General features: G+C 37.1%; 1 protein-coding gene across 9 annotated transcripts; it reads left to right on the forward strand.

Annotated features, from left to right (window-relative positions):
- The first annotated feature begins 21,462 nt into the window (after positions 1-21,462).
- PLPPR5 (phospholipid phosphatase related 5) lies at positions 21,463-138,334 on the forward strand. 9 transcript variants are annotated; one of them, XR_010588601.2, is made up of 8 exons: positions 21,463-21,811; positions 69,034-69,166; positions 72,442-72,692; positions 105,816-105,992; positions 113,483-113,617; positions 115,429-115,491; positions 127,654-127,688; positions 135,482-138,334. XR_010588601.2 is itself a non-coding variant. In XM_045366805.3 (7 exons), exons 1-6 carry the CDS (start codon positions 21,575-21,577, stop codon positions 127,663-127,665), a joined length of 945 nt encoding a protein of 314 aa, XP_045222740.1. In that variant the 5' UTR covers positions 21,463-21,574; the 3' UTR covers positions 127,666-127,688; positions 135,482-138,334. The 9 variants fall into 9 exon arrangements, 8 of the variants coding, with proteins under 8 accessions (XP_045222740.1, XP_015287836.1, XP_015287833.1 ...); XM_045366805.3 differs by lacking the exon at positions 115,429-115,491; XM_015432350.4 differs by lacking the exon at positions 127,654-127,688 and having other exon boundaries at positions 113,483-113,602.
- Positions 138,335-250,610: the final 112,276 nt, after the last annotated feature.

A 250,610-nucleotide genomic window follows, 5' to 3' on the forward strand; every position in this document is an offset into this window, starting at 1 on the left:
GAGCTGGGAATCAAACCCAGATCTTTTTAATTTTCATTATGATTCTACTGTACCAGGCTGCCTAAGCTATATAATGTTTTACTGTCTTATGCTATTGCAACTTGTGGATAAATTCCAAATGGGTGAAAGGCCAGAATGTAATGAATAAAGACATACAAAAACTAGAATGGATACATTAGTACTGGGAAAACTTTATTGTTTTCAAGATTGAGAAAAAGTAGAGAAAAGATTTAAAAACGTGAGTACATAAAAATGAAATAATTTCAAACTGGGAATATACTTATATTACATGTAGTAACATAATAGCCCTAACATATAAAGAGCCTTGAAAAATAGAAAAGTACCAGCAACTTTATAAAAAACTGGGCTAAACATATGAGCAAGAAAATAAATGCAGTATATTAGTAATCGATTGGCCAGTAGCAAACTATCCCCAAATTTGGCAGCTAAAAACAATACATATTTATTATTTTACAATTTCCATAGGTCACTGATTCAGGCACAGCTTAACTGTGGCTCAGGGTCTCTCACAAGGTTACCATCAAAATGTCAGCTAGGGTTGCTGTCATCTCAAGGTCAGACCAAAGAAGAATTTGCTTCCAAATTATATTGTCAATAGTTTATGTAGCTATAATGTATTTTGAAGAAAAAATATAATCACTAAAACTTAAAAGCAAAATGAAACAAATGAACTTTACTATTTTTCAAGTTGGTGACGTAACTACATAGGGAGGAACTATTTAAAATAACTTTAAAACACAGGAATTTATTTGTCTCTATATTTCTAGTGGCAAATAGCTTAAAACCAACCAAGCAGACAGAACTGCCCCACTGTTGTGGGAAAAAGCACAACAACAAAAACACTTAACTCTTTTCAATGATTATATTATTTGTGGTAATGTCGATGTTGTTGGTCTGTTATTTGTGTGATGTGTGATAAACAGATGCATAATTAGGTTGATATCCTTGTGAAGCAGGATTTTCAGCATGAGAGAAAGTACAGATGTAAGATTAAAGAGATTAAGCACAAATCCTATATTCTTGACTGTGAATTGGAACGTCAGTATAAACTAGTGGCATATTTTCTCTGAAAGAAAAAAAAATCTAGTTCTTTCTACTGAAAAGAACTGGAAACAATGGCCAGCCAATAGGTAACAATTGGCAACCCTATTGACCAGATTTTGGTCTCTAAATAAATACCATTTCCCCCTAAAAGGAACCAAAGCACCTTGGAAAAATAGCTAGTTCTAGCTCTGAGACAAAATATATATAAGATAACTGCTACATCTTATACCAGAAGGAAGCTAATGGTGATACTGTAATTACAGTTCTGTGAAAAGGATACAGGAAATCAATTGAAGAGGCTTCTACTGGCCAAAAAGTGAATAACCAGAGTGTCAAGAATAACAACATAATGAATTGAAATATATTAAATGTCTTTAAATTAATAGATTTATAACTATAAAACATATTATATATTAATAATATATAATTATATAATTGATGTATAAGTAATATAAAATACATTAAATACTAATAACATAATCAGTTATATTAATATATACAATGTATGCAATATATTAAAATTTATATATCATGAAATATATATACAAATAATATATAAAATATATTAATATCTAGATTGTTCACCTTTGCAGGATGCTAGGAAACCAACTCACTTTTTATACTAAAAGGGGGCTAAAGAAAAATTTATCCTGTTTTACTACATAAACTGTATTACTGAATAAATCATTGATTAGGTAAAGTTTCTCTTTATATATGTACTACAGTTAATAAATGAGGAATGAATGATAAAAATAAAATTTCAACATTTTTCAACCCCTAAAAGAATAAACAGATCTAGGAGATAATCATCGATGGTGGATAATATCAGTAATAGAGAAAAACAAAACAAAACATGTTATGTATTTCCTAATGAAAGTACATGCCAATGCCTATGAGGTATTTTTGAAAAAAAACAAAACAAAACACTAGATTAATCTTTTAATACATAGAAATGCAGGGGACAAAGGAACATGTCAATCAACCCTATCAGGTTGCAATTATCAAAATCTAGCCTGTGGGGACTCTATCGCTTATTTTCAATTTTTTAAAATTCTTATTTCTTTCTGTGACAAGGTCTTTCTCTGTTGCTTAGGCTGGAATGTAAATGGATGATCACAGCTCACTGCAGCCTTGACCTCCCAGACTCAATCAATCCTCCCACCTCAACCTCCCAAGTAGCTGGGACTACAGGCACACACCACCACACCTGGCCAATTTCTGTTTTTTTTTTAGAGATGGGGTTATACCATGTTGCCCTGGCTGGTCTTAAAGCCCCTGGGCTCAAGTCATTCACCTGCGTTGGCCTCGCACAGTGCTGAGATTACAGGCAACTCTATGGCTTAAATGATTAATGTTTAAAATAAATTGCAAGGGAAAAACATGTGGAAGAGGAACCTATAAATTAATATCGAAATTGCAAAATCTGAACCTTATTTAGTTCTTTATTTGAAGAACCTATTTAGAAAAGAGACAATGGGGAAATGTGAATACTGACTGGATATTGAATATTTAATAGTTAGTCATTATTTTATTTTTATTTTTTAAAAGCATATGTATACATATATGCTTACATTGCATATATACTGAATTATTTGTGGATTAATTAATATATACTGAACTATTTGTGGATGACATGACAGGTTGGGGATTTGTTTCCAAATAATCTGGGGGAAACGGAGAATGAGAGTAAAGATAAAGCAAGATTGATTATAACATGATGATTATCAAAGGTGGGCAGTAAGAACACGAGAGCTTATTATACTCTTCTCTAATTATATACATTTTGGAAAGTTTCCATGACTTTTTAAGCAGAGTTGTTAAAAATACTGTATAGTATTTTTATATTATAGTATAATATAGTATATTTTATAGTATATTTCTGAGTCGCTATAAATAAATACCTGAGTGGAGGTAATATATAAGGAAAAAAAGCATATTTTGGCTCACAGTTCTACAGGCTGTACAGGAAGCATGGTGTCAGCATCTGCTTCTGATGAGAGGCTTAGGAAGCTTATAATTATGGTGGAAGGCAAAGGGGCACCAGCATATCACATTGCAAAAGAAGGAGCAAGAATATGACAGAGGGAGGCCTTAGACTCTTTTAAACAATCAGATCTTCCATGAATTACCTGAAGGAGGACTCACTTATCACCAAGGGGATGGTGCTAAACCATTAATGAAGGAGCTGCCGCCATGATCCAATCTCCTCCCACAAGGCCCTACCTCCAATATTGGCAGTCACATTGCAATATGAGATTTGGAAGGGATAAACATCCGAACTAATATCACTTAGTTATGGGATGTCACTGGGATTCTTTTAAGACATTATTTCTGTATTTTTCTGAAGGTTTGAAATGTTTCCTAATAATAGTACAAAAAATAGGTTGATTAGTACAGTACCTCCCATGTAAGAGACATATAAGTTATAGCTCTTATTATCACGTCCTGAAAGTAATCGGCACCCCACTATGACTGTTTATTCATTATTTTATGGATTTCAATCTTTTTATGAATTTTAAGAAACTCATTTTCAATTGAGACTAACTCATTGATTACAGGGAAATTGTTGAATTATCTTACTCCTTTTATAACTCAATTTTCTTATTTTTAAAAATAAAAACAAATGAAAGTTCATTGTTAATACAGTTTATTTTTCTGTGCTTCAAATTGCTTGAAGAAAATCATTATTCAATATAAAGGTTTTATATGAAACTAATATGTAACTTACTCTATGATCTAAAAGAAAGATTTTGATAACAGAGCTAAATTAAAGAGGAAATAGTGTTTGTTTTCAGATAAAGTTACATATAACTTTATCATTAATAAATAAAATGTTTTATATGTAACCTTGTCAATGATTACATTGCTTTTGCCTTTTGTTTCCTGCATATTTGAAACATTTTAACATTTTCTCATCAAAAAAAAAGGTAGGGCGCATAACACATTCTTAATTTTCACTGACAAGTGCTAGACCACATGAAAAACTTCGTGAAATTAATTTTCTCCTTTGCCTTTTTCCCATGCTATGCTGATTTGAAGTGCCCGTGACTTATTTTAGTCTCAAAACATGGCATTGGATCAATCGGTGAGGTTGGCATAACTTTAGTTGTTCTGACATAAGATTCTTTTAAAAGGAGTCATATTCATAAGATATTTTAGCTGCTAAAAAATAAAAATAAAACTGTGTGTATTCTTGCTATTTTTTCCAAAGGAAAAGGGAATAAAAAGGGGTGGTATGGGGAGCAGACGGAGGCAAGGGAGGGCAGGACATGTGTCCTGGAGATGGTACACTTTAGGCCTGACTTTCATCTTCAGGTCAGGCATGAGTTACAGGCGTACACCACTATGCCCAATAATTTTTCAAAAATACTTTTTGTAGAGACAGGGTCTCATTATGTTACCCAGGCTGGTCTTGAATTCTTGGTCTCAAGAGACCCCCCACGAGGGCCTCCCAAAGTGCTGGGATTTTAAGCATGAGCCACTGTACCAGGCCTACCAAATAATTTTAAACTAATTACAAAATTAGACATAGCAGATCAGCAAAGTTATATTAACTATTTCTTTAGACCCGTGACTAAAAAGGAATGTTAACATCCTCTGCCTCCCCTCTTAGTCCAAGCTCCAAGATGGAAAGAAACTACTCAAGGAGACAAAATAGATCTGTGGAGCAGACATATATACTCAGAATTGCTGCCTCCCCACAAAAAGAGAGGACATATCTCTGGATCTTTCATCTTTTAAGTAAATAACATTTGTCTAGTGGAAAAATGTGAACCAATGTATGTCACTGTCACTCCCAATAAGGTAAATCACTGCTCCCACTTGGGCAGAAATGAAGAAGACACCATGAATAGGACTCTAGTACTCTCTCCACAAGGAAATATGAAGCCATGTGTACATACACAGGGTGGGATATTCTCCATTTTTATGTTTTGATCATCATTTTATGTAAATAATTCCTAAGTCTGTATCTCCAAGTCATTATGTGTGTCTAAACTTTCCATTATTAAAACTGCCTACTCTCTCTCTCCATCCCCTACCCCATGCTCCCCTCTGTTTTGGTCAGTGGCACTATGACTCTTCAGTAATCATCATTCGCATCATCTTTTATTCATCACTCTTCTTTGTTCTATTGGTTCTTCTTTTAAAACATGTCTCGTGTTTTTCCTTTCTCTCCAATTTGTACTTCTGCCATCCTATTCCACTTTTCATTTGTCATGCATTCATTTAACAGCTATTGATTAAGGACATACCAAATGTCAGAACATTTTTTAGGCAGTGGGGATACAAAAGAAAGGTACATCAATTCATCCTTCATGGGGCTTAGAATGAAGAGGTATCAAATAGTAGCCCAAACAAATGGATAGACTCAACACAGACAACTGCAATGTCTCAAAGACACTGAGTGCTATGTGAGCCTATAATCAGAAGATTAGGGAGGTGGGAAACAACTTCTCTGGGAAGTGACACTCAAGTTGAAATGTAAAGTATGAGTAGGAGTTAATTAGACAAAGAAAGCAGAGCAGAACACTCTAGGTCACACTCCACATGTGCAGATGCCTTAGAATTGGAGGTAGCATGGTGAAGAGAGGTTGCAAGAAGCTAAGTGCTGATTTGGGAGAACACGCTACAGAGTCAGAAAACTGGAGAGGTAGGGAGAGGCTATGTAGAGCCTTGAACAACATGTTAAGAAGTATTTTCTTTATTTTGAAATAAAAGAGAGTTATCAACACGATTAAACAAAGGGGTGACCTGATCAGACTGAATTTTCAAAAGATCACTTCTGCATTTTTGGATCACTGCCTTTGCTTCCCAATTGATTGTAGGTGTGCCCCCTATCCCTTCACTTTGTGAATTATTATACATACCAATGTCCACATAATCATCACGGGGTGCTGTTTTAATCTTATCTGTTTCCTGATCAAATAGTTTAGATGGCTTCCCATTATTTTTAGGATACAGCCCAAACTATTAGATCTGTTCTGCTAAAGCTTTCTAGCAGTCTCTGGGTTCGGTCTCCTTGTCGAAAACAGTTTTCCACTTCTTCCTAACACTGATTGGTTTGGCTAAGTCAATCTTCCACTTGCCTGCAAACACATCTATCTCATTTCTGCCTTTCATTTCTTTATTCAAAGTTTTGAGGTTTTGAGACTCCTGCCAAAATCTTTCCTCTTACTAAAATTCAAACCTATTTATGATTCCACTTAAATCCTCCCTTCTCTGTGAAATGTTCCCTAACCAATCCAGATCATTGCATGAGGGCACTGCCCCTAAACCCCGATAGTACTTGTGTAATTGTGACAGAGCTAAACAAGACTGGGCCTTTCACAGGCAGAAATCCCTTGCAAAACGCAATGTATTTCCTATTTTAGGCACCATCATCTTGGCTTCAAATGTCAATTTAGACCTATATTATGATCTTCTTAGCAATATCATTTTGTTATGTTTTTCCACTATGAATGTGATTTTTTTTTTCTAAAGAAAGATGTGGAAAATAGAGAAAAAGAAAAAGAGAATAAAAGTCTAATTCTAATTCTTATAAAAGATTTTCATTCAGTGTTCTTAGAAGTTTTTTTGTTCAGTTCCCACCTATGAGTGAGAACATGAGGTGTTTGGTTTTCTGTTCTTGTGATAGTTTGCTAAGAATGAGATCACTTGGACTTGGGAAGGGGAACATCACACACCGGGGCCTATCATGGGGAGCGGGGAGGGGGGAGGGATTGCATTGGGAGTTACACCTGATGTAAATGACGAGTTGATGGGTGCTGACGAGTTGATGGGTGCAGCACACCAACATGGCACAAGTATACATATGTAACAAACCTGCACGTTATGCACATGTACCCTAGAACTTAAAGTATAATAATAATAAAAAATAAATTTAAAAAAAAGAAGTTTTTTTTGGTAATATTTTTAGTTGCTTCATGATCTACTACTGAGTTGCCATTCCACAATTTATTCAACCATGCTCTGTTTCTGGACATTAAAATTTATCCATTTCATTATGATGTAAATAGTGTGGTTAAACCATAATTTAATTTCATAGGTCCCAATTATTTTCTTAGGACAGATTTAAAAATATAGACTTACTGGGTCAAGAAGCCAGTTTTTGTCACTATCACTAAATAGCTTTCCAACAAGGCTGTACTACAAATAGTGCATGAAAATATTCATCTCAGCACAATCTCACTCACATGGGTTTTTATCATTGCATATATCTTTAGTAATCCAATAATTTAAAAGTAATATAGTGTTACTATTTTCATTTGAATATCCATATTTAATGAGGTTTAACATTTGTATACAAATTGTCTGAGAGATTGAATGTTGGGGAAATTACAGCAAGAATGGGTGCAGGACTAGAAGTTTGCAACAGCTAGAAGGCTTTTTATCCTGAGGCTAGATTCTTTGATTTATTCTGCAAATACAAGTGCTGTGCTGGCTGTGTCAGGCACTATACTCCATATCAGATTGGCCATAAAGCAGTGGTTCCCAAACTTTGCTACATATTGCAATCACCTGGGGATTATTAAAAACTGTGACTACCTAGCTCCCACCCACATACATTCTGATTTCATTGGAATAGGGTGTGACCTGGGCAGCAAGAGTTTTAAATTTCCTCAGGCGATTTCAATGAGCAGCAAAGTTTGGGAGCGCTGTCAGGGTTAAAAAAGGTGAAGTCACAGAATACAACAAGACAACAACTAGTGTTTTGAGAGTCTGTCAGACTTCCTCTGCAGTGGGTTATCTCAGAGAGTGGCTTTGAGCAGTCCTGCTTGGATGACTTCAAAAGGATAAGACTAAGCATTCAGCAAAACAAGACACTGATGATGACAAAATAGCTGTTTACTATCTCAGCCTAAATCGTCGTTTTCATTTGAGAAGCCTGGTAGCCACAGATACATCAAAGGTGACCTCCTCAGTGTCCCTTGTGAATCAGTTGAATGGAGCAGAGCTTCGCCTGAGAAAGTCATTGTTAAAACAGAACTCAGGCGTTTACTCAGTATGCCTCGTAAAAAATATTGGCATAATATTGTAAATATGCTTAATATTTTGATATATATGATTATGTTAGTCAAAAATAACATACACTTTTTTATTTCCCCTGTGAATTATTTATTATAGGGTATATCTCTCCTAACATATATATAAAAAGTATGTGCAAAGATTTTTTATCAATCTTCTTTTGATTTTGTTGTCAGAACATACATCTCTGAATATAACATTTGTGAATCAGTTGGGTGGAGAGGGGCTTTGCCTGAAAAAGTCATTGTTAAAACAGAACTCAGGCCTTTACTCAGTGTGCCTCATAAAAATATTAGCATAATGCTGTAAATATACTTAATGTTTTGATATACGTGAATTGTTTTCATTAAAAATAATACACACTTATTTTATTTTCCCTGTGAATTACTTATTATAGAGTGTATCTCTCCTAGCAAATATATATAAAGTATGCGCAAAGATTTTTTTTATCCATCTGCTTTTGATTTAGTTGTCAGAACATATAACATCTGGTACAGCTAAAGCCCATAGTCTTAGACATTTTTCTTTCATTGCACTCTCAGTCTGCACATCGTTAGTACAATTCAGATGGAAATTTTGTAGAGATGCAATATTGCTAAAAGATTGTATGTCCCCAGAAAATTTGACCCCCCCAAATTTGATTTATTTAATATATTTGCATTTTAATGGTTTTTCTGAAAGGGTAATCTTCTAATCAAGATGGGCTGCTATGGTTTTACTGAGTAAGTCACAATTTTCAACTCATTTATATGTGTTTGCTAATATGCAATATGAATATTTACACAATGTACAAGCACATATGGATTATGTTTACCTGAAATGCATGTGTAAAAACTTGAAAGACTGAGCATTTGGTATTTTGGTTACCTTACAGATGTTAATCCTTTAGTTAACTATATTCCATTGAGTCAGTCTCCCAATTTCAAGGTTAATAATGACTAACTCCTGTGTGGTACCCTAATGTTTATAGTACTCTTCACATATATGAACTCATTTAATAGCATTCCTGAACCCTTGGGAAGGTTCAATAACCCTATGAAGCTACAAGTAAACCACTTAAAGAGCCAGCTCTTTCCCCCAAGCCTCCGTCATTAACCTTTAAAGACGCAAGTTCCTAAGCTAATTCTGAATAAGCTGTTAGATTCAGGTAGTGGACGTGGTCAGTGGATGCGGTCAGAGGGTGACCTACTATCTGATATGGCCAGATTGGATTCTGGCACTCTACCCCCCCTCATCAGCCCCAGCATCCTGCCAAACTCCACTTTCTAAGTTCGATTGACACAAATGTGTTTTGTTCCCCTCCAATGCCTCTTTCCTAGTCCCCTAGTTCTCCATAGGAATCGGTACAGTCTCCCTAATCACCGAGACAGGGTGCCTATACCTGCCACCCACTGGCTATCCTGGGAAGGAACTATGGGATTTAAGGACTTATCTAAGTTCTCTCTGGCTTCTGGATGGAATCTGCTCTTAATGCATTGATTTGTTGACTGAGGTGTCCACCATACTCCTTAGGATAAACACAGTACATACCAACTTCAAAAGACTGTTACATGTCAGCCTCCATTATTCCTAAGCATCACGTTTTATCATCTTCCAAACGCAGATACCTCAGAATATGTACCTGTCCATATGGGACTAAAGACTCTCAGAAAACACGTCACCTTCTGTGTAAAAATAAAACTATAAAAATATTGGAAGCTTTAGTATACTGTCATCCTTTCTTCTTTTTCCATGTTTCAGATATTTCTTTTTCCTTGATGTTTTTGGTATACAGGTCTATGTATTATAATATACATATAGTTCAGATCATCACTATAACAATCAGGATGCAAGACAGTTCCATCAGTCCAAAGAACTTCCTCATGATATTCTTTCATAGTCACGCCAAAGCCCTGGGAACCACCGATTTGCTCTCTGTCACTACAGATGTGTCTTTTTAAGAATGATATAAAAACAGAACAGTACACTACATAACCTTTTGAGACTGGCTTCCTTCCTGAAGTATAATGTCTTTGAGATTCATCCAAATTACGGAGTTTTTTTTTCTTTTATTGTTCATTAGTATTCTGTTATATGGATCTATCACAGCTTGTTTACTCAAATATATTGTTGAATACATATAATGGTATTTTTGGAATTGGTATAACATATTAAAAATTGTCAATATGATGCAATAGAAATACCTTGGGAACTAGCCAGATCTAGATTCAAACATCAATTCTGCCACTTATGAATTGTGGGCAAGTAGGAAAGTACTCGAACCCTCAAAATTTGCAAAGCAGAGAGTAATGATATTACTTTCATATGATTTTCAAAATAATTATATAAAATTAAAGCATGTAAAGTGTCTGGCACAGAGTAAATAGCCAAACATGTCTATCTTTCCTCCCATCTATCATAAAGTTGAGGTAGCCTGGTATATGTTTAGAAATTGTCATCATCCTGACTTATAGGTGTGGAAACTCTTAACACTGACGTTTTTATGAATGATTTTGTTAACAGACCAGAGATAATCTATAGTACTATGCATAATAGAGATCTTTGCATATCATAAATTCTTAAGTGGGTTTCTACACAAGTGCAAAACACTAGGTAGCATGACTTTCTAGTACAAGGTTATCTTACGGAGTGAGTTCCCAGAGGGTAGGAATTTGGTACATCTGTTTGAAATATAACCAGCAGAACTGGTGACACCATTTAATCTGATGCTGATAAATGATTGAGGCAAGTTTTATCTGTTCCTTTTCATGCAGTCATATCCAACGAGAAAGAAGGAAGCAAAACTTAAGTGCAAAAAAGGCTTGGGTGGTCCAGACAGCATTAGGAAAGCCTTCCGATGAAGCTGATTTCTAAGCATCCTTATCTCAGTTGATACTGGACCGCATCACTTGTCAGTAATTGACTTGTTGCAATTCCTGAAGCATAGCATATGACTTTATCAGTATAACAAGAAGATGCAATTAAATTTCTAATCCAAAGATAAAAAATATGAGTGTGCTTATTCCAAACTCCTCATATTTTGCCATTTCCTACTTCTGGCTATATGTAAGTGAGTAAGAGTGACCTTCATTATCAATATGTATAGTATGAAAATCACATTGAAAAGGGTTTTAGTGGAGTTATTTTGCCAAATAAATCATTAAAGTTATGTGCCATTAATTTGGTTTTAATTCATGCTTTTTGACTTTTATAATGAGGTAATAAAAATTAACTTTGTCTCACACTTAACTTTAAAGAGTTCAAATCTGTCAGATTGGGAGGCATGACATCATTAAAAATGAGTACATATGATTTATTTCTCAATGTTATAATTTATGAGATCACCTAGATGGTTCAGCAATAAAGCATACCTACATGACCTTGTATAGACTGATGCAATTAAAGTTGTCAGTGAGCAAGTCTTTTTCACCTAAAGAAATGGCAACTTCACATGGTTCAACCTAATAAAACATCCCAAGATGTTGACTTAGGAGAGCTGTGGGTTCTTTTAAGTAGAATTTAGTGTGTAACACCCTCCCAAGTAGAGTCTAAGCTACTCCAGAAGCTGTTATAAACTAAATTGTATCCCCCTAAATTCATGTGTTGAAGCCCTAACTTCCAACGTAATGGTATTTGGAGACAGGGTTTTTAAGGAGGTAATTTAAGGTTAAATGAGGAAATAAGGGTGGGGCCCTAATCAGGTTCAACTGGTGTCCTTATAAGCAGCAGCAACAGCAGAAATCAATGTCTCTCTGTGCACACACAGAGGGAAAGACCATGTGAGGACAGGGCAAGAAGGCAGCCATCCACAAGCCAGAAAACGAGGCCTCACCAGAAACCAATTCTGATGGGTATCTTTGTCTTGGACGCCCAGTGTTCACAAGTATGAGAGAATAAATTTATGTTGTTTACAGTCTGTTGTTATTTTGTTATGGCAGCTTGAGGAGACTGATACACGTGTCTACACCCAATTCTCCTCTAATCTCCTGGTTAGGTAACCAAGACAGATTATCAAATATTAAAGAGATATAGGGGCACCTACTCTTCAAACCTACAGCCTCATCTGCAGGTCCACTGAACACCAAAATGAAAACTCTGTATCACTCAGGAGTAACTTCCATTTCTATTTCCAAAAGAGTAATTTTATGCTCTTGTAGAATTACAAATATGTTAGGTTTAAAAGTCTGCAGACTCAAGCTTGAAATTTCTTGAGGTCTCTGTACTGCATGCTGTAACAGCACATCAAAGTCCTGTGCTTATCATGTATTTTGTTCACTTTGCCCCATATTCACTTTGCCACATCCCTGAAATGCCACCATTAGCGACGTGTTTCCTAAAAGTTAACAAGGCTTAAAAGTGAAACTGCAAATACACTTGTGACAGATCCCTTTGTAACACAAGTTACAAAGTATATTTGTATATGTTCTCTCATTTATTTCTCTCAACCAAAAACACACGTTGTTAGGCCCCTTATGCAAACTGAAATTTCCCACATAAACTTTTATTCCTGAACATTTATATTAATTAGGAGGTAGATACATAAAGAAGCTTTTTTTTTTTTTTTTTTTTTTTGAGACAATATCTCACTCTGTCACCCAGGCTGGAATGCAGTGGCACGATCATGGCTTACTGCATTCAACCTCCTGGGACTCAAGCGATCCTTCCGCCTCAGCCTCCAGAGTATCTGAGACTATAGACACACACTTCCATGCCCAGCTAATTATTTTTATTTTTATTTTTTATAGAAATGAGGTCTTGCTATGTTGCCCAGGATGGTATCAAACTCCTGGGCTGAAGTGATCTTTCTTCCTCTGCCTCCCAAAGTGCTGGGACTTCAGGTGTGAGGCACATCACCTGGCCAAGAAGCAATATTTTACAGTAGAAGAACATCTGGACTAAGATTCAGAGAACCTAGATATAGGACATGCTTGGAATCCTTTCTCATACAAAGTCATTTAGACAGAGTTAAATATAATAGATACAGATACACTCAGTCCAAAGAACTAAGCTACTTGATTATGATAAAAACATGACTTTGTCTTGCTGAAAATAATAACAGTAATAAAGTAAACTGGAAATTAGAAAACCAAGAGGTTCTCTTCCTTGCTCTGTAGTTACCTGACCTCAGACAATTAGTTAATTACTTGGGGACTGGTTTCTTAGTTTAAGATGAATGGGATTCAAATTGTAGCTCAATCCAAGGTTCACTTCTGGCTCTTCTTGTCTTTGAGAATGATAACAGACTTAGGAAAAACAGACCTTCCTTCATGCTCTGTCTAGTTTCCTAATCATCTGCTTTGAATGAGGTATTCTGTCATGACGAATGAAAAAGTGGACGAATTGCAGCAATTGTCTCAAGGGCGTTTTTCCATAAAAATTTCAGATGATTTTCAGAATGCTATTTTGGTGATGGTGAAAACTCTGCCCTAAATTTCATCATACTTGAATGGATTACCAAATTATGGGTCTATATTCTCCCCAAGAGTTTACAACTATAAGCAAGGGATGTAATTTTCATTAAGGAAAGAAAATAACATCTTAATTGTTGAATTGGAAGATACTAAGTCATGGAACATTTTAACTTTAAAAACATAATAATTATTGGCCTGGCATGGTGGCTCACACTTGTAATCCCAGCACTTAGGGAGGCTGAGGTGGGTGGATCACCTGAAATCAGGAGTTCAAGACTAACCTGACCAATCTGGTGAAACCCCATCTCTACTAAAAAATACAAAAAAAAAAGAGAAAAATCAGCCAGGTGTAGTGGTGTGCGCCTGTAATCCCAGCTACTCAGGAGGCTGAGGCAGGAGAATCACTTGAACCTGGGAAGTGGAGGTTGCAGTGAGCCAAGATCACGCCACTGCACTCCATTCTGGGTGATAAGAGCAAAACTCCACCTCAAAAAATATATATAGATACAATTATTTAGGCCAAATGCAGTGGCTCACACTTGTAATCCTAGCACTTTGAGAGGCCAAGGCAGGAGGATAGCTTGAACTCAGAACAGTTCTTGAGCTTGAGCTCAAGAATAGCCTGGGCAAGAGAGTCAGACGTACTCTCTACACAAACGTCAAAAAATAAGCCAGGTGTAGGTCCTTTCTACAAAAACATCAAAAAATAAGCCAGGTGTAGTGGTGCATATCTGCTACCAGCTACTCAGGAGACAGAGGTAGGAAGATGGCTTGGGCCCAGGAGGTCAAGGCTGCAGTGAGCCATGATCACACCACTGCACTCCAGCCTGGGTTACAGAGCAAGATTCTTTCCCAAAAATAATAATAATTAACAATAAGTATTTATATACTATACCACTGTGAAATTAAACAAAATCATTTTGAAAGAAAGTCGGGGGAAGTATTTGGAAGAGAAGCATATCACTGTGAATATTGTTTTGTTTACTTTTCTGAGTATCACTGTTATTGTATCAGTATTTCTAAAGACATTTCATTATTTTATCAATCAACCATTATAACCAATGCTTTCATGTGTAATGATGCTTTACATGTTTAATTAATGGATAAGTACAAAATATTTCCACTTTTTTTTTAGTCACTGATGACTTGCTTTAATACATCTTTAGGCTTATATAGATCTCTAGTAAAGAGAGCAGAACACAAATAGTAAAAACTCAATTAACTTCATAAAAGTCTCATAAAAGAGGGTTTCCTGGGGAACTACAGCTTTTATTAATAGAAACCCTCTTTTCTGTCAGGACTCTTAAATTAGTAATCAAAACATGCTGAATATACTGCCTTTATCTTTGATGGTCTGACATAGGGGTCATTATTCTAACGCTCAGTTCTTACTGTTCATTACTGTAGCAGAACAAGATGTAGAAGATTGATTTTTTTTAAGTGCTGATGGCAGGGTAAACTCTGTGCCTTTTGTAAAAAAGTGTCTGATATATGTTTATTTTTCTTTAAACAAGACTATTTAGTGACTACTATACATCAGAAAGGAGGGGAGTGCTATTTTACTCACAAATTTCTGATCCTCACAACTATCTCCACTTTACTGAAGAGGTATAACAGCATTAGTTTTGGTTTACTTATCTTCCAAAAAGTGGTGTGCAGAATACTATTAAATCTTCTCCATTTAATTGAGGCTTCCAGTGTGGCAGGGGGTCCAGTTATGAATAAATCAGGTTTTCATTAATCAAGATTATGAACCTTGATTCGTTCATCTGCTCTTGATCCCAGTTTTTAAAGATGAAAATTAATAGTTGATTATGGTCCAAGTGTTAACATAAAGAATGATTTTGAGTGCCTAGTTTCTGCCATATTTTTATTTCAGTCATTTACCTAGTGCAAGACACTGAAGGACAACCAGGCAAATACTGATGAGCATTCACAGTCTGAAGCTTTGACAAAGAACCTGCAGCTGTCATCAGCTTAGTTGCCCCGTGTGTTCTGTATCACTGCTAAAGAACTTTTGTTTCTCAAAGTATTAACAGGACGTGTGATTTAGTTTAGAGTGGTCCTCATTTATCATAATACAAATAGTGACTTTCAAGTGTCTTCGAGAAACGTGAAGTTACAAAAACACTTCTGTAGGAATGCTGCCACAATTTCAAATAGATCAATGAAAGGTTTGCTGATCCAGCAGTGGCAGAATTATACCAGTGTGGTGATGAATAACAATTGCAGTCATGATCAGTGGCTATCAAGAATGGCCTAGGCTCTGTACAGCATTTCGGTGAAGTAGGAAACATTAGCCTCATTTTAGGACACTGTAGACACTGAGAAACTGAAATGACCTGGTCAAGTCCCACAGTCACGATTCTACACAGCAAAGATACAAACTCAGATCTGTTGAATCCCCAATCCTTGCATTTAACCACCATATTTCACTGACACACTCTTATGTACTTTTATTAGTAATTGTTTAAAGTTATTCTCAGGGAATTTGAATATTTTGAAACATCCTCTGATTTTATAGACTCATGGATTTATACTTAACAATGTGTATTTTAATGATGAAAACATATAGTAAACAATCCAGTATTCACAGATGTGGAAACAGACCAGGCAGTGATGAATCTGAGTTTTTGTGAGCTGGAACCCACTGATGGGAAGAAAACAGAGCACCTACTTAGATTAGGCATTCTCTTTTCCTGATCACATATTTTCTAATGCAGATCTTCCCAATGCTTTGCTATTTATGAAGCATTTTATAAATATAAGCCTTTCAATATCTTTGCATAGTTAAGATTCATTCACCCAATTTTAGAGATGAGCAAACTGAGACTCAGACAAAGTAATTGCCAGGTTTACACAGTAAACATTATGAGTATGTTCCAATTAACTTTTGCTAACTTAATAATTTAAAAATGTTATGTTCACATAGGAGTGTTCCCTTACATACCAGTTAAGTATTTCATTTCTTTCCCAGCCTTAATAGTTTATGTTATTTTAGCTCTTTTCACCTGGTCCATTAATTTCATATCTGTACCCTCGGTGAAATATAACTGGATTCTCTAATAAAATATACTTTTTGTTTGTGATTACTGTGTTAAAAGTGTAAACTTAAAATACTGGAAATGTAGAACAGAATAAGCTATAATACAGACACAGAGTAAGGCATTTGAAAGACATCTCAGTGGTCCCAAGATAAGTACAACTTGTCCAGGTCAGAAGCATCTGGCCTTTGAATTAAACATCCCATAACAACTGGAAATTCAAAGACAGACACTCCAATTACTACCCTAGCTGTTTTGCTTCCTGTTTGCTTAAGAAAGCAGCTATGTCCTAAATTAAACACTGGAAATCATTTTGTGAGGATCTCGTACCGTACGGTATCAATAAGAAGAGGTCAAGGGTGTAATCCCAAATATTCCTACCTTTTCAAATTTGCCTTTCAGAATTTTGTATCTTTGAATTTATGTGAATGTCTTTAAGCACAACATTTCTTGAGTTAACCAGATTCTACATCTTATTTCTCTTATTCAAGCTTCAGGGGCATTCCTCATATCAAGTAGTCTGGGAGTTAGTAGATTAGTGTATTTGTTCATTCCCCAGATTCAGTCCAATAATAAGCTGCTAGACACTGCCTTTTGTAGGCTTTTAGATAATTTTAGAATAAAATACCAGATACTCTTACTTATTCTGGAAGCAGTTACCTGGCCTATTAAAAAAAAATCTCTTTCCAAATTTATCCTCATGAGATCTTCCACCAACCTATATGTTAATATTTAAAGTTCTGCATTAGTTCAAACTCATCTATCTTTGTGCACCCTTGAATCTCCTTAACTAGTCTAGCTCAGGTTTGGCATTGTGAGTATAGGTTTTGTTGTTGCTGTTGTTCTTGTTGTTGTTTAAAGGAGAAATCTATTCTTTTGAAGATGCTTCCCTAGTTTGTCTTATGTAAAACTGTCTCAATCCTTCATATTCCACTATCTCAGCTATAATTTTTTTTCTCTGTTTTTGCATACGGAATGAGAACATTTCAGGAGAATGTCTGGGCTTATGCACTATTTACCTGAAACACATGGAAACCAACATTTAACATTCTGTATTTTTTTTTTTTTTTGAAATGCTCAGGTATGTCTTTGCTACCAACACTATGTCTATAAATCAATGAAAGTCAAATCCTTGGCCCTTAGAGGAAAATCTCAATCTAGCTCTTTCAACAATAAAATATTTGTTGTATAGGACCCAGTTGATAATAATCTTGAGGAGCCAGGTACAGATGTTCTGTACTCTTCTAGCAGACACCTTAGGTTTTCAAAGTTAAATAGGGAGAATACATTCACTTATCTAAGCCATCAAGAAATATTCAATCCTCGCCCATCCAAGGACTATTCAGTTTGTCTTTGTACTTCTTACCAAGATAAAGATCCCCTCCACCTTGACTTTTTGTATGTCCATCTTCTGTCTGTGGAAGAAGAATTATAAACCATATGGATGAGGACTATATCATCCCATGCTAGTCGAGCACCTTACTAGTTCTTACTAGAGCATATAGTATTGGGGTGGAGAGAGGTGTTGGAATTGATAAATGTTCCTCCCAAGATTTGTCTTAACGTTTACCATGTTCATGTTTTATGGTGGAGAAACAAGGTAGGAGTGAGAGTGGTTAAGTCATGCACATCTAACTATAATTTGAATGATGAGAAATTGGAAAATAAAAATTATAAATTCCACATTTTTAACCTAGATTATTCACGCTGGTAGCAGCTGAGATAGGCACAGTTTGAAGGACAAGACAGTGTTTTGCTAAGACTGACAGCTATAATACATTTGAAAGCACAGTGATGTACCTAAGAATGAAATTAAGGATTCAGGCAGGATTGTAAAGGATCAAATATCAGTAGTGCTTTTTTCATCTAGAAAGAGTCAGAAGCAAGTAAAAATTGAGGCATGATTCCAAGGTATTCTTTGCAGCTGGAAAGATATATTTTGGAAAAGAATTAGCTTAAATGACTTAATAGAAAATAAAGTGAAGAAACACCTAAATAAGTGCCTACTTTGGACCAGGCAGCTCACATATTCTCATTTAATTGCCAAAATAAGCCCAAAGGTTAAAAAAAAAATACTTCATTTTTGCCCCCAAAGAAGCTCAGGCTTAGGAAGGTAAAGGAATTAGCCCAAGGGCACATAACTCACATGCTCTTTCATCCACCCTGAACCACTTCTATGAATATCTAGTCTGCTCAAATATTCATGGAAGGTGAATTTAATACTGGTATCCTTATAACATGTGTTAAGATTCAATATTAACTTTGAATTTCAGCACTGGGTGGTTAGTCAACCATGAATCAGTCAACAACATTCTTTCACCATCTAAAACAGACAAATATTAGGGGATATTAGAATTCTGAAGGAATATAACATCTTATTCCTGAGATGGAGAGCACTTGAAGGAGAAGACAGAATGTGCACAAATCTATAAAAAAATTTGCACAGTTACAAAAATATGGGTTCAACCAGAATCATTTTGTAAGCAATAAAATGAGAAGAAAGTGACTGGTGATGGCTGTTGAAATGCCCTGAGTTACTTGAGGTAGGTTAGATACATTTATGCCTAGAAATTAAATTTTACTAAATGTGCCAGACATAATAAGCTTAGCATCATTTAATCCTTATAGCCACCTTGTAAATTAGGTACTAGTATTATCTCAATTTTCCTGGTGATGAAACTAAGGCAGAAAGAGTTGAAGCATCATGCCCAGGCTTCCAGAAGTGGTAAGTGGCAGAGCTAGCATTTGCACTGAGGCAATACCAGAGTCGCTGCTCTTATGCTGAACCTACACCTTCTACTTCAGTGTGACCATGTAAGTATGTGGGCTGTGTTTATCCAGATTCTGACTCCTTAACCCTTGACAAATTTTCTATGTGAAAACAGTTTCCCATTGTTCTTAGAGGAGCCAGTTCATCGATTTACTTGACAAATTTTTCTTAAATAACCATAATGTGCAATACACGGCAGTGCTCATGCTGGGCACACAGTAGTGAACAGGTCAGACAAGGACTCTGCTGTGTTGCATGTACTGTGCTGGGCACTGCATATGCATTAACAACACATTACAATGAGTCTTAATTGTGAAAATAATGCACACTTTCATTAGACTGAAGAAATGAGTTACCCTTAAAAATTAACATCATTCTTCCAAAAACTGGAAAATTGTCTATAAACAAGACTTCAGGGGCATTCAGGGGCATTCCTCAGTGAATGAGATAGTTTGGGGGGATTCCTATTTAGAACCAGAGTAGCAGTTTAAATACCCTTACAGTCTTAGAATGATTTTCTTAATGAAGCCTTAAAACGTGTATCTTTATAGTAGTTATATTTTCATAATATAAGCTGCTCATGTCCATTTTGGAACAGCTTACTCCCACTGCCCAAAATTGCTTGTTATACACATTGCTTAGTGTTGTCTATCCTGTAGCTCTAAGTAATTAGTTGTGGAATTATGTTTATAACAATGCGGAGGGTGAGGTATGCATAAGAAACTCACACTGCCATTACTATCCCATCCCAAAACTACCGATCATTTGCCAGATTTCAACAGATTTTTAAGCCAACAGTGTTTTGTTTTTCCTGATGATAAAGGCCCACCTCTAAAATTCATCAAGCTACAGCCTATTACAATGAACCAACATTCTAGAACCCTGCTAAGGTGATTCCAGGTTTTAATGAGCAGGGCACGGTTCTAAAAATATTTTCCTCCTCTTGCTTGTATTCATGCTTCCTCACCCGCTCACTGGAGTAGAGGGGTGTCAGCCTGAGGCTCAAAGAAAGACCCCTTGAGAGTCTGCTGACTAAGCTTGCAGCAGGGACCCACATGGCATGACAGAACGGGCTCCTTGCATATATGCAGTTCCATAGTTAGTTACATACCCACGTATAGGCGTGGACACCCATGGACGTATGAATTTTTGTATGCATGTGCTGTGAGCCAGCATTGGTCTCCCTCTCCTTTATCCTGACCCCTGAGGAATCCCTGCAGTTCCCTGGAATTCAGGGAATAAATAACGAGATGAGGCAAATAGTCCTTTTTCCTACCCTGGTGGCTGGGACCGCTCAGTGCCTGGAATCTGCAATGCCTCCTCTCACAAGCAGCTAATAAAGACAGACTGAAAAGATGAGCAAGAGAATGCATGGATCCAGGAAGGGGCTGCTGTAGAAGAGATGATGCTTCGGGAGCTACTGGGCTATGATTTCTATTATTATTTATACATATATATACACACACAAAGCCCTGGGAGGCTGCAGAGGAGGCAAAGAAACCCCGAATCTAAAATCCTGAGATTTTTCTAACAGCACCTAGAAACCACCGCCAGGCTCGGAGCCCCGGGCTGGGTCAAGGAATTCGAGGAATGAAGGCTGGACGCACCGGTTGAAACTCGAGGCGCCGCATAGGCACTTTGCGCCTTGGTGGGCTTTGCGCTCAGAAGACGCGTCCACGCACCATTTTCCCAGGCGTTGTGCGGGTTTCTTAAACCGCTCAGCTGGTGCCTCGGAAGAGTTTCTGGAAGCTCCATCTCTACTGCCTCCCCTCCCCCCTTTTTCATTTTACCCCCGCGAGGAGCTTCTCCAGCCCCACAGCGTCCGCCCTCTGAGGAGTACAGGTGCCGCTGTCCCGCCGGCTGCCGCCCGGTCCGCCCACGCCGCCTCCTCCGGGCTGGCCAGGGGGCTTGACCCAGCGCCGCCGCTTCTCGAATGGTCTCGTCCAGGGGCGCAGCGGCCGCTGCCCGTCGCCCGGGACTCCCCGCCCTCCCTCGCGACCCCGCGCCGGGGCGGGCGGCGCTTGCGGCGGGCAGGGGGCGGGCAGGGGAGAGGGGGCTCGTCCGGGGGTAGCCTCCTCCTCTGCAGCCTGCCGGCGCCTCGAAGCCCGGACCTGCCTCCGCCTCTTCCTCCAGCGGCTCCATCCCGCCTCCCGCGCCTAGTCCTCCCGCCGCCCCCGCCGCCGCGCCCCCGGTGGCTGCCTCGGCGGACCGGGGAGGGGGCCCACCGCGTCGGCCGCCCGCTCGGCTCGGCTCGGCTCGGCCCGGCCCGGGAGGCGTGCATGCCCCTGCTGCCCGCGGCGCTCACCAGCAGCATGCTCTATTTCCAGATGGTGATCATGGCAGGGACGGTGATGCTGGCGTACTACTTCGAGTATACGGACACGTTCACCGTGAACGTGCAGGGCTTCTTCTGCCACGACAGCGCCTACCGCAAGCCCTACCCGGGCCCGGAGGACAGCAGCGCCGTGCCCCCCGTGCTCCTCTACTCGCTGGCCGCCGGGGTCCCCGTGCTCGTGGTAAGCCCCGGGGCGCTTGCTCTCGCCGCCGACTCCCTTCTCTCGCCCCTCGCCTTCGGGGTTGAGGCCCCGCGGAGGGTTGGGGCGCGGTAGGTTTTGCCTTCTAACTTCCTCCAAGTTATGGGCAGCCCCTTCCCCAGAGGACATTCTAGGGCGCGTGAGGGGTGGGTGCGAAGGAAGCCCCCAGCTCTTCCCACACGCCACCCCCGCACCCCCGCACCCCCCGCGGTGGCTTCAGCTTTGGGTGACTGGGCGGAGGATGGAAGGGTGGAAGGGAAGATCGGCCGTAGATGGTGAGGGGTGGGGATCGGGGTTGCAAAGGAGGTGAGCTTTGGGGGTGAACCTTGATTCCATTCACTCTGTGGCCTTGCCTCACTCACTGCCTCCTCTCCTATTGCGCCTGGAAGAAGAGCAGCGGCTGGCGGGCCAGCGAGGAGAGAGGGGATCAGTTGCTGGGGTGTGGAAGGGATTCCCGCTTCCCGAGTCGGGGCACGTATTTCTATTTTACCACCTCCTTCCTTTTCAGATGAAGGTGCCAATGGGACTAAGCTGACCAGGGAACAAATATCTGAAAAAAGAATTTGAGAATTTCTAAATGAAGAGGCCTCAGCACCAGTGCCTTGCTGAAAAGCAGGAGCTGTGCCTCAATTACAAGAGCACTTCGGATTTATTTAAAGGCTGCTCCGCTCCCTGGGCAGTTTAAGTCCTTTTCTCTTAGAACCTCACAGAACATGCCTTTTGGATTTATTGAGTCTATGTGTGTGCGAGAGAGAAGGAATGACTATACAGATACACGCACGTATATATATATACACACACCTCACTTATATACATATGAAATTATTGGGATAAGTTACACATAATATTAATTTTATTATAATTTACATATGTGAATATGCTACATATTTATTATTAGGAGAATTGCTAGTGTTTCTTTAGAAAACCTGATATTTTATGGTTCCTTTAAAATTGACAAAGTATTGGAGGTTCCCTTCCTGTGACGCGCGCTCTCTCTCTCCCTCAGCAGATAACAACCAGGAAATAAGAAAATGAAGGAGAAAGGAAAAATGAAGTTTTATTTTCAGTAGCTAAATGTGTAAACTGAATGTTAAGAATGTCTGTTGAATCCATTAGGTTTGGATATTCATCATTTTTTTTAATTTATTTTAGGAGCAATGACTGACTTATTTGCAAAATAATGAAAAGTTTCTATCACATAAAATGGAATTCAATGAACAAATCAAGGAATTTCTTGAGGACCTTAAAGTAACTTTATCACATGTCCTGTGATAGTTGACTTCAAATTGCTTCTAGCATAATAGTTTGAAATGTGTTAGACCTTGCCCCAGATAATGTTTTACTATATATATAATAAGTTGCTAAAATTTGTCGAAGCCCCAAGTCCAGCCTTCATGTTTGTGTTCTCTTTTCTCCATTTGACAAGCTGGCAGAGAAATTTTGGGGTCCTTTTTACTTTCTAGAGATCGGGGTTTCCCATATACATTTTCTTCCAGGAGACTAAATAGCTCAGATATTTTTCAAGGACTGTTTTAAAGAAAAAAGGAAAAGACTGTCACTTTCAGTTCATTGGTTTGGTCATAACTATAATCAATAATGTCTGTAACTCTTCCTTTAATTATCATTCCGTCTTATTTAAATAAGATAGCACTTTTCAGTCCTAACTATCCAATCATGATGGCAGGTGCTAGTTAGAGACAAGAACACACTGGCCCACAGATTTGGATGATTCTCCACTTAGGGGGAATGTAGGACGGAGAAAAGGAATGAATTAGTCACTATTTAGTGCCTACTCTATTTTGGGTACCAAATAGTCATAGTCATGTATATTTCTCAGAGCAGCTCTTTCAGGAGATATTATCTCCAATTAATATTTGAAGAAAGTGAGGTTCAGATAATAAATTAGGAATATCTGAAAACAAAAAAAAAAGGTGGGTATGGCATTTGTATGCCTATAGGACTGATGCCTGAATGTCATGCGACTTCCATTGCTTCCAAAGAGCTTGTTCTCTGAAAGAAGGTGGAAGCTGGCTAGTCAGGCAGGCATTGAGAATAAAAGTGGATAGATTTTTCTGAAGTCAGAATCCAAATTGATTTCAATGTTTTGGCTTTTAGTTATTTTAGGTACAGGAGAATGGATATGGGAATCAGTTTAGAAGAGAAGGAAGTGGCGGGTTTTGGAGGATAGCTGTGCTGCTGGCGTTTGTTTTCCCTTCTGCTTCTAGGAATAGTGCACTCTGTCACCATGTGAGGATCTGGGAGCAGTAAGGGCAGCTCTGCCTCTCCACTCCTCCTAAGAACACTGGGTTAGCATGCTCACTTGGGCATCAAAATAATAATAATAAAAATATTAACAGTACCCATCATGTATTGTTACTTTCTTCTGTATACTCTAATAAACTTTCTACATACCTTATATCCTTCTGATATTTGCATTATCTGTGAAAGCAATAATTATTATTCTTACCTAATATTGGGGAACATGAAGGCTTAGAAAGATTAAGTATCTTCTCCAAGGACCAAGGCTAAGAATGTTACACCCAGAATTCTCCCCTTACTCTATCATACTCTCAAGTGTGGTTTTTCTATTACAGGATGAAAATTCAATTTGCTCGTGAATCATTCTTCTAAATAAATGCCTCAAAAAGTCTCTTTTACATTTTTTGTCCTGTAGTAATAAAGGTTCACATATATATATCTAGATATATATGAGATATATGTGTATATATATCTTTCAAACTCATTTCTAGTTCTTGAGGGTAATTTTGAAAAGTCATTCTCCTCACTACCACAATCTACAGATTTGTTTCATACTTGCTAAATTCATTTATGTACAAATTAAAAACAATATATATTTTGAATTTTATCACTTTTATATAATGCTGACTTGGGGCCCAGGTTCAGAGTCCAGTAAATTTGGATTCAAATCCAAAGTACACTCTGCTGCATTGTTAAGAGTTGGGAACTCGACTTGCTGTGTAACCTTGAACAATGTATTTAAGCTCCTTAAGCTTCAATTCCCTTCGTGACAAGGTTTTGAATATCAAATTAGTTATAATATGTAAATGTCATCTTTGGCCCATAGTTGATACTCCATAGGAGTTCACTACATAATTAACATTATTATTATTAAAAAATCAGTAAAAATTTATTGAATGCCTGTGTTCCAAGCATTATATCTGGCTGAGTAGAGGTTATAAAGGCAACTTTAGAAGTTAACCATAGTAACTGATCCTAAGGCGTTTACAGCCTAATTTGTGAAATTAGATAACCATACCGCAGCTCATAATATAAATAATTATGACAGAAGTTATACATGTGTATGTGTATATGCATATACATGCATGTGCATGTACCACAAAGACCTCTAGTGGTTCAGAAGAGGATGAGATAAATCACTTTTGTTTGGAGACAAGAGGAAAGGCTTCATGGAGAAGATGGTGGCATTTAAGGTGTGTCTTGAAGGAGAGGCTGAAATAGAATTTGAGTTAGGACATCACTCCGTGAACAGCTCCGTGAACAACCCGTGGAGGCAGCAAATGGAGACTGTACTCTTGAAACAGCAGTTGGTTAGTTTGTTTCTAAGAGTGGTGTGTGGGGAAAATGGCGTATACATCTGAAGATGAAGGCTGGGGTCACATTGGTAAGGCCTGAAATGCCATGCCAGGCTGAGAGATTTTCTCGATTTGGTAGGAATTTAGCAGAGATAAAGTATGATGGGTGGTGTTTTAGGACTTTTTTTAGGTAGTAGTGTATAGGACTCTAATGTTATCAAAATACACAATTTCAAACTCTTCATCTCCAAGTTTATTTTGCATTGTCTAATGTTACTGCAATGGCATTTTCAGAAAGCACCTGTAATTTGGGCTTATTTACTCAGATGATACAGTTTATAAACTCTTTGAAAAGAGGTACTGTTCAGTTGGTTCTCTATAGCATTTGCCAGAGCACTGGACACTGCTTATACAGGTACAGGTTTAGTGAGTGATCCTTGGTGTTCATTGATTAAAAGAACTGGTGATGGCAGTGGTTGCTGCTCCCCACATTTGGATACAGTGGCCACTAGCAGCTATTGTTCCTTAGATCTCCGAGCAACATAGATGATTTAAAGGAGATGAAGCTAGAGCACCATCTTCACAAAGCTAGAATAAAGATAAAGAAAACCAGCACCAGCCAAGGCAGCCCCTGACACTGAGCATGGCAGATTTGAATGTTAAGGTACATCTCAGATTATTTATATCTGCAACCCTAGGAAGCTCCCTCTGGACCTGGAGACTCAGATTTGAGAAATGTAGCTACTGCTGCTATCCCCAGGGTGCTGGCGTCATTGTATGTGGTGAAGATAGATGATAGAAAGTCATCTCATACCCAGAGCTCCCCATTGGATCAACGTGCCTAGAGCTTTCCCATAGACCTCTTCTCCCCCAAACCCGGCCTTGGGCTCACTGCCCATCCCCATTCCTGGAACACTCTTTTGGTGTGGTGTAGGAGACAAAGCACAGACATGGGTTTCAGATGTGTCTGGATGCTTATCCTGGTTTCTCCCACTTACTAGCCGTGTAACCTCAGTCAAAATGTTCTCATTCATAAACTGGACATAAAAACACCCACCTCTCGGAGACTCAGTACCTGTAGAAGTTAAGATCACAGACTCTGGAGCCTGCTTGGGTTTGAAGGCCAGATCTGCTACTTTCCAGCTGTGAGAATTTGAGCCAGTTAGCCTCTCTATGCCTCCATTTTCTCGATGGTAAAATTGAGGTAAATATGAGTAGTAGCCTCACAGGATTACTGTGTATGAAATGGGTTAACATGTGTAAGTATCAGAGCAGTGCCCAGCTGTATATGTGTTAGCTCCTATTAGGCTTTCCAAGCCTGTGTTGATTAATCAGGAAACCTCTTTAAAGCACCTAGCAAAATACTTTAGTTTGTTAGTGGATTCCAGGGCCAGTAAGAAATTAAACGTAGATAGAAACCACCTAGTTTAGTCTGCTGACCTTCACAAATTGGGAGTCTGAATAGGAAGAAAAGCAAAAATTAATCAAAATTCAGTTCTTAGAATGAAATTAATGATTCCTATCTTTGGTGACTCCTCTGTTTGTCCAAGTGGGCTAATATTAGCTAAAATTCGTCATGCATTTCTTACACACTAGCCACTGTGTTAGGTGCATTTAACATGTTGCTTCATTTAATACTCCCCAGGATAGTACTTCCCTTAAGCATATAGGGGACTAACATTAAATATATTTATTTTATAAATGAGAAATGGGAAGTTTAGTGAGATTACTGTATGTCAGACTCTAATTATTTAAATTCATTAACATAATCAATTTTCACAACAAATTTATGAAAGAGATTTGGACGTAAAGAGGTTAGATGACCAATCTGGAGTCTCATGATGGCAATGGCATAATCACCAAAGGCTGTGCATTTCATTTTTTGTTACATACTTTTATCCTAACATGTTAATTAGTCTTTAAAGATTTTCACTCATAGTGATTCAATACCAGGAGTCAAAATTTTCTCAAACCTTTTATCCTCGATTTCAATTTCCCTGCTTTGGTGGAAAACTTCGTGTTCTATTGTAGATGATCATTTCAATGGGTAGTGTAGGACATTGTTTGTTTCCTATTAAGCTTGGAAATGTTGCAGGGGAGTAGGTGGCAGCAGAAGGGAGTGTCAAAGATATTTCTATTGTTTTGACTTGAAGGCATGCATCTCATCTCAGTAGCACACTCTACTACAGTGCTACAAGCACCACATTTATGTGGAACCCCCCTCTGGTTCTAGATCTGCAAACCATGGTATATGGAGAGGTGAAGGTACTTCTGTTGCTAAGGCATGTTTCTTAAAATGAGACCTGGCACTAGATTTGGGAGTGCAGTGAATGCAAGGAAATTATGTGTACAATATTGCATGTATGTATATGCATATGAAGTTTCTTTAGTAAGAGCCTCTGTGCTTTTAGTAGATTGTCGGATATATCCAAAATCCCCTAAAAGTTAAGAACTACTCTTTGGGGATATGTGGGTCTGTTTAAACTTCTTCTTGTGTCTCTTAGGATTTTGCTTCACTTAGTTACTTTCACTCATACTCATTTATTTTCTCCCTTCTTTCCTGTTTCCCTCCCTTTCTTTTTCCCTTTCTCTCTTCATTCCTCTTTGTCTCTTTTTCCATTTATTTTCTCTCCTTTGCATACTGCTAAGGAGATGGTGATGCTGAGGGAAAAGCAAAGACCCGTAACACCAGTAGTGTTTTTTCTCCCTTCACCTTTCCCACCCTTCTCTCTCTTTCTTGTTCCTGTCTCTCCCTCTGTCTTCCATTGCTCATTATCTACGTGGCTTCTCTTGCCAGTTCCTTACCTGAAAAATATTGACTTATTTCTTCCTATTTTTCAGTACTGTTGTGAGAATGAAATGGTTGAGAAAACACTGTGGAGACAGTAAATCACTTCATACATATAGGGAAAATATGTATATAACGTGAGCAAGTTACATGGGTTGTGTGGCTACCTGGTCATTGGAGATGGTTAGCACTGCTTGTAGCACTACTTTGCCAGCCTTAGTCTGTGGTGTGGAAAAATGAGTAAGATTTTTACACTTCTTTTCTGATTTTTCTGTAGAAAGAATAGCAAAGATTAAAAAAAAATGTAAAATGGTCTCCTAATTATTAATGCAATGCTATTTTCAAAATATTTCAATAAGCTCTGAGTATTGTCAACATGATTAGAAGGAATCATCTCGTTCATTTTGTAATTTGAAATAGATAATGTTTCTAGGGAGCATAGCTGATACCATGTATTAAGTATGTCATGTATCATATGAATTTTTAAATTGGTACTGTGCCACAAACACATTATTTGCAAAAGTTTTGAAAGAAGACAATGTATCTGCTATGTAATAGGATTTGCCTGGGCTTCTAAAGTAAGTAAGGCATATTTCTGCCCTTCGGAAGTTCAGACAAAAATACTTAAAATTACATATCCAAGTCTCAGTTTTTTCAATCTGTAAAACTGAGGTAATACTTAACCTGATAGCTGATAAGAGTTAAATATTTGCATGCGCTAAGTGCTCAATAAGTGATAGCTAGTTATTTAACATAAATGCTAATAATTTTTATTGATAATGCAGAGCAAATGACATTAAGTGTACTTAATCATTTTTGTTGAATGAATGAGGTAAACCGTTTACTCTTTAATCCTTTCAGATAGCATACATAGGAACATATCCAGGGAGCTTTAGCAATTTGCTCCAGTTGGTGAATCACATATCTAGGATCTGAACCTATTACTTCAGGTCCAATGCTTTGTTGGCTGCAGTTGCCCACTGATTTGATTTATAGCATAAATGATGGCATTCCTAGCAGGCAAGGGAGAGTTAAAGCATATTGAGTATACATCAATATGTTCTTTACAGTATCCACATACTTGTTAATATGTAAGTTTAGTTACAACCAAACATATAAAGAAGAAAAAAAAACTGTGTTTAAAGATAAAACTTTATTGATTCCTAAGACCAGTGGAATAACCAGTAGAACTAAATTTTCCCAGCCCATCATTCCCATTTAGAAGGTAAGTTCTGAGGTCAGAGTTAGGATCTTAACCTATAGTTAGCAGCACCCTTATAACAGACTTTGGAAAATCATAAGGAGTATCATTATTGTGAAAGATATTTTAACATATGTAAAGCAGAGCTCTATATTCAGTACTATTTAAACTTTTTATGAGAATGCCAGTTTTCACTCAGCAGGCTGGTTACTTTTTTAGTCTTATTATGACAGATGTCGTTTGAGAATCACTGTCAGTAAAATCACCATTTTTTTTTTTTTTTGGTGGCAAAAACGGGATTCTAGAGTTTTACTCTCCAGGCCAGGTACATTTAAAACTCTATAGATAATTTATTGTGGGCTTTTCTCCCTGATACAACATGTATGAGTTAAAGCATGTGTGTGTATGTGTGGGTGGGGGTAGTATATGTGTGTGTATAATACATTTGTAATTTCTTGTATGAATTCATTTTTATCTTCCTTTCTTCTCACCTCTGTTATGCTTCCCCCACCCCCACGGAAACAAAAACAACTTCCTGGAATGTTTTGATATATTCTTCCAAGCTAGCACCAATGCCTTTATGTAGGTCTCTTGGAGTCTCTAAGTTGAGTAACTGCATTCTCTTCTATGATCCTTTCATCATTTATACAAGTTGTGAAACTCAAATAACTTCATATTATAATTTATATTGTATTTTGTTTACATTTCCATAATTAGACTTGAGCATCTCAAAGTCACGTGGTGTTATCTGATTCAAACCAATTTTGTCATGCCCAGCTTTTAGGTTATTTTTACTAGATAAGGTGTCCAGGCACCAACTGAAGTTCGTGGTGATGATGTTATAATGAATTAAATTCAAGTGTCAGAACAAATTCTGCTGTGCATACAGTTATTTAATAACAATTTATTAAGCAAACAGTGTACATATTCTGTTCTCTAAGTTCTCTAAGTTCAGTTGATTCCCAACTCTCTGTCCTTGAGAAGTTTTTAGTTCATGAAATCCTGTATGAAAGTAGGCACAGCCACAGTGGGATTCTAGGTCCCCAAGTGGACATGATCCAAGCAGAAACCCTTTTAAACCAAGGGCTAGACTCTAAATCCATTAAGAATAAGCCATTTGGGGAGAGGGTGTAGGCCTTACTAGAGTCCTACACCCTTTTCATGCAAGAGTAGGAAGTACTCCAAACTATTTTAGTGAACCCACATAGCTTGAAAGTCTCTTTTTAAACTTTTATTCTAGGTTCAGGAGGTACATAGGCAGGTTTGTTATAAGTAAACTGCATGTCACAGTGGTTTGGTGTACAGATTATTTCATCACCCGGGTAATAAGCATAGTATCCTATAGGTAGTTTTTTGATCGTGACCCTCCTCCCATCCTCCATCTTTAAGTAGGCCCCAGTGTCTATTGTTTCCTTTTTTGTGTCCATATATACTCCATGTTGGAGTTGAGTTGATTCCATTTCTTTGCTATTGTGAATAGCGCTGCGATGAACATACATGTGCATATGTCTTTATGCTAGAGTGATTTATATTCTTTTGGGTATATATCGAACAATGGGATTGCTGGGTCAAATGACAATTCTGTTTTAAGTTCTTGGAGAAATCACCAAAATGCTTTCCACAATGGTTAAACTAATTTACATTCTAACTAGCAGAATATAAGCATTCCCTTTTTTTCTGCAACCTTGCCAGCATCTGTTATTTTTTGACTTTTTAATAATAGCCATTCTGACTGATGTGAGATGGTATCTCATTGTGATTTTCATGTGGATTTCTCTAATGATTAGTGGTGTTGAGCTTTTTTTTCATATTTTTGTTGGCTGCAAGTATATCTTCTTTTGAAAATCTTTGATTTTACCAGTGAGTTCATCTTTAGCATTCATCATGCGAATTCAGTCATTACTTTCATCAATGAAAAATTCTTTTTTACATCCACAATGCTAATTAAATCAGTTGTTAATTAACATGCAGATAGCAAAAAGACTTTGGAGTGGGGCCTTTCTGGTAAAATGCTGGTGACTATGTAGGACTTGGCATTTTGATAGCATTTTAGCTGACTACTCCTTAAATCAGAATTTAAACAAACTGGTAAGTACATATCATACAGATTATGGTGAAGTGTTTTAAAGTAAACTACAAACTTCATAACTTAGGAACTAGGTCTTCTTTGTCCTCATTATTTCTAGAATAGACATACAAAATTTGTTAGCTAATGGATAACTTAATAATTGTGGAAGTGATTGAATTTTATTTGCCATATTGCCACAATTACATTTGCTAGTCTATTGAATTCTTCAAGTTTTCATTAATTTGATGACCTATTTTGTGTTTGGCATGGTATGGAAATATCTAAAACACTTGGAATTGAAATAGTGTAGAAAGAATGAAAGTACAAAAGGAGGAGAGTAAAGGAGGGAACTTTTTCTAATTCCATTCTTTCTCCCCTCTCCCCTACCTCCTCCCATTTTTTTTCCTTCTCTCCCTTCATTTCCCCCTTCTTTCCTTTCTCCCTCCCTCTCTCATCCTTCCTTTCTCTGGACAAATTTTTGGTGAACACCTTCTATGGGCACCATACCTTGAGATTAAGGCTTAAAGAGGTTAAGTGACTTGTGCCAAATCCTAAAACTAGGATAAAGCCCAGCCCCCACCACTCCTCCTCCAAATCATTGAAAGAAATATCTGGAAATAAAATACTTCTGAAATTATAGAGCAGTTATGTACAAATGTACCCCTGACATATCTGCATAACACTAAAATAACATGTGGCATTTCCTCTCTAAGGAAAATCGAATTTGTGTTGATATCACCAGAACCTCTGTGCTGCGTAAATTGTGTTCTAGTCCAGTGATCCCTTTTCTAAAGGGTGCTTTGGATAGTACCAGCAGAAACTGTACGTTTTAATATCCATTTCATATTTAGCATTTTCTCACACTGGGGTTCATAGAAGTACCTTTTACACTCAGAAACGTCTTGTATTTCCAGAGATCTCCTCGAAGCAGTACACTATGTTCTCACACACACCAAAATTGAGCAGTCCTGGATAGAGATAATGCACCTGGGGATGCATCTTGTAATTTAAAATGAACTCCTAAAATTTCCAATTAAAAAAATACTAGACAGTATTTTTGGGTTGGTGACAATGTCCTCTGCGTTCACATGTGTCTTCGCAGTGTTGAGTTTGCTCAGTCACTAAAATGAAGAGACTTAGTCAAAACTACGTGACAATCTTTTAGGTCTTTCACAGAGAGATCTTTATTTCCTCTTCTCTCTGGCTCCTTATCACATGATTACTTGGGGTTCCCTTTTTATTTTTCCTGGGCTAAATCTAGAATACAGATATGAGAATTCAGTAGACACTTTTTTCAAGCCACACTATCAGGCTCTTTCTGTCATCCCATTTTTGGAAAAGATTCGTGAATCCAATGTGAAAGAGAATATGCTTCTTTATAACTGGAACTTTTTAGTCATGAAGAAGGTCTTAGAGATTATATAGTTTTATCTCGTAATGTTCAAATTAATGCCTAGAGAGACTAAGTGACTTGCCCAAGGTTATGCAACTAATGAGCTAACACAAATACACAAGTAGCTAACATCTATAGAGCACTTAGTGTGTAGCAGACATTGTTTCAACTACTTTATACATACTAACTAACATAGCCCTTACATCAGCATTATGAGACCCTATTGTTATTTCAGCTTACAAATGAGGACACTGAGGCACAGAAAGATTAAGCGACTCACCTGTGACCCCACATAAAGGAAGTGACATGCCTCGACACAATGGTTCCATATGTGCTTTTAATAAAGGGATGGCCCTTCTCACTAGTACTATGTTATTTATTTTTTGCCACTTCCTAGAGATGTTAAGGCCATCTGCAATGAATCTTTCTTTATGGCAGTATTAATTGGAAGATAGATGAAGAGTATGTGATTACTATGAGAGTTTTTTCCGAGTGACTATACTATTGTCCCAAAAGATTTTACTGAACACTGTATTTATAGTTAAATACTGTGATAGTGAAGAGGTAGCAAAAGACAGGGAAAAAGAGCGTTTAACACCCACATCATTTGGCTTGATGATGATGCTTTTTTGTTTCTAACATCAAATCTTTTCAGACAAAAAGTAATACTACATTTGAAACTTGCTACAAGTAGATATAACCAAAATCTACCCATGTTTGATGCACAGATTTTGAATTCTTACACTGTGATTTTCACACATAATATAATAGCATAAGTAACATATGGAGTATCTATTGCACCTGAGACATAGTCATTAGTTTGACAACTACTTAAAGGCAGAAAAGTTATTCAGTGGTATAAATTTAAGAGAAAAGCATACACATTTATATATTTATATTTTGAGCTCATATTTATTTCTGAGGGGACACAATCTGTTCCTAGGAGTACTTTCAAAATAATAGCAAACATAATAGCAGGACTGGTCCAGCCTGGTACCATTTCCTGGCAAGCAGCAGTGACTTGATAAAGCAGTTCTATGAGCTACTGTACTTGATGTTGTTTTCTCTGTTCTTAATTTGGATTTATTTAAACACTTTCCATCATTTAATTTAGACAGCTCCAATACTATCACTTTCCTAATCTTTCCTTAATGCTTCTACTCAACAGTAATCCATCTTTTCTATAAACTCCTGTATTTTTCCCTTATCTTATATACTTTGCATAAAATAAAAGGGTACCTGTGGGTATGTGATGGATTGCTGGAGAGAAAGCAAGACAAATGAAATGAACAGTGACTCATTGGCCTGACAGGCAGGCGCGTAAGTGTTCCTCCGTGCTCTGCTGCTTACTAGCTTTAAGCCCTTGAAAAAGTCTGGTTCTTTTTTTTTCAGCCTCTGTATCATTAGCTATCTAGTTAGCAAAGGTTTGAACTCCAACTGGGACAGGATACTGACTCATTGCTTCCCCAGGCAGCTGTTTCTATGTAAAAATCAAGTCTGACTATTGGGATGCTCTACCTTCCAATGAAATAAAATCTGTCTCTCTGAATCTCCTCACTGACCTCACTCAACCTTTTGAAGTTATTTGGAACAACTTAGGTGGTCTCATAGTGTTTGAAGTTACTTTTCAGTTCTCTGACTCTTCTTTTCTTGAACTGAGAATCTTTAACTTCATCTAACATGGACCTGAGTCCCTTCTACTATTCTGGCTGCCCATATCTGACTGTACACAAGATGTCTTCCGTTCTTAACTGTTGTCACCACTACTGAATGTTGTATTTTAAGTGTACTTTCACTCTTGCAAGTAGAACAGAAAGTGTACCTATTTTGCATGCTATTTTTTTTTCCTCCAATGCATTAGACTTGGGGTGGGTATAAAGATACCTTGTGGTTAATTTTTCTCATCCTTAGAGTAGATTCGTCTTTTTTTTTTTTTTTCCAAGTAGGCAAAACACGGTATTGTGACACTGTCCTGCTTCATGAAAACAATAAATGTTGCTAAGAGATCATGGCATTTTCTCTCCTGCTGAGACTAAGCTGGGCTTCTAAACCTTAAGAGAACACTCCAGGCAACCTCATCTAATTGGATTTACTGTCTTGGAATCAGATGATTATTAAAATGCTTTCAATTGTATGTAGTATATATGATGTAGTATACTACATGGTTGTGCATTATAGTTACTTACATACACACATATTTTGGCTGTCAAAAGATTATACGTTCCCATAGACTAGGATATTTGTCTTGCATATTTTTGGTTCTTGCTCACCACATCCTGACTACCACAATGACTTTAAAATTGTAGATATAAGTAACTCTAATAGTTGTGTATTTAAAAAAATAAAATTAATAGAAATTAAAATTATTTTAGATACTCTTGTTTCTTTAAGACTATTATTAATTTCCTGGGCACTTGAATAAAATATAATTTTTATGAGAAAATATATTTAGGTGCACTGCCCATCCATAGAGGCCTAGGTTATAAAGTCCAAATTATTTTTCCAAAACTCGTCTTTAGTTTTACTTTATTTCCTGATCATCACTGATTTCTAATATTTTTCTCATGTATATTCATTTCATTTTTCATTTTTCATTTAATCAAAGCTGTATAAGACAGTCCAAAATAAATCTCACTTACTTCAAATGCAGAATATTTCACATACTCATCATTTTGTTTTAAAAATCTTTAACATTGTCATATTTTGCCTGTGTAATTACTATTTCACATTCCCGTATCTTTAATTGTACATAGCACATATATTCAAAACTTTAAATTATCACTACTTAAGCATTTCTATAGTACTGTATGTGCTTTTACTTTTTTTGTTTTTTTGTTTTGAGATGAACCTCCTCACTCTGTCAGCCAGGGGGAAGTACAGTGGTGTGATCTCAGCTCACTGTAACCTCCGCCTCCTGGGTGCGAGCGATTCTCTTGCCTCAGCCTCCTGAGAAGCTGGGATTACAGGCATGCACCACCATGCCTGGCTAATTTTTGTATTTTTAGTAGAGATGGGGTTTCACCATATTGGCCAGGCTAGTCTCAAACTCCTGATCTCAGGTGATCCACCCACCTTGGCCTCCCAAAGTGCTGATGTGAGCTACCATGCCTGGCCTGCTCTTTCTTTTTCAAGGGTGATATTTTATATACTTTGTACACTTTTTAACAATTTTTTTTCTGAAATGAATCAGATGACTTAAGATCATCTTCCTTTCATTTTTATAAATCAAACCACTGTCAAAAAATTACAACAATTTTAGTTTAAGTATCTTAATTGGCTTTTATTTGTGGTACTTGAATTGGGTAACACTTCATTCTGTAAAACAGAGTGAGTTCCAATGAGCTGAGCAGAGGAGTCTGGTTATATAGATATAAAAGGACTGGGGCAAGAAGAAACAGAAAACAAAAAGCAGATTGGTTATTTCACAGTCACTTCTCTTATACAGGTTAAAGCAGAGTGGACTTCCTTATCATGCCAGCCAGAACTGGCTTGTTTGGGGTTTTGGCTATTGTCTCTTATTCTCTTGATTTCTTGGAAGGTCAGATAAATAACTTAGATTGACTTGGTGACATGGAACTTTAGCATGGATGATTACATTTAGTTTGGTTCCTTAGGCCTAGTGCAGGAGCTCAGTCCAAGCCTGTGTTCTGTACATTTTATTTAACAGTTCTCTTTTGATCACACTCTTTCTTTAGGTATATTGGAGCATTACCACAACTCTGTTGCTATTATTCTGGGTTTCGGGTCTTAACACACTATTTGTGGGTTACAGTGTCCTCATGATTAAGCATTTCTTTGAAGTTTTTCTATTCCAGTCAAAGAGACCATTTGACATTCCATGAATAGTTGAATGCAAACATTTAACACTTGAAATAATACAGCATACCAAGCAGAGTACTATTATGATTATCAGGAGAATAATTCCAAGAGTTTGGAATATGTTTCTTAGCCAGGGTCTGCATGAACCAAACCAACTAAAATTGAACAAATCAAAGACTGAGCATGTGATAATCCTGCCCATTTTAACTAAATAGGCTGTTTATTAACTTTCTGCAACTGAGTTCCTACAGTGCTTCATGTGTTTATTCATGTGCAATGAGAAGTGTCAGCAACTGCACAGACTCTTCCCTGTTCAGTTAGTAGGTAATCTGACAATCCATGACTCTGTTAAATTAAAGAGAAGTGAGGACAAACAGATCTAGAAGTCTTACTCCATAAAAGGGACCGCTGGTACAACTTGAACAGCAGTTGTGTTAGGGATGTTGCTAAAGTTACGTACTGGTTAGACTAAAGGATTCCTTAGTTCATATAAGGATCTGAGTTTGGCATGTCAGATCCAATATTTCATCAAATTACCCACAGAAGGCACTGATTGTGAAATTACAACTGTAGCATGATCCTGCCAAGGAAAAAATATAGGCATAAGCAAGGAAAACTTAAGAGAAGCAAGAATCTCATTATGATATGTTCAGACATCTTGAGAAAAGTAGTACATGGTATGAAGTCATCAACTTTTTCTCCTAATTTATAGTGTCAATGTTTCTGATTATGGTATTGGGTGTTTGGTGAGCTCTCAGTATGGCCCACACATCAGGCATGAGACTTATTCCTTGAAATTTAAATTGAGTTGTCCAGTTTTAGCTTATAGGGCTTCAGGAAAAAAGCAGATCTTGTTCTTAGAGAGTTGTAGCCCGATATTGGAGGAAATTAGATAATTCAGGATATAGTCTAACCTACAAGTTGATAATAAATCTTGAAAACAATGAATAGGGCTATAACCTAATAACAGGTATAGTATAATTTTTCTTCATAAACATAAGATTTTTCTCTGCAGTTATCCCATTTATAATAAAGATAATTAGAGTAAGACCAATTTGTGTGCAACGTAGGTCTAATCTCATTAAATTTGGCCTGATTACTTACATAAATGAAACAAGAATAGTAATTGACCACATAGGCTCTTTGTAAGTTTGCTTTGTTGCAACTTTTGACAAGGAATTTCAGATTTGACTTTTTAAAATCTCTCAAGGCTGGGAAGCCAAATCAAAGTGGACTTTAGACTTTACCTGCAGTACGTATAGATTCATTCTAGGTATTTTCTCAGATACTACATCCCAGTCAAAGTTTCGGTAATATAACCAATATTTCTGACTCTATACTGTTATAAGCAGAACATATTCTTACTGAACTTGTGCAAATAACTGTATTTCCATAAAAATAAGAATGCCCATAATAGTTTCCAAATTCTGAAGGGATCAGTTATGGAGAAAAAGTAAATATTTCAATTTTTGTTCATGAAAGTGTACTATACCAAATTGCTATAAATTTTGGGTAGCTTAAGAGAAAAATTTCTTAAACCTAGAAAAACAAATCAAAAGAATAAGCAATGTTTAAAAAAAACTGTAAAGTGCATAATTCTTTATCAGTTTATTTCATCTTGTATAATTAATTTTTATTCTGCTTGCCTTTGGCTAACAGTTTCATGAACCCACTGGTTTCTTTATTAGGGTGATAGAAATTCTTACCCAGTCCATGGTATGTTCTAAGGTTATCAGAAAACAGTATTTGTCAGAGTCCTTTCCATGAATTTATTTGAATGCATAACACATTGGAATTACAGTTGCTTGCAAAAGGCTTTCAGAAAAGCATTAGAATAACGCAATTAACTGTGGACAGAAGCACTTAAAATGACCATAGTTAAAGATCTGTTTTGAGTTCATTATGATAATAGTACAACTCATAGGGAAATATGGTATTTCTGTTGTATACCATGTTTTAAAATAAAAACCAAAACTATGACTAATAACAGATCAGATTTTTGGTAATTTCATACAATATTTTAGGACACTCATTAGTAACATACCCATAAATATCACTTAAAGAAAAATCATTTAATATTTGAAAGTGCTTCTCATATAATTTAACATATCAACTAAGCCTAATTATTTTAATACCTCTCTTATACTACGTAAGAGACACATCCTTAGAGGTTTTTCCAGGGCTTAAGTGGAAAATCCCAAAGTTATCTTGAGATCAGGAAGACTTCATTTAGCATTTAATTTTGGGAAGTTTGTCAGTATCAAAGTACTTAAAACACTTGATCAAAACAATATTACATACCACTGTAAAGTAATAGTCATTTATTTATCCAGAGTGATAACTGAAAGACTTTAAGAGGGAAATACAGGAGGTTATATAGTTGTCAGAAAACCTTAGCTCTTTCAATATGGAGAAGACTCAATTTTCTTAAGTAATCAAACAACTAATAAAGAAAATTTGAAGCACAAGGAATCATTCTGATAACAGAGAATCCCTGTTTCCTAGGCCAAGTACCTAAAAGATTAAAAAAAAAAAAATTCAGTATTTTCTATTAAGAGCAGATCAACACTCCAAGAAAACCTTGTCATTGTAACAGAGGATCAAATTTTAATTTTGCATCAGTGTACTTTTGATGCATAATGCTCCCTATTTAGAAAAACATAAAGAGTTACCTTCTAATTTTAGCCAGCTTTATCACGCATAAAATTCTTTTCACAAGATTCATCTTCCACAAATATTCTATAATTTTCTTATCCATTCAGTTTTTGTCCTATACTTTTCCTATTTTCTCATTTTGGAATAACCAGTCTACTTTGGAACAAAGATTATTCTCTTATTCCCTTAACAAAAATATATCCTCATACTTTATAACTTCTTTTATAAAAAAAAGCCTTACTTTCCTCACATCCGGAGTTGTTCCCCTTATTATTCCTACTTTTAATTACCACATGTTAATTAGAATTTTAAATTCCTAGTAACCTTATGTTTTAGTGAAAACCTAGGAATTAAGCAATTTTGAACTCCGTGTCTTATACTAACATTTTATGAATGTTAGTACATTTTATAATTTTTAAAAATATGTTTCCTCTAGAACAATTTTTTCATGTTTACTAACAGACCTAAATATATTTAGCTTCTCCATACTGTATAAAAATAAGATGCCAAAGTATATATACTTTAAACATATGTTCAGCAATTAATGTTTCAGTATTTTAGCTAACTTAGAAATGACTCAGACATTTCATAAATATCCATTACTTAATTTAATATAATGTGACTTTAAGATTTCAAGTTACTGAAAAAATATTTTTGAAACACTGACAAGTGCATTTGTAAACTTGTATCCCATTTACATTCTCCAAATTTACTCATTCTTAACAATTATACTTCAATTGTTCCTTAAACGAAACTAGCCATTGAAGGAATTGAGGAAATGCCACCTCAAAATACGTTGCGTTGTATATAGTCATATGTCTCATAACAACAGGAATACTTTCTGACAAATGTATTCTTAGGTGATTTCGTCATTGTGCAAACATCATGAAGTGTACTTACACAAACCTAAATGGCATAATGTATATACACTGAGGCTATATGGAATAATCTATTGTTCCTAGGTTATGTACAAATATGTACAGCTTGTTACTATACTCAAAACTGTGACAGTTGTAACACAGTGGTATTCGTGTATATAAACATATTTAAACAGAAAAAGTGCGGTACAAATATGGTATGATAGATTAAAAAACAGTGCACCTGTATAGGGCAATTATCATGAAAGGGGTCTGCAGGACTCGAAACTGCTCTAGTGATTCAGAGAGTGAGTGATGAGTGAATGTGAAGGCCTAGGACATTACTGTATACTACTGTAGACTTCATAAACACTGTACATTTAGCCTACACTAAATTTATTTTAAAAAATAAAGTAGTTGTGCTACAATGTTATAATGGTATAATACCACTAAGGAATTTTTCAGCTCCACTGAAAAGGTTTTGAAACCACAGTCATCTATGTAGTCAATCAATGACCAAAATGTTGTTATGCAGCCCGTAACTCTGTTGATTAGTTTGAGGGCACCTGAAAAACAGTATAAAGCAAGGAGGAGCTTTCTGAATTCCCCTTATCTGCCTAAAGACAGATCATCCCAGAGGAACTCAGTTATTGTCAATCCTCTCCCTAGGAAGTTCCAGCAATCAGGGACGATTCACTTTTATTAAAGGAGAGGAGACTTCTTCACCAAACCTAGAAAGCAGTCATCCATTGTTCTAAGAGCTCCTTCATCCCAAACAGGAAAGGTGTAGGTAGGAAGCCAGGTTAAGACAAAATAGTCAAAGGTCAGGCTTGTTGAGACCAATGAGCTCTTCTGTTGTAAGAATTTTGAGTGGCTTTTCTTGTAGATATAAATTTTTATGAAGAGTTTTTACATAGCCAACTCAGTACAAGAAAGATACCTTTTTGGAGACAAATTTAGTTAGCTAGGTAGTTTTTTCTCGACTTAGCTTGTTTCCTTACTAGATTACCAACTACAGGGTGGAACCTATTAACAAATAGAGCAGAGAAAGTATTTTCTTTGCCTGGACTCAGCATGGATACCTCTGAAAAAGAAGCAAACCTGTTCTACCTGAGGTTCTAACCTTTATAAACATCTTAGATTTCTTTTCACCTTTGGGATAGGGTAGTAACTAAGGGAAAGGGTTAGTAGATTCAAATTTTCTTATCAATTAGTCACCTAAGATTTTTATTCACCTTTGCAAAAGAATAGTTTTAAAGAGTCAATAAAATGTTTTGAAATCTTTTTAGAAGCTTCTGATAGGTATTCCTGAGTGGGCTTAATTTCAGAGCCCTCAATTTTAGATGCACTCCTTAAAGTTCAGTGTTGTTCATCGGGAACATTCTACATAATGGCCACATTAATTCTAGATTACCTTTAATAAGATTTCACCATTTTTGTAAGCATTTGAAACTTCCAGGAACTAATACTTACACATGTAAAAGGCAGGCATGGGGTGTACTCAGTTCTTTAGAAATTAAGGATCCCATTTTTACATTGAATCTTGGTTCTCTTAGAATAAAGATAAGATCCTAGGAGGGAAAGACTACAGGGTTGGGTCATGTAATGCTTTGACAGGGTATCTTATTGCATGGACACCCTCTTGATGCTGGCAGACACTGCCCTGTTCCATGTCCAGCTTATCCTAACATAATAGTCTTATTTTCTGTTGCCACGCTGCTTTAATAGCTCTTAAGTGCCTGAACTGAGCCCACCAGTCAAGTTGTAGCTTTGGCTTTGAGATACACTTGAGCAACTTAGATAGTGATATTCCAGTTTCTGTCTGACTCATTCAGGCACCTGAGACCTCCCTTACCTAAGTGGACAAGAAAAAGAAATTAAGAGAATAGAATTCAAATTACATGTGAATTTCAAAAACTGGAGTTTATGCCCCCTGTAGTAATAAGCACTTACTGCAGTAGCTGTCAGTTAGCTTTAAAACTGCAGCTTTTACCAGTGACTCCTCAGCCACTCCAAACCCAAGGGTTATGTGCTCTCTCACAGCACAAACTAACCCTTGGTACCTACCCCAAGATCAAATGTCTTCTCACAGCGCAAATTAAGTCTGGCTTCAAAAACCCATAAAAGCAGCGGGTTGATGCAAAAAGATCAGAGTCCTACCTAAGAGGAACTTAGAACCCTTGGAGCTCCATGAGGAAGACAGGGGACCTCAAAAGGGTCAGCACTGCCTCTCCTGCTTTCCTCAAGAGATCTCTGGAGTTGTTAGCAGTGATATTCAGGTCTCTTTGGTTTCAAGAACCATCAAAAGACAAAATTACAACACATTTAATTTAAAGATCTTAATTGGCTTTTACTTGTGATTCTGGAATCTGGCAACACTTTATTCTATAAAATAGAATGAGCGTTCCAATGAGCTGGGCAGAGGAGGTTGGTTTTATGGAAAGAAAAGGGCCGAGGAAAGCAGAAATAGAAAACAAAAAGCAGATTGGTTGTTTCAAAGCTACTTTCTGTGTAAAGGTGAAAGCAGAAGGGACTTCCTTAACCTGCCTGCTAAAACTGGCTTGTTTGAGGAATTGGCTATTATCTCTCACACTTCTGATTTCTTGGAAGGTCAGATAAACAACTTAGTTTCTGTTTGATGACATGGAATGTTAGTATGAGTGACTCCATTTTGGTTTGGTTCACTGAGCCTGGTGCAGGAGGTGAGTCCAAACCATTGGCTAACAACACCAGTACAATTTACATCTTATAATGTGTATATATGATAAAATTAGAACGCTTTTTTGGATGTTGTTCTCATTGTGCATTCAGATAGCTGGCAGAGTTTCTAAATGAGATGAGTCATAATTTTATTGTCACTCAGGATCTCTGAATCATATTCTGTACGTTTTCATCAGTAATCACAGAGTAAGAGTTGAAACATTTGACTCAATACATGGAACTATTTTTGAGAAAAGTCTCTTTGTTGGGAGTGTGATAAAAATTAGTGGTACTTTAGAGAACGACATTAATGAGTAAAGGAAGATTTGGTGCTGCTTGGGCAGGCAATCACTTACAACTTCAATTAACTTCAGGCAGAACAGATAAAATAAAATTAGGATTTTATTGTTTATAGATACTGTTCATTGAAATTCAGGATTTCCCAATTTGTGAAATATCAAACAAGTGCAAATTAGCTTCTCACCTTATCATATGGGTTGAAAATGAAATGGCCTATTAGCAATCATGTTAAAGCACAATGGCTTAAGCGTGCTTAAGTGGGTATGCAGTAATTCATTCCTTCATGTAGTTATTAAAAACATTTATCAAGTCTTTCTTGGAGAAGTCTTTGTGTGTGTAATGGGTTCTAGATAGTCAGAGATAGAAGAAAGGATCCCTGTATTTGTATATTTTAACTAATCCTGATGGAGGTATGTGTAACTGGAAGTGGAATGAGGTGGAGTGGAGTGAAAAAAAATGAAAGAAGTAATCATGAAAGAGAAGGTTTCTGAGAGGAGGTGATGTTGCTAATCAGGGAAGTGAAGGACGAGTGTTCCCAGCAAACAGCATGCAAAGTTGTTTAGGCTGAAGAAAGCTTGCTAGGTTGAAGGAACTACAACAGTGCCTAGACTGGGAAGGTGTATAGCACAGAGGTAGTTAGGTTCAGAACATAAAGTTGTTTAGTCGAAAATGTGTTACAATGATATTGAGAAGTTGAAGTCAAGATTCCTTTACCAGCTTGAAGAGGTAAACCTATAATACACAATCTAACATCTTACCCTCACTTTCTTTATCTGCAAAATGGGGCTTGTAAATCTGCCTCTGTCATACAAGTAATTCTATTCCTGTGACCAATTTTAGTTTAGTAAACTAAAGAGAAAGAAATATAATATTGGTTTAGAGTTTTAAGGAATCTAGGGCAATATTTAGTGCATGGGTCTCAGCTGCTAAGTGTGTTGCAGAATTCTTAGGTTTTTCTCACTTTGAAATAAAAATTAATACTGTGAAATACATTTTTAATTAGATGGTTACTAAGAAGTTAACTTTTGCCACAAACATACTACATGACGTTAAACCATTATTTGCATCATGGACGTGCTAAAAGATAAGTATTTGTGTGATTATGAAAGTTTGTGTTGGAAATGTAGAATTAAAATTTAACTTGGTAAGTTTATTTTTAGTTCTCTTGCTATGTTTTGTTTCTATAATTAACTCATCTTAACTTGCATTTTCTAAATTGCATAACAGGTGTGTTCACCTGTACAATACATGTCTTCAATCTTCTCATTATAAATTGGAAATTAAAGTGTAACACAAACACCTATATATTGCTCTATAAATTTGAGGATATGATACTGCGGTTCTTTCAGAAAAACACTGATTGTAATTAATGTGAAGTCAAACAGTACTATTCCTGGTAGGTAAAACTCAGGTTTTTCCAGTTTATACTATTAAGGATTAAATGTGTTGGGTTTCTTGCAAGATGCATTATCCTTCTAAATTTAGTCATCTAATTAAGATTTTCATTCATGGGAAATGACTTCAAAGAGCACATAAGACAGGCTTTTACACAAATAAGCTTTGATTGGATTAATTGGATTTGCGTAAGTTTTATGTGAGTATACTACAGTCTTGGCTTCTTTCACTTGTGAGAGAGATCTTGAAGGAGTTTGAAAGAGAAAACACATAAAAGTTTGCAAAGGAAGTGGGTAAAAGCAGTCGTGTTAATGGCATGGCGAGAACACACTATGAAGAACAAAAGTAGTAAAAGCTTTGGCAATATATAGGCAGGTCAAGCCAGAAAACCTGGGCATAGGAAGAAGGAAACTGAAGATTGAGACAGACCACAAGATTTTGTTGCTTCTTTCAAGAGAAAAAGGGCCTAGAGTATCCTTGATGCCTGAGGGGGCTTTGGTTATAGAGACTGCCACGGAAACCAGTAGTGCATTTAGGACCAGGAAGACGAAGATAAGGATGGCTGCTTGGATTATGGGCAGGCAGGCAGGCATCAGGCCGATAGCTCTAATAGGGGGGTCACTTGGACATGATAGAGCAGTGCTGAGCCAGAGTTATAGAAACGAGGGCAGCCTGGGACCAGGATGCTGAGAGTTAAGGCAGATCATAGCAGTTTGGAGGAAGCAAAGGTGTGGTGAATTTGAGAAAAGGCACCTTAGTAAGATGAGGCAGGCTGATCAGCTTCAAAGTCAAGAGAGGGCAAAGTATAGAACATGGTGAGATGAGGTCCCAGGCACACGATCTGGGGTGCAGAGCGCATCAGATTACCAGCAGTCAAAGGCCAGAAATCCATTGTAGGAGGCAGAAATCTGCAACCTGGGACCAGAAATTGATTCTGAGGAGAGTCTGAGCAACAGATGTGAGGTAATATAATTATGAAAGCCTTGATATGGAACCAAACAGTCTGACCTTACATTTGCTAATACAGAAGCTACGTGCAGAACATTCATCCTAGCATTCATGTATTAAATAATAATGTGATGTCTATAATAGCAACCACATGGCCCCTTACATTTGTATAGGCTCTATCACTGAGAGAATAGCTCACAATAATCAAATGGCATGGATATTACAGTCATTTAGCGATGATAAAACTGAGGCTTAAAAATTACACTTGCTCACAGTCATGCAACCAAAACAGTAGCAAAACTTAAATTAGAACATAACCCTAGCATTTTTAAACCTTTGTTAAGTACCTTGCAGTGAGTAAAGAACAAGAAAACGGCTCTGAAGATAAATTAGAAGGGCTCTTCTGACCTCAGAAAGTTTACAGTCAACATTAGAATCATAAAGAAATAACCTAAACGAGACACTAAACTTTCAAAAATTCATTCCAGTACCTAGAATGCCTGGGACCTGGGAGGTACTCAGTCACCGTTTCATGTATAAATGAGTATAGGTGAAATGCTGGGGTAGCCCAGTGAAGAAAATAATCGATTTGAACTCAGGATATAGAGAAGCCTTCTGTGAGAACATGCGTTTTAGCAATTCAATGACAGAATGTTTTCATGTCATCCTGTCAGGTGTATTTGGATTTGGTTGGGAAGGAAAGATAACTAATATTCATTGAGGGGAATTTAGAATCAGACATGCCTGTGTTTGAATCTTGGCTCTCCTACTAATTCTTGTAAGATGGAATGAATTATTTGACCTCATTGATTCTTAGTTTCCTTATGGTATGTGTTCATTGTATAGAAGCTAGTGCTTTTGAACATCTTAATTTTTTTTGGTAAAGAGAGCTGATTTAATCTTCACAACAGAGCTACCATTTCGTATTATCATTACCCTTTTGCAAAAGAAGAAACAGATTTAAAAACCATCATGTAATCTGCATAAAGTTAAGTAATTTGAAACCAGGTTTGCCTGGCTTCAAGATTCATTCTTTTTCCATCACTCTCCAGTAATGGCAAGAGATGTGTTACAGGGGTCCATGGGAAGTTTTGAAGACAAGGAGCTTCTACTTAGTCCATTTTATAGTATTGAGGAATTTGTGGAAAGAGAGTTATGAACAAGTGAAGAGAGCAATAATTTACATGTAGCAGAAATAAATTCCAATGCAACATCGAACCATCATTAATGGAGAAGAAGATTGAAGCTGGGATGAAAATTCTATGTGAAAATCAAAGGCTGAGCTACCAATTGAAAATGTAGCACAATTTGAACAATTGAAATATACAATTGAAAATGTAGCATCCCTCCCTCCCTTTCTTCCTTCATCCCTTCTTTAGCAATCGTTAGCTGATTTTCTTCTCTATGTAAGGAACTGGGAAGAGGTCTAGTGATACAAAGATAGAGTCAGGAATTCATTGTCGAATGTAATCAGTGTCGATGCCAGAGGAATTAAAAATCATTTCCACTTTTCTCCTCTTGCATTTGACAGACAAAATTTGGAACAAGCAAAAGATTTTACAACTTATATCTAAAGTCACATTCATGGTCTATTTCATAGCTATACCACCAGAATTAGTTTGATTTGATTATGCATGGACATTTTGAAAAAGTTAGCATTCTTGATATTCTACCATGCCATTATTATTTTTTTTCTCTGGTTACTGGTTTTTAAGACTGATTGAAAAGGTACTTTTCTAAAGCCCCATTTACTATAGTATATGTATACAATATATATGATGTGAATGCTCCTTAAGAGCCTTCTCTGGGTCAGAGGCTAGGTCTCTACCAGAAGATAAACCTTTCTTCCAAGCAAATGTTAGAGATCGGTTCACCACGTATAGAGAAATTAACCTGAATAAAAACATGCCAAGAAGAAGGCATATTCAAATATCAGCATGAGGAACCAGCTAAGGGGATGTGATTCACAAAGAAGAATGTATTGAACTTGCTGCATTCAAATAACTTACGTCAATAAAGACATGATGGTCTTTTTTGCTTATTATCTAAGCATCCTAGCATCCTAGATGATAAGCAAATAGTCATAATAAGAAAAACAGGTTAGAAATTCTAGATGTATTAGCATACATTCATAGAGCCAATGAGAACATTGCTTTGGGGCAGGAAGATGGGGGAAAAAAATAAGGAACAAATTTTTTGAGTTGATTCCATTGTGATCTATTTGTTTTAGTTATCATAGAATATGTGGGAATAATGGATCGTGGATTGTTACAGGTTAGACCTCAGATGTGATTGACATGTTTAAGCTGGATCTAACTCAGGAACATGAAAAATACTAGGACAATTGATTAAAATGCCCATCGAATACACTAGAGTTTCACATGTATTTATTTAATCCATCCACAAATGTATGCCCAGTTGCCTGGTGGAGTCTCCATCATAGGGCATTTTATCTTTTAAAGACCAAGTCACTGGAATAAAGAAACAAGATGAAATGTATCTAAAAGTTCTGCTCATATTTATATTTCTATTAGAAAATCAATCAGATGTGCATGCCAAAAGAGGCCTCAAAAAATCTATATCCATGATACCTATGCAGCTCTCTCCTCCACTCTGGCTCCTTTTAAACCTGGGACCTATTGAACAATTATTATTGTGGAGCAATTATCTGCTGCTGTGATAGGCCGGGGACATGAGAAGAGAATCTAGACACATGATATTCAATAGAAATATAATGTGAACCATATTTTAAATTTTCTAGTAGCCACATTTTAAAAAAGAAACAGGTGAAATTAATTTTAATAATTTATTTTACTAACTCTACATATGCAAAATATTCTAACATGTAATCAATATATACATGTATTAATACGTTATTTTTGTTGTTATTAAGTTATCATTTTTGTACTAAGTCTTCGAAATCCAGTCCGAATTTTTCACTTACAGCACACCTCAATCGGGACTAGCCACCTTTCTGGTGCTCAGTCGCCAAGTGTTGGCAAGGCAAGTGGTGGTTTCATCAGACAGGGCAGATCCAGATTTTTTTTTCTTGCTAATTAAAGAAACTTGGTTTCCTAGGCTACTTTTTCTGTGTGTTTAGGAAATACCATTGAATTGATATGCACTATTTTGATCTGTACTTTAGAAGATATATCTGAATAGATTTTTAAAGCCATTTTCTCAAATACTTGGTTTACTGTACCTGTTTCAAATATCTTTTTTTTTTTTTTTTTTTTTTTGAGACAGAGTCTCGGTCTGTCACCCAGGCTGGAGTGCAGTGGCGCGATCTCGGCTCACTGCAAGCTCCGCCCCCCGGGTTCACGCCATTCTCCTGCCTCAGCCTCCCGAGTAGCTGGGACTACAGGCGCCCGCCACCTCGCCCGGCTAGTTTTTCGTATTTTTTAGTAGAGAAGGAGTTTCACCGTTTTAGCCAGGATGGTCTCTATCTCCTGACCTCGTGATCCGCCCATCTCGGCCTCCCAAAGTGCTGGGTCAAATATAATTTTTACATCACCTTTTCATAAAAACACTTTTTCATCAATGTTAGGACATAGAGAAGGATGTGAAAATATTAGAACATTTTTGAAGCTTAAACTTGAATCAGGGCACTTTACAGATTTCCCTTTCATGTATCTCACTGTGGGAGGAAAAGATTCATTACTATGTGTGGATTCTCTCCCCAACCCCTCTTCCTTTTGTTAGCTCGTTTTATATGTTTAAAAAAAAAAAAAAGTTGTTTGAGAAAGGTTATTCATGGCATCATTTAGCTTTTTTTTTTTTTTTATGTTTAGTAGGATGATCACATTTTCAGCACGTGCCTTACAGATTGCAGGGCCTGTGTATTCCGTGGAGCCACAACTGCCCTGACTCTATCACAGTCCATTTGACATATGTATTAATTAATAAACTCTTAGTGTATATAAACATGCCAGGCAACTTGCTAGGCATGGGATCCAATAATGAAAAGGAAGTCCTCAATGATCTCACATTAGTGGGAAAATTGTATAAGAAGATTATGAATATTGACATATGTTGTTCATCACTACCCTCCACAGGACATATTATTTGTTCCTTGTTGGTTTGGTGGAGCTTGGGTGCAGATATCCTGATTTGCTGCACATCAAGAAGTGTCCCTCTCTTCCTTGACTTTTCTTAAAGGTACAAATTATGTTCATGTGTATGGGTTCCAGCCAACCCTTTTTCCCGGTAAGTACTCCTATCAGGGGAAGCTTATGTCTGTTTTTATGCATAATTGTCAGAGGCATCAGATCAGGTTGGATAGATATTGAAAGAAGTCAGTGCTGTGCTATCTCCAAATAACATGTAGGCTATATTTGTACTTCTGTTGACAACTTTATTCATACTGCAAATATTGGCAACCAATATTCCACTGAAACCTTAAAAGGCTTCAGTTCATCTGTATGCATGGATCAGTGCTTCTCCCTGCTTCCTGTACGTCTCCAAGGACATGAATCACATGCCGTGATTTTTGTCGATGGAAGAGAACAATGCAAAATCTGTTTTTCTCTGGTTCCAATTTACAAGTGTTACCACTTGCCTGAATACTTTATGCAAAGACGGGATTGGACACAAAAGCCTATTATGCGTCAGGACAGGGTGAGGCAGAGTCCTACTCTATAAACCAATGAGATGAATTAAGTCAGCAAGAACTAGGGTGTGGAAATTATTTGAGACATGGATGCAGTCAAGGCATAGAAGGGTAGACTCTCCTGATGGTTCTCTGGGCATCTGGTCCTGCAACAGAACATGATCTCTGAACAGAATAGTTACAAAAGAGACTACATCAGGGAGGTCTTGTAGGGAATAGTGGCTTGTCCTAGTAGGTGGGCAGAACATAGTTCCCAGGAATCTAGGAGCAGGTGGGTGTTGAGAAAACCTGTTGCTAAGTAAGAGAACAGTGCCTTAGCCACCAAATAGGGTTTAGCAGCAAAACTCCACTGCCTGTAAGACAGACAGGAATCACAGTCCCAGACAGTCCCAGCCTTAGAGCAACTGAGGTGCGAAGTAAGTGATCAAAGCGAAAGCTCAGGAATAGGGATCTGCTAATGAAATTCAGGTACGAAGTAGAAATTGCATTTCAGGAATAATGCATACATCTTGTTACCAAATATAGGCCACAATGTACGACCTGAATTAGCAGAGGACACTTGATACTGAATCACAGCTTGGGCTGTAGCTCTGTAACTCTCTCCTGCCTCAGATCGGAGTTTTCAGAGATCAGAGACAGTTTAGAGAGCAAGGGAAAAGAAATACATTTAAGCACCTATGACTTTGTGAAGAGAGTGGGGATGGTGGGACAGACCTAAGAATGAAATAGGATGAAGCACCTGTAATCCATTTCAGAGTTTCTTCCATTCTCTACTCCTCATCTCATTGATTTCATCGTTTAAGTCAAACCCATTGCCAAGTCATCTAATGTCAGATTTGCTGTGTGTGTGGAGAATTCTTCCATTGAGTTAACTAACACATTTTTTCTGAAAGGCAAAGGCAATGTGAAAAAGTTTTGTGCTTTCATTACTGTCAAGTTTTTTCTCAGAGGTCACCAATGACAACCTGCTTGCTTAAACATTTACTTCTTCCACTTCTTTGTGACACTGAATGTGGCTGATCGAGGACCCCCGTCTTGAAAGTCTGTTCCCTGTGGTTTCCATGGCATGATAATTTTCTTCCGACTTGGTGACGCTTCTGCCCAATGTGCTTTGTTTCCTTCTTGTTTGCTTCTCTTTATTGCCCACTCCCCAAGTGTAAGCGATCTAAAAATGGACTTTGGAGCCATCCTTTCCTTTTGCTCTTTTCTCCTCATTATTTGCATGTGCCCTTTTGCTTTCCCACTGATTTAAGCATGGTTCGCTACCCGGAAAGGATTTACTACACCAGCCACTTTCTGGGCTTTCTACCTCCTCTCTCCAGTCTCCCCTGCCTTTTTCCAGGTTGATTTTCCTGCAACACAGGTCTGACCTCACCCCTCCCCTGCCCAGAAATTGTATGGCCTCCCACTGTGAACAGAATTAAGTACCAGCACCTCACTTGGATCCCAAACCATTTACATCATGGTCCCAGGAGAATGTCCCATTAGGCCCCTGTATCTAGTCTGCATGCCAGCCATGTGGGCCCACTTACTGTTATTCAAGGATATTCTATACTTCCCCTCCTCTGAGACTTCATTTGTATTCTTCTTTGTACTATAACTATGTCAACCCTATGTCCTGGTTTGCCTGAGTCAGTCCTGGTTTATTTCTTTTGTCTTGGTATCATTATTATTAAGCCTCCCATTTCACACTCAAAAGTATAGCAGTTTGAATGATAAATTATATGATCACCCTACCTGTAAAGCTCTTCCGCTTGTTGCTTCTCTGAGTCTTATTCCCCAGTCTCCACTCTGTTTAACTTTGCTTGTGTTCAACATAACCCTGTCCTTTCAAGCCATGTGCCATATGAAAACATCAACTTTCGTAAGACTTTCTTCCTCTCTCCTTATCCTAAAGTCCCTAACTTATTCTCTTCCTACTGTCAATCCCTACATTTACCAACGTGGTATTGCAGTTGTTTGTATTTATAGATAGTTATTTGTATATTTTAAATTTTATCTTCTATGGTACTTCACAGGTTCAGGGTCTTTGTAACGATTAAATTGCTTTCATCTGCACATAACAGGAAACTGTGGCTAGATATTGAAACAATTAGGAAAATTTTTTTCTTTCACGTAACAAGCAGTGTCAAATTAGGATGGCTCAGAAATGACTAATTCAATATCTGAACAACAGGTCAAAGATCCAGGTGTCTCTCCTCTGTCCACTCTGCTACAGTATGTGTCTGTTCTACTCTTGGCTGACTCCTCTCATAATTGCACAATGACCACCCTTTTCCTAAACATCACATCCAAATATGAGGATGTCTAGCATAAAAAAAAGTATTCTGTGAGCCCCTTTAAAAGAAATGAACCCCTATTTCAGAAGCATCTGTCCTACCAGAAGTCTCCTCATGCTTCATTGGGCAGAATCTCATGCCATGCCCAGGCCTACACTAGTCCCAGATCAGGGCCATCAGGACCCAACAAATCATTCATCCCTTGAGGCAAAGTATGGCCCTGACTCCCCTGAAGATCATAGCCATTCAAGCAGGTTGGTAACTGAACAAAACTAAGGATACTTGAGAAGGAAAGATAATTAACATTGATTAGGCCAACAGCATTGCTACTTATAAGTTTAAGTTCAAATAATAATTATTAAATAGGGCTTAATTTGACTTCAGAATGTAAAGAATTTTGATTTACCTCAATATTCTAATGGTATCATAAATTATAAAAACTGATATTAAATAGGCCTCAAACAGTATCAGTACTGCACATACCAAGTTCACTTTAATACTATTTTCCTTAAGTTCATATGGGGAGATTATAATTAAGATTTTGAAAGAAAACTTGATTGAGATTTTAATAGCCATCTAAAACTGCTGGCCGGCAAACTGTGCTCAGAATTGCTCATTAAGTAGAATTGTTTTCTGTTGCTTTTTGAGGCAATGTCTAAGTATTTGTTCATAGGATTTCAAATATATATTGCAAATTCACCTTTTGGTATTGGATTGCAGAATTCTCAAATATCTGCCAGCTGTGAAATGTGACAAATAATTGGTCAAAAAATTGTGATTTTGAAATGTCTTATAGTACCAAGGGGAGCTAAGGAAGAGATGCTGCTAAATGGGGATCCTTGTCTCTCACATCCCTTAAGAATTTTTTCTTCCCATTGAGGGTTAGTTCAGGCCCAACCCCACTCATGATCCTCCATGGTTAAGTCAGAGGTGGCAGGTGGAGAATGTAGCACAGAAGTTAGTATTGTATTCTGCAAATGGGGGCTCATTCAAGCCTCTGAAGTGTTGTCACCAGTCAGAAACACAGATGGTCCTATTGGGGAGACCGTGGGGGGGCCTTGTCTGCTCTGGGTCAACATGAGAACTCTTAACATGAAAATATTCATCAGAATGAAGGGGTCAGAAAGACTAATTCTGTTTTTGAATGAAATGGAAAGAACAGAACAGAGAGAATCTGCTTGTAAAAATTTCTCTGGGCATTGCTGCTCAGAGTTATAGACCTTGGTGCCAGGGGGCTTGCAGCTGGCATTTTATGTTCTCAGCAACACTCATGCCAACTGCTGGGATGCGATGACTCTCAATATTTTAGCAGCCCACAATAGGACTCAGTAGAAAAGCAGAATCTAAGATTGTGCATGATTTGGACATTTGGACAAATATTCTGAAGGATGAAGGGGCTAGATGAGACAGATTGCCTCACAAGTATAAAAGTCAAGGATTCCTATCTCAGAGTTTAAAAAAAAAATGGAAACGCTAATCTGAATCTTGAAGGGAGGGGAAATCGGATAAAAATTGAGTAAGTTATATGTGAAAGAGATATTGTAGTCATACTTTTTTTTCCTTAACATTTAGAATCAATAGGAAGACCTACACACCACTTCTATGGGCTTCTGCTATGCTATGCAACATCTACAAATAAATACATAATCATTATTGCATTGAGAAGTGATATGAATGTGTAACTCTTCTCCAAAGTTTATTTTTCACAAATGAGCTTCCTGTTAATATTATCTGAAATCATGTTATTTTCTTCACCTCTCACCAAACTGCCCCATCACCAATATTTCAAAAGACATTTTGGAGAAGCAGGCTGCTTCTAAAAATACGATGTATTAGTCTGGGAAAACACTGCAGAAATGAACATTCCAGGCCTCATCACACTGCCCACCAATACAGACTTTGTTCTCTACTCCTCATTTGAATAAATGTCACTGTTTATTAGAGCGTCTTATTGGTTTATCAAGCATTTTTATGCCTTATGCAGAAACGCTTATTGGAAGAAATTATAAGTGCAGAAGTTCAGATAAAACGTTTTAACTTTTCTTCCTAAAATAAAACAAAATAATAAAATATTATAATGTCAAGTTTGACATTGAGTGATAAAGTAGGTTAATATGTATCTCATAAAGTGCTTTGACTCCATTCCTACAAGAATCTCTTATGATGAATATAATATTAAAATTGAACTCAGACTGTGAGGTCTGTCATTTAATAGCTGTGAGACCCTGGGAAAATTACTTAACCTCTTTGTGCCTCAGTTTCCTTACCTGTAAAATGAGGTGATAATATCGACCTCATAAGGTAGTTATGAGGACCCAGTCAAATTAATGTATGTAAGATGTTTATAACAGTACTTGGTCTAGGGTAAATGCTATTTGTTGCTTTTTAAAATGACAAGGAAAGGGATTATATTTATGAATTTGTATAATAAATACATTTATACTTATATATTTTAAACTGAAATTAAAGACATTTAGAATAATAATCTGTTTTCTAAATACATTTCCCATTGTGTATTGGAAACCCTTAAATTGGCTTGCATAATAAATTCAGCCCATTCCAAGCTGTTAGGGTTTCACATTTAAATTATAATCGCACCTTTTCCTGGTACACGTGAACAGTAAGCTGCAAAGCTGCATTTATCCCAAGCACAAATGAGACCAGACTGCAAAATGAGTTTATGTTCCAAGACTCATTCATTTATTTTTGGGTTTCAATCATGCTTTTCTTTGTGTATTCTCATCAAACATTTTTAATGGCTTGGTAAAATATAAGGATTTCCTATGTAATCAACATTTACTCTTCCTGTGAAAAGCGATTTAAAAATAAAGTCCTTCAAATGTCTAGTCTTTTTTTCAGCAAAAAATAAGTGGCCTTAAAAGACATTTGTTCTGGCAGTCTGTTTAAAGATGGGAGAGATGAAAGCCAAGAAAACCAGAAGAAGATGGCCTCAAGGGAATGATCTGTATGATGAATTTGAAATTGCAAGAAATACTGTTTCTGCTTTCCTAGGCAGAGCTGTCACCTCAAAAGCCTATTTTCATGAAAAGGAGAGTGTAACTCAGAGTATCACGATTTAGTCAATTGAATATACTCTGAATGCAGCAGTAGGGCACTTACAGGTGACCACTAATAATGCAGTCCCATTGTACAACAGAAACATGTATTTTGGAACTGAGGACATCTCAACCACATAGCAACATAGATTTTTCTGAACTAGCTAAAAAAGAAAAAAAGAGAAAAGAGAAGAAAGAAAGAAAGAAAGAAAGGAAGGAAGGAAGGAAGGGAAAAGAAAAGAAAAAAGAAAGAGAGGAAGAGAGAAAGAAAGAGAAAAAGAAAAAGAAAAAGAAAAAGAGGTAGGATTTACTGTCTGCTACCAGACATTGGCAGAGAGCTACCCCACTGATTCAGGTCCGTGATAATTCTCCCCAGATACAGTTGTCAGAGACACTCCAAGGAAATCCAGTGAGGAAAAGTATAGGTCTTCCATACTATAAGAAAAAGAATGTTATTCTTCTAAGCCATAGATCCAAAAGATCAGGTAAATCCTTATATCCTCCCCTAGCCACTTCTGCCACACATAAATCTGAACACTCTACTTAAATGTCTTTTTAGTTTCCTACCTGGGTTGACTTTTAGAATCATATTTTTTCTATCCCATGTGTGAAGTAATATTTGTTCTCGTTTGTTTTAAAGTTCCTGTTCTTCTTTTTCTAATAACCAGGGAAGTGGTGAATGAGTTTGTTACTTTCTAAAGACAGCGTTTCTCAGCCTTACTTTTGCCTTCTGAAGACCTCTAACTCTTTTCTCTATCATATCGTAGCTACACTACACTATCTTTCCTCAATCTAAGCTTCTGTCCTCTAGAAAGGAAGAAGACTTTTGCTTTTGCCTATTCCCTATAGTGTTTCTGGGCCCCGAGTTCCACCAGATATTTAAGATTGTCCCCAGAATATATATTTCTAAGCTCAAATAAGTTTGGAAAACACTGGACGGTAAAGTTAACAATTTTCTTTAACAGATTGTCATGCTTTTGATTCATACAAGAAAAGTAGTTGGGAGGAAAGTGTACTCATAAATTCAGAGTGTCATACGAGAAAGCTTAAGTTGCTAGACTTCTCTTCCTAACATAAAGCAAAATAATAAGATATTATAATGTCAAGTTGAACTCCAAAACTAGACTGCATGGGATTGGGTCTGGCTTTGTACCTTATTAGCTGAATGACCTTACATAAGTCATATAATCTTTCTGTGCCATTGTGTCCTTTTCTATATGCTGAACACAATAAAATAATGCCATCATGCGGCTGCTGGAAATTATGAATCTTTTTACGTTATTTTTAAATTTATTTTTTTCACTTTTATGGGTACATAGTAGGTTTATATATTTATGGCGTACATGAAATATTTTGATACAGGCATATAATGCCTAGTAATATAATTTATGAATCTTGATGAACAAGTAAGGTTTTAGCTGATGTTTTTTCACCAGAATTTTTTTTTTTTGCTAGTATCACTTAACATCCTGCTACATAAATATTATTTGAGAAACATTGACCTACAGAACAGTTAAATTTTGCTTGTGCTTCAAAGATTTATTTCTAAAATGTCCATCATCTCAAAGTCCTAGAGAGTATTTACATTTTATCATGTTGCTTTTTTATTGTTGATAAGAGGGGAAAATAATTCTAATGGGTATTTTAGAAAAACTGGAAAGCTTACTAATAACCTACATACTGATTTTTTATTAATTATAAGCTTGCTCTTTTGAGGAATGATAGGTACATTCTAACAGTACTGGCCAATGGTAGATCTGTGAACATGGAGACATTGACTTTATATATTAAAATTAAAAGCAAACTGTAAGTATATAACATGAGTTTATATTACAGTACTCTTATCATTCATTTTTCTTAGAGCTTATGTTTGCTACATTTATGTGAGTGGTTGGGCAAAGCATAAACATCATGTAAAGTTTAATCAGCAGCATTTGCTTTAGCTAGGGAAGTGTTTGTTAATGGTTTCACCAGCTTCTTGTCGTTTAAAAAGGATGCTCGTAGCTTGTGAATCTTGGTGTTCTTGTTCAGCAGACTGAATCTCCTTTTTCTCTATCTTCCCACCGATCCTGCATCTACATGTGCAGTGAAAGATTAGTGTCAGGACTTTTACTTTATCCCAAATTATCAAACAACTCTATTACCCTATTCTGGGCATCCCAGACTCCTTTACTCCCTTAAAACAAACACTAATCCATCACAGATACGACTTGGAAAGAGCCCTCAGGGCTACCTAATAATGACTAAAATTTACATAGTGCTTACTCTGTGCCAGCCCCTTTACTATGAATGTTATAACAATAACCTCACAACAGCCCCGTGATGGCATTATTTCTATTGTTTCCATTTTGTATATGATAACATTGAGGTGAAGGGAAGTTATATGACTTAATTAAGGTCATTCAGTTAATTAGAGGTAAAGCCAACACTCACCCCCATGCATCACCCCCATGCATTCTGGCTCTTGAGTTCAGACTCACTGTACTGCCTTGGAGGGACAAACATTTGTCATTTTTCAGTGCTTGAGACAGAGATTCTAGGCAGTGCATTTCCATCCTATACTCTCAAGTTCTCAGGCCCTGGAGGGTTAATATTGATTACACCACTTACATGAGGCTGAGAAAGATTAGATACGTTTCTGCCAGATTGTTTCAAAAAGGAGCACTGAGTTTCTTTTTGTGCAAGTTTTGGTGAGTTGCACACTCAGTTCTCAATCATCACTTACCCCTAATCTCATCCTTTCTTCATTTCTCTACTAGTATTTTTACACGTGTCTGCACTGGCATATGCATAAATAAGTGCAAGCGAAGTTATGAGTTTCTTTGATGTCCCCGTTTTAAACATGGTGGGCCATGCAGAGCCATGCAGTAGATTCACAGACAGGATGGGAGTGGCCTTCCTGGGTGCTGAGCATTGATTGAGTGAGCCATCCTTCTCAGGATGGTTCATCTCTTCACATCTCACTTAAAATATCCAGAAAGTGAGAGTGTTGGATTTGTTTTTACTTTAGGATTTATGTAACCTCTCTTTCTATAATCCCACCCTTTTATTGCAATACCTAGAATAGCTCTTTGCACAGTGTGAGCACATAATAATTATTTGTTTGAATCAGTATCTAAAAATCCCTTTTAACATATCCTTGACAAATTCACAACGTAATATAAAGGAGTTTTAGACCCCTTGAAATATCTTACAGAGCTTAGAGGGCTTGTTGAAACACACATGGCCAGACCCCACCCCTAGAGTTCTTGAGTCAGCAGGGGTGGGGCCGGAGAATGTGCATTTCTGTCAAGCTCCCAGATTGCCCATACTGTTGCTTCAGGGACCACATTTGAGAGCTACTGTCTGTAGAGCTCTCAGAATCGACACATATACTTTCCCAATTGAAAAGTGAGTTAATAAGCTCATCCCACCCAGTGGTTGAGTTGATAGCTTCATGTTTCTTATCCTCTAGTATCTACATTTTACAGGGGTCTCCTAAAGACTGTAAATCTTAACTCAACGGATCAAATCCACAACTCAAAGGATCAAATCCAATTCTTGACCTCATATCCTTCCATCTAAGCAGCCTTTGTCCCTCCACTTCCCTTAAACTGTCCTCTTTCCAGAGTATTAGGGCTTCGTGGTTGCCACATCCCCACAATTATAACCATGGCTAGTAACATATATAGGTTACTTTATTATTTATTTTCTTCTTCTGTAATTTAGAAGGTAGGTGTAATTTAAAATCCTTCTTCTGGATTTTAATAATAGCACCTACCTCATCGGTTTGCTTTGAAGATTAAATTAGCCAATATTTGGAAAGCACTTAGAACAGTGCCTAAAACCTAGGCCCTATGTACATCAACAGTGTAAATGAGCTTTTATTATATGTTAAATGTTTCCCATATTTTCCTCTCAGGACATCACCTTCATGCCTTACATCATAGCTGCATACCAACTCAGCTAGCATTCATTTTTTCTTAAAATCAGTTCACTTTACTAACAAATTATTATAAAAGAATATATTCTGTTATTACTACAAATGGAAAACCAGTATCACTTGATAAGCAGAAGGGAACCGTGAAATGAATACAAAAAGTCTACATTGTTTTAAAAATTCTAGCCAGGCATTGTTTTCTGTAAAAGACCCTGAGACTGAGACTTACTCTGTCTCTTTTTAAAAACAGGGAAATTAGCAAGTTCCAGCTTCTGTAACAAATAAAACCCCACATTTCACTGGACTCCCACATTCAGAGTTTAAAGTTTAGGTGTGTCCCATAGCTGTACTTCTGTGGATTAATTTTGCTTTTTGGATATTATTTCACACCTCTCTGAAGGATGTGAAACGCATGCCAAATACTATCACACTGATTACATAACTTCTGTTTTGCTGCACTACATCTGAAATGGCTTTCTTGTACCAATTTCAAATCGATGCGTGAATATCTTTGAGTCACCACCAGTTAGAGGGGAAAGGAATTTCTAATTGTGTACTTACAAATGAAAACATAGAGCTATTTGGAGTTTGACATTTGATGAAAATCTACAGCGATTTTTCCCTTCCTAGTAAAACTTCAGTATTTTGTCATCAAGGACTGTAGATAACGAAGTTGGCCTATGCATAACAAAGGTTAAGGTATGAGAACAAAGTGATGTGTGCATCCTGGAGACATTTATGATTCACACCTGCATTCTTGTAGGTTGCTATTCATCAGCAGAATGGGACTTTTTACTCATTACCAAAGAAGCTAATTGATAAAAAAGAAAAAAAGGAAAAAACAAGGCTAGATACCAGACCTGTCCTCAAAGACAGGATGGAGACTTAGTTGAGAACAGATAGTGTGTAGATCCAGCTTGTTAGGCAGGGCAAGATTCCAGGAGCTTCATAATGTTCAACACTGAGATTAATAAAGCATAATGTAATGTCCAGCAAGGAGATGGAGTGTAATAAGGAATGTGATACTCAAGTTTGAGATGGTCTGTCAGTGAGGTGCAGGGCTTCTATCAGGTTGGGGTACAGGAGCAGAACTCTTCCTCCCAATCAGGTGGACTGTCAGATTACAATAAGGATGGGACTGTGACTAAGAAACACCACAGATTGCTCAGACCCAGCTCTGAATGCATAAAGTAGTGAGGCCAGGTGCGGTGGTTCATGCCTGTAATCCCAGCACTTTGGGAGGCTGAGGTGGGCGGATCGCATAAGCCCAAGAATTCAAGACCAGCCTGGGCAACGTAATGAAACCCTATCTCTACCAAATATATATATACATATAAATTGACTAAGAAACACCACAGATTGCTCAGACCCAGCTCTGAATGCATAAAGTAGTGAGGCTAGGTGCGCTGGTTCTGTAATCCCAGCACTTTGGGAGGCTGAGGTGGGCGGATCGCATAAGCCCAAGAATTCAAGACCAGCCTGGGCAACGTAATGAAATCCTATCTCTACCCAAAAAAAAAAAAAAAAAAAAATCAAAAATTAGCTGGGCGTGGTTGCACATGCCTGTAGTCTCATCTACTTGGAAGGCTGAGGCGGGAGGATTATTCGAGTCCAGGAGGTCGAGGCTGCAGTGAGGCATGATTGCACCATGGCACTCCAGCCTGGGCAACATAACAAGAGCCTGCTTCCAAAATAAATAAAGCAGTGAAAGCTCTTCAGTATTAGTTTCTGAGCCCTTGGTGGGCATCTCATCACATTCCATGTCAGATTGATAAGGACTACGAACAGTTACTCATCTTCCCTGGAAGTTGTTTGAGGGCTTCTTGTACAACTGGGAACAGGCAGGTGCTTTGCCTCTCTTGGCAGAGGAGGAGTAGGGATGGTTGAGTTTAGTGGGCCCAGATGAGGGGAGTTGGAAGTCAGATGTAAGAGAAACAGGGTGAGGGTTGACAGCTCTGCACTTACTGTGCCCGCCTGCCCTCTGTCTACCAGCAGAGTCCTTTTTCTGCTCCTTTTTCTTTCATGTCCCAGGCAATGGAGAGTTTTTGCTGAGGTGGGGAAGGATCACCTCCGAGAAAGGCTGATCCATGGGAGGCCAGTTGATCCTTCCCACCGGGACCACAGGTGTCCTTCCCAAGGTTCTGCTTCTTTCTCCTGCTCTATAGACAGTTGGTGCCTGTGGGAGGGAGGAGGGGCCATGCTGCTTCTCAGTCGATCTCAGTTAATACCGTCCATCCTCTCAACTCTGTCTAGAAACAGCTTTCATTGGTTAGTTCACAGAAGAAAGGAAGTTTTATCAAAGAAAACTATGAAGTGACAAAGCTTTTAGCATCTCTATCTCTGGCTTCTGTGATCTTGAAACCTCATATTTCCCACTCCCAGTGGGGAAAGCAAACCAGTTATGCTCTTTGCCCCAGGGCTGCTTTGGGAATCTAGTGAAAATGGTAGCCCATGATTCCAGAATTAAGAACCCCTTCTTGGCCGGGCGCGGTGGCTCAAGCCTGTAATCCCAGCACTTTGGGAGGCCGAGATGGGCGGATCACGAGGTCAGGAGATCGAGACCAGCCTGGCTAACCCGGTGAAACCCCGTCTCTACTAAAAAATACAAAAAACTAGCTGGGCGAGGTGGCGGGCGCCTGTAGTCCCAGCTACTCGGGAGGCTGAGGCAGGAGAATGGCGTAAACCTGGGAGGCGGAGCTTGCAGTGAGCTGAGATCCGGCCACTGCACTCCAGCCTGGGCGACAGAGCAAGGCTCGGTCTCAAAAAAAAAAAAAAAAAAAAAAAAAAAAAAAAAAAGAACCCCTTCTTGATAAAGGTGAGAAAACCAAAACACCAGATCCTCAATGGCGCTTAAGAGCCAAGGATACACAAGGAAGACATGAAGACATTTCAGTGAAAAGAGTGTCTCAAAAAATTACAACGGGGTTAGAAAGGACGATGTAAATGTTTTTGGTGTTTGTTGGAAGACTGGCTTGTACGTTAATAGGATCAGGAAAATATTTTTTTCTATACTCAACTCTCTTATACCTGGACACCAGAGGAGTCTAGAAGTCCTTTTGAGGTGCTTTATGCCCCATCTCCTACCTTTTGAAACTGTAAAGATGCTAGGAATGTGGTAGGACTCCAGTGTGTGACCTGTAAGTGGGCAGCAGAGACTGACCTATCTTAACTTGGAAAAGCTGGAGGAGAGGCTCACAAGTTCCCAGCCAGAGGCTATAGTCAAACTAAAACTCTGAACTTGGATTCAGACTCTGGCTGTGCCAGTTACCATGTGACTCAGGCATGTTCAACCTCTCTCTCTCTCTGTAGGTTCCCTTATCTATGAGATGGGAAGATTGAATTGCATTTTATTCATTCATACAGTATTCACATTTATTGTCAGTCACTGTGCTATAATAGTAGAAGTTTAAAGATAAATGTTATACAATCCTTACCTCAGAGAAGCTCTCAACTGAGTGGAAGACACAGATGTTACCGATACTTATAAAAGCATATGGAAATTATCATAATAAATGTACAACGTGCCATTGGAACACAGAGAAGGGAAGGATGAACTGCACCAGGAATAAAATAAAGTTGCAATAGAATAGGCAATATTTAAATCATGTCTCAAGCACAGAACCATGCACTGCCTACCAAGATATACTAAGCCATGGACCAAGCATAAAAACCTGGATGTATGGAAATACTGGATATGTTGGAGAATGAAAATGCTTAGCTGTGACTAGAGCACAGAGTGTCTGAAGACTATGTAGGAATTGCTGAAACTGTAAAAGATAGGTTTAGGCTCAGCAATAAATGATCTCTTATGAAATTTTAGTTAATCCACAAGCTATGAGGACACACTGAAAATTGTAAATAGAAAATGTGGGGCTGGGTGTGGTGGCTCATGCCTGTAATCCCAGTGCTTTGGGAGGGTCACTTCAGGCCAGGATCAAGACCAGCAACATAGCAAGACCCCATCTCTACAAAAACTAAAAATAAAAAAATCAAAGAAATTAATTGGTCGTAGTGGCACACACCTCTAGTAGTTAGTCTTAGCTACCCAGGAGGCTGAGGTGGGACGATGGCTTGAGTCCAGAAATTCAAGGTTGCAGTGAGCTGTAATTGCACCACTACACTCCAGCCTAGGTGACAGAGGGAGACCCTGTTTCCAGAAAAAGAAAGGAAAATTTGGATTATACAAAATTTGCTTTCAATAGACCAATCTGACAGTAACAGTTTGAAGAGCAGAGAAAATGGAAGCACAAATGCAAGTTCTGAGTATCCTTTAATGCAGGAAAAAAGTGAAGAGGGACTAGATTTTAAAATGGAGGTAGTGATAAAAGTGGTCTTATTTGAAATAGAGTTAAGATATATAATCAACAGGATTTAGCAATTGATGAAGATTCAGTTAGAAGGAATAAGATCTCTTGTACAACATGGTGACTGTAGTTAGTAAGAATGTGCTGTAAACTTAAAAATTGTTAACAGAGTAGATTCTAAGTGTTTTCACCACAAAAATGCTAATTATGTGAGGTAATGCATATGTTAAATAAGCTTGATTTAACCATTACATGATGTATACATATTTCACAACATTATGTTGCACACTATAAATGTATATAATTTTGTGTCAATTAAAAATAATATAAATAAAAGCAATTGATGAAAAGAGACAAATGAGGGAACTGGAGGTATCAGCATGATACGTAAATGTATGAGAGTTTTAGCTTGAGTCCAAGTAGAAATTGAATGGATTAATTGAGATGGTGACATGGACGATTAGGAGGAACACATGGATTTTATTTTGGGTGTAAAGGCTGTGTGGCCTTCCAGTAGGTAGATATAAGCATGTTGAGATGTTGCTGTTTAATAGGTGGATGGAGACCTGCATCTGGGGTTTAGGGGAAATATGAAGATCTGGGATTCCTTAGTGGAGCAGAGGTTGGTGAAGTCTTAGGAGGAATGAAGTCCACTCGGGAGAGCTTCTGTCAGGAAAAGAGAGCCAAAATAAAATACCAGATAATATAGAACTTAGGTCTGTAACTCACTAACCAGAGTCTCTGATTAAATTCAAGAGGAAAAAGAGAAATGTATGCATTAGAGTCAATATGACCTGGTATTAAATTAATCATAAGGGTGGATATATAGGACAGTAGAAAATGAAAATTCCCTACTTCGTGCCTAGTAGTATGCTAAGCTTAGGAAGAAAGAATAGATATGAATATCAATTATTAATAGAAATATAAACTGCATACAACTACATATATATTAGACTGTATACTAATTAGACATTGCTATTGTTAATGATGCTCTTGTTGCCAATAATTTTTTCAACAGTTATGACAGTGGTTAACATTTACCAAATGCTACCTGCTGTGCCTCTGCCTTCAAGGCAAACTCAATCTACTTTAGCCTCTGTTGAGGTCAAGCTGAGAGCTAATAGGAGAAAGGTTATCTCCTCCTCTCCAAATACTTTCTAGTTGGAGTTGTTTTTGAATTCTCTACATTTATCTAATAACAAGCTCTAAGTGTAATAAGGATCACACCCTGTCTATCTTTGATGCTGTGTATGTTTATATTCTCCTAGAAGCAATTATCAAGTGAGATTAGAAGTACAAGAGTTGTTAGAAAAAAAATCTGTGAAAAGCAGAAGTTGAGGGATAAGCCAGAGACAGCAAAGAGAGCCTTCAGACTGTGATGGAAGTCTGCCCCGCTCCGTGCGCGATAGGGAAAAAGAAGGAAGACTGGGTGGGAAACACTTCAGACTAGGTTAGGTAGTCTCGTTGGGGTAGTGGGATTGTATAGGAAGCATGACTCTAAGAAGGATTTGGTCAGGCTCATGGAGAATCTTTAAACCAAAATTGCCAGTTGGAGGTATCCCATGTTTCAGAAGATTAGGCTCACCTTAGTACCCCCACCATGCTTAGTCATTAGCTAGGAGGAGCCTGTAGAAGTGTGGCCTCAGCATGGATACAGTACTGGATCCAGAGGAGCAGCAGCCGGGGCCATCTGTCTGTAAACATCTCTGCAGTGGGAGATTTGAGTGACATGTGTCATTGCCACCACAGATTCCCTCAGTGACACAGTGACACTTCTTCCTAAGCATTCTCCTAGCATGTATTGTCCAAACCAGTCAAACAAAGCTCAGCCTGTGCAACTTTGTACCATTATTAATCAATTTGCTTGTGTCTACCCCATTAGATTATAAACCTTTCTTCAAACATTAGTGTCTAGCACTGTGCCCTTAACTCAGAAGGCATTTACATAAATACATTCATCATAATTAGGATTATTTTATTTTCATTATTTGAATTTATCTGAGAGCAGGCTGGGCGCAGTGGCTCATGCCTGTAATCTCAGCACGTCGGGAGGCTGACGTGGGTGGATCACCTGAGGTCAGGAATTCGAGACTAGCCTGGCCAACATGGTGAAACGCAATCTGTACTAAAAATACAAAAATTAACTTGGTGTGGTGGCATGTGCCTATAGTCCCACCTGAGGCTGAGACAGGAGAATTGCTTGAACCTGGAAGGAGGAGGTTGCAGTGAGCCAAGATTGCGCCACTGCACTCCAGCCTGGGTGACAGAGTGAGACTTCATCTAAAATAATAATAATAATTATTATTATTATCTGAGAACAGTAAACAATTGGAGTTTTAACTCAGGAAGTTGGATGGGGGAAGTTAAGAGAGAATATGGTTTTGATGAGGGGTTCCATGGATATCACAGTGAGCTCTGGGGGAAAGAGAACTAGGGGATGTGAATTAGACATACCCTTGGAGGAAAGCAGAAGTCCAAGTAGGTCCTTGGAGATGAAGTCCAAGTAGGTGGACAGAATGCAGTATCCAGAGAACAGGCCGGAAAGAGCTAGTCTAGACCAGAATTGGCTGAAGGGAGTCCAGCAAGATGTGATGGATAGGCGTTTGACATCGGCATCTGAGCACAGCAACTCTGTGTTTGAGAACTGCCTTCTCTATCCACAGTGACATTTTCATGTACATGACATACCTTCTTAACCTTGGCTCATTGGACTGGGGGAGATGCCTTATCTCAACCTAAACCTCCTGGGAATTTGGAATTGAGGTTTGGAAAATCTTATCAGTTGAACTGTTTCCTTGAACTGAGCTGACAAATTCAAGATAAGCTTCTTGAAGACAATTGGGGAAATCATGTATGCTCAGAATCAGGAACACTGGCTGGCAGAAAGGCATACACAGAGAAACTGAGATGACAGACAGTGTGACTCCAGGGAAAGAGGGAGAATGAAATGGCGTCAGTTGTTGCCTGGACTCCTGAGGACTTTCCATTCATGGGCCTAATCCCCAAGCTCCCTGCCCTTCAATTCTGAGGAAACTAACTCTAGAATAAACTTACTATTTTGGTTAACATAGTTCAAGTGTGTTTCTTGTAGTAGCAGCCAACTGACAGTGACTGAGAAACTGTTCTGACAGAAATGCCCAGGACACAAATCGGAAATTCAGCAATGTGAAATGTGCTGAGACCCAGGCAAGCAAGAGGTCAGCATTAGAAAGCTACTGGGAAGAGAGCCCCAGGAAAGGTGGCCCCAACAAGGCAGTTCTTGGTCTGTTAAGACTCTGGTAACTAAAAAGAATTATCAAGTCAAGGACTTCATATACAGGCTCCGGTTTTAGGAACTAGGTACAGGATAGATCCTTCATCATAGGAACAAGCCAGAGTTGGTTATTAGAAGTCAGGCAAAAGGTTAATAGCAGACTAGGACATTCTGATCTATTGAAGCTGAGAGTTTCTTGAAAATGTGATGCCTTTATGCATTAAATAAGAATGATTGGATATCTACTACATTCTAGGGAGTTTAGCATGTTAGCCTGAGTTGGGGTTCAGTGTACCATGGAGTGGGGCCAGCCTGGGGATGGAGACCCAGTGGAAGCTGCAGTGGAGAATAGGAAGCTGAGAGGACAGCCATCATGTGCACAGCCGGTCAGCTCATGAAGTGGAATGGATGATGCATTGTTAGAGTTTGGAACATTCTGTGGTAAAACAGACCCAGAAGAAGTTGAATCTGAAAACCCAGAAAACATCATCATGGTAATTTCTTTCAAGGTGCAATGAAGAGGAGGTAGGACATGAGAAAAAAGTTATTCGGAAAGAGAGATAAAGTATCAAACACACAGTTCATCTACTTGTCAGATTCTCCAGATACTCATGAAAAACAATTCTTATGCATCCTTTGGCTGGATGAACTGTTTCATCACACATCCGCTCTACTTCACCAATGCCAGAGTTAAAATTCAGGAGGAAGTTGGAAGTTCTTATCTCATCCAACTCTATCCAGTCTCACTAAATAGGCAAGAACTAGTCTCTCTTAATTAATTCCACTCAACGTCTTCTGATTTAACATTGAACCCTGGGCTACTGGGAAAAAGAAGTATAGTAAGAAAAGAGGAAAAGGGGGTAGAAAGAAGGATGAAAACGAAGAGATGTCTCATAATCTTCTGTTCACACTGGGGTAAAAGTAGGTCAAACACCTACTCTTCTGTAACCTCCTTCTCTACCTCACTCTTTCTATTTTGAATATCTTGTAATCATAGATATTACTTTTCATAGAGACCCCAAAAGCATTTCCCCAGGGAATGTCAGGGACTCCCTGTATGACCTGTTAATTAAGCTTGACAAGACATAATAAAAGCAAACTTCACAATGACAAATTAGTAGACACACTGTTAGCTCCAGTTTCTTTTTCTCTTAATCTTATTTCTCGTGCTGTTGTTCATAGTATTAAATAGAGTCAGAAATTTCTGCTTGGCTTCTGACTGGCCTTAAAAGGAACACATTATTTAACCTCCCTAAATCTCCATTTCCTCTTTTGTAAAATGGAATAATAATACTTGCTGTAATACCTTACTGGGTGATTTTGAGGACCATGTATAAAAATCACAACCAATGGTACAAATACCAATGTAAGATAGCCAGGTCCTTTAATTAATCAGCAGAGTAGAGCAAAGCATCTGTAACAGAACTTTGTTCCCGTTGCCAGCACTTGGGCAACTCACTTGTGTTCTAAGTCTTGGTGTTTCTTTACTTGTAAAAGGGGTAGGATGCTATTCGTAGTTTTGTATGGTTTTAATGGAGATCAAAATAACATTTATACTAAAGTATAAGTAGTATATTAATTATGACAAGTCCTAGTAATGTGTCAGAACAGGAGGCTCTCAAGGTCAATCGTGTGCAGATTTATTTTTTCTCATTTATAAAAGTATTAATATGATTTTAAATTAGTATGTGTATATCTGACGCTTTAAAAAAATATTTGCATGGAGAATCTGTTGTGAATTCTGTAGCAGAGTTAAATTTAAATAAGACAGTAATTAAAAAAAATAAAACATGGAGCTTAATTACACACCAAAAATAAATGAGTACTTCCTTACATATCTTTTGTATGTTTTATTTTTTTAATTAAAACTTTTAGAAAACAAAAAATGTCTATTTTTGTTCATAATTTTTCAATATGAGAAAAATGTGGTTTACACACATAGGGACAAGGCTGTAATCAAAGGATCTAGGAAATCGATTATGGCTCCATTTTACATTGAGATTATTACCATTCAAAAGAGTTCCATTTTACCTTTTTAAAATAAAAATATTTTACATTTATACTGGTTAAATTCTAATATTCCTTAATCTTTTATTTTCTTTCAAGATAATAGTTGGAGAAACTGCTGTCTTTTGCCTACAACTAGCCACAAGGGATTTTGAAAACCAGGAAAAAACTATTTTAACTGGAGACTGTTGCTATATAAACCCGCTGGTGCGCCGAACTGTCCGATTTCTTGGTATGTGTTCATTAAATTATTTTTAATATTTCTGAAACAGTGTCTGTGTATAAGCTAACCCTTAAAATGACTCACATTTTAACTGTTTGCAAATATTGTTTTTTTTTCTTTGAAATGTTTTAATTTGCTTTTAAAAGTAAACATTACACACTGCTTGGGTGATGGTTGTATCAAAATCCCAGACATCACCACTAATGAACTTACTCATGTAACCAAACACCACCTGTTCCCCTAACATCTACTGAAATAAAAAATAAACGAAAAATTTTTAAAATAAACATTGCATACTACTTTCTCTGTAAAATAGCAAGATCCCACTTTAGGGTGTCATTTCCACATTCCTTTAAGGCAAAAAGAACACCACCTTTGGATGTTTAATATTCTTTAAGAACCAAAAATTACATGATTACTGTGTTTATGAAAATCTTTGGACCGTACTTAGTGGGAGGGTGGTGATAATCCAGGTGGGTTGTTGAACATCACAAAGGATGGAAAAATAACTTGGCAAATAGAAGAAATGTAGCACTCCATGTGCTACTTCTAGGTTGATTTTTATATAAACAAAAACGTATTGAGGATTTTAGTAGAGGACAAGATTCACTAATAATTTAACTTTTAATCTGAAATACTAGCAATAATAAATATATACATGTATGAATTATTGAAAATCATTTTAATTCAGTAGGAACTTAGCCTAGACACATTTTTTTTTTAACTGACACAATACAATGTAATATAAATAATTGTTTCCTGGATTTGTCAGATAAAAATAAGTATATCTGTATCTACTAAATGCCATTTAAGATAATTTTTTATTAGTATTAAGAGATGCACGGAAGGTAATGTAACTCTTTAACATAGTTCTCATACTGAAGGGAACTCTTCAACATAGTTCTCATATTGAAGGGATCAAGATGAAGACTTTGAAGATATTATGCATAGATCACCTAATCTATCTATAAACCCATTAAAGACTAGCCAAATGTCATCAGGCTTTTGGATCTCTCTGAAGATGAAAGGCCTTCATATCCGAGACTGTTATTTTTACTGACATCAAGTTTTGTATCTCCAAAGCCCTCATTTATCCCGTTAAAGGGACAACTTTTATATGAAACCCTAAAAGTTATTTTCTTCACATGTATCAATACTATGTTCTTGACTAATTTCTTTTTGTATAAGTCATTTAATTTAAAAAAAAAGCAATATACAACAATATCTCAGAATTAAAAGTATTTAAAGAAATCGCTGCTTTCCTAAATACTGTTAAGCAAATTACATTGTGCCTATTTAAGTAAAATATTTTTCTGCATTTGCACACATATTTCTAAAGAATATTTGGCTTACAGTATGCTTTTAAGTCTCTGCATGCTTCTTATTATGTGATTTTATAAAATACGAAAGCCTTATTTGTTTCTTGTTCCCTTATGATTTGGATGTTTCTACCTATAATAAAGTGGAAGCATGTAAGCAAAGCCTCTCTGTATAATAGTACATCATTCTGTGTAGTGACTTTATTCTTTAGGTCAGTGGAGTAGGTACACTCAAAGGATCTCACTTTAATAATTGTCTTCATAGTCAACTACAGTATTAGCCTTGGGCCTGGTGCGCTGACATTTTAATTCGAAAACATATTTGGGAACTTTAGAGTGTCAAGAGACATTTCCACATTCTTATCAAATATTTCTGTTACCAACAGGAAAACCCATTGCACCAAACAGCCTAGATTTCAAATGTGTACAAATGAAGACTTGTAATTTAGGTTCCCATGCTTGGCCATGAGATTTTGGAAGGAGAAGTTTTGTTGAGCTCGGTTCTCTTTAATTTCTCTGCCTCTCTCAAATTTCTGATTTTGATAACCTTTACTTTGTATGATTCATAGAAGGCTGGTGAGATGTTAAAAAAAGGGCTTCTTATTGTTTTCTTTTAGAATTTTTAGATGAAGAGAGAACTAATATCTTTGTTTCATTTCCATTTGTATATACATAGAGTTTTGCTCTGTGGGGGTTTTTGTATGTAAACCTTTTGTAATCTTATATAATATTTTAAAAATTTCAAAGAACAGCTATCCATCTAATACTGGAAAATTATTTGATCTAGTACAACTTTTATGGTGATATACTATACAACAGCTAATAATGATTAAAAGGCTTGGGAAACAAACAATCCAGAAATATATGACTAAAAAGAAAAACATCTAATTATTATAACATAAGTATATGACATTTTAATAAATCAATACTTTTAGAAGTATTAATTTGGGATAGTTTTAAAAGGTCCTGTTGGATTTTATTCCCAAAATTATAAAAGGATGAATTTCTTTTCATTGGTACCACATCCTTAAAGATTGTAGCTGTAAGTTTAATTTAAATTAATGCCAAAAATTGTTTTGCCTGTATAATAGAAAAATAAGTTTTAACAATAATGACCAATGACTTTGAATTTAGAAAATGTTTTTAGTATTCAAGTAAATTGGGAAGTTCCTTAGCAAAGGAGGAAAAAATATCTACACACTTAGTTCTATACCTTCAGATAACCAAAGTAAATAAATTTTAAAACTGTAAAAATAATTAATAGCCTATAATTTTGATTGCCTTATTTACTAAATAGCCCACATTGGATCAGTTGAAAGCCAATCCATAAAAGATAAGGTAGAAATAAATTACTAGCTGTTCTGTGACTTTAACAAAATGTGTTTTTGAAGGCAATGTAGAGACTGCTCTGAAAGCATTCTGCTTTACTTAAGATTTTCCATATTTAAATGAAAACCGATGGCGCTGGATTTACTGCTAATTGGCACCTCCAGCAGCGTTAACATCAGTCTCAATGGGAGTAAGAGCATAATCAAAGAGAGACAACTGCTTTGCTTTATGTTAGTGCGATTAAAAAAAAATTCAAAAATAGGGGAAAAAATAAAATTGCTGACATTAGTAGAACATGATAGACTATACCCTCTCAAGGACCACATGACTCCATGAAACAATTGCATTACCCAGAGTCTGAGAATACATGTTCTTATTTTATCTTATGTCTTATAAACCTGCCATGCACAAAAACCATGTAGTAGTAGCGCAATTACCACTTTCACCACTCCAGAAAGCCAAGGAAAGAACTGGAGAGGAATGAAATGAAAGGAACTATGTATACGTACGGAATATTTATAGTTTCTAAGATATTTCCATTTTGGTTTATTATAAACTGAAATTCACACACACACACACACACACACACACACACACATAAAGCAAGAAGTTAAAATTATTTGTTTTCTTCCCCAGGAATTTATACATTTGGACTGTTTGCTACAGATATCTTTGTAAATGCTGGACAAGTAGTCACAGGAAATCTGGCCCCACATTTCCTTGCCCTGTGTAAGCCCAATTATACAGCACTTGGATGTCAACAGTATACACAGTTCATCAGTGGGGAAGAGGCCTGTACTGGCAACCCAGATCTCATCATGAGAGCACGGAAAACCTTTCCATCCAAAGAAGCAGCGCTCAGTGTCTATGCAGCTATGTATCTGACCGTAAGTAAGGATTATACATTTGTTGTCTTAGTCTGTATTACTGTTAATTTTTCCAGTGTAGAAATTCTTTTTCCCTGCCATAATGAAAGTCACTTAAAGCACATTCATATATTTCTATAGGCCATTTAATCTATTTTTAATAATAGCTGTTGGTATTCTGAACAAAATTAAGACAGTTGTCTCTCATGAGATTATGTGTGGGTAGTTGGTTGTATTAAAAAATGTAGCCATTAGCATTTCTGTTTGAGAATATGTTTGTCTTTATATTAAATAGGACTTAGTGGAAACAAATTTGTTCTGTAGCATTCCCCATGAACTTGTAATAGCATGATTAAGAGAACTACCTAGGCCTCTTAGCTGCCTATCCAAGCTCTCATAGTCCCTGCTGGGGGTGAAAGGGCCCCCTTTTTTTTTTCTAGAAAGCACTATTGTTACTGGCAACTGTATCATCATCATATCTCAATTAGCATTTAATGTTTTGTCATAGAACTAACCAAGGAGTCCTTAGAAATTCTATTTTTTCCTTTAATCTTAAGTATTGGCCATCATCTTTGTGGCAAGAGCCAGGCCCCCATGCAGCTATCCTAGGACCTTTAGTTAGAAGTGAGTGAGTGCATTACCCATATACAGAAGGAGAAAGAAGGGCAGCCTTGGCAGGCAGCTCTTGTCCCCAGCAATGGTACCATCAACCTCTCCCTCCTCACAAGGATGTGCCTTGCAGCTCAGGAGGTGGACTCCAAAAGTGTTCCCTGTAGGCTTTTCCACAAACCTCTATAAGGTCAGATTTTTTTTTTTTTTTTTGCCAGAGTCTCGCTCTGTTGCCCAAGCTGGAGTGCAGTGGTGCCATCTCAGCTCACTGCAAGCTCCACCTCCCGGGTTCACGCCATTCTCCTGCCTCAGCCTCCCGAGTAGCTGGGACTACAGGCGCCCACCACCACGCCTGGCAAATTTTTGTATTTTTAGTAGAGACGGGGTTTCACTGTGTTATCCAGGATGGTCTCAAACTTTAGACCTCAAGTGATCCACCCACCTTGGCCTCCCAAAGTGCTGGGATTACAGGCGTTAGCTGCTGCACCCGGCCAGACCAGAGAATTTAAATGTCTTCTGGGGTTCTCCTTCCCAGTGGTGCTAAATCTACTTCCTTCCAATTTCAGCTTATTAACTAGAGATCTGTAAAGTCTCAGGACCAATTTGAAACCAAATTTGATTATTACTAATGATTTGGAAAAACTTGGAATTATTTTTCTTCGCTCAGAGAGCTATTTGATAATGGAAATGTTTTCCATACAATTTGTTATTTCTAAAGGCAGAGAGAATATATGGAATACCTTGTGACATCGCTACTTGAGATTCAAATAAAGATTACTAAATAGAAGGACAATTTAGGAAGAGAAATGTTACGTTATGCATAACATTTAGAATGACAGGATAACTTTAGAACCATAGATTATACATTTTAACATTTTTAAAGTTTTTAAGCCAAGTTAATTCTGTCCCTCACTGCCTGGACATTTTAAAACTCCCATCCTGAAACTTTTTATGGAGTCAAGGATTCTTTCCTTAATCCTATCCTATTTATTTTCTCTTCTACCGCTTCCTAACTTTTCTAAAGTTTGTCCGTTACAACTCTCTCCTTGCCATCCCACTGTGCCCCCAAAGTCTGTTATTCTAATTTCCCCTGTTTCCTTTAGCCCATTAGCCTTGCTTTTTCTTGTACATTCTAAGGTACCTCTGGGCCTGATATGGAGTATGGTAACCCATGCATATTCTTTCCTATTAAAGAAATTGCTTGACCCTATGTTTCACCTCTACTAGAATATGAAGCCCTCAGCCTTAAAACAGGGATTGAAGCTTGAGTGAATCAGAAGTCACAAAATACTTTTCACTCATTGCCATCACATCTGAATTTGATGTTTATGTTTGTATCTGGGTGTGAATTGCAGATATATCTGTGATAAATACATGGCCAAGTCAATGATGGGAGACAAATTCGAGAATACTCTCTGACCCCAAATATTCTTATACAAATATTTTAATACTAATAGATATTAGATTCAGATGGGACGTGGTGGCTCATACCTGTAATACTAGCACTGTGGGAGACCACAAGGCAGAAAGATCACTTTGGAATTTGAGACCAGCCTAGGCAACCTAGGAGACCCCATCTTTACAAAAACAGAGAGAGAGGGAAAAGAAATAAAAAGCAAAACCTCAGCCAGGTGTGGTGCTGCATGCCTGTAGTCCCAGCTACATGAGAGGCCAAGACGGGAGAATCTCTTGAGTCCAGGAACTTGAGGTTACAGTGAGCTATGATCACTCAACTGCATTTCAGCCTGAGTAACAAAGGAAGACTCTGTCTCTAAAAAAATAAATAAATAAAGATTTAAAACACAGTACATGTTAGATTTTGCTGTGTAACCAATGTTTGCCAGTGGTGTTGATTGTGCTGCTGTAATAATACACTTGGCCTTTATATTCTGGCAAAGTAGTGTTTCAAAGGCATTGCTACAGGAGAAAGTATTATTGTTTATGCACTAGAAAAATCTTAACATCTTGTCTTGCTACAATCTACTTGCCGCCAACATGCATTTGTTTTATAAACTTCTGAATTATAAATCATACTGTTCTGTAATAAAAATTGGAAATATTAATGATAATAATTATCATAGCAAACATTTGTTGAATATTTACCATGTGTCAGGCACCAATTGCTTCACTTTTACTAACTTAGTTAATACTTTACTAATTCCTTTGTATTTTTAAAGTTATTTATCATAATTATTATTTATTTAATAATTGATTATGATACTTTATTGAATTCTCGTAACATTTTCTTAAAGTATGTGATATTATTTTACCTATTTTATAAATGAAGAGACTCAAAAAGTAAAGTAACTTTCTCAGACCCATAGAACCACAAATTTTTCTGGTGACGTTTCTGAATGTTCCAGAGAAGGAAACATTAGATTATTTTAGCTCTAGTGTGTGTATCTGCAGCTGAATTCTTTCCTGCATAATACCAGCGTCCAGTAAACTGTAAGGCCAAGGGTGCAGATGGTAGATTCATTTAGAGCAAAATCCCTTAATAGACACTCCAGCACTGGGAAATCTTCTACCGTTAAACACTGGTTCAGACTACAAACTAGGATTCCTGCTTGTAATTACATTGATGAGTACTTCTGTCTTTTTAACAATAGATTCTGTTCTCTGCTGTTTCTCTGTCTTACCCCACCACCCCTTTGTGTGTGTGTAAGTGCGGGTGGCTGCTATGGCAACTCTGAATATAACTCCTGCTACACATGTCAGCCTTATAGGCAGGTTTTGCTGTTGTATTTGAACTTACATACAAATATATGTTTTCCCACTTTCACTAGAGGCACCTTGGGAAAACTTGATGGTAGGAATGTTGGGGTGTTTCAAACTAATGCAGTCTCATGAAATGCTTGCCAGAATGTTGATGGGTAGTAAATAGTAGAAAACAGCCATATATTCAGTATCCTCTGTGGAAACGGCCTTATGGCTGTATCTAGTTCAAGGCATATTTATTTAATTTGATGTTGGTGTTATAAACACACATAAATGCATAAATAAAATCAATGAGCCCTGTTATGGAGTATGTAAATAATAACTGAGAAATATGTTTCTGATGCCTCTTTATGTGGATTCGGAAATTAAACTAAGGAATTTGAACTCTCCCTTAACATCTGACTTTAATTAAGGTTTTGTGGCTAAGTTGATCATGGAGGTTTATTTTGCTTTACTGAGAACTTTCAGGAATAGTGATAATAATAATAAGCTCTATTCCTATTTTTGTAAGTACTGTTGGTGCTCCAGGAAAAAAAAAAAAATTGTGAGAGTTATTTAACCCTCAGTCATCAAATTTACAATTCAGTGGTCAGTGACATTAGAATGTTTAAATTTACCTTTGTGGTATTTCTTTTCATATAAATGGTTACAGCTTTTTTTTTCAATTAAAAGAAAATGAACATCAAGGTTGAGAATGAAAAATTATGTTTGGTGAATTTCCAGTTAACCTCATAAATTTTTGAAATAGGCAGACATGAAATGACCTCCTTCGGTCACTTCCAATTCTGACCTTAGATTTTTGAAAATGTCAAGAAAAAAGGGTCAGTTATATGTATTGGCCTCTGTTTCTGCTATGTGTTGCTGCATTATAAACCACCCTAGACCTTAAAACAACAACAATCTGTTATTGTCAGGATATGTAGGGTTGACTTGTGGTTTTCCTGCTAGTCAATCCTGGCTTCTCTCATGGGACACATTCAGCTAATTCAGAGATCTGGGGTTTGGGCTCAGCCAAGGCAGCACAAATAGCTGGGCCTCTCTCCTTCTCAAGAGGTCTTTCTCACAAGGGTCATCTTCCCTGATGGCATCTCAGAGCTACCTTCCAATACGGTAATGTCCCAAGCTGCAGGGTACCTTGAGACTTAGGTACTTAAGCTTGTTACACATCTCTGTCACTGTATTTTATTGTCCAGATAAATCACAGGGTCAGCCCAGATTGTTGGGAGTAGAGAAGTAGATTCCACCTAGAGATGGGAGGTGCAGCAAAGTCATATTGTAATGAGGAGGATATACTGGGATGGGAAGAATTTGTGGCATTAAACAATTTATCCCAGTCTTTTCCCAGAATACTGGTGGAAACTCTAAAATATCATTCCCTCTCTCCCCCTCCCCATTGGTGGCCAGTCGTTGGCATTATCCCACTCTCACGTCCCACACAGTCATCTTTTATAATAAGCTCACAAAGTCCCATGCACCAACAACCACTGCTCACAGGCTGCTGAGACAAGGGTTAAATAAACACAACGCACTAGTGTCTATTTGCCCCCCTCTTCTTTTGAGACTTATTACCTAATTCTGTACAAGAACATGAGCAAGCCCTCACTCGGAGGTATAAGAATTCAGGGAGTGCATGTCAGTTTACTTGTAGCAGGTGATTTCATGAGACTGGTCAGTGATTGTGTTTGGAGGAGAAACAATAGGGTGAGCCAAATGAAAAGCTCCGGGCTGCCATCATGTGCTTCTTTTCACTGGCAAAAGAGATCTGGCTGCAATCAGAAAGCCATTCCTCTAAAGCTCCCTGCTTAGGAATAATGTAATGCTGAAATGTATAAGGTCCCTATGCTCTAAATTTCAAACAAGCAAATTTGATGAAGCGTTTACTATGTAATGCATCAAAAATATTTACTGAGCATGCACTCATAATGTGACTGCTATACTATTGCTATGACTACTGGTGCCAAGACCACTATTATTAGTTGATTGATGTTTCACCTATTAGCCTTCAGCTAAGTGTTATTGATGTAGTTGGGGACAGTACAAAAGACATTCATGAAGTATCCACTGGGTTCCACTGTTTTCACTGCCATGGACCCCTTTCAGTATTAACCCTGTCTCCCTTTCCCCACACTCCTCCATGAACTGCATGTTTTAAAATCTTTAAAACAGTTTTTAAATCTTTAAAATACTTTCCCATTCTATCTTAGGCCCAGGTATTACATAATTGCTCATAATCATAAAATATAATAATGCTGTTTTGCAATTACACACATAAAACTATTAAAATGGCTTAGATGATGATAAACAGTTAAGTAAATGACTAAAGACCCAGGGATACTCTGCATCCTTACCTTAATTTTACTTGGCTTCCATAAAAGACACTTATATTTGGGTATTCTGTGAGTGACGTGTGGCTTTATAATGGTTTTCTGGTTCTTCAGTCACATCACAGAAATTCCCATGTCTTCAACAACCACTAACCAGCATGAGATCACCAGTGTTGCCAAATGACTTAGTGTACTCCCAGTCAAAAGCAAAGAACATTGACGTTTTCGTTAATGCATGTGGGCTTATTATGGGTAAATCTACTATTTGATTAGGCTCTTTGAAATATTGAAAAATATGCCACAGAATTATATTCATGTGTCTGGGGTTTCTTAGATGTTAGCAAACGTCAGCTTGGGTACTGCTGATAGCATCTTGAACATTCTAATTAAGAAAAGAGGACTTTCTATTATAGGACAATATAAGATAGGGCTGTATTATGACTTCCATGGACCCTAGGTACTTTTGCCTTCATGGGCCCCTTCCACAATAAGTAAAATTAAAAATGATATTTTACAAGTGTATTTCTATAAAAATAATATATACATGCTATACAGTAAATATTTTCTTTAACCTAAAAATTCACATTTGCCTTCTGCTTCTAAAAAAAGTTATGATATTTTCACGGGTGCTTCAAAGTGTCATGAGCCCTAGGCACTGTGCTTACTGTAATGCTGGATTACTCTGCCCTGAAAAGTGGGTATAATAAAGTTCTCTATGGAATATGATTGTTAGAGTATCTGGTAATGACGAGTCCCACCCAGTGTCCAGGAGAGATGAGGTCCTGCTGGCAAGCATCACGGGAAGTGCTTCAGAGGTGAGTGGTACTTCGGGTGAGTCTTGAAGATGGACATTATTTGGATAGGGGGAGAAGAAGTGTCCCAGGGAAAGGCAATAGCAGGAGCAAAGGCAAAAAACAAGAAACACTGAAACAATCAGAAACAGGTAAGGGGGAACATCAGCACAGGGGCGTATATTTGGAACTGCGGGATTTAAGGATTAGCAAGGGTGAATGAATCAGGAAGACTTGGTAAACCAATCTGAGGCTTTATGATTTGAATTAATAAGCAATGTGGAAGTGAGAAATGACATTACAGAAGCAGTGCTTCAGAATGGTTGTGTTTGATTCAATTCCATAAATATATATTGAATACCTAGAATGCATAAAGTCTCTACATACCGATATAAACTCCTTCAGGAGCTTAAAAATGGTCTGGTAGAGAGTAAAGAGGGAATTAAAATTGAAAGAAACTAAAGGCAAAGGAAAGCTTTTAAGAAGATCAGCACAGAATCTCGGGCGTAAAATCAAAATCCCTAGACAGAATCTCAGGATTTGGATTTGGATTTGGATTTAGCTGGTTTCCTTAAGACTGGGAGCCCTTATACTGATGCGACCAGGACCAGATAAAATGAAATGAAAGTCATAGTTTCTGAGGGATGGAGTAAGCTAGGACTCTGTGAGCTGCCAAGCCTGAGCCATGGTAGGGTGAGTACAGATTGGAGCTGCTAGGGAATCTCTAAGCACTTTCTCCTAAAGCACAGGAATAAACAAATCAGATCTAGACCTAGAACCAGTACTATAGTGTACACCTCAGAGTTTCTAAACCATCACCAGCTTACTTACACTATGGCTAAATGTGGCCAAGTTCATGGGCCAATTGTTCTGCTGTTTTACTTCAAACCCATGTCCCAGTTACCATTTATTGAAAAGTGACTATCGGCCTACTATTGTACTAGTTACTTTACCTTACCTCTTTATATGGCTAATTGTTTAGAGTGGCTGAAATGAAAGTACGACTGTCTTTATTTTACAGGTAACAAAATTGAGACTACGAGAAGCTAGTTAACTTGTCCAGGGTTATTCAGCTGGTATGTTTTACAGCCAGGAATGTGACCCAGGCCACTGTGGCTCCAAAGTCGATATTTGGTCTTTTACATCATACTACCTCCTGGAATGTACCCCCATTGAAGAGAAGGCAGCCTAATTTTGAGTTGTCCTCAGAGTGCAGTGCTTCATGCACAGTAGGTGAAGGAAACTTGCTAGTTGATTTTAATTAAATGATGCATAATATGAATTAGGAAGATAGTTGAAAACGTGTGTGCTCCAGAAATTCCTGTCTCATGTCTTATTTTCCAGATGACCAGGTAGCTCAAGCACTAAAAGTCATATAAATAGTCTTGATTATTGGATTTTAGTTGTTCTTTAATTTTAAGTGAATGCATATTTTATAATTTTTATATGTTCTGCTCTGCAAATCATTTAAGGTGTTAAATAAGTTTGCTTTTTAAAGTGACAACTTCTAAGTGTTTTAAACTTCTTTTCCATTTGCAACAATTGACTGAGTAACAACAAAACCAACACTGGCAGTGTTTATAGCTGGGTAGAACTCCATGGTAGGTAATATCACTTTGACAAGGTGGAACAGAACAACAACAACAACTTATAATGAGCAACTCTGAATCCATGGTCATTTGATGTCAGGCCCAGCAACATGCTTGAGTCTGTTTTTCAAACAACACAATTATCTGTTGCAGGTGACATGGCCTTACTCCCAGACCCCTGCGGCGTACATTGCGATTCCCCCACTGGAACCTGCCATAAGCTCCAGACTATATGTTTTCCCACTGCTGACAGATCAATCCCTAAAACATCTGCTGGATCACATGGCCCAAGTACCAGAGCTGCTTTCCCCACAGCCTGTACCTGCTGCTGCAGAGCCCTTTCTTGCTTCAAGTTCTATTCAAAGTTGGCAGCTTTTTATGCCACCCAGTATCTTAGTCCATTCAGATAGCTCTAACAAAATATCATAAACTGGATACAACATATAAACAAAAGAAATTCATTTCTCACAGCTTTGGGGACTAGACAGTAGAAGATCAAGGCTCTGGTCATTTAGTGTCTGGCAAGGGCCTGCTTTCTGGTTCATACATGGTCTCTACTCATTGTGCCCTCACATGGTGGAAAGTATGAGCTAGCTTTCTGGGCTCTGCCCTCAAAACCTAAGCACCCCACCTCTTAATACCATCAGTTTGCAAGTTAGGATCTCAACATACAAGTTTGTGAGGGGGATACACACATTCAGATAATAGCACTTAGTATATGGGGCGGAGCAATACTTATTGGTATGGGATGTGTTTTTCCCAAAACTCAAAGTGATCTACAAAGTACTGTGCTTCCTTCTTTGTGGTAGGGGTATGAGATGCAGTAATTATCAATTACTTTGGAGGGAATGTCTGGCATGCCGCTGACCACTGGATCCCTAAAATCTTTACTGATGTAGTCATTAGGCCCTGAATATTGTAGGATTTATCTCCTCAAATCTGGAATGCGTATGTCTTACCAAGGCCTACAGTATGCTAGCCACCTCTTGTTTATCTTGTCAGCATGATGTCTTGTATATAAATGATCAATGACATCTAAACTGTGGGACATCCAAGCTGTCTCTATCTCTTTAGTCTAAGTTATGGCAGAGAGTGGGAGGGTTAATATAGCACTGACATCAACTATGATGTAAGGAATTGCCTGTACCAGGTGAATGTGAACTGTTCCTCATCCTCTTTTTTGAATGTAATTGGAAAGAACCCATTAAACAAATCAATGGCCAATATTAGTTGGTTGAAGATTCAGTGGTCTACACTTATCCTTCAGGATCTAACAGTCTTGCGAATTACATGGAAATAGAAAAGCCAGCACTCCTGCATTATTGAGATCTTAAGAGGTGACATTAAATCTTCACCATCCTCCCTTCAATAATGCAGTAGTAGTTTTTATTTATTATCTTGGAGTTTCAGAAGATTTCAGTTGAATTCCCCTAATAAGTAGTTACTCCTCTTGTCAAGTATTGTGCATCCCCATTTATGCACTCATAGACTGAGAAAATGACCCCTGGATATGCTCACAGACTTAAGAGATCCACTCTCAGCCAGACTTTGGCCTGAACTCATTTATTACCTAGGCTTATATGTCCCTACTCTAACAGGGGGCCGTGATGACACTAATTCAGGTCTCCAGGTATCATTGTCTACATAGACCCTGTGTCCAGCCATCCTCAAAATATCTGGATTTTTTTTTTCTCCAGTCTATGGCAACCTGAGTAAATGGCTGTGGGTCTTTTTAAAGAAGGACTGGGGATGTCATTACAATGTATACCTCCTGTAGTGTTTCAGGGTCCTTCCCTCTGGGGACCTGATGCCTCTTCAGGCAATGAAGTCATTCAGTGTTGGTAACTGCGCAAAGGGTTGAAGATTTTCCCTGGGGCACCCACCCTCAGATCATACATTCCCATTTTCTTGGGATGATATATATTAGGTAATCTCGTGGCTCCCTGTCTATTTTGCCCCTCATGGATGCTATGTTCTATAAACCACCTCTATAACTTTCTGTGTATTAAATCCCTTTGGCCGTCACTCTGACTTTGTGCATTGTTGTGACAGTTGGAACCCACTGGCTTTTGGTGGTTAAGCCCAGCATCTGGCTTCTCTTTCTTCAGGGACCCTGTAATCCCCATTGATATTAAGGCACCCAGCTTTGTGACAGCCTCCCCTACCATCAGCCCTGACCTGCAGAGGAAAGGCATCACTGAACTTCTGAGTGATGCTGGTGTCCCTCTCACCAGTACACGCTGACGCCTCAGTGAATGATGCGTCCACCCCTCAAGGCTAATAATCATCTGGTGGGCCTTCAGTTCTCACGTGATGTGTACATTCCTGCAATGCCCACTTCCTGGAGCCTTTTAATTCCTCCTTCTACCCATTTGCCAAGACAATTCAGGCCGTTCACCCTCATTCAGATAGAGCTATCACTTTCTCCATGCTTGTAGGAGCCAGATCATCAGGAAGTTTTTACCATCCAATGCACTAGAGGTGGAAACTCAGCTCACTGGTCTCCTTACAGCAGAATGACACAGTATTTCTTGAAATAGAGATGAGAGAAACTTACCTCTGCGGCTGCCACACTGCTTTCACCTAGTCCTAATGCAGAGAGGACCTAACAAGCTAATGCACAGCCAGAGATTAACAGCATGATATAGTACCATCTCTGAACCTCCCTGTGTCTATATTTACATTTTAAGTGCCTTAACATATAGGAAAAAATGTATAGCACTGTAGGCCGGGTGCAGGGGCTCATGCCTGTAAACCCAGAGCTTTGGGAGGCTGAGGCGGGCAGATTACTTGAGGGTGAAACTCCATCTCTACTAAAAATATGAAAAAAAAAATTAGCCAGGCGTGGTGGTGCATGTCTGTAATTCTAGCTACTCAGGAGGCTGAGGCTGGAGAATTGCTTGAACCCAGGATGCGGAGGTTGCAGTGAGTCAAGATTGCGCCACTGCACTCCAGCCTGGGCGACAGAGCGAGACTTTCTCTCTCTCTCTCTCTCGCTGTAATTGCAGTTATCAAACTCCTTCTAAATTGAGAATGCATTTAAATCGAGATTTCTTGGTACCTCTTCTGTTGTATTACAATAAAGGTTACCTTCTTCTTATAAGCCGTCTGCTTTGAGCTGTTTGTTTGTTTATGCCGTTTAAAGAAACTCTTGGAAGGAGAACAAAAGCCTCCAAAGAACAAGTAGAAATCTCTCTATAATAATACAGCAATTTGGGGTATAAAAATAATTATTGTGTCCTTACTGTGCTAAGTACTTTATGTACAGTGTATTTACTGCTTTCTTTGTTCTGTCAAATACATTAATCAGGCATCTTTCTATTACAGAGACTTATGCTGTTAACTTCTGTACATCATAGGGAAATATGTTCTCCTTGGACAGGCTAAAAATTCCACTATCAAAAAAACAAAACCCACAACCGCACAAAAATTTTGAATTAATTCAAGCTACCATCCCATCTTTGAAAGAAATTTCTGGAAAGACTATTTTACACTTTCTCACCTTATAAATCGGTTACATGGGGTTTGCCCCTTCCACTTCCACAAACGCACACACGCGCACACACACACACACACATGCACACTCACTCTCCTGAAACCACTCCTCAGACCTCATCCCCCAGATCTTATCAAGAGCCTCTTCAGATCCTTGTCTTGCTGGCCTTCTCAGTAGCATGGATACTCTTAATTATTCCCTCTATTTCAGCTTGTCTCTTTTTAGTATGTTGGAAACCTTATATTCTTCAAATTTGCTTTTCTTCTCATTAAGTGCTTTATTGCAATGTCAGAAAGCTGTTACCAGCAGTTTCTGTTCTAGATCTTTTCCTCCCTCTGTTATCCCTTCCAACAGTGATCTCATCTATTCCCACCTCCATGCCTTTCAAGTGAACCCCACAACTCCTTCATTGGCCTTAACCTCTCTCTTCAGCTCCAGACTTTATGCCTAACTTGAACATATCTCTGGAGTGTCTCAGCACTTACTCTCAGAATTTCCAAAACCAAAACCATGATCTTACCACTGCTCCCAACCATCTGCTTTTGTGTCTTCTGATTTGATTATTGGCATTCCTACCCTCCAGTTACCCAAGCCTGAAATCTCTGAGTCGCTCTCAACTGCTCCCTCTTCCACATCCCCACATCCAGATGTCTGATTAATTCTGTTGGTTTAAAATATTTGAGATATCTCTCAAATCCAGACTCATCATATATGTTATTCTACTGGTTGAATTTAGCTTCTTTGTGTTGTTTGCCTTGACTATTGCAGGATCATCTCCAATAAGTTTCCTAACATAATTCTTTTCTCATCTCTGTCCATTCTGCACTTTGCCACTGGAGTAACATCCCTAAAGCATGAGTTATCAGCACTTCTCCCTTTGCATAAAATCTCTCCATAACCTGTCCTCCCAGTGAAAGCCCTTTCAAGCGTTACACTCCTACGTGTGCTATACAAGGCCCTCTTAGACCTGGCTAAAAAGCTGTCTTCCCTCCAGATATGGACTATATTTTGTCCTCCCTTGATTCACATGTTGAAGCCCTAACCCCTAAGTGAGAATATTTAGAGATGAAGCCTTTGGGAACTGATTAGGGTTAGATGAGATCATGAAGGGGTAAGGCCCCCGTGATGGGATTGTGTACTTATAAGAAGAGACAGAAGAGAGCTTGCATCCCAGCTCTCTCCACCATGTGAGGACACAGCAAGAGGGCAGCATGTGCAAGCCAGAAAGAGCCCACGCCAGTACTCAACTATGCCAGCACCCTCATCTGGGACTTCCAGCCTCTAGATCTGTGAGAAAATGAAGTTTTGTCGTTTATGCCGCTCAGCCTATGGCATTTTGTCATGGTGCCCAACCTGAACCCCCTCCCTTACTACATAATGCCCTCTGTCACTTCATGCGAACCCAGTCCATATTAGACTACTTTTGATCACTCTAGTCCGCTCGTTTACACTAGACTTTTTGTGCTCTTCTCTCAACCTACATTTCCAGTGCCTCCACCCATCAAAACTGTATTCACTTTTTTGTGTGTCCATCAGCGTTCTCTACGATAAATAATAGAAAATGAGTCAAGTTGATTTAAATAAAATGAGGTGAAAGGAGAGGCTTGAAAATGAGGCCCAGGGAATGAGCAGGAACCGATAGAACCTAAGCAGCCAGAACCACAGTCAAGACCAGACAACAGGAAGGGTGCGCTGAGGATACACGGCTGTGACTGCAGGACCCTGGTATCGCCGGCACCACCGCTTCTCCATGCCTCCACCTGCACTGCCACCACTGTGGCTGCCGGTGGCGGGGATGTTTCACTTCACCCGCTTCTTTGCATCGTTTGCAGAGCATCTGGTTAAGTGTGGATCATGTGCCAGTGGCCAGCCTGCCAAGGCTTTGAGGAAGGCCACACTCAGATTTTTGTTTAGCTTTGGTAGTGGGATACAATATATGCTTCCCACACAGGAGACAATACGTGTGGAGAATTTCCCAATCACAAGAAGGGGGTTAGATGCTAAGTAATGGGAAAAAAGAAAAAACTTATTTTTACCTTTGCAACCTAGATTAAGGCTGATCCCCTTTTTAAGGCTTTTTCTCATCTTTTTATTTAAAATTAATCTGCACATCTTCAGTAGTGCACCTAGCATATTTGACGCAAAAGCAAATCACTTTTAGCATCTCTTCCTCTATATGGAAAATTTTTTTTTCAGTAATAATTATGTGATAATAATCATTATTTTATTGATTTATTTTTTAGTTTTAAGATAAGAATAGGTAAAATATATTTTAAAAATATACTATATGTGCATTGTTAAACATTTTAAGATATATTTAATTTTTTTAACTTTTATTTTAATTTCAGGGGTACATGTGCAGGTTTGCTATCTAGGTAAACATGTGCCATAGGAGTTTGTTGTCCAGACTATTTCATCACCCAAGTGTTAAGCCTAGGACCCATTAGTTATTTTTCCTGATCTTCTCTCTCCTCTCACCCTCCATTCTTCAATAGGCCCCAGTGTGTGCTGTTCCTCTCTATGTGTTCTCATCACTTAGTTCCCACTTGTACGTGAGAACATGTGGTATTTGGTTTTGGTTTTCTGTTCCTACAGGAGTTTGCTAAGGATAATGACTGCCAGATACATCCATGTTCGTTTAGAGGACACGATCTCATTCATTTTTACAGCTGCATAGTATTCCATTGTATATATGTGCTACGTATTCTTTATCCAGTCTATCATTGATGGGAATTTAGACTTCAAGCACCAGTGTTCCAGTGTACCAGGCAGAACTTCATCTTCTTTTATGAGCCCATAGTTGATTCTAAGTCTTTCCTATTGTGAGTAGTGGTGCAGTGAACATACATGTGCATGTGTCTTTGTGACAGAATGATATATATTACTTTGAATATATAATAAGTAATTTAAATATATATTTAATTTGAATTTTAAAGCTATAAATATTCAGTATGCTATTTTATGTATGGACTAAAATTTGCACTTACCCAGTAAAAATACTATACTTCTTTTTTTTTTTTTTTTTTTTTTTGAGAAAATCGCCCTGTTTCTCAGGCTGCTTCATTATTTGTATATTCCTCACTGCAGCCCTGAACTCCTGGGCTCAGGCAGTCCTCCCATTCAGCCTTCCGAGTATCTGGGATTATAGGTATGAGCCAACACACCCAGCAAAAATACTATACTTTGCATTCACACTAGTTTACTGTTTTAAGTTTTAGGCATGAAAAAAAAATCCAGGTGGTCACATAGATTGGAAGAACTGAAATAGCTCAAGTTCTCCTTCTTCATTTTTATAATTACTATGCTGTCATGTCTTTTTTTCCTTTTTCTTTTTTTCAAATCTACAGTTTAAATGCACCACCACAGGGACTGGAGACACTAAATGTAGCAAAAGTCACAAATGATTCCCAACCTTTATGAGCTTACTCTCTAGATGATTATGAGTGGCTGAGTCCACATGTCTGCTAGGGGGGCAAATGTATATAGCTGGGCATTCCTTGAATTAATTTCCACGTGTAATACAGTATTTATTAGACATTATGTGACAAAAGTATGCTTATTTGAAGCTTACATACATATTATTAATACTCAACAATAACTGCAAGTTATTTCAACTTATATCAATGTTCTGTTTACTATTGCTCTATTACAAGCCACCCCAAACTTAGCATAAAACAACCATTTTACTATGCTCACAGACTCTGTAGGTCAGATATTTGAATAAGGCAAAATGTGGCTATCTTTTCTCTTCTCCATGGTGTTTCCAACCTTAACTGGGAAGACTCAAAGACTGACTTCAAAGGTGACTTGCTAGCCAGGACCTGCAATTATCTGAAGGATTGTTCATTCACCTTACTGTACCTGGGCTATGAGGAGGTGAAGAACACAACAGCCTACCCATAGTCTTCTCACGTGCCTTGGCTTCCACACAGTGTGGCAGCTCCAGGGAGTGCAGCTTCCTACAAGACTCCAAGCACCAGTGTTCCAGTGAACCAGGCAGAAATGCATCTTATGAGCTCAATCGTATGAGCTCATGGTGCCACATCTACTGTATTTTCTTGATTACAAGCAGATTGCTAAGGCTGCTCAGATTCAGAGGGAGGGAAATTTGATTCCACCTCTTAATAGGGAAGATTGAAGAATGCAAGGGGTTAGAGACTGTTGCAGCTATCTTTGGAGAATACAGTGTGCCACAACCAACAGGAGATTTAGAGGGCAGGAGTGTGTTATCACTGACACTGCTTAGAACTGCTACAGCATGGCAACAATAAAAAGCAGATAGACATTTAGTAGGTTTTACTGTTGCATCCCCTCACTGCCTGCACCTGGGCAGACTGCTGCTACGCCCCACCCTTAGTTTGCCACTGCCCATGTTCTGATCTCTGCAGGTCTTGGTAGATGTGGCACTTAAAAAGGTTAGAGATTACCCTTGTCCCGTTATCATGTGTGTATTCCTACCTCATGTAGACCGTAACATCTCTGAGGCTACAGACTGTTTCTCTATAGTGATCACAATGCCAGCTGGTGCGTAAATATAACCCAGACTTAGACAAATATGTTGATTTGTTCAAACAACAACAGCCATATGTTCAGTGCTCATTATTTGGAAGTAAGACTTTCTAATAGATGACTTGCCCTTGTCTTCAAATAAATCTATTGTCTCATTGTATTCCGATGCAGAAAAAATACCCAAGACTTAGAGGTTGTGCCTACACAAAGCACTGGATCGATTGTTCTGAATAAATAGGTGTAGTTCCTTAAATAAAGTACCCATTTGCATTATCTCTAACAATTCTGTTAAAGCCAAGAGAGACTGTCTGATGCACCTTGGCATTTATATAAGACCCCACACGTCCTCCTACTAAGCCTCTTCACCATTCCAGTCTCAACTGGGAAAACTTTTAAGCAATCCCATAGTTGGAGATACTGCCTGAAGGGGATCCATGCACATCCTGAGGATCAGGAAATTTTGTTGCACACCCGTAAATAATTCTGAGTACTCCCAACGTGCCTGTAGACATGGAGACAACTGGGTTGAATTTGGAGATGCTGGCTGGAGGACTCCTTGACTCTAGCTGAGTCTATGGCTGCTCATAGCCATGTCCGCAGCATCTTGTACAGCACAGAACCCTTCAGCAACCCACTTCAGAATGCTCCTTACACACTAAAAAGCCCTCAAACTTAAGACCTTTTAACTCATTTTTTTCACAGAAGGGTTCACTGTATTTGTGTAAATAATAAGTGATTTCTTTCTATTATTTATGCCAGTACTGTGCTAAGTGCTTTACATAGATTATCTCATTTAATCCTTATAGTCAAATTGCATAGGTACTATTATAATTCTCAAATTAAAGATGAGAAAACTGAGGCTCAGAGAAATTCAATAGCTTGCCCAGAGTCACACAGCTGGTATATTTGCCCAGAGTCACACAGCTGGTATATTTGCCCAGAGTCACACAGCTGGTATATTTGCCCGGAGTCACACAGCTGGTATATTTGCCCAGAGTCACACAGCTGGTATATGCTGGAGACAGGATCTGAATCCAGAACATTCCCCATGTCTATTCTCAGAAGTGCTTCATTCCGTTGCCTCCCCCTTGCAGCCAGTAAACTCAGGTGCACGTTGAGGTGGCTGTCCATGCAGAATTCCAGGTCCCTTACCCTGGGCACTTTGTTCTGGGCAGCGAATGTCTCCGTAGTTTTTTTGGAAGAGAGTGGGATTTTGATTTCCAGCATGGTCTTTTGCTACCTCCATGGCCATGGCATAATGCAGTGTTCTGATACTGCGGGCTTCTCAGTAAAGAGTGAGCAAGTAATCAGAGTGCACCTGCCAGATAAGGAACGCGAAAGGAACCACTGCACATAAAGCAAGCATATTTCTTGTATTTAACTATTCTTAATGGCCCCTGTGTTCTCATATTCCTTGCTATGAAGTTTAACTTACTTATAGTGACACCCACTAATTCAGTGTGGCTATTTTCAACATAGAATCACAGAGACGTTTGACTTGTTCTTGTAATTGATTTTCCTTATCCCATAAAGTTTTCTTATTGGGTACTTTCTATTACATGAAGCTCTATGGTGTTGGTATCATAAATTGGGGGTTATTACAAATATACTTAAAATGAAGAAAATTAAATAGTAAAGGTGAACAGTCATATTACCTAGGATGATAAAACAGCTCTCCCCTCCCACTTGTACAGACTTAGTTCAGGCCCTCATTATGGCTTGCCTGGATTGCTAATAAAAATGTCCTAATAGCCTCTACTCTTGCTGGTTGAAATTCATTCATTCTTTATATAAATTGCCTACACAACTTTCTGAAATGGAGATTATGATGTGCTGTCCTGGTTTCATGGATGTGTGACCTGCTTCAGGTCCTGTCTCCAGCACCTACCAGCTCACACAGGGCCCGTGTTCAGGAGGGCTGCATGCTTGGTTTAATGCTCTGCTGTCACTGTTTTGTAATTTGTAATGATTTTTGAAAAACAGGTCTGTCATTCATTTTCATTTTGCACTGGACCCTACAAATTATATACCCAGTCCTATAACATACAATCATGTAACCCACCCCCAACTCCATAAAGACTCCAGAAGCCCTTCTGTGAATTACCTAAGAATTCATGAATGTGGTTTAGAAGCACCTGGATTTTCTGTAAACTTCCTTCAGCTTTAATTTTTTTTAATTCTATGAACCATAAAGTGCTTTACAGATGGAGGGATGTCACAGACCTAATGTTTGTACAGACACCTCAAAAATGATCCAGTGATAATGAACCAAATATGGCATTAGTTTTGGTTTGTAGTGTGCTTGCTTAATTGTTTGATCAGACACATCATGCTCTTGACTTGTACTGACCTGGTGGTCACAGACAATCCCCAGGATTTTTCTTCTGTAGTGACCTTTATCTTTTCCTTTACATCAACAGATCTAGATTGTTATTATTGATTAGTCATTTTCACTGTCACCAGTTATCTTAGTGTCCAATAAGAGATTTCTAAAAGGACTCAAAATATATGAATCTTGATTTCACTCTCTCTCTCTCTATATATATATATAAATTTTTTTTTTTTTTTTTTTTTTTTTTTTTTTTTTTTTTTTGAGACGGAGTCTTGCTCTGTCGCCCAGGCTGGAGTGAGGTGGAGCAATCTCGGCTCACTGCAAGCTCCACCTCCCAGGTTCACGCCATTCTCCTGCCTCAGCCTCCCGAGTAGCTGGGACTCTAGGCACCCGCCACTATGCCTGGCTAATTGTTTGTATTCTTTAGTAGAGACGGGGTTTCACTGTGTTAACCAGGATGGTCTTGATCTCCTGACCTTGCAATCCACCCACCTCAGCCTCCTAAAGTGCTGGAATTACAGGCGTGAGCCACCGCGCCCGGCCAATTTCACTCTATTTTTATATCAATTTATAACTTCTAGACTACGTATTAGAGAAGAAATATAGATCATAAAACCAGGCAATTATAAGTTAGTTAAATTACAAAACATTGAAAATAAAAATTGATTCACTTATTAGCCAATTTAACAAACAATTACTGAGCACACAGCGGGTCTAGGAACTCAAAGGCAAAGACATGCAGCCCGTACTCTGAGGGTGCTTAACACCCAGATGCAGCCGGGAGTAGGAGGCCAAAAACAACCCAGCACCACCAATTACATGTATAATAAGTGCTCTCATGCATGGGCACAGGGTAATGGGGCAGCCAGAAGGCTTTTACGAGGCAGAAGTGATATCTGAGGAAGAGACAGGTAAGGATGGTGGTTAGTTGAGGACTGCATTCATTTTCTAGGGCTACAAATTACCACGAAATTGGTGGCTTATAACAATATAAATTTATTCTCACATGGTTCTGGAGGCCAGCAATCTGAAAGCAAGGGTTTAGCAGGACTCTGCTCCCTCTGAAGGCTCTAGGGGAGAACACTTCGTTGCATCTTCCAGCTTCTGGTGGCTGTGAGTGTTCCTTGGCTTGTGACAGCATCACTCCAATCTCCACCTCCACAAGGTCACATTCATATGGCCTTTTACGTGCATCCCACCCTTTCTTCTGTCTTTGTCTTCTCTTGTTTTAAAGATACTTCCTATTGGCTTTAGGGCCCACCCTAAATCCAGAATGATCTCATCTTAAGATCTTTAATGAGATCTGCAAAGACGATGTTCCAACTAAGGGAATATTCACAGGTTCCCAGGATTAAGACTTGGATGTGTCTTTTGGGGGGCCACTATTCCACCCACTACAAGGAGTCTGAGAGATGAGATAACAGAGCAAACTGGAGCAAACCATAAGTAGTTTACCATGGCTAGAACATAGATTCTGGAAAGGGAGGGATAGGATGAGGCAGAAAAGCAATGAAAGGCCATGTCAGGAAAGACCTTGTTCTTAATGCTTGGAAGCTGGAACTTTTTTCTGAGTGCAATAGGAATTTACTTAACTCCTTGCCGCCTGGTGAGCTTTCTGTGCTCTTGCTCACTCCTTTGGGGAAATGAACTAACAGTGCATTCCTAGTCCAACTGGAAAATCTGTTAGTATTTGTCTAGCACATTTTATTTATTATACCTTAAGCTCTGGGGTACATGTGCAGAACGTGCAGGTTTGTTACCTAGGTATACACGTGCCATGGTGGTTTGCTGCACCCATCAACCCGTCACCTAGATTAGGTATTTCTCCTAATGTTATCCCTCCCCTACCCCTCCACCCCCCGACCAGTGTGTGATGTTCCCCTCCCTATGTCCATGTGTTCTCATTGTTCAACTCCCACTTAGGAGTGAGAACATGTGGTGTTTGGTTTTCTGTTCTTGCGATAGTTTGCTGAGAATGATGGTTTCCAGCTTCATCCATGACCCTGCAAAGGATATGAACTCATCCTTTTTGTGGCTGTATAGTATTCCATAGTGTATATGTGCCACATTTTCTTTATCATCTATTATTGATGGACGTTTGGGTTGTATCCAAGTCTTTGCACTATTCACAATAGTCTAGCACACTTAAAAAAATATTTTATGACTTGCCAAGCTTTTAAAGTTGATAAATGTCATATCAGAACTTTACATCTTATTCTTGAAATATGAGTGATATGGTGGCCCTGGACTTATGGTCAGTAATGGCAATAACTGTTTGGATCTGAGCACGGCTCTCCCCTCTAGAAGGCACATGTTCTCATCTGTTGGTCTCAGTCCTCACTCATTGTTTCTTCAACACAAGGCTAGAGGCATTGGCTTTATATCACTCTGCCTTTGCTGTTGGCTTTGTCTTTACTGGGACACTTGGCTCCTTTGTATTACCTGACTTTACCTTAAGTGAATTTGTAATTCTTTCTTTACACATAGTGTCTCCTGTATTTATCTGCCTAGAATTCCTTTCCCCTCGCTCTTCTTCTCCTGCCCCCTCATTTTTAAATCTCTCATTAAAAGGGCCCCTACAGAAAGTTTTGCCTAACACTCCCCTCTTGTCCTGGTTGGTTGTTGTTTCCATTTTGCTTGAGGGTAAGAGTCTTTTTATACTCGAGACTTAGAAGAAACTGTTGATCAACCTGACTTCTATTTCCTGTGAATTATTTCTGTGATTTGTGCTCCTCAACATACACCTCAGTTATGCTTATTAATTAGTCTTTTATGTGTCTCCGCTTTCTCTTGGACTAAGAGTCCTTGAGGTCAGCAGCAACAAATTTCTCTATCTCTATATTGCTAGCCCGAACTCATTATCCAGGACATAGGAAAGACACCATAAATAGTAATTGAAACTGGATGAATGAGAGTAGGAATGAATGAATGTATTCTGCACACTTTTTCCTTCTCCTGAAGCCTCAAGCTGTTTTTAAACTTTTAATTAATAGCTTTTTCTGTATACTATATGTTCAGTGGTATTCTAGGAAATCTTTTCTTATCTGCCATGAAACATAGAGTCTGCATCCACTCTTCCTTCTGTGTTTTGCCCAGGGATGAGAAGCTTGCATCCATTGGCTCCTACCTATCAGCAACCAGACGCCTGCTCTGCTCCCTCACTATGTCCTATTGCCACCCAAGCTCCAGGTCCCAGAAAAGCAAGAGTTGGGAGAACAGGCCTGTGAAATAATTTCTCCTGTGTCCCACATTCCCATGGACATTTATCCCAGAAGCATGGTTAAACTTCTCTGCCTTCTGGTTCCAACTTCTGTGTCTCCTGATGCTGCCAATGAGAGCCTAGGATCCCTGTGTTCTGTCTTCCTCCCCTGGTGCCCACCTGCCAGAAACATCTTCCTCTAGCCCCTCAAGCACCTAGGACACTACCCCCTCTCCTTTTGCACAAGTAACAAATTCCTCCACACAGCTTTCAAGGCCAAGCTAGTTTTCCCACCATGATTCTCCAGCTTTAGCCAGATACATATCTGCTCATGTTGCCCAAATCGTGCCTGACTCCCTGCCCCTTGGTGCCTTTCCTCACCTCACTACATGCATCAGAGACAACCCCAACCCTGGCTGCCCCTTTACCAGGAAAGCCCTTCCCAAATCAACCAACATTCTCCAGCTATTCGAACGGTCAGTGTGTCTTCAGCACTTTCTCAGGTTTCAGAGCCAGATGGAAATGATGGAAATGCCTTCCTGCCACCATAATTGGAGCTTGCCAAGTAGTTACAACACCAGCTTTGGTTATGCAAAGCTCAGCTTTTCATCTCTGCACTTTGTTCTTTAGTGTCATTGTCTCATCTGGTCCTCAGAACAGCTCAGTTTCATAATCCTTTATTCTTAATTCTGAAATCTTTTTTTTAAAAAGCCCTCTCTATGCAAGGAAAGACAAAATTTTGTTTGTCCCTGGATGAAAAACTTTATCTGACCTGAATATATTTGAGTTCTTTACTTATTCTGCTTCCTGTGAGTAGCCATCTGTTTTGAGGTAGAAATGTGAATGTGTTTTATGGTAGGGTGCAGCCCTGACCACACTGGAGGTATCAATGGCCAGTACATAGATCATATTACCCAAAATCTGAAAATGTTCAGAATTCTGAAATACTTCTCTACTTGAGGGCTCAGATAAAGGAGTCTGGGGCTGTAGTAAAGCAGACTTTGCTGCTTTCCAGGTTTGACCAGTGAGGAGACTTAGTGAAGATAAGTCATCACCCACCTAACATCATAGCCCTAAGGTACTGAAGGATCAAGACTGGAACTCAGATCCTCTGATGCTATCTGGGCCATTATCCACTCATTATAGGCAACTAATGTGCATGCTTACTGCAGGCTGGAGGGAAAGTAGAGATTCTTTTACCACAGCCTGTTAAGTACATTAGTTTTTTTAGAAAAAATCAATAGATTCCTGGAAAATATACAGTTTCTTAGAGGTCATTTCCAAAATACAGTAACTACTACACACCTAAAAAATAGCTAAAGTAATGCATAAGGCTGAAAGGTCACATAAATTATTCATTGTGAGAGTTGCTGTACATTTTGTATATATTTTTGTTCTAATTAGATATAAGCAGTGTGATATACACAAGCCCAGCTCTCCAAAGCAGTATGTTCATTTATTCATCCATTGATTGACCCTGTGCCAGGGCTGAGTATTGAGTAAGGGGCAAAACAAACATATCCCCTGTCTCCGTGGAGGCCTAGTTGGTGTTTTAACTCAGTTGTTTGAAACTGTGACCTGATGGAAATCATGTCATACACAGAGTTTAGGTATCTAACTCAGCCTTCAAAAACCTATTTAACCCATTATGTACTTAAAATATATTATTAATCGTGCTATAGGACTACCATGAAGTACAGTGTTTCCATGAGAAAGCAGGTGGAACATCTTGATTCTTGTTGTATGTCTGGATATAATTGTACTTCCAAGTGGAACTATAGATTTCCTGCCTAGAAACTTCTGTTGGCCACTGAGGCCTGAGACTTGTTATGTTTTATTCCTCCTTCACTGCACTTTCACCTTCCACCCATGACCTCACCCAGTTCAAACTCATGGGTGCACATAAGCACGCATCCAATTAACCAAGAATTCTGGCCAGTTTAACATCCTAAATATTCCAGTCTGTTCATGACTGCAGCCATGACTCTAGTTCAGGATGTGATGATCCAGCACTGGGAACCGCTTCTTCCAAAGTGATACTTTAAAATTCAAAGGTACTCCTGTCACATTCTCATGTCCCCTTTATATACTCCCATTTTCCTTTTAATACAAATCCCAACTCCTTCACTTGGCACACAAAGCTGTTTGAACCTGGCCCCGGTTAACCTCTCTGGCCTAATTCCTGCTACTCCCCTCTGTACTCACCCCCGCCTCCACCCACACAGCCTTCAGACTGACACACTGAGTCATTTTCAGCTCCTCCTTCAGGCGTGCTCTTGAAGGTAAGTAGTCTTACCTCTGCTTGAGGACTACTCCAGCCCCGCCTTCCTCTCCAAGCCTGAGGGAGAGAGGATCCTTGACTCCTATACTGCATATATTAATAGCATCTTTGTTAGAGCATGGGCTCTGTAACTGAACTGCTTGAGTATGAATCCCAGCTTCATCATCTTCTAGCCTTAAGTCCATGGATAATTTACTTAACCTTTCTGTGTCTTAGTTACCTCTCTTGTTGAGTACCAATGTCATGAATTGTTTGGATTACCTGATTGAGTGCATGTAAAGCACTGAGCACAGTTCTTGACACATAGTAAGCATTCATGAAATTTTAACTTTTGTTATGATTAGTTGTTACTGAGAGTGAGCCAAGAACCAGACCAGGCACTGAGGTTACAAAGAGAAAAGGATATTTCTATCCCATATAAGCTAGCATGGGAGAAAAAGATAAATATTTTTATGTAAAAATAACTCTTTTATAATAATTATGAACAGAATACTGGTAGCAAAGTGAGAAAGAGTCATTCTGCTCCTCCAACAGCTGGGACTAAGACTGAGGTTGTGATTTGAGGTGCAAACAGGCACTAAGCAGAGAGATGTGTTTTGACACCTTTGATAACTTAACATGCCTTAAACGCAGTTTTTGTTGTGAATGGTAGAACCTTGTAGGTGTGGGAGAAGAGAGGTTACAGAGGTTCACCCGCATCACCTTCCTCCTTCTTGAAAGGGAGTAAAGTGAGAGTTGGAAGCTGGGTGGGGACTCAGTGGGAATGGATGTAGGAAGCTTTTGGTTGAATGAAAATTGAAGGAGTTGGGGAGGAAAATCGCAAGCCTTGAGAGGGGGAAAGAAGAGCACTTCCTAAGGACCCAACTGGGAAAACTTCTCCCCTGCCCTTTACTTACTCACCGATAAGGGTTAGGAATGAGGTCAGAAATATACTATAAGCACACTCTTAATTTTAAGACATCCTTTGAAATGTCACACTGTCATTAATATTAATGATGTTTATTGAAATTAGTGTGGAGTTGATTACAGTATTTTGTTGCTGATCACAAACCTATATGTGCTGCAATATTATATTTATCTTTCTAAGGTATGATGACTCTTTTTCTGTTATTATATAATTTAAGACAGTATCTCGACAGTATCTCACGATCTAGAATCCAATTGTCACTTAATATTTAACATTTTCTGGTTCTATATATGTATATTATATACATAGTATAGATTATACAAAGATCAGACATATAGATAATCATATTATCATTAATTATAGTTTCTTTCCTTATCTGAAGAAATCCTGAGAAATATTTTGAGTCCTAAAGATTTAAGTACAAATTCAGACATCTTTGAGGACTACTCAGAGATACTTGAAATATGCTTTTATTGTTATACTACTAATTTCTTGTCCCGAACAGTAAACTTAATTTTTTTATTTATGTGTTTTAAATTTTGCAGGTTCTACTTCATTTTTGTTTAAGGTATAGCAAATCTAACCCTTCAATTCACCCAATAGTCTTGTGCATATTTTTTTTTAGTATTTAAAATTTCCAGATTAGTCTTTAACATGTTGATTTTAGTTCCTTACTTTCTTGTCAGGGAATTTTAAATCTTGGAGATGATGGGATAGAATTATAGCCATCAAATATCTTTTGCTTGCAGGGAATTCTTCAGATGCTACACAGCTTTTTTATTATATATTTTTTGTGCTTGTATAAAACCCACAAATAAGATCACAAGCATCTTTATGTAAATATCATCTCACTTTCTATCTGGTGTATGGAAAACAAGTGTTAAGTGGTGAATATGTATAGTTCTTGATTTCATAGATGATAATGTCAAGCAAAAGTGTATTTGTTCTTCTAGCTGATGGATGAAATGCCACATGTGCAGTATATTTATTGGGTCGGGGAGCAGTCATACTGGAGATAAATAGTCTCCATGTAAAATCAGCCATGGCTGCATTTTAGGGATTAGGTAAATGTGTCCGTGATGAAGGAGCTGTTATTCATAACCAAACCATCAATCGGCCTTTGTGCTGTGGGCAGCAGAGTTACTGAGCATATTCAGATCTTAACTTCATGTACCAGCTGGTCCTGAACACTGAGGTTGTTGTTACTTACATCACATTTGTGACTCAGTGTTTTTCATTCAAGGACATCAGCTACAGGATAAATTCTGTGTTCATGATGATGTAATCTTTTGTTAGGTACCCATTAAGGATATTGTAAAGAAAGTGGATGTTTACTCTTGATTTTCGAATACAATAAGGAGCTTTATCCCCATGCCCATAAGTTAGAATACATTATTTCTCCTAACACATACATAGTTTTAATCCAAATATATTGTTTTAATCCTTTTAATTTATTCTCATCACAAAGCAAACAAAAATTCTCATGGTGCCATGTGACGGTAATGAAACTTACACTTCTTATGTGACTACCATTCTAAATCCTACAGATTAGTATAGTTATTTTCATTTTACAAGTCATATAACTAAGAGTCAGAGAAGTTCAGTAATTTGTGTAAGGTCACAGAGCTAACTGGTAGTAGATTGAACTTTTAACCCTGACTATTAAATTCCTAAAGCTGAACTTTTCCTCCTAGCTTACACTGACTAAATACGGAATCTTCCAAGTCTCTAAAGGTATCAATAAAATACAAAACAACCAGTTAACTTTGATGAAGTAAAGTTTTTTTAAAAGTAGCCATTATGATAATTAGAATGTGAAAAAATAGGCTGTATATGATAGTTTAACTTAGAAAACTCTAAATAATTCCATGATAGTATCATTTTACTGCACTATGTGCCATTTGAAATGGTAATATATTAACAAATATTTAAAAATAAATGTAAATAAAAATATGTGGATAAATGTTTGTCTAATGAAGCTCAGGTAGCCTGGAAAATGGTTTTAGGATCAGTACCCAACTCAAAGCAATAAAATAAATAAAAATAATAAAGTAGCAATAACTGCGGAAATGGGTAAAATCTTTTTTGGAATATTCACTGATCATTTTGTATACCCTTTAAATTATGATGCTCTTGTTTAGGTCAGCATTGTCCAATAGAAACAGAAAGTGAACCATATATATATGATTTTAAAATGGCTAATAGTCACATTTTTAAAGTAAAAAGGTGATATTAATATTTAATGTCTTGTTTAACCCAGTATATCCAAACTATTATCAATTGTTTCAACATGTATTAATATGTTATTTCAACATGTATCAATATGTTAGTAATAAGATAGTTTGCTTTTTTCTTTTTCAAAATTTTCTAAATCCAGTGTATGTTTGACACTTGCAAAATACATCTCAGTTCAGACACTACATTTTCATCTGAAATCCTTGTTCTGTATTTAGATATAAAATTTACAGTGTAAAAAGTAGATGTGAAGCCCAATTTGTTTCAAACATATATTAACATTTTCTAACAATCTAATTGAGTACCAGTTTTGAAATCCTTTTCATTAAAATCAAATAGAATTGAAAATTTAGTACTATAGTTGGCCTCATCACATTTCAAGTGCTAATGGCTACAGTAGCTACTGGCTACGTATTGGTTCAGTGCCTCAAGGAAAGACTTCAAGATAAGAGGAAAAAGAAGTGTTTAGCTTCAGTAATTAAATGAGGCTAGCTTTGTCAAGCGAGAACAGGAATTTCTAAATATCAAAGCTTTACATATCAAAAGCAAAATTTGAATATCTGAATATTTTGAGTGTAATAAAATATTATATATAATGTAAGTATTATTATTATATTTTATTATCTGAGTATTTTATAGAGAAAACACAACTTATAAAGGGTGATAACACCAACCTAGGGGAAGGGAAGGGAGTACTTCCTGTCCTAGGAAGTGGAGGATTGGAGGAGAGGGAAGGGCTTAATGTGCCCACTTAGGTGAGCACCCATACATTAGAAAACCAAAGAAGGCAGTTGGTCACTGGATAACAGAAACTCCAGAGAGGTTGTGGAGATAACAGAAAGTAGAAGGGCTTGTACTTCATTTCTGGCTTGAAACTGGGAAAACAATTTCTCTTAATATACCTGCAGCAGGTAAGTCCGCAGAGAAGACAGTGGGAGCCCAGGGACCCTGCAGCAGAGCTTGGGAGGGTAGGCAGCCCACCTGGGACTACAAGGAAGATGTGCGGGTGATGAAAAGGATCTTTATTTCCTGTGAGCCTAAATGGACCAAGTCAGTATGGGGCCACAAGGACGTTAACAGTGGTTGTCAGTAGGGCACCAATGAAGCAGTGGGATACACACCTGGCAGTGGAGGCCAGTGAAAGCTGGTGGGTTGCCTCCCCACCTTGACCTTGAGGTCTTGCAGGCCTCCAACTAGACCCCACTGTTGTTTTTCCAGAAGAGAGAATAGTGAGAAACAGAACAACTAAGCATTTATTCAGAATTCCTCCCATCCCATTTCTATTCAGTGGAAGATGGGTGCTTATGATGAAGTTTAGATCAGTTATGGAAACTAGAGTTATTGCATGTTTTATGCAATCTAGATTATAGCACCGTACAGAAAATTTATGACTTCAATATCCCACTGCTTATTGCACCACCATTAGCACTCCTGACCCCCATCACAATCCTGAAAGGTCTGAATTAAGTGAACACAGGTCTGTCTGGCAAAGTCCATGGTCTTTCCACCATTGCATCACAATTTTGTTACACACCCCATCAGACACCTTTACATTGCTGTTTGGCAAATTTATCAATGAAACAAGAATATGAAGTCTGGGTACATAAATAAAACTTTCAGGACACTACAAGGTTGGCTAATAAATGAATGCCCCATTTTTTTTAAATAAAAATTTTATATGAAAAATGTCAGTAGCATTTTGTAAACAGATCTCAGGCGAAGTGCCATGAGGCTCTGTCCTTGATGCTGTCTTGTTATTGGTGATCTGTCTGGAGCTAACTAGAATCTGGGAGAAAGATAACTAATATACTATGATAGATGCCAGCATAAAAGTTCAAAATGGTGTTGACAGGGTAAAATATTGTTTTGAAAACAATAATAAATTTGATTTTTTGAACAATTTCAGGAGCCCAGGGTAAGGGGAACTTGATAAGGCACCAGTTCATGTGAAGAAGTCATGGAAGATTCAGTGGATCGCAAACACAGTTTGACCAATAATGCTATGAAGTTATTAAAACACACTCTCTCTCTCTCTCTCTCTCTCACACACACACACACACACACGCACACACACTAATCAAACCCAGTGCCCTGTTAGATCGCATCAATCAAAGTCATCAAAATCTGGAAATCGGTTTAAAGATAATCCAATCCTGACCTGACTATGAGAATACGGATCAATGAGTAAGACTATAGGGTGCAATCTAGAAAAGTCTCAGCTGCACTTTGGGCTGGTCAGTTGATAGTGGGCACCGGTTTGCTTAACTTTGGGCTGTACTCTTTGAGAGAAGTACTAACAGATGTCAAAAGCACTAGACTGTGCAGAGTGCTGAGGGATCTGGCCACTGAGTTATTCCCATATTGAGGGGAATTGAGGCTGTTTCATCTGTAGAAAAGAAGAGGCAAATAGTAAAAGAATACATATAATCATTTGCAAATAAACAATTAGTGGATGTCTTTAGGGCTAAATAGCACAAGAAAGGTGAAAGAAGCATGAAAACAAGAGAAGGAAAAAGGTTCTCCAAAAGCTAGACCACAATGAATAGCCTGGACTTGCCTTCTATGTCCTCACTCTAGTGAAGGAACCAATGAAAATAAATTATAACCATACATTGTGGCCAGTGTTCTCAGATGAGGAACAAGGTGCTTTGAGAACACAGCGGAGGACTGCATATGTTGTCTAGGATACGTTTCCCCCATCACTTCCCTTTTACCTGGAACTCTCATGCTCATTCTTCAGGATCTAACCATAGATGTCTCCTCTTTGAAGAAACCTAGCACAGTCTCTGGTACATAGTAGGTGCTTCATAAATATGTGTGTGTGTGTTTATTTTCATTTATTTTTATAATAGTATTTTGTTATTAATAATAGTTCAATGTTTTCTCAATTTACACAAAAAAATAGATATATATTATAACAAGTGAGTCAATGCATATTACAAACTAATAGGACATTATGATTATATTTTAGTAAAAGCAAACAAGTAAGCAAAACCTTTTTATATGTGTGTTAATTATTGTATATATTTGTATAAGCAAAGAGAAAAAGTATAGAAGAATATACACAAGGCTCTTAACAGGGAGCAAATGATCAGCTTTGGCTTTCTGCATCTTAGTGCTAATGGATATTTGTGGAATGGATGAATAAGCTCTGCTAATAATGATTAAATGGGTTGGCCTGCGAGGTAGTGAGCATCTACTGACCCTAGAGGACTGAGTGAATACCATCCTGCTCAAATCACACACCCTGCTGTTTGCATTTTATTTTAGCTACATTTTGACATCTGGTCAACCTAGATGGTTTCATAAGTGAATTAAAAACCAAGAGAGCATAAATAATCAATTCCTGTTCTGTATCCAACATGCTTAATAGATTATTATGCCATAATTTCCTCTTCTACAAATTAAGAATAATAGACTTTCTGTAAGGATAACACAATTAGACTGGTTTAAAAGGCACTTATGTTCATAAAGTACTAAAGAGTTGCTGAGTACAAGTGAAAGCTCTCTTAATTTTTCTTTTGTAACATCCATGCCAACTGATTATGCTACAGAAAAATTTGTACATTATAAAGCACTGCTATGATCTACTTTAAAATTAAATCTATAACCCTTGAAATTCACATAACCCTTGAAATTCAGCCACTGTCCACTCTCCACTCTGATGGAGGGAAAAGCCAAATACCAGGCTATTCCTAAAATAGAAGCTTTTTCATGAGTTTGCATTGTGGCTAGACTGTCTGTGGGCTCCTTATAAACCTTGCTTGAGTCATTAGGGCAATTTGACGATCAACTTGACATTCAAGAGAAACTTCACAGGGATGTAGCCCAAGCCCGCATTTTACTATGGGCTCATACAACTTGGCCAAGTAAGGGCTGGGCTGTATCTGAGATGGTCTTCGGGGGCAAGGGAAAGGCAAGTGTTTTCTGAAGCCAAATAGATTCTGTAGGGTATTTTGCACAAGGACCACATTTACACTATTTCCCACTTCTCTCTAATAGCAGAGCATAGAGGTAGCCTTAGTTCTATGATTCTATGGTGGCCTCCTTTCTCCTGTCTTTAGTTCCTGACTGGCCTGCATTCACTGGTACTCAGCTTATGCTCATTGGCCATTTCCTCCAGGCAAGAAGTCAATGAAGTAGAAAGGAAGATTAGGAGATACCCAAGTGCCTTCCCTTTACTTTCCATTTACACCTGTCTTTTTTCAACAGTGCCACCGCAATCATCAAACTGTGCAGTCTTCATAATAAGCTTTGTCTTGATTCAGTTTTTAACCTATAAAATGGAGGTAATGATGATACCTAACTTAGATGATTGTTTTGTAGATTGAATGAGATAAGTAATCTGTTAATAAAATGCTTAGAACATTGCCTTGAAGAGCAATCACTCATGAAATGGTAGCTATAATTGATACTAGCAGTATTAATATTATTCAGTTATTATCCCACGTTTATTTTGTCTTAATGAGGACAGAATATATTGAGTATTAACAGATGTAAAGAAATGTAAAAGTAAGAAACAATTAACCAGCCTTATAGCTGTGTTAAAGAAAACCTCACAAGAAGCCCAAATTTTCCTCTCTATTCATACGCACTAGTCATACAAGGAGTTACTCAATTAGCTGCATCACTAGAAACCTGAAGTGGTGTGATAGCCTGGCCTTGTTATTCATGTGGGCAGAACTCTTTAACACATTCTCTCAGATTAGCAAAAGCATCATTTTCTCTTTCTCATCTCTTCCTGTTCCCCTCTCATGTATACTTATCCTCCATTACTGAAATTATCAAGCTTTTCCAAGCACAGGCTTAGACACACAGACGCAGCTCTGAAAGTCACAGGCCAAGATGGAGACAGTTCAGCTCCCCCCGCCCCAGACTATTGAGACCTGGGATGGATTGTAAAAGGCTAGAACTTGGCTAGAGAGATGCCTTGTATCACTTGGACTGCTTACATATTTAAACAGCCCCTTTTGGCAGCTACAAGGGCTGCAAACTTTGCCCAGAAAAAAAAAAAATAGAGAAGATAATTACTGGATTTCATAGTGTTCTAAAATGGCTGGTATGAACTTAAAACTTAAATTCTGATTTTAGTTTACCCTCTTAAGCAGATGTATTGTTTATTTAACCAGGGACAATAGTTAAGGGTATATATGCATTTCTAAGAATTTTTCTGAGTATATTATCAGTACCAGATACTTACTGATGTTTATACCATAAAACCTGATTACATTATCAAAGTCATCTCTTTTACAATTGCTCTACTAATGACTTGAAATAATAATTGAATACAGTCAACAAATTTGCTTATAAAGTAATGCATAAAATTAAGAGCAGTTGAGCTATAGAATAAGTTAGATGGGGGAAGGGCCAAATAATTCTTGAGCATGGTGGCTTATGACATTTCATTCCCTGCAGTCAGTTGACACCATATGTTCATTAGCGTATGTCCAGATGCCAGAAATGTAGGTATCTATTCATTGTTTTGTGTTTAGTTGACACATTTCCCTTATTGTACTTAAGTATTTTATTGTCCTAATCCTGGCTGATAAAATGTAGTTAAAGTAATTTCACAACTTCATTTAACAACATGAAAGCAACCTTGGCATTACATTGAATCTTAAATTCTTTCTTCAAAGTAACATCTGTTTGGTAGAAATCTATTCCATTTTATTTTTTCTAGTTATATTCACAATCCTGGTTTTTATGAAGTATGCATCCTCTAAATATGGCATACACAAATGGAAACATTAAAAACACTTAAACACTTCATGAGTTTTCCCCCTTCTAACAATATTGTTGAGGTTGATCTAAAATGAAAATTCAGATAAAATAAGAATGGATATAGTAAGAATAAAAAGAAAAAAAGACAATTGGACTATCTGTGCTTGGTGTTTCTAGATGATTAATAATCTTATATTAAGAATTGGCCATTTGTAACAGATTGCCATATAAGGTAAGTAAAATGAAACAATTGCTACTCTTGAATTCTGCTTTTAAGAAACTTATTTCAAAAACTTCGTAAACTCCAGTTAATGATTTGAACCATACAGCCATATATATGTCTACAAATATATGTTTGTATGTACACATGATATTCTATGCTAATAAAGGAAATGCCTTCATGAAAAGTCATGTTTTTTATTTAACATTTCAGATGTACATTACCAACACAATCAAAGCCAAGGGAACCAGACTTGCTAAGCCAGTTCTATGCTTGGGCTTAATGTGTTTGGCATTTCTTACTGGACTCAACAGAGTAGCAGAATATCGAAATCATTGGTCAGATGTTATAGCAGGCTTTCTGGTTGGAATATCTATAGCAGTATTTCTGGTAAGTACAAATTTCTGTATATATCATTGGGTTTTTAATTAACTTGCATAATCACCTATGAGAAAATACAAGTGTGAATCACTGGGTTTGTCTAAATGTAGTATATCAAACAAGTCATTCATTTAAGTCATTCATTTCTTCCTCCTCCCCCATTTGTTCTGCCACAAGTCAGGTTTGGGGATGAAAAAAATACAAATCCTACACTTAAAGTTGAACAATATATTTTCATATAAAATAGAACTGGCCTAAAAACACACTGTCCCTCCCAAATAGTTTTTAAGACTGGGGTAAAAACTGCCTATAATATTTTTTAAGGATTTATGACAAACTTTATATAAATCTTTAAAAATGTTTCAGGACTGGTTTGGATATTTTTTAAAAATTCCTCAGGGAAGTTGGCATCATGTGGTATGGAGAGCATCCCAAAGTCCCCTAGTGCCTCCCTGCTGTACTCTCCCTGAGCCTCCATGTCCCAGTGCTTTCTAACAGGTCAACCTCACCTGTGAGATGAGGCGTTTTACGTCAGTAACTGAAAACTCATGAATAGTTTCCAAGACCGTACCTTGTCAAATCATATTTCACCACACAGTAAACAGCATACACAGTGACTTATGAAGTAAGCATTCCATGTATGCTCTTATTATGAAATCTTCTAGGAATATCTCCATAGGTTTTGGTTGTTAGAAAATGTATTTTAGTCTGACTTTAGAATTCATCATTATTTATTTAACGAGAGGCAATAGTCAAGGGTTTATATGCATTTCTAAGTATTTTTCTGACTTATTATCAGTACCAAATACTTACTGATGTTTATACCATAAATTCTGATTATACTATTAGATTATACTATTAAAGTGTAGTATAATCATGAGTATATAACATTTTATAAGTATAAGTATGTGATAAACAGCCCAAACTTCCCTCTGTACTCATGTGCACTAGTCATTATGAGTATAGCACATTTTACATAAATGAAACAATGTGCAGACTATGAATCAAACATATTTTTGCATTGACACATTATAATTTTAAAAATACTTTATGTACATTTTGATTACATTTAAATTGCCCTTACATGTAACTTTACTTTGTTAGCCTCATTTTACTAGTTAATAATCAGTAAGCAAACACTTCAGTGAATCTTTCCAGCTACCAAATGCTGAAACATAATTTATGTACTGGGCATTTTAAATAAGTTATTTCCTCCAGAATCTCCTGTGGTAAAGTAGTCACCATGACCTCATCTCTGTACTGCATCCTGTGCTTCTTTTTGATACCACTCTCTGTGATTCCCAAGGTCCCTGGGAGACTTAGACTCAACCTTCTTTCATTCCTGGAGGTATCCTCTAGCCTCATGAAAACTGGGGCCCTGGCTTGAACCAAAACCTTTTTTTTTTTTTTTTCATTCACTCACACAGTTGAAACTGGTTAACATTCAGAAAGCAAAACCAACAACAAACTTTACATAAATCCTTACAAAAATATTATAGGCAAAGCCAAGAGCATACACGTAGCCAAAATTTCAAAGCAGTAATGTCAGATGCAACTGTGTTTCAGCTCTGCGGGTCCATAACATATTCACTGGCATTTCATCAGCCTTCTTGTTTATCTGTGGCTATTGCCACCTTCCCTATACTTCCGGTGAACACCTTACCTTACAAGGCCAACACCAGAATGCTGGTGCCTTCCAAGTCGCTTCCCTGTCTGGTGAATGTTGAGCTGAGCTCTGGATCCCCCTTGAGCTCAAGACCCTCCAATTGCACATGTTGAGAAAATTTCATGATAGCCCTTTGAACATTCCCATTCTCCCAGGAAAATGACTTCATGAAAAGATTATATGTAAATAATGCCTATATAATGACTAAAAATATATTTATGCATTCATTCACAACCTTTTATGAATGTGAATGCCTATAGGTATATCTAAATAACAGCCTCCCTAAAGGATCATTATAAGGCTCTATAAAGGTTAAACAAAATAGTACGAGTTCAGCGAATGACTACATGAATGACTGGAAAAAGTTCCATAAACTATAGTTTGCTTCCTCTCAGCCCCTTTTGCCCTATGTGAGATTTGTGTTTTGAAAATATATTTACAGGACGATAAGACAAAGTTGAGGATAGAAGAGATAGGTTATGCAGCACCAGGGAAACAGGATGGTGCAGATTGGTCCTCAGTGGCACAAAGAGGGAGGATATCCATCATGTCCTCCAGAATATTTAGGAGGTGGAATGGTTTGGAGCCTGGTGGAACATGGACGGTGATATGGACGAGGCACAGGGAGCCTTCTATGATGATTCCCAATTTTCTCATTTGGGAAACTCAACACATTTATTCTGAGCAGTAACTCCAGCTCTGGCCTGTAATATGTTGTAATATCCTAGGGTGTTTCCAATTATCTTGCAGTGTGTGCCGAATTCTAAAGTGATTCCAAAATAAAATTAATGCTAATCTACTCCGGATCTCTGTCTTGGTTAAAGGAACCCAGAGTACCCAGTCACCCGGACTCTATGCCTAACATTTGCCTTTGGCTCCTTCTCCTGTTTCATTCCACACACCAGTGATTCATTTAGGCCAGGTTCATTTCCACTATAAAAATATTTCTTCCATGTCTTGTGTCTTTGCTCTCTGACCATAATTTTGAATTGTAGACATTATTGCTTCTTACTAAAATAGTGAGGCCTTCCCTGAACCATGTTTAAAATGACTACTTCTCCTTGAGGATTCCTTTCCTCATTCCCTACTTTACTTTTCTACATAGGATGTTTCAGCCTTTAATATGTAATATTAATTAATGTGTAATAAATTAGTGTGCAATATACCATATGGAACTTTTTTGGTTTTGCTTTCCTATCAATCCCACTAGAATGTAAGCTCCTTGTGAAGTTTGTTTGTTTTGTTCACTGCATATTCCCAGTAACTAGAACAAGGTCTGATACAGAGAAAGCACTGAATAAATGTATGATGAATGAATTAATACATGAAAGAATGAACAAAGAATGTTTTATTTACTTCCCAGAATTCTTTTAAGGATTAAGCGAAATCCCACATGTAAGAAGTGCAGCCTAGTGCAGACAAGACATTGAATACCACAGTCTTCACGTTTGATGACTATATTCAAACCCTTTAGACACTTGAGATTTGTCTCAGACAAGATCCAGTTTCCCCAGGAAGTTTCCCTGATTGGCTGATTTTTTCCATTTTTTCCTGCATTTCTACCACTCTTTGAGTCTGTCCTCTTATAATTTAATAAGGAATTAATGCTGTGTTAATTGTATTACTCTTATCTCATGGGCATTTTGTTTCAGGTTAGACAGCAGAATCACGATACTTAGCAAAATACAAAACAAATACTAGTTGAACAATATTTGTAGATTGATTATGATATATATGACAGTGTCAGGCAGACTAGCTCAAGTTTATTGAGCCGCAACAATAGCTTGTCATGTTATGATATATAACAGTAACAATAATAGCTATTGTGCTCTTCACTACATTATTGCAATTAACCCTCAGAACGGCTCAGTAAAATGTTTTTATTGTCTTCATTTTGCAGGTTTAAAAAAAATTGAAGCCTGATTATATGAAGTAACTTGCCCATGTTCACAAAGCTAGTAACTGAGAGATCCAGGATTATGATCCAGACCAGTTTGACCCCAAAGCCCATGCACTTAACCCCATACAATAATGATGTTTCATTTACCACAAAGAGTGAAAATGAACAAGAATGGATCAGATTAAGTAATCATCACGACAGGAAAAAGAAAATACATATATAGTGATGATTTACTCATATCATCTTGGTAGGAGAGAATAGAATTACAAGAATTATACATGTGGAAGTCACTCATGTAAAAACAGAATGTCTGAAAGCAGAGTAACGTTAAATTGTATAAGCACATCAGAAAATTTGACAATTTCTGTCCTAGATGCTTGCTCATTCATTAATCTGATCCTTCACTGTGACAGTGGGAACACAGCGGTGAGCAAAAAAGAACATCTCTGCATTTGTGGAACTTGGAAGAGACACATCAATCAAAGTATTACTTTAAATGATGTTTAATTTCATACTAAGTGCTCTGATAAAAAGAATCACAGCTCCATGTGAGCAAAAAGCAAACAAACAAAAACAAAATAAACCGTCCTAGCTAGGAGTTCAAGGAAGGCATCCATGAGGAAGTGAAGCTGAGATGAGATATCACGGCTGAGTTAGATATGGCATCCAAAGACAGTGAAGGTGAGGAGTATCCAAACAGCTGGAAGTGAAAGCTAACAGAAAGTGTTTTGAAAACAGAGAAGAAAGGCTGTAAAAGTGGGCCTGGGCCAGAGTTTACACATTAAGAAATATGGAAAGCCAAGCCATGAATGGCGTTAAGGGGGTAACACAATCCAGTTTGCATTTGGAAAGATCATTCTCACATTATGGTGGAAATAGAGGGGCCAAGATTAGATTTAGAGAGATAGTTTATGAAGCTGTGTAGGTATCCAGGCAACAGGTGGTAGTTGCTTAGTTTTTGGAGTTGGTGGAGGAGATAAAATGAAGAAAATATAAGAAATCAAGATACTTAGATATCAAGATATTTAGAAAGTGACATTGAGCAGATTCAGTAACTGGTCATGTGTAAGAGGTGTAAAGGATTAATTCAAGTTTTTAGCCTTGTGCAGCTGCATTGGGGTGGAGGTGGGTGTTGAGGGATGGGGTGGCACGTTTCCTTTCCTTGAAAGTGTCCAGAGAAAAGATCAAGTTTGGAGTGGGTGCTGGAGGGGACAGATCTTGAGTTTAATTTTGAGTAGTTGTTGAATTGTCACACCTTTGCCAGACAAAGAAATGAAGTTAATTTAGTGATCTATTGCAACCTTTTCACTTTCAAATTGATAAAACTGAGACCCAGAGAACTGTCTGAGAACGTATAGACTCAGGCATGCTCAAGATCAAACACCAAGTCCCTCACTTTTTCTTATCACCATTTTTACAAACAGGACATCTGTTCCATACTTGTAAATGTTAGCAGACAAGACTTCTTAAATATTGGGAGTCTAACTCTACAGAGGATTAGGTAATTTATTTCCCGATAATTAAAATACTAAGAAGAATAATCATGATGCTAGTAGATACAATTTGATCAGTATCTGCTATGGGTTAGTCACTTAAGTATTTCATATGCAAATTCCTAGCTGCTTCAGTGGAATTACCTTGATCCTTAATTAAGGCAACGAGATAACCAATACATCGTTTCAAAGAGTTTCCAAAACCTACAAAATATAAAATAATTATCATTCCAGAAGCCCATATTGTCTGTAGATAAACTTTTATCACATGAGATCCATATATCTATGTACAGTTATTTCATTGTTAACAAATTTTACTTCAAAATAATTATCAATGTTATTCATCTTCCCAATTTTCCAATAATTTCTACTACTAGTGAAAAGGGAAATATGTGTATATGTGTATGTATTTCATGGAATGGGTGTGAAACTGCTTATTTGTTTCATTGTTGTTATTGTTGGCTAAAATTCTTGACTATATCATTTGTATTTTAGAGCAGTGGTCGGTCAGCCAACTGCAGCCCACAGACCCAAATATGATCTGCTGCCTATCTTTGTAAATAAAGTTATTTTTGAATATTGACACTCCCATTTGTTTATGAACTGTCAGTGGCTATTTTGGCACCAAAAAGGCAGTTGAACAGTTGCAGCAAAGGTTGTAAGGCTGCAAAGCCAAAAATATTTACTATCTTCCTTTAACACGAAAAATTTGCTTACTTTATCTCTAGAGCAATCAGTATCTGTTCGACCTTTGTGGGGTCATGAAGCTGGTAATATCATGAGGTAGTAGTTTTATCAAGTACCCATCTCTAAGCCTTTACTGTCCCTTGCTTTAAAGATCTTTAAAGTGGCAACTGCAAAGTTGAGGTATCAAATTACCAGGCTTTTTTTTTTTTTTTTTTTTTTGAGACGAGTCTTTGCTCTGTCACCCAGGCTGGAGTGCAGTGGCGAGAACTCGGCTCACTACAAGCTCCGCCTCCTGGGTTTACGCCATTCTCCTGCCTCAGCCTCCCGAGTAGCTGGGACTACAGGCGCCCGCCACCTCGCTTGGCTAGTTTTTTGTACTTTTAGTAGAGACGGGGTTTCACCGTGTTAGCCAGGATGGTCTCGATCTCCTGACCTTGTGATCCGCCCGTCTCGGCCTCCCAAAGTGCTGGGATTACAGGCGTGAGCCACCGCGCCCAGCCTAAATTACCAGGCTTTGATCTATGTTTCTAATCTGTAGTTCTTCTGGGAAGTGGAAGGATAAGAAGTCTATAACAGTTTGCAAAGAAGTATTTTTCTGACATAAAGTCTCAGTACATGTTATTATTTTATGGATTTGTAAATTTTATTTAAAAACTGGAAAGCAACCAAGATCTAATTGGCCTTTGAAGATATTCAGTAATGAATTCTACTAAAGAAAAGGCTTTTCAGTGTAACATTTATGAAAATATGAAACGTAAATGTATAATTATATATTAAGTACTTACGTTACAAAATGAACGTTAGGTTATAGCTGCAAGTAAGTCCTGTATTTTGATTTGTAATAGAATATGAAGCACAGAAAATAAAACTCAAGAATACCTTTCCCAAGAATACCTTGTTTATTGTATAAGCAAACAGTAGCAAATAATTTTCCAGGTATGTTTAATTCATTATTTCTTAAATATGATTCACCTGCATTAGAAGCTTCTTGAATGTATTTTTGAAGTGCCAACTCCTAGGCCCCATTCTTCATTTACTAAATCAGAATCTTTAGGGGAGGGCTTCAGAGTATGCATCTTTAACAATGCCAAAAATGTATTTTTATGCACATTAAGTATGAGAACCTCTGGTTTAGTTCAAATTCTGTCACCTGTGAGATATAATCCATTGAAACAAGGGTCAATTTTCTTTATGTAGAGGGTTTTCTATTTCAGTGGTAGCCCCGGTAAGCTATTGTTGGTATGCCGAGTATATATGGGACACAATAATAGATGACAAACTAGGTTCATTAAGGGATGCTGCTAAATTAGAGAGTGCCAATTGTAAAAGGTTTATTATGAATATAATGATACTGAAGCAATGAAAAATAATTAGCATTTAAATTAAATTGTAGGTTAGCCATATTAGGAAAAGGTTAGCTTGCTATAAGTTTTTATAAGGTTGGTGTTATGATTGATTTGAGCATTGACTATACTTTAATGAAAATTTTTGAATAGTAAAATTGTCATAATTGAGTGAGCTACATATTAACTGTGAGTTTTCTTAAACATATCTGCATTGGAGCAGCTATTAAAATTTATACAATAAACTTTACAATAAATGTATATGATAAATCGGTATAAATTCATATACATGTAACATTTAAGTAACTTTAATACTTTCTTAGATGTTTAGATTTATTAAGCTCCTCAAAAGGGTGAAAGTCACAGTGAGCACAGTTTGCTTTAACTGTAATTGTTTTCTGAAATTTTAGGTTGTGTGCGTGGTAAATAATTTCAAAGGAAGACAAGCAGAAAATGAGCATATACACATGGATAATCTGGCACAGATGCCAACAATCAGCATTCCTCGAGTAGAAAGTCCTTTGGAAAAGGTAACATCTGTACAGGTGATTCACAATTTAAATTCGAAACTATAATATCTAGAGCAAATGAATCATCATTCCTGTATGTATATCTGGAGCATGTCCACACAGTTTATGTTGATTTACTTAGCCTCAGAGTGTAATGTGATATTTAGCAAGAATTTAGCCACTAAAGAGATAATAATAGAAAAATATATATCACATTTAAAAAATCTGTAGGCTGGTCACAGTGGCTCACACCTGGCCTGTAATCAATCCTAGCTCTTTGGGAGGCCAAGGCGGACAGATCACTGGAGACCAGGAGTTCAAGACCGGCCTGGCCAATGTGGAGAAACCTCATCTCTACCAAAAAAATACAAAAATTAGCTGGGCGTGGTGGCATGCACCTGTAGTCCCAGCTACTTGGGAGGCTGAGGCACCAGAATCACTTGAACCTGGGAAGCAAAGGTTGCAGTGAGCCAAGATCATGCTGCTGCAGTCCAGCTTAGGCAACAGAGTGAGACTGTATCAAAAAATAAAATATGTGTTTGTCTTCCTCATGCTAAAAGGTGAGGAGTACCTGTATGTGAAATCTATTTAGTACTTTGCCGTAGTTTCTAAATAAGGAACATTGTGTACTGGTCTCACACATAGGAAAAATAAAATAGTTTTCCTTGAGGATATATTGCAATTTTTACAAAATATATTCCGTATCTTCCATGTTCCATTTATAGGAGAAAGTGCTCAGCACAATGCCTGGCCCACATTCACAATTCAATAAGGATTTGTTGAATCTCAGTGCACAAAGGTCTGCTATCAGGAAAACACCAGTCATGCTCTTCTAATGAGGGAGATTCTGAGACTCCATTGGGCTGAATGCAGCCAGATAGTAGCACTTGGCCTGGTCGGCCAAGGCCTCATTGGGCATGGCAGTGAGCACAGAAACCAAGTATTTGACAAAAACTTTTCTTGAGACTTTTGGAAGAACCACATAAGATAATATTTCGTAAATGTTGGTGCAGTTATGTGCATTTGTAACTAGTTAAATGATTGCTCTGAGGTATACTAGTGGCTTCTCTTCAGTCTTGTTCACTTCCACATTTGGTCAGTATCTTAGCTGAAGAGTCAGTTACACACTAATCAGGTATTCAGATTGTGTGTATCTGTGAAAGATAATTAACATATTCAACGAAAGAATAAAAATTCAGTGACTGCAATGAGATGCAATTCATATTTAACTAGAAATAAAGGAAACATTTTGTATTTGGATTTTTTAAAAACTTCATGTGTAAAGTAGGGTACATCTAGGTTAATTGCACAAATGAAAAAGGCTTGGGGTGTAACAGGCACCAAGTCAACATGTGTCAACAGTATGATAGGACTAACAAAAGAGTTAAATGGTCTTAAGGCCCACTTGGGGAAAATGATACCCTGAATGAGGGGGTTGATGGTGTGCACTGCTAGGCTCTGGTCAGACCAACTTTGAATAGTGTGTACTGATCTTGACAACACAGTTTTAAAGTGGACATTGATAAAATAGTTGATACTCAATAAATATTTGTTAAATGAGTGAATGAATTTCTTTGGGATGTACTCAACATCATGGATTACGAGGGACTGTTGGAGGAACAAAAAAAAGTGCTTAAAGAAAACTCATGAAAGAAGCAATAGCTTCCCATAAGAATCTGAAGGACTCTTGTATGACAGAGGGGTGAGATGTGTTCTGGAGGGTGTCTGAGATCACAATTAGGACAAAGCAAAGTGAGTGTAAGAAGATAAATAATGGCTAGAAAGAAGAAAAAACTCTGAAAATGAAATGGCTGCCTTAAGAGAGATAAAATTTCCTTTTACTATAGGAATTCCAGAATAGCTAAATAATTACTTGCCCATGATACTTTGGAGAGAATTCAAGCATTCAGGTAAGGATAGAAGTATTTAATGATAATAATATACTAACACTAATAATGACTACCATTTAATAATCATCAGTATGTGTCAAGTCCTGTGCTGATGGTTTATATAAATCCCACAAAATACTTCTATGCTCTACAAATACAATTTCAGTACTCACAGCAATTTTTAAACACGATCCTCATTATAATGGTAAGAACTGCTAATACTCAGTATTCCTTCTCCCCTTCTTCCTTTTAATAATTGAATCCCCTAATTTTAGCTATATTCATGACTGCCCAGCTACAATCTATGTTTCCCAGCTTCCCTTGCAGTTAGGTGTAACCATGAGACCAAGTTTAGACAAATGGAATGTGAGCAGAAGAAATAAGTTCAACCTCTGATTTATCTCTTTGAAGACTCTTGCCCTGGACATTCTCTACCCTTTCTCACCAAATGAAAAAGGTATGACTGGAGCAACCTCGGAAATCCCTTTGTAAGATGATCAATCTGTCCTGCTAACCTGGGTCCCTGGATGAGCTTATGGAACAGATTTCACCCAGCCTAGATGGTTCTGAGAAAGAAGTGAACTACTTTCTCCTCTCAGCCATTAAATTGTTCTAATTTCTTTTCTATAGTGACTTAGCTGATATCCTATTACAATGCATATTCCTATTTTACAGTTAAGAAAACTGAACTTCCAACTGGTTAAGTAATTTGCAAAAGTCCAGATCATTGATAAACAGCTGAGAAAAAATATACAATGTAATGTTTTGAGACACATACCTATGTAAGAAAATGTGTTTAAAAGCTGAATAATCTGTACAAAATTAGATCTTGTTTAACTTACTAAATAAAGATTAAAAACAGTAGAATTTAGCCCAGGGATAATGGTTCATGCTTGTAATGCCAGTGCTTTGGGAGGCTAAGGGGGAAGGATCCCTTAAGGTCAGGAATTCGAGACCACCCTGGGCTGTAACAATAGCGAGACTCCATTTCTGCAAAAAAAAATTAAAAATAAAAATTAGCCAGGTGTGGTGGCATGTGCCTGTAGTCCCAGAGACTCAGGAGACTGAGAGAGGATAACTGCTCGAGCCCAGGAGTTCAAGGCTGCAGTGAGCTATGATCACACCACTGTACTCCAGCCTGGGCAACAGATAGAGACCCCATCTCTGATCCCATCTCTAAAAAATAAGGGTTGTGAAATATAGGAAGAGATCTTAGACATATTTTGAATAATATGGTCAGGGTAACTATTACAACCTTTTCATTTTGTATACGTCTGAAATTAACTTCAGTAATAATCACTGCCTTCTACCTTTTAACATTTATTTGCATGAATGTTCTTTGGTAGCTTTCTAGCATTGCCAAATATTCATATATATCATTACATCATTATATCTATTAAATTATTTAAAAGGTTCTTGTCAATGTTATGCTAGTTCATTTTTATTTATAGGGAGCTTTGAAATATTTGATAGTAAAAGCAAAAATATTCTATTCATGTATAAATTGTTAGAGATGAGTATTCGTTAATATATGTATTCATGTACATATTAGGTTAAGTGTCATGTTTCTTTTATTAATTTTTTGGTTCATAACAAATTTATGCACTCTGTTTTCACTCCGGTAGCTAGGAAATAAAAATGGTTTGAATCTGATTCAGTTCTCCCCTTACTCACTATAGTACATTGGCACCACATTGAGCTCCAGCTTTACTCTCCCATCTTTGTATTCCTGTTCCCAGGCAGGATGCTGTCTGCACAGTGCAAGTTCTGCCCCCTGCAGTCACAAAGAGCATGGGATGATCACAAGGCCAGGTGCTGAGAATACATCTCAGGCATGCCTTTGGAACTGTGCTGCTGAGAGGACATGTATTTGTGTTCATCAGGCAGAAAGGGAGGAAGGCTACCACTTAAGGGAAGCCTACAATAGCTTTCTCTTTTTGTGTGTGATAAGGAGCATTTGGGATAAATACACAGCAGGTCTTCGAATGACATCATTTCATTCAATATCATTTATTTCTAACACCGATGAGAAAAAAACAAAAACACACACACACTCTCTCTCTCTCTCTAGCTAGGGCTGCTGTCTGGAGTTTGCACATTCTCCCCATGTCTGCATGGCTTTTCTACCCTGTTTTCCTCCCACCTCCCAAAGACTACCTATTAGGTGAAGTAGCATGCTTAAATGGTCCCAGTGTGGGTGAATGTGATGTGTGTGTGTTAGTGCACCTGCTGTGGGATGGCATCCTGTCCAGGGCTGGTTACTGCCTTAGCCCTGAGCTGCTATGCTAGGTTCTGGCCACATGCTACCCTGAACCAAAATAATTGGGCAGATAATTATCATGCTTGTTTCTATTAATCTTTCTTAAATGTATGTATGTATAATCACATTTATTCCAGTGTTTTATATTAGAACCATTTTGGTCTTTATTTAGAAGTTTGGTGATGTCTTTGTGACCAGAAATATGCCATAGAAACTTAATTCCTGCTTATATCAATTAGCCTATGGTCAAATTGGTTTCATTATACTTCATTCTACTTAAACTTGGTTTCCAAGAGCCTGTGAACATCACTAAGCGGGTACTCACCTTATTGCATTAATCATGGCTCATATTGGTAAACAAGTAAATGCAAAATTCTTCCCAGTACTTTGATCTTAATAATTGATAGTTGGAGAGTGGCATTAGACCTTAAAGCTGGCCCTCTGAAAAACGTAAGGGAGCCTGGTGTGAAAGTTTGGTCTGCAAGCATGACCAAGAGTTTTAGCATTATTATGCCAAGCTGTCATTTTCTGGTTGTCACTTTTGTATGGAGAAGGCAAAGGGTTTCGTTTAGAAATTATGTACTTATATAACCTTTTATGTTCAAAGTACATGTTTGACAAACTATAAGCTGCAGTGTAATTATAGCATACCAGCATTCTTTATTTTTACGCCAGCAATTTATCCCTTAATTATAGGGAGTTTTTCATATAGCTAATTACCATAGTTTATGAGGAAAAGTCCTGATTTTTCTGAAAGCCAAGTATATCTGAACATTCATTACATTTGGTTTGTGAAAATAATTAATCATCTGTGGAAACTGGCCCATTATATCCCAACGTCCACTAAATATTCAGGTTACTAGTAACTTTTGTATGACTCTTTGTCGTATTAAATCATGAAAAGCTTAAATATATATGAGTAGTGAATTATTAAATCAACGGGATCCAGTACATTGTAGTGTAGTGCTTTTGCTCTTAGGTTCTGGAGGCAAACTAGCTGAGAATTTTGGATAATTTTGAACTTAGCAACTCACTTAAATGCTTGGTGATTCAGTTTTCTCTTTCATAAATTGATCATTATATGAGTTCAATAAGTTAATGGTAAAGCACTTAAACCGTGTCTGGTACCAGTGAAACCCTTAATAATCGTAACTATAATTATTATTATTATTTAAAAGCTAAAATGGATGAGGTAAATCAAGACATGGGAAGTTTTCCAATATATATTGGAAAGTTTTTTAAAAAAAACTTTATATGTATATTAAATGTATATATAATAAAATCACTTAGGCAAAATACCATCTATTTATCTTTAGTAGTATAGAAAGGGACATGTGGATGAGAGAGAGAGAGAGAGAGAGAGAGAGAGAGAGAGAGAGAGAGAAAGAAAGAAAGAAAGAAAGAAAGAAAGAAAGAAAGAAAGAAAGAAAGAAAGAAAGAAAGAAAGAAAGAGAAGGAAGGAAGGAAGGAAGGAAGGAAGGAAGGAAGGAAGGAAGGAAGGAAGGAAGGAAGGAAGGAAAGAGAGAAACAGACACCAGTCAGAGCAATGCTTAAACTGAAGGAGTCAACTGAGGTTAGTGGACCATGACCTTATCCACATTTCTGACCTTTCTTTCCTTCCTTCCTCCTTCCTTCCCTCCTCCCTTCCTTCTTTCCTTCTTTCTTTTCTTCCTTCTTTTCCTTATTCCTACAATGAAATACTATACTATTCATGAATAAGTTTATGACTGAAAGTCATTATCTTTTTAAAAATTATTCAATTATTTAAGGTGCTCTCTGAGGAGGTTCCAGTGCTTCCTCATTGGATTGACTGCTGATACGTTCAGATAGACAAAAGGCCCTCAGAAAAACTCCCCCAGGGTAATTTAAAACCCTGTACTTCCTTAGGGCTCACACGACCTTTCTGAAAGTGTTTGGTTTAGTTTTCTCTGCCAAATTGTGTATGGAAATCTTGGGGGTATCTCTCATACCTTCATACCCAGGGTTCAGCTTTCTGTGGCACCTGCAGCCATCCCTATTTTAGGTACCAGTAGCCCTGGGGCCCTTCATGTGAGCCGTGTGCAGATGCTTCTCATTTACAGGATCTACAAACCCCCCATCCACCCAAGGACCCAGGGAGCCAAATATCCTCATGGGCCACACCACCCCTTTCTCTCAAATTCATGCTTTGCTGGCTCTGGTCTTCAGTGGCCCACATATCTCAAACAAAACAAAAGCTTCGGTGTTGCTGGCTTCAGGATATCTCCAAGACACAAAGACTCTATTAATTATTCTTAGGAGTCCAAGAAACAAATGTTTGACTCTAGGAACTAGAGATGGAGACGTTTACATTTCGTTACCTTTACACTCCTATATTATCAAAAATAATGTAGGAATTAATATCTTAATAGCTGTGTCACCAAGAGTGAAAACTAGATAAAGTAAAATTCTTTTGGCATTTTGACTAGATATGGTACAAATAAACCCAGTTTTAGGAAATCTCACAAAGGACAATGCCATTTTTTCTTTGCTCTTTAAGAAATACAGTGCTGTACGAGTAGCTAAAAGTCTATGTGGCCCCAATAATATCCCAAAATTCCAAAGAGTGGGAATGAGAGCGAGGAGCAATCTCTAACAGAGTAAGGAGTTCGTTTCATTTGGAGAACATCTCAACACCTTGGATCAACACCATGTTGAGACAGAGTTAGCAAATAAGCAAATGCCCAAAGAAAGCTCTGAGACAAGAAGCTGTCCTCAGATTAGGCTTCTCACTATTAGGGGTTCATGCCAGATCAAGGAAAGCTTTTATGAACTGGATGGGTACCTCACACCTGGATGAGGAGTTCCCTTTGTCCAGAACCAAAACCTGCCTGCAAGGATTGCACATACTCCTCGAATAGAAGTTCGACTGAACTGATCGGTAGTCTTCCTGGTTTCAACAAACATAATGAATGAAATTGTATAGAGACAAAGTGACCTTCCTGAAAATGCTCATGGTCTTAGCTTCTTCTCACAGTCCTCTCAGACTGATGATATAAAACTACATCCTCCAGCTTTTCTGCTCATGATCTAAGTAGAGGATTCCCTAGCAATTCATGATTATCATTAAGAGATAACTGATGACTCCTTTCCCACTCATTTTAGGAAAATGAACTGAGCTAAATGTGTCCTATTTCAAGCATGAATAATCAGGACAAGAACTTAAATCCTTTCAAATGACACAGAAGAGAGAGAAAGAGATATTTTAATAGAGCATGGGGTTTTTGGGGGGGTTTTGTTTGTTTGTTTTTAAGAAACGAACAAACAAACAAACCTGCTCTCTGAAGAGGTTCCAGTGCTTCCTCATTGGATTGACTGCTGATATGTTCAGATAGACAAAAGGCCCTCAGAAAAACTGCCCCAGGGTAATTTAAAACACTGTACTTCCTTAGGGCTCGCACGACCTTTCTGAAAGTATTTGGTTTATTTTTCTCTGCCAAATTGTGCATTTAGCACAATTTTTTTTTAAGAAACAAACAAAAGATTACAAGAAATTTGGCTGGGCGCCGTGGCTCACACCTGTAATCCCAGTACTTTGGGAGGCCAAGGCGGGTGGATCACCTGAGGTCAGGAGTTCAAGACCAGCCTGGCCAACATGGTGAAACCTCGCCTCTCCTGAAAATATAAAAATTATCTGGGCCTGGTGGCACGTGCCTGTAGTCCCAGCTACTTGGGAAGCTGAGGCAGGAGAATTGCTTGAAACCGGGAGGCGGAGGTTACAGCGAACCAAGATCATGGCACTGCACTCCAGCCTCGGCAACAGAGTGAGACTTCATAAAAAAAAAAAAAGAAAAAAATATATATATATATAAAACAATAAAAATAATTAAATTTATTGTAGATACCATCTTCTTCCCACAGTCAAGGAAATTAAAGAAAACTTGTGAAATGAATGTCAGATGAAAGATAGCTGACACAATCAGGAATGTAATATAAGAAAACAAATAATGTCATGGTGGGATTAAAACTATACTAGAAACCATAAAGAACAAAGTTCACACTGGAAAAAGTTGTTGGTTATATTATTTTATAATTTAAAAAATGAGAATTAAATTGATATCTGAGAAAAGATCATAGATGTGGAGGACATACCACAAAAACCTAACATGTGGATCATTGTATCTGAAGAAGATGACAATATTTAGAAATACACTTTAAAGGAAATTTTCTTCCAAATAAATACTTGAATCTTTAAGCTGGAAGGGTTAAAAGGATAAAAAATAACTATTGAAATATGTATTGGAATTAGATGCTCCTCAGTGAAATTTTTGAATTTCAGTACTCAAGAAAGAACCTTGTAAGTTCTGTGATAGGTAGTAGTATTGTTCCCAGTTATTAGCTATTTCCTTCCTTAGGCAGAGTGTTCTTCCTACTCCAGTTACTTTGGACTTGGTCAATAACATGTGAATAGACCTTATATAAACTTCATTAATCAGAAACATGTAGAGCTATCATGAGTTTCTGCCAGTATTCTTGCCCCTGCCTTTTTGCAGGAAAAGATCATTTTCCAGACAAGTACTGCTGCCTCAGCCTGGGCTGTAAAATGGAAAGACAGGAGAAGCCAGCCTGCCTCCAACCTGTGGCCTAGAGCAGATTAAGAACCTGGCCAACAACATGTAGTATGAGGATGAAATAAGTATTATTGTTGGAAGTCACTGAGCCTTTGGGGTTGTTATACTATATATATACACATATACTATATATACACACATATATATACAATATATATATACATACACTAGGTAATACTATATATTATAGTGTGTGTATATATAATATATATTATGTATATAATATACACACACTATATACAGCCACACACTGTATATAGCCACACACTGTGTATATACTAGGTATATAGCATTACCTAGTGAAAACTAATACAACCACAAAGACAGAAAGAGTTGTTGACCTATCCAAGGCTGACAGCATGCTGGTCTCAGACTTGTGTCTGAATAACATTAGATGCAACATCTATCCTACTCTATCTTTTCTAGATGTAGTAATGTCTTCAGAATTTTCAAGGAATTAGTTCATGACGTAATCCTATTTCTACCCAAAAGGTCATTTAAGTATTAAAACAACCATAAAATATCAGCTCTACAAGAATTCAGGAATTAAACTACTCACAAAAAGGTACCAAAAATGTTTAGCAATTAACTGAGTAATACACCAGTAACTAGAGATCAAATTAGGATATGAATGAATTGGCAGAAAGAATAGAAACCATTTCAATATAAAACTAGTAAAATTAAAACTAATTAGTAAAATAAAGTAACAAACTGTACAAAACTGTAAAATTTAAGTAGAAGATATATAAGAAAAGAAAATTAAGATGACAAAATGAGATGAATTCTAGATAATACCAGCAAAAATGTAAAAATATAAAATTCTCCAGATTTCATAAAGGTGGGACTCATTATCAGTGCTTCATTCTTGGCATTGGTAACTAGAAAAAATGTTCAAGCATTTTAAAAAATAAGTTACCAAGAGTAGTTTAAAATGATTTACAAAAGGCCAATTACAAAGTATAAAATATAAACAACACACATGTCAAAAAGTTGATGTCTATAATATAGAAAACAGCCTGATTGGTCAAGTTCATGAATAGGCAAATCATTAGAGAGCAAATACAATTAGGAAATAAATACATGGAAAAGTGTTCTGTGTGACCTTGGATGAAGGTGATGAAGGATGTTTTATACAACATTAAGAGGTTGATGTTTATGCTGTAAGCAACTGGGTACCTTCCAAAAAGGACTTCCTTAAAGTCCTTCCAAAAAGGACTTTAAGGAAGGAAAGGGCTTGTTCAGAGAGGAGAATAAGAGAGCAATATGAAACAACAAAAGAATCAGAAAGGCTATCGTAAGAATCCAGTTGAATGCTGCAGATGATGCTTACTAGATCTCAGTAAAACCAAGCCATGTTATGGCATCGTGACTGGCCAGATGTCATTTGGCAAAGTCTGCTGTAAGGTGCTGATTTAGAGGACTTATCTCACCTCATGATTTACAGTAGAAAAGGGCTTCCAGCCAGAGTGTCACTAAGAAAACCATCCCTCTCCCCTACCCATAGTGTATGCTGATCCTCCATCTATGGCCTTTCCCTGTTCTTTCTTCACAGCTTCCTATCCTTTATAATTAACGGGTAAGGTGTGCACTGGCATTCCTTCCAGACAATCCTCATAGGACAGACTGCAGTCACCCCAGCAGCAAAGCACTGAGCTCTGTAGTCCTCTGTCTCCTGCCTGTGCTTATTCTCACTCCAAGGACCAATGCTGAGTCTATGAGACTGGCAGAGGTCAGCACAGGGAGATAATGTATGAATTATGCATTTTAACTGATGCCATATAGAAAATCTAGAAAAAAAGGCTTTATCTGGCAAAGGAACAAAAATACTTAAAAATAAATACAAGGATGAATAGAATTTGACAGAAAATGGGATATTTCCAGTAGATCTAAGGGAAATTAATATCCATATAGTTTTATTAAGGTAGGTACGACAGGCCACAATAACCACTCCTGGCTAATTTGAAAATGCTTTTTGAGAAAATGATTTTTTCCATCTAAACTCAGGCACTATTTTTTCTTAGGTTGATGTGCTCTTAATCAATTGAACCAAAGGGAATTCTCTCTTGCCAAAAAGAAGGGGAAAGTCATGATAGAAATAGTTTACAAGATTCAGTTTTACACCTAGGATAAGGGGCTTTTCACCAACCTACACTACCCCATGAAGCTCATCATGTAAAAGCACACCCCTCTTAACAGAAACATCAGCTGAATGACAGTGATAAGAAGTGATAATAGCTCCAAAAATTTAGAAATATTATAATGAGTATATACTATTACAGATGAAAATTGCCATGTTTAATTCCCATGGCAACTGCAAAAAAAAATTACATCGATAGGAATGTTCTGAAAGAGCTCCCGGTGACCCAAGGAATTGAACTTTACATTGATTGACTCTTTTGCAGATTTTATAAGATTACAGTGGTCGTGGTGAAACGTGAAGTGGAATTCAGTCAGAGTGATGGGCTGACAGAGAGCTTGGATTTTGGAGCTAGGTTTGAAGCCTGGTGCAGCTGCATAATATTGAAATGGAGTTAGACAAATCACTCCTCTCCTTATCTGAAGAATTGATCCAATGTTGGTTTCCCTGTAGGATAATTGTTGGAATTAACACATCACAGATAAACTTCTTGGCACATAGGTGCTTCACACAAGTTAGTTCCCTCCTGCAACAATAATTTCTTTAATGAGATTTTTTTTTTTTTTAAATTTCACACTAGGATACTCCCATACGAAGACTTCATGGATTTAAAAGTTTATACGAATTGTCTATTTCATACGTTGCGCATATGCAGGAAATATTGTAGTATAAAATGTTGCATATATTAGTGTCATAGCAATAGCAAAACAATCCTGTGGTTTCTTGCCAAGACAAATATGATTATACATTACTGCGTTTCCTGTGATAAATTCCTTTGAGGTTTCAGAATGCTGTGCGTGAGTAACTCTGGCAATCTATTTAAGATTCAGTTGATTTTCTATAATGCAAATCTTTGTTTTACAGAGCTGCTGAACTGTAATATAAATGTTATATAGGACCTTGTCAAAACAATCTTATTAGTGATTAGATATTGGAATAGTTAGTGGAACTAAATATATTCATATGTAGGCATTTTTCTTTAAGCTTTGAGCATTTATGAAAAATATTTGAAGTAAATCAATATTTACATGCTATAATGTGTTCTCATTTGTAAACTTTAATTTTGTTTAAAAAAAGGAAATTGAAAGTAGAAGCTTAAAAATTTCCAACAGGCATCAACATTTTAGGTTAAAAATACTAGCATATTCTGTTATTATTTTGCCATATGTCATTTTCCTATTTATACTCCAGTGTACTCAGTATCTATTTTTCCATACTATTTATGAATTATTACGTACTACATGAAGAATAAGAGACAGCTTTTCCCCTCAGTTATCTAACAGGCCTTTTATAAAAGCATCTTTTATTAAATTACTTTGGAATATAGACTAGAAACTTTCTCATCTGATTTATGTGAATAAATATAGAATTGATGACTGTATCTTTAAATTATATGATTCATTCAGTCACTAATTAAGGAGAGAATAATCAATGACAGATTTAAAAATCATTTCCAATGCACACATAATTAGTTACACATGGATGGGAACCTGATCCCAGTCGTTCATCTCCCTCTTTTTTCAGGTCTGTTTCCTTATTGGGGACCCATCCTGGAGACACTATGGAGGGCCTTCAAAATCAATCAGAGAATCACAGTTCTGTGAAAACATTTTGTTGAAAAAATATAAAATTGTATTTGACTAAAACTAGGTAAATAAGCAATGACTCAATTCACAGTTTTATGAAACAAGAAGTTTATTTTTCATAGTTTTGATTAAAGAAGCAATTAGTAAATAATTTGTAGGTATTTATGATCTGAAAATCTGAATAAGCCAAACAAAAAATGAATAGGAAGTATCTATAGGGTTATCACAATAATCAGAGGAAACATTTTCTTAAAATAACCTTCAAGACCCAATGAACGTGTGTGTGGGTTTGTGTTGAATACAGAATTTCCCTGTATATTTTATTGCTTTTATTCACATAACAATGCATCATAGACATATAATTTCAGATCAGTAAATATAACAGTCATATCAGGAATATTAAAAGCTAATCTTCAATTATAGCTTAATATGTGCTTGGAATTATGCAGAGAACTTCACATATAAAATATGTGAAGTCATTTGAGTGTGTCTTATTTCCATTTTACGGAGAAAGCGACATAGGTTACGTAATACACCCAAGGTCACACAACTGGTCTGTGTTCTGAAACAAGAATAGGAATCCTTACTTTCCATTTTCACAGAAATATGTTCCATATTTGTCACTTCAGAGCTCCAAATCATAATCACTGTGCTGCATAATAACATTGTGTTTTTAAAAGTTATAATCCATATATAAACCATTACATTTGTTAGACATAGATAATTGCTTCCACTTCCAATTTCCCACAATTATAAGTAATACTAAGGTAAATGTTCCTTAAATATATATTTTTCTAAGCTCAATTAATAATTTAAGATAAATTCATAGACGTAGAAATGCTGAAACAGAGTATGAACACTTTTAAGGCTTTTGGTTGAATTCATATCCATATGTTCTCACAACAGTGGAGAATATTGTTCTTCATAATCTTTACAATCTTATAGGCCAAAAATAATAAAGTTCTCATTTCAATTTATATTTTCGAATATTTTTCAATAAACTTATTTTGTATTTTTCTTTTGTACTGAAACAACCAGATGTTAAAAGAATAATTCAATAACTGAAAAACCAAATTTTAGACATGTCTCGGCCTTTAGACTTCATGTTATGGCTGGTGGTCCTAATTTTTTTAATTGGGATTTATTAAAGCATAATTTGCATCCTGTAACATCCTTTCTTGGCATATAGTTTTATGAGTTTTGATGAATGCCTACTTTCATGAAATTATCACCATAATCAAGTTAGATAACATTTCTGTGACTCCCAAATGTTTCTGCCTTCCCCTTTGTAGTCATCCCTCCTTCAATCTCCAACTTTGAGAAACCACTGATTTGTTTTGGTTCCTCGTGTTTTGCCATTCTCAGGATATTATATAAGTGGACTCATGCATTTTGAGTTTTTGAGTCTGACTTATTTGTTACATGCATCTGTAGTCTGTGTTTTTCCCATTTAATTGCTGAGTAGTATCCTGTTGTGTGGATGCACCACAGTTTGTTTATCCATTTACCAAATGAAGGTTGGGTTATTTCCATTTTTGGCAATTATGAGTAAAGCTGATATAAACATTCACATACAGTTTTTTGTGAATACATATATTTTATTTCTTTTAGATAAATACCTAGCAGTGAGAATGCCAGGTTGTATGGTAAGCATATATTTACCTTTATAAAACATTTTTCAAGTTATCTGTGTCATTTCCAATGGCCCTTATGATTTTGAATGGTTCTGAAATGAATCTAGTTGTAGCTCATTCAGATTTTTATCAACTGGTGCCTTTTTGTGAAAATAAGCAAGTTTTTTAAATGAGGAGTTTTAATCAACTCCTGGTTCTACAAGAATTTATCATGCACTTGGCCCATTATCCACATCCTCCAGTTCTCCTCTGTCAAGTACTGTTAGGATGCTTATTTAGTAAATCTAAAGCATTTTAAAAAGTTAAAGGAAAATGAAATAACTAAGAAGAAGCCAATTTTATAGGTTAAAGTATTAGTATATGAAACAAGGCATGGATACAATTTACTGTTGAGTTACCTTATCATTATAATAAGATTTGTAATATATGAAATGTAACAAATATCAAATACGGAGCACTATGGTATGTCTCGTGGGGACAGAGAGAATTTTGTAATCATATACAGAAGATGATGATGACTATACCGGAGGAACACTTAAAGGGAGACCTTTAGCAACGCTTGAAGCAATGCAGCAATGCTTGAAACATCATCTTAGGGGAGAGCTGCAGGACCATGAGCCAAGTGAGGGTGAAAGAGAAGAACGTTCCAGGTAGATAATCCAGTTCATGCAACGGTTTTGTTTAGCAGGCAAGATAAGGGCACGAGGGCAAGAAACTTGAGGATGCTGTTAAAGATTGATCATATGATCAACCATGGGGTCCAGAAGGAGTGAAAAAGAAGCAGAATTCATAAGGAGCATGATAGACTGGATCAGATGGATAAATTAGTAGTCAGGAAGTTTCCTCATGGCCAAAGAAACCTTGTTGTGTGAGGGAGGTAAGACAGGAGGTAAGTTGGGATTTTACATTTCAAACATGATTACTGATTGAGAATATAGCTATGGATATGGGATAGAAGTGTGGTAGAGAGGAAGGTTATTATAGTTGAGGAAGTTAACAAACTTAGAAGACAAATACCATGAACACATTAGTATTAATAGACTTCCATGAAATTTCATGTCAGTACATTTGGGAAACATTGAGTTAAAGTGAAACAAACAATTAGCTGGGTGTGGTGGTGTGCACCTGTAATCCCAGCTACTTGGGAAGCTGAGGCAGGAGAATCGCTTGAACCCAGGAGGCAGAGTTTGCAGTGATCTGAGATATTGCCACCGCACTACAGCCTGGGTGACAGAGCAAGATGCCATCTCAAAGAAAAGATTGAAACAGGTATTTGCTGAAGGTCTTCTTAACACCTTTATGCATTGTGCAGCTTTAAGCATGACATATAATGTGCAGTTAATGTCAAAAGGCTTGAATTCAAAGATGTACTTTTTGGAATTATTCAAGTTCACTGATTTTTTTAAGCAATACTCTTTTGCCACTGAAAGGATAGCATCTTAAAGAAGGAATTGATTTTACATCCCAGATAATGCTTACTTCATTAATCACTTTTCTTTAACTTTAGGCCGTGGTACTCAGACTGGCATAAAAGACAATCCATTGCTTGTGGCATTTGCAAAAAAGAGAAGATATCTGGGTTTCACACCAAGACATTCTGATCCAGAAGGCCTGGGCTTGGGCCCCAGGAGTTGTACTACATCAGGCATATCAGATGATCTGGATTTAGAGCCAGCACTTGATCTGGATACAGCTGGGCCTGCAGAACCTCTCACACAGTGGTTCTCAATATTGGCTGTATATTACAATCATCCAGAGAGCCTTTAAAAATTCCAGTAACCAGGCCATGCCTCATACCAATTAAATCCTGGTCTCTGGGGTTGCATCAGTATTTTCTTAAAGATCCTGATGATTCCAGCATGAAGCCACAGTAGAGAATCAGTGCCTCTAAAGATTTGGTGTGAAAAGCCTTAAGCTTCTTTGGCTTCTCAGGACTTGGAAATACTTCATAAGATCTGTAGCTAATGCTCTCGTAAAACTGGGCCTGCCTCTGATTTAATTATCAGAGAAAGCTGCCTAGAGATTCTTTCAGAAGGTAGCTGTGTTAGCTCTTTTCTCTGAATAGTAAAAAAAAAAAAAAAAAAAAAAAAAAAAGAAACTTCTTAATGGAAACAAAACTCTGAACCAATATAAAACTCTGAACTGAAACAGAACCACTATATAGAAAGGTTAAAAATCCCCCCAAAAAGTCACCTTTCCCAAGAAAACTTTGGTTCTGTCCCATGATAGCTTTTATGTCTCCAGCTTCTTAAAACAACAAGAAATTGCTGAACATAAATTTTAGAATCAGTTTCACAGCTTCAAATCTGAATTTAACCAATGTCGTCTTAAATGGTTTTAACATTGTTTCTCTTTACTAAAATACCAACTTCACAAGCTAGCAGAAGGAAAACAATGTGACAAAGTAGAACCTTCCAACACATACTCCATATACTCTGCTTTTTTCCTCTCTTCTGCTCACTTTCCCTTCTTTAAAGGACACAATGAAGGCAGCAAATGAATGAGTTAAAGAAGCAAATCGCAAAATAAACAGGGACAATATTCGAGATCATGACATCCACCTATCTTTTCCTGATGCAATGTAGGCTATGTCAGAATTGTTGATTAATTTATTGGACCATGATTCCTTCTCCAGAATCCTTAGTGTCAGATGCTTTTACAGAATTCAAAATATTTTATATTTTAGGAATATGCATATTCGGTTATACAAGCAGTGTCTGGAGCAACAATTGTAATCACAGATGAGAATTTCTGCAGCAAAACAGTGTGTAAATTGCCTCACAACAGATCAGGTTTTGCCACCAAATTAGTTTGCACCAATCTTAAAAGAAACATTTTTTGGGTTTTAAAGTTTGTTTGGATATGAGCATTGCAGATCGGTAGAATAGTGTATTTTATATTCAGATAGTGAGCTTTATTTGTAAAATTCTAACCAATTAAAAATTATTTATTTATTTTACTTTTTCTTTTTTTAACTTTCCTTTTTAGCTTGTGACTTTTATTAGTAACTATAAATAAATGATGAATATGTTTGAGTAGGGACAGGGACCCTTGTGTATATAATCCCATTTAATCTTAATACAAATCCATTCAAAAAGTATGTATTCTTACCTCTATTTCACAGATGAGAAAGCTGGGTCTGTGAAAGGTTAAATTGCTTGCTAAAGTTTCAGTTGTGATGGAGACCACATTTAAACGCTTGACATTCAGACGACTTGACTGCAAAGACCACTGTACCACACAGCTTCCTCAGCAACAGAGTCAGAGACATAAATCATTGCATGAAAGACAGATGCACAGATCCCATTTTATGTTTAGGTTAAAAACCTATGCTGATCGTTGATAGCCTCTCCTATTCAAACACAAAAGCTTTTTATCATCAATCATCTTGAAAGAATGCAACTGGAATAATATTTAATCTCGGCATTTGGCCTAACAATGTAACAACATAGAACTTTAAATAAACTAGTACTTTGAATAAATTAAGTCAATGTTTAAATAAACATTTAAGTAATATGTAAAACACCTTTTGTAGGTGTGCCGAAATCAACCTATTGAGAATGGTGAAGAAGCACATTCACAGGAAAGGTCTTTTAAAGACTGTCTTGCCAGGCTCTTCAGCTGGATAATGGGAATAAGCCACTGTGAACACCTTCAATTAAGGCAATAAACGTATGTGCGCTGGAGCGCACTGGTGTTGGAATTGGGTTGCAAAGCTAAGACAAATGCAGAAAAATGTGTCCTTCTGTGCAGGTTTTCCTTACAACCAAAAGCAATATAGGAACTAGAGCTTTTGGTTGCTGCTGCTGTTATTATTATTAATCTTTCAAATACATGTTATTTTTCCATCATTAATATGAATTTAGCATTCCTTAACTAAGAAGCCATTAACAATGGCATTTTGCTTGTATTCCTATAGCTGTAATTCCAAACACTTCCCTGGAGTGCTCTTTTTGCATTTTCCCACATTTTCCCCTGATTTGTTGATTGTTGAGTGACGGATCTTGCCAGATGGCAAGTCATCACCAAAGTTTCACATGATTAATCATGACAGTTTTGTCTTAAGTAACATTTTTTAAAATTACAGACTGTATTTTCTATGTGGAGGTATAGAATAAATAGTAAAACAGAGATTTTCATGCAGAACTTAGAGCTTTTAAAAATGGACATGCTATAGAGACTTTCAAGTTTATTAAATTTAAGTATCCAGTACAACTTTCCAGAAACAAAGTGTTTACTTTCCCTTGTGACCCCTGCACTCAAGGATCAGACTCTATTTTGCTCACTGGTTTGCTGTGCACCTGAGTGAACACTTTCTAATGGATGCTTCATGTAGCATATTCTAATCTTCAGCTATTTGGAGTCAAGCTTTGTCATCTCCATGGTAAGCCTCTGTTAATGTAATTGCAGAAGGTACCAGGAATTGTGACAGTACATTTTATGACCACTTTCATCTCGTGATTCTGAATAGAACTTTTAAGCATGAGTTTTTTGGTTTGCCTACCGCTTTTTTGCACTATCATCTAATAAGATTTAGTGTTGCATATTAAGAATTTAGCCATGTTGAAAAAGAAAAACACTTGGTCGACTACTTTGCCTCGTAGGCAGTCCATTTCTCAAGACAACAATCTGAAAATATTAAACACAATTCTGGTTTTCCATGTTACTGGGAAAAATGCTGCTGGGAAGTGAATAGACAATAACTTCCTGCACAGGAATTAGGCCATCTGTATATTTCAAATTATGCATGTACATACACCTTGGTAATGTAAGTTGTATTATGTAGCATCATATAATAGATTCTTACAAAAGGACCTCAAGTAATTATCTTGGCCCTTCTTTAGATTCCTTCAGGGAAAATCACCTCTGTGCCAGAAAAGAATTAAACTTAAAAAAAAAAACAAAACTACTGAGATAAATAATCCATCTCTTTCATTTATGACATAGGTTAATTTGCTCTTAAACAGTAAAGTGAATGAACAGAAGCTCTCTGATATGTCTGCACAATCCTGTCATGTACTATGATTAAATTTCTCCTTAATTTTCTCTTCCTAGGCACAGTCACTTCAGTGTTTTATTTTCATCTGTTTGTCTGCTAACCACAACTACCTTAAAATAATGAGCCCCAAGCAGGATACTTCTAATCCCAGTGAAATAGGAAAAAATGAAGTCATCTCAGAAGTGAAAACTTAAGTGATGTGAAATGGAAAAGCTGCTAATTTGGGGGAGGGGGCAAGAATTTTCCCTAAAATCCTGAGATCTAAAAATGAAGTCAGTCTAGAAATTAACTGTTGTTCTTGTAGTTTAACTTGGTAATATTTTGGCATAGGAAAAGACTAATATGGCTTAAAATTTATGGGCAGTTAAAGGGAGATATCATGATCACTGAAGCATGTGATTTTAAATGCTAAGACTGAATTCCAGTATTTTCTAGATCTCAATAGCTCACCTACAGTTATACATTCCATGCCTCATTATTAAGGTTTCTTAGTCTGTTTTGTGCTGCTATAACAGAATACCACAAACTGGGTAATTTATGAGGAGCTGAAATGTGTCAGCTCAGGATTCCGGAGGCTGGGAGGTCCTAGGTCAAGGTGCTCACACCTTCTTGCCGCATCATAACATAGTGGAAGCACAAAAAGAGGGAACAAGAGAGAAGGGGACTAAACTTGCTTTTTTATAACAAACCCTGACCTATGATAAAGGCATTAATTCATTTATGAGGGCAGAACCCTAGAGGTCTAATCACCTCCCATTAGGCCCCACCTATCAACACTGTTACCTTAGAGATTAAGTTTCCAACATGTGCATTTTAGTGGACACATTAAACCACAGTATAGGGTGACTTTATATTACTATTTGGGACAATCCTCATTTAAGCCTGTTGTCCTTGTGTAGTATTAGCACCCTTTCCCCCCTTCCACATGTCCATATTTAGATGATAAATTATATGGTCACCCTACAGTTATTACAGTTTTCTTTGTCACACTCTCCAGCTTGCACTGTGCACTTGGTTTTTCCTCTATTTCTGTCAAGCTGTGCACTGATCATCAGTGGTTTGCTTCTGATTATTTCTCTGTTTATTAAAGTCCTTTAATGTGTATTTAATTCTGCCTTCCAGATTGGTGGTTGTCCCCTTAAGATCATCTTCAGCAAACTTAATGAGCCTTGCGAACCCTCCCTTCATTATCTGGGTCAATGGGAACACTGAGGCCAATGCCAGTGGCCTTTGGGACACCACCCATGTTCTTTCTTACCTCATTTATTTTCTCTCTACTGCCCCTTATTGACCCTTTTTCTACCCACCAGTTGTCACTGACTGATTAATCTTTAATTTCTATCTTAACGTCTTTCCAGAAATTATGCTGGTCTAGATCCTAGTAAGAAGTGTGATGTTCATGAGGATTTTGTGCTGAAACACTCTATATCAAATTGCATTTTCTCAGTCACTGGTTTCAAGTACCCGTGGGGCCACTGGAAATAAAACTGTGATGTATGATTTCCACAGTTCTTATTGTTTTAATTCAATTATAGTGCATTATATAACTCTGACAAGTCATCTTTACCCTAAAGTCATGCCTGAGCTTTTGTAAGGAAAGCAAAAGAAAACTTAGAGATGAGCTACTGAATGTTCAGGCATTTTCATCATGCATTTTTAAATGGGAAATAAAGTTTCTAAAGTGTTACCAGGAGTTAGTGAAAAACTCAGCATGCTCTGCTCACTCCTGATTCTTACTAATTTTGTTTTTCTCTAGTATTAAGTGGGTCAAGCCTAGAAGATAATGCCCTAAATTGTAATCAGTGAGATTCCTTTTGTGTGGTTTAATATGCCTAAATTCAATGAAAATGAATTTTAATTTTTTTACACACATTTTAAATATGTTTTGATGAATTAAAATACTTAAACTTGAAAAAAGCTACATGTATGTTGAGAAAATTTTATGGCGTACATTCATCATATGAAATTCTGTTTATGATATCATTTATTATAAAAAAGCCAATGCAAAAGCCATACAAAAACTACACAAAACACATTTAAAATGGGTAGTATGATGGTAGAACCCTTTTGTAATGTTGATGTTAGTTGTTGGGGCTGTCAGTCACGTTAGATCTTGACATAAGCCCATATGTAGCATGATTAATTATGTAATAGTAGTTTTTCATTGCAATACTTCAGCAGGCATGACATGGCCTGTTTCATGCCTGAATCTATTTAAATACTAGCCATTCCACAGAGTTTCTTTGTACATAATTCTGTTCCTTTCCAAAAAAAAAAAAAAAAAAAAAAAAAAGGCTCTGTAAAGAATTCTGTGGTAGAGGTAAACAACAGAGACCACAGTCTGGAGTCAGGATTCATGCATCAAAAATGAAGTGTTTAAGTAGATTATTGTCAACTAGCAAATGCCATTTTAGTCAGCATTTCACCACCTTATTCTACACCATCTGTCTCTCAGGGAGCAATTAATCTGAAACTCCAACATGCAGCATTAAAATTCCATTAACACTGAACAGAATATTAACGTGTCTGGCATTGCCATTTTTATCTTTTCAAATTTCAGAGTTAATTTTGAATAAAGCAGATATAACATTTTAATCTATTTGGATAATTAAGATTATTGAATAAAATATGTAATTAGCAGCGAAAATTATGTACTAATACATAAAACTTAGTTTAATAATGCTGGATGTTTTGGCAACTTCAACATTCAGCATATAAGCTAATGATTATTTGTAAAGGTACTACATGTTTTACAAAGCTAATGTTCCCAAGCCTCTCACTTTGTCATTCCTTTTTCTTTTTGCAGAACCACATCACTGCCTTCGCAGAAGTCACATGATATTGAAGCAGATGGTTTTTCACTGCATTGGACATCATCCCTTTTTACCATCCACTCATAACACCCAAAGTTTGTTTGATTGCAAAGGAAGTTTATAACGTTGTTTAATATTTTTTATAATTTTAAAATCAATGTCCACCTATCTGTTTCCCCCACTAGACTGTGAGCTCCTCGAGGGCAGGATTGTCTTTCTTTTTTCTGTGTCCCCAGCACTTACAACAAAGCCTAGCACAAAGTAGGTGTTCAACAAAAGTGTGATGACCAAATGAACAAAATCCTTCAATAAAACATTCACTTTAGTTTCTCACAGAATCACTGCAATTATGTTAAGAGAAACCTCTACATAAATCGTATTTGTATAGAAAACCTATTTTGGGCTAGTTTTTTTTTTTTTTAATTTTCATATATCTAGTCAGCAGTATGCCATGTTTAATTTGAAGTGGACTTTGAAAGTCATGGGGGTTTTTATTTTATTATTCAGCATGACATTATTTCCATTCTAACATTTCAGTGTGTGAAATTCCTTTTAGAAAGTATGTTCTATAGTAAAATAATGTTTCCACATTATATTGTGTTATATTTCACTTAAAATACCATTCATACTATACATTCTAAGACTGGTGCTTCTGCTTTTGAAGGGGAAAATGCCAATTTTTACTGTAATAAGTAATGTATCATAATTAAAAATTATTTATTTGGACTTCCTCTCCTGACAATTGTGGCTTAATTCAAGACTTGTTTTTTGAATGCAGGCAGTATTTAGGATAGCTTAAATCAGGAAATTCAGCACTGGTCCCTTATTATTGAGTAATTTCCCATGAGTAGCAGTGTCTCAAGAGTGGTCAAAGGCTCCATTCTTAGGCTTTTTTACTACTAAAGATTCTACATAATTTAAACGGGAAAGAACTATACCCTGACACATAATTTAAATTATATAAATGCTAGAAATATGGTTAATGTATTTTACTTTGCATTTGTGTAGTACTTTATAGTTTACAAAGTATATTTACACCAACTATTTTATGTAATCCTCATAATAACCTGGTATAAACATGAAGAGTATGGCTTTATTTTTACAGATAAGAAAAATGAAGCCACGACAGGGTAAATAACATGCCAAATCACAAACTAGTAAGAGACATAGTTGATGCCTAAATTCAGGTTTTCTGACCCTGAACTCATATTCCTTTCTAATACAGCACAGCTGTCATCTCATTTTGGACATTGAGGCCTTTCAGAGCTCAGTAGAATCCTGGGCAACTACCTATGGTTCAAAAAATAAAGAAATGCCAGAATACAATTATGAAAGCTCTGCTGTATTTTAAATGTTTGTTTTAAGAATGAACAGTTTGCAAATATACAACTATATAATAATTGTAATCCAGTTTTAAAATAACGAATATCAAGAGTCTAGATGTGAGGCTCTTTGTGAAAGAGAAGCCTAAACTCAACATCTCTCCTTCCACCCTCACCCTCAGGCCCCAGCCTCCACTCAGGAGAGGGCCCAAGGGACATACCTTACATTTAGCATGTGGAATTACAGATTAAAATCACCATTAATATAAGGAAGGCAAACTCCTCAACAATAACTTTGCAGTAATTAAAACTACCCTAAGTAACTTTAGCTTATATGGCAAAGTAACTTTGGCAGTAATTGACTGAAATGAATCTTTCTAAACTTTACAGTACTAAAGAAAGCAAACTTTTAATTGTCTCTGTAATTTCAACAGAGATCAGCAAATAAATATAACCAAAGATTGACCATTACTCCCCAAATAGATTTTATTTGCCCATTTCTATCACGGTGGAAGCTAAAACACTTCTAGTAGAGCCAAAAAGAAAAGAAAATCCAAATTTCTACTAATTTCAGACCTCTAGAGCAATTCAGTCCTGTTGGAAATTTAGAACATGGAGAAACTTTGAATGTCCTGACCCTCTTTAAAGACTTTTTAGGCAATAACAGTAATAGGGAATTCACTTATTGAGAATGAAAGTGAAGGGGGTGATCATAATGTCTTAGAAAGCTAGATTACTAGTAAGGCTTCCAGAGTTTTATCAGTTCTATTGATTGTACATCAGACTTCCAAGGAGCCAACCAGGAATATTTTTCCTGTTGGAAGCCTTGCCTATATATTCCCGTGTCAAGGTTGCTTCTTTGCACCTTGCTAAACCTGATCTGAATGCAAGTGTTATAAATTCTTCAAAAACTCAGATTTAACCCAGAACCAGAGTAAAGTCACCTCTACTATTTACACATCATGGGCTCAAGATTGTACAGTGAGTGATGCTGTCATGAAGAAAATTCAGATGAAAAAGGCAAGATACATGTGAATAAGGCAAAAGCCAGAAAATAGCCCTTATTCATGATGCTATTACTGAGAATAATGAAAATCATATTTCAGAAAACATTAATATGTAAATATGTACATATGTAGGCTAGTAAAAGCAGGCAAACACATATCTTTCTGATAAAGACATCTCCTTTTTATTCTACTTACTTGGGGCCCAGGTCAGTGTAATTTGGTCAACTTGAAAATTTCAGTAGTCTCTGTTTGCATGGCAGAAATTCTGCACATGTTTTATCTGATTCCTATGATAACTTAAAAGGCTCTTTTATGTTAAAAGAGAGGTGAATCTTCTTTGACAGACTTTGTATTTTCCACTTCTAACTGGGCCTCTCTTTTCTCAGGATCTATCCTAGCCAAATATCTCAGTTACATTTACCATACAGTTTCCTTTGTGAAAGAACAGTAGGGGAGGAAATAATTCTCTGCTGTGTATTGTATTTTTCAAATAAAAATTTAAAAATTCAATTGAAAACTGATTTTTGACTTTGTGATATATTGGTCTTGATAGTGGGTAGAGGAATAAGGAATGCTTGTTAATGTGCATGAAAGAATTCTCAGAGTGACTGAAGAATGTTTGGAAATGGATCACAATGGATCAGATTAGACCAGTTCCTTGGACAGCTCAATTACCCTCTGCATCTCGTGGACCATCCTGGGATCTTACTAACGTCCTTATTTCCAAATCACAACTTCCTAGAAACTATTTGAGACACTGAGCGGGTATATGATCCACTGTATAGGCTCACTTCTATGTTGAGCAAAGCATTTAAGATTGGATGTAAATTAGCATATTCCTGCCTCTAAGGCACCATTTATTACATTTTGATTGCATGCTCTAAAAAGTTGCCCTGGAAATATACCAAATGGTTCTATTTATGCTTTGAAAATATTGACCTCAAAATTCGCCAGGCATGGGCTTTCTAATGAATTTTCCAAATTACAGTTCTTTTAGAATATCAATTAAGGGAATTTCCTCCAGACTTTAAGTGAATGAATCTCTTTTAAGAAAAACGAGAGTATTCAAATTACTCTTTCCTGTCCACTTTAGATTATAGTCTGATCTTAGCCTAATAGATCCTCAGGACATGGCCAACATTGAATAAAATAATAAGTCTGCTCTCTTTACCCCAAGTCTTACGAGCCATGAATGGATCATAGCATCTAAATTCTAAACTCAGATTCCTGTCTTTCAAATCTGTGGCCTTGCTCACAAAGGAGCTTCAGATAAGAAAATATAGATGAGTGGACACAACCGCCTTTAGTATTCACAGGAAAACTCAAAGCTTTGTCTCAAAGGTCTCATTCTTTAGACGAGTGATATGGACAGGTGCCATCCTCTGGTATGATTACCTTCATATTATTTCATTTATAAATCTGTTCTCATTTTTGCATGGAAACTTATTGCTTGTAGAAAAAGAATTATTTTTTCTTAGGAGGAGGAAAAATGAAATTTTAATTGAATTTTGTTTTAAAGGAAAACCTTTTCAAAATGGTGAGATGTTTTGAGCATTAATCAGGTATCTCTAGATGTATTGCTCCCTGTCAAGAAGCACTTTCAGCCTTCATTCATTTGGCGTATTTATTGAGTGATCCTGTGAAGCAGATAATTTGCAATGTGCTGACTAAACAGTGCATAGAAGGATCTGGCCTCTGCCCTTCCAGATTGTCCACTTCAGCAGCTCTGGTGATGGAGCTGTAAGAGATCTCTTTTAAGTTCAAGTAGGAGAACTGGCTTGGAGTTAATCTGCTGCTGAGGACTAAAGAAAGGGCATTTTTATAGATTACAACAGCAGCTAGGTTAATTTAAGAAAACAAAAAGCAGTGCCTCCATAAACAGTATTGTATTATTCAACTATTGGTAATTTTTAAGACCCTAAAATTCTATATAATGAGCGTTACTATCCTTCATAAGTCTATGGTTCAGCTGAGTCGCTTTTCTGGTCTGAGCTGAAGTTTTCATGCAGCCATGATCGTGTTGGGAGGCTCTGGCTGATCTTCACTGGGCTGTTCATATATGGGAGTCATCTGGCTGTATGCTGGTCTAGGATGGCTTCTCTTGGAATAACTTCATTTTTCTCTATGTGGTCTCTCAAACTCCAACAGGCTAGGTAGGCTCTTTGGCAGAATGGGCTGAGAGAGTAGAGGCATGCAAGGCAGTAGCACATTGTCACTTGGCCATCTCAGTCAATTGGTCAAGGCAAGTCCCAAGGCCAGCCAGATTTAAGAAGTGAGGGAGGAGCTACAAAGTCACATTACAAAGAGGTGAACACAGAGATGGGTGGAGAACAAGGGCCATTTTTGCATTCAGTATATCATACACTTTTACTGCTGCTAAACTTCTTCAAGCAGTACTCCCCAGAGCAGAGTTGAGTTCCTAACTTGTCCAGTACCGATTTATTCTGATAAACATGAGAAACCCACAAATGACAATAGAAAGCAAGCTTGTTGTAACTGTAAAATACTGGCCATGCCACCAATCACCGAGGACATTCCAAAATGCCTTTGTGATGGTTGTCTAGAGAACTGTCTGTCCAGCACCTGACAGCAACAGGGAGCTTGCTGAAGTTTTGTCTACAAATTTCCTAGATCTTCTTCAATAGGCAATAATGAAGGAAGAGAGCATAATTTTACAAGCAGAAATAAAAATAAAGGAGAAAAACCACCTAGGCAGAAAGAATAGGAAAGTAACTAAAATATAAGATCAGGTTACGACACATTGATTCTATATATGTACCTGTGATGTGAGTGTGTGTATATATATGCATATGCTTGCTTTGTATAATTCTGATTTTTAGAAATTTCAGTTACTATGATTTAGTTAAATAACACTACTCCCCCCAAAACAGCTTTCAAATTTTAGTTACAGCATAATAACTGAGAGTAACGATCCAATGCACAAACTTTGCCGCCAGTTCTTCAGTCCAGAAATCACTATAAAAATAACAAATGCACATATGATTAGTGACCAGTCATCTCACTTCCTTCAAAGTCTTCCAGTGATCTGTCACTGAATATTTGCCGTTCTGTTCATGCACAGACAGCAAAGCATGTATGTGCTGACTCCTTGTCTCCCAGTAATAAATCCACATGACATCTTACAAAAGAATGCATAATTTAAACAGGATCTGGTCAACGAAAATGAAACTACAGCAAAGACAAAAATGTGGCAATACTGAAAGTGAAATTTGAATATTGAATATAAATAGACTTATAAAAGATATAGCGTAGCCAACCTTGGAAATGCTGAAACTACCACCACCATCTGAGAGACTCTAGAAATGCAACCAGAGAAACTCAGTGAAAGTGAGCTTATTGATACAAATGGGAGAAAAGGTTGTGACTGAAAAATATGAAGATATCCTAGAGGAAATAATTCTGACTAAAAAAACTCACATTGAAGGAATTCTTGGAGATATTTCACAACACTGAAAATACAAAGGATAAAAAATTAATTAGTAATGGATCCAAACTTAGACAAGGATATGGCAATTAGCGTAGGCACAGAAAAGATGCTTGCCCCATATCCTAAGTTATATGACAAGAAGGCGGTGGTAAACACTGTTCAAACCTGTCTTCGCTTAGGATGCAGTGACAAACTACAATAGACTGAGTGGCTTACGTACAGTCATGCATCACTTAAGGACGGGGTCGTGTACTGAGAAAGGCATCATTAGGTTATTTTGTGGTGTGAACATCATGGAGTGTCCCGACACAGATCTAGATGTTAGAGCCCACCGCACACCTAAACTCTAAGATATATAACCTATTGTTCCTAGGCTATAAACCTGTACAGCATGTTACTGGACTGGATACTCCAGGAAGTTGTAACACGATGGTAAGTATTTGTGTATTTAATGTATCTAAACATAGAAAAGTTACGGTAAAAATATGGTATTATAATCTTATGGGACCAGCGTCATAGGTGTGGCCTCTCACTGATTGAAACATCATCAGTATGTGGCACTTGACTGTAACAGACATTTATTTCTCACAGTTCTGAAGGCTAGGAAATCCGAAATCAGAGTGCCAGCTGCAATGGCCAGGTTCTGGGGACGGCTCTCTTGCCGGCTTGCAGACTGATGCTTTCTCCCAGTGCCTTCTACCTGTCTCACATGGTGAGAGAGAGAGTGAGCTCTGGTTTCTTCTTCCTTTTGTAAAGATACTAATCCCATCATGAAGGCCCCACACTGAGGACCTAATCTAAACCTAATTACCTCCCAAGGGCCTCGCCTCCAAATACCACCACATTGGAGATTAGAGCATCAATATTCGAATTTATGGGAAACACAGTCATCAGTCTATAACAAAACTACTCGATAAAATTTTTACAAAGAAGGCCGGGCGCGGTGGCTCAAGCCTGTAATCCCAGCACTTTGGGAGGCCGAGGCGGGCGGATCACAAGGTCAGGAGATCGAGACCACAGTGAAACCCCGTCTCTACTAAAAATACAAAAAATTAGCCGGGCGCGGTGGCGGGCGCCTGTAGTCCCAGCTACTCAGGAGGCTGAGGCAGGAGAATGGCGTGAACCCAGGAGGCGGAGCTTGCAGTGAGCCGAGATCGCGCCACTGCACTCCAGCCTGGGCAACAGCGTGAGACTCCGTCTCAAAAAAAAAAAAAAAAAAAAAAAAAAAAAAAAAAAAAAATTTTACAAAGAAATAAGACATTTAATTCTCAACATTTCTGTTTTAGATAACAGAGTATGGAATAAACATCAGCTTTTTTTAATTTTTCTCTATATTTAAAACTGTCATTAAGAGAGTTTTAAATACTTCAACAAAATGTAAGCATTTTGTTAAATGTAAACAAAATGTAAACATTTAAAGGTAACATTAATTATATATTTTTTCCATTGCTTATTAAGATCACTCTTCTTGGTTTCAGCTTGCATGGTCTTTTTTTTGGTCTCACACTGCCATACAAAGTAAGGACTGCCTGTCTGTATTTATATATAGGAATATATATACAAACCCACACACCCACATTTATATCCCTATATGTAAATATAAACAGGCAGTCCTGTCTATACATATATATAGCGCTATGTGTGTATATATGTATTTGATACATATATGTTTTAATACATATAGATATACACCTATTTTTAATACATATGGACACATCTATGTACACATATATAAAACCCTATATATATGAATAAAATCCCATATATATGCCTTCCTTTTAAAATAAATATTGTCTATACTTTATATTAATACACAGCAGAGAACTTTGTAGTCTCCTAACTTATTAGATGTATTTCTCTGGTCACTTATTTTCCTATGGCCAAATTTTAAAATACTGTTCTGATCAATGGATAGAAAAGTATTTGTATTAGAGTATCACTTCAGCTATTCAGAGGAAGGGGGATGAGGAAAAGTGATGTTTTTTCAAAGTTTTTCAAAAGTGATGTTTTTTCAAAGACAGAATCTCACTCTGTCGCCTAAGCCGGAGTGCAGTGGTACAATCTCGCCTTACTGCAACCTCCGCCTCCTGGGTTCAAGCGATTCTCCTGTCTCAGCCCCCTGAGTAGCTGGGATTACAGGCGTTCACCACCACGCCTGGCTAACTTTTTGTATTTTTAGTAGAGACAGGTTTTGTCATGTGGGCCAGGTTGGTCTCGAACTCCTGACCTTTGGTGATCCACCCGCCTTGACCTCCCAAAATGCCGAGATTACAGGCATGAACCACCATGCCCGGCCTGTGTTTAATATTTTAACTATCTTTTAAAATTATATTGCTCACATTCTGGCTTGGTACACATACACACATAATTTAACCCACCACACCATTTGAACATGAATCATTTGTTAGTGTTCTAATAAAGTTCTTGGAAGTTATAAAGAGCTATATAGGGGAGTTGGGTCCCTCGGTCTAAAGCATCTCAGAAACTGTGATTGTTTATTTGGTTGTTTTTTTGTTTTGCTTTGTTTTGTTTTTATCTGTTCACCTTTTTTAATGGCTTTATCTGCCCTCTGCTGTTAATTCTCATTATTTCTTGTCTTAGAAACTTGCTCACCTATTCCCAATCTGCTATTGTATTTGTCAGCTCAAGCTGCTATAAAAGATTATCATAGACTGAGTGACTTAACAGAAATTTATTTTCCCACAGTTCTGGAGACTGGAAGTCCAAGATCAAGGTGCCCGTGGGATTGGTGTCTTGTGAGGGCTCTCTCCGTGGGCTGCAGATGACAGCCTTCTCCATACACACATGGAGAGAGAGATCTATGGTGTCTCTTTTTATAAGGACACCAGTTATATAGGATTTGGGCTCCATCCTTATGGCCTGATTAAACCTTAATTGTCTCCCTAAAGGCCCAATTTCCAAACACAGTTACATTAAGGATTGGGACTTCAACATATGAATTTGGGGGGGGGGGTGAAACACAATTCAATCCATAACAGCTATCCACTGTCTTGAAATTTCATCTCTTATAGTTATGCCCTGCAGAAGAACTAAAGGATGCCAATGTAGCACAGATAACCATGGTGTTATTGTATGTAAAATTAAGTCAATTAGGCAGAAATGGACTCTACTTCTGTCATATAAAGTAAAATATCTGGGCTTTGTGAGGAATGTTTTCATTGCTGCTACTCTGACTTATTTCCTGTACTTCTGATTTCAGATGGCCCTTTATTTATGGCTCAAATTAAAGTCATCTGATCATCAAAAGTGTTACCATGATTATAGATAAGTATATCTATGATTGTGGATAAGTATATCTTTAAGTCGAATATTTTTTTTTCTCACTACTAAAAGTAAAAAAGTGAAACGTGAGGTTCATGGATGTAATGATGAAGAATAATCTTCGAGCGTCCAAACAGATCTCAGATAATAATATTTGCTCTGTTAGAGAATGATTCTAGCATATGGTTCGATGTTAAAACAGTTTTATTACAAACGAAATTTAAACCTCTGGGATCCTAAATTGCAGTGATTGAATGTGAAACTTCAATGCCATAAAAATTTCATGCAATCTTAAGTAGCTTGCTTTATTTATGATTCAGTGTTTTGTGTTATAGGAGAACAACTTGTATATTATACGAGAGAAGTCAAATGATATAGACTTCATATTTTTAAATGGGAATTTCATAAGACATATGGTGACAGCATCTGGGATCAGATCCATACCTTTTCAGATGCCTTTATATTTATTCCGAGTACTTGGTTCTAATCTTGAAATACTAAAGACATATAGACGTAGCAGCTGGGCCACCAGCAATTGAAACTCTAACACTGTTCACTTTAACAACATATATTTTGAAAAATAACATTGCTATTTTTCAACTCATCTTTTTTTTTTTTTCATTATTGCTTTTTATTTCTAATTCACCAAATTCCCAGGAACATTGTAAGGATAACAGAAGCAATAGTAAGCTAAATTCTCTTCTATCCAGGTTAATCCAGATGTTGTCAGAGAATTGTATATACTGTTTATATCCTGATATAAACTCACGGAAATTATTTTTAAATTTTGGAGTGTGTGTGTGTATTCCAGCATCAAAAATGAAAGACTCAAAACAAATTTTGTAACAATTCAGTTACAAAACACAGAAAAGATTAAAATGCCTAATTCTGGCAAGAATATAATATTTCTGATGCAAATATATATTTCTGCTGGCAGTGTAAATCCCTTTGGAAAGTACTTTGGCATTGCATTTCATGAGCCACTAAAATGTGAATAACCTTGACTCAGTAATTTCATTCCTGTGAATCTGTCTCCAAAAGTAATATAATTTAATAATCACAAAGATGATTGTAGCAGTGTTATTTGTGATAGCAAAAACAACCTAAATACACAGCAATAGGAGAACAGTTAAATGAATTATGGTTTACCAATTACATAGAATATTATGTAGGCATTAAATGATAATTATGCACATTCTGTAGCAACAGGAAAATGTTTATGATATAATTTTATGTTAAAAAAGATACAAATTATACCCTACAATTACTGTTATGTAAAAATCATAAATGTAAATGTGTGAGATTAAAAGTGAACGTGGAAAAGTGAAATCTGGAATGTGCAAATGTGTTGTCATTTAAAAAAACACTGTAGTCATTTCTTTACCTTTGTCAAATGCTTAAGTAATTCTACAGTACTGCTTATGTAATTGACTAAAACATATAATTAAAATGACCACAGAGAACAGTGCCTTCCCATTCAATGATTTGATCTTGACTAAAATCTTAGTATCTATATCCTGTAATCTGAGTGAACTTTATTCTATACTAATTTATAATCATAAAATCAGCACTTTTGGGATTTCTACTTTAAATTACTGTTGCAAATGGTGCCCTATTTCTTAAACAAATACATCTGCAATTTAGTGAATGATATAATAAGCTATAACATATGTATTAGTCCATTTTCACACTGCTATAAAGATGATACCCAAGACTGGGTAATTAATAAAGAAAATAGGTTTAATTGACTCACAGTTCCACATGGCTAGGGAGGCTGCAGGGGGCTTGCAATCTTGGTGTAAGGCAAAGGGGAAGCAAGGCATATCTTCCATGGGAACAAAAGAAAGCAGGAGAAATTGCCATTTTTAAGCCATCAGATCTCCTGAAAACTCCCTCATTATCACGAGAACAGCATGGGGGAAACTGTCCTCATGATCCAATCACCTCCCACCAAGACCTTCCCTCAACTCCTGGGCATTACAATTCATGGTGAGATTTGGGTGAGGACACAAAGATAACTCATATCAACACATTTCTAATACATTATTTTAAAACATAGATTAAAAATTCTTAGATATTTGATATCCACATTACTGAAGTTTGGAGGCAAGGCATCTCTGCCTTCATTGCTTAAAAGTGGATTATGTACTAAAGCTAGTAGTTCTCTAAAGAGAGCAAGTTTGTTCCCCAGGGGACATTTGGAAATGTCTTGAGACATTTTTGCTGTCACAATTTGGGGAGGGGAAGTTTGCTCCTGGCATTCATTGGGTAGAGGCCAGGGATGCTGCTAAACATCCTACAATGTATGGTACAGCTGCAGGACATGTCCCACAACAAAGAATGATCTGGCCTAAAATGTCAGTAGTACTAAGGTTGCGAAACCCTGGAGTAGGCAGTGAAAAAAATCTAGAATAGAGAAACCTAGCTTTTTGCTTTATTTCCACTGCTAAAAAGGATGGGTTTGTGCTAGCTGCTTACATTCTGTCCCTGAATTTCCTTATTTGTAAAGTGAAAGTATATAAGATTTATCTTATCTCACAGGATGGTTCTGAGAGTAAAATAAGAAACAAAGTTATAGTACTTTGAGAAGCTAAAGTGTACTATATTGGGTTCTGTTCCAAGATGGCTGAATAGGAACAGCTGTGGTTTGCAGCTCCCAGCGTGATTGATGCAGAAGATGGGTGATTTCTGCATTTCCAACTGAGGGAACTGGTTTACCTTATTGGGACTGGTCAGAAAGTGAGTGCAGCCCACGGAGGGCAAACTGAGGAAGGCAGGGCATCACCTCACCAGGGAAGCACAAGGGGTCGGGGAATTTCCCTTTCCTAGCCAAGAGACGCCGTGACAGACTGTACTGGGAAAATTGGGACACTGCCACCTAAACACTTCACTTTTCCAATGGTCTTAGCAAAGGGCACACCAGAAGATTATATACCATGCCTGACTCAGTGGGTCCCACGTTCACAGAGCCTTGCTCATTGCTAGTCCGAGAAAGAACTGCAAGGCAGCAAGCCTGGCTGGGGGAGAGGCGTCTGCCATTGATGAGTCTTGAGTAGGTAAACAAAGCAGTCTGGAAGCTCAAGCTGGGTGGAACCCACCGCAGCTGAACAAGGCCCACCTGTCTCTGTAGACTCCACCTCCAGGGACAGGGCATAGCTGAACAAAAGGTAGCAGAAACTTCTGCAGACTGAAATGTCCCTGTCTGACAGCTCTGAAGAGAGCAATGGTTCTCCCAGATGGTGTTTGAGCTTTGAGAACGGACAGACTGCCTCCTCAAGTGGGTGTCTGACCCCCATGCAGCCTAACTTGGAGGCACCTCCCAGTAGGGACTGACACCTCATACAGCCAGGTGTCCCTCTGAGATGAAGCTTCCAGAGGAAGGATCAGGCAACAATATTTGCTGTTGTGCAATATTTGCTGTTCTGCAGCCTCTGCTGGTGATACCCAGGCAAACAGGGTCTGGAGTGGACCTCCAGCCAACTGCAACAGAACTGCAGCTGAAGGACCTGACTGTTGGAAGGAAAACTAACAAACAGAAAGGAATAGCAGCAAGATCAACAAAAAGGACATCCACACCAAAACCCCATCTGTAGTTCACCATCATCAAAGACCAAAGGTAGATAAAAGCACAAAGATGGGGAGAAATCAGAGCAGAAAACCTAAAATTTCTAAAAACCAGAGCACGCCTTCTCCTCCAAAGGATCACAGCTCCTCGCTAGCAATGAAACAAAGCAGGATGGAGAATGATAAGTTCACAGAAGTAGGCTTCTGAAAGTTGGTAATAACAAACTCCTCCAAGCTAAAGGAGGAGGTTCAAACCCATTGCAAGGAAGCTAAAAACCTTGAAAAAAGATTAGACGAATGGCTAACTAGAATAAACAGTATAGAGAAGACCTTAAATGACCTGATGGAGCTGAAAACCATGGCATGAGAACTACATGACACATGCACAAGCTTCAGTAGCTGATTCGATCAAGTGGAAGAAAGGGTATCTGTGGTTGAAGATCAAATTAATGAAATGAAGCAAGAAAAGAAGTTTAGAGAAAAAAGAGTAAAAGAAACAAATAAAGCCTCCAAGAAATATGGGACTATGTGAAAAGACCAAATCTACATTTGATTGGTGTACCTGAAAGTGATGGGGAGAATGGAACCAAGTTGGAAAACACTCTTCAGGATATTATCCAGGAGAACTTCCCCAACCTAGCAAGGCAGGCCAACATTCAAATGCAGGAAATACAGAGAACAGCACAAAGATACTCCTCGAGAAGAGCAACCCCAAGACACATAATTGTCAGATTCACCAAGGTTGAAATGAAGGAAAAAATGCTAAGGCAGCCAGAGAGAAATGTTGGATTACCCACAAAGGGAAGCCCCTCAGACTAACAGCGGATCTCTCAGCAGAAACCCTAAAAGCCAGAAGAGAATGGGGGCCAATATTCAACATTCTTATTGAAAAGAATTTTCAACCCAGAATTTCATATCCAGCCAAACTAAGCTTCATAAGTGAAGGAGAAACAAAATCCTTTACGGGTAAGCAATGCTCAGAGATTTTGTCAACTCCAGGCCTGCCTCACAAGAGCTCCTGAAAAAAGCACTAAACTTGGAAAGGAACAATTGGTACCAGCCACTGCAAAAACATGCCAAATTGTAAAGACCATCTATGCTAGGAAGAAACCGCATCAACTAATAGGCAAAACAACCAGCTAACATCATAATGACAGGTTCAAATTCACACATAACAGTATGAACCTTAAATGTAAATGGGCTAAATGCCCCAATTAAAAGACACAGAATGGCAGACTGGATAAAGAAGCAAGCCCCATCAATGTGCTGTATTCAGGAGACCGATCTCACATGCAGAGACACACATAGGCTCAAAATAAAGGGATACACGAAGATCTACCAAGCAAACCGAAGGCAAAAAAAAAAAAAAAAAAAAAAAGGCAGGGGTTGCAGTCCTAGTCTCTGATAAAACATACTTTAAATCAACAAAGATCAAAAGAGACAAACAAGGCCATTACATAATGGTAAAAGGATCAATTCAACTAGAGGAGCTAACTATCCTAAATATATATGCACCCAATACAGGAGCACCCAGATTCATAAAGCAAGTCCTGAGAGACCTAAAAAGAGACTTAGACTCCCACACAATAATAATGGGAGACTTTAACACCCCACTGTCAATGTTAGACAGATCAACGAGACAGAAGGTTATTAAGGATATCCAGGACTTGAACTCAGCTCTGCACCAAGCAGACCTAACAGACATCTACGCAACTCTCCACCACAAATCAACAGAATATACATTCTTCTCAGCACCACATTGAACCTATTCCAAAATTGACCACATAGTTGGAAGTAAAGCACTCCTTAGCAAATGTAAAAGAACAGAAATCACCACAAACTGTCTTCTCAGACCACAGTGCAATCAAATTAGAACTCAGGATTAAGAAACTCACTCAAAACCACACAACTACATGGAAACTGACCAACCTGTTCCTGAATGACTACTGGGTAAATCATGAAATGAAGGCAGACATAAAGATGTTCTTTGAAACCAATGAGAACAAAGACACATAATACCAGAATCTCTGGGACATATTTAAAGCAGTGTGTAGAGGGAAATTTGTAGCACTAAATGCCCATAAGAGAAAGCAGGAAAGATCTAAAATCAACACCCTAACATCACAATTAAAAGAACTAGAGAAGCAAGAGCAAACAAATTGAAAACCTAGCAGAAGGCAAGAAATAACTAAGATCAGAGCAGAACTGAAGGAGATAGAGACACAAAAAACCCTTGGAAAAAAATCAATGAACCCAGGAGCTGGTTTTTTTGAAAAGATCAACAAAATTGACAGACAACTGGCAAGACTAATAAAGAAGAAAAGAGTGAAGAATCAAATAAAAAATGATATAGGGGATATCACCGCTGACCCCACAGAAATACAAACTACCATCAGAGAGTACTATAAATACCTCTACACAAATAAACTAGAAAATCCAGAAGAAATAGGCCAGGCGCGGTGGCTCAAGCCTGTAATCCCAGCACTTTGGGAGGCCGAGACGGGCGGATCACGAGGTCAGGAGCTCGAGACCATCCTGGCTAACACGATGAAACCCTGTCTCTACTAAAAAATACAAAAAACTAGCCAGGCGACGTGGCGGGCGCCTGTAGTCCCAGCTACTCTGGAGGCTGAGGCAGGAGAATGGCGTAAACCTGGGAGGCGGAGCTTGCAGTGAGCTGAGATCCGGCCACTGCACTCCAGCCTGGGCAACAGAGTGAGATTCCACCTCAAAAAAAAAAAAATCTAGAAGAAATAGATAAATTCCTGGACACATACACCATCCCAAGACTAAAACAGGAAGAAATTGAATCTCTGAAAAGGCCAATATCAGGCTCTGAAATTGAGGCAATAATCAATAGCCTACCAATAAAAAAAAATCCAGGACCAGACGGATTCACAGCCAAATTCTACCAGAGGTACGAAGAGGAACTGGCACCAGGAACTGGCACCATTCTTTCTGAAACTATTCCAATCAATAGGAAAAGAGGGAATCCTTGCTAAATCATTTTATAAGGCCAGCATCATCCTGATACCAAAGCCTGACAGAGACACAACAATAAAAGAGAATTTTAGACCAATATCCCTGATGAACATCGATGTGAAAATCCTCAATAAAATACTGGCAAACCAAATCCAGTAGCACATCAAAAAGCTTATCCACCAAGATCAAGTTGGCTTCATCCCTGGGATGCAAGGCTGGTTCAACATATGCCAATCAATAAACATAATCCATCACATAAACATAACCAAAGACAAAAACTACATGATTATCTCAATAGATGCAGAAAAGTCCTTCAACAAAATTCAACAGCCCTTCATGCTTAAAACTCTCAATAATAAACTAGGTATTGATGGAATGTATCTCAAAATGATAAGAGCTGTTTATGACAAACCCACAGGCAGAATTAAACTGAATGGGCAAAAACTGGAAGCATTCCCTTTGAAAACTGGCACAAGACAGGGATGCCCTCTCTCACCACTCCTATTCAACATAGAGTTGGAAGTTCAGGCCAGGGCAATCAGGCAAGAGAAAGAAATAAAGGGCATTCAATTAGGAAAAGAGGAAGTCAAATTGTCCCTGTCTGCAGATGACATGATTTGTACATTTAGAAAACCCCATCATCTCAGCCCAAAGTCTCCTTAAGCTGATAAACAACTTCAGCAAAGTCTCAGGATACAGAATCAATGTGCAAAAATCACAAGCATTCTTATACACCAATAACAGACAAACAGCGAGCCAAATCATGAGTGAACTCCCATTCATAATTGTTATGAAGACAATAAAATAACCTAGGAATCCAACTTACAAGGGATGCGAAGAACCTCTTCAAGGAGAACTACAAACGACCACTCAACGAAATGAAAGAGGACACAAACAAATGTAAGAACATTCTATGCTCACGGATAGGAAGAATCAATATTGTGAAAATGGCCATACTGCCCAAGGTAATTTATAGATTCAATGTCATCCCCATAAAGCTACCAATGACTTTCTTCATAGAATTGGAAAAAACTACTTTAAAGTTCATATGGAACCAAAAAAGAGCCCACATTGCCAAGAGAATCCTATGCAAAAAGAACAAAGCTGGAGGCATCATGCTACCTGACTTTAAACTATGCTACAAGGCTACAGTAACCAAAACAGCATACTACTGTTACCAAAACAGAGATATAGACCAATGAGGTATAGACCAACAGAGGCCTCAGAAACAACACCATACATCTACAACCATCTGATCTTTGACAAACCTGACAAAAACAAGAAGTGGGGAAAGGATTCCCTATTTAATAAATAGTGTTGGGAAAACTGGCTATATGTAGAAAGCTGAAACTGAATCCTTTCCTTACACCTCATACAAAAATTAATTCAAGATGGATTAAAGACTTACATGTTAGACCTAAAACCATTAAAAACCCTAGAAGAAAACCTAGGCAATACCATTCAGGACATAGGCATGGGCAAGAACTTTATGACTAAAACACCAAAAGCAATGGCAACAAAAGCCAAAATTGACAAATGGGATCTAATTAAACTAAAGAGCTTCTGCACAGCAAAAGAAACTACCATCAGAGTGAACAGGCAACCTACAGAATGGGATAAAATTGTTACAATCTACCCATCTGACAAAGAGCTAATATCCAGAATCTACAAAGAACTTAAACAAATTTATAAGAAAAAATCAAACAACCCCATCAAAAAGTGGGCAAAGGATATGAACAGACACTTTTCAAAAGAAGACATTTATGCAGCCAACAGACACATGAGAAAATGCTCATCATCACTGGTCATCAGAGAAATGCAAATCAGTAGCAATGAGCACACCCAGTGCCTTTATCTTGGTTTTAATACCATTCTCCAATAAAAATACATACCTTTTAGGTAGGACTCCTTAAAGAAATGTCAATTCTCGGACTGGGAGAGAAAATATACAAGATAAGCCTGGAGCAGTAAAGAAGTGGCACACATACACACACACACGCACACACACACACACACACACACACGCACACACACACACACACACACACACGTAGGGAAGAAAAAGAAATACCTTCTTCTCACCTATTGTGAGGTTTATGCCTGGAGTGCCTATAACAAAAGACAGATTAACAAGAGAAAAGCACATAAGTTAACTTTTTGTACATGACTCGAGAATGACCCTTCAGAAATGAAGACCCAAAGAAACACGGAAATTTGTGTATTTTTATGCTTAGGTTTAAAGAGTGGAAACCTGTGCAGAAGTATAGTTAAACAAGGCGGAGGGATGACCTTATGGTAATAAATCGGACTGAATTTAGCAAGGCCTAACTTCAGATTCTTCTTAGTGTCTCTGTGTCTTCAAGGACAGGATGTTTCTGGACCTCAGGACCAAGCTTAAGGAGATGCCTCTGGAGGAAGCTTTTATGATCTGATGCAGAAGAGAAGAAAGGCGGGAAGATGAGAGTGATCCTCCTACTTCTGCTTGTTTCTCAAATGCCAAGGTCATATTTTGGGGTAATGTGTCCTGAACCCCATGACATGTGATAGGTGAATGTTAAAGTGACATAGGGCTCAACTAAACGTTATCCCAATGGCCAATATTGGAACAATTTGAGCAAGAAAAGAAATAATACAATATTGTATGGATTATATAACATATATTAAAAGAAAAACAATGATTCCATACAGATGTAAATAAATGATTGAATTAACACATTAATAAATGAGGGAAGAATAGACACATCTACACAGCATAATTGTGAATAGGTAGATACTCCAGTCTCAGAAAGATGAAATATAGCTCCCGCTCCTACTATATAGCTCCACTATATGTGTGTCCTACATATAGTGACTCCTGTACAGAAAGGATGATATGAAATATAGCTCCACTATATGTGTGTCCTACATATAGTGACTCCTGTACAGAAAGGATGATATGAAAAAGTGTTGATAAAAAGCGTAAAACTCTGTGAAGTATTTGAAGAGATTTAGTCTGAGCCAAATATGAGTGACCAATGGCCCACAATGCAGCTCTCAGGAAATCCTGAGAACATGTGCCTAACGTAATCAGGCTACAACTTGGTTTCATACGTTTTAGGGAGACATAAGACATCAATCAATGCATGTTAGATGTACATTGATTTGGTCAAAAATGGTGGGACAACTGGAAGTGGGGGCTTCCAGGTCATGGGTAGATTCAAAGATTTTCTGACTGGCAATTGGCTGAGAGTTAAGTTATTGTCTAGAGACTTAGACTCAATAGAAAGGAATGTCTGGGTTAAGATAAGGGGTTGTAGAGACCAAGGTTCTAACATGCAGGTGAACACTCCATGTTGCAGACTTCAGAGAATTGATTGTAAATGTTTCTTATCACACTTAAAGAGTCTGTTTTATCAGTGTTAAGGTCTGTGTTGATGCTAATGTCAGTCAGCTGGGCCTGAATTCCAAAAGGGAGGTGGGCATAATGAGGCATGTCCAACTCCCCCTTTCCATCATGGGCTGAGTGAGATTTCCAGGCTAACTTTGGAATGCCCTAGGCCAAGAGAAGGGGTCCATATAGATGGTCAAAGGGGCTCAGCATTTTATTTTCGATTTACAAAGTAACTTTACAATGGAAAAACATGACAAATACTACCTCAGTCAGATGATCAAAAATAATATTAATAGCCATAAATCACGTTTATAGTATGTACCCCCCATGTGATGCACTGAGAATGGCACTTTACCTCTGTAGTATTCTCAAAACCATAAACCCAGTCTAATCATGAGAAAAATATCAATCACATCTCCATTAACAGACATTCTACAAAATACCTGGCTAGTACCCCTCAAAGTGGTCCAAATCATCAAAAACAACAAAAGCCTGGAAAACTGTCACGGCCAAGAACAGTATGAGATAAGACAGGTAAATATAATATGATATCCTAGATAGGATCCTGGAAAAGAACAAGGCCATTAAGTAAAAACTAAGAAAATCAGAATAAAGTATGGACTTTAGTTAATAATGTATCACTGAGTTCATTAACTATGAAACATGTGCCACGTTAATGTAAAATGTCCAAATGGGTTTACTAGAGTATATGGGAATTCTCTTACACCACATTCACCAATTTTTGTAAACCTATTCTAAAATAGAGTTTACTTAAAATTAATGCCTATTATATAACAATTTTTAAAAACTGTTTTTACTCATTGCATCTTCTTGCTGAACTGCCTGAATGTCACAGAAGACTTTCTTTGCTATCCAGACTTCAACATCATCTATTATTTGTTATCAGTTACTCATAAAAATGCCTAACATCTACCTGGCAGCCTCTCTATGAATATTCATTTACATATTAAGAACTAGACATTGTTGGCCAGGCGCGGTGGCTCACGCTTGTAATCCCAGCACTTTGGGAGGCCGAGACGGGCGGATCACAAGGTCAGGAGATCGAGACCATCCTGGCTAACACAGTGAAACCCTGTCTACTAAAAATACAAAAAATTAGCTGGGTGTGGTGGTGGGCGCCTGTAGTCCCAGCTACCCATGCTGAGGCAGGAGAACGGCATGAACCCAGAAGGTGGAGCTCCAGCCTGGGTGACAGAGTGAGACTCTGTCTCAAAAAAAAAAAAAAAAAAAAAAAACTAGACATGTTGAGATCGTTGATGAAAAATTAAGAATAATAAAGGGAAACAAGGCTCATGTCTCTTAAAGGTACAGGGCTTGCTGCCAGGCTGCAATTCGTTTCTAGCACAGCCTAAATAGGATTCTATTTGTGTGATTTCCATCTGCTTCCACTGAAAACAATGGATGAGTTAATTAACCCTCTATACACCCTGAAAACTTGTTATTTCAAGCATGGATTTTTGACTTCTGACAAGTTTGGAGTGAGACAAATTTGAGGACAGGGCCCCTCCCACCCCAGGGCGGCCACCTCTCAGTCCTATCTGCTTTTCTACATGAAAAGCCTATTCCAGGATCTACCAAGTATCCTGGGAAATTGGTCTGGGAACATGCTTAGCCTATTATTCCTGCTTATCTATAAGTCAAGAAGCTCCAAAGCTAGCATTTTGATAAATCATTTTTAGTTCATTTTGCCACAACTCTATGTCCCAAACCCTCATAGGTTTGCTGTTATTTCTGTTTTTATGGCAGATATTGCTAATCTATGACTGAATCTATTCTCACTGAGCAGGCCAGACAGGCGGACTGGCTCATTTCCTGTTTCGATGTGGTTTAGAGAAAAAGATCAAAAACCCTTTATTCAAACTGTAGCTTACCTAACTTCCAGCCAATCAGCAACAAAAAACCCCAGAAGCTATTAACCACAAGTTCCTGCTTTAGGGGGCGAAGGACTTCCCTGTGGCTCCACATGTGCAGATAGACTTAAACTTTAACTTATAATTGCCCCTCCCCCTCATTTTAATACTAAAAGTCACACACCCAGCGGTGGAGATTTAAAATTGTAATATTACAAGTGGTGTATGAAGAAACATGTAGAGTCATTGCACAAGTGCTAGAAAAAACCCTCCTATACATGCCCTGATGAAATCCTTCCCTATAGAAAGTCCCCATAAAACAAATCCACATACTACCCTTGGGGAGCAGACTGCCCTTTTCATTTTGTGGTGCTGACTACCTTGTGCACAAGCTAAAATAATGCTTTCTCTTTCTCTTTGCTGCTATGTCTAGTGATCTCTCTTGATTTCTGTTGTAATCTTTCTTGAGACATTACAAGAACAGAAGGCACTGATAACACCTGAATGCAGCTTCAGAATCAGGCTTCACTCAGCAACTCAGTGGATAGCGAAGGCACGATCTGCTCATGGCCCTATCTTCCTTATCAGTAGATGAGCAATTATATGAGAAGTCATGATTTACTCTAATGACATTATGTCTTCTATGGAAGGGGAAAATTAATCCTAGAGATAGAATGCATCAAAATCAGGATATCCTAAGTGTATTGACAGAGCTGAACTTAGACAAAATTATGGAAGAGACTAAATTAAACTTCAAGTCTCCTCCCACATGCCCACCTCTTAGTTTCTCCATAATTAAGCCTGCCTAGAGTGACTACCATACTGCATTCCCTTCCAAAATATATTTTTTCTATTTCCTCCACCACAAAACTTAGCAATGTTTAGACTCATTGCTTCGAAAATAACCTTTTGACCTTAGCAAACCTTAGACATTTAAGAAAGTGCTGGCTTCTTTGATACGTGGGGAAAAAAGTATCAAGAAAAAAATGCCCATTAGATGCAAGGAGTGCTTCCAATTAGGTAATTAAATATGCTGAATCCTAGAAATCTTTGTATAGAAATACTTGGCAGATTACAACTGCTGGGATGACCCTTACATATACTGAATATGAAATAGTCAAATAGCAAATTGCTAGCTAGGTGGCTGGGTGGCACTGTGTTTTAAGTAATTTTTAAAACCAGCTACAGTATCTCCACCGGGAAATTTGCTACACAGAAAGTGGCCATTGTTCATAGCCATTGGCCACTCTCCAACCCAACAACTCATTTATTCTTCATAACTCTTATCAATATGCAGAAATATTTACTTGTATTATTATTGTTTATTACATATATTCCCTTACTAGAATTTAAGCTTCAAGAAAAAAAGAACCTTGACCATGACTAGATTCTTAGGAACTAAATAAATATTTGTTGAAAGAATAAATGAATCTAAAACCCAAGCCTTTGACAGTACCCCATAATTAAAACCAGAGATAATTATAGAATCCCATTCTTCTTAGCTACTGAGAATATTTTGGAAGATATTTTGTAAATGTATATGTATAATATATACATTATATACAAATATATGCATATTTTACATAAAGACCAGAAAATGTGATGTTATAACTTAATGTTGAAGAGAAAGAAAGGGGCAAAGGGAAAGGTGGCTTTTTAGACACTAAGTAAAATTTGGCCACTTGGTAATTTTGCCTTAGGTAGGACCTCATCAGAAATCCTACTTAATGCAATTGAGATCTTCTTTTCCAGGTGTCAGCCTTCATGCTGATGATATTTCTCAAAACTTCTTATTATATCTTTCAAAATACGTAATTCCAACTTCTTTACTCATCCTTTAGGAGTCCTATTGTTTCTTCTCTATTGGATCCAGCTATGAAATACTCTGGCACTTGAGATTTCACTTGCACCTTAAATCAGAGACCATGAAAGCAAATGCTTAGAAGACCAGGAAGATAACAATGAGTGATACCTTGATCTTTTTGTGAATATGTTTTTCATTATATGAATGAGAGGTATGTGCCCAGACAGATGGGTGAAGATTGCTATGTGTAGCTCATGTCAGTTGTTGTGATACCAGAATTAAGACCCTTCACCACTGGATCATCTAATATTTCAAGAGAATCCAGAAATCTGAATTTTACGAGAAAATTTATAATGTTTAGTTGGATTGATTTTTATAAACCACTTGAGGATACACAAGTTAGGTCTGTGTATCCAATGCAACATGCTATCATTTGTTTTTCAATTCTAAAATAATGATACTCTGGTTACTTTTCTCAGGACATATGCAGCCTTTGGCTCTCTAAGACCTTTGACTAACTGTGTTAGGACACATTAGTCTACTGGACTGTGTGGGGCAAGGAACGTATCATGCGGCACCCTTGTTTAATAGTGATTACAGCAGTTTTGCCCAGCTCATGTAAATGCCTAAGACAGTTCTGGCTATTGACAATATTGTAGAATATTAGAATGACCTTGTTTTTTGTCTGGGTCATACATTCATTTTATATATATATATGGGTTTTCTGTGTTTGTTCCTTATTACAGACCTTCTCGCCTTCTTTTCAGCTTGTTGGCATTTGAGCCAATGTTGTAGCCCAGCCATGTTATAAAATAATAATGATTCCCAAGTACCTAATATGTGGAGTGTTGGGTACTCTTCCCCTTCAGGGTTTTTCATAGCTAGCTAGTAATCTAATAAACTATGTTTAATTTGGCCAATTCATTGTACTTGAAGAGGATGATACATATTCCATAACTGAACTATTGATTATTCATTAAAATTCAGCCTTTCCTCTTCCCTGGACAATTCCTGTCAGTTTAATTTCTCTTCTTGTATTACAATAAGCTTTCAATTGCTTCCTGACCACAAGTCTCATTCTCATTTTGCCAGTAATTGAAACTTATGCCCAAATAACTATTTAAAATCTATGCTTCTATCATAATCAGATAATGTTCATAGTAGGTTAATGTCTATGCATCAAAGCATGTGATATTATCAGAACAAAATATATATTTAAAATGGTGCTTTTTGCCACTTTCTCAAGCAATCTAATATTTAGTCCCAATTCTGCAGAGACCACTTGCTTTCACACCTCTCTGGCTTTACCATGTTTACACTATTCTTTTCAGCTATCCATACCCATTGTATCTTTTGAACACTGACCAAATGGCAATTCTATTTGACCAGTTCCTCAACAATCCCAGATAGTAATAGTTTTCCTTACCTGTGCTATTTACCTTTACGATAGCATTCAACATACCTTTTTAGATTTTTTATTTTTCCTTATATTTGTTTGGGATCTTAAAGTAGATGGGGACCATGTGTTGTTCATTTATATAGAACCACTGCTCAAGTGCTGAAACTACAAAATAAGAGGCATTTATTAAAATATTTTAGTATAAATAAATAATTTCATGATTCTTTAGTAATAAAACATAAGGACTAAGAGGTAGGATTTGGAAAACAAAAAAAATTGAGTTCAAATTCCACTGATATTTTTAACTGGGAAATTTTAAGCAAGTCAAATTACCTGCCTTGGCCTCAATTTCTTCTTTGAAATATACCATTAAGAAAATGAAGAGGAAATCCAAAGCCTGCAAGAAAATATTTGGAACACATATGCAGATGTTCCTCAGTTTATGATGGGGTTACATCTCAATAAACTCATAGTAAGTTTAAAATATTGTAAGTCAAAAATGCACTTTAGTACACTGAATCCACCCAACATTATAGCTTGGCCTAGCCTACCCTAAATGAGCTCAGAACATTAGCCTCTGGTTAAGCAAAATCATCTAACACAAAGCTTATTTTATAATAGTAACTATCTCATGTAATATATTGAATACTATAAATGTATGGTTTGATATATGCAAATCAATGTATGTGATTCACGACAGAAAAAAAATAAGGATAAAAATTATATTGTATGGTTTGGCTGTGTCCCCACCCAAATCTCATCTTGAATTGTAGGTCCCATAATTCCTACATGCTGTGGGAGGGACCCAGTGGGAGATAATTAAATCATGGGGCAGTTTTCCCCATACTGTTCTCATGGTAGTGAATAAGTATCATAAGATCTGACCGTTTTATAAAGGGCTTTCCCTTTTGCTTGGCTCTCATTCTGTCCTGTTTGCTGCCATGTAAAATGTGCCTTTTGCCTTCCACTATGATTATGAGGTCTCCCCAGTCACATGGAACTATGAGTCCATTAAACCTTTTTTTCTTTATAAATTACTCAGTCTCAGATATGTCTTTATCAGTAGCATGAAAACAGACTAATAGAGTAGAGTGGGGCACTGCTGTAAAGATATCTAAAAATATGGAAGTGACTTTGGAACTGACAAGCAGGCAGAGGTTGGAACAGTTTGGAGGGCTCAGAAGAAGACAGGAAAATGTGGGAAAGTTTGGAACTTCCTAGAGATTTGTTCAATGGCTTTAACCAAAATGTTGATAATGATATGGACAATGAAATCCAGGCTGAAGTGGTCTCAGATGGAGATGAGAAACTTGTCAGGAACTGAAGTAAAGGTGACTCTTGCTATGTTTTAGCAAAGGGACTAGCAGAATTTTGTCCCTGCCCTACAGATTTGTTGAACTTTGGACTTGAGGGAGATGACTTAGGGTATCTGGCAGAATAAATTTCTAAGCAGCAAAACTTTCAAGATGTGACTTGGGTGCTGTTAAAAGCATTCAGTTTTAAAAGAGAAACAGAGCATAAAAGTTCCGAAAATTTGCAGGCTGACAATCTAATAGGAAATTAAAAAAAAAAAATTTCTAAGGGGAAATTAAGCAGGCTGCAGAAACTTGCATAAGTAAAGAGGAACCAAGTGTTAATCACCAAGACAATGGGGCAAATGTCTCCATGCATGTCAGAGGTCTGCATGGCAGCCCCTCCCATCAGAGGCCTGGAGGCCTAAGAGAAAAAAATGGTTGCATGGGCTGGGCCCAGGGCCTCTTGCTCTGTGCAGTCTAGGGACTTGGTACCCTGCATCCCAGCTGCTCTAGCCTTGGCTAAAAGGGGCCAAGGTATAGCTCGGAGCATGGCTTCAGAGTGCAAGCCCCAAACCTTGGCAGCTTACACATGGTGTTGAGCCTGCAAGTGCAGAAGTAAAGAATTGAGGTTTGGGAACCTCCACCTAGATTTCAAAGGATGTATGGAAATGCCTGGATGTCCAGAAAGAAGTTTTCTGCAGGGGCAATGCCCTCATGGAGAACCTCTGCTAAGGCAGTGCAGAAGCTAAATGTGGGGTTGGAGACCCCGTGCAGAATTCCTACTGGAGCACTGCCTCATGGAGCTGTGAGATGAAGGCCTACATCCTCCACAACCCAGAATTGTAGATCTACTGACAGCTTGCATTGTGCACCTGGAAAAGTCACAGACACTCAATGCCAACCCATGAAAGCAGTCAGGAAGGAGGCCGTACCCTGCAAAGCCACTGGGGCAGCCCAAAACCATGGGAACCCACCTCTCACATCAGTGACCTGGATGTGGCACATTGAGTCAAAGGAGATCGTTTTGGAACCTTAGGGTTTAATGGCTGCTCTATTGGATTTCAGACTTGCATGGGGCCTGTAGCCCTTTTGTTTTGGGCAATTTCTTCCATTTGGAATGGGTGTATTTACCCTATGCCTGTACCCCAATTATATCTAGAAAGTAACTAACTTGCTTTTGATTTTATAGGCTCATAGTTAGAAAGGACTTGCCTTGTCTCAGATAAGACTTTGGACTGTGAACTTTTGAGTTAATGCTGGAATGAGTTAAGACTTTAGTGGACTGTTAGGAAGGTATGATTGGTTTTGAAATGTGAGGGCATGAGATTTTGTGGGGAGCAGGGGTGGAATGATATGGTTTGGCTGTGTTCCTACCCAAATCTTATCTTGAATTGTAGGTCCCATAATTCCTATGTGAGTGGGAGGGACCCAGTGGAAGAGAATTAAATCATGGGGTAGTTTTCCCCATACTGTTCTTATAGTAATGAATAAATCTCTCAAGATCTGATGATTTTATAAGGAGTTTCCCATTTTGCTTAGCTCTCATTCTCTCTTGCCTGCTGCCACGTAAGATGTGCTTTCGCCCTTCCACTATGATTGTGAGGCCTCCCCAGCCATGTGGAACTGTGAGTCTATTAAACCTCTTTTTCTTTATAAATTACTCATTCTCAGGTATGTCTTTATCAGCAGCATGAAAACAGAATAATATACTATATGATCATCTCAATAGATGCAGAAAAAGTTTTGATAAAATTCTGCATCCTTCATGATTAAAAAAACACTGAAAAAAAGCAGAAAAAACATACCTCAAAATAATAAATGTCATATACAATGAACACATAGCTAATATTATCCTGAATGGAGAAAAGTTGTAATCAGTCCCATAAGAACTGGAACAAGACAAGGATGCCCACTTTTTACCACTTCTATTTAACATAGTAGTGAAAGTCCTAGGCAGAGCAATCAGGCAAGAGAAAGAAATAAAAGGCATCTAAATTGGAAAAAAGGAATTTAAATTATCTCTCTTCTTAGATGGTATTATATTACACCAAAATCCCTTAAGATTCCTCCAAAACTCTTAGATTTGATAAACATATTCAGTAAAGTTTTGGGATACAACATCCATGTGCAAAAATTATTAGCATTTCTACCCACCAATAACAATCAAGCTGAGAAGCAATTTAAGGAGGCAATCCCATGTAAATAGCTACACATATATATACACACACACACACACACACACACACACACACCCCCAGGGATGTATTTAATGAAGGAGGTAAAAGATCTCTACAAGGAAAACTATAAAGCACTGATGAAAGAAACTATATATAAGATAAACAAATAAAAAATATTTTGTGCTAACTGATCAGAAGAATTAATATCACTAAAATAACCATACTGCCCAAAGAAAACTACAGATTCAATCCAACCGCTTTCAAAATACCAATATACCAATGCCATTTTAATGGAATTAGAAAAAAAAATCTTAAAATTCATATGGAATCAAAATGGGAGACTGAATAGCCAAAGCAATTCTAAACAAAAAGAACAAAGTTGGAGACATAGCATTACCTGACTTCAAATTATACTAGAAGGCTATAGCAACCCAAACAGCATGATACTAGTATAAAAATAGAGACATAAACCAATGAAACAGAATAGAAAACTCAGAAATAAAGCCATATATCTATAGCCAACTGTTCTTTGACAAAGGTGAAAAAAACATATGCTGGGGAAAAGATACCCTTTTTAATAAATGGTGCTGGAAAATTTGGATTGCCACATTGAGAAGAATGAAACTGGACCCCTATCTCTCACCATATACAGAAATCAACTCAAGATGGATCAAAGACTTAAATGTAAGAGCTGAAACCATAAAAGTACTAGAAGAAATCCTAGAGAAAACTGCTGGATATTGGTCTAGGTAAAGAATTCATGACAAAGATCTCAAAAGCACCACCACCTCCAACAACAAAAATAGACAAATAGAAAGTAATTAAACTAAAAAGCTTCTGCATGGCAAAAGAAATAATCAACAAAGTGGACAGATAATCTGCAGAATGGGAGAAAATATCTGCAAACTATGAAACCAGTAGAAAATTGATATCCAGAATCTACAAGTAACTCAAACAACTCAACAATTGAAATAAATAACCCCATTAAAAGGTAGGTGAAGGACATGAATAGATACTTTTCAAAAGAAGACATACAAATGGCCAGTAAGCATATGAAAAAGTGCTCAATATCATTTACCATCAGAGAAATGCAAATTAAAACTACAGTAATCTATCATCTTAGACCAGACTGAATAGTTATTATTAAAAAGGGAAAAACTAACAGATATCGGCAAGGATGTGGAGAAAAGGGGAACACTTATACACTGTTGGTGGAATGTAAACTAGTACAACCACTATGGAAAACAGTATGGAGATTTCTCAAATAAATACAAATAGAACCACCATTTAATCTGGCAATCTCCCTACTGGTTATCTACACAAGCGAAAACAAATCATTACATCAAAAATATACCTGCACTTGTATGTTTATCACAGCACTATTTACAATTGCAAAGATAATGAATCAACCTAAGTGTCCATTAATGGATGAATACATAAAGATAATGTGGCAAATATACACAATGGAATGTTATTCAGCCATAAAAATGAATCATGTTTTTTGCAGCAACATGAATGGAACTAGAGACCATTACCTTAAGTGAAACAATTCAGAAACAGAATTCAAAATATCATATGTTCTCACTTATAAATGGGAGCCAAATAATATATATTTTAATACATGGACATAGAGTGTGGAATGATAGATATTGGAGACTCAGAAGGGTGGGAGAGTGGGGGGAAGGCAATGGATGAGAAATTACCTACTGGGTACAATGTACACTATTCAGGTGACGTTTATACCAAAAGCCCAGACTTCACCACTACACAATACATTCATGTAACTACACTGCTATTGGACCCCTTATATTTATATAAATAAAAAACCCTTAAAACTCAATAGTACAAAGGCAAACAACCTAATAAAAAATGGGCAAATGATGACTTGAGAGGCTGAGGCAGGAAGATCTCCTGAGCCCAGAGTTTCTAGGCGGCGGTGTGCCATGATAGTGCAGCTGCACTTCAGCCTGGGCAACAGAGTGAGATCCCAACTCTAAAAACATGGTCAAAGGATTTGAACAGATAATTTTACAAAACAATATATGTGAATGGCAAATAAGTACAGGAAGAAATGTTTCACATATTTAGGCAGCATGAAAATGCAAACTAAAGCTATAACGAGTTACCACTACATATAGGTTAGAATAGCTAAATTTAAAAAATAATAGAGAGTCTGGCCATATCATGTGTTGTTGAACATGTAGGGTAAGTGAAGATGTTGTTTACAACTGTTGAGAATATAGAATGGTATCACAATTTTGGCTAACAGTATAGCCAAAACTGTTAGTTTCCTAAAAAGTTAAATATTCATTCGCCATACACACAGCCATTCTATTCCCAGATATTTACTCAAAAGAAATAAAAACATATGTCCTCTCAAAGATTGTACATGAACATTCATAGATTTTTTTATTTGTAATAAACAAAAGCCAGAAAAATCCAAATGCCCGTCAACAGTTAAATGAGAAAAACGAATTGTGGTAGGTCTATACAATGGGCATTTACCCAGCAAAAAAGAAAGAGGAAGGAATTATTGACACACATAACACAGATTAATATGAAAAGTGTTATGCTGAGTGAAAGAAGTAACTTAAAATAGTATATACATTATATTTCATTTATATACAATTCTAGAAAATGTAAACTAATTTACAGTGATAGAAAGCAAATCAGTAGTTTCATTGAAATGGGAGTGGAGGAGGAATGGATTACAAAGGGACATGAGTAAATTTGGGGGAATGATGTAAGTATTCACTTTCTTTATTGTGGTGACAATTTCACAAGAATATGCATGAATCAAAACAAATTAAGTTATACATATTCTGTATGCGTGCTTATACTTTAATTTTATCTTAGTCATTTATGCCTAGTGTTCCATTATTGGAATGCTAAGCATGTGGGAGCTATTTATATCCTACTGCTCAAGGTCATCACCAAACTTTGATTGCAAAAATTCAAAAAATTGCAACCTCAGGCATAAATGGGTGAATAAAGTTTTAGTTATATAAAAACTATACCTATCATTATATGATAAAAAGAAGATAAAGTTGATAAATTTAAAAGAATTGGCAGAAAAAATATTTTCAATTTCTTTCTAATTTTTTAATTATCCTCCTCTCCAATTACTCAAGACAAGCTGGAATTAGATGGCCATCTGTGCTGACCAGAATTAATGACTCAAGTAACAAAATAGCAAAGAGACTGTCCTGACATCCTCCATACCTGAAAACCTGTAGCATGGCACTTGCACTGAATTATTATTAGAGTCATCATGGGTTTTCTACTGATCTTATACAAAACCACCTGAATATAATTATGAATGTCAGAATGATATCTGTGGCCAAGTAACCAAGGAAAAGAAACTCATCAGCCTGTAGAATAACAGGTCCCAAACCTGTAGCTCTATGCTATAACCAATTCATCTACACAGGTCTCTGGCTATGCACACTACTGGAGACCAGTCTACATATGTAACTTACGAAAAATGCCACTAGCCCTGTACTCAAGTGAGGGGGATGTGAGGGCAAAGAGAGAGAGAAAGAAGAGAGAACAAAATTCACAGATGAAAAAGGGGTGGGGGAGAGAGAGAATAAAATTCACTACTAAATAGGAAAAAGACAGAAGAAAAACAAGTCTATCATTTTACTAAAGAGTGCATTCCCCAAGGAGGGTACAAGACAGGAAATATAAATCTAATGTTTCTTCCGTAGGTATCAATCTCCCAAGTTTCTCTCCTACTATAAGCACTTTGTGATCTAAGGCTTGTGGATAGAAGAACTTTTTTAATAACATGGGCCGTAAACACTAGCTAACTTCGTCATCTGATGCTCAAAGAAGCAGAGCAACTATTTGTTGGACTTCCCAAGAGACAACATGTGAATCTCCACTCTGAGGGATTTTCAATAACAATTATGAGCATATGTAACTTATGTCTTATATTCCAACTTGAGAATTTACCCTAGACACACATACATACCCCATGACCATCTCTACCACAACCACCATCATGAGCGCTTAAAATGTGATCTCGTTATATCAATCACTCAGAATTTCTACAGCATATTTTCCTAGGACTGAAAAAAAATTGCCATTTTAAAATTGTTTTTCTAGGGGAAAACTTAAAACTGTCAAAAATGATTAAAAATAACAAATCATGATTCAGTTCACAATCAAGTAACTAGTATTGTACTTACCCTCCTATAGTAAAGAATTATAAAATTGGAAAAAATATTATTTTTAAAAAATGTTTTCAGATACTGAACAATGGAAAGCAAAAGGCTGTGATCCTTGAAAGAAGGGAGCCTCATAGAGTCAGTTTCATTCACTCATTCACTCATTATGGCTTTCTGTCTGGGGGAGATTTCCAGATTATTTTTCAGAAAATTGAATAAGCAAAAAACCTCTACATAACTGGATAGAGAAAAAGATAAGTGGGTTAAAAAGATGGATATTAGAGTTTGAGGACTTAATGTCATCTTGGAGTTGTTAGGGCAAGGCTCTGAAGAGAGAAAACCACATCGAGAAAGTCTGAGAAATTTGCATAGAAGTTTCCTGCCAAGACATTGATCGAATTCTAAGTTGTACATGCGTGGGGCATGATTCTGTGAGGATAAGCAAAAAAACTGTTGGGGAACTGAAAGGTGAATAGAGACTTCAGAGGTCTTACGGTGCTGGGGAAATATTGGCATTCCCATCCATCCAGATGAAGGCACCTTTTTGAACAATGTTAGTATTCGGCTGAGAACCTAGGAAGCCCATGCCTCAGGGGTTAGGACCACAGCCTAAGAGTAAAGACCACATGCTAGGACTCAGAGAAAATTAGATCAAAGTTATCTGCCACAAATTTGACTGTTGGTCAGCACAATGCTCTCTCTTGAGCTGGAAATGACATAATCCCAGAAGCTCTACCATATATAATTTGCAACATTCAGCATCAATAAAATTACTAAATATGCAAGAAGCAAGAACCTGAAATCCATCAACAAAAAATTGGCTTATGAAAGACCCACACATAATCCAAATTTTGGAGTTAGCAGTAAAGGATTTAAAAGGGCTAGTATAAGTATGTCAAAAACTTTAGTGAACAATACAGATAGGTACAAACAGATGGAGAATTTTCAGCAAAAAAAGCTGAAAGACTAGAAAAGAACCAAAGAGCAATTTTAAGTCTAAAAGTAAAATCTCTCTATGACAAACAATTTATTGAAGTGCTTAACAGCAGACTTGAAAAAGCAGAAAAAGTTTTAGTAATCTCAAAGTCAGGTCAGTAGAAATTATCTAATCTCACATACAGAGAATAAAAATAAAAGAATGGAAAATGCAGGTTAAAGTTTCCATATCAAGTGAGACAATGTCACGTTAACGTACATGCAACTAGAATCCAGAAAGACAGTGAGAAAATGGAGGACAAAAAAAGATTGGAAAAGATAATGGCCAAAACATTTTTAAATTTTATTAAAAATATCAACCCAGAAGTCCAGAAAATTTCAGGAGGCTTAGTAAATATAAAGGCCACATGGGGCACATCAAACTGAAACAGAAGCATACAAAAAAAAAAAAGGGAGGGGGAGAAAATCTTAAAACCAGCAAAGGGCAGATAACATTATATTCAGGGATACAACCATAAGAATGATAGCTGTCTTCTCATTATAAATAAATAGAAGCCAAAAGATAATAGGAGAACGTCTTTAATATTTTGAAAGGAAAAGTCTACTAGCCTAGAATGTGTGTGTGTGTATATATATATATAGGAATATATACATAGTATTAGTTTATATGAATATATATATTATTTTATATGAATATATATATCAGTTTATATATATTCATATATATATATATATCTATATATATCTCCAGGAAACATATCTATCCGCAAAAACGATCCAAAATGAAGGCAAAATAAAGATATTTTGGACAAATAAATGCTTAGTAAGTTCAATATCAGCAGACGCACACTACACAAATACAAAGGAAATTCTCACATCAAACAGAAATGCCCCCAGATAAAAATCTGAACCTACCAGAAGTAATGAAGAGTACTGAAGATGGGAAACATGAGGGTAAATATGAAAGGTTATTTTTTAAATGTTCTAATAACACATTGTTTAGAATAACAATAGAACAAAGGAAACATAGACGTATAGAAAACAAGAAACAAGACGGTGGGCCTAAACTCCACCACATCAGTAAATTCAATAAATCTAAATAGACTAAACCACTCTATTTAAAAGACAGTGATTGTCCACTAGAAAAAGACCAACTAAATGCTGTTTACAGTGCTACGATCTATTTTAGCATTTAGGATCCATTTTAGCATTTAGGTTCTATTTTAAGTATAACGACATAGATATGTTGAAAGAAAAAAAGGATAGAAAATTATATACCAGGCAAACACCAATTTAAAAATTCTATGGCTATATTAATATCAGACAAAGCAGACTTTAAAGACAAAGAGGATTAATAGAGATAAGAAATAATTCATAATGATTAAAGTGTCAATTCATAAGGTAGGTATAACAACCCTAAATACATTTAGTTGAATAATACAGTTTCAAAGTATTTGAAAGAAATGAAAAGAGGAAAAGAAAAATATAGCAAAATCCACAATACAGTTGACAATTTTAACACTTTTCTCTCAGTAATTGATAGATTTAACTGACAAAAGTTCAATAAAGATATGGAAAATTGGAAGAATTTTCAATTTTATTACCTAACTTGATCTGATTGGAATTTATGGAGTACTACACCCAACAACTGCAGAAAATATATTACTTTTAAGTATACATGGAACATTCGTCAAAATAGATCATAAGCTAGCTCATAAAATTGAGTCTTAATAAATTTAAAAGACTGTAATCACAAAAAGTATGTTCCTTAACTACAATAAAATTAAATCTAGAAATCAATTTTAAAGTAGAAAAGTCTCCTAAGACATGAAAATTGAATAACACACTTCTAAATAAATGTGTCAAAGAATAAATTGTCATAAATATTAGCAAATATGTTTAATCACTCTGATTGCTATGTAAGAATAGGCAGGAAAGAGAAGCAAGAAGAGAGAGAAGGATGCCAGTTAGGTGGTTATTACATTTATCCAGGTGAGAGACAGTGTCGGCATGGATAAGGATAGTAACAGAGTGTAAGGATTGGTCAGATTATAAATATATTGTAAAACCATAGACAATAGGATTTGCTGATAGATAAATATGAGGTTTGAGAGAACAAGAAAAGTCAAGGATTAATTTGAGATTTTGGCCTGAGTATGCAAAAAGATGAAGCCACCATTAACTGAAATGAGGGAGATTAAAAAAGAACCAGGTTGAGAGCAGAAATAGTATGAGCTGAGTTTTGATCACAACCACTAGTTTAAGATGCTTGTGCCGTGCGTGGTGGCTCACGCCTGTAATCCTAGCACTTTGGGGGGCCGAGGCGAGCAGATCACCTGAGGTCATGAGTTTGAGACCAGGCTGGCCAACATGGTGAAAGCCCATCTCTACTAAAGTGTTTTAAGGAGGGATAGTGTTTCAAGGAGGAGAAAATAAGCAAATTTGTGAACTTCCACTTGTAGGTCAAGTTGATGTGAAAACTGTGAACTGACCTTTGATTTAGAACCCATCAATTTGTGACCTGAAAAACGCTTGAGGTGAAACAGTAGGAGTGTGAGCCTCACTATAGTGAATGTAAGAGAAAATGGATACAGAAGAAGCCAGTGTGTGGAGATAACTGTTTTGAGGATAGCTTTTCTAAAAGAAGAGAAATAATGGGAAAGTTGGGTTAAGAGAATTTTTTAAGATATAAGAAATACTAGCATTTTTCTATATCAATAACAAAAATGTAATACAGAGAAAATAACTACAATTCAGATATTAAAAAAAGAGAGTTAGTTGAAATGATATTTTTAATTGGGCAAAAGGTGATGGGATTTAGCACCAAAGGGAAAAAGAGGTTGGCTTTAAAACAGAGGACAGGCAGTTCTATTGTAAGAGGGAACACAGATTGTACAGAAATGACAGAAACTTGGGAAATTCTGATTGCGTTATCAGCTGAGAATGAGGACGGTGAAGAGGAGGTGGAAGTTAGAAGCTTCAGGAGAGAAGAGGAAGTACTAAGTATTCATTTTGGAAAACATAAAAATGAATGGAGTGGGAAAAAGAGCACTACTGCTGAGCAGCATATACAGGCACAATTAAAGTAATCAATTGTGAATTTAAGTGAGACCAGTAATCCCGGTTGTTTGTTTTTCTCCATGCATTTGCATCTGAGCAGCTACAGGTGCAAGATAGCAGAGATTTAGATTTAACCAGGATTGAGGCGTTGCCTCAATCAAGCACATGAAAGGTATTTGAGGAAATGATTATGAAGATTAACAATGGAATTTAAGGAAAGAAGGGAGGACATGAGGATAAGTAAAAAGCTGGTAGAATCAATGGATTTCATTCTCAAAGGGGGTTGAAACACTAAGTCAGAACAATAGTAGGAATGAGCAGAAAAGATAACAGATACTTTCAGAGATTAGGATGCTTACATTTAAGATTATGGAGTGATTTCAGTCATTGGAATGAATGTCAGAGACGGTTTAGAGGAAAAAAATATCATTTGAGGAGAACAGTTAAGGAAATGGAAATGTTGGGGTTTAGAAAAATAACCTATATGATTACTGAAATCACACCCAGTTATGATAGGGTACTGTGGAAGAGATGGACAGTAAGCCAGGATTTAACATCTTCAAGGAAAAAGCTGACTTTAGTTAGGAGATAGATTGGTATATGGGCTACATCTGAGTGTCATTTGTTGACATGAGATTAACACACGAGGGGTAGGGCTTGGAAAGGAAATAAAATGTTCTGGAAGGGACAGTAGGAGCAAAAGGCATTCCTGCACCACCTCCAGGCCCTGATGCGTTACAAGAGCAGGAGGGGAAAAGCCACCCCAAAAGAGATTCACAGGAGAGCTTCAAAGATGCTCACAGAGATTCAAAAGAGAGTCTGATTTCAAACTTACTTTTGATGACAACAATCGTGGTCTCTATAAATAGCCCAGGAAAGAATGGCTGCAGTAAATCTGCTTTTCTGGCTGCTGAAGTGTCTGGTCGGTCTTGACGCTTCCTATGGTGCCATAAGAAAGTGTTACTGCTACATCTCTGGCAGTCTCAACCAACCCCCGAACTACTAACAACTTTGAAGATTTCACACCTATTGATAACAAAATCAGTTTCCATGTGATGAGATGGAGGTTCTTTCTTTCTCTCTCTCTCTCTTTCTCTTTGTCTCCCTCACATCTTCGCTCCTTCCCTCTCTCTTCTTACCACCCTTTCTGTCGTTTAGAGAGGGAAGACAAATGAAGAGATGATGAGATATTCAAAACACTTTTGGCTCCTGTTAGAACCAGAAAATAAGAAAAATAGACTATGAGAAAACATTACATATGAAACTGAAATATGCAATTTGTCAGTATTCTCTAGCACACTAAGAAGAATGTGATGAATTCGGAAAGCAACAAGAGGGAATTCTGAAAAATGAGACTTCCAGGCTGGGAAAATGTCGAATTATATTAAAGAAGAAAAATTATTGATGACCAGATGTCCATTTCCCTTTCATCTTTGCTACATTTCTTCACTTTAAGGTGATTCCTCAGCAGAGGGAAAATGTTCTTAGGGATTAATTTACTAGATTATTAGACTACAGTTAGAAATCAATTTCTAACATTTGTGTGATGAAATTATGTGAAATAACTTGCAGTGGACCATTCACTAAATTTTCCTTCCTAACATGTCTTTCATTAGAGATAACTGAATTTTAAATCAGGGTATTGGAACTCCAACCCTGATTCTGCTATAGGACCAACCTCTTACTCATCCTACTAATCTTACTTTCAGTATCTCTTTCTCCAAGAAAATTTTCCCCCTAAGTATGCTTCTTATTCTGATAATAGTCTGCTGTTGCAACCTGAAATTCTCTTTTGCATTCTACTGGAAATGTATACATTTTTATTTATTTGACTAATGTATGTCTTTCCTATAGAACTGCAAGCTCTCTGAAGCCAGGGAGCTCATATTACCAGCATCTACATAGAAGGTAATCAAGAAATGCCTGTCTGATTTGGACAAATAACATACTGAACTTCAGTTTCTTCAGATCCAGTCTGTCAACTGCATAGAACTATGGAATCCAGTATTCCTAAGGGCACCTCAAAACCTTTAAAGTATTTATCAAATAGGAAGGATTTCTTAATGTATCAAACAGTTTCCTGATACAATAGTATTATCAGCATATATTATTGGCAGAGAATATGTTCCAAGACATCTAGTAACTAACACCAAAATGTATATATAGTATGTTTCATCCTATTCATATGTATCTATAATAATCTAATTTATAAACTAGGCACAGTAAGAGATTAACAACAATAAATAATAATAAAATAGAACAAATATAACAAATGACAGCACCACTATTCTTGTGCTTTGGGGTCATTATTAAGTAAAATAAGGCTTTCTTGAACACAAGAAAGGCGATAACATGACAATTTATCTGGTAATGGAAACAGCTACTAAGTGACTACCGGGCAGGTAACATTCACAGCCTAGATACACTAGAGAAAGAGGTGATTCACATCCCAGCTGGAATGGAGCAGGCTGGCACAAGATTTCATCACACTACTGAGAATGCCATGCAATTTTAAGTGTATGAATTGTTTACTTCTGGAATTTTTTGTTTAATATTTTCAGACCATTGTTGACCAGGAATAACTGAAACCTTGGACAGTGAAACCATGTGTAAGTATATTCGTGATTAATTCACCATTAACTTTTACTACTTCTCCTAGTAATGAGTGTTTATTTTCCATAGGATCTGTTAACTACTTTTTGATAGTGGGCTTCAAGAAACCAAAAAAGTCCCAGGAATTTGAGAACCTACTTTAAATTTTACTAGATTTATAAATGTCCCCTGAAAACTTTAAATTACAGAATTCTGAGACAAAATGTTACCTCATGGGTTATGGAGATGCCTTACTGCCTTCTTTAAGTATGATAATGAATGGATTACCTTACTAGGTAATTTTGTTGTGAGTGGCACTTATCATCACAACCCCACTGAGTATGAGGTCAGATAAGGTGCATCCTCAACATTAATCACAAGCTGAAAATTTTACAGGTAGATTCAGGCTTCTAACTGATGGACTTATACCTTAGCCATTCATTTATACATATAACTGACCATTTGCCCATTCAACAGATATTTAGTGAGCAAGTACTTTGTGTTTAGGATACAAAGAAATGCAAAGAGGGCATTATGAGCCATAGTTTCAGTCTTATAATATTATGATCTTACATATTATAATATTATAATAATTACGTCATGACACATAAGAGAGATACATAACTCAGAACGGTAGGCTCAAGAAGCACTTTTCAGATAAGGAGCCACTTGAGCTGAGACCTAAAGAATCAGTAAGAAATCAGTGGGGAAAAATGATAGGCATATTATTTCAGGAAGAGACATGAACATACGAAGTCATGGAGGTGATACAGTGATTGGTGAATTTTTAAAAATGTTGATCATTTAATACTGTCAGAGAAAATAATATGTATCCTAGGAGGGAGGACTGGAGAGGTCAGGGAGATGAACCTGGGGAGGACTGCAGACACCCAGTCGTGAAAGTCTGCACATATTTAGACTTTATCTTAAATGTGAATGGAAGCTATAACCTGGATGTTGGTCTGTAGAGACAATTTATTCTATTTCTCCAGGTTAATAGTCTAAAAAAAAGTAGAACTGGAAAATGGCAATTGTGTGTAGATCCCATAATGTATCATCTGAAGAGGATTTGCTAAGTGTTTTCTACCTGCTGGGCAATGTTGCAGAGGCCTTCATTTATTCAAAGAAATCTAGACAATCTATCAACAAAGACTAACGAGAATTTATTACCTAGGAGCCCTCTCTTTAGTTTGTAAAAACCAGACATTCCAAAGTCAATAGGAAGTAACGCATCATGGGTTGCAGGTCACCTGACAACTCACCATTTTAGCTGTAAGTAGTGCCTTAAACAACTGCTATTATTTATATGACAAATATGTATTCTAATTTTTGTGGAATAGTCATAATTTCATGAAATAGTTTTATTTTTGGTAAGTTGCATTTGTTCAATACATAGCTTAAAAATTAATTAAATGTAACTTAAATTAGATGTATTCATAGCTTAAGAAATACAAAAATTTAAAAATTCTCTTCTGGAGTATGTAAAGAATTTTGGTCCCCCAAATTTACTTCCTATGCCTCTACATCTACATTTATAAAAACTATTAATTGTAATGTTCCCAACACAGAGAAAACATAAATGTTAGACATGATGGATACCTGTACACATTATGTAAAGGTATCAAAATATCACATGTACCTTTAAAATATGTACAACTATTATATGTCAATTTAAAAAGAAGAATAATATAGAGCACTTCCTCAGTTATAAAAGAGGAATATATCTGATTTATTTTTAGATCAATCACATAGCGTGAAGAAAGCTAATCATTGAGTTTGTAAATTTCAGTATCACTAAAAGAGTATATTTGTAATATTCTCATCACAAAAAAAAATGTTTAAAAAATTAACAAACAGAAAAAAGAAAAACAAGGGCATTACATAATAGTAAAGGGCTCAATTAAACAAGAATATATAATTATCCTAAATATATATACACCCAACACAGGAGCACCCAGATTCATAAAGTAAGTTCTTAGAGACCTACAAAGAGACTTAGATAACTACACAATACTAGTGGGAGACTTCGGCATGCCACTGACAGTATTAGACACATCATCAATGCAGAAAACTAACAGAGATATTTAGAACCGGAACTCAACACTTGTCCAAATACACCTAATAGACATCTATAGAACTCTCCACCCAAAAACAACATAACATACATTGTTCTCATCTGCACATGGAACATACTCTAAAATCAACCATATAATTGGACACAAAACAATCATTAACAAATTTTAAAAACTGAAATCACACCAACCACACTCTTGGACCACAGTGCAATGAAAATAGAAATAAATACTAAGAAAACTGCTCAAAACCATACAATTACATGAAAATTAAACAACCAGCTCCTGAAAGACTTTTGGGTGAATAATTAAATTAATGCAAAGATCAAGAAGTTGCTTGAAACTAATGAAAACTAAGATATAACACACCAGAATCTCTGTGACACAGCTAAGGCAGTGTTAAGAGGGAAGGTTATAGCATGAAATACCCACATCAAAAAGTTAGTAAGATCTCAAATTACCAGTCTAACATCATAACTAGAGGAAATAGATAAATTAGAGCAAACCAATCTCAAAGCTATCGTAAGACAAGAAATAAGTAAAAACAGAGCTGAACTAAAGGAAATTGACATGGGAAAAAACATACAAAAGAGCAATGAATCCAGGAGTTTGTTGCTTGAACGAATTAATAAGATACATAGACCACTAGCTTGACTAATACATTAAAAAAAAGAGAGAGAGAGAGAAGATCCACTGAACACAATTCGAAATGACAAAGGGGACTTTATCACTGGCCCCACAGGAAAAAAAAAAAATACCCTCAGAAACTACTATGAACACTTCTATGCACACAAGTTAGAAGATCTAGAAGAGATGGATAAATTGGACAAATTCCTAGAAACATACAACATCTCAAGACTGAAGCAGGAGAGAAATTTAATCCCTGAATAGACGAATAATGAGTCCCAAAATTAAATCAGTAATAAAAAGACTGCAAATCAAAAAAAGCCCAGGACCAGATGGATTTGCAGCCAAATTCTACCAGATGTATAAAGACCTGGTATCATTTCTACTGAAAGTATCACACAGAATTGAGGACGAAGGACTCCTCCCTAAATCATCCTGTGAGGCCAAAACCTAGTAGAGACACAACAAAAAATAAAACTTGGCGAGGCACAGTGCCTCATGCCTGTAATCCCAGCACTTTGGGAGCCCAAGGCGGGCAGATGATGAGGTCAGGAGTTTGAGACCAGCCTGGCCATCATGGTGAAACTCCATCTCTACTAAAAACACAAAAATTAGCTGGGCATGGTGGTGTGTACCTGCAATCTAAGGTACTCGGGAGGCTGAGGCAGGAGAATTGCATGAACCTGGGAGGTGGAGGTTGCACTGAGCTGAGATTGTGCCACTGCACTGCAGCCTGGGCAACAGCACAAGACTCTGTCTGGGAAAATAAATAAATAAATAATAAATAAGTAAAACTAGAGGCCAATATTTTTGATGACCATAGATGATAAAATTCTCAACAAAACACTAGCAAACTGAGTCCAGGAGCACTTCAAAAAGCTAATCCACCACAACCAAGTAAAGTTTCTCCCTGGGATGCAAGCTTGGTTCAACCTATGCAAATCAATGAATGTGATTCATTACATAAACAGAATTGAAAAAAAAATACGCAATCACCTTAATAGATGCAGAAAAGGCTTTCAATAAAATTCAACACCCTTCATGTTAAAAACCTTCAACAAAGTAGGCACTGAATGAACATACTTCAAAATATTAAGAGCCATCTATGACAAAACCATAGCCAACATTAGACTGAAAGCGCAAAGGCTGGAAGCATTCCTTTTGAAAAGCAGAACAAGACAAGGATGACCTTTCTCACCACTCCTATTCAACATAATCCTGAAAGTCCTGGCCAGAGCAATCAGGCAAGAGAAAAAATAGAAGACATCCAAATAGGAGGAGAGAAAGTCAAACTATCCCTGTTTGCAGATGGTATGATTCTCACCTAGAACACCCCACAGTCTCTGCCCAAAAGCTCCTTGAGCTAATAAACAACTTCAGCAAAATTTCAGAATACAAAATTAATGTACATAAATTGCTAGCATTCCGATACACCGGTGCTATCCAAGCTGAGAGCCAAGTCAAGAATGCAACGCCACTTATGATAGCCACAAAAAAGAATAAAATACCTAGGAATATAGCTAACCAGGGAGGTGAAAGGTCTCTACAAAGAGAATTACAAAACACTGCTCAAAGAAATCAGAGAAGACACAAACAAATGGAAAAACATTCCATGCTCATGGATAGGAAAAATCAATATCATTAAAATGGCCATACTGCCCAAGCTGCTTATAAATTCAATGCTATTGCTATCAGACCACCAATGACATTCTTCACAGAACTAGAAAAAAACTGTAACAATTTATATGGAACCAAAAAAGAGCCTGAATAGGCAAGGCTATCCTAAGCAAAAAGAAAAAGGCTGAAGGCATCACATTACCCAGCTTCAAACTATATTATAAGGCTACAGTAACCAATACAGCACGGTAGTGCTACAAAAGCAGACACATAGACCAATGGAACAGAATAGCAAGCCCAGAAATAATGCTGCACACCTACAACCATCTAATCTTCAACAAAATCAACAAAAACTAGCAATGGGAAAAGGACTCCCTATTCAATAAATGGTGCTAGATTAAATATCTTGTCACATGCAGAAGATCGAAACTGGAACACTTCCTTGCACCGTATACAAAAAATCAACTCAAGATGTATTAAATATTTAAATGTAAAACCTAAAACTAAAACAACCCGTGAAGACAAACTAGGAAATACCTTTCTGAACACAGGTCCTGGCAAGGATTTCATGACAAAAACTCCAAAAGCAATTGCAAATAAAACCCCGAAAATTAACAAGAGGGACCTAATTAAATTAAAGAACTTCTACACAGCAAAAGAAACTATTAACAAAGTAAACAGAGGACCTTCAGGATGGGAGAAAATATTTGCAAACTATGTATCTGACAGAGTCCTATTATCCAGAATCTATAAGGAACTTAAACAAATTAACAAGCAAAAAAACAACCCCATTAAAAAGTGGGCAAAGGACATGAACAGACACTTATTAAAATAAGACATGTACATGACCGACAAGTATATGAAAAAATTATCAACATCACTGATCATTAGAGAAATGCAAATCAAAACCACAATGAGGCCAGGCATGATGACTCACTCCTGTAATCCCAACACTTTGGGAGGCTGAGGTGGGTGGATCACTAGAGGTCAGGAATTTGAGACCAGCCTGGCCAACTGGTGAAATTCCGTCTCTACTAAAAATACAAAAATTAGCCAGGCGTGGTGGCAGGGACCTGTAATCCCAGCTTCTCGGGAGGCTGAGACAGGAGAATTGCTTGAACCTGGTAGGAGGACATTGCAATGAACTGAGACAGTGCCATTGCACTCCAGCCTGGGCAACAGAGAGAGTCTTTATCTCAAAAACAAACAAATAAACAAACACAATGAGATATCATCTCACACCAGTCAGAATGGCTATAATTAAAAAGTTAAAAAATAACAGATGTTGGTAAGGTTGCAGAGAAAAAGAAATGCTTATACACTGATGCTGAGAATGTAAATTAGCTCAGCCGCTGTGGAAAACACATTGGTGATTTTTCAAAGAACTCAGCAGAATTACCATTTGACCCAGCAATCCCATTATTGGGGATATTTCCAAAGGAATATATATCATTCTACCTTAAGACACATGCATGTGCATGTTCATCACAGCACTATTTACAATAGCAAAAACATGGGATCAATCTAGATGCCCATCAATGGTAGACTGAATAAAGGAAATGTGCTACATATACACCATGGAATACTATGCAGCCATAAAAAGCAATGAGGTTACGTCCTCTGCAGCAACATGGTGGAGCTGGAGGCCATTATCCTAAGCAAACTAACACAGGAACCAAATACCACATGTTCTCATTCGTAAGTGGGAGCTAAACATTGAGTACACATGGACACAAAGAAGGGAACCACAGACACCAGGGCCTACTTGGGAGTGCAGGGAGGGAGAAGGGTGAGGATTGAAAGAGTTCCTATAGAGTACTATGCTTATTGCCTGAATGGTGAAATAATCTGTACACCAAATCGCCATGACACGCAATTTACCTATGTAACAAACCCACATATGTACTCCTAAATCTAAAATAAAAGTGTTTTAAAAAGTTAGAAATTTGAGGTGATGGATATGTTAACTGCCTTAATTCAATCTTTTCATATTATGTTTTAAAAGCATAACATCACTTTGTAACCAATAAGTATACACAACTATATTTTGTTAACATAAAATACTATACATGTGACTGGATATATTAAGAAATAAAGTTCTGTCTGAGAAAAAGTTCATAATTTCCTTTTGTCATTTATTAAGACCAATTGAAGAGCTGTGTCTCCTTTAATCTCAAATGTATTTTAACACTCAAGCACACCAAAAGGCACACTAATTTGTTTAAACCTATGCATACAACCAAGCTCAAAAATGGCCCCGAAAGATTTTTCCCTCCTGGTATTCACGATGTCGTATAGTCGTCTATACACTGACTCATGGCTTGCCTGCGTAATCAGGTGGACACTGTGGAACTGATAGTGATGACTTCTAAGGGTAAATCCAAAAACACTGTGGTTTTCACTTTGCCATTTCTTGGATTATTCTCTCTGGGGGAACTCAGCTGCCATGTAATGAGGATTCTTAGGAAGCCTATGCAGAGGGCCATTTGGTGAAGAACTGAAGCCTCCAGTAATAGCCAGCATCAACTTGCTATATGTGTGAGTGTGTCATTTTGGAATCAGATCTTGCTGTTCAGTGAGACCTTCGGATGACGGCAGCCATGACAACATCTTGACTGAAACTTCCTGAGAGAACCTGGGCCAGAACCACCCAGCTAAGCCACTACGGAATCCCTTACCCACAGAGACTATGTGAGATAATCACTGTCTACTGTTTTTTCAAGCCACAAAGTTTTAATTTGTCACATACCAACTAAAGCTATATAATACAACCTAATTAAGATACCTGATGCAACCCAGAAAGGATTATTTATAATCACAGATAATAGTGAATCTGGTGCTTTTAGTAGCAATAGTTCAAAAAGAAAAAAAGGTTTTGAGCGTTGAAGTAGACAGAATTATGGTCTCCCAAAGATGTTCATTAGGATTCAAGGAGGTCTAAATCTCTAGAACCTGTGAATATGATACCTTACATTACAAAAGGGAGTGTAGTTGTGATTAAAGATTTTGAGATGGGGAGATTTTCCTTGGTTAGACAGGTAGGTCCAAGGTAATCACAAGTGTTCTTATGAGGAGAAGGCAAGAGGGTCATGAGATGTCAGGAGATGTGACAACGGAAGCAAGAGGTACAAATGGTACAAAAAAAAGAGATGATGATCCACGGAATGCAGGCAGCCTCTAGAAACAGAAATAGGTGAGACAATTGATTCCCCAGTGAAGCCCCCAGAAGTTGCACAGTGTTGTCAACATTTTGATTTAGGTGAACTCCAGAGTTGTAAGAGAAAAAACTGTGTACTTTCAAGCCACTAATTGTGTGGTAATTCATTACAGCAGTAATAGGAAACTAAAACAGTGAGCTGATACTGTGCCACAAGGAAAAAATACGATAAAAAGAGCCAAAAAGAGTGGTAGGCTTCGTTACTTTATCTCACGAAAGTTTCTCTGAGCTTAGTGAGAAAACAACAACAACAACAACAACATTAAGATTCTATTCTGAACAAATGTCTTCCAAAGGATGCAATCTAGAAAATGAAAAGGGTCAAATGACTCATTATTTAATTAAGAAATGCATTTGACAATGCCAAGCCTCCTGTGCTTTCACCCAAAATGCAAATGTTTTTGATGAAAGGGAAAGAAATTTTATTTCCGGTATGAGTTCAGTAAATATTTGTTGATGATATAGAGGATAACTTACCAAAAGCATTTTTAGCAAAAAAATGAATTTGGGGATGTTTGCAAACTTATTTTCGAAAGTGGATTTCATGCCTCCTGACGTGTGACATTGTTTTATCTTTTTAAGTGATAAGAACAAACCTAATAGTTATATAACCTGTCACAAACATTATCGCATACATGTCTCAAGTAATCCTCAACCTGTGAAGTCAGACTATTATTGTTATTTATATCTTATTCATTAGAATCCCAAGTCTCAGCCAGGTTGACTTCTGAAATCTCACCCAACTATGAATGATAGAACAGCAAGAGTGAATGAAAATCCCTATTCATCTACTATTCATTCACTCTATGCTGTGCTTTTCTAGTGTAAGTTAAATATAACAAGGTTATTAGAAAAAGTAATTGGATACAGTGTTTATCATTCTCACTTTTTCTTTTGACAAGTTAACATTGAGCAATTCTATGTTCCAACTACCAGGTCTACAACAGTGAAACAGATGTCATTTCTAGCTTGAAGTTCATTGTGTAGTAGAAGAGACAAATGAGTGGGTTGATATTTACCCCGAAGACTGGCGGAGACTGTGGCAGGGCTAAGTAGCACTGTGTTAGGGGATCAAATAGCAGGGGACATTAATCTATAATTGAGGACTTAGCGAGAACTTCTCAAAGGTAGTAACTCAAATTTGTCAACTGAAGCTAAGAAGATTAGCTAGGCAAATAGAAGGTAAGTGTGGGTAAGGCAAGGTATTCCAGGAAGAAGAAACAAAAAAGTCTGGGAGTGGGCTGGGCGCGGTGGCTCACACCTATAATCCCAGCACTTTGGAAGGCAAAGGCTGTGAATCATAGGAGGTCAGGAGTTCTAGACCAGCCTGACCAACATGGTGAAACTGCATCTCTACTAAAAACACAAAAATTAGCTGAGCATGGTGGCCTGTGCCTGTAGTCGCAGCTACTCGGGGGGCTGAGGAAAGGAGAATCACTTGAACCCAGGAAGTTGCAGTGAGCTGAGATTGTGCCATTGCACTACAGCCAGGGCAACAAGAGTGAAACTCCGATTCAAAAAAAAAAGAAAAGAAAAGAAAAAGAAAGTCTGGGAATAGGTTTCCAAGAATGTTTTCATAGAACTGTCCTATATTCAGATGGAGGAACTCTCTTACTATTCAACTGATGTCACCTTGATGCCAACGATAGTGAGTGCTGAGCCTTACTGGTCCGAGAGGATACCTGAGGAGAATTTATTTTTTATTTTTCTTTTCTCAAGAAGTTGGCAGATTTTATAGTATCAAGTGTTAATTTTTTCACTTTATATCATAAAGGCCTGTTTCTGGATTCCTTCTAGGAGAAGCTCTAAAATATACATCTTTTCAGAGTAACTCCTGTTAGCTGTTGTCCATGAGGATCTCCTTCTTTTGAACCCTGCTGAACCTTTTCCCAAGATTCCTTTCCTGTATCTTGTATCCACTTGGAGCTTAATATTATTTTCTGTATACTAGGCTCTTGCACTTGGGCAAAGAGCAGATGTGGCAATAACTTTTTAAAAAGTCATTAGTATATCATTTTGCAAATTGCTTAGCACCAGAAGTATCGGGCCTGGAGTGTTTAAAGCATTTTAATAATTTAGAAATGCAAGATTAATGCAAAGCGATGTTACATTAAATAAGAGTTAATTTGCTTACCTTGTTGTATGCTATGTCATTTGATGAGCAGCCAAAATTAATTCACTAAGTGTCATGCCGGGGCCCAAAAGAAAAATGAAAACAGCTTTGCAAACTTTACTACTAGATGGAATGAATTCATTTATTAAATATAGCTAAATTATTTACTTATCTTCCAGGTTTTCAAAGGGCAGAGTGTATCTTCTTTCAGCTATTTGAAATATGAAATTAAATTGTTATAATAATGTATAGAGATAATTCATAAGGAGTCCAGAGGGGTACAGTGGACAGCACCTTAGGCTAGACAGGCACTAGTGAGTCCTCAGGGCAGGAACTTTATCTGTTTTGTTCACTACTGACTTTCCCAGCATCTAAAACAGTACCTTGCATCCAGCAGGTATTTCATGGTTATGTGTTCAGTAATTAAATGAGTGATTATCTGTTATGTTTGAATTGTGTCCCCTACACACACACACACACACACACACACACACACACACACACAAATCATATGATGAAGTCCCAACTTCAGGTACCTCAGAATGTGACCTTATTTGGAGACAGGGTCTTAGAAAGCTCATCAAATGAAAATGAGGTTATTAGAATATGCATTAATCAAGTGAGTCCTTATGAAGTCCTTACGAAAAGGAGAAATTAGGAGATAGACATGCATACGGAGAGAATGCCATGTGAAGATGAAGGTGGAAATTGGGGTGATGCTTCTACAAGCCAAGAAATGTGAAAGATTACCAGCAAACCACCAGAAACTGGGCAAGAAGCATGGAACAATAGATACTCTCTCACAGCCCTCAGAAAAAATCAACCCTTCCAACAAATTGATCTTAGATTTATAGTCTCCAGAACCATGAGACAATAAATTTCTGTTGTTTGAGCCACCTAGTTTGTGGTACTTTGTTATGGAAGCCCTACCAAACTAATGTAATATCTTTCTAGTTAAGTCTTGCACCTCCAAGTTATAGGCTATCTTGATTTTAATGTTCTATTATGACTTACTTCAGTTCTCCAGTTGCGTTTAGTGTTTGTCTAACTAACCACTCTCTGAAAGAGAAAATAAATCTATTTTCTTTGGATTTCATATATCATTAAGCTGTACACAGTGCAAGTGCTGAAAAAATGCTTAATTGTATATACTCTATAAAATAGTCTTGTCTCTTCTGTGATTGAGTACCTTCTGCATATGCTTGTTTGATGATTAAATGAGACAACTTGTGCAAAATGATAAGTTAGCCTAGATATATCTCTCCATAAGTGAAATTTGCGAAGACGCAGTTAAGCTTAGTGCAAAAGAAATGTTTTGAAATTAGACAACATGGGTTTAAATTCTTATTAACTGTATAACCTTGAGCAACATACACAATCTCTCTGTGTTCAATCTCTAGTATTCAATAAGGAACAGTTTTATTGTTACCCATTTAGTATGAAAATACTGTGCTAGATACTGAGTGGGAATTGAGCATGTAAGAAGTTTCAAAAATGAATGAGTCATTTTACTTCTTGGAAAACACAAAAAACTATTACAGTTAGGAAACGCTAGCTGCTGTAACAAATAAACCACCACATTTCCATGCCCAAACCCAATAGATGTGTATTTCTTAGGCAAAACTCTAAGGTGATAGTCCCTATTTGACAGGCTTTCCTTGATAGAGTCATTCAGAGAACCAGGCTCCTGTCTTGTGGCACTGGATTCCCTTAAAAGTTCTGTGTCCTCTGCTCCAGCCAGCAGAAGAGAAAAGGGAGAGAGTGGGAGAGACATTGGAGAAGACATAACTAACTTTTAGGAATCCTGGTCCAAAAGTGACCATCCCATTCATGTTCCACTGATGAAAATTATTTAACCTGGATGCATAATGGTCAGGACATATAGTTCCTAACTCAGTAGAACTTCCAGCAACAACTTCATTCTATGAAAGGAGGAGATGTAGCTTAGCTATATCTGTTACTGTCACAGAGCTAAACCTATATATAGCAACAAAATGGAGTAAGCTCCAAATGGGGAAGAAATACAGAGTATAGTATGGGCATAAAACCAGCATTCTCAAAGCTCCAAGTTGGTTCTCTGGGGTTCTGGGCTACTCTGAAATCCACTGTCTGTTATATAATCAAGAGTAGAAAATCCTACTTGGTGATAGAGGAAGGAGAGAAATAAGCAGGGGAAACGCTACTAAACCCTATTTCAGGAACGTAGTTACTATTATAGTATTGCAGAGTGATATTCTAAAGAAAGAATTTAGACATGGGTGAAGAGTTTTCACGTGGTTCTGCTTACACTTGTACCTGATAGTTTAAGGCTACAAATCAGATTGGACATAATTACTGGGCACAGCCAGTCTTTAATAATACATGTGTACTCTGTGTGTGATGAGTCTGACCTTATGAGGTATGACTGAGCTTTCTGGGTATTTTGTTGTTGTTGTTGTTGTTATTTTGCTCGATAGAAGATCATTAAAACAAAGTTAGTATTCAACAGCAGCACTTGGCTTTTGAGAAGACCTTTCCCTCAAATTAGCTAGGTCAGCAGCACGACTGTACGATTTGTTAATGCACAATAAGAAGCTCTAAATTTCAGTGCTGAGAATGTCACTCATTGAGATGCAATGCATGGCGTGCAGTTATGCAAGAAATCTGCCAGGTTGTGAAAGCATTTTCTAATACTAATAAAAGCAACCAAATAACTTATAGCTGGTCCCAGACTGAGGCGGGGGGAACTATCCAAAGGGAAATATGCGATAGCCAGCATTAATTTATCTATGAGCTAAATGTTCTGTATTAAAGTGAGTCAATAGAAAATGCTTTGCTAGAGGACTTAGATGGGTTCAATATGAAAATAGCTCACTGTATTAATTTTTATTAAAAATTATATTATCCTAACAGAAGAGCAGAGTTTACTGTTATTTCCTGGGTAACTTTTGAAATTATATAATCTGCCGGGTGTGGTGTCTCATGCCTGTATTTGCAGCACTTTGGAAGGCTGAGGCAGGAGGACTGCTGGAGCCCAAGTGTTTGAGACCAGTATAGGCAACATAGGGATACCTCCTGTCTACAAAATTTTAAAAAGTTTAGTTGGGCATGCTGGTGTGCACCTGTAGTCCCAACTACTCAGGAGGCTGAGGAGGGAGGATTGCTTGAACCCAGGAGATTGAGGCTATAGTGAGCTATGATCATGCCACTGCACAATCTAGCCTGGGTGTCTCAAATATATGTATATTTTTTCTTTTTTAATATCCATCATAAGTGATGAAATCACAGAGTGACACACACATTTTCTGACTGAATAATTTCCTCACTCATGTTCCTTCAAAGGCTATTCCTTGTAAGTAATGATAAAAAATTGGTACTCTGTAATTTTATCTGCAAATATTATTAAGCCTGGGGGACAAATGATACTCAAAGAAAACATGAAGTTTCTGTGTGCTACTTTTATTTGTTTAATAATAGAGCCTTCTTAAAAATGCAGTATTGATTTAAGTTCAAAATCTATTTAAAAATTCCATTAAAGTTCATCAAAGAAAAGCACTAGCACTATACTTTAGTACAAAAAGGTAACTAGTAATAGATGAGAATAGGTATGCCAGAAATAATTATAGTGTGAGACAATTGCTTATTGAAGTTTTAGAAGTTGCATCCAATGGCTAGCCATTCTATTTACTAAGTTAGATGAAATGAGTACAATTTGTTTAACCCTGTTTGTTATACAATCAAAGACTTATGTATTTAGGAAGAAATAGATTCCGGCAGTAAAACAGGAGCCTATCTAAATGGGTCTGAGCATTTAGTGAAAGGCCACCATTTCAATGGCAGGGATAGGAAGACCTTTTACCAATACAGAAAAAGTACGTGATAGTTTACAAATTCCAAGGAGGAAAACATAAGGTTTAGGAATGAATCGCCTGACCAATGGTAAGAAGGAAAACAAAATAAACTGTAGTCATATTCATAAGAGCTACAACCAGCAACTTATTCCAAGAGCTCCAGGTATTAGAATTAATAATTAAGGCCTAGAAACTAGTAATACAGAGGTAAGCATAATAATTTCATGGTTAACACATTTTGTATCACTGACTTTCCAAATTGCTTTAATTTTTAAATAAAAGTGAGGTTCAATGGAAAGGGGATTGGTTGCTAAGTCTAGAGACATACAATGTAGGACTCTGGGGAAACCACTGTGGGCCTGTTACCTCAGATATAAAACAAAAGATTAGGTTGGATGAGTCTGTCTTCTCTTTTGCTCCATTATTTAGGTCTCTATTTCATTATTCTAGTGCTAGGGCTCCCAGTTCAGTCATAAGAAGAGGGAAGTGGTACCTCCTTCAAACTAGAGTTGAACCAGCAATCGGAGTTTTCCCAAAGATTCTGCAGTTATTTTCCAGAAGTGAAAAAGAAGAAACATCAGCTGGTAGCAATGTTGTCACTGAAACAAAGCCTTTTAAAAATATGTTGTAGCCCAAAATCAACTTCAAAAGCAGTCAGAGTAGCAAGGTGACATTATTATAAGTGGCTGCTAATCCCATATATCATCTGTAGCTTGAATTCAAGAGACAGTCTTTAAAATCACAGCAAGAAAAATTAACCAAATGTTAAGAGGAAACCATTCACTACTGAAGACAGACAATCCTTTACACAGCTGATTGATTTTATGACATCTCATTTACTTTTGCACACAATCAAAAAGTAACAGTTTTCCTACACATTGCAAATATATAGGACATCAGTTTCCAACGAAACCAGGATACTTGTTTGAAAAGTGAGTCTGAAAAGAATGATTTGATGTTATATTAATTTCTCTTGCACAATAAAGCAATATGACTTCATATGTACCAAATGCATTGTCACGTCAAAGCCAAGAAAATTAAACAAATAAATAGTTATTTCACTCTAAAATTAATTTTTAATGATGGAATCCAGGTAGTCATAAATAAGCATTTTCCAGGTCTCATTCCAAACTCAATAGTGGAGTTCAAGATAAAGACTCTGCTTATAGATTTTGCCTTTCCTCTGCCCCTTTCACCATGCAACATTTTTCAAGAGGCTGAAGCAAACAGATTGAATGAAAACTACATATCCATAGCATTCATTGTCTCTGTTTGCCTTCAGCCCACGTTCTGTTCTGTTCTGAGATGAAAGAATCTGCAGAGTCCAGAGGAAATAGGCAAAAGTGTCAGAGAGCTCAGCATTTTCCTCTTAGGCATGACAGGTAGGCACTAAATCGCCAGACCCTTTCTCCAGTCACCGGCATCATTCATGATAGTCAGCTAGCCCACCAAGCTTCAAAGCTGGTGTGTGTGTGTGTGCGTGCGTGCGTGCGTGTGTGTGCGCGTGTGTGTGTGGTGTATGTGTGTGTGTTTTGGTTTGGTTTTTTATTTATTTATTTATTTTTGAGATGAAGTTTCACTCTTGTTGCCTAGGCTGGAGTGCAATGGCGCAATCTCGGCTCACGGCAACCTCAGCCTCCCAGGTTCAAGTGATTCTCCTGCCTCAGCCTCCCAAGTAGCTGGGATTACAGGTGCCCACCACCATGTCAAGCTAATTTTTTGTTTTGTTTTTCCTACATAAGGGCTTTGATATAAACTGAAATTATAGAACTAGAATCTGGGTATTCTAATTTAGGCAACTTCCTGCTGCTCCCTAGAGAAAGGAGTGAGAAATGACTAATGAATGAACTCATCATGAGTGTATATATGAATGAATTAAAAAAGAAACTCTTAAATCCTCTGAACTTAAGAAATTTAGATCGGTTCTATGTTTTCACCTAACGCTGCTCCTATATAGATAATCTAAGATGTCATTTATAGCACCATCCCTGAGAAGTGTCTAAACCAAAACGGATAGACAGTCTCTGACTTACGATTTTTTGACTTTATGCTGGTGTGAAAGCAATATGCATTCAGTAGAAACCATGTTTCAAGTGCCCACACAGCCATTCTGGTTTTCGCTTTCCATATACTATTCTTTATGCCATCTTTTCTTTCTTGGATTTAATCTTCATATAACATTTAGAAAGCAAAATGAAAATATTTTATCACTGAGTATCAAGAGTTCTTATATGCTTACTAGCAGGTATTTATTTGAACATTTTATTTATGTACAAAAATTTGTACATATTTGGGAAGACAAATTTGTGAAAATATATTCTTTTAAGTTAAATTATGATCTTTGTATCAATCTTTAAATTGAGGAAAAATTTACACATAGTGATTTCAAGTACAAAATTTCACGAGATATGACAAATGGGATACCAATATCACAATGGGACAGTGAAGATATGAAATATTTTTATCACTCCTGGAATTTACCTGTGCCTCCATCCACCACAGGCAACCACATTTTATATAATTTCTATCATCATGGAGATTAATTTTGCTCCTTCTAGAATTTCTATACATGGAATTAATTATACTGTCCTTATGACTTCAACTCTGCAGTATATGTTCTTAATTGGGTGATACTGGCCTCAAGGGGATGAAAGTTGATTATTGGTGATAAGAGAAAAAAATCTTGGATATTACAATGATGTGTGGCACTCCAAAACTCAACCTTATCTGACACTTACTATGTAAGATTTAATTTCTCTCATTAGGGAGACAATTACTTGAGACTTAATTTGTCTTATTAGGGAGAATTTAAGTTTAATTTTTTCTCAGGGCAGGGGGTAATAATTTTTAAAATGTTGAGATGCATTAGGAAAGAGTTGGTATTGTGCAGTTGTTTGCCATAATATTTTATTAATAGTAAATGGGGTCAAGTTTGTTGATAGTGTAACTTAAGTCTTTTATATCCTTATTGAATTTTTAGTCTACTTCTTCTGTTAGTTAGTTTTAGAAGAGCGTTAAGTCTCTATTCATAATTGTGAATTTGTCTATTTGCCCCTTCAGTTTGATCAGTTTTTGTTTCATGTATTTTGAGGTTCATTATGTGCTCTGAAGTTCCGGTTCTTCAGATCAAAAACTTAGAGTTATTCTGGGATATCTTTATCTTATACCACACATCCAAATTGTTTTTATTTGTTTGCTCTAACTTTAAAATATATCCAAGATCTAATTATTTTTCACCACCTTCACCGTTACCATTAGGCCTAAATTATCAACATCTCTCACTTGCATTGCTACAAAACCTCCTATTGGGGCCTCGATTTCTATCCTGGCAAGGTAGAAATGATTAAGCTTAGTGAGGAAGGCATATTGAAAGTTGAAAAAGGCCAAAAGCTAGGCCTCTTGTGCCAGTTAGCCAAATTATGAATATAAATGAGAATATATTGAATAAAATTAAAAGTGCTACTCCAGTGAACACATGAATAATGTGAAAGGAAAACAGCTCTATGTCTAATATGGAGAAAGTTTGAGTGATCTGGTTAGAAAATCAAACCAGCCACAACACTTTCTTAAGGCAAAGCTTAAACCAGAGCAAAGCCCTAACTCTCTTCAATTCTGTAACTGTCTCAGAGAGGTGAGGAAACTGCAGAAGAAATTTTAGGAGCTAGAAGTTGGTTCATGGGGTTTAAGGAAAGAAGTCGTCTCCATAACATAAAAGTGCAAGGCAAAGCAGCGAGTGCTGATGTAGAAGCTGTAGCCAGTTACCCAGAAGATCTAGATAAGATCATTCATGAGGGTGGCTGCACTAGACAACAGATTTTCAATGTAGACAAAACAGCCTTCTATTGGAAAAATATGCCATCTAGGACATTCATAGCTTGAGAAAAGATGTCAATGCTTGGCTTCAAAGTTTCAAAGGACAGGCTGACTCTCTCGTTAGGGGTTAATGTAACTGGCAACTTTAAGTTGAAGCTAATGCTCATTTACCGTTTCAAAAATTCTAGGGCCCTTAAAGATTATGCTAAATCTCCTCTGCCTGTGTTCTGTAAATTGAACAACAAAGCCTGGATGACAGAACATCTGTTTAGGGTATGGTTTACTCGATATTTTAAGCCCACTCTTGAGATCTACTGCTCAAAAAAAGATTCCTTTCAAAGTATTACTGCTTACTGACAATGCACCTGGTCAGCCAAGATCTTTGATGAAGATGTGTAAGATTAATGTTGTTTTCAGCTAACGCAACATTCATAATCTATGGGTCAAGGATTAATTTTGACTTCCAAGTCTTATTCTTTGAAATAATACATTAAGTAAGGCTATAGAAGCCTAGTGATTCCTCTGATGGAACTGGGGAAACTAATTAAAATCCTCTGAAAAGAATTTCCCATTCTAATGCCATTAAGAACATTAAGACAGGTCAAAATATCAACATTAATGGGAGTTTAGAGTAAGTTGATTCCAATCATTATGGATAACTTTAAAGAATTCAAGAGATCTATGAAGGAGGTAACTGCAGATGTTGTGGAGAAAGCAAGAGAATATTAATTAGAAATGGAGCCTGAAGAGGTGACTGAATTGTTGAAATCTCATAAAACATAAACAGATGAGGAGTTACTTCTTATGGATGAGCAAAGAAAATTGTTTCTTGAGAAGAAATCTATGCCTGGTAAAGATGTCGCAAACGTTGTTGAAATGACGAGAAAGAATTTAGAATCTTTCATAGAATTAGTTAATTAAGCAGTGGCACAAATTGAGAGGACTGAGTCCAGTTTTGAAAGAAGTTGTACCATGGGTAAAATGCTATGAAACAGCATCCCATGATAGAGAAATCTTTGGTGAAAGGAATTCAAAGGATACAGAAAACTTCCTTGTTTTCTTATTTTTAGAAACTGCCACAGCCACTCCAATATTCAGCAATGACCACTCTGACCAATCAGAAGCCAGTAACATCGACGCAAGCCCCTCCGCCAGCAATAAGATTATGATTCCCTGAGGCTCAGATGATCTTTAGCATTTTTAGCAATAAAGTATTTTTAAATTAAGTTTATGCACATTTTTGACATAATGTTATTGCCCACTTAATAGACTGTAGTGTAGGGTAACCATAACTTTTATATGCACTGAGAAAACAAAAAAAAAAAAATTATTACTCACTTTGTGGTGCTATTCCCTTTATTGTAGTGGTCTGGAACTGAATCCACAATATCTCTCAGGTATGCCTGTACTGGTAAGAATCTGCCACTTGTTTATAATCAAGTTGTACATTACAATATTTCAATAACAAATTAGGTATTTCACTCTCATTGCAGAAACACCACATTGGGTAAAAAATAAAAATAAAAAATAAAAAAGTGAAAAAAAAAACAGTTAAAGGAAGGAACAAAGTCCTCAATTACAAACCTCCAGGTTGGTATGCATAGTATTATTACAATACTAAGTACTAGTCAATAATGTTTAGAGACTTTTCAGAATAAATTGCAGTGATCTGCTGCTCTCCTGAAGTCATGTAAAAACATACTCTTCTTGCTAACAAATTACACCAAATATTTGTTTTGCCAGATCAGATTCCTTTACAGTCAGCATGAAGAAGGAGATCCAATTAGAAGCTAAATAACATTTGCTCTCATTGATTTCCAAGTCCAAAAATCCTGGGTGAAACACAAGTTTGACTAGCATAGATCAAAATTTTTGAACACTAGTTGCTGTCAACAGAATGCATCCCTTGCCATTACTTCATCTCTGAGTAAAAGTGTCAGATAGTACCTCTGCTAATAGACTTTTCTCCTAGGATCAGGGCACATCCTCTTTTATAAACTGTTAGCCTTCATGATTCTCAGTTAAAAAATAAACTTTACATTGTTATGCATATTTTTACTTTGCAACATGCTCTCATTTATTTTCTCTTTGATCTTGGAGGATATATTAATGATACTTTTTCATAATTAGATATTTTAGTTTTCACCTTACCAAGCTCAAAATTCTGGTTGATCATATCTACACCTTCAAAATATATTATTAATAATACACACTTGTATTTTTAATCCTCCTATTTCTTTCTCCTCTTTTCTGGTCTTCAGTCTTTCTTACTCAGAAGCATTCACATTCATGATGCTCCAGTCAAGCTTTTGCACAAGAGGAATGAGTTTAACAAATATTCTTCCTAGGTCCTTAAACATCTAATAAATTTTTAGATGGTAATAAAAATAAATGAATTTTAATTTTAGAAAAATTTGAGAACACAGATGTATAGCAAAAAAGTGAACAAATAATAAAACAATCCCAAAGAGATTAACATAAAACTGTTTCAAATTTCAAGCCTTTTCTTAATAAAAAATGTTTATTTTTAACATGTGCAGTCTTGATTCTTCCTCATATTTTATTTTTAGATTAAAGTATTACTTACATAGAATGAAATAAATAATTTTATGTCCACTTTGCTGAGTTTTATTCAACAGATATAACTGTGTAACCACTACTGCAAGCAAGATGTAGAATATTTCCATCACCACAGAAAATATCCTCCTGCTCCTCCTTTCCAATAAATCTACTCCCATTTCTCAAGGAAATCACTGCTCTAATATTTATCACCATAAGTATAGATTTGTCTATTGTAAAAGTCATATACATAGAATCTGTTAGTGTGTGTCTAAATTATTTAGTTATTTAGTATGGGCTAGATGACTGGCCAAATCATTTGCTTCTCTAGGTCCTTGTTTTTTCATTAGAAAAGAGGATAATTGGCCAGGCATAGTGGCTCACACCTGGAACTCCAGCACTTTGGGAGGTCCAGGTGGGTGGATCACTTGATTTTAGGAGTTGGAGGCCAGTTGGGCAACATGAAACCGTATCTCTACTAAAAATACAAAAAATAGCCCAATGTGGTTGTACATGCCTGTCATCCCAGCTACTCAGGAGGCTGAGGCAGCAGAATCACTTGAACCCATAACCTGAGTGATCTTTACTCCAGTAACTTCCTCATTTCTCTCTGAGACCTCTTTAGCCTGGCCTTCACTGTCCGTATCTCTATCAGCATTTTTGGTCACAACTATTTAACCAGTTATCTAAAAAGCTGAAATCTTTCCCTCATCTTCCTATCTTCTTGGAGCCCTCCACATTCTTTCAAACTCTGCCTGTTACCCAGTTCCAGAGCTGCCTCCTCATCTACAGGTATCTTTATAGCAGTACCCCATTCTCAGTACCAATTTTCTATGGTAATCCATTCTTAAATTGCTATAAAGAAATACCTGAGGCTGAGTAATTTATCAGGAAAAAAAGTTTATTTTAGCTCATAATTCCACAGGCTGTACAGAAAGCCTGGTGCCAGCATCTGCTTCTGGTGAGGGCCTCAGGAAACTTGTGATCGTGGTGAAAGGTAAAGGGAAATCAGCATTTTACACGTTGAGACAGGGAGCAAGAGAGAGAGCAAGAGGAGGTCTCAGACTCCTTTAAACAATGAGATCTTGCGTGAATTAACTGAGAGAGAACTCACTTAACACCAAAGGGATATTATTAAACCACTCATGAACAATCCACCACCATGATCCAATCACCTCCCAGGTCCCACCTCGAATATTGGGAGTCACATTTCAGTACGAGATTTGGAGGAGACAAACATCCAAACCATATCACGCTGAGCACTCACTTTTAGTTTCCTAATCTCAGACATCCTTATGCTTACAATAATCCTGTAAGTTTGAAAAAATTAGTTTCAGAGTAGAGACAATCAAGACACAGAACTTAAGTGACTTGCCAGCGGAAATAACAACTTTGATCTTCTAAGTTCTTTATTGTATAATCAAAGGCTGACACATTAAGAAGGCAACTCCTACTCCTTTATTTATTTATTTATTTTTTTAACAGATAGGGTCTTCATCTGTCATCTGGTTTGGAGATTGGAGTGCAGTGGCATGATTATGGCTCACTACATCTGGAACTTCTGGGCTCAAGTAATTTTCACGCCTCAGCCTCCCAAGTAGCTAGGGCTTACAGGCATGCACCATCATGCCCAGATAACTTCTTTATTTTTATTTTTTGTAGAGATGGGGTCTTGCTTTGTTGCCAAGGCTGGTCTCATACCATGGCATCAAGTGATCCTCTGCCTCAGCCTCCCATATCGTACTCTTTTTATGGTCTCAGTTTAATCATTATTTTTTCCAGAAAAAAATCTTGCATTTTCCAAGACTAAACTTGGTATACATTTATAGGACTACTTAGATCTCTATTGTTGCCTTACTACAGCACTTAGTACCCTATATTTGTCATATAATAACTATAATACAAGCTTTTTGAGGGTAGATATGGTACCTTACTCATGATGCATGTCCATTTATTTCTATAATAGAAATCTAGAGAAGTAGCCTTATCAGGGTCATAAATTCTGATTTCTGAATACCCCAGAGGGCAATCTGTCCTTTTCTCAAATATAAAGGTTAAAAACAATATTGATGTTTGATTGAAAAAAAGAAAAAAAATGGCCAATAAGAGGTTAAAAAAAAAAAGAAGAAAAATATGGAAAAAAGAAAGCTCTCTTCTTTGTAACATTCCTGTTACCAAATTTCCTCACTCAATGACCTAGGGATTGGATTATTCTGTCTTAAAATGTATCTCCAAAATGAAGCAGCAATAAGAATTTTAAGAACAGGTTGCACATTAGCAGGACAGTGAATGAAAGCACTGTGGCCTCTTCTTAGTTATCGAGCGTTCCTGCTAGGCTAGTTCGAGAAGCCACGACAGAATTGTTTGACACTTATTGAAGGTCATCTTTGACAGTCAGTAGTTAATTTTCTGACTTATGGCACTTTTTTTCTTTTCTAAATTTGGAAATGATGATTCTTTTTTGTACTTTGGCTTTTCACTCATTACATTCTATAGGATTGCCAGGGAGGATTGTAGAAAGTCTTTTGAGTGACAACATTTCAGCAGGGTTTTTTTTTTTTTTTTGAACATTGAGAAATATTGTCACTGGGGCTTTTGGAGGATGGATTATTTTCTTGGCAGGTAGTGTGGCCTCCACAGGGCTCATTAGGCTTTCTGTTGGGAAGATCTAAAGTGCGCAGTTGAATACTGTCATAAAAAAGGGAAGTGATTTGGGCCTAATTCCTAATGGAGCCGCAAAGACTACAGCTCCTTTTTGATCTCTGAATTCCAAATAGGCCTTTTATAGTTGTCATATTATTGACTGTTCATTCTAGAGGCATGATTCTCTTTCTTTCTAAATCTTTTATGCTCAGAATGTTATTCTGATGCTTAGTATTACATGAGCAGATTGGCACCCTAGTGTATTTAATAATATCAATATTTCCTTCTAACTGGCTGTGGGGTGTGTGTGTGTGTGTGTGTGTGTGTGTGTGTGTGTGTGTTTCATAGAAGAGTTCTTCCTTGCAGGACCTGGCTTCTCCAGGTTAAGCAGTCATACATCAAACTCAGTTGTCATTTTCTATTTGTTCCTTGTGTAACCTCTTACTATATTCCTCAATTGATTACTGAAAATTTTTAATACATGATGTTATTTGGTGGTGTGAGATAGAGGAAACAATTTCTTATTTTTGATATAAAAGTGATTTGCAAATTTTCTCGAGAATAAAAGCTCAGGTTAATCTCGGGCTGTGGATGATGACAGGACTAGAGTATTGCATAAAATTAAAGATTTCTGTCTGATAAGAAAGGAGAAAAAAATGACAAGGTAATTTTATATGTAAAACTTGCATTTTTTCCTATGAATAACTATTTCATATTGTTCTAAAGAAGTATAACTTTAAGAAAAAGAAGGGGGCCGGGCACAGTAGCTCACACCTGTAATCCCAGCACTTTAGGAGGCCATGGTGGGCAGATCATGAGGTCAGGAGATCGAGACCATCCTGGTCAACACGGTGAAATCTCATCTCTACTAAAAACACAAAACTTAGCTGGGCGTGGTGGCACACACCTGTAGTCCCAGCTACTCGGGAGGCTGAGGCAGAAGAATCGCTTGAACCCGGGAGGAGGAGGTTGCAGTAGCAAGGTTACACCACTGCACTTCAGCCTGGCAATAGAGCGAGACTCTGTCCCCCCCCCCCCCAAAAAAAAGAAGAAGAAAAGAAAAAGAAGTTTTATTCCACTTATGAAATAACTCACATACCACTTATTCATCTTTTCTCTGTTGCAAATACAAAAGACATGAGTTCAAGTTTTATTATCACAAAACATTATTATTTGTATCTGTCACGAACTGGTAAATATTCCATGAGTAAGAACATGTTAATGTGTAAGATTTAAAAATAAGAAATGGTTAAGAATTTTTTAATAATTTCAAAATGTAATTCAGTGTTTACTCAGATTAATAGTTGATACGAGTATGACAATTTTGTTTTCCTTTTCATTAATGATTATTTTTATTTTAGTCCTTTCTAATCTTCTAGTTTATCTGGATACTTACTATCCATAGTTTATTTTTTTGCTTAAAATTATTATCAGTTAAACTTCCCAGGACTTAGTAGTTTAGTTACAACATGAATGAAGAAGATTAGTTTTGGACAAGTAGGAAAAGGTAGTATGAACTAAAAGCCTGTATTAGAAACACAGAATCCTGTAACAATTCTAAAGGCATCATATCCATTTTTACAAAGAAATCCCAGACTGTTTGTTGATGTTTCTAGAATAATCTTTTGTGCTATAATGGCACCAGATTGTCCTGCTGTATCATTTTAAAAATAAAAAAGATAGTGCTCCAACAGTCTGAATACAATTTTGTAAAAGGAAAAATAGTTACCTATAACCCTAAATCTTAACTAGCTCTTTTAATTTTTGCATGTTAGCTTCTAATCCTTGTGTATTTACATCTATATTTTTAATAAAATTTATTCCACTTAATATTTACATCCTACAGACTTCACGTTTTTAGTAATCTCTATAATTATTGTTTTCACAGTAAGTGTAGCTTTCAAGAGACTGATTTACTTTGATAGCTAATAGACTTGAATCTCCTATTCTTATATTTAAAGCAAAGAAAGATACAAAGTTACTGCCAATTTGCTACTAAATCACTGGTGCAGAGCTGCTAGCACGATGAAGATTTAGGCAGACAGAATTTTAAACGTTCTGCCGGCAGTGTTGAATTGGGAACTTTCTTCAATCAGAACCTGTAACTACACATGCCACATTCCTGTCCTCTTGGGTTCCTAAAAGTAAATATTGCAATGCACACCCAGACCTTGTGAAAAGCAAATAAGAATCCATTACCTAAAGTATCTTTTTAATCTTAAGAAACTGATGGAATTGTTCTATCTATGAAAATGAATTCTTATAATGATGATAGGGATTATTATTTTTTCAATAGCCAATGTACAAATCTTTTACAGATGTAGAAGAAAAAAGGAGTAACATTTCCTTGAACATGTTTCCTTAAAATATCAATGGAAGAGACATTTTGAATGATTTAGCACCGTTAAACATTTATCAATGTAAAAAGTATAGATGTTTTTATAACCAACTTTGTTAATATTTCAAAATTAAAACAGTTATTGCTTGTACTTAATTATAAGATACAGTGTTGGCTTTATAAACCTAGTCCTAATTAGAATAAGAACATCATAAAATTAACTATTTAGGAGTTTAGGAAACAAAATACAAAATAGGATCAATGTAAATCATTCATTCATCTATTCACTTTATGAATATTTACTGAACACTTTCTTTGTATGTGGTAAGAATATAACAAAAGCTAATAGATCCTTCTCTTCAAGAAGCTTAAATATTTGAAATTAAATACTTTGGGAATTGAAGTCTGTTAGGAATATTAGTGGCCACACTAATATTTAGAAGAATGCAATAAATATTTAGTTTCCTTGTTTTCTTATATAAAGCACAGTTCTTATTAAGACCTGTCTGGAAAATTAAGAGCTTGAGGTATAAATATGTAAATTATTTTTCTCCTCAGTGAGATTGGATAATCTTAATTTAACAAGAATCTCAGCTCTGTGGTGGTGCTCAGCTCCCACTGAGATGTTCACTTCTTTGCCAAAACAGAGTGATCAGATTCAACTATGCAAGCACATGTTGGCTCCTTTTTAGGCAAATGGTGAATGTAACTCACTTGCAGATATGTGTGCAAAACGGCTTCCTCATATATGCCACACACGTGCTTTGCAAATTTAACAAATATTTTCTTACATGTGTTTCACCATTGATACTTTATGACCAAGGAAGCTCCATATTTGTGGTAAAGGTGTGGTTAACAATACCTCTCTTAGACGTTGGCACTTTATTCCTTGAGGTCTGGGGATCCAGTAAATATTTGTCCTCTTTTCCAGTTCACGTCAAAAAGACACTACTATTTGCAGTGTTTCCTATGACAAATATGTTTCATTTACTTTCAAAGATGTGTACTTCTAATCCATTTTCAAAGAATGAACTAGCTTAATTATTTTGAGTATTTTTTCCTTGCCAGATTAGTAGTTTAAAGAGATAATCATATGCAAACCTTCCTCTAAGCTATATCACTCCTGAGCGGGGGGCTCCTTCATCTACTTAACCCATATTTTGGTTACTTTGTTCCTGTTGGTGAATAAAGACATTCAACTGTAAATACATTCCAGAGCAGCATTGCAAGATCAGGGAATTGTTGGATAAGTAAATAATTATTAGATAATCTCTGATTACTTGACAGAGAAAGACATTATTATTTATTATTGCGGCTACATGTACATGTCCATTATCATAATAATGTACATATACATCATTGTACGTGTGCTTTATAATAATATATTATAATACTGTACATTATAATACATGTACAAGTGCATTATGATAATAATGATTTCAGATTGGTTTTGTTTTATATGTTATGCTATATTTGTGTTTTAAATTAGCATTAATTAAACTATTTATAATAAACCTACAACTGCAAATAGAAATAAAGTGAGGTATAAAATGTGATCCCCGAATAAGCTCAAATTTTAGCTGAAAGAGGGATAAATATACATCTATCCCAGTGTCATATTTAAACTCGAACTAAAAGTGTGGTATTTACAACATCAGCGGGTTAGAAACACCTAATTGGATGTGGTTCCTTGGAGTCAGAAACCTGAGTGGATTTTGGTTCTGGATGGAGCAGGTTGAAGGTATCTTGGGAAACTGCTGTCTAAACTCCTCAGTATCTTTTTTTTTTTAAAAATCCTCTTCAGAATACTATACATTCCCATTGAGATTGTTATGAGTGTCACCTAACTGATCTTTCTACATTTAAATTTAGGTCATTCTAGTCTGAATCTGATCTGACCATTGAAGCTAAAAAAATCTTTCTAAAATATGTCTGACCTTTCCATCTCCCTGCTTAAAAGCTTCAATGAATCCCATTGCTTTTATTATAAAGTAAAAACCGTAAGTATATTTTCCAGGCTTCTGAATAATTGGGCCGGTGCTTAAATCTGAGTTCATCCCTGCCCAATTCCCGTTCACCTTACATCCTCCAGTAGGAATGAGGTTCCAGTAGTTCTTTGAATGCATCATGTTCACTGTGCACTTGGGCCTTGGATTTCACGCATGCCCTTCCCTTTGCCCTGACACTGGCAGCCTCAGTTTTCCTCCCTCCTGGCTGACTCCAATTAATTTCTTCAATTTCAGATTAGATCTCTTCATTCAGGCAAGGTTGAGGTTAGGGATATTTTGTGCGTGTGGCTACACACACCTCTGTACTTGCATCATCAATATACTTCTGACATCCTACTTGAATTTCCTATTTGCTTGTCCCAAAAGTCTTTAAGCTATGTGAGCAAAAGTGCTTGGATACAATGTTGGACAGTAAAAACTGTACTAAAGTACAGTTAATAAACTATATAGAAGATGTTAGAGGTTTTGGGGAATTAGGGTACTTGAGATTCTGTCCTATAAGAAATAATTGAAAGAGAAATTAAAAGAAAATATTTCAAGGTTCTGAGAAATCTAGCCAGTTGAAAAAAATAAAGGAAAAAAAAAAACCTCTGGGAGCATTACATAGCAGACAACACATTTAGTGTTGTCTAAATATCCAAGGGCTCTCCTACTTTTCCCAGTCCGTTGCAGTTAGGTTGTGGCCACATGACTAGTTCTGGCCAGTGGGCAGAGAGATACATCACTTCAAGGACATGGCAATTAACAGTTACTCTGCTGCTTCCATCTCTCTTTTCCTCTGGAAAAGTAATCCTGAAGGCCACATGTTCCAGAAAGCATAGTACAGGATTCAGAAAGGCATCCTGTCCCACATGAGAAAGAAATAAGCCTTTATTTTTCTAAGACCTTAATATTTCAGGGTTTGTCTGATATGGTCAATAATTACCCAGACCAGTACAAGGAATAATGACTCTCTTCAAGTATTTTAAGAAGCCAGTCATATATAAGAGTAACAAGATATGATCTATCAGTTCCTAAGAATAGAATTAAAACCAAAAGATAAACATCTTAACAATCAGAACTATACCAAGATGGTTTGAGGTCTTAAAAAAATGAGCTCTACTGGTATCTGGTCACTATAAGAACATTGTAGAAAGCACTGGAGTGCTTCATAGATGATTAGGCCAGCACATCAACAGAGAGTCTGGAGGAAGTGGTCGTTTTTAAGAAGAGGCATGACCCCCAGCAAGGCTGCTGGGAAGGAGTGTGTTATTGACTCAAATGGCAGCAATAATATACATATTAGCCACCTCTTGTGACCAAGCAGTTTAACCCTCACCTTGCCTGACCACCACCATTCCTTAACTTCCCAAATATCCTTCCAATGATCCCTTCACCAGTGCCCACAGCTTTTGACCCTGGCTTTTCTAGCTGTATTTTTTCTCTTTCAACAGTTCTGTTTTCATATCTACATCACTACCTTCTGGGGTTCTTTACCTATTATTTTGGACTTCACATTTGTGAACCTTGACCTTAAGCAATGTGATTATGTACCTTCCAGCCTCAAATTCAGATTAACGTGCGTGCAAGCTGATAGAAGAATACATGTATTTTAGCTAGAAATAGATAGTGTATTATTTCTAATTTGTTCATTTTTTTAAATTCCTTATATACTACTTTGATTAAAAAAACTGTTCTGAGGCAAATTTGCAGTGACCCTTCCAAGTGATATATTTTTACAAAGGTAGGCATAGTTCTTGCCGATTTTATTGATTCCTAACACAACACAATTTAAGGTGGATGAGATCAACAGGCAGCAAGATGACATGCACTCAATTATTCAAGATTTGTTTATTGAACACCTGCTATATACCAGGTATGCTGGATGTATATCTGCACAGAAGAAATTCAGAGTACCTGTCTTCTTAGAACTTTCTTTCTAATGTGACTATGAAAAATAAACAAGTGGGTAAAATATATATTAAGCAAGTATCAATGTGAATGTGAAGGCGGTGTGCACAGTGCTATTGTAGAATCTGATGGAAGTGTGTAATTATTCCAGGTAGATTACTAATATCCTAGGTTAGGCTATTTGATTTATACAGAGAAATTTAAAAATTAAACTCTTGTTTCCTCCCACAATCTAACTCACAAGCTTTCATATTTCATCAGGTAATTACCACCAAATCCCAAAACATAACATTGTGTAATGCTGGCTCACAACCAACAAATACAGTGGTCTAGAAGGAAAGAGAAGATAAAGCATTCTCTTGAAAGAGGAAAGCAGAACTTTTGCCACTGTAATAGCCAAGGTACAAAATTCAAGAAATCAGCAGAAAAAGAAGGACAAAACAGAGCTGTTCAACCATAACGTCTTATTCCAGGCAGAGAAAGGGCACAGATGGACAAGGGATTACTGCCATGTGCAGCCCAGTGCCACCACCAGGCTAGGGCTCAGCAGTGCTGGGAGCCAGTGTGCAGAAGAACACCCGAACACCACACGCCATAGGCAGCCATGTGCAAGCCCCGCTGAAAGGCCGGCTGGTTGCTCTGCACTTTTTAAAGCTGGCATTTAAAATCACTCTGGCAGATGGAAGAAAAGTATGGAATAAAAGTTGACATTTAATTTTACTCTGTATGTTCGTTAAGTTAATTCTCGTATCATTTACAGGGAGATCTTCACTGAATGATGATCAGACTGTGGCAGCTTCCAGCTAATGTAAACAGTATACAGTTTCTAAGGGTCAAATAAATACTAAAAGATTGGCAACAATTAATCATAAGAATGTTATTATCTTAAGAGGTCCTTTATAAATTAAAGGTAAAGTTATAGAAGGTTAAATCTATCTTCATATACATTTTTTCAACAACTTTCTCTTTGATTTGCACATTCTCAGAAAGAAAGAAAGAAGAAAGGGAGGGAGGGAAAGGGAAGGATGAACTTTTTTCATTTTGCCTTTCATTTTGTCAAAGTCATATCTTTCTGTAGTAAATCAGCATTCTCTTTTCTAATACCTTTTCTATTTCATTCAAAAAGACAGTTTTTACACAGATAACTCAGATAAAGTCATTACTTTTGACTTAGAAATGTACCCATTCACACATTCATCTCAGATAATTAAATATAAAACTTTTTTGAAGATCTTTATTTTACTTGACCCCCAAAGTTATAGTAAAAGTATTTGCTTTTACATAATTCTTAGAAGTTAGAGGGGAATTAATCTTTCCTCCACAAATGAATTTCCATTTTTCCTTGCTCCATTTCTGTCATTTCATCTTTATAGATGTTATTTCCTTTTTCACTTTATCCAATATGTGGCTGCAATAAATGCTGCCAGAGCGCTGACCATATACCTGTGTCTGCCACAGAGGTCACCTGTGGCTTCATAAGCAGTTGCTGTCCATGCCCATGGCTTCTTATCTCAAGCACTTGCATTTATGGAAGGGTAGAAGTGCAATAGTTTAATGATCCCAGGAGTAACACAACCAATGAGGGGCTACATCTGATGGTCTGGTACTCCAGCTTTCTCATTACTTGATGCAATTATTCTGAGTTCCCTTTTTTTTTTTTTTAACTTTATAAAGAGCCCCAGTGGACTCAGTCCCTCTTGTCCACATGGGTAGCCCAGTGTAACACCATCCTGTCTTCCCTGCCTCCTCTCTTCCCTGTCTCCTGTTCCCACTACCTCACTCTGCTTGTTGGAATACCTTACCAAATAAACTGCTTATACCCACCTCCTTCTCCCAGTGAATGCTTTTGGGAGATTCGTTTGGGGAGAACCCAAACGAAGATCAATGCTGATGAAAGAGAAATTGGAAGGAAGCTGACCATTAAACAAGCACTTACTAGGTGCTAGGCACTGTCTAATTTTTGCACATAAAAAATATATTTTATTACTTACTCTTGGAAATACTTCCCTTTAATGTCCTCCCAGAATGATATTGTTTCCCCACCCCAAAGCAAGTATAATGTTCTTATTTTAACTTATAAATTATTTATTTTCAAATATGTAATAAGAGCCCGACAGAATTGAATATTCCTATAAATCTTAGCCACAGCACAGTTCGAGCCTGTGTATTGGGGATGCCTATCCCAGTATAGCACTGTTAAGAAGCCACTGGAATTCACATTAAAAGAAATGTCCTTAGGAAAAAAAAATATACTGGCAACAGATATGATAGACAACAGGTTAATATTCTCAATATACAAAGCACATATACAAATCAATAAAAAGTCAAAATTGAAGATTTTACAATGGGCAATGAGTATGAATAGGTAGTTCAGGAATGGCCCATAAACAGGACCTTTCTCAATAGTAATCGTTGTAGCAGGTGGTGTTTTTCCAAACATGGCAGTTACAATTATCTCCCATTCCACATATTCTTCTAACAATATGACCTTGAAACTTCTTAACCAATAGATTTCAGCTGAAATGATGTTATGCGTCTTCTGAGTCAGCATTACAAAAATGCCACATACTTCCACTTTGTTTTCTTGGAATTCTCAGCCTTGGAACCCAGCTGGGAGGAAGACCCAGAACCACACGGAGAGACCTATGTGAAGAGCAACCACGGTCCCTGGCCCACAACCCTGACTGAGCTTGCAGGCAGTAGCCTCCAGTGAGTAAACCCTCATGAAAATGGCTGTCCCGTTTGACACTGCGTGGAGCAAAAAGGAGTTACATCTGCCCAAATTATAGAATTGTTAACAAATAAATGATTTTTGTTGTTTTAAGCTTCTATGATTTGGAGTGATTTGTTATGTATTAATGAGCAGCTAATATGTAACGTGATACCTGTAAATGGATACTGTCTTGACAAAGACCTAAAGCACCTGGTATTGGTTTGAGGGTGCAGTGGTGAATGGAAACTGGAAGGAATTTGAGGAGACTGTTAGTGATGTCTGAAATGGATTTGAGGAGAGTTTTAACAGATACTTAAAAGGTCTCAAGCCCGAAAGCTTGTTAAGTGAAGGCTTAAATGGGGGAAAAAAAAACTATTGCAAATACAGGAATGTGTTCCTTGTTATGTAATGGTGGAGAATTTATCAACACCATTGCCCTCTGTAATGTGATAAAAAATAGAATATGTAGCTCATGTGCTCCTTGAATGTAATGATATAGCTAAGGAGATTTCCAGCATAATATTACAATTGTCACCTGGCTTCCTTTCCAAGCCTTTGATAAAATATGAAAAGAATAAGTTGACGAATAAGAAAAAAAAAAACCCTGTTAATAAATATCAAAGAGTAAGGACTTAGGACTTACTAGACTTGAAAATAAGACTATTTTTCATTTCCAGTGTTTCCAGGTTGGAAATGATTTTCAAATTAAGAAAGGACCACACCAAAGGTCAAACTCTGGATGGGACTATAAGCTCTTTTGTTAAAACTTTAGAAAGTTCTAATATAGTGCCTCATTAAAAGCTTTCAGACAAACAAAAAGCACTTTCAAGTGTTTAAGAGAATGTCTTGCAGATTCTCTGCACCAAAATGTGAAGCTTGTATTTTGGTGGGAAGCTGCTCTCAGTGATTCCAAGATAGACATGGGCCAGCCTTAAAGATACTTCTACTTGTGGCTTTCTAAAATTGGGATGAACCCTAGTAAGATTCATAAAATAGTCTCAACATTTTAAAAAATTGTTTTGGCACAAGCATTGGGATTACACGTGGAAAAGAGCAGAAACAGTACAAGATGAGAATAAACCTTTGTACTCACAATATTCTACAGGCAGAAAGCAGGCTGAGAAGACTTCTCAAATGAAACCAAAGACCTATTCTTGTGGAAAAGGAGAAACTCAGAAGACACAACCAAGAAATACTGAGAACAACTCCCAACGAATAGGACTGATCAAAGAATTGGCAAAATATGTCCCACTGCATATTACAGCTGCTATGAACCAGTGAATACCGTCTATCATATCCCCCGGTTTTGAGTAGTTATCTTATTTCTGTCCCAGAATTATATGTTGGGGCAGTGAGGAGAAAGGTAGAGAACAGATAATTTGTCTCTTTTAATTCAAAGGTGTTTAGATTGAGAGGAACTGAATTCCTTCAAGTACTGAAGAAGCTGTACTTGAGGAACTGCATCTAAGGAACATAGACCTGAGCTAAATAATGAAATACTGGGCTTTGAGCAGATGCTGTAATGAATTACACTTTGGAAATCTTGAGGCAAGGGTGGATGCATTTTACCTATAAAAGCAATGTGAATTGTTGTGACCAGAGCCTGGATTGTGGCAAACTGTATTTGCAAAGATGCCCATCATCAGCTTCTCTCATTCTGTGATCTTACGATGTGATCTTGAGTCTCCTGTGATTGAGTGGTGGTATCTGTGTCCCCTTATAGTGAACATGGGTAGGGTTTTGTGACTGCCTGCACTCACTGAGTACTGTGGAAGTTACACCATGTGACTTCCAAGTCTGGGTGACAAAAATCTTCATAAAGAAGAAATGTGTTAAGAAAAGTGGAAACAATCTTTATGAGTCATAGAAAAATGAAAAGCAGAGAATGAGTTTGGCAGTAGTTCTTCAACACTTGCTAAAGAAAACAGACATGAAATCTTAGAAACACATTTCTTACTCACTAGAGAGGTGTAACCAGTTGTGAAGCAGGGAAGATTTGAAGAGCCTCACCAAGGATGAGTAAAACCTACCTCAAACTTTCTGTTTCTCTTTCTCTGATTCTGTGCCTATCAATGAACATCCTAATAGCCAATGCAACAACCCCAGACTCTGTAACTGGGTAGAAATTTACCTGGGCAGAAGAAGGATATCTTAATGGCTGTAAATGAAAATCCCTTATTGTGAATTGATGAAATAAAAACCAGTTTACTTAAATTTGGTTAGTATGAGTTAGTCTTTATGATCGATGAACTATGATCATGTCATTGTGTTACTGGGTCTACAAATGTGAGAAAGACAGCACAATGAGGAAAAAAAAAACACTTGGGAAGCTCAGTTTAGAAGGCTCTTTGTTTTCCCTTTTCATCATATTATTTGAACACTATTCCATTTCTAAATTCCATGCAATGGGTTTAGAAAAGGTGATGTTAATAGAATAGGCTGAGTTGAGATGACAGGCAGGGTTAGATATAGGTCAATTTAAAAGGCATTTGTGATATTAGAGACCTTAAATAGTGGATCAAATATTTTTTCCAAAAGCTTTTGCAATAAAAATAAGCATCTAAGTATGTAAATTGTATTCATCATCTGAATAAATTCATCAACAAAAACCTGCACAGATTTATCACTCCAGCCTCCTTTTGGTTGGACATTTCCCACAGCTTTCTGCAAGCAGAAATTGTCTATGAACATCTGCTAGGGAAAAAAAAACACCATATGATCTGAAACCCCATTAGAAATTTTAAGATTTAGAGAATAGCACTTAGAGCTAATAAATATATTCTTATAATTTTTATTTTATCATTTTGTGATTGTATTCTCTCCTTTCTGCCTTCCTTATATTTTTATATAGTCATATCTTAGAAAGTGACCATTAAATATCTTCAAGAACTTCCAGAATTCAAACCTCAGATACAGATAGGCAGTAAAGACATTTGAGAGAAGAAAGTCATGCATTTTCCATATCAGCAAATGAGAGATACATCTCTAGCATCATCTATACCTCCAACCCCTGCTTCATAGTGGACAACTTGTGCTCACCAAGCACACCATGCCGATTGCTTCCTCTGTACTTTGGAATATCCTCCTACTTCACAGTCTACCTGATAAACACCTGCAGCAGATGGCTTAATATGACATGTACTATTCTTCTAAAGGGAGATAACCTTAAACATATTTTGTTTTCAATTTCTGTTTTCATATTTTGTTTTCAATTTCATATTTTTCAATTTTTTGTTTTCATATTTTGTTTTCTTTTTTTAAGTTCTCATTTACAGGTTAACACCTGATTTTCTTTATCCTCTAAAGTGACACAATCACAAACTTCAAGAAATATCTAAAGAATAACTATTCATATTTTAAGACTCTTTTAAAGTGTTACAAACTTTACAAAGATATCGTGGTGCCACGTTCCAAATTCCAAGATGAAAACAATCTCATTTTTTCTGTACAAGCACTGTAACGACCATAACTTCTTAGTCAAAGGATTTATAATATTTCATTAAGCTATTAATTCCCACTATAATTTGAATACTGAAAGATCCTTGAAGGTAAGTACCTACCTCTGTTCCCATGGCCCCGAACATTATTGACATCTTTAATATTTTCTGAAAGAATGGGAATGAAGAGGAGAGAGAATATGAATATAGAGAGATAGTGAAAAATGAATTATTTTATTCTGTATCCTATATTCTGGCCACATATGAGCAGAGTTGGCCTAGAATCACATCAGCCTTGGGTGAATATGGAAGACTGCATCTGTCAGAATATCCCAGAAAAAAAATGGCATAGTGAATACTGAATGGTTTCTTTTGCGCTCATTCTGGGTTAGTTTATGGTTAATTTTCAATTTGAACTACTGTGCCTTGCCTGAACACTTTCCAATGACAGAAATTTCCAAATAAATGTCTTATTTCAAGTAAACTCTTAAGGAAAAAGGTTATTTTGTTCATTTAATAAATAATAATTACCTACTATGTGTGAGACATTGCGGTAGAGGCTAGACATAACAAAAGTAAATGAGTCCAAGTTCCCTTACACTGTTAGGTGTGGTCTAAAATTGTTTGTTTGATGAGCATATTGAGAAAGTAAGGAAAGAGCCATCATTTCATACTCCCTCTGAACTAAGCCTCAAAAGCCCCTCTGTAGAAAACTGATGCACTTAGCCAGACAGTTGACCTACTAGAAAGCATGGGGTATTTATAAATGGTGTTCAGCATCAGTGATTTCTCAAAAAAAAAAAAGAAAAAAGAAAAAAAAAGACACAATATTTTGTATCTTGAAGTTTTCCATAAGTTATTTATCAGTTCCAAGAGCCTTTTCGAGGAGTCTTTAGAGTTTCTAGGTATGGAATCATATTGTCTGCAAAGAGAGACGGTTTGACTTATTTTTCTATTTGGATGCCTTTTATTTCTTTCTCTTGTCCGATTGTTCTGACTAGGAATTCTAGTACTGTGTTGAATAGGAGTGGGCATCCTTGTCTTGTTCCAATTCTCAAGGGGAAGGCTCCCCATTTTCTCCAATTCAGTATAATATTGGCTGTGGATTTGTCATAGACGGTTCTTGTTATCTTGAAGTATGTTCCTTTGATGCCTAGATTCTTCAGGGTTTTATCATGAAGGGATGTTGGATTTATCAAAAGCTTTTTACATGAACATTGAGATGATCACATGGTTTTTGCTTTTAATTCTGTTTATGTGGTGAATCACATGTAATGATTTGTGTATGTTAAACCAACTTTGTATCCCAGGAGTGAAGCCTACTTGATCATGGTGAATGAGATTTTAGATTTGGTTTGCTAGTATTTTACTGAAGGTTTTTTGTGTATATGTTCATCAATGATATTGGCCTGTAGTTTTCTTTTTTCTTTGTGTCTTTGCCAGGTTTTGGTATCAGGGTGATGCTGGCTTCATAGAATGAGTTTGGGAGGAGTCCCTCTTCCTCAATTTTTTGGAATAGTTTCAGTAGAGTTTGGAATAATTTTAGTAGAGTTTAATACCAGCTCTTCTTTGAATGTCGGGTAGAATTTATGAACCCATCCGGTCCAGGGCTTTCTTTGGTTAGTAGATTTTTAATTTCTGACTCAATTTCAGAACTCAATATTGGTCTGTTCAGGGTCTCAATTCCTTCCTGATTTAATCTTGGGACATTGTGTGTTTCCAGGAATTTTCCATTTCCTCTAGATTTTCTAGTTTGTGTGTATAGAGGTGTTCATAATAGTCTCTGAGGATCTTTCATATTTCTGTGAGATTGGTTGTAGTGTCACCAATATGGTTTGGCTGTGCTCTCACCAAAATCTCATCTTGAATTGTAATTTGCATAATTCCCATGTGTCATGGGAGGAACCCAGTGAGAGGTAATTGAATCATGAGGGTGGTTACCTCCATGCTGTTCTTGTGATAGTGAGTGAGTTCTAACAAGATCTGATGGTTTTATAAAAGGCTTTCCCCTCCCTCTTTGCTGTCATCATGGGAAGGGGCATGTTTTCTTCCCCTTCCACCATGATTATAAGTTTCCTGAGGCCTCCCCAGCCTTGCAGAATTGTGAGTCAATTAAACCCCTTTCCTTTATAAAGGAAAGAGTCTTGGGTTGTCCTTATTAGCAGTGTGAAAATGGAATAATACAGTAAACTGGTACCAGTAGAGTGGGGTATTGCTACAAGTTTACCCAAAAACGTGGAAGAGACTTTGGAACTGGTAACAGGCAGAGGTTGGCAGAGGCTCAGAAAAAGAGAGGAAAATGTGAGAAAGTTTGGAACTTCCTAGAGACTTGTTGAATGGCTTTGACCAAAATGCTGATAGTAATATGAACAATAAAGTTCAGGCTGAGGTGGTCTCAAATGGAGATGCAGAACTTTTTGGGAACTGGAGCAGAACTGATTCTTATTACTCTTGAGCAAAGAGATTGGCAGCATTTTGCCCCTGCCCTGGAGACCTGTGGAACTTTGAACTTGAGAGAGAAAATTTAGGGTATCTGGAAGAAGAAATTTCTAAGCAGCAAAGCTTCAAGAGGAAGCGGAGAACAAACGTTTGGAAAATTTGCCAACTGATGATGCAACAGAAAAGAAAAACCCATTTTCTGGTGAGAAATTGAAGCCTGCTGCAGAAATTTGCATAAGCAACAAGGAGCTGAATGTTAATCACCAAGACAATGGGGAAAATGTCTCCAGGGCATGTCAGAGAGCTTTGCAGCAGCCCCTCTCATCACAGGCCTGGATGTCTATGAGGAAAAAAATGGTTTCCTGGGCTGGGCTCAGGGCCCCACTTCTCTCTGAAGCCTAGGAACTTGGTGCCCTGCATCCCAGCTGCTCCAGCCATGGCTAAAAGGAGCCAAGGTAAAGCTCAGGCCATGGCTTCAGAGGGCACAAGCCCCAAACCTTGGCAACTTTCATGTGGTGTTGAGTCTGCAGGTAGACAGAAGTCAATAATTGAGGTTTGGGAACTTCCACCTAGATTTCAGAGGATGTGTGGAAATGCCTGGATGTCCAGGCAGAAGTTTGCTGCAGTGGAAGAGCCCAAATGGAAAACCTCTGCTAGGGCAGTGTGGGAGGAAAATGTGGGGTTGGAGCCCCCACACAATGTCCCTACTGGGGTACTGCCTAGTGGAGCTTTGAGAAGAGGGCCACTGTCCTCCAGACTCCAGAATGGTAGATCCACTGACAGCTTGTACTGTGAGCCTGGAAAAGCCACAGACACTCAATGCCAGCTCATAAAACCAGCTAAGAATTGGGGGCTGTACCCTGCAAAGCCACAAGAGAAGAGCTGCCCAAGGCCATGGGAAACTACCTCTTGCATCAGTGTGACCTGGATGTGAGACATGGAGTCAAAGGCGATCATTTTGGAATTTTAAGGTTTAATGGCTGCCATATTGGATTTTGGACTTGCACAGAGCCCGTAGCCCCTTTGTTTTGGCAAATTTGTCCCATTTGGAATGGGTTTATTTACCCAATGCCTGTACCCCCATTGTATCTAGGAAGTAAGTAACACTTTTTATTTTACAGGCACATAGGCGGAAGGGACTTGCCTTGTCTCAGATGAAACTTTGGACTTGGACTTTTGGGTTAATGCTGAAATGAGTTGAGACTTTGGAGGATGGTTGGAAGGGTGTGACTGTGTTTTAATTGTGAGGACATGAGATTTGGAAGGGGCCGGGGTGGACTTATATGATTTGGCTGTGTCCCCACCCAAATCTCATCTTGAACTGTAGTTTCAACAATCCCCATGTGTCATGGGATGAACCTGGTGGTAGGTGATTAAATCATGGAGGAGTTACCTCCACACTGTTCTTGTGATAATGAGTGAGTTCTCACAAGATCTGATAGTTTTATAAGGGAATTTTTCCCTCCTTTGCTCTGCACTTCTCCTTGCTGCCTCCATGTGAAGAAAGAAAATGTTTGCTTCCCCTTCCGCTATGATTGTAACTTTCCTGAGTCCTCCCCAGCCCTGAGGAACTGTGAGTCAATAAACTTCTTTCCTTTATAAATTACCCAATCTCAAGTATGTCTTTATTAGCAGCATAAGAACAGACTAATGCAGTCATCTTTATCATTTCTGATTGTGCTTATTTGGAACCTCTTTCTTTTCTTTCTTTCTTTTTTTTTTCTTTGTCAATCTAGCTAGCAGTCTATTGATCTTGTTTATCTTTTCCAAAGACCAACTTTTGGTTCCATTGATTCTTTAGATGAAATATTGGATCTCAATTTTGTTCAGTTCTGCTCTGATTTTCATTATTTTCTTTCTTCTGCTAGCTTTGGCATTGGTTTGTTCTTGTTTTTCTAGTTCTTCTAGGTGTTATGCTAAATAATTAACTTGAGATCTTTCTAACTTTTTGAGGTAAGCATTTAGCATTATAATCCTTTCTCTTGACACTGCATTTGCTGCATTCCAGGGATTTTGGTATTATGTATCTCTCTTTTCATTTATTTAATTTTTTAAAAAATTTCTGTCTTAATTTCATTGTTTACTCAAAAGTCACTCAGTAGCAAGTTGTTTAATTTCCATGTAATTTCACATATAATTGTGTGGTTTTGAGAGACCTTCTTGGTATTGATTTCTAGTTTTATTCCACTGTGGTCCAACAGTATGTTTGGTATAATTTCAATTTTCTGAATTTATTGGGACTGGCTTTATGGCCAAATTTTTGAGCATGAGGGTGGTCTTGGAGTATTTGCTGTGTGCAGATGATAATGTATATTCTGTGGTTGATGAGTGGAGTAATATATTGTCTATTACTTATTTAGTAATCTAAATGTCTATTAGGTTCAATTGGTCAAGTGTTGAGTGTGAGTCCAAAATTTTTCTGTTACTTTTCTCCCTTGATGGTCTGTCTAATGCTGTCAGTGGGGTATTTAAGTCCCCCACTATTACTGTGTGGCTGTCTAAGTCTTTTTGTATATCTATAAGTACTGGTTTTATGAATCTGGGTGCTTCAATGTTGGGTGCATATGTATTTAGGTTATGTCTTCTTGTTGAATTGAACAAGAAGACAATTATGTAATGCCCTATTTATCATTCGTAATGTAATGCCCTATTTGTTTTTTGTTTTTGTTTTTGTTCTTGTTTTTTACTATTTTTTATTTAAATCCTGTTTTATCTGATATAAGAACAGCAACTCCTGCTGTTTTTTGTTTTCCAATTGCATGGTAGATCCTTCTCCAACCCTTTACTTTGGGCCTATGGGTGTTTTTATGTGTAATATGGGTCCGTTGAAGACAATGGACAGATGGACATTGTTTTTCTTTATTCAACTCGCCACTCTGTGTCTTGCAAGTGGAGAATTTAGACAATTTATGTTCAAGAATAATACTGATATATAAAATTTTGATCCTATATTGAAGTTATTAACTGGTTACTTTGTAGTTTCTATTGTGCAGTTGCTTGATAGGGCCTGTAGGCTATATACTTAAGTGTGTTTTTGTGGTAGGATTTCAGTCCACCTACAATGTTCAAGCTGAGAGACAAATCAAGAATGCAATCCCATTTATGATAACGATAAATACATCTAGGAATACATCTAGCTAAGGAAGTGGAAGAACTCTACAAGAAGAACTACAAAACACTGCTAAAAGATATCACAGATGACACAAACAAATGGAAAAATATTCCATGCTTATGGATTGAAAGAATCAATATTATTAAAATGGCCATACTGCCCAAAGCAATCTACAGATTCAACATACTTCCTATCAAACTACCAATGTCATTTTTCACAGAACTGCAAAAAATTCAAAAATTCATGTGGAACCAGAAAAGAAGAGCCTGAATAGCTGAAGCAATGCTAAGGAAAAAGAAAAGAAAGAAAGAGACATCACATTATCCAACTTCAAACTATACTACAAGGCTACAGTAACCAAAATAGCATGGTACTGGTATAAAAGCAGACACATGGACCAGCAGAATGGAATAGAGAACCCAGAGATAAAGCTGCACACCTAAAGTCATCTGATCTTGACAAAGTTGACAAAAACAAGTAATGGGGAAAGGACTCTATTCAACAAATGGCATAGCTGACTGTCTATATGCAGAAGAATGAAACTGAACCCTTGCCTTTAATCATATACAAAAATTATCTCAAGATGGATTAAAGATTTAAATTTAAGACATCAAACTATAAGAATCCTAGAAAGAAACCTAGGAAACACCATTCTAGACATCAACTTTGAGTCCTCAAAAACAATTACAACAAAAATGAAAAGTGACAAGTCAGACTTAATTAAACTAAAAAGCTTCTCCACAGCAAAAGAAACTATCAACAGAGTAAAAGACAATCTATAGAATGGTAGAAGATATTCACAAACTGTGCATCTGGCAAAGGTCTACTATCCAGAATCTATGAGGAATTTAATTGAATAAGCAGAAAACAAATAACCCCATTAAAAACGAGCAAAATACATGAACAAAACAAGACATACCAGTAGCCAGCAAACTTATAAAAATATGCTCAATATCACTAATCATCAGAGTATTACAAATCAAAACCATATGAGAAACCATCTCACACCAATCAGAACAGCTATTATTAAAAAGTCAAAAAATTACAGATGTTGGTAAGATTGCAGAGAACAGGGAACACTTATACACACTGCTGGCGATAATATAAATTAGTTCAACCACTGTGGAAAGCAGCTTGGGGATTTCTCAATGAACTTAAAACAGAACTACCATTTGACCCAGCAATCCCATCATTAGGGGTATGTCGAAAAGAAAAAAGAAATCATTCTACCAAAAAGACACATGCACTCACATGTTCACCACAGTACTATTCACAATAGCAAAGACAGGGAGTCAACCTAGGTGCCCATCAATGGTGGACTGGATAAAGAAAATGTAGTACACGTACGTATACCATGGAATACTATGCAGCCACAAGTGGGATGAAATCATGTCTTTTGCAGCAAAATGGATGGAGCTGGAGGCCATTATTCTAAGCAAATTAATGCAGGAACAGAAAATCAAATACCACATGTTCTCACTTATAAGAGGGAACTCAACACTGGGTACTCACGGCCATAGAGATGGCAACAATAGAAACTGGGGACTACCAGAGGGAGGAGGAGGGGGAGTAAGGGTTGAAAAAGTAACTATTAGGTACTATGCTCAGTACCTGGGTGATGCGAACATTCGTAACACAAACCTCAGCGTCTGTCAGTAAGCCAGGTAACAAACCTGCACATGTATCACCTGAACATAAAATAAAAGTTGAAAAAAAAAGAAGATGGCCAACAAGTATCTGAAAAAAAGAAAAAAGCTCTACATCATTAATCATCAGGGAAATGCAATCAAAACTATGATAAAATATTATCTCATCCCAGTTAGAATGGCTACTATCAAAAAGACAAAAAATAAATGCTGGTGAGGATGGGGAGAAAGAGGAATGTTTGTACACTGCTGGTGAGACTGTAAATTAGTACACCCATTATGGAAAACAGTATGGAGGTTCCTCAAAAATCTAAAAATAGAACTGCCATATGATCCAGCAATCCCACTACTGGATATGTAGCCAAAAGAAAGGAAGTTAGTTTGGGGAGGTTGAGGCAGGCAGATCACAAGGTCAGGAAATGGAGACCATCCTAGCCAATATGGTGAAACCCCATCTCTACTAAAATTAAAAAAAAAAAAAAAAAATTGGCCTGGTGTGGTGGCGTGAACCTGTAATCCCAGCTGCTCGGGAGGCTGAGGCGGGAGAATTGCTTAAACCTGGGAGGTGGAGGTTGCAGTGAGCTGAGATCGCGCCACTGTACTCAGCCTGGTGACAGAGCTAGACTCTGTCTCAAAAAAAAAAAAAAAAAAAAAGAAAAGAAAAGAAAGGAAGTTAGTATATCAACAAGATATCTGCAGTCACATGGCTGTTACACCACAATTCACAATAGCTAAAATATGGAATAAACCTATGTGTACACCAACAGATGAATGAATACAGAAAACTATTCTACAATGGAATATTATTCAGTCACACAAATAATGAAATTTTGTCAATTGTAACAATAAGGATGTCACTAGAGGTCCTTACATTAAGTGAAATAAGCCAGGCACAGAAACACAAGAGAACCTTGCATGTTCTTGCTTATACGTGGAGACTAAAAAAATGGATCTCATGGAAGGAAAGAGTAAAATGATGGTCACTGGAGTCTGGGAAGGTAAGGAGGAAGGGATAAAAAGAAGTTGGTTAAGGGTACAAAAATTCACTTAGAACAAAGGAATACATTCTAGCATTTGACAGTACAATAGGGAAATTGTAGTTAACAATAATTTACTGTGTATTTCAAAATAGCCGGAAGAGAAGAACTGTAATGCTTCCAACATTAAGAAAAGATAAATGTTTGAGATAATGGATATCCCAATTATTCTGGTTTGATGACTACATGTTTTGTACATGTATCCAAATATCACATGTACCACCAAAATATGTACAATTATGGTAAAACAATAAAAATACAAAAAAAAAAGGAAACATTGGTCATCACAGAAAAGGAAAGACAATTAACTTTGAATATGTTTCATTTATGTTCAATATTATCTAGTTATCCCTCTCTCCAAAGAAAAAGAAAGGGAGCTCAGGTCATTCAAACAAGGGCAAGACTCATGTATTTGTAACTTAGTACATCAAAAGTAGTTTATTTGAAAGATCTGCTTACTGTTAATCTAAGCAACAAAAGTTACCCTTCAACCTTCAATTAACATAAAAAATAAATCTGTGTTTGAATACCTTCGAATGAATTACAAATCGTGCTATATTTTCTCATTAAATATGGTTTTTGGGCATTACATACCAGAAAGCAAAAAGCCCCATACTATCATATGCCACTAGGAAAAAAGGTCCCCAATTCACAAAACCTCTTCTAAGACCAAGTCTATATCCAGGAAACCACAAATAACGTAAAAGTCAAGGCCTTCATTTTTCACCCTTCAGAATAGCATAGGATTTTCTTCTGAGTGGTGAAGGACTTTCCTATTCCCTAGTTGATACACTTAGAGAACAATAAAACAGACACACACACGAATAAGAAAAATACATGTGAAAGAATGTAATATTTCAAAAAGTATCACGGTAGTTATCAACACACTGATGGACTTTGCCACATGTATTTTAACGATGACTACCATTCTCACTTTGAATTACCTTGAATTACCTTTGAATTACCTGAAGGCTCAGAGACTCCAGATCTCACTCAGATCCTAAACAGTGAAGAAAACAGAGCCTCATTTCCTCATTTGTAAAGGGAATGTATTTTTGACACACTTGGGGTTGGGTGTGCAGCCTACCGCATCTTCTCAACCCCCCTCCCTCCCCTACCCATGAGTTATCCTTAAAGAACTTTAACTCATGGCCCCATGCTTTGTTCAATCTGATCCATACAGGGCATTTTACTTTCTCTGCTCTCCACTCCCATCCAATTTATTCCCAGAAACTTTTAGTTGGAACACAGAGATTCCAGTAACTAGCTGTAGATGCTAGAAGTAGCAAATACCTAAAATAAAATTTCTGTCTGTGATCACATCCCTTAAAAACAGATAAAAGGATTTTCACCAAATTTAGAGAATATGTTAGAGATGATGAGTCAACATTTATGGAATGTGACATAGCAAAATGAACTTTGTTGAGTCCAGTGTTGCTAATATTTTCACTTAATTTCCTCTTCATTTGTTATCCAGGATTAACTCTCAGCATCTCTATCACTAGACATATTAGTAGCCTATTTCTTACCAAAGCAGAAACAGCTCATCTAACTCCTTAACAGAATATCTTGTGCTCCATACCAGAGTCACATCTAGATATATGGATAAATTGGACAAGCAAGTAATTCCATGCACACCTAAACCACTATCTCCAAAATATCCATCCAACAATTATTTATTAAAAAAGAGAGAAAGTGTCTTTTTATATTTCTTTCATTGTATGTAAGATAACTAAGATAATCACATGCACTGCATTTAATGTAATATTCTAACTTAATTTTGAATATTCTTTTCTTTTGTAATTTTCTTTTTATTTATTTATTTATTGTAATTTTCTTTATTCATAGTTTATATGTATGGATACAGAAGTACCTTATAAGGATACATTACAAAATTCTGTTCAAAGCAACACTGAAAGCTCTTTTCTATTGTCTTTTATGTCAGCAAAATATTTTTACCTTCTCGGTAGTTCTTTCTCTCTTTTTAGCTTCTTTTGCAATTTTCTAAATCAGAAAACATCTTGGCAGGTATATTAGAGCATTTAAAGTTTAGGGGGAAAATTTCCAGTTCTCACTAAACAGCACTATCACATGCATTTTTCAATTTCAGCTCAAACTGCTGACTTCATGCAGTTGTCAACTGGCTGTTCTCAGAGTGATTGTCACCTGTTGGAAAAATTCCCAACAGAGATCCATCACAGGTGGCAAGGAATGCTTGGTTTTGTTTTAATTTTTACTCCAAAGTGCACTTCAATTTGGCAGAAGCCAAACTATGAAAGAAGCCAGCTACCAAAGGAGTTGTATGTAGAAACCTGAATTAAATGGTTGTATTTGTTTTAGAGTCCCTTATACATCGATGCACCAAATGTCTTCCTACTTGGCGCTGACCATCGGCTCTTTGCCCTTTTCCAACCACAATGTTCCATGGATTTCCATCCTAGCCTTACAATCCCCTAATGTTTGACTTTCTTGAGAATCTAAACAATGTATTCAGTTATTATTTACTGTTTCCCATCAGCAATGAAAATACCAAAGCATCAGTGATCAGTGCAACTGGCACCAGCTTGTATTTCCTTACTTAATGGATGGTAGATTTTGAGGTTGGATCTAGTGGCTTGGAAAGTAATGGAAATAAAAATGGACAAAGGAGAAAACATCTATCCCAAAGGGAAGAAGGAAAAGGATTAAATTAAGAAGCCAAGTGAAAATTTATGTGAACCCCTCTGCCCCTCAACCCCCACCTTCCTCCAGCAATCTGGCTCATTTTCTGAGTGCCCACCATGTGCCAAGCACTGTGCTTTATCCAAATAATAGTATTTTAAAATACAGTGCTATAAACTAGATACTATTAGTCCCTTTTTAAGAATGAGGAAACTAATGTTGAGAGGTTCTTTCTCACAATATCACATCTAACAGGTCTTCAAATCCAGGTATATTAGCTAAAAAGTAAGACATCTAAGAATAAGAAAATGAACACTGTATATCCTGATACAACAGTCTGTAATCCTAAAGTGACCGAGGTAGAGATGATCAGAATCAAAGTTGCAACTAGTTCAGGGGAAATGGGAAGACCTACTTGTCTTATAAAAAAATTTTCTATAACCAATCATGTCTGAAATTTTGAAGTAAAGCATAATAGAAAGCACAGAAGATTTTCTTAAGTAAATAAAGTACTGGGAGTAAGGAATAATAGTACTAGCAAACATTTATTGAGTACTACCATGCACCAGACACTATTGAAAACATAGTTCCAAGAGTCTTTTCATTGTAATCCTAACAACAACTATGTAATTAAGGTATTACTGTTTTATTCATATAAAGATTATGAAAACTGACATCTAACAAGCTTAAATAACCTTCTCAGGGTCACAGGGTTACTAAGTGTCCAAACCAGGACTCCCATTCAGAACTGTATGCCTCTAGACTCTGTGCTTCAAACTACTAGACTAAACTACTTCTGGAAGGGAACTGATGATCCTAGTATAGGTGATCAAGTCATCATCTACCTTAGCTGGAATCCAAGCTCTACAGAAGAGGATTCCCCAAGATAAAGTGAACACCTAAGCATTAGATCATAATATATATAAATTTAATGAGGCAGTGCTAACACTGTAGCTAAATCCTTTACCTGGATTGTCTTATTTCTTGCTCACAACAACCTATGGGATAGGTACTAATACTAACTTTATTTCAAAGTTGAGGAAACTTGAGACTTAGGAAAATTTGCTATTTTGCAGGACTTAAAACCTAGACCCTAGGAACTATCACTATTAACCACTATATGCTCCTTCAAGTCATATCTTTATGGGCTGAGATCTAATTCCATCTTTTGTAGTACTGACTTCGTAGTACCCTACTACAGTAAAATATTTTGCTCTTACATCTGGACCAGAGTCTTACATGTTGAGTAGTGGATGGAGTAGCCTCCAGCTCCTCCTAGTGGCTAGAATGGCCACTAACATTTACTAAGGAGTTGAGTATTGTGAATCATTGCAAACCAGGAACCACCAGCTTATGGGTTTGTCCAAAGGCCTGACAGGCATTAAACACCTGCAATCAAATTTATCCTAAACCTCAGAAGCCTCATTAAGTGTCTGACATCTGGTATGCACCAGGGTACTTTAGCAACTGGGGAAGAGCAACATGCAGATTAAAATGATAAAATTACCCCCAAATTAAGTTAAGCAGATGTGGAGTGGAGACACCAGGAGTTCTGTTTTTCAGTTTCTTCCTTGCATTCCACAACAATAAATATCAATGCTTGTTATCTCAGCTAATTACACAGTTCTTCAGCAGTAAAGAAACCATTTTCCTTTCATTTCTGACACATAGCATTTAGATGCCTCCCCTCTAATGACCTGCTTCCTTGTCTTTTAAGAATGGAGTGCTACTGCATCCAGCTAGTAATTCAAAACTGAAAGCTTCTCCATCCTCCAACACTTATTCTTTTTAGGGTTAATTTTTAAATCATACCCTAATTACAGGAATTTACAGTCTCTAAAAAAGTAGCTATTTTCAGACCTGTTTACTAGACCACAATCTGAAACATCAGTCAAAAATAGCTTCAACTGATTGCATCCTTCTCTGGAACAGAACATCTAGCAGCAGAACATCCTATTGTAGCTGGTCCATCTACCCCATAATTGAGGTTGCATTGCAGCCCTGCTCCAAACTTATTTCTGCAGGAGAACAGCTAAGATCCCTTAGATAAGATGTCGGAATATGTGCTACTGGAATTGCATCCAGTCTGTTGGTTAACATTACCAGAGCCAATTTAGTGTTGAATTTAAATCACGGAAATGTTGGTGATATGGCAACATATATTCACAAAACTTTAGTAAAGTCAGTAATGACTGCCTTGCTCTCTGAGGCTCCACTCTGAGAATCCTCTTCATAAGACCCAGTCAAAGCTCAGTGAGGGAAACATATTGCTGTTAAATTAAAAAAAAAACTTATTATGTTCATCAACTCAATATTGCACACTTAAAAGTCATAAAAACAGCTTTTGGAATCACAGGGGATTTTTAACCACAAGTTCTTTTTTTTGTAAATATTCATACAAACAGATGATGTAATGTGCATTTTAAAAATGAGAAATTAACTTTAGGAATCAAGTGGGTCAAGGATAAGAACAGTCTGACTCAAAGAACTCAATGCCTCCTTTCAGATTAAAGTGAGAAACTCTAAAAACGAGAACAATATCGGGGAAAATTTTGATTTATTTTTTCTTTCTAAAGCAAGTTTGATGGAAACAAAAAAACAGCAAGTGTTTTCAGAGGCTTCTATGTTTATATTATGCAACCATATCTTGCTAATATAGCTTTAGGTGTTTATCCTTCAAAAGTAAAAGAATTAAACAGACCCAAAGAATTCCTCAAAGCTAAAACCAAAGAATACAATAGCAGACTAACAAAGATTTGCAGAGAACCTACTACATGCAAAGCACTGTTTTGCTGTGAGCTGCATAGTGATATAGAAAATTTGGCACAAACTGCTTGTCCCCAATGTCTACTTCAAAAAATAATTCTTTCCTCTAAAACGTGATCCCTTCTGCTGTCCCTTAGCTGACAGCCTCATGCCATCACAAAGCCTTCCAGCCCTAAGATCTAGAGTCCATTTTTGAAGCAGCACAGTGCTATGAAGGAGAGGCAGATAACATGGATGGATCCCATCTCAGCATGCTAGGCACACAACTCCCCCTCCCCAGATTTTATGAAATCACCTCAAAAACCCTCATACATAATATTCAGATAAATTAGTCTTTCCATTCAGCTTCCTCTCTTGAGAAATGTTTTAAGAATCTAACCCCATCCAAATGCTCTTTGTTTTCTCCCCAACACAGAACCTGTGAATGAGTGTGATTTTAAGTCAATAGAAACATACATAATTTATAAGAGGATTTTTTTTAAATTATGCATTTCCAAACACAGTTGTTAAGGTTATAGCAAGTAATAAAAATGCAGAGAACATCTTGCAGTAGAGACAGGCTTTGGGAACCCCCTACTGGCTTAGCCAGAAGAAAACGACCCCACTGGTTCACTCAGCAACAGCTGTGGGATCCAGATTACAAATTCCTCCCAAGGCAATATGAATATGAGCTTGAAATATTCATCTCTCTTCCCAATACAAACTTGCTGATGCATTGCTGCCTCAATATTTCTATAAACCAAAACACCCCACCCTCAGAGCAGAGCTAGTCGAATCCTAAATTCTTAGGACATAAAGTATACAACGCTCAGAAGGCACATATGAAAAGATTTTCCTTTGGAATCTCAAAGTCAGTTGGCAGTTGGTAGCAAGACCAAACACAGAGATAAAGTCAAAGATCCTATCACATTTTTGGTTTTTGAATCTCAAAAAGTAAACATATTTGTGGTGGGATTAATAGTTGTCAGTGGGGAGCCATCTCCAGTAAAATGCAGGCACATTATTACACAATTTAGAGAATATCTTATGTGTGTGTGTGTGTGTTTTAAAATAAACAGCACTATAGAGTTGGATGAAAACACACAGACTATACAAGAGCCAAATTCATAGCGACTGGAAAATGCTACATATGGGTGAAGGTGAAACTCTAAACTGAAGCAGGAAATCTCCCTGATCCCTTTGTAGGGGGGGAGTTGGAGTACCTGGGCGCTGGACCTAGCTAGGTGCTTCAGTGGCAGCAGGGACGAACTCCACTCACTTGAACACACTGCATTCTACCCCTCACCACAGGGGGCCCACAGGTGAGCAGGTGCAGGATCCAGGGCAAGCACTTTTGGATACCAGCAGGAATGAATTTTGTATTGCCCCCACAGCAGCGTCTAGGGGGATGCCTGCGACCCTTGAAGCCCCAGAAGGAGTTTCACAGAAGGAGTGTTACAATCAGTGCTCGTTTAGCTTGCCATCTGCAGATGGCTTAACAGCTCAGTGGAGGGTCAGTGTCACAGCCTTTTGCACCTGCACTCGAGTTCTTGTCCACTGTCCAAGAGGAATGATGTTGCAGGAACAAATTGGAGACGGTAAATGTGAGGTGGGGGTGGGGTGGGGTTATTGCCAACGAAAGTGGCTCTCAGCAGGAAGAGGAGATGAAAAGGGGATGGAGTGGGGAGGTAATCTTCTCCTGGAGTCCAGCCGTACTCAGAGGGACTACTTTTCAAAGCTACACTACCATCAAGCTGTCCCTCTGAAATCAAGCCTCTTCTCTCTGACATCCAACCATAGTCTCTGACATTCAGTTACTTCCCCTCCCCTCCTCTTTCTGCCGGAGAGCCTGCGGTTTTTAATGGGCACAGGATGGGGGGCAGGGCGGGCCACGGGTGGTTTTGGAAAAGGCATTATTGAAGCGGGAGAGCGGGAAAGTATGTTCTCATTTTGGGTCGCAGTTCCAGGCTTGAGGGTGGGGCCGTCACTGGGGACCCACTCTCTTCTGCCAAGAATTTCCCTGCCTCCTGTTCCTATCAGAACTACTGGCCTCACCTGAGATTATGATAAAAGTGAAGTGTGAGTTTAATAATAGTCCAGATTTTTATTCTAATTTCAGTTCAAGTATTGGTTATAATCCATTTTCCTGATATTACATTGAATGTCAGAAATATAAGGATAAAAAACAAATGTCCTGCCCTCAGGACATGGTCTAATGGGAGACTGCCATAGTCTGATGGGAGAGACATCAGAGGTTGATGCAAAAGTAATTGCAAAAAGTAAAACCAATTACTTGTGCACCAACTTAACACATGTAAATACGCAACCACCCAAAGCATAATTTATGCCATAATGGTATCTTGGTATCTTGCATGGTAAGTGCTCAGTAGATAATAATGAATTTTTATGTTAGAAAGAGACATTTTTAGGTTACAGATATTCTTAAGAAAATAATTCTAAGTCAGAGAAACCTTCCCAAGAAAGCAGCTGTACTCAAAAGATGAATACTGCAATATTATTTATAATAGTGGACCATTTAAAACTATGTGAACATACAGCAACAGGAGATTGATAATAAATTATGGTATGTCTAAATGATTGAATTTATAATGGCTATTAAAATGAATATTTAGTACAAAAATCTCTTCTTTAATATCAAGTGAAAAAAGCAAGATACACATAATAATAGTATTATTATAATACTATTTATATTATATAATTATAATACACAACAGTATTATTATAATAATAGCATTATTATAATACTATTTATATTATATAATTATAATACTACACATAATAGTATTATTATGACATGTACTTACATACAAATAATGTAGGTAAGGTATGCCAAATATTAATAATAGTTATAACTGTATAATAGACCTATAAATATTTTTTCTTTTTCTTTTTTTTAATTTTACTTTAAGTTCCAGGATACATGTGCGGAACATGCAGGTTTGTTACATAGTTATGTGTGTGCCATGGTGGTTTGCTACACCTATTGACCTGTTCTCTAAGTTCCCTCCCCTCGCCCCTCACCCGCCAACAGGCCCTGGTATGTGATGTTCCCCACCCTGTGTCCACGTATTCTTATTGTTCAACTCCCACTTATGAGTGAGAACATGCGTTATTTGGTTTTCTGTTCCTGTGTTCATTTGCTGAGGATGATGGCTTCCAGCTCCATCAATGTCCCTGTAAAGGACACGATCTCATTCCTTTTTATGGCTGCACAGTATTCCACAATGTTTTTGTACCACATTTACTTTAACCAGTCTATCATTGATGGGCATTTGGGTTGGTTCCATGTCTTTGCTATTGTGAATAGTGCTGCGATAAACACATGTGTGCATGTGTCTTCATAGTAGAATGAATTATATTCCTTTGGGTATATACCCAGTAATGGGATTGCTGGATGGAATGCTATTTTTGGTTCTGGATCCTTGAGGAATCGACACACTGTCTTCCACAATGGTTGAACTAATTTACATTCCCATCAACAGTGTAAAAGCATTCCTATTTCTCCACAGCCTCACCAGCACCTATTGTTTCTTGACTTTTTAGTAATCACCATTCGGACTGGCAAGAAATGGAATCTCATTGTGGTTTTGATTTGCATTTCTCTAATAATCAGTGATGTTGAGATTTTTTTCATATATTTGTTGGCCACATAAATGTCTTACTTTGAGAAGTGTCTGTTTGTTTCCTTTGCCCACTTTTTCATGGTTTTGTGTGTGTGTGTGTGTGTGTGTGTGTGTGTAATTTTGTTTAAGCTCCTTATAAATACTGGATATTCAACATTTGTCAGATGGGTAGATTGCAAAAATTTTCTCCCATTATATAGGTTGCCTGTTCACTCTGAACACTCTGATGATATTTCCTTTTGCTATACAGACACTCTTTACTTTCATTAGATCCCATTTGTCAGTTTCAGCTTTTGTCGCAATTGCTTTTGGCGTTTTCATCATGAAGTTTTGTCCATTCCTATGTCCTAAATGGTATTGCCTAGATTTTCTTCTAGGGTTTTTATGGTTTTGGGTTTTACATTTAAGTCTTTAATTCATCTTGAGTTAATTTTTGTATAAGGTGTAAAGAAGGGGTCCAGTTTCAGTTTTCTGTGTATGGCTAGCCAGTTTTCCCAGCACCATTTACTGAATTGGAGATCCTTTCCCCACTGCTTGTTTTTGTCAGGTTTGTTGAGGATCAGATGGTAGTAGATGTGTGGTGTTATTTCTGAGGTCTCTATTCTGTTCCCTTGGTCTATAGGTCTGTTTCGGTGCCAGTAGTATGCTGTTTGGGTTACTTTAGCCTTGTCGTGTAGTTTGAAGTCAGGTAGTGCAATGCCTCAAGCTTTGTCTTTTTGCTTAGGATTGTCTTGGCTATATGAGGTTTTCTTTCATTCCATATGAAATTTAAAGTAGTTTTTTCTAATTCTGTGAAGAAAGTCAATGGTAGCTTGATGGGAATAGCATTGAATCTATAAATTACTTTGGGCAGTATGACCATTTTCATGATACTGATTCTTCCTATCCATGAGGATGAAATGTTTTTCCATTTGCTTTTGTGTTCTCTTATTTCCTTGAGCAGTGGTTTGTATTTCTCCTTGAAGAGATCGTTCACATCTCTAGGTAGCTGTATTCCTAGGTATTATATTCTCTTTGTAGCAATTGTGAATGGGAGTTCACTCATGATTTGGCTCTCTGCTTGTCTATTGTTGGTATAAAGGAATGCTTGTGACTTTTGCATATTCATTTTGTATCCTGAGACTTTGCTGAAGTTGCTTATCAGTTTAAGGAGTTTTGGGGCTGAGATGATGGGGTTTTCTAAATAGATAATCATGTCATCTGCAAACAGGGATGATTTGACTTCCTCTCTTCCTATTTGAATACGTTTATTGCTTTCTCTTGCCTGATAGCCCTGGCCAGAACTTCCAATATTACGTTGAATAAGAGTGGTGAGAAGGGGCATCCCTGTCTTGTACCAGTTTTCAAAGGGAATGCTTTCAGCTTTTGCCCATTCAGTATGATATTGGCTGTGGGTTTGTCATAAATAGCTCTTATTATTTTGAGATATGTTCCATCAGTACCTAGTTTATTGAGAGTTTTTACCATAAAAGGAAGTTGAATTTTATCAAAGGCCTTTTCTGCATCTATTGAGATAATCATGTAATTTTTGCCTTTAGTTCTGTTTACGTGATGGATTACATTTACTGATTTGCATATGTTGAACCAGCCTTGCCTCCCAGGGATGAACAGCTCACTGCAAGTTCTGCCTCCCAGTTTCAAGCAATTCTCCTGCCTCAACCTCCCGAGTAGCTGGGATTATAGGGGCCCACCACCACACCCAGCTAATTTTCATATTTTTAGTGGAGACAAAGTATCACCATGTTGGCCAGGCTGATCTCGAACTCCTGACCTCAGGTGATCCACCCAGCTGGGCCTCCCAAAGTGCTAGGACTACAGGTATGAGCCACCACACCTGGATTTAGTGCTTCTTTCAGGAGTTCTTGCAGGGCAGGCCTGGTGGTAATGAAATCTCTCATTCTATTTTCACTAGCAGTTGCTCCATATTTTTGTCAGTACATGATATGCTTGGTCTTTGGTTTAATCCATTCTAATAGGTATGTGGTGTTATTTAATTGTGGTTTTAATTTGCATTTTTAAACAACTAACAGAATTTTTTATTATTTCATTTGCTTATTTGCCATAAAGGTATATTTTATTTGGTGAAGTATCTGTTCAAATCTTTTGACTATATCTAATAAACAAATTGTTTCTCTTTTATTGAGTTTGAGGAGGATATAAATCAATAATATATTTTTAAATTTTCTTTTTATCATTGGTTTTTACAATTGGATTATAGGCTTGGTTTGGTGGATCACACCTGGAATCCCAGTGCTTTGGGAGGCTCAGGAGGCAGGATCACCTGGGGCCAGGAGTTTGAGATCAGTCTGGACAACATAGTGAGACCAGGTTTCTACCAAAAATTTTAAAAATTAGCCAGGTGTGGGAGCATATGTCTGTAGTCCTAGCTACTTAGTAGACTGAAGTGGGAGGATTGCTTGAGCCCAGGAGTTTGGGGCAGCAGTGAGCTATGTTTGTGTCACTGAACTTTAACCTGGGTGACAGAGAAAAAGAAAAATTGGGTGTCTCAAAAAAAAATTTTAATTAAAAAACCCAATTAGTTGGATTATGATGAACTGTGTTATAATTGTCTTCATGTTTCTTGAATTTGGGATTCTTTGTGCTTCTTGGATCTGTGAGTTTACTGTTTTTATCAAATTTGAAAATTTTCAAACTTACTTTCTTCAGTATTTTTTCTGTCTCGCTCCCTGCTTTGGCCACTTAACTTACAAACATATTAGGCCACTTGAAATTGTCTCATATCTATATAGTCCATTCATTTTTTAAAAAATTATCCTTTATTTTTGTGTTTTATCTTGATGGTTTTCATTTTCATGTCACCATGTTTACCAATATTTACATCTGCAATGTTGCATTTGTCATTAATTCCATCCAATATATTGTTCCCCTCACACATGTTAGTTTTCATTTCTAGAAATTCCATTTTTGTCTTTCTTATAAATTCCATTTCTATACTTAATATTTGAACACATATAATAGTTATATAACTGTTTTTATGTCTTTATTTGCTAATTGTAATATCTGTGTCAGTTCTGGTTTCCAGTTGACATTTCCTTTCATTATAAATCATATTTTTGTACTATCTTGCCAGTTTATAATATTTTATTGAATTCCTGACATTGCAAACTTTACTATGTTGGATGTTAAATGTTTTTGGATTCCTATGGATATTCTTGAGCTTTCTTCTTGATACATGAGTAATTTATCTGGATACTGTTGAAGCTTGCTTTTAAGGTTTGTTACGCATGACTGGAAAGGTGTTTTAGCCTAATTATTTACTACTATTGAAGACAGGTCAGTGTGCTTTACCCAGTGTTCCATGAAACATGAGATTTCTCCAGTTTGGCTGGTGGGAATGGGTGCTATGTCCAGTCTTAAGTCACCTCTAGGCAATGTCACCTTTACTCTGTTTAGGCAGTTTTTTTCCTCTGTCTTTGGGTGGTCTCCTCATGCATGGGCACTTAGCAGCACTCTGCTAAAGACATGGAGGGGCTTGCTGTTGACCTCTGGAGTTCCAGCTCTGTGAAGTTCCCTCTTCTCCAGCAGACTGTCCCACATACTCCGAGCTCTGTGTCTTCAACTCAGAGAACTGGTCCAGCTCTGCCTAGATTCTGCCTCCATATACTCTGTCCTGGAAACAATCTTGAAGGTAATAAGATAGGGAAATAACAGGGCTCACATCATTTTCTCCTGTCTCTCGGAAATCATTGTCCTACATTGCTTGATGCTAGTGTTTTGATAACATTTATTTCATACATTTTGTCAGTTTGTTTATTTTTCAGGTTGGGTGATAATTCTACTCCCTCATAGTTGGAGGTGTATGTCCCTAAGTGTATTCATTTTGCTTCTAAGTGATAACTTCATAAGCCTCAGAATTCTAAATAATGAATAAAATATTCCCATAGCAGCTTTTATGTCTGACCAATCACGTAGACCCAAATGTTCCTTTGTAAAATACTTCACATAAGAAAACCTAAAAACAAAAACAAAACAAAAAACCTGATGGCTTCAACCAGAATTTTTGTTGTTGTTGTTGTTTAAGGAGCATTGCTTTGAGTAAATATTTCTCACTTTATCTTTTTAAAAATTACCTTTTAAAATTAATACTTTAATACTATTCCTGAGTAGCTGTGTTTATTAAAGTACTAGATACTAATTTTGATTTTTCATTGCCAACTTAAAGCTGTTCTCAATAGACGCTAGAGATAAATACAGAAACTATTGGTTTTACACTTTATTCTTTTTTAAAATGTAAGATACTTCTCTGCAAACTTAATTTTAGAAAAATATTTGATTATTTTTTAAAAGCACAATAAAGCAATGGAAATATTTTATAATAACACATAATTTTTGTGTGGAGAAAACATACTAACTTATAAACCTTCAAATCAATTGCTTAGACTATACCTGCAGGTTAAATGAGCTGTTTGGCCTGAATTGACTGCTTGGTTATTTCAAAATCCTTAAAAATTCAGTTAAATTGGTTGGATCATTACATAGTATGAAACTGGCAGGTTGCTTAATCAAAAATGGTTGAATTGGCTGTATATGGAGCTATAAAATGAATCTGGGAATAGTAGTCTCATGTTTGATCCTAAGGGTACTAGAAAGAACTAAGAAAACATTTGTGAATATTTTTTATCCCATAATTGTGTTGTTTTTCATCAAAGGACTTTGAAGTTATAATAGTATTAATCTCCTTAAACCTAAGGTGTCTATGTCATTAGAGGAATGATGCTGGGTACTTGCAAATTGTCCATGGCATGTATTATAGACATATTAGGAAATGAGAGGAAATCACAACTAGACCTCAGAATTATCCCATTTACACAATAAATAGAACACCTGTTATAACTAAATTAAACACACACCAGCAAGAAACTGGCCCAATCTTTACCCAAGGACCACTGAAAATCTTAAATGGAAACCTCAAATGGCATTCAATAAATAGATTAGTATATTCATGCTAGATTTACAAAGTATACCTCATCACTTATTGTCACTGAAAAGTCAGTAAGCGTTACAGTTACCAGGAGACCTGCTTGAAACTTCTTACTAATAGTAAGAATGGAGGTTTTGGTTTAGGATGTTATTTGGGAGATTAAAAGATTTAGACAAGCTTAACTGGGAAGAATAGCATAGTTTCTTTGAAATCATGTAGTTTAAAGCTGAGTTGACAGTTGCACATTCACTAGTTTAATTTCTTTCCTAACTCTGAATGGTTTGGCTAAGAAGGAAGAATGCAGGACGGACTGAACATTAGAAAAGAAACATCGTGATATAAAATGAGGGCTGAGGTAAAGATGAGTGTAAATGACTATCCAAATGGGATATCTCATAGATCCAAATAACTTTAGAGTTAGAAAATACTTCAACAGCCAGCTCATATATTCCCTAATTTTGCAGATATTCTAGGAAGTGAAGCGACTTCACATGCAGACAGGATAAAAGTCCACCCAAGCAGACTGATTATTAGTAGTTCTCCAAGACTTACCAGGTAGATCACCAAATGTGTGGACACTGATAGGTCCTCCTCCCTGAGGTTCAAAAGGGTTTCTAAAGGTGAGGGAGGCTGGCTGTGTCTGGCAGCAAGCAGTGATTCTTTCTGCCTCTACATAGTGTGGCTGGCACTCTTTCTCTCTTCCAAGGCACTTTGCTGGGAAAGCTCCACTCTTCCCACGACTGTAGATCTAATGTTTCAGAGAAACACAAAGTGACTGAGGCTTCCAAAATAAATTCTTGATTTCTTAGACTGGGGAAGGGAACTTAGGGGCATGGTTAAGAGCACTGACTTAGGTGTGAATCACACTGATTGTTGTGTGAAATTGTATGAGCTATTTCACTTCTCTAAGGCTTACTTTCCTTGTGTGAATAAATATAATAATTGTTTCAGTTTCATAATACTCAGAAGGAATAATCACATGTAAGGTGCTTAACCCAGTATCTGTCAAAAATATTATCCGTTGTCACAATAAAATAGGATTATCCATCTCCTATGTTTCTTTTCCTGGAAGAGCATTGTTGCCTGGTAGACCCTTATTTTACTCTAGATTCATAATGGGGGAAAATGACATTTTTATAGATTACAAATTTATTGAAGTAGCCATGGAAAAAATTGTCACGCATCACATGTGAAGTATCGTAAACACATCATAATGAAATCAATACCATATTATTACAAACTTCTCTTTCATATTTATCTGGGGTCACAGGCTTCTCAAAGGACTGTGGGCTTGAAAATATAGTGTCAATGGAGCTTCAAAGCCAGTCCAATGGTGATGGCAATGACCCATAAGATTCTGGAATTGGGGCTGGCCATGGTGGCTCATGCCTGTAATCCCAGCACTTTGAGAGGCCAAGGTGGGTGGGAGTTCCAGACCTGAGGTCAAGAGTTCGAGACCAGCCTAGCCAACATGGTGATACTCCATATCTACTAAAAATACAAAAATTAGCCAGGCTTAGTGGCTCACACCTGTAATCCCAGCTACTTGGGAGGCTGAGGTAGGAGAATCGCTTGAACCCAGGAGGCGGAGGTTGCAGTGAGCCAAGATTATGCCACTGCATTCCAGCCTGGGCTATAAGAGCACAACTCCATTTCAAAAAAAAAAAAAAAACCTATGGAATTGGGTACAATGTCTCTCTGCACTTCTTTACCCTCTTTACATCCTCTTTTTCCTCAAACAAGCTGGATTCAAAGAAGGGCTGGGAGCTGTGTGGCTAGTTGGTAATAGCTCCTGAAAACTCAATGTAGCACTGTAATAGGAGAGAATGAAATGGTGAAAGAGAAAAGTTTGAGAATCACTGAATTAATTCAGTCAAGTGTGTCTTTGCTTCCTGTACTAGAACTAGAGTCAATGTATGTTGGAATAGTAATCATTTATATAATTATGCTTCTCTTATTTATGTTTAAAGAACTTTGAGTGAATGAATTATTAAATTATTGAATGAAGGTGAGCATGATAGAAACAAATTTATTCTTCTCCTTAAGATTTGTTTGGACATGGTGCAAAATGAATGGCTCTCAGCCTCCAGAAAGAGTGTTCCCTGCACAGTGTGCCTCCCTTTTTCTGCTGTGCCACATGTGACAAGAAAACACAATTAAACTTTCAGTTGGGTTTTGCATTTTTCTGATCTTCTAACAACTGGGTGTCAGATATCTCAATGCATAACCACCCACTCACAACAAGATTATACATTAGACTCTTTGTTATCTACTTTTATGAAGGATTTCTGAATGCTAAAAGGAATAAATTAACTGTGCCAAATCTGTAATAAAGTTGTTCTCTCTATCCGATTGTTAATATTTCCACGATTGTAGAGTAATCCTCATCAAGGATAAGAACATTTACATTATCCTAAAAGAAGGACACTGAAAGTTATATAAAATTCATTTGATTCTTGGAGCTATATATCCATATTTGCTCTAGACTAAATATCATAATAGTATCTAATAGCCAAGTGTAAAATAACTATTAGAATAAATCTTTCCAAATATAATGAGAATACAAACCAGGAATGCAAAATTAAATATAACCATTTTATTTAAATTTCTCAGATTTTAATAATCTGATACCTAGATTTTCTTCTAAGTGCTATTATAGTGTTAATTTCCCTGTGCCCACACTTGGTAGAAAAGTACTTGCTGGTTACTGCTTGTGAGCAGAGATGTTCATCTTTTTCAACATTAACTCCATCACCAATAAGAGTGACTGGCACACATACTCCAAAATATTTGTTTATTATTGCATCAAATAGTACATAAATCATAAACTGTGAATTATGGAGATTAATATTTATTTTAAATAAAAATAATAGCTACAATGTTTGGAATAGTCTCAATGGGTAGACTGCTTCATGTATATCTTTTCAAAGTCATAAATACACCATAATATATTAGCATGATCACTTTGAAGATAAGCAAACTTTTAAAATATCTCTAAAATTTTCAATTTAAAAATGATTTGATTTAACATAATTTGTGCGGAAAGGCAGAGATTATATCACACGATCTGTTACTTGTGACCACTCTGCTATCATCCCCAGCACTCTTCCCCTCCCTCACTCGCATTGCTCCAATCATCCTGGCTTCCCTGTTGTTCTTCAAGACACCAAGCTTAATGTTGGCTTAGGGTATTCGTATTTACTGTTCCCTCTCCTGAGATACTCCTCCCTCTGTACCCGCAAGACTGGCTTCATCACTACTTCATCTATACCACTGTCTTCTCAAAGAGGCAGTCACTGACTACCCTGTGTCATATAGCTGCCCCACTCTCTAACCCCTTGCCTTGATATAGTTTTCTTCACTGTACTTGTTGCCATCATATTAAACATTTGCCCGTTTGCTTACTCTAGATCTCTCTCCACTAGAATATAAGCTCCAAGAGAGCGGACTTTGTCATTTTCTTCACCACTGGATCCTCCCAGTGTATAATAGTACACATAGTATCATTCAATAAGTAGATAAGTATTTCTTAAATAAATGACTCAATTGGTTGCTCTTATTTACCTAAAAATATATTTTACATGTTTTATGAATAAATTCATTTGGACTTTCTTAGTTCATTAAAGACTAGAAACAAAACTCCAAAACAATGATCTATCTAATTCTGACTTTCTTGAGACGTATTTTGAGAATATTTTGCAAAAATGATCGCCAGTAGTCATTACTGCTGTGGAGTTGCCTAAGGAGAAAAGGGATGCCTCAATTTACTATGTTAACTCAACCCAGGAAATGTTGAGATATACAGAGCCCCACCATTCCAACATTCATCAGCCATGCAAATTAAGTTTTTCATAAAAATTTTAGTGAACTCAAAAGGTTATTGTGAAAAAAAATTCTACTGATTATATTTCTGTCGCTATGTGCCAGGCATTGTATTTAGTACTTGACATGTATTAACATATTTAATTCTCACTTCAGAGCTCTCTGAGGCACTATTATCACGCTATTTGTTATGGACTGAATTACGTGCCCCTCAAAATTCATATGTTGAATGTCCAACACCGTACCTCAGAATGTGACTGTATTTGGAGATGGGGTCTCTAAAGAAATGAGTTAGGTAAAATGAACTCATATAGGTGATCTCTAATCCAGTATGACCAATGTGCTTATAAGAAGAGGAGATTAGGACTCAGACAACACACAGACTATGAGGCATTGTAGTAGTTAAGAGTTCTCCAGAGAAACAGAACCAATAGGATATTATATACAGATGTTGCCTGACTTACAATGGTTTGATGTAGGGTTTTTCAACTTTCTGATGGTGTAAAAGCAATAGGTATTCATTAGAAACCATACTTCGTGTAGCCATGCACTATTCTGTTTTTCACTTTCAGTACAATATTCAATAATTTATATGAGCTATTTAATACTGTATTATATAACAGGCTTTGTGTTAGATGATTTTGCCCAACTGTGGGCTGAGGTAAGTGTTCTCAGCACATTTAAGGTAGGCTAGACTAAGATATCCTGTTCAGTGGGTTAGGTGTACTAAATACATTTTTGACACTGGATATTTCAACATATGATGGGCTTATCAGGATATAACCCCATTGTAAGTCAAGGAGATTTATTTTAAGGCTCTCAAGATTATGAAGGTTGCAAAAACAAACAAACAAACAAAACAAAAACAAAAACAAAAAAAACTGCAGGGTGGGCCAGCAGGCTGGAGGCCTAGGAAAGAGGCAATGTTGCATGAAGGTCCAAGGCAGTCTGCTGGCAGAATTTCCTCTTGCTCAGGGCAAGTCAGTCTTTTGTTCTATCCAGGCCTGCATCACCAAGAACAATATATTTTATTCAAAGGTCATGGATTTAAATGTAAATGCCATCCAAAAACATCCTCACAGAAACATTCTGAATAACATTTGACCAGCTATCTGGGCACCATAGCTCAGCCAAGTAGGCACATAAAATTAATCATCACAAGGGCACTCCATGTGAACTTGGTGCCCATACACATCTTTAACCATACAGTAATCCCCCCAGACTCACTGTTTTGATTTCTTTGGTTTCAGCTACTCGAAGTCAACCATGGTCCAAAAATATTAAATAAAAAGTCCAGAAATAATCAATTCATAAGTTTTAAATTGTACACTGTTCTGAGTGGTGTGTGCTGAAATCTCACACCATCCCACTCTGTCCCTGAGATGTGAGTCCTCCCTTTGTCCAGCATATCCACTGTCTATTCTTTCTGGCCATTAGCCAGTTAGTAGCTAACGTGGTTGTCAAATTGACTGTCATGGTTTACAGTGCTTGTGTTCAAGTAGCCCTTATTTTACTTAACTGTGGTTCCAAGGTGCAAGAGTAGTGATACTGGCAATTTGGGTATGCCAAAGAGAAGTTATAAACTACTTCCTTTAAGTTAAAAAGTGAAAGTTCTTGACTTAATAAGGAAAGAAAAAAATCATATGCTGAGGTTGTTAGGATCTACAGCGAAAACGAATGTTCTATCTGTGAAATTGTGAAGAAGTAAAAAGAAATTCCTGCATATTATTTATAGGTTTGGGATTATCCTCAGTTTCAGGCATCCACTAGGGGTGCTGGAACATATCTGCCACAGATAAGGGGGCTACGTACTTTAATCTCCAGTAAAGACAATAACGAGGTCATACTTCCCTCTAGCATAATACAACTATCCTATGTACAACTGAAAATGCACTCTTTTCCCGGAAAAGGATGTGAAGTCCTTACATGATGTTTTCTCTTCTTGATACCTTGTAATTTAAATATTATGATATGAAGTCTACGATACTTAATACTATGACATGAAGTCAATACATCTTATATCACATAATAAGGGGAAAAGAAAGGGAAGAAAACAAAGATACTATATATTATATATATTAATACATACATATGTATGTGCATGCATACACACAAACATACTGATAACAAAACAAGGAATACTTATGACAATTACAGTACATATTTCTGCAACTGGTCACATGGTCATAGCTGGGATCTGTAATTACCTTCTTTCACTGCCCATTCTGCCTTCTATCACCTCAGCTGGTCATAGTTCCTTCCCTGGTGGGGTGACCCAAACCTTCATTCCTGAAGGGTCTGGGCCATTAGCAGTTCTATCTGGTTTGGGTTGTTTTATTTTTCCATTGATTTTAATCACAGGGTATGGTAATACTATGAGAAACCCTAAGGAATCTCTTGTATTAGACAGAGTCTTACTTAGTATCCGTCCAATTTCTCCTTGGTATAATAGTTAGGATCAATCACCCCAGCGAACAAGTAATTCCCGTATTTGCCTATTGATTCAGAGGCATGAGTAGCCTAAAGTGGTTGGGTGGTAGTCTTAACTGCTGGTTCAATGGAATCATTGTTATCTGTCCTAGTGGAAGCATTCCCCCATTTGGTACTGAGACCCCTAGGCAAGCAGAGCATGAGATCATAGGAACGGAAAGCAAATATTTTACTAGTTGGTTACAAATGGTACTGCTACCATTTTTACCCCTTGATTCCTGGACATTTGAGTGTCTGCTGTGGAAGAAACAGCACAATATATTGCACACAAATTCAGAGTATCTACAGCCTGTTGCAGAATATTGACCCAGCCCTGCAAGGTACCACCCCTCAGATGTTGTTGTAACTGAGTCTTCAAAAGGCCATTCCACTATTCTATCAAGCCAGCTGCTTCAGGATGGTGGGGAACAGTTCACCATGTGTGGACACAGTGAAAAAGTGGCAATCCTTAAAAACAAAAACAAGGAGAGAGGACTCAGAAGAAACCAAACCTGCTGACACCTTGATCTTGGACTTCTAGCCTCCAGAATTATGGTCTATTGTTATGGTAGCTCTAGCAAACTGATGAACTATTTTACTATTTAGATAGATAGATAGATAGATAGATAGATAGATAGATAGATAGATAGATAGATAGATAAAAACCCTGAGACTCAGAAAAACGGATAAACTTGCCCAAAGTAACACAGATAATAAATGATTAATTCTTAAACTCAGAGCCCTAATTCTTGACCATTAGTTAAGAGAGCACCTGGTTGCCTTATCTGCGTAACAAGTGTCAAGCACTTCTGTGGTTTTGGTCATGCTCAGCACATTAGGTGCTCAACAATTAATAACTGGTGATAAATATGTTCACTAGTCTATTTAAGGATTGTCAAGCAAATTAATATCTAGGAGGCATGAAGCTATAAAGAAAAATACTTGTTCTACATGTAAAGAGGAAGAGAATATGGGGCATTCATTTTTTGAGTGACAACATTTAGAGAGCAATTTTGAGAAAATTTTTACTTTATGAAGAAAATTTTGAAAACTTGCAATGACTTAGCAGCCCAAGCTGGCCCATGTGCTGAGGCTGAGGTGTATCCACCAGACAACAGTGCAAAAAACAAACACAAAATCTGCAGGTGCTTCTGAACCATTTCAGGAAGAAGGTGCTCACTTAGCTGGGGTCAGGGAAGCTTCACACATTTCTTCCCTCTGAGAAAAGAGTTCTTTTTAGAAGATTTGGCAAATGTTTTCTTGGAAAACTCTTCAGCTTAGTAATAGTTGGGGCTGTAATTTACCCAAAATGGACAGAGAACAGCTAAAGAAGAAGAGAAGGATCTTCATTCAAAATGTAAAATGTAAAAAACAATCGATACTAAGTGTGAAGGAGGGAAAATTTATATCTGAAAAAAGTAATTAGGTATTATTCCTCCCTAAACAATTATATAACATATATTTATAATGTATAAAGTTATAAATACACTATATCTACACATATATATCTTTCCCAAATATTGAATATCTTTCATGCATTATTGACTGTTGCCCCTCCCGTCTTGTATAGGTACAGGAATGCTTTAAAAATATAAAAAATAGTGACTTTTCTTTTTCTAAAACATACAATTTCCTATTTACTATCAGACTAGCAATACTCTCTCTATATATAGCAATACTCTCTCTATATATATTTTAGATACAGAGTTTAAATCTGTCACCCAGGCTGGAGTGCAGTGGCATAATCATAGCTCACTGCAGCCTCAACCTCCTAAGCTCAAGCAATCCTCCTGCCTCAGCCTCCTGAGTAGCTGGGACTACTGGTGCATACCACCACACCCAGCTAATTTTTGCACTTTTTGGAGAGACAGGGTCTTGTTACGTTGCTCAGACTGATCTTCAACTGGTCTCAAATGATCCTCCCAGCTCGGCTTCACAAAGCACTGGGATCACAGGTGTAAGCCACCGTGCCCAACCTGACCCTTAATTTTAAAAGCTTTTTGTGGATGTGTACTTTGCACTGAACTTGTGCTGATGATGAATGACAGCCAAAGGGGCCTACACAGAAGCCTCCTATATAGAGCAAGGAAACTGTAAATAAAGCATTTCCCTTCCCAACTCTTTGCCATTTACTTGATGTAATTAAGAAAGATGGCATTAGATACTTGTATACTATCTGGAGTAAGGCAGCCAGACACTGTATACTAGGAGGAAAGTTATTCCAAGGAGTAAGGAGATTCACTTGAAACGATATTTGGCTAAGGAAGTGAGAGTACAAAGAGAGGGGATGAAAAGTTCTAATTCTGACTCTGTTTTCAAATAACTGGAACCAGGGCCCACGTATAATGTGTGGGGCACAATGCAAGATGAAAACATTAGGCCTTTTGTTTAAAAATTACAAGACTTCCAAGTCTGTGACAGCAGAGCATTAAACCAAGTGTTAGGCCTTGGTAAGCCTAGGAATCTGCATAGCGACACAGGTCACATTCTGTGTCCAAAGACCTGAGTTCACAGTTTTATCTGTGAATTCAGGAACTGATTTGCTAAGTTAGCTTGTCTCATCCACAATTTAGAATTCCACATCATGACAGTATAACGCCTTATGTTTCTTATATGGAAAAGGTTATAACCTTCACTTGTTGTAACAGAATTTGATAATGTTTTTCTCTAAAAGCGAATTATACACCAAAATATCTTCCAGTATTTGTAGCATCCTTGCCTTAAAGAAAAAACAAACCTCATAAATGAAACTTTTGATGATTTCTATCACATATTTCCAAAGAAACACAAAGTAATCTTGCCTGTTAGAATTTGCATAAGTCCTTCTAGAAGGAAAAAGAAAATGCAGCTGTTACGTATTTTGAATCCTAAAACTTAAAGTTTAAAAGCAGATATTATATAGTTCTTTGGTTGTAGTTAAGCCTTCATTAAAGGATACAAATTATGCCATCAAGCCACTTTGAGTTTTTTATGTTTTTCTAATATCATAATTAAATTAAAAGGTTTTCTCTCCAGAAAAGTATTGATTTTAGCACAATTCTCTCTCTCTTGAAATATTAGAATCTGAATTCCTTTAAAGGGGATGTGTTACATTATGACAGAAATATACAGGAGCATGAAATACCAAGAGAAAGAATGCTTATAAGAAATGAAGAAAATAAAGGGGAAAGAGGAATGAAGAAAGGAAGGGGAAAAGGTAAGTTACTGTGATGCTATTCTAAGGAATATTTATATTTTGTATTAAAGAATATTCAAAAGTAAAATTATGTGACTGCAATGATGATTCTGAAGAAATAAATAGTGGGGAAAGAATCTCTAAGACCTACGAGAGGAGCTCTGGGCAATCATGAAGTTTGGGATCAGGCTTGAAGACATCTCCTAAGACTTAGTCTTCAGGTCGGCAATTCACTGCAGCAGTCTGACAGCAGCGAGAAATGTGATTTCTGTACTGTCCACCACAGGTTGTGTATTACAGATACTGCTGGTTATCTGCCCTACATCTAGACTTCCATTTTACCCTAGTAATGGAGCTCTAATTTTATTCTGTGGAAGCTGTGTGCAAAAATAAATATTAAATTATCCAATACCCCTTAAAGGTAGGTGTGCTATGCGACTGGCCATTGAATTTGTGGTGAAATCTGGCCACTGAATTATGAACAAAACTACTCACTATAGTTAGCATGTAATTCCTAATTCCTTAGTTCTGTAGGTCCATTTCCTATAAGTTCTCTTTGGAGCAATTCACTTTATTTTTTGTTACGTATCCTGAAACTCTGTCCTTTCTTAGCTTTCAAAATAAAATTCTGAATTTTTTCCTCTAATGTTTTAGCTACTCTTTTCAAATATCTATTACCACAAGTTTGGTTAAGATCTCAGTAATCTCTAATGGGGACTACAGCAATAAATTCTAAATTACCATCTCAGCCTTTGGTTCAAATATAGCTCTTCAGTTTGTTATGCACTGAACATTTTCATATTTTTCTCTAATGGCATAGAAGTAGTACAGTTTGAGGCTGAGAATATGACACAGAGAATTAGAGAATAATTATTATTCCTGTGACTGTATTATTCCCAGAATGATCTAAGCAGGTAGACTTCAGGAACAGTGGTACATGTTCCAAAAAATAAACGTAGCTATAAAGTGCCACAGGAGGATGGAGGGAAGAGTGATTCTTGGAGATAATAGGAAAATTCATCAAAGACTGGATGACATTAAGGTGGGTCTTAAATGAGTAGGAGTTTGAAAGGCAGGAAGGAAGAACTCATCAACAGAAGGAAAAACATGAGCACAATTATAGAAAGATGAAAGTGCAGCTGTGTTTGGAGAATGCTAAGTCAGTCTACGTGATTGGACTTTAGAGGAGGTGAAGAGAAAGTATGGAAGGTCTTTCAGACCAGTAGTCTTCAAACTAGCCTGGAGCTACAGAAGAAAATTTCCAGAAAGTACTCTGGTATGGGTAGTGTTTCTGGTTATCAGTTCCTAGATACTAAATTCCTAAATCTATTCTTTTCTAAAACTGTCTGCTTGAGAATATTCCTCCTTTCTAGAAGTCGTACCTAATTTTCTTTCTTTCCATTTTACAGTAGACGCTCTCTCAATTTAAAAAAGAGAGGCATAGCTCTTATACATCTGGAATTTTACTATGGCTAATTGCCTAAGAGTGCAAATCCACTAGTCGCTAAACAAAGAGAAAATTAAAATATTTCTCATATTTCTATGGGGGGTGTGTGTGTGTGTGTGCTGTGTAATTAAAAATGCTGCGTTCTGGTCAATGTTGCAATGTTCAGAATAATTTTGGGTGAGGCAGGGTTTATTTAATTTTCATTTAGTGACCTCAATCTCATCTGTCTCTGGAGGATCATCAAAGAATGCTTTGCTCCAGTGACTGTATCTCATGAGAGCAAAGCAATGAGTCTATTGAGAAATGCTGAAAGTTGTGATGCTTTATTTAATGCAAATGACAAGGTAGTAGCAAGGGTGATCTATCTATTCACCTATTTGTGCACCCATCCTCCCATCTATCACCTATCTATCCATGTAATGATCTTAAAATTCAGAAAGGAGATGATTCTCATGAAAATATGAATTTGTATGTTTATTTAAATTGAAATATAATGATTGACTTCACAATGAGGGCTGGCTTGATCATTTAGGTTATATGGCTGACATTTTCTATAAATTTCATGAGCTAAGTCTGTAACTCCAAAGTTTTGACCAAAAACTTACAATACGTAAGAATAAAGCACTTTATCAAAAACTGTTGTCATAGCAAAGGTTTATTAAAACTAGCAATATTTAAATTTCCCTAACCTTTTCTGTTTAACAAGGTGCCTCTAAAGTGAAAGAGTAAAAGATGAGTCATTGTCACTGAATACGTTTTGGTAAAATCTGTGCTATTTTCCAGAAACTAAAAAGAGAAGAAAGACTCTGTGTGACAGTCACTTAGACAGCAGCTAAGTCTGTAGCTTAGCTCTTCTTCCAAGAGAGACCCTGTTGTGAGAAGTGTAGTTAGCTGGCAGCCCCCAACTGCCACATCTTCAGATCCACTGCGATTTCCATGCAAACATCCTACTTTCCCCCAGACTGCTCTCAGTCAGTGACAGCCTAGCGGAGGTACCGGAGCTGGGGGTCACTTCTGCCAAGCCAGGATCCATAACAGAAAAGTTTTGCTCTGGGAATGGCTTATGGCCTAAGATTTTTTAAGAACTGTGCTGCATTCTGAGGCCCTTCGAACCCAGTTTCTTCTCCTTCCACCTCTCCCCTCATAGATCCAGATCTGCACGGCAGTCTGAAGCCTTTTTCTGGCCCTCTCTTCTTTATCTCTTCTACATAGAGTTTCTATCAATCTTTGACATTTCTAATTTTGTCTTGGAGTCTGACTCTCAATCTGAGACACTCCAATACCAGGGCATCAAATCCTTTTCTGATTATTTACTTTCAACAAAATTAAGAGAGGATCTAAGCAAAGGATCCTTTGCTAAATAATAATTTCAAAAACTGGTAATACATCCAGGAGTAGGTTAAATAGAGTAAAAGTAATCTCATCCCCCTAGTTCGGGATTAGCTTAGAAACTCAGGCCTAGGCCAACTGTGTGACAAAATAGTCACAGGGATTGGTTCAGGATAGGCATACATTTCAATTTGGAGAAATGAGACACAAGGAGAATGTTGGGTATTCTGGAAAAGAGTTTTCCTATTCTTAAAAAACTAACCTGGAAAAGCTAACTTCTTGCTTCCTTTCTATACCATGTATGTGGGTACAAAATTAAAAGCCACCAGTCACTTTCATACTGTAAGGGAAGGAAGTCAAAAAGCAAAATGCTCACAGACCAGGGAACTGCAGAGAAACAGGGATGGAGCAACCAGATTAAGCTGATCCTAAAGTCCACTCTACTGAATGACTTCCTAGTTAAATGAGGATATATTTTTCTCTCCATTTAAACCTGCTAGAGTCAGTTCCCTATCACAGCCAAATACATCCTTCGTGCCTCTACTTACATTGGAACCTGCTCGGAATCCACCTTGCCCCAGCTCCCTCCCACATGCAGTGGATCCTGTCCTTTATGTCTCAGCTGCTTTCCTGGAATGGGTATGCAGTTGTTTATCTGGACTTTGGGCTTTGCCTCTGCCTCAGCCTCCGGCTTCTTATATTTCCTCTGTGGAATGGGACAAATTTGGACGTGAATACCAGCCTGAATCAAAGTCTACCTGATTGTTTATTGGATTTTCTGCTTCTTTGTTTACACAGCTACATTTCCATCTCTAGCCCCTACAATTACCCTGTCAGTTAATGCTTTTGTGTCTCCGTGGATCGTTAAGATTTCAGGGACTATGGGCATATAAAGACAGACATACAAAATAATTAACTGTTAAGCTTATCCTGCTAATTAATTTTCACTAATATATGCAAGTGTACAAACATATTTGCATATATATTTTTGCACACATGCGCATGTATATGGACATAGAGATATATCTATATATAGAGAAAAATGCCTTTCTATATATTTATGTCTGAATATCACATTTGAAAGTTCTTACCATGATATATCCAGTGTATCACAGGTGAACTAATCTGAATAAAGAACTAATCTGAATAAAGAGCTGATGCAAGAGTCTCCTAGGACCCTGCTGTCTCATGAGACGTTTTCATTTCTGAGACTTGGGGACAATCTGGGGATAGTTCTAGAAGATGAGTCAGTGGGGTGATTGGAGGCCTATGCCAGCAGTTATTTAGCAATTGTTATCAAAGTATTTAAATGATTTGTTTTTCCTACTGACATATGTCTCTAGATAGCATTAAATAGTTTAATAACAAGTATGGTTGTATTAGTGCAAACTTCCCTGAATATGAACACTGCTGATGACAATTTGAAGCCTGGTATCTTGGATTTCTATTAGTTCTACTGATGTTCTTGTTTATGCTTTAGGTTTCCTCTCCTAATTCTTCTGCTGTTCCTAGCTTCGTGTGTCCTCCGATATCCCCACTTTTGTCACTCACTATAAAGGGGGTAATAGAAAATAAAAACCATATTGATTGGGTCCCTTAGAAGTTCACACTATCCCCAACCAAGTTCTGGTAATCGCTCACAATTCAAAAAAAAAAAAAAAAAAAGAGAAAGATTCCAGTAAGTTTAAACGACTCATCTTGGAACCTCTTCTTTCTCGCTCACTACAGCCCAGACACCCTGGTTTTCTTTCACTTCCTCCTATGCATTAAGCTTTTTCCCATCTCAGGGCCCTTGTTTGTTGTTTCACTCAGCCACAATCTACTCCCCTTTGCCTGGTTTGTTCTTACTTTCTGGGTCTTAAGTTGTGCTTCGCTGTCTACTCAATTTAAAATAGATGCTCCATATTATTCCCTCTCTTACATCACAGCACTTCACACAATTTGTAATTATGCATTGTTATGGGTTGAATTGTGTCTCCTTTCCAAAAAAAAAAAAAAAACATATGTTGAAGTCCTAACCCTCAATACCTCAGAGTGTGACCTTATTTCACTGTGGGGCCTTTATAGAGGCAATCAAATTAAAATGATGTCATTAAGGTGGGCCCTAATCCAGTAAGACATGTGTCCTTGTGCAAAAGGGAAATTTGGACACAGAGACACAGAGGGAAGACAATGTGAGAACACACAGGGAGAAGATGTCCATGCAATTGGAGTGATGCATCTACAAGCCGAGGAATGCCAAGGATTGCTGGCAAACACCAGAAGCTAGAAGAGGCGAGGAAGCCTTCACCCCTAGAACCATCAGGGAGAGCACGGTCCTGTAGACATCTTGATTTGCCACTTCTAGCCTTGAGAACTGTGAGACAGGTGTCTATTGTTTTAAGATACCCAGTTCCTGATACTTTTATAAGGCATCCCTAAGAAATAATACATGCATTAATTGAGATTTATTATTTATTGTATGATGTCTGTCTCATTAGACTTTTAGCTTTATGAGAGTAGGGTATGTTTACTTACCATAATTGTTAACAGCAAAACAGAGGATGGTGTCTGGCACCTATTACTAGTGGAATATTTGTGGAATTAGTGAATTACTGAATAAGTGGATGCATGGATAATATTTTAATGCAAAGTCCTTCAAAAGAATTTAGAATCTCAGATTGTTCAAATAAACCACTTAAAAGTAACACTAATGTAATCTTAAAATCAGTAATCATAATGCTTCAAGTAGGAAAAGAAAATTTCTGATGCTCAATTATCAAACACTTCTAACCAGTTCTGATTAGTTACTAAATTGCATGTTGTGGGATGATTCCCCTTAAAAAGGGAAAGCATTGTTCTTCTGATCTTACCAAAAGATTACCCTGTCATGTTTTAAGATAAAAAGCACAAACAATCTCTTCAATCTTCACGATTTACATTAAGAGAAATATAAACAGGAATTGCAGAAGTACACATTTTCTCTTTTGAACGTATGTAATTATAGCCTTAAAGAATTACACAAGCAAAAGTGATGGCAAACATATTTAAACAGCTGTCCCACTTTAAGGGATCTCATTGCACAATAACCTTATGAACAGGCACATAAATACATTTTCAAACCTGGGCAAACTGTAATACACGAAGACCGGGAGATAAGTAACAGCAGGCATGCCGTTGGCTTCCTGCTCCATTGATTTTTATTCCCATCTTTCCACTGATCACTATACACATTCACACACCACACATGCATACAAACACGCCACATAACACGTTTATACCATGTATATAAGCTTAAATATGTATCTATACGTATTTCTACTGACACATATGCATGACATTCTGAACATATCTTACTATGACATGCCTTGGTAAATGTGACTATTGTTTGCTTTATCTCAGGATTCACTTATGAAGGGATTTGGAGTTTTGAAGATTTAGTAGGTAACAAGGGGAAGCTGAGGCAGAACTTTTATAATCCAAAGTAAGTGGTCAAAGTCAGCTGTTCGTAATTTATTCTTATACTTCCCAGCAATGTAGATCTGGCAGATTAATTCCCCCTTTCCACAGATGGGAAATCGGGGCCTAGAATAGTTAACTCACAAGCTCAGAATTTTAATGCTAAAATGACTATTTTTTTTTTACAGTATGTTCAGAATTTAATTCTAGTTCTAACAACCCATGTGTTTCAATGGAATCTTAATTCAGTATTTCCACATAAGAATATTTCTTACATATTGAACTCCTTATTCAATCCATTCTAATGTAAAGGTTGATTTTTTAATACAGATGAGTGCACTAACAACTCTAATTTCACAGTCTTGTGCTATTTTTTAGCTAACACAATTATGATTGACTTCCTATGTAATTATATATGCTGGACTAATGGTTTATTCACACTTGTAATCTCAAATAGATATTCTTTGAAGAGCTATTTTTACACGAGTCCTTGCTTGTTGAAAAATTTTAGGCATCAGAAGTGTTAATTATACATAGAACTAATATAATTCTAGATAGATAAAAAAGTATGTTCATTTAAAATTATCGTGTGGACATGTATTACTCTATCTTCCCCAGCACTCTTCTTTCTTCTGGATAAAGCAGCCCCTTCTTTTAGATGGTGAACACATAAGGTGGTTGAATGAAAACTGCTGTCTCCCTTTGGTCATGACTTCTTTACCTACTGTAATTTGTGTAAAAGTAGGAACTGACCTTGGCTATGATAATAATAGCACATTGGCTCCTAGCCACAAAGACTGACCTGAGACCGGTGGGTGGGACTAAGAGTGGGCTTGGCTGTATGCTAAGCCAGTTCTTCTCTCAAGAGTTTTAACTGAATTGAAGGTGGAAGGGAAGAGCTCTCTCCTTCCTAGTAGCAAAGCTGGGCACTTGTGAGCCAGGAGCTACCAGCAGACATTAATCTAGCCCAGGACTTGTCAACCTCAGCAATGACATTTGAGGTTAAAAAATTCTTTGTAGTTGGAAGCTCTACTGTGCCTTCTTACCTCTATCCACTTGATACCAGTAGCAACCTCCTCCCCAAGTGTGACAACAAAAAATGGCTCTAGGCTCTGCTAATTGTCACTTGGGGATCACACTGCCCCAGCTGAGAACCACAGAACTAGCTTCATGTAAAGGCAGCAATAGGAGAAATTGAGGCCAACCATTCAAGAGAAGTAGGGAATAGACAGAAAGAAAAATATATCTGTTCAGGACCAGTCATGGCCAAATATATCCTTTTCTTTTTGATTATGTAAACTGTTCAATTCCTTTTATTTTTTTTTTAAGTAGTTTGATTTGTTCTTTTGTCAAGTGCTATAGTAAGAATCCTGAAACAAAGCATGGTCTCTCAACAAATAGTGCAGGGACAACTGGATACCTACATGCAAAAGAATAAAAGTGGGCCTTTTCTTCACACCATACACAAAATTTAAATAAAAATGCACTAAAGCACTAAAACTCTCAGAAGAAAACAGGAATTAATCTTCCTAACCTCATACTTAGCAATGAATATGATACCAAAAGCATGAGCAACCTAAGAAAAAATAGATACTTTGGACTTCATCAAAACGAAAAACTTCTGCACTTTAAATGGCATAATCAAGAAAGTGAAAATCATAATTCGAGAGATTTGTATATTAAATACATAAAGAACTCTTACAACTCAAAAATAAAAGCACACAAAACCCGAATTTAAAAGTGGGAAAAATATGTGAATAGACATTTGTCCAAAAATACGTATATAAATGGCCATTAAGCACATGAAAATACGCATCAGGGAAATACAAATCAAAAACAATGAGATGTCACTTCATACCCACTAGGGCAGTTATAATAAAAAAATCAGAGAGTAACAAGTATTGGTGAGGACGTGGAGAAATTAGGACCCTTAACCACTGCTGGAGGGAATGTAAAATGGTGCAGCCACTTTGGAAAACAATCTGGCAGCTCCTCAAATGGCTAAACAGAGTTATAATATAACCCAGCAATCCCACTTTCAGGTATAGGCCAAAGATAAATGAAAACATATGTCCACCCAAAATCCTGTATATCAATATTCATAGCAGCCTTATTCATAATAGCCAAAGTTGGAAACAACATAAATGTCCACAAGTGAAAGGATAAACATAATAGATGAACAAAATGTGGTATAACCACGCAATGGAGTATTTTTAGCCATAAAAATAACGAAGTATTGACAAATACTACATTGATGAATCTAAGTGAAGGAAGCCAGTCACAAAAGATCACATATGATTATTCTAATATGAAATATACAGAATAGGCAAATCTATAGAGACAGAAAGAAGATTCCTTAGGCCCTGGGAGATGGGGGTTGAGGGCTAAGACAGTGACAGTTAAAAGGGATGAGGAGTCTTAAAAGGGACGGGGATTCTTTTTGAAGTGATGAAAAAGTGAAAGCAAAGTAAATAACTATAAACAAGAAAATGGCTGCATAAATTGCTGTAGATTCATTTCATGATATACTTTGCAGTCACGTAAAGAGTAGAGCTATTTTTGACTTTGAAGGTTTTCCAGAAGATATTGTTAAGTGAGGAAAGAGGCAAAATAGCATGTATAGTATGATGTCATTTTTAGATGTGTGATAAAAGATATGTGTGTATAAGTATGTACAGTATATTATGAGAATGGAAAAGTGTAAGGAAGGGTACATGCTAGTTAACATGGGTTACCTGTGCAGCTATGCATGGTATGTATTTGGGAGAGCAGTCATGTAGATGGAAAAGGAGAGGGATGAGGAAAGGCTCACAGTGCACTAAAGCTGGGAGGAAGGAGGGGAATGTATTGCACTTAAAAACAAAGCACATTTCATATTATCCCATTGAATCACTTAATGATCTGATTAACTATCATTTCTCTGCCAGGTTTTCTAAGTTTACTGTATCATTTAACAACCTGTGGGTTAGAGTCTATTATCTCCATTACCTCCAGATGGGGAAACTGAAGTTCAGAAGGCTTAAAGAGCTTGCAAAACAATACTGCTGGGGCAATTTTGATAAACAGGAAGGACTCTCACCTAAAATCTGTTTTGGATGTCAAGACTCATGATGCCACAAACACACCAAGAGGATATGAAAAGGTTTATCACTTACATCATGAGGCTTTCCGGGGAGAGCAAGGCTGGCCTCTCGGACTGATTCAAAAATGGTCTGAGGCAACTGGAAAAGGAGACCAGCTAAGGTTTTTATGGTAGTTAGCAGGTGGATTCCCATCTGTAGGGAGAGGCTTGTGTTTGAACTTTATTCCAGTCAGTGCCAAAGGAGGGAGCACTTGGGCTTTCAAAGCAGCTCGTCCAGGAGATGTGGGGCAGAAGAGGAAGAGAGAGAGGTGGGACCTACAAGCTATCAGCAGCCAAATGTCAAAATATGGAGCAAGACTTTTTATTACAGATGGTTATAAAATTTTATTTGCCAATATTTAAGAAAAATGTTTAGTTTTATATTTATAGCTGTGTGTGTATAAGTGAATCTCTTGTTTTAGTTAAAACAGTTTAAATGTCTAGTTTTGTGACACTTAATTGACAATACCCAAAATATAAAGTCGTATGTGTAAGACAGCATGCATGACCAAATACCTCAAATTTCACAGTCCTGAGAAATATCTACTTCCAAAAATCAGCGAAAATTAAATAATCAACACATTTAGCTTTTTTATATGGTTATAAAATTAATAGAAAAAATCTGTATGATCAGTATTACTAGAATATAAGCTCTGAAAGTATCTTTTTCATCACTACAGAACATAAGCACCTACATCTGTGCCTTGCATGGGATAGACAATGAATGAATGGGGAAATAAACTTGATAAACACTGTACATCTTAACAAATAAAAGCTAGGTATGAGTTGAAAGAATATGCAAAAATTTTACAAAGCCCAAATATATCTACTAGTGGGAATATAATTATATAAGGATTTCTAACTAATAACTCAAATAATAATTTAAATCTTGGAAACTTTTTAATTGTGGAAAACAATTACTTAACTTATAAAAAA

This window comes from Macaca fascicularis, chromosome 1, assembly GCF_037993035.2.
Source record: "Macaca fascicularis isolate 582-1 chromosome 1, T2T-MFA8v1.1".
Lineage (NCBI taxonomy): Eukaryota > Metazoa > Chordata > Mammalia > Primates > Cercopithecidae > Macaca > Macaca fascicularis.

Coding starts and splice junctions, on each gene's coding strand:
- PLPPR5 (XM_065549199.2), top strand. CDS start 21,575: ATGCCCCTGCTGCCCGCGGCGCTCACCAGCAGCATGCTCTATTTCCAG. Junction 69,167..72,441: donor CCGAACTGTCCGATTTCTTG/GTATGTGTTCAT, acceptor TTTCTTCCCCAG/GAATTTATACATTTGGACTG. Junction 72,693..105,815: donor ATGCAGCTATGTATCTGACC/GTAAGTAAGGAT, acceptor TTAACATTTCAG/ATGTACATTACCAACACAAT.